At 36.5% G+C, this 288,358-nt stretch overlaps 1 protein-coding gene, 1 long non-coding RNA gene, 1 other non-coding gene and 1 pseudogene across 3 annotated transcripts; all 4 read left to right on the forward strand.

Moving 5' to 3' along the window:
* The first annotated feature begins 39,746 nt into the window (after positions 1 to 39,746).
* On the forward strand, positions 39,747 to 40,736 carry LOC116888097 (annotated as a pseudogene).
* Positions 40,737 to 73,183: 32,447 nt separating this feature from the next.
* Positions 73,184 to 179,096, forward strand: LOC116888855. The gene is made up of 4 exons (XR_004386346.1): positions 73,184 to 73,748; positions 92,287 to 92,344; positions 175,696 to 175,800; positions 178,790 to 179,096. It is a non-coding gene; the product is annotated as an uncharacterized LOC116888855 (long non-coding RNA).
* LOC116889534 lies at positions 104,758 to 104,885 on the forward strand. Its single transcript, XR_004386469.1, has one exon. It is a non-coding gene; the product is annotated as a small nucleolar RNA SNORA35 (small nucleolar RNA).
* A 99,127-nt stretch (positions 179,097 to 278,223) lies between the features above and the next one.
* Htr2c (5-hydroxytryptamine receptor 2C) lies at positions 278,224 to 279,409 on the forward strand. The gene is given in 2 exon segments (XM_032890123.1): positions 278,224 to 279,384; positions 279,386 to 279,409. Coding segments are annotated over 2 exon segments (897 nt in total). The 5' UTR covers positions 278,224 to 278,511.
* The last annotated feature ends 8,949 nt before the right edge of the window (positions 279,410 to 288,358 follow it).

Consider the following 288,358-nt stretch of genomic DNA (forward strand, 5'->3'; position numbering starts at 1 on the left):
ATCATTCTTTTTAATTTCCAGGTTAACTCACATTTCCTCTTTCTTTCATTAACTTCCTCCCTCCCTTCTGCTGGTGTTCTCCTCCCCTCTTCAACTGTTCAGTCACTGGGGGTCTGTCTACAGGATCAGGGCTTCCATGATGTCTATCCAGGTCTTCAGAAGAACTGAAATTGTTCTTTCTCTGATTCTTTCATTCAAGTCCCATTCGAGACGTTTGTCAGGCCCATCTGCCAGAGCCCTGGCCGTGTCCTTCCCTGCACCTCACCATCCCATCTGGGGCCTGACTGGCAACCTTCCCAGTCCTGCCCCTGCCAAGGGCATCCTTAGTCAAACACATACCTTCTGTGGCTTTTCCGCATCATCACTTGAATTGTACTGAAACATAAAATCAACAAATCACTCTTTGAAAGTTTATGCCATTAGTGTAAATAGTTGCAAGGTAAAATGCCTTCCAAGCCTGACTGACAGTTGATCTCTATAATTTATGTATTATATTTAAAAAATATGTATGAGGTGTCTATGTGTACATCGCTCACATATAGAGACAGAGGACAGCACACAGACATCAGTTCCTGTCTTCTACCATGTGGTGCCCGACAATAGATCTCCACTTGTCAGAGAGGCTTAGAAGCACGCAGCTTTTACCTTTACCTTCTGAGCTACCTCCCTAGTAGGCAGCCTTGTATCGCTACATGTGTGTGTGTGTGTGTGTGTGTGTGTGTGTGTGTGTGTGTGTGTGTGTGTGTGTGTGTAATATGAAGAAAATTGTAAACTACACTTTGGCTTTTCTTGTTGGTATTTTCCCCCTAACATCTTCAAATGAATAGCAAACTGGAATGATTGCCACTTTTCATTCATAAAGGAATTATTAAACTAGTTCTACTAAAAAGAAAGATTTAAAATAGCGCTTTGTGACAAAGATGAATTAAATTTGTACAGAAAACTTTAAAAATTAAAATAATAATAAATGCATTGCTCCCAACATCCTCAGATGAATATATATGCTCTGCCTCGGTGTTCAAGATATGGATTTTAGAGTCTGACAGAGCATGATTTGCCACAGAGGGATTTCGTTAAAATTTGCAGTGGTTTTGCTAAAAGTTTAACCTGGTTTATTCTTGGAGAAGATAAGGATGGGCATATGTTTACTAAATCCTGGGTTTGAGCCTTTGTGCTGCTGCTTTTGGTGTCACGACTCTCTCACTTCAGTTCCAGCACATTGATTTTTATGTTTTGAACTATCTAATCCTCACAGACAGAGTCGTGCAACAGAAATTCAATTACAGTTCAAATTGATGATGTACTTTGGAAGAAAGCCACAGAGACATGTCTTATTTGTCTCCAAAGCATCACATAACTGTGAACTGTGAATGTGGAGATGTTATAGAAGAGTCCTCCACATTAAAAGAATGTGCCCCACTTGTTTAGAAATAGGTTGACCTTGTTTAAGTTTGAGTTTGAACCAGACTGGTTCTGTTTGTTTGTTTTGTCCATGTAGAATAACTACTGTTATCCTTCCATGAAAATAAAATCTCATGTCTCTGCACTTATATACCGAGTTAATGCTAAAACTTAGGAATTAATAAAATAGAACTTCAGCTATTACTTTCAGCATTGTAAAATAACATTTCCCCAGGATGCTCTTGTTAATGTCATATTTACGTTTCCTGCTTCTATTGTCCTGACATCATGCTTCATATCCCAGGCTAGTTTACAATTTCTTATGTTGCCAAACATGATCTTGAACTTGTAATCTTCTAGACTGCATATCTTGTGTACTCAGATTACAAATATGTACCCCCATGCCCAGCATTGAACATAGAACTTCATGCATGGTAGGTAAAGCATCCTATCGAAAAGCTGTATCCCAGAAAATGTGGTACATCTACACAATGGAATATTACTCAGCTATCAAAAACAACAACTTTATGAAATTCGTAGGCAAATGGTTGGAACTGGAAAATATCATCCTGAGTGAGCTAACCCAATCACAGAAAGACATACATGGTATGCACTCATTGATAAGTGGCTATTAGCCCAAATGCTTGAATTACCCTAGATCCCTAGAACAAATGAAACTCAAGAAGGATGATCAAAATGTGAATGCTTCACTCCTTCTTTAAAAGGGGAACAAGAATACCCTTGGCAGGGAAGAGAGAGGCAAAGATTAAAACAGAGACTGAAGGGACACCCATTCAGAGCCTGCCCCACATGTGGCCCATATATATACAGCCACCCAATTAGACAAGATGGATGAAGCAAAGAAGTGCAGAAGTGTAGATAGCTCCTGAGAGACACAGCCAGAATACAGCAAATACAGAGGCGAATGCCAGCAGCAAACCACTGAACTGAGAATAGGACCCCCGTTGAAGGAATCAGAGAAAGAACTGGAAGAGCTTGAAGGAGCTCGAGACCCCATATGTACAACAATGCCAAGCAACCAGAGCTTCCAGCGACTAAGCCACTTCCTAAAGACTATACATGGACTGACCCTGGACTCTGACCTCATAGGTAGCAATGAATAGCCTAGTAAGAGCACCAGTGGAAGGGGAAGCCCTGGGTCCTGCTAAGACTGAACCCCAGTGAACTAGACTGTTGGGAGGAGGGCAGCAATGGGGGGAGGGTTGGGAGGGGAACACCCATAAGGAAGGGGAGGGGGGAGGAGGATGTTTGCCCGGAAACCTGGAAAGGGAATAACACTCGAAATGTATATAAGAAAAATTCAAGTTAATAAAAAAAAAAAAAGAAAAGAAAAGAAAAGCTGTATCCCTATCTCTTCTACTTAATGTTTGCTTCCTTTTACTCCTGAGGAGCAATAAGTAACCTACAAATACAATGAATACTTCTGTTTGCATATTAAAGCATGCTTCTATTATTTTTAATCGCATCTACACAAATGTGCCCATTTGTGAGTACTGAGGAGGCTGTGTCTGTGGAAGTTGGAAGCCTCTGATCCACCTGAACCTTAAATACAAAACACTAGGCAGTTTCTACAGCTTTTTAATAAATGTTCCATGCTTTTTCCTTAAAAGTAAGTGCGTAAGTTGTTATCCATTGATATAACATGCTCCTCAAGTTAAACATGCTATATAGATAGTGAAAAGATTGAGTTAACCTGGAAAGGGAATAACACTCGAAATGTATATAAGCAATACTCAAATTAATAAAAAAAATAAATAAAAAAAATCAACACTAAACATCTTTGCCTTTGCCTATTATCATCCTGGCAGCTAACCCATAATAATTCCTTTCTAATTGATGTAATAAAACATAAACTATTAGAGAATGTTAGAGTTTCGAGGTCTTGCTATTTAATATTTTACTTCAAAAGAGATCAAGTGATTGTTCCAATACTACAGAGAAACTCTAAGTCCTCTCACTCTGGAGTTCATTTAATTATATTGTTTCTTATTACAAAATATTTAGCTGTGAACCAATTTAGAATTCATGAGAATTTAAGGATAAGTATTATTCCATGAATAACTCTTGAGTCTGACTTCCCTGAGGCTACTTTGTAAATGAAAACTGTTTCCAGTTCTCTTTTATTCATATGTTTGTGCCACAATTATTTATTAAGCAACATCAATGAGATAGGCATCATACCCATGATGCAGGAGTAGGACATATTTTCCTGTCTTACATATATTTGATAGTTGTTTCACTCAATTTTCCCAAACAATATTTTTAACATAGATTAGGAAAAATAATTTTCTGAGAAATTCTAAATATTCTTTGCAGAGAGTTTCAGGTTCCCCATGTTCCTGTAGCTAATGCCAGATGAAACCATTATTTAAGAATCACCATGAGGATGGAATAAAAACATAAATGGACCCCCAGTGTAGGGGATTGTTGGGGGTGTGGTAATGGGGGGTGGATGGGGAGGGGAACACCCATATAGAAGGGGAGGGGGAGGGGTTAGGGGGCTGATGGACAGGAAACTGGGAAATGGAATAACATTTGAAATGTAAAATAAGAAATACCCAATTTAATAAAAATGGAAAAAAAGCATCAGAGAAAAATCAGAGTTAGTATATGTGATTTTAAAGTCTACAAAGTTGAAATTCCCATTAAGTTTATTCCTTTATTATTAATTTTCCTTATATTATTGTCTAATTAAATCTGAAGCAAACAAATGGTTTTAAATAAAAACATACATATAGGGTACTAATGTTGACTTGTAGGATCACATCAAAGATATTAGGTAATAAGATAATGTGGAGGTTTTTTAATATTAAGGAATTAAAAATTAGATCTTTTCTATCTTATACAAGTAAGCACATAAATTAATAAATAATTAATTAACCCTGCAGGTTCCAAGGCCTAACAGAACATGTCAAAAGAGAAACTTGGAATATTTTTAGCTAGTGATAGAGTACTTGTTTGACATGCACAAGGCTCTGGTTTTGACACTGTTGATATAAAAAATTAAAACTAAACTTCCAAATGGAATGAAAGAAAGAAGCACATAAATATCATAATCTGAAAATTAATTGCAAATTTGAAATATAAAAAAGATACATAAAAAACAAAACCATATTTAAGTAAATAAGTTGGAAAACTAAATTTTTCATGAAATGTACAGTTGTTAGGGGCTGATAACTACAAGATTATGACTATTAGGAAAGCATTGGTCTATGAATGCAGTAATCACTTAGATTAAGTAGGAAGAATCAGAGTGTATATACATAACTAATAACAGTGTATTGTGCCTTTGAAAGTTACCAAGAGTAGAATATTAGTGAAATCCATCACTAGAAACAGTGATGAGGACATTAATTTAACCATTCTACAAAATAAGCAATTTCTAAACATCATATTTCACATAAGGAATACATGTGATTATCATCAATTAAAATATAAATAGAAAAGGATACAATAATGAGGCTAATAGAGAAATAACACAACAGCAGCAGAATATCAAAATAAAAACACTGCCAACTCTGAGTCCCATAGCAAGTAAAATTATCTTTCACCTATGATGGAAAATCACAGTATCCATGGATGAATTAAGAACTACGAAATGTCAAACTATACCCAAGTTAAAGGATGGGTATAATTAAAAAATGGAAGAGAAAACTATATAACCTGAAATTTTGAAAAGAAGGAAAAAACAAATTAAGAAAATATAAGTTATATAATAAAAATTTAATTTAAAGGTGGAAGGGTAGATGAATATAAAGAGATTTTATTTCAAATCATTTACTGCTAAAGCTTGATTTTATGTATTGTGTATAAATTACATATTATACAGTGTATAAATGTATGAATAACTTACAGCATTAAGTAAAATATGCCATGGGAACACAGAAACTCAAAAAGAAAACATAAATAAAAATCTCTTTCCAACATTTGATCCAAAAATCAAAGAGAAAGACACGTGTAACAAAATAATATCACAACAATATAAGAAGTGGGCAAAATAAACAAAGTAAAAATGAAGTGAAAATTCAAACTTGGAAAAAGTCATTAAAATGAAAATCGTCACAACACGTCATTTAAAAACAGAAATGAAAGGAATATATGAAGAATGGACTATTTTCATGATACTTTAAATAGACGATACAGGCAGAATGAAAAAGAATAGAGAAAAAAAGAAAAGAATGTAAGAAAGCAGGAGGGGCTGAGAGATGATGAGGCAGTGCCGAGCACTTGTTCCTTTTTTCAATGGATTCTTGTTTTTCTCTACGCTTATGGCAGCTCACAAACAGTACCTGAAAAGACATACATGCAGGCAAAATATCCAGGCGGGTAAAATAAAACAAACGTACATCCTTAAAAAAAGAAAGTAGGCGATAACTTTGTAATCATTTGGACCATTTACCCAGAAATAGCCATCAACACAAACCTGGAATTTAGAAATTCTTTGCTCTAAATGGTCATGAGAAACCCTTCACCCATTCTGGCAAGTGAGGAAAGAATACATAACTAATAGTAAATTTTAGTTTAAAATCTCTTGGAAAATTAACTTAGAGACATAGAGTAAACAACAAAAAATGATTTTTAAGGAAATTTCAACAGCATTGTAGATAGCTGGTGCACATGTTTTATAAGTGGCTCCCTTTTATTCCATGTGATAGAAACATCATACTTGATAGTTATAGGTGGAAATACATGAAATATTTACCCAAAAGATTGTAAAACATCAGTATATATCATGAACCTAACTTCACTTTGTAGAATCCTTATTCCACTCACGTGGAGCATCTCAAAGCCCCATATACCCAGACCTCCCTGTTAACTGTTTCACAAAAGCACAATTCAGGAGCAGCATGTCAGAAATCCAAATGCTGATGTTATAGGTTGCTCGTTAGGCAAAGCCCCCATGCCAGGAATGAAGAGCTGACAAAAACCAATCTCTGGTCACCAAATGATTCCCTGCTAATAATTTTGGAACATCACTGAAAGAGATATGATCCACTTTCCAAGTACACATCTATTTTTTTTAATTAACTTGAGTATTTCTTATTTACATTTCGAATGTTATTCCCTTTCCCGGTTTACGGGCAAACATCCCCCTAACCACCCCCCTCCCTTCTTATGGGTGTTCCCTCCCCCATCCCCCCCCACACCGCCTCCCCCCAACAATTCAGTTCACTGGGGTTCAGTCTTAGCAGGACCCAGGGCTTCCCTTCCACTGGTGTGCTTTACTAGGCTATTCATTGCTACCTATGAGGTTGGAGCTCAGAGTCGTCCACATGATAGTCTTTGGTAGGGTTTAGTCCCCTGGAAGCTCTGGTTGTTTGGCATTGTTGTTCATAAGAGGTCTCAAGCCCCTTCAAGCTTTCCAGTCCTTTCTCTGATTCCTTCAACGGGGGTCCCGTTCTCAGTTCAGTGGTTTGCTGCTGGCATTCGCCTCTGTATTTGCTGAATTCTGGCTGTGTCTCTCAGGAGAGATCTACATCCGGTTCCTGTCTGCCTGCACTTCTTTGCTTCATCCATCTTGTCTAATTAGATGGCTGTATATGTATGGGCCACATGTGGGGCAGGCTCTGAATGGGTGTTCCTTCTGCCTCTGTTCTAAACTTTGCCTCTCTATTACACATCTAGAGAACAGGAGCAGAGGCATAGAGTACTCATTTAGTAAAGAGATAGAAATAAAAATGAAAAGTTTGAGTGCATTCCACAGAAGTTCAAAAGGTCAAACCTAGTGGTCCTTTTGTAGCAGTAAGTAACAATTAAAAAAAATCTCTTAAACAAAAAAACAAAACCCAAAACAGGTTTTTCTTTGATTGGCTGGTTGTTGTTGTTGTCGCTGTTGTTGTTGTTTAACTCCAGACCTGGCTTACCTGAACAGACTTGGTAGATCATGCTCACCTCTAACCATAGAGATCCACCTGTTCTGCCCATTAATCAAAAAAAAAAAAACTTGATCATTCAAAAAGGTTCCATGCAGAAAAGGAAAAACTGCAGATATCAACATAAGACTTCAATATCAACATTATCCTAAGACTTCAAAACAGTTGAGGTAAAAATACTCAGACAAGGGAAAAGATTCATATCTAAGAAGATAAGTATATCATAAACATGTTTCATATATATGTGATTAATGATTCTTGAAGAGAGATACATATACCCATCAAGTAAAAATTTAGGGTAAGATTGGATGAACATGTTTTTTAAGACTGGGAACAATTGGTGATCTGAGAGGCTCAGAGAAACTAAAGAGGCTCTTGACATACTTCTTAATTGCCCACTAGAACTACATGAAAAGATTCTGTTGCTAAAGACATCACATTCTATGATGGCAAAAAACAGAAAACTGGGACTGAGGCTACCTCCCCACAGGCAAGCTTTCAGAGTACTGGCAGGTGTTATGATGACTGCTGAGGGAGAACAGGCATCAAAGATCCTCACTAGCTAAAACCCTTACAGACTCTACTGACAATCTGCCAGATAAGTTGTGCATAGTTATTATGAAGGGGGCAAAACTCAATTTCAGATTTTAAAAATTATGTAGCTACAGTGGAAAACACTGAAGATTCTTCAAAAATGGTAACAGTTACCCACGTTGCATGGCTTCAATTCTGACCTGATAGTAATTTCAAGAGGGTACAGCTCTAAAGCGGTTGAAATGGAGATCTCAGTGAAATGGAATTCTCACATATGTTACAGCACTATTCACAGTAGCTATGTTGGGAATGCTGGCAAACTTCTGTAATAGGAGAATTCCGAAGGCTAAGCAGGAGGGTTGTGATTTCAAGGCTAGCATTAGATAAGTTGCCTCCCATGGAATACATAGGCTTAGCACACATACCACATGAACCAGCCTTTTTGATATAAATAACTTAGTAAAACTCACACTGGCTGAAAGGATATATGAAGAAACTAACTCAGAAAGTGAAATGGTTGTAGTCAGGGGCTGGAACAGGGGAAGTCAACTGCTGCTCTTTGCAGCATTCTAGTCATACAGGATGGAAATGTCCTAGAAATCTGCTGTATATTATTGTGCTGATACTTCCCCATTCTGCACTGTGACTTCAATGTTTGTCAAAGGGAGGTATGTCTCTTTGCTAAGGTATAAGCCTTTTTCATTACAAAAGAAAAACGGTGACATTAATTAGACTGTCCTATGATCTATGAAAGATTTCAAAAGTTTTGTGTTAAAGACTAATGGTGTATATATAAACAAATTAACAAAATTGATAAGTTTTAGATATGCAGATATAATGGGGTTTGGATATCTCTGCATTGGTTGAAAATTAGTTAACACTGAAAGGATAGTGTGACACCTATTTTGTGACCACATAAGTGATTTTGTTAAGCATAGCACATTTTAGAATCTAATTCACCCCTTCAAACTGAATTAATGCCTTCAAGATTTTAGCACATAATCCACAAAAACATCTAGTTATTACAGCATGTAAAAGAGGATTATCACTTCCCAAGAGATGCTTAAAATATTTTAGGCTCCACTAAGTACAATTTATACCGTTGGGATTGCCATTGCACTTAATTGAAAACTCTGGTTTATTAGAATGGTCTTATTCTAAACCCCAAACATGGTTACTACGGTTAAATGCATTTCCTGAGGATATGGTATTAAAGATTTTTCTCTCCCTTTTATATTTAAGTCTCCATTTATTTGCTGGTCTTGTAATACTTTGGGTAATGGGCACTTCATTGACACTGTTGTTTGTTGATTCCAATCTCTAAGTCCCATAACTTCGGGCTGACAGTTCTTCCCATTTTTCAACTCAGTGGGAAATAATCGTTTGAAAATGTTCTTTAAAAGATGAGCCTGTATCAAATTAGTGAAGTTGAGTTTTAATTAAAGTCATTTCTTCATATCCATTGAGAATAGTTTATTTTGTATTATTTTCAAACATTTGGGGTTTTATTACTTCCACTGCTCAATGAATTTCCAGGACCTAAATAAGTTGCAAGAGTAACAAATATATATTTTCAAAACTTGATTAAACAGGATGTGGACTCACATAGGTGATAAGCCTTCAGGCATTTAATGAGAGGTTATTCACAGTGGGAGAGTCTCTGGACATGATGTGAGACCATTATCTTGATAGGTTAATTGAGATGGAAAGCGCCATCAAAACTGAGAGCAATGATGCACCATCACCAACTGTCTGCCAAGTCCTGTCTGCCACAGGACTCCCCATCCATGATGGCTTGTATCCTTGAACTACAAGCCAAAATAAATTCTTTCTCTTTGAAGTTCCTACTTTCAGGGAAACTTCTCACAGCAAAAGGAAAACTAACTAACACATAAGCTGCAAAATCAACTTTTAACCTTCCAGTATTGCATTTTAAATATGTTAATGCACCCCTGAGTTAGGCAATTGATGAAAGCAAGGTCCACTACTGTTAATTAATGTACCAAAATCACGTAGGTGCTCAGTTTAGTTCAGCCTTTTATTACTGGCTTACTTCCTTTTTCTTCATGTCCTATTTAAAAATACTTTACACATCTTAGGTTGCTAAAAAGTTACTAATATAGTCCAGTTGACTTGAATAAACTCTTACTAATGAATATTAGTTGAATATTGCATAGCCATAAAAGAATGAAAAATTATTTTCTAGGTCCCTATACTTTCGAAAAGATGTTGATATTCACTACAAAAATGTAAGGCTTATTGACAGAAATTAATCAAGAAAGTATTAAAATTCATCTGTAGAAATGAGTAGGGGGTAGTTTATGAAAATAAATCAAACTCCATATTGTCTTTGCTTCAAGTGTTCTTCTTAAAGATCTGTGTGCTACCTAAGCTGAAGTTTGAAATGGTAACAATCCAGTCCTTCATTTTGAGGGATTAGAAAGCTAGGGGCGTCAATAACAACTTTCTCTTCATAGGGAATACAGTCAGTAATGTCAACTACTTGATAAAATAAAAATGATTGAAATTGAATGCATGTAACAGTGCTGCTGGCTAAGTGAAAAGCTAATTAAAAACCCAATGACAATAACCATATGAACAAAGAGTATCACCATGTATTTCTAGAATATTGAGCATTATTTTGGTAAAATTTATAATAATAGTTTATGACTGGCAGTTGTCATTGAAATAATTTTCTCACAGAACTCCTTACTGGAGGGATACATCTTAAAAATGAACACTTTCTTTAATGTTACATTTTTATTGTACAAGAAAATAAAACTGTTGCTTATGTAAGACTTATCTACAGACAAGCAGGTCTCAGATGAGTCTTACTAGAGATAATTGAAGACATGCAAACTTTCCATTAGAAACATCTGTTGAATAATGGGAAAATGTTCATTTATTCTGAGTAAACACACAAGTTAATATCAATTGAGTCCTCTTTTAAAAGGAGATTGCCATTATAGGAACTTATAAGAAATGCATTCTTCCAATTAATAAGTTAGATAAAATAGCATCAAAATATACCAGTTAACAAAACTTAGATTGCTTTGGCATAAATGAATCCAAAATTCAACGGTGATATATCTACTCATTACAAGTTTGGCATGCAAAATATAAGTGTATGTTGCAAGTAAAATTTATTTTAAAAATTCATTTGCTCATATATATATATATATATATATATAAACAATTCATTTTTTGGAAATATAAACTATAAAATAATCAACAAAAAATGCCAAAGTGAATATTCTTTATTTTTATTATTTCTATAAGTGCAATAAACTTGTTTTATTAGTTTGCAAATGTTTTGTTTTCCTAATGAGCTTGGTGTTTTAAAACTTAATTGAGAATTTTTTAAAGGAAAAGACATTTTTATTTACAATTTAATTACATTGAAACTAATCGCCACAGTAATAACCCAATGAATTAATATACAGCTTTAACAATCTACAACTTAGAGATATTCTTGTACTTATCAAATTTCTTTTTTCTTATCAAATTTCTCAAGTTACATTCACCACCACCCCCAAGTGTGGATGCTTTAGTCCTACTTAGAAGGGGACAACAAAATAATCACAGGAGGCAGAGGGAAGGAGGGACCAGGATGAGAGAAAGGAGGGGAAGGGAAAAAGGGGGGCAGGATCAGATATGGGAGGAGGCAGGAGAGATTCCCAGAAGGCATGGCTGCATAGAAATATGCAGCAGTGTAGGGCGGAGAACAGGGTGAACTTGTAGTAAATCCCAGACACTACAGTGATGAGAGATCCCCAGGACCCAATGGAGATGACATTAGCCAAAATGCCCAAGAGTGGGGAGATAGACACTCGTTGAGTGATGGGGACATCTATTCATTACAAAATTATTGATGCAGAATTATTTCTGTCTAAAGGAAATGCAGAGGCAAAAGAGGAGCAGAGACTGAAGTAAAGACCATCTGGAAATAGCCCCAACTTGTTTGAGAATTTTATATATGTACACATTCTACTTTGATCAAATCCACACCTACTACTTCTCTTCCAACTCCTTCCATGTACTCTACCACCATTTTCCCCTACAAACTTCAATTTTTAACCCACTAGAACCACTTAGAGGAATATATATATATATATATATATATATATATATATATATGTATATATATATATATATATATACACACACACACACACACACACACACACACACACACACACATATGAGGGTAGGAGCATCCAGTGGAAAAGAGCAGATTTCCAGGAATCACAGCTCTAACAAAAACTGATGCTTTCCCTCTTCCAGTAGCCATCTATTGCTAATAACTCCTAAAGTAGGGTCAAGAATTTGAACCAGCCTTTCATCCATGCTGAAGTTACTTTTATCTATGATGTACTAATTTTTATTTCAAGGAATTGCTTCTCATTTTTAATTTATAGATAATTATGAACAGAATGATTGCAGCATTTATCAAATGTCAGAAAAATAGTCAAACATCTAGAGAAAAATTAACTTAGGAAATGAACACATTTTCCATGTAAAATATTCAGTGTTCATGAAGGTCTGCTGTTAAAGAAAAAGAATACTTTTCTCACTTGTACCCTTTGCATTTATGTTTTCCTCTCTGTATTAATCTATCTTTCTCTTTCTTGTTCTCTTGCATCATCACAGATTCATCAAAACATATACATTCATCATTCTGGATCACACTCATGAACTAAAAACATAGAATAAATAATTTTGTAATTATATAGGTGCTAATATATCATGGTGCTATATCTCTTTAATAGTAAAAAACTGAGTTCCTACTTATTTACCATTTTACAAAATTAGTTCACACTTTAGTATACAATATATTGATATGTCAAATGAATGATAATGAATTTCAATTTACTTTTATTATCAAGATAATCAGATAGCTTAATAACCCAAAGACAGATAAATTTTGCCCCATCAGACTTTGGTATCTCACATGCTGTACTTTACAACAATATTGTCCAAATGACTTGTGCTTTATGTGTAATTGCTTATTTTTATAGTTCATATGAGTGAAATAATGAATAAATTAATGCTTATGGTAGATCAGTTTCACTTATAATGATCGAGAATAACTGTTCTTAAATTAGGAATACCATTCATATGCACCAATATGAATTTAATAATAAATTTCTTACTTTTAGCATTATCATATGTCATTGTTTTATATTACATCCTGTCTATAGTTTCAAAAGCCTCAAACATACATAATAGGAATTAGTTATCATGTGTTTATAATCTAAAACACATTTTGATCATCAAAATTCAAATGGGTATATTGTTTCCTAAAATGTCCAATACATTAAAAATAGATTTGGACTCAATGGGGACACGAAGGTAGAGGGTGTATGAAATAGATGAGTGGGTCTAGGAGGAGTTCAGAGAGGGATTAAAATGATCAAAATACAATGTACGGAATGCAAAAATCAATAAATAGGTAAATATATTTATAGGAGTCAGACCAATCAGTTTTAATTGATGTTATTTTTGATAGCTTAAATATTGTTCATATCTGGAAATATAGAGCCCCAAATGGTAATATGAAAAGTCAATTCATGGCACAAAGCAACTTTACAAAGAGATGCTAACTTTAAATGGAAAAAAATGAAATTATCCTGATCTTCAAACTGACTAGTTATGGATTTTACCAATAGAGGATCCAGACTGTATAAAATCATATTTGGATATTACTAAAGTAGGTGGTAGTGAGAAATCAGATTTGTGTGGAGGGGAAAATACTTTTGCATTTTTCTTTCTAAATTTTTCATTAATTTTCTAAAATGTATAGTTTTGTTCAGAAGGAGAACAATGAAGTGTCAAAACTGACCAGTAATTACGCAACTAAGTCATAGGTTTGAAGTTTTAGGGAAATGGTGAAACAAGATATAAAAATAGATTTTTCTGTTTATCTGTAACTATTTTATGAAAATTTAATGTAAACTATACAGTGCAGAACTCATGTAGACTCAGATTTCTGGTGGCTTTGCTGAATACTAATGAGTACAAATGCAATCTTTTGAAACCATTAGCAAAACTCTCTCCAATCTTAGTAGAGTTCATTCTTTTCCAAGCATGATTTACATTTGTTTGAAAGAGTAGCTGAAAGAGTTGATACTGTTAAGGTGTCTGTTTGTAGTGCATTTGTATGTATGTGTATCTGTGGTCTTTTGTCTTCAGAATCACACAGAACCAAATTATCATTCATTGAAATGCTGTTAAATAAATTACATTTTCAGTCTGACTTAATTTATATTCTAAGCTCACTAGGACTTTCAAATATCTTCACACTGTTTTCAAAATCATCAGTCTACAATTACTTCCTAAATATTACAGTTCATAAGAATTTCAATATTTTTAAACGTCAAAGATGCCGGAAACACTTTGTACATGATGAAATAGTAGGAGTAGTAGGCACCTGTGTTTCCAAGTGAGTACTTAAATGCTGACAACATGCTCTTGCGATTCTTACCAAGAAGTCAAATGAAGTGGGTAATGCGCTAAGTTATTAACATTGGAGGGATGAAGAAAACGGAGGAGGGAAAAGTTATGCTATTATATTTTAATTTTTAAAAAGAGGAGTTTCATTTTTAATTCACTGCTATGTGTGGTATATGAGAGAATTAAGCCTCCCCCAGTCTGTGTGTGTGTGTGTGTGTGTGTGTGTGAGAGAGAGAGAGAGAGAGACAGAGACAGAGACAGAGACAGAGACAGAGACAGAGACAGACAGACAGAGACAGAGAGACAGAGATAGAGAGACAGAGAGAGACAGAGAGAAGGGTGCAGAGGAAAGGAGGGAGAAGTTAGTTTATCATAAGTGCCACCACACTCTGCTATTAATTTATTTTGAGAAAGCCAGATATTCTGCTTTGTCTTATTGCTACTTTGAGCATTGGCATGAAATAGCCTCTTGTAATCCTTTGATCAAAAGCCATGCTTCTTAGTTAATTTGACATGACTGTAGAGTTGTTACAAAGAAGCACTTCAGTTTCCTCTCAAAGCATTTGAATGATGGATTTGCTTTATGTATTTGTCGTTGCAGCTGCTGTTGTTTTTGAAAAGGGTGTTTGAGGATATGTGTGCGTGTGCACCAGAGGGGAGGAGAAGGTCACTTTCTGCTGCTGGTCTTCCAGAACTGTCCATCTTATTTTTTGTGTCAGGCTTTCACAATGGAACTGAGGGCTTGCCAATTTGGCTAGGATGAGGATGTAGTGAGCCACAGAAGCCTCTAGTCTCCATCATTCCAACACTATAATATAATTGCATAACTTTGTCCTGGACATCCAACTCAGCTCCTCATGCTCATCATGCAAGTTCCCACATACGCCTAAGGACAATCAAGATGTGTCTAATGGCAAGGAATATTTTGAGATATTGTATACATAAAAATTTAAAATAGTACTCATTGATCAATTATATGTCACCTTTTCCTACAAGGTATTTACACAATGCATAACTTGGTTGAGAAGAATTACAGATTATTAATCAAGCTTTTTCATGACAAACGAGAGTCGGGGGTTTTGAAATTGATATTATAGTTTTACCGGTAATACTGAAACTACTTAGAGTGAGAATGTAGTGTTTGATCCAAGATTTTTCCCTTAGTTACCTAGGGCAGAGATAATTCCTTTATATATTATATTATATATTATTGTATTTTATCATATATTATATATTATGTATCACATATCATATCTTATATATTATGTATCACATATCATATATCATATATAGTATATCATATATCATATGCCATATGTTATGTGTCATATGTTATATGATATATTATCTTACATTACATATTATATATTATATGTTATATGTAATGAGCTATATGTCATATGTTATATGCTATATGTCATATGTTATGTGTTATAATTATGTCATATATTATAAATTGTGTTATATGTACATATTATATATTTATCATATATCCTATGTCATATAATATGTGTGCATGTATGTAAGAATAGTAAAATATGATGACCATAAACTTGGGAGAGAGTGGACAGGAGATGGGAGGAGTTGGAGGGGGAAGAAGATATGTAAACATAATATTAAAATATGAAAAAATATGAAATTCTCAGAAAATAAAAAATATTATATTAAAATTTTTCATTAGAAAATATAATTAGGGTATTATTTTTTGAGCTAAGGCATTACAATATTTCATATTTGAAATCCAAGAAAAAAGTTTACAACCACCAACAGTTGTTACTTAATTACATTACAAACTGTGTTTCTGCATGTATGTTCATGGATGTATGTGTCCTTGCTGAGGATGGAACTCAGGGATCTTCATATTAAGCACATTCTCTATTACTCAGCTGTATTTCTAACTGCTAAATACTAATGCTGATAGGTGGAACTAAACATACTTATCACACTTAATCTATTCAGTTCTTAGTACAAGTGCATAGAATGCTGTTGCTATTGTTGTTTCTCTCATTATTTGGATAAAAGAAAATAATGACTTTGTAACATCTGGACAGATGTTTTGAGTGTCATCATAGCTGTTAAATATACATGGCTATCTAATTTTGGTCAACTTTAAAGAAGATTCAACAGTACCAATATTACAGAGAAATTGGGAGGAGGGTGGAAATAAAGACATGTAGGGGTCATAGGATCTCTATGGCAATAAAGCATAGTTACAACAGCACTAGAACTTGCTTTTTCATCAACTCCCAAAAGCATTATCCATCATTGATTGAAATGTTCAGTTTCTAGTCCTTCAGTAAATTAGCAATTTAGTTATTAAGTAATTATGCTGTCAATGCCACTGAGGAACTTCAAGAATCTCCTTGAATTCACTTTTAATTGTAACAGGCGCATTTAGTTAGTGGCTATAAAATTGGACAGCACAGAACTTAAGGACAGAAGTTGTGCTATTTCAAGAATAACTTAATCAAGTAATGCTTCACTTTGTAATAAAATATTTGATAGAGCCTGTGAGTAGTACAATAATTTTATATTATACATGTTTTATTATATGCAGATAATAAAGCTACTGTCATAAACTTAAAAAGACAGAGGACCAGAGGGAAAGTATATAGGCCTTACTTTAAGATATTGCACAAAATATTTTCATAATCTTGAACAAGTGTTTAACCACTCCTATACTGATTTTCCTTCATTGTTCTAACTAAACAGACAAATTTCAAAAACCTAATTTTATATTTGTCTTGATGAATTGCATACAGATTGATAATTTTAACATATAACTAATATACATTTTCTTTTTACCAATCTGAAGAAAAAAATTTACTGTACATCTAAAACACAAATTTCTGGTTTGTGCCTCTTAACACGTAGAACAAAACTTTTATGAATCAATTCCAAGTCACTGTGCTATGTACAGACTTATTGTTCCTAGTCAGCATTAATTGTACTCATTCATTTATTAATTGCCCAAAACTTATTCTCTTTTATATCTTTAAATCATTTCTCTCTGAACCCCAGCACCCTGTATTAAGCAATTATCTGAACCCCAGCACCCTGTATTAAGCAATTAGTCTCTGTTACAAACTTTCTGGAAATCATTTACATTGTTACTTCAACGGATTAGTTAGACAAGATGGATGAAGAAAAGAAGTAGACCGACAGGAGCCGGATGTAGATCGCTCCTGAGAGACACAGCCAGAATACAGCAAATACAGAGGCGAATGCCAGCAGCAAACCACTGAACTGAGAGCGGGACCCCGTTGAAGGAATCGGAGAAAAAGAACTGGAAGAGCTTGAAGGGGCTCGAGACCCCATATGAACAACAATGCCAAGCAACCAGAGCTTCCAGGGACTAAGCCACTACCCTAAGACTATACATGGACTGACCCTGGACTCTGACCTCATGGTAGCAATGAATAGCCTAGTAAGAGCACCAGTGGAAGGGTAGCCCTGGGTCCTGCTAAGACTAACCCCCATGAACTAGATTGTTGGAGGGAGGGCGGCAATGGGGGGAGGGGTGGGAGGGGAACACCCATAAAGAAGGGGAGGGGGTGGGGGATGTTTGCCCGGAAACCGGTAAAGGGAATAACACTCGAAATGTAAATAAGAAATACTCAAGTTAATAAAAAAAATACTTTTTAAAAATATAGTCACTGCATAGAAGCAAATACTATGTTCCCTGAAAATAAATGAAACAAGAAAACACTACAACAACAAACCGAGGAAGTCAGGCTCAGAAAGACAAATAAGAAGTGTGTTTGTTATGTGCAAAACCTTGTATGAAGCTCATATTCCTTGAAGGAGCTGTGAGAGGAGTAGTTCCTAAACTTAGGTAGGGAACTATGAGAGGGAAGAGATCTTAGGTGGCGGAGGAGGGATTTGCAACATGAGGGCTAGAGAGGGAGGAAGAATGCCAACAAGCACTGGGAAGGATAAGAAGGTAGAGAACAAGGAGGGCAATAAGGGCAAAGAATGATGAAAATGCCACAATGAAACTCATTATTTTAGATGCTGAGTGAAAAGGAGAAATAAAAGCCTGCCTGGCACCCCTATCTCTTCTTAATAGATAACTTGTGTCTTATCACTGCATTACGTCAATTATGTTACTTTGTCTTCTTTTATAGAACATCTATTGTTCAAATTTGTAGTCTAACAGCAAGCCCAGAATAGACATTATTATCATAAGGACTTTAATATGTATTATCCTAGACTAAGTCACAAAATGTGACATAAATTATATTCTATCCACAGTTGAATAAAAATTACAGAAAATAACATTTGAATAGCAGCCTACAGTTTACAAAGTAATTGGATTATTTGATCATTTCACTGATTCCTTGCAACAGCCCTTGAAGTCAGTGTTATTTCAACTTTAAAGATAATGAAATTATATCACAGGGCAGTTAAATTTTCTTAGGAGAGTCAAAAAATTACAAGTAGTAATTTTGACAAATAAAAATTCAAGGTTGTTTCATTTGCTAAAATAGAAAAGCTCTAAAAATTAAATCACAAAACATCATGTATTATTTACCCTTAGGCTAAATGCAAGAACAAGCATCTCCATGATATTAAGCTGGCAGACTTAAGAGTTCAGTCCAGGATGTCTACTTGTTTCTTTTTCCTGTTGATGTGATAAAAAGCAACTTAATGGAGGAGGGGCTTATTTGGGCTTACAGTTCAAGATTCAGTCCACCATGGTAGAGAATGTGGCAACAGAAACTTGAAGAAGCTGGACACATTGCAAGAAGCAGAAGTGAATATTTGCATGTTGGTACTAAACTGAATATATCTATTTGATAGTCTAGAAGTTCAGCCATGGGAAATAATTTCATTACAGCACATGGGTCTTCCTCCTCAATTAACTTAATCAAGAGAAAATCCCACAGGCATTTCCAGAGATCTATCTCTCAGTGGCCTCTAGATTGTGTCAAGTTGGAAGTTGACAGTAACCAGCACCACAGTTTAACTATATAAAGCAGTTCTGCCTATTCTGTTAGCCTTTTATTTTCATCAAGTGAATACAGTACTTTTTTTGTTTTCCTTATTGAAAAGTTTGATTACATAACAGATTCCTACATTAAGAAAATCCATTAAGCATGTATGTAATGGACATATATGTTTGTAGTTACAGATATAATGAAAGAAATGATAATATGCTACTCACAAAGGAAGAAATAGAAGCCTAGGTGGAAGGGAGAATAGGATATGAAACATTATGACAGCAACAAGAACAATGAGAAATGTGTGTGTGTGTGTGTGTGTGTGTGTGCACATGTGTACATGCATGTGTGCACAGGCCTGTGTTTATATATTTGTGAGCACAGAGAAATAAATTATAATAAAGCATTAGACTCCAAATAAAAACCTGGGAAGGTTAAATTTCGTTTTCAAATGAAAATAATGAGGAGAAGTAGATGTGATACCATTAGTAATATCTGACTATTCAAGATAATACATTTCCCCTTTGCTTATAATATTATGTGTCGATGAATTCCTAAGAACACTGGTATTTCTTGAAATTAAATTGTATGACAATTTTATAAATTTGGGCTAGAGTAACGTTACTTTTACGTGACTACGGGTATGCTTAATCTGTATTTCTTGTATTATTAAAGTGCATCTTACAATATAGTAAATCTATGTGTTTTGTGACAAAAATTATCTCCTACGTGTCAAATGGTCCTAAATATACACCAACAGTCTTAAAGGCAAAAAATAAACATTTTCTTTCAAATTTAAAGGACAGCTGATATTTTCAAAAAAGCTCTTTACTTCCTTTATAATACTAATGCTAATATGAGTTATTTCTGTAAATTGTTAATATTTAATTAAATGTATATCATAAATCCATTATATTGTGTCCTTTGGCTAGTCAGAAAGCCAAGAAGCCCAAAATAAGAAATAGAAAAGGAAGATTGGGGAATTGGGAAAGGGAATACCATTTGAAATGTAAATATGTAAAATATCCAATAAAAAATTCAGACCTGGGGGGAATAAATATTTTTTCCTTAAAATGATTTATTTTGCTGAGGTCCTTGATCCACTTAGAATTGAGCTTTGTGCAAGGGTCTATTTTCATTTTCTACATACATACTGCCAGTTAGACCAGCACCATTTACTGAAGGTTCTTTTTTCCCCCGTTGTATATTTTTGGCTTTTTTTCCTCAAAGATCAAGTGTGGGTCTGTGGATTTATTTCAGGGACTTCAGTTCTATTACATTAATCAATGTGTCTGTCTCTGTACTAATAACATGCAGTTTTTATCACTATTGCTCTGTATTACAGCTTGAGGTCAGGGATGATGATTCCCCAGCAGTGTTTATTATGAATTGTTTTCCTCTTCTGGCATGTGAGTGTGTGTGTGTGTGTGTGTGTGTGTGTGTGTGTGTGTGTGTGTGTGTGTGTGTGTGTGTGTTTTAGATGAATTTGAGAATTATTCTTTCCATATATTTGAAAAATTGTGTTGGGATATTGATGGGGCTTGTGTTAAATCTGTAGATTGCCTTTGGTAGGATGGTCATTTTTACTATGTTAAACATACCAATCCACGAGCATGGGAGATCTATCCATTTTATGAAATCTACTTCAATTTCTTTCCTGAGGTACTTTTCTCTAAGTTCTTTCTTGGTCTGTTTATCATTTGTATAGAGGAAGGCTATTGATTTATTCGAGTTAATTTTATATCCAGCAGCAATTTTGCTGAGGTTGTTTATCAACTGGAATAGTTCTATGGTGGAATTATTGGGGTCGTTTATGTATACCATCACATCATGTACGAATAGTGGTATCTTTAATTCCTCATTGACAGTTTGAATCCTCTTGATTTGTTTTTGTTCTCTTATTGTTCTAGCTAGCACTTCGAGTACTATATTGATTAGTTATCGGGAGAGTGGGCATCCTTGTCTTGTCCTAGATTTTAGTGGAATTGCTTCAAGTATCTCTCCATTTAATTTAATATTGGCTGTTGGCTTGCAATAAATTGCTTTTATTATGTTTAGGTGTGGGCCTTGAATTCATGATCTCTCCAATACTTTTAACATGAAGGGGTGCTGTATTTTGTCAAATGCTTTTTAAGGGTCTAAGGAGATGATCATGTCTTTGGTTTTTTCTTTGAGTTATTTTGGCACAAGAGGAAATTTACTAAGAAGAACTCTAGTGTCTCACACTCTAAGATCAAGAATTGATAAATGGGACCTCAAGAAACTGCGTTTCTGTAAGGCAAAGGACAATGTCAATAGGACTAACAGGCAACCTACAGACTGGAGAAAAATCTTCTTTAACCCCACATCTGCTAGGAAGCTAATATCCAAAATATATTAAAAAAACACAAGCTAACCACCAAAAACACCCAAATAACCTAATCAAAAAATGTAGTGTAGAACTAAACCAATAATTCACAATAGAAAAGTCTCGAATGACTGTGAAGTACTTAAAAGAAAGGTTAAATTCTTAGTAATCAGGAAATGCAAATCAAAACAACCCGAAGATTCCACCTTATACCAATAACATGGCTAAGATCAAAAACTCAGGTGACAGCAAATGCTGTTGAGGATGCGGAGAAAGAGGAACACTCCTCCATGGTTGGTGGGATTGCAGACTGGTACAACCATTCTGGAAATCAGTCTGGAGGTTCCTCAGAAAATTGGACATTGAACTGCCTGAGGATCCAGCTATACCTCTCTTGGGCATAGACCCAAAAGATGCCCCACCATGCTGCAGGGGCATGTATTCCACTATGTTCATAGCTGCTTTATTTGTGATAACCAGAAGCTGGAAACAACCAAGATGTCCCAAAACAGAAGAATGGATACAAAAAATGAGGTTTATTTAAACAATGGAATACTATTGAGCTATTAAGAATGAGGACATCCTGAGATTTGCAGGCAAATAGTTAGAACTATAAAATATCATCCTGAGTGAGACATCTGACCAAAAGGACATGCATTGTATATACTTGCTAATAAGTGGATATTAGCAAAAAAAAAATAAAAAAGGTACAGAAATACACAGGACACAATCCACAGAACTCAGAAAGTTTAACAAGCTGAAGGGCCCAAGTGAGGATGCCTCAATCCCACTTGGGAGAGAGAAGAAAACAATCACAAAAGGGGTGAGGGAGGGACCTGCATGGGAATGGGGACAGGGAGAGGAACAGTGGAACATGATCAGTTATTGTGTGGGAGAATCAGGACTGAAGCCCTGAGCGCCAGCAGAAAGAATGGAAACAGGGAACCTCGGGAGGTAGGAGGAGGGGAGAACCCTATAGAATGTACCAGAGACCTGGGAGGTAGGAAACTCTCAGCACTCAAAGGGAGGGACCTTGGATGAAATGCCCTACAGTGGGGAGAGGTTATTTGTAGAGCCTACCTCCATTAGAAAGGGTATCAATGAGTGATGGGGTTGCCATCTCAAAGTAAAAAACTCTGACCCAGAATTGTTCCTGTCTGAAAGAACTGGGGACTGAAATGGAAAGAGCCTGAGGGAAAGAAGGTACAGTGACAGGCCCAAGTGGGATCCAACTCAAAGGGGGCTAAGATCTGGCCACCATTCTGCTGAAGGCTAGGGGTGCTCACAAAAGACCTATTATTCTCTCAAAACACCCAAAAAGCAGCTGAGTCAGATGCAGATATGTGCACCCAACAAACGAACAGAAGTTGCTGACCCATGTGGTTGAATTAGGGAAAAGCTGGAGGAAGCTGAGGAAGAGGGCAACCTTGTAGGAGGACCAGCAGTCTCAATTAACTTTGACCTCTGACATCTCTCAGACACTGGACCACCAACCAGGCAGCATACACCAGCTGAGATGAGGCCTCCAACACATATGCAGCAGAGGACTCCTGGTCTGGGCTCAGTTAGACAAGACCGTGCACCTAACCCTCAAGGTCTTGGGGCCCAGAATGGGAGATCTGGTGCTGTGGGGGTTTAGAAAGGTAGGGGACATCCTTGTGGAACCAGGGTCAGGAGATGGGATGTGGAACAATGTGATGAGTGGACCAGGCAGGGAATAAAATCTGGAATAAAAAAACAGATTAAATAAATTTTTTAGATTTAAAAAAGAAAAGTTTATTCTAAAAGATGCAAAAAAGATAAATATTTTCTATGATGTGCTACATGAAATAATATTCTCTCTAAAATTTTTTCTCTCTCTGTCTCTCTGTCTCTCTGTCTCTCTGTCTCTGCACCTCTCTCTCTCTCTCTCTCTCTCTCTCTCTTGCTCTCTCATAAGCTGTAACTAGTATTTCATATGATGAAAAAAATGTACCCTATATTTTGCCTTGTACCTAGTAACTTCTGGAACTTTCTGTATATTTTAAAGACAAAATTAAAAAGTTCTCCATAGAGAGAAGGATTATTAAACCATCAAAACAACATATTGGTCTGCTATAAAAGATTACACAATAAATTATTTTTATTAGGAACACATGCTAAATCACTGTGATGTTCTGGACATAGAAATATTACTGTGCTTCCAACTATTTGCATATCACTTTATAAGGGTTTTTATTTGCATTGCTTGGTCAATTCCCTATAGCAAACCATAAGGAATGTCTTACTATTCATCTTCATTATCAGCTGAGGAAAGCATAGCTCAGAGAATTATGAAACCCAGGAGTATTTGATAAATGAAAAATAGAACTTACTGTCTACTCTAGCAAGCTCAGTGTGAATCAGAAAACGTCCAGATTGTAGATTATGTAAAACATTTAATTATTAAATATCTGTGTACAAATTGTTATTATGCTCGTTTTATAAAATGCATGGAATTAGTGATTAATTTCGACTGTATCTATGTAAAATTTACCTGGGTTATTCCTTATAAAAATAAGGAATAACAATAATCTAAAAGGTAAAAATCAAAAGCATAATACTAAGATAACTAAAAATCAGTAAAAAATAAAATGATCCTTTAACAATGTGTGTAAAAAAGTAAAATGTTTAAGATATGACAACCAAAAAAAGCCTTTCTGTGTCAATACATCTCTTTCCACAATGATAAAAAGCATATAAGTATGCAGTTTAAAGTATATGGCAAACACTGATAAAAAATTTTGAGGTCGAGATAAAATTAAAGAATAAATCAGAATGCTACATATCTATTTTTTACTGAACATCTATAAGTTGTAATCTAGAAACTCACAAAAAAACATACAGACACACACACAGAGAGAGAGAGAGAGAGAGAGAGAGAGAGAGAGAGAGAGAGAGAGAGAGCGCATCTAAGGCATATGGAAATTGTTCTGTAACAAGTGAACAAGAATTTTTCAAGAAAATCTACTTTTCACTGAACAGCTAAAACAGTTAACAGTAAACACACACACACACACACACACACACACACACACACACACAAACACACACAAGCCTCCTAAGGTGGCAGTTCTCATGTTCCTGTTGCTGAGACCCTTTAATACAATTCCTCAGGTTGTGGTGATCCACAATTATAAAATTACTTTTGTTGCTACTTGATAATTGTAATTTTGTTACTGTTGAGAATCATACTGTTGTGAATATCTGATACACAGTATATCTGGTATGCAAGCCCCAAAGGCATCGTGACTCACAGGTTGAGAACATACAGACTTGCTAGAAATACTGAGAGTGCTTTTCTTTGATTTCACCTTATTTCCATCTTAAGGCAAGTTCGAATCTACACTTGTGTGTGATATAGTTGTTCCTGTGTGCCTTTATTAGCAAAACAGACTGTCCTTATTTGTTATCCTTTCAAATTTATATTCTACAGGTTTAATTCTTAGAAATTATCCTAATATATCAAAACCCTCCTTTATTCATTTATTTCTCAGAAACAAGTCAAAAAAAATTCTGGAACACAATTTCCTATCCACCCTGGTTTGTAGAGGAACAAACCTTCATAGTCAGTTGATTAAATCAAGAAAATCAGAGACTGTGATCTCTAGCCAGCAATTGACTAATGTACAAGCAATTTTTGAATAGAGCAGGACGATGCTAATAGAAAATGCTAAAGATCTCCATGATATGAACCACCTTTGAACAGAACATGGAAATCCTGAAATTACTCAATATTTGTATAGCAGTTTAGACATCGCTTTGCTCAGGGAAACAAATGAATGTATACATCAGCTACTTCAACAGATAGAGGTTATCATATCAAATGAAGTGCCAAAACTATTCTTGCTTAAATTTATTTGGACTCTAGTATAATATGATTTGTAATTGAGGACATTGTACAAAAGCAGCGAGAAATATTTTGGGAATTTATTGCAACTAACTCACAGTTTTGTTACTAAATGTACAAGGAAGATGCAATATCAGGTAAATAGAGTAATCTAAAACCACTGTCATCTCATGATGACTGGGCATATCCTACAAAAAGTTTACCCATTGAGGAGTGACAACCAAGATATCACATGAATAGAAAACAGGCTTCATTAAGATGACCTATCCAATTAATTAAAAATAAGAAGTAAGTAGTACAAAAAATGGAAAATACAATTAAGAAGTGAATAGAGCATAATAGGAATATGGGGGAAATTGTAGACAGAACAATACATATACAGGTGGTATATCAGATTGCTGTTGCCTGACATTTGTGGAAATTGTCACTATTGGTTATTTGAGTATTTCACAGAAGGAAGAAGCTAAAATAATCAATCAATAGCCATTTTCACACATTTTACAAAATCAATCTATTATTCATAAAGTTCCTCAAAGTTCAATAATCTAAAGAAAAAGAGATTAAATGGGGTGGGGGGTGGAGAAATTGATCAGAGACTAAGAACACCTGCTGTACTGGCAAAGGAATTAGGGTGGATTTCCACAACACTGACCTGGAAGCCCATATCTGTTCCTATAGTTCCAGGAGGCTGACACGTTCTTCTGTTCTCCACATTCTATGGGCATACATATAGTGCACATACATACAGATAGGCCAAAAAAAAAAACCCATATACCTAAACTAAAATAAACATTCTATAGAATGAAAATAAAAGAAACCTATACCAAGAAATATCATAATGAAGATATGAAAGATGGGAAACAAGTAGAAAGAATTCAATCAGTACAAGATATGTGGCTTAACCTGTAAAAAGACAATATACAACACAGCATCATTATCACATCAGAATCATTAAAGGACAAAGAAAGTAGGCTAACATATTTAAAGTGCCAAAACAACAAAAGTGCACCAGCTAACAAAGAATATTGTGTTCAATAGAAGAACTTTTCAAATGCAAAGAAATAAGGATAACCAAGAAAAATAAACTGACCTTGTTGCTGTTAGATCTCATATATAAGAAATACTAAAATCAAGTTGAAATCAAAGATCCAAGTTGAGATCTTAAACTAAATCCAATCCTGAGGTGGTTTGAGTGAGATGTTCCCCATCCATCTCAGGCTTTTGAATAAAAGATTCATAGTGTGCTGCTGTTTGATAAGAATTAGGAGGTGTGGCATTGGAAGAGATTTGTTACTGGAGGCAAGTTTAAGATTGAAAAAGCCTCCTGCCTTCCCCAGTGAACTCTCTGTTTCTTCTTTCTACAAAAAGGAAATGAGCTCAGGGTGCGAGTTCTTGATTGCTGCTCCAGTGACACGCCTGCTAGGCTGCTGGTATGCTCCCTGCAGTGATGCTGATGAACTCTTATCCCTCTGGAACTGTAAGTCCCAAATAAACCCTTCCTACTATAAATTGCCTTGGTCATCGCGTTTTGTCACACCAATGCATATAATTAAGGAAAATACATCCTCAAATCAAGAAATCGCTATTAAAGTTAATCAGATTTCGGCATGAACAATTGTAGATGATATTGTAGCTGAATATTTTTACCCTTTCTTAATTGGAAACAATGAGTAATTTGAGTATAAATATATATAAAGTATATTTATCCAAATGAAAATATAATGCATTCACAAATGTTGATACAACAAACCATAAATATGTATATTCTTCATTCTAATCACAGCTTCCTTAAGAACTGAAAAATAAAAGAAAGTATAATGATAGCAAGTATTTCCGATTGTAAAGTAAATAAACACAGTTACACTAAAAGAAAATAGAGCTACATAACACTAAGGCTTCTCTGTCACACTTAAATAAGTCAGTCCAAATCTGAATTGAATTATTTAATATTAACATGTATCTTATGAGCTCCAGAACAATCTCTAAGAAACTAACTTAAACTAGAGGTGGATTTAAAAACAAAAACATAAGAAAATACTAACTTGATGCAAATGAAACCTAAGACACCAAGCAAGATAAAAACTGAGCATAAAAAGTAAAAGGATTGGGGCTGGAGAGATGGCTCAACTGTTAAGAACACTGTCTGCTCTTCTAGAGGGCATGAGTTCAATTCCCAGTAAGCACATGGTGGCTCAAACCATCTGTAGGGAGATCCAATGCCCTCTTCTGGTGTGCCTGAAGACAGCTATACTACACACACACACACACACACACACACACACACACACACACACACACACATAATCTTAAAAAATTAAAACTAAAAAACAAAATGTTTGGCATTTATCCAGTCATATAAATGATATCAAATGTGAAGATATAAAGACTTCATTCACAAAGCAGAGATTGTCAGATTATGTTTTGGGGAGATGTAATTATCTGCTATCTACATGAAACACGATTTTCAAGAAACAAATTGAGAATAAGAATAGAAATAGCTCATTCAAATGCTAACCATAAGAAATCTATAGTTTACTTACATAAGTCAAAATAAATATAAAACATTCTATGTATGGTGGTTCACAGGTGAATGACCCCATATGCTCATTCATTTGAGGGTTTGTTTGACAGTGGTGGAACTGTTTGGAAAGGATACGTAGGTGTGTTCTTCTTAGAGAAGGTGTGTCACTGGGGGCAGCCTCTGAGGTTTCAGAAAGTTTATACCAATACTATTCCCCATCTCTGTACATCCAACTCGTGGATCAAGATATAAGCTCTCAGCTATTGCTCCATCACTATGTAGTTGCTCAGACATCATAGACCCTAACCCTCTGAAATTGTAGGCCCCAGATTATATTCTGTTTTACATGCTGCTTTGGCCATGGCGTTTCATCACAGGGATAGAAAATAATATGCTTAGACAAAACATTTTGTGAAAAATATATTAATCAGAGGAATATACAAACATGCATATATTCCTTATCAAACTCTTAAATTATATGAAGCAAAACCTAGCATTTATAAACTATGGATGAGGGGACGCAGCAGCAGTAGTTAAAAGCTTGAATATTTAAATCTTATAACACATACAAAAGATGCACAGAGAAATAGACAAATTATAGTCTAAGTGAACTAGACCCAAACATCACCTCAGGAATGGTTTCACCCAATACAGTGTGATACATAATTTTCTCAAGCACTCAAGCACACATGATGCATTCTCCAGAATAAATAAAAATAACCTGAAATAAGTGAAATGTTAATAAAAGAAGGGATGAATTCACACATGGCCACTAATTTCATGATAATGAGGAAAAACGTTCACAGAATATTATCTCCTATCAATAAAGATGTGAAAGTCCACACAAATGGAAAGATGCAACAATATTTAGGAAGCAATATTTAGGAAGAATCGCTAGCCATAGACTGGAATGAACGTAGAAACAATAAGAGAGGTAAAACTGGAAATTTAGTAGAACACTCAAACATCAATAAATAAATGAAAAAAATCATAAGAAGGATAAAAAACCACTACAGTATAAGTGAAAATAAAACCATGCATACTAAAATAAATGAGTATATAGAGGTCAAATTATTACAAGAAGAATACAAAGATAACAAATTACCAACAAATAAACCAAGAAAAGCAAAGCAAAATCTTAAATACATTTATGAAGCATTATTCAAGATGTTATATAAGAAAAAAACAAGGCTGGATAAACTTTTAAAAGATGGAATAACACTAAATATGCTTATAAATGATAATTAAATGAAAAGAAAATATGACATGAATACATTTTGGGATACTAGCAAGAATATATAGAAATTGAATAGTGCATCCAACCAATGAAAAGGGTCAAGAAAAATATTTCAAAATACATATAGCAGTGTATAAAGGAACTTATAAGTATTGATTCATATTAATAAAGATTAACATGATTTCTTTTTATTTGAGAGTCAGTACTATTAAGTTTCCACCTCAAGAAAATTGAATAACAATTATTTTTGTTTCTAAATTATGCAGAAATGGCTATATAACAAAATATATATGGAATACATAATATATATGGAATTCTATCATATTAATGGAATATGAAAGCAATACAAATTGCATTTAATCCATAGATAATTCTTTTAAAACTACACCACAAATTGCCAAACTTTTAGAAAAACTGACCCCTCAAATGAGAAAAAGACTAAATTACAAAAGATAAGATAAAACGACATGCACTCTTGACTCGAAAGAAATTAAATTTAAAAATGCAATGAACAATTTCATATAACAAATTAGGTAAGTTAGATTCAATGAACAAATTCTTAGCAAGACACAAATTATTGAAGCTAAGTTTAGAAAACTTAGCTTAGAATTTTGGCTATATCTATAACTAGCAAAAACTCTAAAACTAGCAAAGATATTTAGTAATACTTCTAATTTTAATAAAAATAATTTTATACTAATAAATTACACACGCTTTCAAAAATTAGATAGGTGAACACTTCTTAATTCCTTTAATAAATAATTCTCTGATATGAAATGAAATGACTAAGTGCAAAAAGTAACTCATAGACAGTATGTTCTTTCAATATAAATGTTAATGATCTATATTAACATCATTTCAATTATATTTTAAAGACTACTGAGAAGAATGGCTCAGCTTAAAGCTAGAGAACTTGAACATAAGCATGGGAACACAAATGGTCAAAGAAGAGAATGGATGCCACAAATGGTCCACTGACCTCCATTACTAATAGTATGGAAACACTAACATGTACACACACACACACTAAAACACACACGTGCACATACATACACAAATACAGAAATAAAAGAGAGAACAAAGTATTTAATCTACTACAAAGTAAGGTATATCCTAGAGATACAAAATCAGTTGAAAATACAAAAACTCTATTATAATTCAAAACCATCTCACAGCAAATAAATTTAAATTTATAAGAATAGTGAGATCTTTTTAAATCTGATAAAGTGTATCTATGCAAAACAAACATCTGACACCATAATGGGGAGATACTCAACATTCCCCCTGTGTGATCACAAAGAACCCAAGAACATCTGTTGTACTGTAGGTTCTAATCTGGCCAGTAAGGAAAGAAACAGAAAGTGTGAGGGACATGGAAATGGCAACCACATTAGAAAGGAAGAACACAAAATGGCACCCAACAGGTTGGGAAAAGATCTTTATCAATCCTGCATCTGATAGAGGGCTAATATCCAAAATATACAAAGAACTCAAGAAGTTTGACTCCAGAGAATCAAATATTTCTATTGAAGATGGGGTTCAGAGCTAAACAAAGAATTCACAGCTGAGTAAATCTTATGACTGAGAAGCACCTAAAGAAATGTTCAACATCCTTAGTAATTAGGGAAATACAAATCAAAACAACCCTGAGATTCCACCTTACACCAGTCAAATGGCTAAGATCAAAAACTCAGCTGATAACAGATGCTGGTCAGGATGTGGAGAAGAGAACACTCCTCCATTGTTGGTGGGATTGCAGACTGGTACAACACCTCTGGAAATCAGTCTGAAGGTTCCTCAGAAAATTGGACATTGAACTACCTGAGGGACCCAGCTATACCTCTCTTGGGCATATACCCAAAAGATGCCCCAACATATAACAAGACACGTGCTCCACTAGGTTCAGAAAATTGGACATTGAACTACCTGAGGACCCAGCTATACCTCTCTTGGGCATATACCCAAAAGATGCCCCAACATATAACAAAGACACGTGCTCCACTAGGTTCATAGCAGCCTTATTTACAATAGCCAGAAGCTGGAAAGAACCCAGATGCCCTTCAACAGAGGAATGGACACAGAAATGTGGTACATCTACACAATGGAATATTACTCAGCTATCAAAAACAATGCCTTTATGAAATTCATAGACAAATGGATGGAACTGGAAAATATCATCCTGAGTGAGATTACCCAATCACAGAAAAACACACACGGTATGCACTCATTGATAAGTGGATATTAGCCTAAATGCTCGAATTATCTAAGATACAATCCACAGACAACATGAAGCTCAAGAAGAAGGAAGAACAAATTGCAGATGTTTCAGTCCTTCTCAAAGGGGGAACACAAATATTCATAGGAGGGGATATGGACACTGTAAGACTGTAAGAAAAGAAGATCATAAATATGCTGTGAGATTGCTATTGTATCTCTTAGAATCAACAGGGAAGTTTCACCTCAAAATAGTGAGTGCCTAAATAAAACCTGAATGAGGACCACAACAATAGACATGCTAGCATGAAAAGGATGAGTCTTAGAAGGCCCCAGACCTAGACAAATAACTAAGGAATGCTAAGAGCCAGAACCTACCCAGGCATGAGCTCCTTCATTGGATATCCAATACCAAGCAGTTAGCCCTGAAATTATACCCATACTAGCAACACAACACTGATTTAAGAGATAACTCACATGCACCTATGTGTATGGGGACACATTGGATGTTAAATATATCAAAGAAAAGCAGGCCATCAATTTGAGAGGAACTGGGTAGAGTCAACCTCAGAAGGGTTGGAAAGGAGAAAGGGAAGAGAGAAACAGATGCAATTATATGCTAGTACCGGTAAAATACAAAAGGAAAAGAACTGATGAACATTAGCATGAGAAAATATCTAGGGATAAGCTTAAACATGAAACTAATATGTAGAACTAGTAAGGCTTATAAGTACTACTACTACTTATATTTATAAAATTTGATGTTTTTTTACATTATCAGTAATTGTTATAGTGGTATGTAAATATCTTAATTCTAACTATACTGCTAAAAGACAAAGGATGTGTTTTATTTAGCATCTTTGCAATATAGATGTAAGTCCTTAGTTGGTATTTAATTGGTTTAAGTTGAAAAACAAGAGACAGTGTGCAGAAATTGCAAACAGAATGAATAACTAGTTCTTTTGACAGAGTTAGTGAAATAAACATGAACAATCACAGAGGAACTTGAGTCTAGCAAACATACACGTTCAAGCTACAGTGTCAGGCAAATTTAGATTGTCTAGAGCAGTAATATGGGTGATAAATATCTGCACATCCTGTGTTCCCTTAAAGCATGTTTTATGGTACTGAATCATGCAAATAGTTGCTTTAATGTGTCATTCTATTTTTCATTGGACCATGTGTATGAGAAAATTTCACCCTAGGCATCAATTATAAAGATGAAGCGTTATGGGCAAAAACCTCCCAGCTCATAAAAAATGCTAAGTTTCCAGAAAAGTTTTACGGAACTGATTTGATTCTTACCTTGCCCACCATTCTCTGTGAGTATCTTATTCAGTTCTACTTTCTAACTTGACAGTTCAAAAGTAACAGTTTATCTTAACTAACAAATAATTGGTGATTGTTTTTCAGCTAATGGAATCAATTCTAATGAGTAATTCTAGCTAATTAATTAGATATTTGTATGATTCTGTGAATCATAGGAACTATGTACACCATTGACAAACCAATCTGTCTGAAAGGGCAACACTATTGACTCCCCGCCTTCAGATTCTTCTTCATCCTGCAACAGTGCTTCAAATTTATATTAATTACTAGCCTACCCTTTCCTGATTAATATTATTAAAAAGATGAATGAGGCAAACAACACTGTTCATATAGTAAAAGCACCTGCCATCCTACCATCAAGGTTGATTATGGGAGATTGATCCATACAATATACAGATTAGAGAGAATGTAGATTGATTCCCCCCTTTCTTACACACACATACCAAAAATATCAATGTCTTAACAATTCTTTAAAGATGAATCTTGGGACTGGATGTATAGCTTGATGGTGCTGCACTAACTTAATTCATAACCCATGAGTACAAATTCGAAAGTGGAAAAAAAAAACCAAAAGCACTTTAAACAGAAAAGAGAAAATAAAAACAAGAAAACAGAAACACATATGAATGTTCAATGGGAATGAGCACACTTTTATACTGTTTATGTTTTCTTATTTATATGTTGCTATTCCCTTTGTGGCTCATGTTGGCCTTAAATTCCTAATCTCCCTGCTTTAACCCCCAAAATCTTTAACCCCCAAAATTCAGGGATCAACAGGCATAAATTATCACAGTCACCTCATATTTGTTGCTTCTTTACATTTCTTATGCTAGCAGAGGGTGTCATTCAGCCAAATAAATATTTCATCAGCACCTTAAATGCCTTCAGTATATGCAACTTTTCCATAGGTCAGGTAATATACATCTATAATACAATTTAACATATTCATCTTGCCCCATTTATCAAGTAGTATCCAGTACACACACAGACACACAGACACACACACACACACACACACACACACACACACACACAATGATTACTTTTATTTTATGTACATTGATATTTTGTCTGCATGTATGTGTGTCTGTGTGGGGAAATCAGATCTTTTGAAACTGGAGCAACAGTCAGTTGGGAGCTTAATGTGTGTGCTGGGAACAGAACCCAGATCCACTGAAGAAAATCCAGTATTCTTAGACACTGAGCCATCTCTCTAACCCCACAGTACTTATATTTTAGAATCAATCCACCTTCTACTAAGCTGAAGCTATATTTCACTTGGGTGATGTTAACTGTCAGGGGATGAGTTTTCTTCCAGATACACTATCAAACAAAATATCACTGGTGGCTTTTCATATTTAAAGGAAGCTTTCGCTATGGTGCACATAAATTTAGTCTATTGGATATTGCATAGCTAACTTTAATTCAGTTGATTTTGAATAAGCAGGAACAGTCAGTGTTTTGAACTTTGTATTTGCATTCAAGTCAACAACAATGTATAAGTATATATATATATATCATATATGATATTTATTGTCACATAAACTCTGATGGGTTAAGAATATGATAGTAAAAACTCATTTATTCTATGTGACATTCTTAATATCTAACATTAGATAATGGAATAACAAACAAAAATCTTTTCTTACATTGAAAAATGAGGCTTACATATACTAAATATTCACGCATGCATATAATATGATTGTATCAAATCCAGCTCCTATTCCTTACTCTCCAATTCTTCCCATAGCTCCCACCACTTCTCTCACCTCCATGCCAAGGAATCTTTTTTTTGTTGTTGTTTTTTTTTGTTGTTGTTGTTGTTTTGTTGTTTTTTTGTTTAACACACTGAGTCTAGTTAGTACTGTCTATCTCTGGGAAAAACAAAACAAAACAAAACAAAACAAAACAGTTGACTCTTCCCTCCCTCAGCATCCATCAGTTGCCAATAGCTCCTCAACCAAAGGTGGAATTCATGAGCTCCTCTATGACCCATGCTGGAACTTTGGCTGGCTTGATCTTGTGTAAGTCTTGACTGTATGTTATTTTTCAACTATATATAGATGAAAAGAATATGAATAGGGTATCTGTATTTTTCATGGTAAGATTCATGTTTCAGTTCTATAGCACTTTTTCTACGCATTAGGACAGTTACTTGTTAGATTTACATGTCATTTATACTTCAACACTTCAGCCCAGATATTTTGACAGTCAAGCAAGAAATGACATTCCTTTTCTAATTATTCTACCCGTGTTCATAATAAACACTCATTATAAAGAAACATTACACTAGTCAATATTAATCAATTGTATTTATCTTCTTCCTCCTACTCATTACTACAAATATATCATTGAATATATTACAGTTTAATGAGTATTTATTAGAAACTGTATAAGAAAAAGTAAAAAACAGATGATTTGTAGTATACCTAAACTGGTTTGACAAGCAGCAAAACATTGATTAAAATAAATGTCAGTAGGGAGATGGCAGCAAAAATCCAAAGAGGCTTGAGTTTGGCAAAAAATTCACAGGAATCTGATAAATATACTGAATGTATATATTTATATGATCCAAAACACAAAAATAGGAAATTCAAAGCTGGGGCTGAAAAAGAAGTCCAGACTAAAGACAGCATTTGATGTGAGTGCACACTGAAGGAGTATCAGTTGACTGGTCACCTTTCATCTTGAAGTTCATTCCTCATTCACCAGCACTATTGAATTTCAACACGTGATAAAAAGTGAGTTCTTGTATGATGATTCTGGCAAAAGTATTTCAGGCCAGTAAGGGAAATTTCACATCTAAAATATGTTTCTACTGCACCGAAGACAATTCTCTGTAAGCCCTCCCCATCAAAAATTTCCCAAGTATTTTTCATTGGCCAGATAGGCAGCAGGGAATTTCATACTCATCTAAAACAAAGATCCCTCTTATGTTTTTAATAGTTCCTGAAGTTACTGTGTAAAGATGATGTACATCCACTAGATGAGTCACAATTCTCTGTTTGAAGGGGAATTCAGACAAAATTCAGAAACATTCATAAATTTGGCCATTCTAAGTGATTCATCTAAATCATGGCTTCTTATAATCAGTTTTGTAATCACATCCATGTCAGGTCTTGAGCATGAAGAATACCTACTGCTTATGAATTATTGTAGATTCATTCTTTAGGCTATTTTCTCTGCAAAACAAACAGGAACTTTTGAAACATGCCTGGAATTTGAGCAAATGGAGGATTGGTCTTTTCCGTGATGCTTTGGGGCACCGCTCAGAGAGTATGCAATGTGACAATAATCCACTCCTGCCTTTGATAGCAAATTATACAAGACTTTCTATACTTTGAAAGTAAGTTTTTGTCCTAATAATTATGGTATTATCCTTGTGAAGGCACAGGAACAGATTCAAGGAAAAATAGCTGACAAGAAGAGTATGTGCAAAGTGTTTTACAAATTATTTGTGACTTGGAGCTTATTAAAACCTAATCTAATTCACTCCATTTTCATTTAATAGAAGACTGAACTTCATTCTTAACTCAGGGAGCTCAACCATGCTTTAATGATGGAAGACTCTAAGTACCTCGTGATGGTGTTCTTTGTTACTTTTATATTGCAAAGACAATAATCAAGGCAACTTACCAAAGAAAGCATTTCACTGGGTGGATGTGGTTTCTGATGGTTAAATTACATGATATTAGAGCAAAGTCATGTTGCTAGAGGTGTAGCTGAGGTAACATCTCGGTTCATAAGTAGGAAACAAAGAAGGAAAGAGAGTGGGGAAAAAATGGCAGGAGCAGTTTAAAACCTCAAACTGTCCCACAGTTCCGCACTGCCTTCAATAAGGGCTACACATTCTTATCCTTACCAAAGAGTTTCATTAACAGGGAAGTAAATACACAGACATTTGTGCCTATGGAAGCCATTCTCATTAAATCACCACACACAGTATATATAATGGTGCTGTTATAACCAAACACTTCATCGTTAACAGGGCATGGGAGTCACAATGGAAGTTTTGAGAGCTTTAAAGTTCCTCTAAAATCATTTTAGCAAATGATAATCTATTATCAATCATTACTAGTAGCCTCCTATTATTTGTACAGCTATTTCTATGCAAGCTTTGTAGTTTAAGTTTCTAAACAGATTTTTTGGTCTGGGTCTTAGTAATTAAAATTACTGCCAAATGCTTATCCACAGGAATACATTTGATTTTGTTTTATGAACTAGCCTGAGTGACTGCTTTCAGAGATTAAGCATAGATTATGAAAAAAAGAAAGTGAATGGGAAGAACAGCTGTCTATGCCTTGCAGGGAGCATCTTATTTCACATAGCAGTCTGAGAATAAATTTAATTCACCACAATGACTGTCAGTAGTCATTACCCAGAGATTGGAAAGTAATATGTTTATTTTTTTCTTTTTCTACATGGATATGTAAATTTTCTATGACACTTTTGATTTGTTTTATTCATCATGAAAGGCTGTGAGGACTCCCTGATATAAGAGAATAAGATGTATATTGTCCAAAATGGTACATGAAAGCAGCTGAAGGCTTGAAAATTCTATAAGTCAAGACACACGGCTGGCGTCTGCTAATGATTTTTCAGTATTTTACATGAATACAATATTCAATTGTTTTAAAAAAGTATTATAGTTCTCAAAGTAAATTGTAAACAGTGATTACCCAATCTTATTGTAATGTGTAGAAGTAGGAGAGGAGAAAATAAAATTTTTGAGTTGTAACATCATGATGAAAAACCAATCTCAACGAAAGATTTTCAAAACGCTCTTCTGTGTACTTTTTGCTATTATGCATGAAATGCATATGCAGATGGATTGAAAATATTTTAGCAACAAGAATTCTGATCCAAATAATGTAAGACATTATTTTGGTAGTCTTTAATTTTTTTCTTAAGTTATCAACCACCTTAAAAACATGACACCATATAAATCTCAGTGGGCATGAATCTGTTTTAGGTTCGTAGAAAAACTCCCACTGGCTTGGTAGATATTTACTTGCATATAGAAAATTGAATGAGAAACAAAAATCTCCTTCACTGAGCAACTTTGCATCAAGGAGACTAGGTGAGACAAAACAAAAAGAAATGTATATTTATTGGCTGTGTGTGTACAAATGAAAGTGTCAAACTTATCTTTTAGTAATGTGAATTTACTCTACAGGCAGATAAACTGCAAGAACGTCAACAGACCTTACATAAACTGCAGAAAATTGCCTGCCTAGAGTCATATATTCCAAGCCTGATTCAGAACATGGAACGTGGCCTTGGACTTGTTTTTGTCCTTCCTCTGTGAAGGTTAGCTACAGGGACACAAACAGCTATCCCTCAACAGAATACATGGACACTGTAACATAAGGAGAGGCATGATTTATGAACCAAATAAAAAAACTTAATTGTTATGTTAAGAAAGTAGTGTACTATGAATTAATTTTTATTTAATTAGCAATTCAATAAAAATGCTTTGTGCACATCGGATAGCTATAACGCTTTCTGAACTATACTGGCTCATATTGCCCCCTAGCTGGTATATAGTTGAGGGTCAGGTGGCATTCTTTGATGTCTGTCAGTGTTTCAGTCATACCTTTTATACTGTGAGTCCCTTCTAGGATCATAATAAACTTTAATCCAATAAACCTACAGAAAATCTTGTTTCTTAATAATTTAAAATAATTCAGAAGCTTTTATTTCTTAATGCAAGTATTTTTTATTATTTTTATTGGATGGTTTATGTATTTACATTTCAAATCTTATTCCCTTTCCTGGTTTTCCCTCTCCCTAAGATAGGACATAGCATGAATCATGATTTACTATTAAGGATACCATAACATCAAGACATTGAACTTGTGCATATGTGTGTATAGATTCATGTGGTGGGATGTGTATGTGTATTTGCCTATGTTTTCAAGTGTTCATGTGGAAGCAAGTAAAGAACATCTAGCATATTCCTCTTTTGCTCTGTATGTTTTCTTTCTTTCTCTTTTCTTCCTTCCTTCCTTCCTTCCTTCCTTCCTTCCTTCCTTTTTTTTGGATCCACTGAAACTGAATCTCACCTAACAGCTAGACTGGCATGCCTGGAAGTTTCCAGAATCTACTTGTTGCTACCCACTCCTCACCCCCACATGCTAAACAGGCATGTACAGGATGCTAGGAATTTGAACTTGGAACTTCTTGCTTTCACTGCAAATTATTTCCTATTCACTGAGCCAACTCCTAAGTCCCAAACTCTAAGATTCTTTTTATACAGTGCTATTTAATGGCATGATACATAATAAATTCGATGTCAATAATTGTGAATTATTAGTTTTGCTCCTTTAGCTTCCCTGAATGAGTTTTCAAATCATTTATCCTATACAAATCTTTAAATTGTCATTGGTTCTTACCATCTTGGACACTGTCACATACTGTCATAACAAATATGAAATATTATAATTGGCTAGTACATCTGCTTGACTTTTCAAATCTACTCCATTCTATAGATTGCTGTGAGAGGAAATTTTCTGAGGGCACAACCTGATTTATGTTCTGTTCTTCATTCTAATATTTCAGGATTTTGGCTCCAGAAAAACATATGTTCTAATTATGTCCTTGAGGTTTGCTCAACCTGCCCCAGATTATACAATTCATACTTCGCTGATACACTATTACACATCCCTAGAATGCTTTCCCATTTCTTTTACTTACTAGAAACAAAGATTCACATTACAGTATGCTATGTAAGGTCCTCACTCTCATCTCTAGATGGTCTTTCACATTGCCTGTGCTGTACATTGCTGTACATCTGGCAAACTTTTCCATTAGAACTTATCTCTTGGCTTTAACTTACAGATAGGAATTAACTGGAAAATTGTTAGTAAGTCCTGTTAGTTATCTGTTTAGATGATGATTAACTGAATATTATGTGACCTAAACTTACTCAGCAAACCCTCAGTGGAAGAGGATACACCTAGTCCTGCAAAGACTTTATGTACCAGTGTGGGGAGATACTGGGGGATGGGGGGCACCACCCACTCAGAAGAGAAGGTCAGGGATGGGAAGAGGGACTGTGGGAGGTGGGGGTGGGGGAGAATGGGGCAGCAATCAGAATGTAAAATAAATAAATAAATAAATAAATAAATAAATAAATAAATAAATAATAAAACCTGTTACATAAATTTTTTTCTTTCAAAAAGAATAAAAGCAGCTGGGGAATTCATGTGAAGGTCATTGTGAAAGCAGGTAGAAATGAACGCAACAGAAGGAGTCATGGCTGCAGGACACTGGTAGGGGAAGGGATTCACTTTCTCATCCCTTGGGTACTGAAACCAGATATCTTTGATTGCTGCTTTTAATCATCACTGTACCAGTCATCACTGATAGCAAAGATTTGCAGAATGTCAACATCATACTGCGCATGATATTCTGGCCTATGGCCAGCCATCTTCCTCATAGTTACACCAGCTTCGGCGAGGGCAATGATGAGCAGGTGGTGATCCGATGCTGCCATCTATGCTCACAGAGATCCTCAAGTTGGTGGTTCATTTCGATGCTGGAGGGTTGATTAACCAGCGAGAACTGGTCTCCTGGCAACTGAGTGATGACCTCACAGAGTGAGAAGCAACGTTAGGGCTCATCCTGGATGACGTGTCCCTGACACATCAGACCTTCTGGAAAGAGTTCACAGAGACAGTAGAAGCCAATTAGGAAGGAGAGAGACACAGATTGCTGGTGGAAAAGACTGAGCAGCAGAAGGTGGCAGCCATTGTCACTGCTGAGGGTGACTCCAAGGCAACTGAGCAGATCGCCAACTTGCTGGCCACAGCAGATGATGGCCTGATTGAGCTGTGAGAGCTGGAACCTGCTAAGAACATTGCATACCAGCTCTCTACTGGCAGCGGGGGAGTCCCTGTTCCTCCAGCTTCCCTTCCTTCTAAGGTCAACCAGGCCAAGGGCTCATTCATTATGAATACCTTCCTCCTACTCCACCCCAGAAATCATTGTTGAAATTCAATGACTGGTTTAAAGTGAAGGAAATAAATGTAAAAACACTTGAACAATAAGGGGGAGGAGGAGGAGGAGGAGGAGGAAGAAGACAACGACGACTGCGACATCAACTGAATTTACAATGAATTTATTTTGAATATTGTTAAAAGGAAGTATTAGTAGTGTCTTCAGTAAGCAGTGACAAGTATTCTAAAATTATGAGATTACCAAATTAAAAAAATAATCACTACCCAGAAATATCTATGTCTAATTGTTTCATTTAAAACATTATCTGGACTATTCGATTTTTTAATTATTTTTAATAAATTCATTATGTATTATGAATAACATTAATTGTCTAGGGAGAGACACTATAAAAAGAAACACTTCCTTCTTTGAGAATGACCATTAGCATAAATTTCAACATGTGTTTGGTTGAAAAGTGGACAATTAAGAGAAGTGGTAAAGAGACCGAGGTGACTGAAAATAAAAATCCACATTTTTCAATATCTGAATCTAGAAATATGGGTTTTTTTGGCCTATATGTGGTCAGATAGCCTTCTGCTATCTACAAGGAAGATATTCACAAATTTATAGGACAGCATGGAAATCAAGATCACATTGACCCTCTCAAAGGTATGTACTAGAAAATATTTTGGCCTTGTAAATGTTAAGTAAAGCCTGTAAATTATTTAGGGGGAAGATTAACACAGTGAAAATCCAGTTTCAATGAAAAGCTGAAATGAATTGCCAAAACTGTCTTTTATGGTAAGCTGTAATTTATACTAAACATATTCAACTAATAAGGCTGATTTTTTGATAAAAAGAGATTATTATAGAAACGTTGACAGAAAGTTGAAATGTCACCAAAAAAGCACTACCATTGTTTAATGAGGTCTTCAAAGCCAGTGACACAGGGAGTAACAATTAAAATTACACATTCTTAAAATCATCTGTCACTCCCACAGGTTAACAATTTTCTGCATGTAGTAGAAAAGACCTGTGATAAATAGATTTGTCATATGCCAATTAAAGAAAAAGAAAAGGGCCTCCAATGATGTGCTGAAAGAAACTACCATGTTTTGATATTTCAGCATTACCAAAGTTCACATTTCACTTCAGAGCTGCCAGAAAAAAATAATGAAAAGTGCTATGTGAAAAAAACATGATCTTTAAATTCTGTTTCCCACTGATGTGTTAATGAAGTTTAAAAATTCATAGCATAATATAAAAGGCAAGAGGCAGCTTACAAATAGGGCAGGCCATTTTTTTTATAACATGCTTCAATGAAAAGTACACATTACTCTTGGAATATTTGCATTACAGATATTTCTAACAAGATATTTTCAATTCACAGAAAAGCTACCCCTTCTGCTATAGTCTTATAATTTAAAAAGCATAGCCGTTTAAATAAAGCTGAAAACAATCATTGTAAGCAGGCCTTTATTTACTGAGACGAATATGTTAAATATCCCCTTAGGTTGAGTGTTAGATGAGAAGCTAAAAGTGCAGAGCTTTACTTATTCTTTAAGAGGAATAGGGAAGATTGCCTCCCAGCAGGTACAGTCACCTGCCAGCCAACCTCTTGCGTTAAAACCCTGGGACCCACATTCTCCAAGGAGAGAACAGATTTCCAAAAGTTGTTCTCTGTCCTGAACACATGCAGGTGCTTATGTCCAATCATGCACACAGGTGCACACACACACACACACACACACACACACACACACACACACACACACACACACACACTAATATATTCATGAATGAATAAATGTACATATGTAATTTTTAAATGTAAGGGAAACCATATGGTGAGCTACTTGGTAAAGCCAAATAATCAAGTGTTAGGAGGTAATATGGTGCTCTAAATAGTTAAAAAGAGCATAAAAAGAAGTATGTTACAAAAAGCTTTATGGATCAGATTTTTCCAGAGAACTTTACATAGTATGGAGAGTATCGATATCCAAAATGTATTTCTTGTGATGGATGCAAACATGTTCATCACATTATTGAGACCTGATTATTCAATTAGAATCTTGTTTCTCCTGAAGAACTAAACTGCCTTCTGACATTTTCTTCAACCTAGGAGGCTGCTATTTTTCACTATACTCTTAATTAAGAAAGCAAAGCCCCCTTCTGGTAATGCTCCTTTATATGGCTGCTATTTGTGTGCTATTATTGGACATTTAAATTCCTCTTTACTTATCATAAGCTTCTTTCCTTATTTATTCCTTTACAGGTTGTTGTTGGGAAAGTTTTTACAAGGTGCTGACTCAGCAGGAAAACTTCAAAAACTACTTTAAAATAATGCCATGCACTAGTGAAGTGGGAGGGGAAATTCATCAAAAAGGAGTTTTAAAGTGAGCTTTGGAAGGAGATTAAAACAGTCAGAACTTGCAACAGTGGAAATTAATTAGTTTCAGATTTAAGGCAAACTTCTGTAGGAAAGTGTGAAAGAAATTTAAATAGAAACGGTGAAACTGACCTACATTTCCACATATAAACCAAGTTGTACTCAGCTATTCCTTCTGAAACATTCACATGGTCACCAAAAGTTGAGGCAGAATTTGGACTTGGTCACGTACATAAAATATGGTCATTTTTCCAACAGTGTCTCCCCAATAGAGACTGAAATTGCCATATGATATGTATTTTGAACCAAGTATTTCCAAAGTAGGACAGTCAATACTATGAAGTACACTGAAGCCACACAAACTATAGTTTAAAGAGAAGAAACCAAAGATAATTTATGTTCATTGTCAAGTAATGACTGTCCTATAGGACAAGGAATGTGCTTCCTAAGGTTCAAGGAGACAAATCTCGAAGAATTGTCACCTCAGAGTGAAGAAATATGAAAATCAAAAGTGTAAGCCCAAGAAAATGCTACTTTCTGGAGTAATTAGTATTACAACACTGACCACTGTGATCTAGGGGTAACTAAAAGATCGTCCATCAAAGATGTCATGATTTCATAGCGAAGAGACAAGATTACTGTTTTAAATAAGTAAAGCTCATAGAATTATGTACAGGACTGCTATATACAGTTCCAGTTTATATCATACAGAGTTTGTCTAGAATCACTTTTCATTGTCAATTTTAAAAAACGTATTCTTTCTTGAGAGATTTGAAGTTCTTTTCATACAGATCTTTCAAGTACAGAGGGTCACAAATTTGAATGCAGGTGTATAGCAGCAGGGGATGAGGAACTGGGGGCAGCCACTAAAAAGTCCCAGATGCCAAGGACCCAAGAAGTTCCCAGGACCCAACTAGGATGACACTAGCCGAAATACCCAACAAAGGGGAGAGAGAAATATAGTGACCATATCCAGTGGATAGGCGCTGCCCCTAGTTGAGGGATAGGGCCACCCACCCACCTCAAAAATTTTAATCCAGAATTCCTCCTGTCTAAAGGAAATGCAAGGACAAAGAGTAGAGCAGAGACTGTAGGAAAGGCCATCCAGAGACTGCCCCACCTAGGAATGCATCACATCTGCAAACACCAAACCCAGACAAAATTGCTGATGCTAAGAAGTGTTTGCTGACAGGAGCCTGGTAAAGCTGCCCCCCTGAGAGGCTTTGTCAGAGACTGAACAATACAGATGCAAATGCTTACAGCCAACCATTGAACTGAGCACTGGGACTCCAGTGGAGAAGTTAGAGAAAGGACAGAAGGAGCTGAAAGGGTTTGCAACCCATAGAAAGAACAACTATATCTACCAACCAGACCCCCCTAGAATTCCCAGGGCCTAAACCACCAACCAAAGCGTACTCAAGGAGTGACCCATGTCTCCAGCTGCATATGTAGCAGAGGTCTGCCTTATATGTCATCAATGCGAGGGAAGCCCCTTGGTACTGTGGAGGCTTGATACTCCATCATAGGGAAATGCTAAGGCTGTGAGGTGGAAGTGGGTGGGTGGGTGTAGGAGCACCCTCATAGAAGCTGGAGGGAGGGGAAGAGGATAGTGGTTGTGGATGGGAATATGGGAAGGAGGATAACTTTTGAAATATAAATAGATAAAATAACCAATAAAAAATTTAATATAAAAAATGTATTCTGTGACAAGAAAAATTCCAGAGAGATGCTGGAAAGTAGCACCAGAAATCCATTAATTTACTCAAGCTGGCAGAACCAGAGATAATTTTTTCAAAGTCTTAATGAGTGATATAAATGTGAATGTTCCAGAAGAGGGCAAATTGGATACTTTTCAGCCATTTCCTATTTTAGCACAGTATCAAATACCCAGCCCCAGGTTATGCACATGTTCTCAGACAGAGTGCACATATCAGGGCTGGCTGCTGCTTCTAATCATATAGATGCAAAGAAAGGCAGAATTTTGTCACTTGCCTCTTCCCAGTGTTGTACTCTGGTTGAAGTGACTTCCAGGGGGACTAAAAAGACTAGCATTTCCTTTCCTTCCCTTCTTTGCTCTTTACTCCTTTTGGGGGAACCAAATGATAAAGAACTGCTTACACTGCAAAAGATGAGTCACCAGAGAAAGAAGTAAACTCACAAGACACTTAGGAATGACCTGTGCTCATAGCACAGCATTGACCCAGAGATAGCCTATAATAACTTAAAAACAATTAAAAATAATTGCAAACCCGAAGAAAGAGGAGAATTTGACTTTTCTTAATTAGTTTATTATTCCATCCAGTGGCACACTTTCAAATGACAATAATCACAAGGCAAACAAGGAAATGTACAAGTGTGACAGATTCAGCTTCCTTATACAACCCAGGACAACCTGCTCAGGAGTGTCATCATCCACACTGGGCTAAGCCTTCCTCTATCCAATAGCAATCATGAAAATATCTCGAAGACCTTCCCACAGGCCATTCTGATAAGGTCAATTCTTCAACTAAAGTTACCACTTACCAGGTGTGTCACCTTAACTACCAAGAATTTTGATTATCTTTGAAGGAATGCTTACGGACCAGGGTTAATGACTGAAGGCATGTGACCATCAGAAAGTGATCTCCAAATTTTGGGTGAACCTTCCTACTTCAAAACAATCTAATTAAAACAAAATTGACTTACAGGAATACCCAGAGACTTCCATTTTAGTTGGTTGTAGATACAGCCATGCTGATGGCCAAGAATTCCTGTCACATCATAGAAAGGTTATTTCAAACTGAAGTAGTATGGCATTCCCATATAAACAGGGTGTGAACCAATTACTACTAGATTTGCCCTATAAATAATAGGAAATCAATAAATACTAGAAAGAGGCTTAAAGCTACAAAGAAGCGGGTTGGGGATTTAGCTCAGTGGTAGAGTGCTTGCATAGCAAGTGCAAGGCCCTGGGTTTGGTCCTCAGCTGGTGGGGGGGAGCTACAAAGAAGATCTCAATACAATTGGGACAGAATTACTTTAACAATGGTTTCCATCTTTACGTCCTACCTTTGAATTAAGCTGAGAAATTACATACTTTAAAAATTAAACTAAAGCCCCAAAATACTACCCTTTCATTGGTAATTGCATTTTTCACTATAATTTGAGACAAGAATGCACTTAAATCATAGGTTTATGGTTTGGTACACATAATGTATCAGTAATAATTTTTAGCATTACTATGTAGAACATAGTTTTGTGGTTTACTGAAATTAAATTGATGAATTAAAAAGCAGACTGCTATAAATTTAGAATGTTGAATAGAATCCCAATGATACAGGCAAAAATATCTACAAAATACATGTAAAGGAAAATGAAGATGAGTTTTAAGCACTTCTCTTAAAAAACAGCCAAGAGAAAAGAGGTCAGCAATCTGGGCACTTGGATACTAAATAGCTAATAGACGTATGAAAAACAAACATTACTGTAAGAATAGACTGACTTTATGACTGATTCTTTTCTGTTTGGTCCTCATGCCTGTTTTAGTAAAATCACATATTTTACAGATTACATTTTAGGCCATCTTTTATGAGTTTACAGGTAAATTACATAGTTTGTGCTTTGGTCTTTAAATTTGATTCTCTTTTGAGAAACATTCTCTAGACCATGCTGGCTTTAAACGTGCTGTGTAGACAATGATAACTTTGAACCTCCTACTTTCTTCTGTGGAGTGTTGGAATTATAAGCATGTGCCACCATAAGCAGTTTATTATATATTTCAGAGAGGGAGAGACTTTCTATGTGGCCAAGACAGACTGGTGTGATGGCTGTTTTTGGACGGCAGCTTTACTATATCTAGAGTGAACTTCAATACAGAAATGAAGGGCACACCTTTGATCCAGATCTTGAAGTGGAAACTCAGTTTAATCTGTATCATGCCTTCTTCAGAAAGCCTATATTTGGACATAGAAGAAGAAAGTTTTGTTCTTTGCCTGCTTGATCTTAATTTTGCTGGCAAGTTCATTCCTTCAATGGTATTTGAGACTTGACATCTTCTTCATTCCAGCATATACAGAAGATCCAGCCTTGTAAGACTGAGAAACTACTAGACTCTTGGTCTTTCTGTTCACAGCCAGCCACAGTTGATTAGATGGACTGTAGCCTGCAAGTCATTCCAATAAGTCCTCCAGAGAGAGAGAGAGAGAGAGATCATTCTATAAGTTCTGTTACTCTAGAAAACCATGACTAATACCCCTGGTATTCAGTATATATTCCAGCCTCAAACTCAAGGCAATCCTGTCTTAAGCACAAGAGTACTGGGATTGTAGGGACAATCCACCACACCTGGCTTTTAGAAATTTTAATTCTCATGGAACCTGGAGATGACGGCCTGTAATGCCAGCTACTCCTGAAGTTATAACAGGGAAATCAAAAGTTCAAGGCATGCATGAGCCCATAGGACGTTGGTTTGAAGCCAACTGGGCAACCTAGTGATACCCTGACTAAGAATAATAGTAAAAAAACAAAAAGGCTGTGGATGTAGGTCAATTCTGTCTATTGTGCATGAAGTCCTGGGATCTTCTCCTAATACCAAAAAAAATAAAATAAAATATAACAAATTGATTCTTTGTCTTCAAACATTGGAATATGTATTTAATTTATAATTTTAACAAAAGTGTCCAGAAATTCAATATTGGTTTATAGAAGATAAATTTAAGACGCTAAGGCTTGTCCAGAATCAAAACAAATTAATCTTGATTTCTAGGATTAATCTAGAAGTATTCCTATAGTTGGATTAACTTATTCTTTGAATAAATCTTGGAACAAACGTAAATAATAATATGAAATGGAAAAAGATGGATGATACAAATTCAAATTAAGTGAAGCTCAGTCCTGTGACTCGAATAAATTTTATTTGCAAAGTAATATTAGTAGTAATCATATCAAACCTTAACTACATGATAGATCTAAGTAAGCTTTGGATACAAAATGTCAATATTTTGACTGTCACTATGTCCCAATACCATTTACAATTAATTCAACCTGTTTTGAAAGTGGTAATCACCATGTGAAACAGTGTGTGGTACACATCAGAGATAGTGACTTCCTAAGGGGTCACAAGAGCATAGGAAATTGGAATGAAGAAAGATGTTAGAACTGTATTTACACTTCAAGATGTTCAGGTAGCAGGCAGAGACGGATGATTTGTAAGGAATAGGGTACAGACAAAACCCTTGAAAGAGCAAGAGATGTAATTACATATTGAGTAAAGCCAGAATATGAATAAGAGTGGCCGCTTCAGTATCCATATCCCCCAGTGTTAAGAGTGTCAGATAGAGTTGTCTCCACAGCATTATGCCCTCGCTCCTGTCCAGGTCTCTGACACTTCCTAAAGCTGCATCCACCCCTGCCCATAGCCTATTTTTATTCTCTCTCCCCTGCTCTCACTAAACCTGATCCCCCAGCCCTGCTTCCCTCACTCTCTCCTCTCCTATCCAATTTTCTCCTTCTGCACAACTTGATATTTATTTTATCCCCCCTTCTGAGCATTCAACCATCCTCTCTTGGACTCTCCTTATTATCTGGCTTCTATGGTTCTGTGGATTTTAGTATGGTTATCCTGTACTTTTGGCTAATATCCTCTTATCAGTGAGTACACACCATGCACATCATTTTGGGTCTGGGTTACCTCACTCAGGATAATATTTTCTAGTTCCACGCATTTGCCTGCAAAATTCACAACGTCCTTCTTTTTAATGTCTGAGTAGTATTCCATTGTGTAAATGTACAATATTTTCTTCATCTATTCTTTGGTTTCCAATTTCTGCTATTACAAATAAGGCTGCAATGAAAATAGTTAAGCAAGTGTCCTTGTGGGATGGTGGAGTAACTTTTGGGTATATGCCCAGAAAAAAACACCATTTTTCTGAGAATCAGCCAATTTGATTTCCAGAGTGACTTTACAGGTTTGCAATCCCACCAGCTATATAGAAGTGTTCCCCATGCTCCACATCATGGCCAGCATATGCGGTCCCTTAAGTTTTTGATCTTATCCATTCTGATTGGTGTAAGGTAGGATCTCAGGGTTGTTTTGCTTTTCATCTCCCTGATGACTATGTCTTCAAGTGCTTCTTTGCTATTAGACATTCTTCTGTGGAAAAATCCCTGTTTAGCTCTGTACCATATTCACTAATAGGGTTATTGGAGTTGTTAGTGTCTAACTTCTTGAGTTCTTTATGTATTTTAGGTATTAGACCTCAGCCGGATGTAGGGTTGATGAAGAAGAATTTTTCCCAATCTTTAGGCTTCCATTTTGTCCTATAGACAGTGTCATTTGCCTTACAGAAGATTTCAGTTTCATGGGGTCACATTTATCAATTTTTGATATTCAAGCCTGAGCCATTGTTGTTCTGTTCAGGAAAAAGTCTCCTGTCACAATGAGTTCAAGGTTATCCTCTACTTTCTGTTCTATTAAATTTAGTGTAACTGGTTATATGTTGAGGACTTTTAATCATTTGGACTTGAGTTTCTTACAGGATGATGAATGTGAATCTATTTGCTTTTTCTTCATGCAGATATCTAGTTAGACCAGCACCATTTGTTGATGGTGTTCTTGATTTGATTTTTTTATTCTATGGTTTGGATTTCTTTGTCAAAAAACACGGGTTCCTAGAGGTTTGGGATTATTTCTGCCTCTTTGAGACATAAAATTATAATTGACATTGTCAATCTGACTGCATTAATGCAAATGGTAATCTTGGCCTGGTTTTAATAACCATATATATGCATATATATGCACAAACACACCATATATTGCAAATATCGTTTTATAATAATTTGAAAAATAGCTTGAGGTGGTAAGACTAACACCTACGTGTTTAGATACTAATTGATATGATATTATAGATGAAATTGAACATGTATCTGATGTAGATCAGTAGCACTAGAGGTAAAGAGGAAAAGATTTATTACAGTGATTTCTCAGTACCAATTTGTACAAACAAATACAAGTGAAAAATTGTGATGAAGATACAGGAAAGGATGCTAGGATGCTGGAGTAGATGCTTTGCTGTTATTTCTTAAAATGGTGAGCTATGTGGAGGATAATTTGGGTGAATCAATTGGTTTGAGAGCTTTATAAATAATTTTGGTTTTGGAATACCTTTTGAGGTTTAGAGAATTCTGCCAGTCATTGATGTGTCTCAGAAGTCTCAGTAGGAAGGCAGTGTTGTAGATCTAGAGTTTTCACATGTCTCTCATTAAAAAGGCTTCTTAATTACCTGGTAGTGTTGGACGCAAATGGTGGTGAAAATTAATGCATTTTCTAACTTTGTCTATTTCCCATTTCTGGTGATTGCATACTGTAATCAAGTAGCATTTTTATTATAATAAAATGCACATCAAATTATATGGTTGAAACAACCTTTGAGAAATATCATCCTCTTTTTGTTTTGAATGAAAAGTGGACCTAATGCATTCCCGGAAACACCATTACATTCATTAAAATTTCTGGTGTCAATGATTGAGAACTCCCTTGATAATGTGTGCAAGCATCTCTAGGTAGTTCTATCTGGCCAGTGTATCATTCATACTCCAAAGGTAGCTTCTTCTTTCTGGTCTTACACTCATAAAAATAGAGAATGGCTGTTTAATAATAATGACAGCATCACCAAATGTAGTTTTGTTGAATACCTACTTCAGATTTAACTGTATCACAAACCTGGCAACATTTATATATATATATATATATATATATATATATATATATATATATAATATGCATCATAAGATTTTTCGAGCCTTAAGGAACTGTGTAAAACAGTGGTTGTGATTTGCAACATTAAAGGCTCAAAACTATCTCCTTAAATTGCATTCTATGTACCCTAACATGCATTAAACATTTGGAAAATATATCTTATAATATTTTCTATCCAACTAGATCTCATCAATCTGGTAATAGTAAAATATGGAAATTGATTATGTTAGCATTCCTAGCTTCAATATTGATCACCCATATTATTAAATACTTTATTTAAGTACAGGAAGTATTGAAAATTCAAGTGTATTTGATATTCAATAATAACATGTTGCAATCATTTTATATAGCTCCAAGGAGTAATTATCACAAATTTTCATAATCCTGAAAATCTACTAACACCCACTGATTTCTGCAATGGATAATTTAACATGATAGAAATGAAGGAGAATGATGATTAACTCTGATACAATTTGTCCTCTATTGCTAGCTTTGACTAATTCAATTCGAATTAAAATACTCCTTATTTTCAGAACCTCTTTCCTAAGGAAATTCAGATAATTGGTTATTGTTAACTTAAGTTGGGCACTTGCAATTTCTTGCCTACTTAAAATTCTAATGTTATCTAGAGCACATAAATCTTAGGGACGTTCCATTTGAAAGAAAATAATTTTGTTTATCTTTCGGTGATTTTTTTTCCACAATGTGATAATTACACCAAACTTTAATGCAGGCAGTAAACATGTTTCTCACAAAAGCGTCCTATAAACCAGAAGGCCACATACAAGACAAATGCATATATTCATACCAAGATGCATGTAAACTCTGTAAAAAATATTATATGAACATTTTATTTCTTTTTTTTTCTTTTTCTTTTTTTTGAGCTGGGGACCCGAACCCAGGGCCTTCACGCTTCCCTAGGCAAGCGCTCTACCACTGAGCCAAATCCCCAACCCCGAACATTTATTTCTTATGTGAGGAATAGAGAGGAGTTAAAGCCAAACCAACCAAGCAAATAAACAATGCCACCAAAGAAGTAAGCAAGCATTTCTATACCTCTGCATAAACCCATATTTCTAGGACTCCCTGAATAACCTCTAGTATGTAAATAGGTTTAAACATGTCTGTGGCTCCCAATCCTGAAGAAAGAGTTGTGCATATAAATGAGATTATATGATCTCTTTCATTGCAGGACCTAGTCAAGTTACAAAGCAGCTTCATTTTACCATTCATCATTTGTACAACAGGGGAGTGCAGAGACAGAGACAGTCAGAGACAGAGACAGAGACGGAGATGGAGACAGAGACAGAAAGAGAGGAAGCAGGAGAAATGGGAAGAAATGATGGATTCTGGTGAATCAACTTTTCTTACATAAGAGTGAATTAGCATATTATATTTAGGAACATATATGAACGCAATAAAAATAAGTAAAAAAAAAGAGTTCTTAAATTTGAAGGGGGACAGAGAGGAGAATATGGGAGAATTTCAAAGAAGGTAAGGAAAGGAAGAAATATTCCAATCAAATTACAATTTCAAAAATCAAATAAATAAATAAATGAACAAACAAATAAATAACAGTGAATTGACATTGCACTGTTTTCTAATGCTCCTCAAATTCATGTTCTTTTCCTAGTTTTAAATCTGAAACTGGAAAAATTCATAAATTGAATGAATCACCTTCAAAGAACAATGGAAAAGTAGACCCTGGAAAGTGTAAGGAAGCCAGGCAGACACAGAATGAAATCGTAAGTGGAAGTGAATCCATTTCAGATGCAAATCACCATTTCGAATGTTCAAACTCAGTCTCAAGTCTGATGAGTCTATGAACAGTCAGTCCCACACTATCTAACCTGAGAAGAAAGCAAAAGAGATGTAGGATCCTGCTCCTCCCCGGAAGCCTGTTCCATGTGCCTATGGAAATTTACGCACACACCCCTTCACCTGCTAAAACTTCTAAAACGATATATTTGAGGTTTCATAAGCGTAAAATTCCACTGGCTCACCATCAAATTTAGTTATATTTTGATTCGTGCCTCCATTATTAGAGAGTTTATCTTGGAGGACACTATCAGGAATACCACGTTTTAAATTCTTTGGTAGGAAAAACTGTCACAAATATGCTTAGGCTGTATGATTATTTTGTGACACATATTCCATAGCTGAGAAATTTCATTACATTTTAAAGCCTTTAAATATACCAAGGAAAACAAGAAATTTATAAGGGATTTCAAATGCATCAAAGAATGAAAATTAGTTAATGCCGTCATCTCTGTCTTACTTGGCCTCTCTGAAAATAAATTGCCAAAAGGTTAAGTTGGCATACAAGTTGATTTCATGGTTCCCAAGATGCTTTCTTCCCCAAATACCGTCTCTGATATTAAATTTCAGAAAGTTAATTGTGTTTTATGTCTCAATCAACAGAACACAAATAAGGCATTGCTCATTGCTATTTGTCTAGTGCTTTATTGTGTAGTATTTTAGGGACAGAGTAACCTATAAGTCTATAGCTGCCTTAGTCCATGGGGTTCAACTCAAAATAAACATGCAAAGTCTAACAGCTCAAACTTGAAAGTTAAATAATTCTTTAAAAAGACAACGGCTGGTCATTGTGCATGACATTAGTGCTAGTGCTTGTGAGTTCAGGCTATATAGGGAGGTCCTGTTGCAAGCAGGCAAGCAAACAAACATGACGAGAGAGAGAGAGAGAGAGAGAGAGAGAGAGAGAAGAAGAAGAGAGGAAAAAAGAAAAGAAAACAGTAGCAAACAGTAGAAATTATATATATATACATTTCTAGGAAGTAATTACTACATGTTAGGCAAGCACTGTACCAATTAGCCCCCCAGATATTCTTAAACAACCAGTGTGTCAAAGTTTTCTGGTCCAAAAAAAAAGTATAAAACCTGGCAAAGCCTAGGAAAAGCTATACTAAAAACAAATTCATATCATCAACAAATGCCATGTATTAAATTGATGATGCTGTATACATTAATCTGTCAGTGTGGGATACTAGATTAAAATAATGAAGGACAAAATTCACACCTTCTAGAAAAAAAATCTCTTTATCAATTAGGTATAAGAAGGATATAACTTAGTAAATGAATCTATAAGAAACACACATCTAGCATCTTATTTGGTAAAAAAAAATCTGCAATTCTATTTTTGAGCTATTTCAAATTTTACTTCCAAATTTAGCAAGAAACATCATGAAATCAAGAAAGCTGGAGTCCACACTTACAATTACTACCAACTATCAACTCTCAGGAAGGAAAATGAATGACTAAGTAATGATAATTAAAGAATTACTCCTATCAAAAAAAATGAGACAAAGAGTGGAGCAGAGAGTGAAAGAAAGGTCATCCAGAGATTGCCCCAGCTGGGGATCCATCCCATATACAGTCACCAAACCCAGTCACTACTGTTGATGCCAAGAAGTGCTTGCTGACAGGAGCCTGGTATAGCTGTCTCCTGAGAGGCTCTGCCAGAGCCTTGCTGATACTGATGAGGATGCTCACAGCCAACCATTGGACTGACCATGGGAACCCCAATGGAGAAATTAGGGAAGGACTGTGGGAGGTGAAGTAGTTTGCAACTCCATAAGAACAACAATATTGACCATCAGACCTCCCTCCCAAAGCTCCCAGAGACTAAACCACCAACCAAGGAGTATACAGGGCAGGGGACCCATGGATCCAGCTGGATATGTAGCAGAGGATGGCCTTACTGGGCATCACTGGGAGGGGCCTCTTGGTCATGTGGAGGCTTGATGACCCAGGGTAGAAGAATTCTAGGGCACTGAGGCAGGAGTGGGTGGGTGGGTGGGGAAGCACCCATATAGAGGCAGGTGAGCGGGGAATAGGAGGCTTGTGGAAGGGAAACTGGGAAGGGGTATAACATTTGAAATGAAATTAAAATAAACTATAAAAATGAAAAGAAAAAAATAACAAGATCATGGAAGTTAAGAACATGGGGAGACTAAGGGGGAAGATTCATAAGGGGGAGAGTATGAGGTAGAAGTGACATAAATAAAATACTTACATACCAAATTCTAAAATAATAATAATAGTAATACTATTACTATTGCTATTACTATTACTATTGTTTTGTTAAAGAAAAAACAATGTGGTGCCAGCAAGATGGCCTCGCATGCAAGGTGCTTCCTACCTAGCCTGGAAACTTGAGTTCAGTACCAGGACCTACATAGTAGAAGGAGAAACTTGATTCCTGAAAGCTGTCCTCTGACTTCCAGATACATGCTGTGGCGTGCAACTCCCAAATAAATAAATAAATAAATAAATGTAAAAAAAAAACGAATACACATGTCAACAATTTTCAGTGTAGAGATCACTGAATCATGGTCTGAAAAAAAACAGAAATGACATTTCCAGAGAAAATGCCTTTCTAATTAATATAGTACTTTACTTTCACAATTAGTCTCTTTTCCATTCTAAATTCAATCAACTGACCAACATTTCCAAATCAAAATTGTTGGTCAGTTTTTGTATTCATTTAGGATTTATTCACTAAATCACTTACCATGATTTTGTTCCTACTGTAAATGCACATTAATTCCATTGTGTGTAAATTATTTTACATCCTCCAAATCATATATATCAACGTAATTTTGAAGCTCTCAGATTCAAAAATAATGGAGCTTCAGAAAAGTCTTTTACAAAAGTCAGCTTTTCTTTAATAGTTAACAAAAAAGCCATGAAGAAACTAGAAACAGAAGACTAATACAACAACCAACACAATACTACCTTCATACTAAATGGGGGTAACCTAAAGCATTTCTCCTAAAATCTATAAAATCTGCTACTATCCAGTTTATCTAAGATCGTTTGGTGAGGAAGCCGTATTTTTCCCAGTATAGGTTTTTGACATCTCTGTCAAAGTTTAAGTGCACTAAACCTTGTCAGTAATATTCTGTCCTCCATTCTGTTTCATTTGTGCAAAAGTATTCACACTGGTATGATGCAGCTTTTAGCACTTAGCCTTCTTAGTATAATTTGAGATACGGTATTATGATGTGGCAGTGGCCCTGCAGCATCTGCAGGAAATAGCATGTGAGTGCTTCATTGATGGGACTCTACTGTGGCAAGGTCCATGGAAACCCCTACCCACTTTGCAAAGACCTGTGGGGAAATCGGTTGCCTCTATGCTAATTACCTAGATCACCTATGTTACAACTGCTCCTTCCTTTTGCTGTGCTGTTTATACTTAGAGCAATATTTAGTTTCACTTTCTCAGTCACGGGCAAGCCTGGGATCACACACACTGAAAGCCCTGTGGATGATTCTGTTTTTCTCAATACTCTTTCGAGGAGTAAAAGCCCCTATATCCTTTTTACCTCTATCAGTCCTCCAAATGTGCCCACTAATCTTGGGTATTTGGGTACCTGTAATCATGTCCCCTAGAGGAGGAGCTGCAGTCACACTGGAGTAAGTCTATAGCAGTTGTATGGTGGCAGGTCTTGCCTTACAAGTGTTGTGAGAAGCTATGTCTGATCAACAGAGAATTAAAATGGGGAAGCTACATGTGATCGACAGAGAATTAAAATGGGGGAGCTATGTCTAATCAATAGAGAGTTAGAACTGGATTTTGGACACATAGTATCAGGTGCATATGAACAAAGATTGCTTGGTACAATGAACATGTCTCCGTAATTTTAAAAACTATTATGATGATTGGACTTACACTCACAAATGTTTGACTCTGTCTCTTACCTTGCATAACTATGTAACCACATTTTGGTATGTGCTCATGTCTACAGGACATGCCTGGCTAGAAATTTATTTTTGGATTGCAGAAATTGTGCTTCATATTGCAAAGTGGGTAGGGGTTTCCATGGGCCTTGCCACAGTGGGAAGAGGGAAAGGAGGAAAGGAAAATATTGGGGTCTTCATTTAATTATGGAGCTTTTAAAAATTCTGGTGCTATGATTTCTTTTAACCATTTGGGAGCGTGGGAGCTGATGTTACAGCTTGGTACTCGGAATATGGAGGCAATAAAGTTCCTATTACTGCTTTTGCATTATGGGGCCTGGTTCTCACCTCTATGACTCCTGCTAAAGAGAAAGCATCTTTGGTTCCTGAATTTTACAGTTGCAAAAAAAAGGCCTTAACCCCCTTTTAAGTGGTCAGTTCCTCCATTCCCCCTTCTCCTTCTCTCCCTTAACTATACCTTCTTAAATAAGAAGCTGAGGATGAGGGAAAAAAGGATAAACCTCTGGATTCTGGAGATGCCTTTGATTTAAAGAGGCAGCTTGATATCATAATCCAGATTGGCCTCCTCTGGTGAGAGCTGACAGGAGGACAGGGAGACCAATGGTAAAATTTAAGCTTCTCCTGAAAGCAGCAGGATTTTGGGAGACCTTTACAACAGGATACTATTGATTATGGCCTCTTACAGGAAAAATTACAGGCAACCTCTCAATTGGTAGAGGAACAACTTAAGGTAGGCCATATTGAGCCTTCAAGTAGTCAGTCCTTGAAACACTCTTATTTTAGTACAAAAAAATCTGGAAATGGAATTTGTTCCAGGACTGAATAAAAATTAATGATACGATGCAGGACATGGGGGCACTACAACCTGTCCTTTATCCTGTTGCAATTCCCAAAGATAATATTATTGTTATTATCTTCAAGATTGCTTTTTTACTATTCCTCTGTCACCTCAAGATGAATAGATATTTGTCTTTAGCCTAATTTAACTTAATTGTTCTAGACCCACATCGGATATCAGTGGAAAGTTCTCCCTCAGGAACGAAAAATAGTTCTATTTTATGTCAAAAAAATTGTGGACATGGCCCTGCTTTAAATTAGAATATATTTCAACAATATATATTTGTTACATTATATGGATGATATTTTAGTCTCTCACCCTGACCATTGTGTTTTACAAGAGGTGCTCTAATATCTCATAGTGGCACTTGATAAATTAGGATTTAAAGTGGCTCCAGAAAAATTACAGATTCAACCCCCACATTCTCATTCAGGATGAAGGACAAATAGTGTCTCTGTCACCTCTCAGTCTTTGCAGATCAGAACAAACAAGCTAAAGACCTAAAAAGATTTTCAAAAGGTATTGGGAGATATTTAATTGGCTCAGACCCTATTTAAAAATTATCTGCTTCCCGTCTTAAGGCTCTGTTTGATTCATTTAGGGGTGATTCTGAGCCTAGGCCACAAAGACATTTAGCTCTGAAACTCAAGTGACACTAAAGATAGTAGAATAGGCTATTGACTCTCATAAAGTGACAAGACTTGCTCATACTCAGTTCTGGCTCTTGGTCTTTATTTCAACAGACCTATGCCTACTGGATAGTAATGGCAGGAAGGTCATTTAGAATGGCTTCATCTACCCATATCGTCCAAGAAGGTTAGAGTTCCATATGTTGATTTGGTGGCCACAATAATATTAAAAAGCTGCCAAAGAAGTGAGGACTTTTTTTGGTCAAGTTGTTTCAGGAAGTAGTATGCCTTATACTTCTCAACAAGTAACCATATTGCTTTCTGAATCTGACAACTGGCAGATTGCTACTTTGGATTTCATAGGTGTTTATAAACATCATTTGACTCCATCCCCAACCTTGTAGTTTGTCAGTAGACACTCTTTGGTTTTCCCCTCAATTTGCTGTGCCTCTCCTTCACCTCCACCTACAGCCTTGGTATTTAAAGATGGTCCCTCTAATGGCAGAGCAGCACTTTACCATTAATGGTAATCCATGTCCTTCTTCCACAAAGGAGGCTTCAGCTCAAAGGGTGTGGCTTAGAGTAGTTCTTGCAGTCTATGATTGCCTCTCAGACCAGACTTTTAACCTATATACAGATTCCTGTTACATTGCACTATTGTTTCCTCATATTGAAACTCTTTCACTTCCTGCTACATAGACTTCTGTATTCTTACTCTTACTACAGCTTCAAGTTGCAGTTTATTCATGGCTGTGCTCGTTTTTCAATGGAATATATATATATATATTCTCATTCTCAGCTCCCTGGTCCTTGGTGTGAGGGAAATGCCCTGGCAGATTTATTTACTTGGCCCCTTGTTTTCTCAGTGCAAAGAGGCTCATAAGGATCATGTTCTGCACCATCAAAATACTTCTGCTCTTCCCCTGCATGAAGTTTCATACTTCCTGAGAAGCAGTATGCACTATAATTAGAGACTGTGCTTCTTGACCTAAATTTCTTTACACCCTCTAACTATGGGGTAAACCCCCTGATCCTTGATCCAAATGTCCTTTCACAAACGGACATGACTCACTGACTCACTTCATTTAAAAGGATCTGGATATTACTTTAACATCCCAGCAAAGGGAATCCATGTTTTCCCCCAGGACACTGACACATGTTTGGATTCGTGATGGCCTTAGTGAGACATCATGGCTAGCTATCTTGTGACCCAAACAACTCTTGAGACACAAAGTTTGCACCACTGGGGTCCAGTCATGCCTACCAAAACCTCGCCCCCCAGCTCTAGAGGTGATGATGATGGAAAAGCCTGAAACATTTGATTGCTCTGATCCACTTTCCTCTCTCATTTTGCCTCCAGACAGCTAGTCATGCACACAACACTCAGAACTAAGCTCTACCTACTTGGGGGTCAGACCAAAGCCTCTTACCTCAAGAGTAGAGAGTTGGCTACTTGAACAGAGATCTCCCGTGACCCCAAATTCCTTCTTTATGACTATGATTACTTTGCTCGCCATTCAGGTATTGCTTTCAATTTTGCCTTTCTGTACTGCTCAAGGTAAATTCTGGACTTACTTTCCTGAACCATCTTTGTTTCATTCTGCCACTTGGGATTATGATAAAGTTCAAGTTGTGGGAAATGAATCTAAAATGATCGGAAGAGACCATAAGTCATTCGTTACTCATAAAAGGTCTGATCCTCTAATTACATGGGACATGCTAATGGCTTATCCATCTATGATCCTACTGTTGGTCCTATCCTCAACATGGTTGTCTTTCTTTTAGTTATAGAACCTTATTGACTGACTGTCCTAAGTGGAGACAGGATAGTAACAGATATCTATTGACTTTGAGTTTTGTTTCTCCTAATGGTGAGATTTATCCTGGGGCCCTTACAACCACTAAGGATTCATCTCCCATTTCTTTGCCCAGCTGTTTGATAACTGGACAATTTTATCACACTTGGGATGAGTTTGATCCCATAAGAGGCTATCTACAATGGTTAGGCATGTTCCTCACTAATTGAATAACTTATTAAACTTAATTAAGAAGCCTCAGACAACATATATGATTGGTCTATTTCTAGTCCTGTTAATGATTATAGAAATTATTTAAATGTCATAGGGTCCACTTTTCCTGGAATGATGATATAGTTAAAAAGCCATCACCAATTAGTTATTGGTTTTCTGCTGGTTGGGTGACTTCTATTTTTCTAGCTGAATCATTGGACCATCCTGTCCACCAGAAACATTTATTATAAACTCTTTGCTATAAGCAACTATAGTGTCATTAAAAGCCCCTCACAAAGTTCTTCTTTTTACTTTGGACTTTAGCTCTGTGTTACTTCTCCTTTTGCTATTCTGACTAAAGGTTTGCTTGATAGCCTTACTATTAGAAAAAACCCTTTATAATATTTCTTGTATTAATTGCATTATAAGAAATTGTATTAAGTATACTTTCAGACTTTTGATTTTGGCAATTTATTTTTTGATTGTAAGAGATTGTTGGTTACTGGTTCTGTTACCTGTAAACTTATCTGGTCATCCTCGAATTTATGTAATGAAAAGTGTTCTCTCTCCAAGCACTTTATTGCTGCCCTCACATTGGGAATCCAAGCTTTATCTCTATGATAGCCTCTGTTGTGGCTTCCACCACAGCCTTGATACAGCAGGTCAATACTGCAGAACATGTTACCACACTTTGTAAAAAATGTTTCCATTGCTCTTGTTACACAGTAAAGGATCAATAAACCTATATCAGATAGAATTGATGATTTAGAGGAAGCTATATTGTATATGAGAACTCAAATTCAAAATATTAAGATTAGGCTTATGAGTGCTTGTCACACAAATCATAAATAGATTTGTGTGACTCCCTGAACCTATAATGGTTCAGATTATGATTGGGACCAGGTTTTGGCTCATATTAAGGGCATATGGAATAATTCTCAGATTGATTTAAATATTCATACTTTTTATGAGCCGATTGCAGCTGTCTCCCGTGCTCATTTACAGGTGTCCTCAGCTAGCAAGGTGGCTTCCTCTTTTTCAATTCTACCTAATCTAGGTTTCCTGATGAGGATTTTGGTCTTTGCTGATTAGGCGAGAAATTACTGTTGGTTTACTTCTTATTTTTGTTATTCTTTTTCCAGTCATCCTCCTGCAAGTAAGTTCAGAAATCCATGTTGTAGCTTATGATGTCTAACGCCTTCAATTTAAAAAGGAAAAGAAGGGGAGATGGCAATAGCCCTGCAGCATCTGTAGGTAACAGCATTTGAGAGCTTTGCTGATGGAATTCTATTGTGGCAATGCCCATGGAAACCCGTTCCCACTTGGCAAGAGCCTGTGGTAAATTTGCTGTCATCTATGTCTATTACCTAGTTTGCCTGTCTACTACAGGCTCTCCTTGCTTTTGCTCTACTGTTTATACTCATAGCAATATTTAGTTTCACTTTTTTGGTCATGGGTAAGACTGGGATCACACAGACTGAAAACCCTATAGATGATTCTGTTTTTCTCATACAGCTACAGTCACACCGAATAAACCTACAGGAGTTGTACAGAATGGTGGATCCTGCTTGCGTAACTGCTCTGAGGACGCTATGTCTGATCAACAGAGACTTAAATTGAGGAAGCCTTGTCAAATCAACAGCGACTTAAAATGAGGAAGATATGTCTGATCAACGGAGACTTAGAAAACAGGGAAGCTATATCTAATCAATAGAGATTTAAAAATGGTTCTTCAAAACACGGTAATATGTACATATCAAGGAAGGTTGCTTGGTACAGTGAACATGTCTCTGTAATTTTAAAAAAGTATTATGATGGGGAAATGCTATATGATGATTGAACTTATACTCACAAATATTTAACTCTGTCTCTCACCTTGCATAAACACACACACACACACACACACACACATATATATATATATATATATATATATATATATATATATATATATTTGCTATCAGCTGGGTATATGCTCATGTCTACAGGACATGCCTGGCTGGACACTTATTTGTGGCTACCTAAATTATGCTTTGTAGTGCAAAATAAGGTAGGAGTTGATTGATCCATCAGGAGGGGGTAAGAAGGAAGGGAAACTATTGGGGATGTTATGTAGTGATGGAGCTTTTTAATGATTTCTTTTAATAAAACACCCAATGATATCACTGCTCAGGTGAGCAGGATTGTGATTGTATAAAGATGGTTTGATCTAATCAGGGGCCACTTGCTTGAACGTCAGCAGGGATCAGTGTCTTCACTTTCACAGACACTCCTTCCCTGACTCTGGACCTGAACCTTGCGGCTGGAGCTGGTCTCCGGTAGAGATACTTTCAGCATTACTTCTGCGTTGGCTATTTAGGGTTGTTTGTATTTTCATATGGGCTTTGGGATTGTTTTACTTTTTCTTTCTACTTCTATTATGAAGTTTATTGGAATTCCTGAACCCAAAAATACCATTTCACATTAACTTCAAAAATAAAATAAAGTAGATGAGAATAAAGATAATCAATGGCCTGAAAACATCTTAACATTGAAATTTTTCAATGCTGAATAAAGAAACAAAAGAAGGCTGTATGGACTAGAAAGTGAAGGCTTGAAAGCATTGATATTGTGAAAATGTCTCTATTACTGAAAACAATCTTGTAGTAACAATTTTGGAATTCTGTTTTCTTTTAAAAAAAATAGAGATATTACAATAATAGGTTTTGGTTTAAATCCCAGGTGTTGGACACAGGGCTGCTTCAGATTGTCATAGCAGGTGACTATGATTTGCCTCCTGCTCTGCAGGGATGGTGATTTTGCCAGTTATAGGTAGTTTCTGCGATTGTGTGACTTTTGAAATTCTTGAGCCTTTTCAGAGGGTCTACAAATGCTAGTTCCCCAAGTGGTGATGATGTGGATTGATTTTTTTGTTTGTTTGTTTTCTTTTTTTTGGGGTTTTTTTTTTTCTTGCTGCTGGTTGCTGTTGGTTGCTATTGGTTTCTGTTGGTTACTGTTGGTCACAGTTTGTTAAGTAACAGTACACAAAGTAAAAACCAAAAGAAAAAATTAGATATCCTAATGCTGAAGATTAAATTTGCCCAAGGGAGCTCAGTGCTCTTAATGAGCAAGTAGGAAGTAGTCTAATGATAATGTGGCCCCCTTTCTGACTTATGACTTTATTCAGGGATCTTTTGCCTCTTCTGTCTATCCATTTTTCTCTCTTATCTAGGGTTAGGGGTTGGAAAAGTGGGAGAAATATGGTGGAGAAGAGTGGAAGAAAGAAGAACCAACAAGGAAGCAAAATAGGTAGACAATCTACAGATTTGTTGCTATATACTGGTCATATATTTCACATCATGAACTGAATTAAATAAAAATAGAAAGACTTTAATGCAAGATCTGAAATTGATAAAGAAAACAATAGGTAAAACATTTTACAATTTGTGCATAGACCAGGAATTTCTGAAAATGGCTTCAACTGCATAGGAAATAATCCAAAAGAATCTGGAAATCGGATTACATATATATAAATATATATCCTCTAAAGAAATACAACTATTAAATACAAAAGAACAAAATCATCCAATCAATAAAGTGTAAAGAAATTAATGAACTAAATAGGATACAAATGACTAATGAATACTTTAAAATTTTTTCAACTTCTTTAGTGACCAGAAAAGTCCTAATTAAAACTGATTTATCATTGAGAAAACAAACAGGGGCAAATGAGAGAACTCTCCAGTTCAGAACACCATCTGTTCCTTTCAGAGTTTGGTTCCCATCATCCGTACTGGGTACACTATAACTAACTGTAGCTTGAGCTGCAGGAGATTTGATATAGCCATGAAGGAATTCTCTCTCTCTCTCTCTCTCTCTCTCTCTCTCTCTCTCTCTCTCTCTCTCTCTCTCTCTCACACACACACACACACACACACACAGAGAAATCTTATAAAGAAAGGAAACAACAAATGTCAGGCATGTGAGGAGGGGGGAACCTTTAAACACTGCTGATGAATGTAAATTGGTCCAGCCATATGGAGTTCCTTAAAAAATAAAAAGGCAGCTATATTTTTGAAAAGTCCAAGTCTTCATCAGTAAGACTATTGATTATTTGTGTACTCTTCACAATAGCTAAAATATGGATACAGTCAAGATGCCCATCACCAGATAGATGGATACTGAAAATGTGCTACATATGCACAATGGAACTTTATTTAGCCATAAATAATGAAATTATGATTTTCACAGGAAAATGGATAAAACAAGAACTTATTATGTCAATCAAATAAACTAGACAACTAAAGACAAATTACCTATCTACTTATCTATCATCTATCTATCTATCTATCTATCTATCTATCTATCTATCTACCTATCTATCTATCTGTCTGTCTCCCATAATGTTGAAATATTGTTACAAAAAAAATTCAGTCTAAAGGAGTGGGAAGAAGGAACTAGATAACCTGTATGCATGTCATGAAAGCAGAAGCAGGTACTGGGGAGAAATTAGGGAGAAGATTGGCAAGAGGAAGAGGAAGGGCAGGAGAGAAGAGAAAATATAAGAAAGAAAATAGGAAGTTTGAATAAATTGTGGACTGCAGAAACTACAAATAAAATAAAAATACTGATTAGGGATAGTCTAAAAAAAGTAAAGGGCAAAGAAAATAAAGTTTGAGTTGGGCCATTTGAGTTCAAGATTGGAGTGTTACTAGACAGTAAAAGGCCAATAGTCTTGTTTTTGCTTTTAGTTAAGCTTTACTCGTAGAGATGAAGGACTTCTATGTGTGTTGGTCTATGTGTATTCGTGTGTTTTTATAGTAAAAATGCTAAGAGAGTATACTTTTCTATAATTTGCTTTCAGAGCATCACAATTTGGGAACTTACTTTGGTCTTTAAATACTGAGGAGATGAATGGAGCACTTCACATTTATTCATGTGGAAAAAATCAGCTTAATATAATGTTAAATCTGTTTGGTATAGCATCCTCATTAAAATATCTGCAACCTGAACACAGTTAATAGGATATTAGGGTACATGGAAAAATATCCCTTAGGTTATTCTATTTCCAGTATCTTGCAGAAGCCAGTAAGCTAATAGTTTTTGCTGAATTGTAATGCAGGTCTAAATTCTATAAAAATATATTATGATGAGAAGAAACAGGAATAAACCTTATAAAAAATTAAAATGTATGTTAATAGAGCAAGTGATTGATGCTTGGAAATCAGCTAAGTAATTCCTCATATCGGTTAGAATTCTGCAAGTGAGAGACCAAATGATGAGGTTGTTTCGGTGTGTAAGGTAGTGGTCATAGCATGGTTTTAATAGCTGTTTCATTGGTTTGCAATATCTAGAATCTTCCATTACACTGATTTTTTAAGAGATGAGAGAAGTGAAGAGCTTTTTAAACCTCCTCACTTCTGTAAAGATATTCTGACATAAGATTTGAATTAGCTCAACTCAGTTACTTATTTATCAGAGAAAGTTTAGATATCAACAAATAAAGAACAAATGATGTGAGTCTGATAGTGACATTGATTGCTGCTGCAAATCGTGTACTCCATATTTCTATTCGATAACATTTTACGATGAAATGTAGGTTTCCTTATTTATATTCTAATCTAATGATTGCATAAAGACAGAAGGAACCTTTTCCTGAAGTACTAACATTATCAACAGAGGATATTTTAGGAGGAAAACTCCCATGTACAAAGCATATAGTGATAAGCTCAATCCACTTTCATCTTTTGTTACATATCTGTAAGGCAACTAGTGTTAATATTCACAGGTGATTTAAATATTCCAGCTGCCTTTTTTCTCTTTAAATTACAAATTCTCATTTAGAGAGCTCTTTAACACCTTTGATGTTTTAGTTTCCCATGTGCATTGGAGGTACAAAATGTGTCTAGTTAATGTGCACTGTATTCATTGCAGCCTCTGGGAAATCTAGAAGCAACAGCTCTCTAAACTAAGCTTAACTTTACATCATTCTGAACTAGTGGCTTGGATTTACTGTAGTTCAGCTTGAAGTGATACATAAAATTATATACTGACTTGTGGAGGTTAGTTTTGAATCTAAATTAAAATCTACCTTGTAAAAATCTTGTAACACTAAATGAATAAAGAATAGTAAGTTCTCGGGGCTGGGGATTTAGCTCAGTGGTAGAGCGCTTACCTAGGAAGCGCAAGGCCCTGGGTTCGGTCCCCAGCTCCGGAAAAAAAGAACCAAAAAAAAAAAAAAAGAATAGTAAGTTCTCTATTAATTTTATTTTTAGTGTAGTATGGTGCATTTGGATATGGTTTTTGCACACTTGCATGAAAGTACTTTTTTTAGAGGCCAAAGAAAGATATCATGTTGTCTTACTCTTCCACTCTCCTCCATATCGTTTTGAGACAGGATTATTCATTAAATCTGGACTTAGAATGATGGCCAAAGTTCCTTCTCTCCCAAGCCAGTCGAGCTGAGTTACAAACATACATGCAATTATCCACCTTTTATATAGTTAATATTCAAAATAGAATCCCATACCTGTGGAGTAATATTCTTCCCTACTGAGTCATCTTCCCAGCCCCAAAGAACAATAACTACTGAGATTTTTTTTTCCAAAGAGAATAGAGTCAAGTAAACAAAGACAGCATGGTGACTTACATATTTTAGAAAGCCAACCCTACTTTTAAAACTTGACCGCAACATATTCTGCAACTTATTCTTCATGCCAATTTACCACATTTTGGTGGATTGTAGCACTTCTGACAGAAAACAATGGTATAATTAGAATTGGTTCAAATGCTTCTTTGTAGTTAGCTTAAAACCCCTGGCAGTTTATAAAGTCACACAAAATGATTAGCTGGGAATCAAAATCTGCCCAACACATTTCTAGTTGTGCTTCAGTTTATTCTCTATGTCAATTCATACGATTGGAACACAACTTTGTGCAAATTTCAAGAGTCTTAGACAAAGATACTGAAATAATATTAAACTCATTGACAAACATTACAGTATTACCAAAAAGGAACTTGGTTTTGGCTTTTGAAGTTTCTTAACCTTCCTAATGCTTTAATGTTTTAATACACTTCTTCATGTTGTAGTGACCCCAAAACATAAAATTCTCTTTATTGTGACTTCATAGCTTTATTTTGCTATGATCATAACATAAATATTTGTATTTCTGATGGTCTTAGGTGACTCCTTGAAAGAGTCATTTATATAGTTGTTAATATTCAAAGTAGATAACAAACCACAGGTTGAGAAGCACTGGTTTAAAGTATCAAATTTTCCATAGTTATGTTCCATTTATGTCTTTTAATAATAAGCTATACTTTGGATTTGATTATCTTATAGGGCATTCTAGACTTGTAAAAACAATGTTGGTATCTCAAGGTAGTACTCTTTTTTTCCATGATAGCAAACTTCCAAGAACTCCTTTTGCATTGAAGTCAGTATCTCGTGAGTGTGTCAAGCGCAATAACAATATTCCAGAACTAGATAGAAGAGGCTTTTCCTTTCTCTTTACAAACACCAACGCACAATCTATGACCAGGATACAGTGCATAATTTTATCTTTATTTTACAGAAAATCTTTTATTTGTAATCATTTAAAACTAGACTGATATATATATATATATATATATATTCATTCTAAAATTTGGGATCCAAAGCAGCATAAAATTTTACTCATTGGCCCTGTATTTTATCCCCGCATATGACTCTCCATTTTAACACATTCCCTAAGAGATTAGCCATGTTAGGGTGGAACATGTTGATATTCAACAAAGCACTACATACTGAAAGAGTTCATGCAACATCCAGTCAATTCTGATGGGGAAAAACACTCCAATTGAGCCAGAATGCAGACATTTCCAGTTTGATGCTCTTAAATGCTAGTTAAGGGGTACACTATAAATAAAATGAATAGTGAACTTGCAAAACAAATTAGTTCCTGGATGGTAAGAAAATCTTTCAAATATCTGGTCAACTGGCCATAGAGAATCATGATACCCAGAAGATATAAGATTCTACCTACTCTTCATATAACTTATCTCAGGACTTCACTGGCTTTAACCTTCTACTGGATGAACTATTATATTCTGTTGTCCTTCATAATGTCCCTGGAAACATCACACAAAACTCAGTTGTACACTGTTTTATAAAATTGCAAGAGTAAGGATTAAATTAAGCTTCTGAGCACTCATATCACACCAACAGACTGATCTTCATGCCAATCCCTATTTTTAAAAACATGTTTCCAGATGCTGGAACCTACATTGTACCTACAGTGGTACAGGGAAGCTCAGGACTGTGTACCATTTCCCATTTATCCCTAACTTTCATTCTGGTCAATTCAAACTGACATATCCTTCTGGTGTCATGAGGCAATTGTAAAAGCACTTTCAGTTTTGTTTTTGTTTTTCTATTAAGGTTATATGAAGTTCAAGTTTGAGCATAACCTTTCAATACTAACTTGGATGTGACAGGAATTAGTAAAGTTATTATTGTTTGTATCCTTTAAACCAAGTGCTAGGATATATTTGGGGAAAAGAAGAAGAATAAAAGTATGTGGTTACATGCCAGTTTTTAACATTGGGAGAGGAAAGGGCAGGAGAGAGAGGAGGAGAAAAGTAAAAGCAGGAGTGAAAAAGGGAAGTAGGGAAAGTAGGAGGGAGGGGGAGAGAAAGAAACAAGGAAGGGCTACTTTATTGGAAATAATGCGATGATATTAGTGATAGATCAAAAAACTGAAGTTCATTACACTAAATAACTCTCCAACCTTTGGTTTCATGATCAAATACCCAATTAATGTAGGACCGGAAATTAGATATCATGCTATTCTGAAAGAGTTAAAATAAAATGTTCAGCTAGCACAACTGCTTGTCAACAGGAAAGCCTGAGAGAGAAATCACGAACACCTTGAGTTTTTAATCTTAGATTAATTTAAATAAAAGATGCCAATTGCTATCTTTCTCATTTAAGGGATTATGATAAAATTCATACTCATAACATAAAATACATATGTCATAGCATAGATGTACTCTAAGACAATGCATACTTCTCTCGATAATCACATCAAAGTTGTTTCTAGCTTTGTGTCCTTTCTAGATTTTAACCTTCAAATTTGCATGCATAGTTTGTTGTTTTAAAACATACATATTGAGGCAGGGGGATCAAAAGTCCAAGATCATCCCTTGTAAAACAATACGGAAGCCCACTCTCTAAGATGAAATAAAATAAAATAAATACAGTACTACTGGAAGCCCCACTAGGTATTTCATTACTAGAAGAATATTAGAAAATGTTAAATTCACTCAATACGATTCCCCCACGAACACGCAATAAAAAGGACCTCCGAGTTTTAATCAGAAAACCTGATTTTGTATGAGAAATGGGGAAAATACATAATTGGGACTTTATTACTTCCACTCAAAAAAAAAAAAAAAAAAGGCTTTTAGATTTTTAGATTTTGATCTCCATTTTCGTGAGTGTGTCCTATAGCTCATTGTTGCTTTTCTTTTTAAACTGTGAATCCGTCCAAATGGTATGAGCAGAGACTGCCCCCTGCCTTCCTACATAGCAATAGAATTCTGCCTTTTTCATTGAAAAAAAGAAACTTAACCAAATTTTTAAAGACTTTATGTATAATAAGCTGTCTGTATATGCTATATCTAAGTTTTAATCACTCGGTGACTATTAATGAGGAAACCAAAGAGCCATAATAATACTATAAAAGATTATCTTTAGACATTCTGTATATTCAATAAAGGATACTATGGATCTGACTTCTTTTTAGCTTACGTAAAAAAATATACGCAATACCAAAAAATACTATTTGATACAATTACATAATTGTTTAAATTTCTAGCTCTTAAAATTTGCTTCAAAGCACAACATACCTGTAGGTAGAAGGGTTATCAGAACACCTTGCATCTCTAATCCTCTGGTAAACAAGTGGGGGGGGGTGCGGGTTGTTCCGGTAAATTTGGTTTGAAATCTTTGGATCTGTGTAACTATCTTCCTTAAGTAGTTTTCTAGAATTAGGGGTACTCATTTTTTACATTTGTCTGAGAAATTTTTGGGATGTGTTTGCAGATAGGCTCTCTGGTCAGGGAAGTTATATAATGACTAGTAATTTGTCAATGGCTGGGATTTGTAAGAAAGTTCTCAAAGTCTCATGTGATGAAGGACTTTTTCCTACTTAAGAACATATTTATTAACATTCTTCCTGAATTTCTAAATCAATAGTTTTGGAAAGATATGCGTAGCAGAGGGGAGAAATGCCCCTGGGAAGAAACCCAGCGGTGAGACTATTGGAGACTCTTCCTGTTCCCGGGATCAGAAGGCATTTGCATCATGCTGAAAGAACTGATCCAAATGTTTTTTTCCCCAAACACAACTTCGCCAGACTTGAAAAACTGTTGGGACTACAAAGAAAACCCAGGCTAATCCCTCTGCATACCTTAGGTGCTAGAAAAACCTCTACAACTGAGCACACCTGAAAAGACTTATAAGAATTTACTTCTCCAAATTTAACGTGTGTCCTACCTGTCGCCCCGTGGTGTATTTATTCTCTCTCCCTGGCCAGTGTTACCCAAATCCCCAAGCTCTTCAGATCACCAACTCTCAGCTAAGCGTCTGCCTACCTAGAGAACACAGACTGGCTGGGGATATGCCACAGACACCAAGAGAGTGGAACTACTGTTCCTGGCTGAAACCAGCTCTCTAAACCCGGCTGCATGCTGATCCAGCTCAGCATCACCGGCTCCCGGCCTAGGCGAGAGCGCCGCTCAAAGGCAAGCTTGCCTGCGGCTCGGCTCTCAGGCAACGCAAAATGCTAAACCTTGGAGCTCTTCAACTCACTGCCCTTATTGCGAACTTTCTGCCCCACCAAACACAGGGTGGGCTTCACTTATCTCTTGTCAAAACATTTGTTTTTTCTCCAGGATGGAAAGAGTAGTCTAAAGAGCGACATAAGGAATAAAAAAGTATAACTATCGCTCTCGTTACCCCCCTCCTCTAACCTGTCTGTCATTTGCCACGGTCAATTTCTCCAAGCCGGTTTCCTCTGGAACTAGCAAAAGAGACCAGGTTTTGGGTGACGGTATCTTTCTTCCAAACCTCAGTGAGATATTGCATAGCGAATGGCATAGGGATTTACATTGACAATGTTGAAGTAATACAAACGCCTCAGCCTCCGACATAGTCAAGAGAAGTCGCGATAGAAAAGAAAGTATGAAAAGTATTCCGTATTCGCAAGCCTAAAAAAATGTAGGGGGTTTTAAAAGATGAGCGCTTAATTCTTTAAAGAGAAAACATATGTTTTCGCTTTGGTATTTATAAAATACTTTTCGCTAACAAAGCGATCCCACAGATGCAAGTGTGGTGCAGTCTGCGGACTTGGCAGCGCTGTCGCCACCACCTGTGTAGCAAGCATCATACAGGAGCATTCAACAGATGCTTCGAGCAAACTGCGATAGGGTCTTTCCTTGCGCGGGGGAGGGTGGTGGTCGTGGTGGTGGACAGTATGTTTGTTGCCGAATTAAATTTCAAAGCCTTGCAAAGTATTTGAATTCATTAAAGATAGAGCGACTCCCGATCCTCGGGTGGCCTTCTTACAATAATACAGTTAGTGCCCTATTGCAAACCCTAAAGAAAAAAAAAAGATTTGGCTCCCAGGGGCACCCAGAACAAAGAAGAGACCCAAGTCTCTATGTTCCAACCCACCTCCACCCACCTTCTACTACCTTCTGGGTCAACAGTCCCAGAGTTGCAGGAAGAATTGCCTTCCTTTCTCTGCGTTTTCGATTTGCACCTTCAAGCCCTCTACATCGACCTTTGCAGTCTCTTTCTATGTAATTAATCACTGTCCTGTCCTAAGGTCCCAACTAGCTGTACTAGTTAGTCTCTTACTCTGGTCCAGCTACCTCGCAGCGGTGGGGAAACACTCTTTACCTCTCCAAGCAGCTGTCCCTGTTGCGGAGACACACACACACACACCTCTAGTCACCCCCGTCTACATAGAAATCTGGTCTATCTCTGTGGGGGTATTTCATGCTTGTTTTTCATGTTACTCGGGTGTCTTGACCAGGTGGCCTGGTTCAGCCTCTGCACTGCCGCCTCGACACAGCAGGCACCTGTCCAGTGGTACCTGAGAGTTAATGGTGAAGGGTTCTGCTTGCCGGCTTGCAGCTGAGTGGTACGGGCAGTTGTCGAAAGAGAGCTTTCATTTCTCCCTAACTTGACTATTGTGTCTATGCCTTGATAGCCCTTGAAGTGGCTGGGCAGCTAACTGTGCCTCCTAATTTCTGTTGGAGATCTTTTCAGCTCCCAGAGAAAACCGAATGAACTACCTTCAAGGTTTATTTCTAAGCTCTTATCAGAGTATGCGGGGAGACATCAAGAATGAATTAAAAATTGTTTTCCAAGGTCTTGAAAGTCAAGGGGCTCCCTTTCTCTCTTTGAATTTAAGAGTAGGGGCTGGGGTGAAATATCCGGCCATCAAGCCGAGTTGTGGCCTTTAATGGTTGATCCTGTCAGAGTCAGTTGTTCCTGATGGAGAGAAGAATGACAGTCGGACTGAGAGGAGTTTTATGAATCAGTGAAATTTATAAGACTTTGAAAGTCTCTTCCTGGAACTAAAGCTCCTCCTCCCCATCTCTGTCTCTATTTCTATCTGAAATGTGTATGTGTCTACGTGTCTTTCTCTCCTCTCTGTCTCTTTTCTTCTTCCATGTCCATCATTCTCTGTGCCTCTTTCTCTGTCTTGTGTGTCTTGTTCTCTCTCTGTCTTTCTGTCTCTGTCTCTGTCTCTCTCTGTCTCTCTCTGTCTCTCTCTTTGTCTCTCTCTCTCTCTCTCTCTCTCTCTCTCTCTCTCTCTCTCTCTTTCTCTTTCTCTCTCTCTGCAGTATGTGTTTAAAGTTTAAATTTTGAGGGTCGATCTTGAGAATTTTCCCATCCCCTCTCTGTTGCCATGAATGACCTCAGTTTCCCCGAGTCCCTATACCTTATGAATCAAATTAATCACTTCTCCACCTACGCCACAGGGTCTCAGGCTCCCCTGCCAGCAGATTCCAGAATCGCAAAGATTCTGGTCCAAACAGGCCCGGAGCAGTGTAACCCTGAGCACTGATTGGCTCTTCTTGGCTCCTCGTGACTCCTCCCCTCATCCCTGGTTTTGCCTAAGAGCCCGGTGCAGCCTCACCAGCTCTGGGTAGGCGCTCTGGTGCTCACTGAGAAAGCTTCCTTAGGTGTACCGATCTTAATGATTGAGCCCTTGGAGCAGCAAGATTGTTGATCTTGGTTGCTCCTTTGGCCTGTCTATCCCTTACCTTCCTATTACATATGAACTTTTCTTCGTTCTGCACATCGATTGTCGTCGGCGTCGTGGAGATCGTCGTGGTGCTCCGGTGGTGGTCTTCGTCCGCTTAGAATAGTGTAGTTAGTTAGGGGCCTTCAAAGAAGAAAGAAGAAGCGATTGGCGCGGAGATGCTGGAGGTGTCAGTTACTATGCTAGAGTAGGGTAGTGAAACAATCCCCAGCCAAACCTTTCCGGGGGGCGCAGGTTGCCCACAGGAGGTCGACTTGCCGGCGCTGTCCTTCGCGCCGAGCTCCCTCCATCCTTCGTTCCGTCTGCTGAGACGCAAGGTTGCGGCGCGCAGCGCTGAGCAGCGCACTGACTGCCGCGGGCTCCGCTGGGCGATTGCAGCCGAGTCCGTTTCTCGTCTAGCTGCCGCCGCGGCGACCTGCCTGGTCTTCCTCCCGGACGCTAGCGGTAAGTTGGAGCCCCCGGGCGGCATTGCTAGCGCAGACCTTAAAGATTTGGGCGGAGGATGGGGTCGGGGAGCATGGACAGGTCCCGGATGGTTGCAGCCTGGAGGACCGCACTGGTTCGGGAAGGGTGGTGAGAAGCGACTCAGAGCGCTCAAATCGCGGGGTGGTGGGGGTCTCTGAAAGGAGACAAGAACGCAGGCTTCTGTAATGCAACCCCAGAGTCTGGAGGAGGTTGGAGGACAGCACTCGAGATGTAGGCGCTAGAGGGAGGCAAGGATCTAGAGACCCTCGCGTTCGGGAAAGCTGTGAGGAGTAAGACTGTTGGGGTTCTGAAGTAAGGGAGGGGAGGAGATCAGGAAGGGTGGGAAGGAGGAGGTAAACTGAACGCAGGGTCTCTGGTCGAGGGGTTGGACCGAGGAGGGTGCAATCCAGTAGGGGGATGCTAACTGCTCACCTTATTAAGAAATCGGACTCGGACTAAGTGGGAGGGGGCTCAGGGCTCGAAGTAATGGGAGCGGGGCTGGGGGGATTGCAAATGATCTCTATTATGTTCTCATTGAAACCGACCCTCATTTTCGGCGGGTCTAAGGGAACACTCGTAACTCTGGGAGATAACACACTGCGGATCTATGTCTTGGTCTAACAGCTGCTGGCTGAATTTGAACAGCGTTGCTGATGGTCACGTAAGTTTAAGAGGATAGTCTAAGGGTATCCGGCGAGCCTTTTTATTAGCTTACCGAAATCATTTTGGTGACAGTTTTATATTTTAAAAAGGACTATGGAAAAGTCTCCAAGGCTGCCTCTTATCCCGTCTCTTTGCTCAGCTTAACCTGACAAGCAGTGTTAACAGCATACCACGGAATTGCTAAACATGAACAGGTTGCTGGTTCCTGGTGCGACATAAAGTTCGTCATTGCAAAACACGTCTCTGTGTCTGTTTCTTTTCTGCGCCGAGCCCGTTGCGTCTTGCTTCCTGTTAGATGGTCCTAGGTGACTAAGACACTTCACACTGTGATGGAGACAGACCCCTTATTTTAATTGACAGGCACCCCCTCCAACAAACACAGCAGGAGACATTCTGCAGTTGAAGGATATTTGATTTAGTTCAGAATCACTGCCAGTGCTTGGCAGGATCTTCACTAATATCTACCTGTGTAAATCCCATCCAAGGAAGTCTTAGCTGATTCCCTTAATGCTTATGCCCCTCACCATATACCTTGTACCATATACATTACCTTGTTCCTTGCTAAGCAAGGAAAATGTCCATTGGGGAAAATGGGATTGAACTACGATGTTGCAGGGAGGTGGGGGGGGGGAGAAAATGTTGCGCAGTGAGTAATCTCTGCACTCCCAGTCTGTTGCAGATGATCATGACCTCACATAAAAGAGTGGTGAAAAAAAACAGACTTTAAATGTTTGCATTAAGAAATTTGTATTTATAATATGCATTCATAGATACACATAAATACATATATGCATATATGTATATATAAAAATCATATACTCTGACAAACAAAACGTTAATTCATTATACACAAACTGTTACCTGGAGTCTTTACACCTGTAAGGATAATGAGAAATAGCAATTAACTTGCCCCACAGAAAATTATTTCTTCACTTCTTTTTCAGCATCTCTTTCTGTCACACACACACACACACACACACACACACTCACACACACACACACACACAGGCACGCAGTGCCATACCCACACACACACAGGCACACACATACACACACACACACAAACACGCACACGCAAGAACTCCACCCACAAGACTAGAACACAAACACCAACCCACACCACCACACAGTACATCCACCCACACACGCATACACTACACACACACACGGACATACCCAACACACACACACACACACACACACACACACACACACACAACCACACACACACACAACACAAACACACCACACACACACACACAGGCACGCAGTGCACATACCCACACACACACAGGCACACACACACACTCACACACACACACACTGGCCTTTAAGAGGAATATAATTTTTGGCACCTTTCTTTTGGGAAATCAACTATAGCTCTCAACCCCACCCTATAGCAAGTAGATCATAGGATTTTCATTCGGTAAACTTGTTTTTCTGGTCCTTTGGGAATGTGAAAAAAAATATTTGCAATGTGCACATAATTTCTCTCCCAATAGCACCTATCATCTACAGAAGTAAGCCCAACTCAAGTAAGTCCTGAAAGTCAGAAGGTGAATAAAGCTTGTGGTTTCAATGTCAAGGTAGGAATTGGGGTATTTAGACTTTTTCTATCTGCAAAATAGAGACAGACCTGTTAACCCTTTCTCTGTTGTCATTTGGGTTTTTTCCTGCCGTGTAGACTCGTAATGGATAACAATGATGACTTTTTCAGGTAATATCACGACAGGCTTTGGTGCAGTATGAATTCACAGGAAAAAGAAGAGTGATAACTGATATTTTTAAGATCCTCCTGGATGCCAGCTAGGGTTCAAAAGTATTTCATATATACATAATGGCATAATATCTTCGTAACATCATTATGAATAGAATAGTTTGTCAAATGTTATTGGCACCAACCAATTTCCCCCTCCCTTTCCAAAGAAGCTCTCATAGAGTAAGGCAAGGAAACAAAAAGCATTTCTTTGTACTTACAAGGCTACTTGAGAAGAACATAGCTATTTCTCCAGCTATTTCTCCAAAATAAAAACGGAAAGTCCTCGGCTGCAATAGAGCACTTGCCTAGCATGTACAAAGCATTAGGACCAATCTCCAGCAGTGCAAAAAAAAAATTCCCCTAATTTTAAGCTGGATACCTGTGACAGTGTGCCAGGAATCCACTAAGGATTTAAGAAATATTAGCGCCGACACCCACTGCTGTGGCTCACAGAGGACAATAGAATTTCTCTCTAAAAAAAAAAAAAAAGCCTTGAAATTCTGGTTTTTGCAGTGTTCTCAATATTGCTTGGAATTAACGATTTAGAAATATTAAGATCTAATTTTCTTAATTTGGCCAATAAATACCCAAACTTCAATAATAGTCTGAAACCAGAAAGAATGCTCGGCATCTTGCTGCTTCCTTTTATTTTCTCCAGATAAGAGCCACGTATGTTTCCAAATGAAGGAAGCATAAAACCAGGCAGAATTTAGGGTGGAGATGGTCAGCAACCAATATCAAGTATCTTCATCTGCTCTGAAATTTGTCCAAAGCTTGAGACTAAAAGTTGTGGATTGCTGAGCCCTGCTGCAAAACAATAATTAAGTTCCCGGAGCTAATGACTCCTTAGTCTGCAGACTATTTGGTTGGTATCATTAACCTGTGCCTTGCCACTTCACTTATATAACAGTGAAATCCTTCAAGAAACAAGGATACACAATACTTGTGTTGAGATTATTTTAGCAGAGCATCCTTGACAGCTTACTGTTTAATGAAATAAATGCTTAATTAGCTCATTAATTAGGTAACTATGAGCTAACTATGAATATTTTACATATTTGGGTTAATAAGATATTATCATAACAAACAATGTAATAATATAATAGTTATATAATCAATTGCCTTTACTTGAGCATTTTGAAACATTATAATGTACTTTGACTTTTTAATGATTTTAAAAAGATTATCATTTGTCATGATTATAGAACACCTATACTATTTTTCAATGTGTTGTAACTGCTGAATTTTAGAAGAAAATTACCAACCATCAGCCTAATGAATGTTGCACAATTCAATCTGTCATTGTCTTTGATCAAACATTTAAGATTTCTTATGATACGGAGAACGTAGCTGCAGAGCATCCTACATTGCAACCAACAACAAATTTAAGGTGTTCCATTATTTAACTAGCAACTAGCAGATATTTTAATTCACAATTGGAATAGTATAAACAGGATTTCAAATAAGATGTAGAAGAGCTGGAATGTCCAGTTTGTGTCCTGCTACTCAGCACCTATCTCTATTTTTCTGCTGAGTCCCCCTCCCAGCTATGGTTAAGACTGTGCCATCTGCACCTTCCTAAAGACGCTTGCAAGCTGCATTTCATGTATACATCTAGCTGTTGTTTAGTATCATTCTTAAGGTTACTCTGCTGCATACATTGTCAGTTGCATGGTCTAAGTTTGAGAAGAACTAGAAAAATCTGTTGACTCCAAACTGTCTTCATGGCCCTTTGTATCATTTGAAATCCTACTTCCAGGAACATTCTTCTGTATTTTTATTTTAACCACAGATATCTTCTTCAGGGGGTCAATAATGCCCTTGCCTATGTAATGTAGGATAACTATCTATAGAAATCAGAAAGCTTTGAGAACTGCATTGCCTCACACAGCAATTCCATGTTGGTATTTTAAATTTCATACAAAAGTGTATCCTTATGAGTTCATAAATATACATCTCCTAACATCAAATTCTTTTGGAACATGTTGGATATTTTCTGGGGAATGAGAAAGGGAGTACAGTTCTGATCCAAATAGCAAAAAAATAAATAAATAAAAATAAAAATAAAAATAAAAAAGTGAGTGAAGGAAAATGGATTGCAGTGTCTTAGGAGGCAACCTAAATAATTGTGGTAGGTTGATAGACAAGCCTTAGAGGAAAGAATGTCAGTAATGCTTTTTACAAAAGATGGGTAGGGCAACAGGGTGGGTGGGTGTTACAAGGTGAATTATTCAGTAATGACAGGCTGCAGAGTGCATGTAGTGTAAAAGCTGAAACAACTTCATACTATAAAGTCATGTAAACAAATGTCTAGACAAACTATTATCAGACTAAATGGCTATGGTTGCCATGTCATTTTACTTTCATGAAAACAGATTTCTTCTTTAATGACATTAGTAACGTGCCTTTGACAAAATGGCTTGTGTCCACATCTTTTTAAACTAGCGCAGAAATCCAGACTCATTTAATGTTTTTCACATATAGCTTCCTACAATCAAAACACGAAGATCCAGTTATCAAGTAGCTATTCCTCTTAAGAAAATAATAAAAGATGGTAATAGTAGCTGTTATTCATTGGCAATTGCTGCATAATATGTAATAAAATCTGTAATAAATTAGCAAATTTTGATTGATTAGATTGGCAGTCACAGGCACTTAATGTTTTACCTTTAAGAAGAGAATCATCTAACCCAAATACCTCCCTGAAGACAGGTTAGGACAATTAAAGATTTATAAATCTTAAATTAGGGTAGGTAAAGTTTAGTACTAAAACACACAGTATTATATTCCATTTCATAGTCAGATATGCACATTGTGTGTGTGTGTGTGTGTGTGTGTGTGTGTGTGTGTGTGCATTTTTTTTTTTTTTTTGTTTTTGTTTTTCGGATGGGGACCGAACTCAGGACTCTTTGCGTTTGCTGACAGCGCTCTACCACTGAGCTAAATCCCCAACCCCCGTGTGTGTGCATTTGAAAAGGGAAAGAGTTTGATCATTTAGCTGACTACTTACTAGATGGTAAACATGTGCTTAAGGGTTAGGACCAGTTCCACATTCTAGCTCTATCCCATAACTTTTATACTAGTTAAAATTTAAACATATAAATCAATGATCCACACTCTTTTTGTGATGTGGGTTGATGGGTGAATCTAATTGTTTTTCTTATCTAATTATGGTCTATCAAAGGATCCTATTCTTAAATTGCTTATAATGTTACAATTATGAATGTGTTAGGTTTTGTAATTTTGCATACTTAAAGTTAACTTTATGATTTATAACCATCTGGGACATACCTCAATTGTGTTTGGATTAGTCATTGACTCCTGGAAGTTGAGTAGGGCCATACATTCCCATATGATCTAAAAGAGCTTCAAGAAATTGGGATGCTTTCATGCTTGTAGGAAGTAAATAGGAAAAATCTGTATAACTTCAATTTTCTAGCAATACCATGCACCTACAATTTAAGGGAGCAAAAATGAATAGTTTTATTGATAGACTTGTTTCTTTATCCTTTCCTCACATATCTACTTTAAAATGATCACAAATGGCAAAGAAATGGTAATATATACTATATTTGTGCAGCAAAATTATTAATCATTGATACCATGAATCTTACTCTTCCAAATATTATTTTAAGTCAATATAGTAGGTTTGTTAGATGGGGAGATTCTTTTCCTCTTTTTACTGGGCAACAGTATATCTCAATTTTAAAATACATCTATTCCCAAACCTCAGCCACTTTTCTAAAATGTACTTAATTAAATTAAATCTATAAACTGTATTGTTCATATATAATCACATATATAATCCAAATCAGTCAACTATAAGATGACATGAGAAATCAGTTAGGAGTATGGAATTTTACTAGTATTATTTTAAGGGCTTAGTATATTTTCAATGCTGTATATAGATGATTGATAAAATCTAATGTGCATTTTGTATTAAATTTCTCAAAAGAAACTAGTATTCTGAAAAGACTAGTCCATGAAATAGCACAGCATAGTTTTTCAAGCTATGCAATGGGTAACATTTATTTCTCTTTCTTTCGTTTCCCCCCCAGAACAAATGAGAGGAAAATGAGACTGACATTTTTCCCTCAAATGTACTACTTATATTTTTCATTTCCATAGTGATTATTGGTAGTTCTTTAACTATCACTGAAGAAAAATATCTCCATTCTCTACTTGAGCTCAACATATACATACTCCACTTTAGTCACAATACATAAAAAATGCAGAATATTTACTGGGTTAACAGCAATACAATGACAAAGGACTTGTGACATGCCAAGAACAAATAGAGTCTCAGGTAAATTATAAAAGTAATGAGCTTCTGGTAAAGGTAGGACTTCGAGAAATGGCAGCAGACTAATTCTCAGTCTTAGTTCAGGCAGAAATGTAAAGTTTTGCCACAAAGAGTGAAGAATAAGGGCATTTTGCTGACTGTAAAGCAAAGAAGCAAAAGCCAGGCATGGCTTTCGTATGCCTGAAATCTGAGTACTCTCAGGTAGGAAGAGCAGTGAGGTAAAGGCTAGCCTGTGGTACAAGTCAAGGTGTTATGAAGGACATAGAATGATCTTATCCTGTAACGGATAAACACAGATAAAATAAATAATGCTTACAATGCAAATGCTTTAAATATATATAATGCAAATTATATATATAACGCAAATGCTTTAAATTATATATATATATATAGTAACTGATCACATAAAAAGCATCAAATTTTCCATTTTAATTTTAGTGAAAATAGACATTAAACACATTATTTGACACTTAGAATATTGTGGTTTAGTTTATTTGCTTGTTGCTTTTAATTTAATACTTTAATTTTCAATGATTCCTATCTACCAGGCATGACATTAGAGATCTTATAAACATTGTCTTGGATATTACAGTGAGTATAACCTAATTTATCAATTTATATAGTGACAGATAAGGATTATACTTTATTCATGTTTATGTGGATAGACCAATATGTCATTGTTTACTTCAATATATATTTGCTGAATAATTAATATGAAAAATAAAGGCACTATGGGAAAGTTTTAACCTTTTCAGTTCAAGTTAAGTGACATGAAGTTTAGTCCTTTATTAGCCTCTGTATCTTCTGCTGTTCACACAGTAAATTCTAGGCAACTTGGTGGTAGAGCATTTACCTAGCATGCGTGACAGTCTTTGTTTCAGTCCTCAGCAGTGGAAGTAAAAAAAAAAAAGTTGAACTAGGTGGTTATTAACATCCCTTCAAATACTACAAACTAAGAAAAACTTAAAAATTATCTAGTTCTGAAAACTGAATTCAAATAATTACACAGAGATAGGAGATTTTTCTGTCTCAGAAAATAATAGCTACAGTTCTTCAACCACAAAAGAAAGTTTTACAGAAGCAAAAGCCAGTATTCATTTCTGTCATTTTCCCATTCAGTGAACTATATTTGAAATAATTCATCTTTTAATGACAAGTGGAAACAAGTCTTGGTTTTCTTTTATTTCTCGAGGTGAACTTAAGACATTCTTACTAAATGGAACAAAACTAACATAATAACAGCTAGTGATCTAACCTCAATGGTAGTACAGTTCCAAACCTTACGAAACAGAGTTATTTAATGATGTCAATACCCACAAACTTATACTTCACTGTTAACCTAGGTTATCATTTATCAGCTTCCTTAAGCTATATAAATGTTACTCTAAGAAGAATTATTTTTGATTACTTTTCTTTAATTGATTTGGTAACCAAATACCCATGGCTGGGTGTGATGACATCTGTCTGTAGTCCAAAACTTGAGAGGAGAGGCAAGACATCAGAAGTTCAGGGTCATCTTTGACCACATAAGATGTTCAATAGCCTATGCTTCTTGAAACACTGCCTTAACACACACACACACACACACACACACACACACACACACACACACACACGCACACAAACACACACACATATTCTAGCCATGGTTTTTTTATATAGCATATATCATATATAGGAAAGAGAAAAGTGTAGATTTTTAACTTTTTTATAAATTTTTGCACCTGTCTTATAAACACACAGAAGTCAAAAAGGTGAAACTTAAATGTACTACAATCTTCACACAAAATTATTTCTACAACTGATTGTAGAACAATTCAGGGATTCATGCTGCCAGTCTGTGAACACACAGGCAATTCATTGCGATGCATAGAAAAAAAGAAATTTAGAGATATTTTCCATTTCTCCATTTTGCTAATATTACCTAACAGGTACATTTATGATATTCTTCCTAATGTCTATTATATATTAAATTTATGTTATCACGTACATAAGCACACACACACAATTTTGTATTTTGTGTCAAGGTTTCATTTTGCAGGACTACCTATCATAATGTAGATAAAACTGACTTTGATTTGTGTCTTCCTCTCATTGATTACATAACTAGCCTATTTTTAAAATATTTTCTATTTAATGTAGTTTTAAAATTCTACTAAGGGGTTATATGTAAGTTCAAAATCTATACTTACATTCTAGACTACACTTTCCCTATCCTTTATCTAAATTATTTTCTTAATGAATGCAGCATAAAGGTGAAAGTGTTTAAAAATAATCAAAGAAATAATTTTAAAGGTAGATCTAATCTTTACATAATTATGACATTTATATCTGGTTATAGCATACCTAAAATATTCTCTTATTTATTTTTCAATGTAACTACAAAATAATTAGAAGCCATATTGTAGCATCAATTATGCAAATGAGAACTTAAAAGTAAATAAGTTTAAATAATTGTGTTCATGATCACACACTTAATTGTGCCAACAAATTGAAACAATACAATGCTATCTCCATATTAATTCCAGTAAACTCCCTCCCTTCTATGTTATACTTACACAGAAATTTTGGTGCTGATAAGTGAATGACACAGTTAAGAAACTGAAAGAGTTGATGTGTTCTTGTTAACACAGTGTTTGCTTATTTTAACATGTGGGAGGCTCTGAGTTTCATCTCCTGAATCATTAAAACAAAAGTTACATAGATGTGTGTGTGTGTGTGTGTGTGTGTGTGTGTGTGAGAGAGAGAGAGAGAGAGAGAGAGAGAGAGAGAGAGAGAGAGAGAGAGGACGGAAAGTTTAGAACTTACTCTAAAATGATTAAAATAAATAATAAACCTTTGTGTTTCTGCAAAAGAATAGGCACTCATTTAAATATGGTCAAAGGTTATATAAATACAATAGACGATGAGCAATATGTCTTTGATGAAAAACTTAATAGATTCCAAATAACTTTCTGTAGGACGTCAGCCATTCCATTGTAGATTAGCCAAGCAAGGTTTCTTGAAAGTCAATCAAGCTTGGTTTGACTTCCTCCTCTAATTTCCCCCTAAAACGCTTCAATTTATTATATTTTTTCTAACTATTAGTTCTACGTTGTTCATTTTTACTGTGATGTTCAGAGGCCATGTAACAGAAGGTGCTTTCATTATTTTATAATGTAAGTTTTGAGACTATTATAGAATAAGGATATAACAATATACATAATGTTACCCCCTAGAAATAAACCTATATTTCTTTCTAGAGAAAACTATTAAAAATATATCATTAGATAATTTTATTCCCAAATCACTTTTCAGTGTAGAATTCAGAATGGGAATTCATTAACATCAGTGCTGCCAACTTTCAGGCTAAGATTAAATTTCATGACTAGAAATTGTCTGGTTCATTAAATATATTCTTAGATTTAATGGAACACATGGGTGGTTAGTATATAAAGGCTTCAAATGACAAAGATGACAGTGGGCACTTGTTCAACTAGAGGCCATTATTCCATCCTGTGTGAACTTTCCTGACCCCTACATTGGAAGTCTTTACTGGGGAATGTTCATTTTCTGTAATCAGAGTGCCTTTGAATATTTGGGTGACTTTAGTCACTGGGAAGAAGAGAAGGAAAGGTCATTTGTAGTTTGTCCATCACTCCTATCAAGCCTCCCTTTGGATTCCTAATTGTTTACCAATGAAAACAGTATCCAAATAACGTTCACCATTTTTTAGTGAATGTGAAGTTGCACTATTTGTGATTGTGTCCAATAATTTCAAAGTAATTATTTAGTTTTCTGTACTCTGGTAGATCTTAAATTTTGGTGCTTCGATTTCTTCTTGATATGTTTTAGGAAACAAGCAGATTTCTATCATCATCAGTGGAGACATATCTTTTGAAGCCTGATTGTACCTCAGGCCATAAGGAATTAACAGAATATACCACCTGTTCTTAGAGTCATCGAACTGTCAGACCAGGGTTTGATGTCCATGTGATGTCCTCCATGCTAAAATCCCTACGATAAATTATATTGGTATGCAACTAAAAGTTAAGATAATATATAAGGAAGTCCTAAATAGATGCCATGCATACAATTAGAAAAGAGTACCAAGTGTGGCAATTTTATTAGACAAAATGGGAGCTGACTTGGTGTCTGAGTTACTAGGACTTGGATTGGCACAGAGAACAGAAGAACATTTTGAAAATCTACAGATATTCATGTTGTACAACTTTAAAAAAGGGGCAGTATGGGCCAGCTAATAGCTGCAGCAGTGGCGTTCCCTCAAACATATTTAAAACAATGGTCCACATGTGCCATTAGGTGTTCCTTGGATAAATGAAAATCAGATCTTAGGTTTCTGGAGACAGATTTTCCCTGCATTCCAAAGAGTGATTCATGACATGTTCATTTCATTGAATTTCAAGACTTTGCAACCTTCTGGTTGTCAACAGAAAGGAACTGAAGTCCAGTGTTCAAAGCTTTGGGGGAATGTTCAACAATCATATTAATCCTGATATTCAAAATAATTTCTAAATCAACTCCCAGCTTTCTGCTTTACTATAACTCAGTGGTTATTAAGGTTCTAGTATCTGCAAGACACTTACGTATTTCCAGAAACAGAAATAATACACAGTTCTAATATTAAGGAGTTAGAATTCAGTTCTTAACTGGAAGTCCAATATGTAAACATTATAGGAAGATATGGCAAGAAAGGATCACCATGCTATTTAGAGAAAGTTCACAGAGTAGATTTTTTTAAAAGGATACTGTCTATGCTGAAAATAGTGATATCGCTCCAAAGTGCAAAGAAGGAATACAAGTTTGAATCATTTCTCAGGTGCTATTTTTACTACCACATATGAAGATGTATTGATTAGTCTATTCTGTGATAACTCACAGAGACACCCAGGTAGAGAAGACATTTGTAGAAATTAAGAATTCAAAGGAGCATTGCTCCTTGAACATGCTCAATATTTTCATATGGTCAAACAGGAATTGAGAACAGTCTAGGCTACTTAAGTGCTTCAAGTGAAATGATTCAGCTTTTAATATGTAGAAATTATGAAACTTATTTTTTAGCAAATTGTAAATATTTGAATTATTTGACTTCTATAAAATGTAAGTAAATAATGAGCTGTGCATTTCACTTGAATATAATCAGTTGTTTGGTTATAATATAACTGCTAGTCCCTAATGCCAATAAAACTATTTTTATTAGTCTATTTTTAGTAATGCTAACATAGCATTTCATATTTTTCAAGGTATAGATGATGCTCTGAAAGTAACAATTCATTAAGTACTAATCGTTTTAGTAAAACAATAGAATTAAAATATTTTCATATTTCTGAGTGATCTCATGTTGCATATGGATTTTCAAAAATTAAACATTAAATGTAATCTTGTGTGTGTGTGTGTGTGTGTGTGTGTGTGTGTGTGTGTGTGTGTCTGTTCACAAGAGAGGGAAGAGATGGGGCAGTCTAAGCAATCAAGGAGGTCAGAGGACATTCTGCAATCAATTTTTCCAGTTCTATGTGGGCTTCAGGGGTTGAACTCAGGCTTCCTGCCCTGCACTGCAAGCATGTTCCCCACTAAGACGTCTTTGTGTCCTGTTATTTGTAATGTCTGAAAGATGCCTAACAAGGTTAAAAGATGGCTCTTCATTAATTTTTAGAAACACAAGTAGTTGGTATTTATTAGTGATGAAGCCATAGAGAGAATTTTAGGCTCTTAATTCTGAATGCAGGCTCTTTTCCCCTTTGGTCCTCTGCCTCTTGAAGGCCATGTGGCATAATAAATGAAAGCTTTTAAAACTGTGACTGCATCACACTGTCCTTGAGAATCTTATCATGCTTAATAAATTCAGAATGAACAGAAAATACATTTGCATTCTTGGCTTTGAAAATTAGAAACAGTACAAATATGTGAATAACTTGCAAGCTATGGCTTTTATTATTGCTGCCATAAACATAGAATATACACTTCTGTTTGTGTAATATATAAACACACACACACATATATATGCACATTCACAACAGGGCGAAAAGTAGAATAAATTTTGAGGTTTATATTAGGTGACTGACCACCCGATTGGCCACATACACTTACTTATGTTAGTTTTGATGTCTTAATTTGAACAACTGAGGTTTGAATTAGCTCAAGGCTGAATGCTTACTTTATAAATCACAGCCCTTTAAAATGTGCAGATGCAGGCATGAGTCACTAGCTACCGGAGTCCATCTTTAATCTATTATGTCATTCTCATAAGAAAACAAACCAGTGACCTTCATGTCCTTTTAAAGGCAATGACTGAGCTCCAGTAAAGAGATAATTATATACAATGAAATCAGTTTCCTTCTATGTTTTTTTTCCTTTTATTTGCATGTGTATCTTTTATCTATGGATGAGTTTGAAACTATTTTGAAATAGTCATTCATGTGTTTTCATATTCATGCAGGGGAAATCCAGTCTCCTTTGGGGGTTCTTAGTCCCATTAATAAAACAATTCAAGAATGGACTCAGACGGAAGCACTAAGGAAAAGGCTATTAGAGTTTAAAAGAAAAAACGTCAAGCTGTAAAACCACAGCAGTTGCCAAGTAATGAAGGAGCAAAGGGGAGAACAGACCCTGCTCTTAGGCTGACATGCACATCAGATACATGGCAAAAAAACAGCCACATGATAGGAATGCAGGTTTAGAGAAAATGCAAGGAAATCAAAATGTTTAGGGAAAGGCCCAAAAAGAGATGGAAAAACAAGGAAATAGGAATAGAGAGAGGCTAATAAGTAACCAAGTCACGATTCAAACTCAGCTTTGTTCATCTACAAAGGCTGGGCACACATTTTTCATTGTGACTTGAGTAAAAAAAAAACAGCTTACTGTAGTGGTAGGAATACTCTTCACCCCGGAGTGCACTCTCGGGTGGGGAAACCTCTTCCACCCTCATGCACTCTCAACCTGAGTGCACTCTCGGGTGGGGAAACCTCTTCCACCCTCATGCACTCTCAAGCTAGCCTTTACACTGGGTGGGGATACTCATCCACTCTCCTAGCACAGGGCAGGAATACACATCTACCCTCTTAGCACAAGGCAGGAATACACATCTGCCCTCTTAGCACAGGGCAGGAATACACATCTACCCTCTTAGCACAAGGCAGGAATACACATCTGCCCTCTTAGCACAGGGCAGGAATACACATCTGCCCTCTTAGCACAAGGCAGGAATACACATCTGCCCTCTTAGCACAGGGCAGGAATACACATCTGCCCTATAAGCACAAGGCAGGAATACACATCTGCCCTCTTAACACTGACCAGTACTAAGACACACATATATACACACGGCGGAACCAAAACAGAGACAGACACAGACTGACAATTCGGTGCACGTCACACAGAAACACTCAGACAAATATCAACTCACCTCAAGGGTCTTGGTCTAGGGTTGGTGGCGAAGATCCCGAGACGAGCCCCCATAATGAAAAGATCCCACATGAGAGACCTTACTCAAGTCATGAAATCGGGACCCCCAGACTTACAGAGACCATTTTGGATGTAATAAGCAAAAGCGGGGTTTATTACAGAGACCTATTAGAGATCTCGGGACCCTTACATATCCACGCAGGAGACAGAGGTGTGGACATGAAGCTCAAAGTCAGGGGTTTATAGGGGGAGGTTAGGGGTTTGGCACCAGTTACACCAATTGGTTAATTTCTAGGCGACTATAAGTGATTGGCTCATTTAAACATGGCAGTGAGGATTACAGCACAGCAGGAAGTACGTATTGACTAGAGCGTGCAAGTTTTGGGAGCCAGGGCGTATCAGGGTTTGAGGGACATCTGGATTAAGGTGTGACTCTGTGAGTAAGCTGGGGGAGGTGCCCTTCTGCCAGATGGTTTTGGGTCAGTCCTGATAACTCAGGCTGGTTCACTGCATTCCTTTTCTTTATCTTTATGGTCTGTTAGTCCTAAGCAGCAGGGCAGGGCTGCCTGGACTTGCTTTTCACAGTGTTTAGTCCTGAGTCTAATTTTGGAAACTTATTCTTTTAACTTCATATTTTAAACCTTAAATCTGTATAATTTTCCTTTCCTTACCAGTTCAAAAAATATGCCCAATACTCATGCATGAAGGTCCACTAGGACTACATCTACTCAGACCTAACACTGTTCTCCAGGACTGAGTTGGCACATAGACATCATATGACAGCTTCTCCAAATGAGGAGTGTGTGGGTCGTTAAAGATCTCAGTTCACTTTTCAAAGTGGAGGAAGGGCCATTTACTAAGATCATAAGGATAAAAATGCTGTGGAAGATGTTATATTTGGGCAGAGGTCTGTCACCTAAGGTTTTATTCTTGGGATCTAATGTGGCAACAGTGTTAGGACAATATCTTTGTGACTTCTGCCAAACTAAAGGACACACACACAAAGTGACAAGAGAAATAGCAGTTTTATTGCCCTTCTTATCTTGTGAGCCCAAGGGAGGAGTCAAAGTTTTTGTTTGTTGATTTGTTTTGTTTTAAACAAAAGTGGCTTTATGTAAAAGGACCTGTTTTGTGCACAGCTGACATTGGCTCAGAGGGTAAAGCACTTGCTGTTACAAGGGTGACAGAAGTTCAAAACCCAGCACATATTTAAAATTTTAAGTTTGATGGACTGAGTTCAATCCCAGATTTTATGGCGAAGGAGAGAACCAACTCTAAAATTGTCTGGACTTCCAAGCCTGCCCAACACACATATCACACACACACATATCTTTACACACACACACACACACTGAATGATAAAGTTTAAAAGGTAATAGCTGATCAAGATAGCAAAGACTGAGATTTTTTAAGACTACATGAAAACTTGAAGTGAAAGTTAAGACAATAAAACAGAGGGCTGTAAGTACCCATGGTTTAAGTAACACTCAGTGAAAGGAGAACAAAATTGTTTTGATAACTGTAGAAGAAACAGAGAAAGTCAGAACCTCTTTGCGCTAGAATTTATAACAATTATACGACCGAAATAAACCACAGTGCTAAAGTTTGCAATATGTTTGTGAGGATAATAAAAGGTTGGAGATGTTTTGTACCTACCTGAAAGTGCCTGCCTCACTAAACTTTCTTTAAAATGATCACATTTTGATCACATATTTACCATACTTCTTTAAAGATTCCTTGAAAACTCAAATAAGCAGGGAAAGGAACCCTGCAGACCACCTGTGGTGTTGCTTTAATCCTGAATCAGATGACATCCCTTTCTTTTTAAATGAATATGATAATCTGGGAATAGGTAGAGAAGTACTTTCGGTTCTTTCGCGATGCTAGTATCCACTGGCTCGGGTGATTAAGCCTAAACTAGGCATGTTGGTAGGTACTGTACTTGGAAAACCTGTCTCAAGTTTTGAAAAACTATTATTTCAACTAGAACTTTTATTTAGTCCTCACTGTCTTCTTAAGAGTTTTAAAAGGCAATTTTGAATTGAAACTATGCTTTCATAATGGCTTTATTAGTGTAGGCTAGGAACAAAAGAGCTTTTGCATGTACTTAATGTGGTATAAAAGCAGACTGGAAAATAATAAACCCGCTTCAGCCTCAGAACTGGCTGGAGTCATGGTATAAAAATAAATAAATAAAATAAAATGTCTTGAATAGCCACAGAATTGTCCTTCATGTCACTTTATAAATTAATTATAGGTCATGTCAAATACAATAACATCATACTTGGAAAACTTTAAAAATGATTGCTTTAAGACGTGCATTTATATTAATATGTAGAACACAGCTGTGCTCAAGGCCATCTTGATATCTTGAATCACTGCCCCACAAAAAGAGAGAATCAAATTTATTGTGGGAATTTAAAATTGTAATAGTTCAATAAGGTATGGAAAGATCAAATACTTGAACTGCTAATAGATGTATCATAAAACGTATCTAAAATTCACAACTAGCTGATGGGTAAAAGATGTCTTCATAGATGATAATATTGCCATAAAGAAGGCTCTGAGCCATGAGCTAGAGAGCAGTGGAGTGTCCCTGTAATGGGAGACAGATACAGGAAAATTGCCATAAATTTGAGGCCAGCCTGGGCTACATGATTCTATTCAAACAACAATAACAACGGAAAGTGGAAAAAAGCATAATGAGGCTGGAAGGACAAACTTAGAAAAGAGTTAATTTTATAGTGAAGGAGGTCTCTTTTTTTAAAATCAGAATTAACATTTTAAAAATCTACTCGAAAACAGAAGACCCATCAGAAAAATAGTTTTACTTGTCAAGTTTCAGAGAAATATGTCCTAAGAAATTCCAGGTTCAATGCTTTTTTTTTTTTTACCATGAAGGAACAGAAATGCTTTATTGTAAGATCATCTAAATCTCCTCATGTGAGGGAAAACCTGACTGAAATAAATCCTGACTTCAGACCACACATTGTTCTGACTGCAGTAGTTATGAATGACCACTAGGGGGCAGCAATCTTATTTGCCGCACTTCTGTGGTCACGAAACATGAAATTCCCTTTTAGGGTACTGTATAATTAGGTAAAATTAATTTAACCTGGAGCTGCGACGGGTAAGAGTAGATTACTTCAGTGTAGTGAGATGATGTGCTTTGTTGCAATGCAATCTACAATTTGCGGCCTGTAAATTGATAACAGCATTGCCAAGGCCTTCTTCACTCAGCATAGACTCTTAGCAGAAGTTGAAAATGGCTAGTGATTTTGGATCTGTGCCTCCTGAAATGTCTTAAAGAGAGCAAGCTTTATACATCTTTCCAATAAGGAAACTGATTTGTTTATTATATGCACTTTAACGTTTCCATACAACAAAATCACAATGTTAAACATTCATTCTTCACGGTCATTGCAATGAGTCTCTGCGCTAACTATTCAAAGTGGCAAAAAGGTGCTCGGGCAGATTTATGAATAGTAAACGTACTTTTTTAAAAATTAATTTAGGTAATAGAGGAAAAATTTAACCCAAGTTGTTTCTCACTTATTTGAATTCACAACTACCTTAATTTACTGTCTTACTATGAAATAAAATCATCAAATTATTGAAATTGCGACTTTAAAATTCAATATATACATATTTTATATTATGTTATTCATGTAAACTTATGTTGATAGGTATATGAGTAAATTAAATTATTTTATTAATCTAAATTACAGAATAATGTTTTCTATATATTTTCCACCATGCTAATGGTGTTTACTTCAGTCCATTTTACTTAGCTCAGCAGAAATATTAACTTTCTATTTTAAGAAGATACCTGTATTTGAAACATATTGGACATGTTTGTATTGGTTTAGGAATACATTTTTTTGTTTAAAGTAAGTAAAGTAACATTATTGAAAGTTTGTTTTGTCCTACTAAAACATTACCTAATGTTTTTATTTTTTAACTTGTTTTGTTGAAAAATAAATAAATTTGCAGAAATGATACTGTATGACTGCCATTAAAATGTTAATTTCAGGTGTTATTTTCCTTCCCAAAGGCTAAGGATCTATAGATTGAATGCCCTCTGATTAGAGCTCGGAAAATTGTCTTACTTAAAATGATTCAACTTAACATTGGGTATAGAATTTTGCTGATTCACTTAGAACGCAGAATTGACATGTGATTCTTCTTTAGCAGAAGGACAAAGGTGGTGGACAGGCTGAACCGATACTTTAACTTTTAATACTTATGGAGTTGAGATTTCCATGCGGAGTTTGGGGATAGCATTCCTGTTACTACTCAGCCAGGCTTTATCCAAGAAAATAGGATAGGCACCTTAACTAAAGTCTTTCTTACATAATTCTCATCCTATTTTTTTTCATGTTTATTTTTAGGGTTGTCAACTATTACCTGCAAGCATAGGCCAACGAACACCTTCTTTCCAAATTAATTGTAAGTATACACATAAGCATGCCCTGGAATCATTTTGGATCAATGTTTAACTATTGTATATAGATGATTACAACTAGTTTGACAACTTAGGGCTGTACACAATCTACTAAATATATACCATTGAGGGCTTACCACATCTGAAAAATGTTGTTGAAAAATATTTTAATGCAACCTAAAACATTAGAATTATGTTTTATCGAATTATGGGTGACGCAGATACCCTCACCAAGTTTCAAAACACTATCTCAACTTTGTGGTAAATAAATATAAGATTATATACTGAGAATTTTCAGTCAATGAAGAAAATCCATGATCGCTTGATTGCCCCTTATAATGACAAACTCATAGCTGTGCTTTGAAATTAGTAAATCCAGCTATCATTTGCTGATAGGAATTTTAGAAAGCAAAACTCATTAAATGTTCTTCCTAGCTGAGGCTGGGGTGTATCTCAGTGGTAGAATAATTGACTGGCAAGGGGACGAATCTATACTCCATTCCCAGTACCAAAATAAAGCAATGATTATTATTGTTATTATTATTAATTATCATCAACTTCTCAGAACAGGTATAAGAAAAGGCGAGAATCTTTGTTATCACTCAAAAATTCTGAAAACCAGTAAAGACAAACTTGCAGAAGAGAGGAAAAGGAGAGAGTGGTAGCTGGCTGAGGTGGTATGTGTGCTTAATCGCAGCACTCAGGACGCAGCAGCCAGTGAATTTCTGAGGTCCAGGCCAATCTGGTCTACAGTTCCAGTTCCAGGATAGCCAAGGATACACGGAGAAACCTTGTGTTGGAAAAAAGTAAGGAGAAAAGGAGAGAGAAAGAGAGGAGGGGAGAGGAATGGTTAGTTAAATATTTGAGCCTTCTCACAGTTATTGACATAGTTAATATCACAAAATGAGCTTACAATAGTAGTTTCAGAGGAAGAATTGATGATTGTGGGATGTAAGCCATCACTATAGGGGCATTTGATAGGAGTATTTTAATATGGTGCTAATATATAACTATGTAAAATATAAGGGTACAAAAATAAAATGAAAAATGAATGCCATCCAAATTTAAAAGATTTTAATAAGGAAATAGACTTGGAAATGGGAATGTCTGCTACACACATAACTAAAGATAAAATATAATTGAAAGAAAGAAGAAATCAGTGACATTTTTTCCTAACAAAACAGGTATATAAAACATGGCTACATCAAAATGTACCCAGTAGTCAAAAAACCAACATCAAACCATTGTGCCAGATTACTAAACTTATTTTCATTTAATGCGATGACAAACATAACATTTCCTATTAATATATATTAAAAAGTTTCTATTACTCTCCCACTAGTTTTCCATACAGTGCGAAAATAAATGTTTAGGGAAATTTAAGAGCATAGAGTAAAAAATTTTGAAGTGCTCCAATAGGAGGAATCTCACTGTAAGTTTATGAACATTGAAATGTACTGCAAATGTTTTCATTGTGTTGGTGAAATAGGTTAACATGGATGTCCAGGTAAGTTTATACGGTATTCACACCAGGTCTTCTCATACTGATCACCAGCATGTCGAATGATAAAGACCAAGGTCAGTCTTACCAAAATGTGAAGTCAGCCAATTCTACCTTTGCTCTCACCTTTTACTCGTACTCTTCTGACTGTGGCAAAGTATCTTCTCTCTACCTCTTTATGCTAAGCATCTAATACCCACACAGCAAGTGTTGTCTCTTTCTCTCCCTGGCCTTGTGCTGACCATTGGTTTTTAATCAGCAGTTAAAGATTTTTTTGATAAGTAAATTCATCTTAAAGTAGTATTAACTGGTAAGTTCTATCTCATCTCTTCAAAACTTGAATCCTCCAAAGAGCTCAAAGGCAAAATTTAGCTTAAATTCACTTTATTATATAAAGTTTTTGGCTTACTTCACTTACCCAAGCAGCTCTCCTTGCTAGAGCACATCAGGGACCTGAAAACTGCATTCCCACCCAGCTAAAAAAATGGTTGAAGATTAGTTGTTTGTTGCAATGATGTAGCAAACATGTTTAATATATTAATATTGATTGTATGTTGAATAGTATCAAAAGTGCTATTGTAATACCTATATACCAATATACCTATTTTTTTTGGGAGAATTAACATGACCCACACATACTGGACAAGCACACTAATAACAGGAATTTTGAGTTTCTGAAACTATTTTAATAAGAGCGAATAATTTTTACAAACTAAATGCAGGTTCATGTGACTTGTTTCAACTATCCTACAAAGTTAGTAATAACTTCTCTAAAGCTCTACAGAATCAGACACAAAGATATTATATATATATATATATATATATATGGAGAGAGAGAGAGAGAGGGGGGGGGGGAGGGAGAATGTGTTACTGGTTTGGTTAATGGTATCAACATCTCTTTTGAAAAATGGGCAATTTTCAATTGGACAGGTGTGTTCCTTTTGAACAGAATAAAGTTTGCAATACCAGTAAGTATTTAAAGTATATACTGTTTAGTTTGTTTTCTGTAACATGGTGACAGCACTGAAAGTTGTCTACCTGAATAGTTCATGTAGTGAAGATCACCAATATATTTATACTTATTACTCTCTTGACACTTGTATTAAAAATGGAAGAACATTCATTTTTAACTATGTGCCCTTGTGTTGTTACAAATATAACACATTCAATATTTTTTATTGCAGAATTCCATTATTTTACGATGCACTATGTTGTAATTTCTTTTTCACAAATATTTAAATATTTAAATTTCTTGTATTTTATCATATTTATATATTATATTTTATATATTTATATTATTTTTTTACTCCTCAACTCTTCACTTGGATAAATTTAAAAATATATAAGCAGAAGAGTGAGAAGGAATCAAAGGATTCAACGCTAATCAGTGAAGTATCATTATGTTCTATGTCGGTTACACAGTTGTATCACACACAATAAGAACATAGTGTACTACATGTAATACATACTCAATAATCAGTATCACAATAGTTATGAAAGTTATATGAAAAAATGACAATGATAAAATAGTACTTTTAGAAGAGAAATAGCCAAGTATAGTTGTTAAAAATTCCCATCCATAGTATATTTTAAACATGGGTAAGTTTTGAAGCTTTCTATTCTGGCATTGTATACAATATTTACTTTTGTTGATAATCTAAATTGTAAGCCATCCTTCTTCACATTAAGTTGAATGCAAAAGATTGTCTACATACTTAAAATCTTCTTGTCGTCCTATAAATATGTAGAAATGTAAATATATGTATATATACATATATATGTAAATGCATGTAATCTAATTTCGCTAACTAGAAATGTAAAACCTGTGAACAGTATGGATGCATTTTTATTTGAAGTAGCCCGTGGCAAAAGCTGGCAAGACATGACAGTTTAAAATGTATATATTCTTTTACAAAAAGCTTCAACATCTATAAAATAAGTGAAAGTTACACGATTTTGAAAGGTGAGTAGCCAAAGAGTTTGTAGTAACTTTAATGACTGCAAGAAAGTTAGCAAACACATGCATATTAGTAAATATCTTAAACAAAGATTTCATCACACAAACATATCAATACCAAATTTTATTATTTTAAAATATTAATCTTAAAGGCATATGCAGTGCAATTTGTAAAGCACCAAGATTTCATTTTGTTTTGTTTCCAGAAATACATACTAGACACCACACAAATGAGGCAAGTGTGTCAAGGGTTCACGGCCAAGTCTTGCTACATAAACTGTTTGAAAGCAAACAGAAAACAGAACGGAACAAAAGCATCAGAGACAACTATAGTCAGAGCTATTTCATTTTACATCATTTCATTATTTTATCTCTGTCCAACCGAATTGACTATTTTGCAATAGCCCAAATTTGTCTTAAATTTAGTGTATCTGTCCTGATTCATACATTTTATGATCCTACTCACGTTTCCTCTTTATTTTACAAGCCAGCAGGATGAATTATATCATTGTTCCTGGCACTACACTGTGACTACAATCACCTGTGGGATACTGACTCAATAGGTTTGGCGAAGAGGTTAAGAGTTTGTGCTTTTAACAATCTCCCAAGTTTCCATAAACTAAATTTGAACTAAGGTCAGAGATTAAGTGTCAATAATTTTTCATAATCCATAGTTTGGATGGTGGGAACCATGTGGACTCTCACAGATATTTAGCTTTGCCTTCGAAGCTCAGAGGCAGCCACAGACAGCAGAGTTAGAGCCAGGCCCAAACAACAGGCTCATGAACACGACACTGAAATCTGAAGCCTTATAAACTTTCCACTTCACTCCATATTATTGACATTTTGATTTTTCAACTGAGTAAAAATTGAACCCTATCGTTGACTTCTGCATCAAAGCAGTCTATGGTTAATTTGCAGTCCACCTTCCTGGAGCAAAAAATAATACTAAAAAATAGTGTCACCACAATTTAGTGGGTAGTAGGAGAAAGATGAGCTCTGCAGAAATATGACAGTCAAGTTAGTAATTGAAGGTATAAGGCTTTTCTAGCAAGTAACAAGGCATGAACAGAGAGAAAAGGAGGAAAAGAAGAACATCGGTACGTTTAGAAAAATTAAAGCATCAACTGTATGTGAAAAAAAATAAGCTCTTCTTGGCCAAGAAGGCTCAATGTAGGAATTTCTCTATATGAACATTGAAATAACCCAAAACTTGAATGAGTAGTATCGGGTAAGCATGCTGAGTAAACAGTGGGGAATGCTATTAAATTCCACATTTTGAATTTCAGCAAAGGACTGGTCTGTCGTGAGAGAGAAAGGGGACAGAAGTGTTTGAAACACTTTAATAGAAAGGTCAGGCTTTAGAAGTAGCTGGAAACTATTCAGAACTAAAAGCTTTGTGGAAGCATTTGTAGAAATCATCTGAGTTGGAAACTTTATTGTTGATGTGTGAAAGGAACATTGACTTCAGAAGCAGAGCAAGCCTTTAAAGTCAATTTTCCCATTGTTAGGAAGCACACAGCAGATTGAAAGAGGGGTCTCTAAGAACAAAGAAGTGAAGACTTTAGAAGGTGATCTCGACAAATGTTCAAGGGGCTGCCAGATATTGCTGATGAGCTAAGTGTAAGAGAAGCATGTGGGCTTGGTAGGTTTTTCTGCTGGTTCCTTGATGATAGTAGTGGGCTAAGATGATGTGACGTATTCATGCAAAAATACATTGCCCTTATCTCAAAGAGAAGAAGAGATAGTTTATTCTGAAGCCATGTATCTGTTACTATGACCTGGGGACAAAGATTCAGATCCTGTATTCCAGTAGCTTACCAACTTGGAAAAGTTCAAAACAAAGTCGTTAATCAAACTTTTTTCAAATACCCCAGATAGTTGGGCTGCAGCCAAGTGAAGCATTCTTTCTCCAGTCCTTGGATGTTATGTGAGGACATTTGTCACTTTTGGATGAGTAGAAGTTAGATTTCTTTTCATACATTCTACAAGGTTTGCCCAACAGTTACAACATGTTAATGATCACACAGAGGTGGGGAATAAAAAATGCTATTCACAGGAACAAGAGAGCTCAAGATAACTTCCTTCTGGAAATGCAACATTCTAACACCTACAAAGCATCAAAGTTCACCATCCAATATACCCCTGTGTAATGTTAGAAATAGGAATAGCTCCATTTGGGGAAATTTAGCTCATAGATACTTCATAAGAGCCCCAGAGTTAGAAATATGAAAAACAGAATATCAAATAGTAAATGAACATATTTCATAATTCTTTCTGGACCTCTTTCTGAATCTCTCCCCATTTCCTATCTCCTGCAACTTTCTCCACTTCCAGTCTTTTTAACCAACTGATTCCAAGGTGTGTCTTACACGAATTGTTAAAGAGAATTTAGAACTTACAGAGTACCAACTGGACACACTTTTAAAGTCTCATTTCAATGCTATAACAAATGGCAAGTTTTTTCTTGCTGTTTAGCATACAAAATAGGAAAACCTGACCTATGCAACAATTCTTGCCAGCTGTAGGTTCTAAATAAAATGTGAAGAATCTCTACTCTTCCTCATTGGAGAAATTCTAGCTTTTCTGCTAGCTTAATATAAGAAATACTTTTCTCAATTTTTGTTCATCAAGTTGAAAAAAATTGCCTAAAAACTTAGGTAAAACATTTGAGACTGTTTGCTTGTTCTCTTCTAATTTTGTTTTGAAATAGGGACTTGCTCTAAAGTACTCACCTCACCATGTAATCCAGGGCAGCCTTGAACATGGGGTAATTCTCAAACTTCAGCCTCCTTAATGCTTAGGATTACAAGCATGAGCCGCCATGCCCACTTTAATTGATTTTAATGATGAAAGTTAAGGTGTCACGGTTGTTATATAAAATAAGTTATCAAGAGTAGCAAATATAGGCGTAGGAAATAACAGAGTTGCTTTTTTGGTGTGTTTTTCTGTGTTTGTTAAGTGTTCACTTAAAGGACAGATGACACAGTTTCTCATCAAATGAACTATGAAGCTATGTAGAGATATAATATAAACTATGCCAATGTCAGGTATAATCCTGGATGTGATAAATGCTATTTCCTCCAAATTTCACAACATTGTAATAAATTATTACCCATGATTAATACTCTACTCCACTAGACTTGCCTACTGAAATCTGTTCATGTAAACTCGGTAGCATTAACTATCAAGTGCATCCTGGTTACAAACAGATAATGAACATTATTTCCTTTCTATTATGACTATTATAATTAGCTCCATCCAAACTTCTAATCCTGTACTGCAAGATGACAGAGTATGTAAAAATGCTTACTGTGGACACTGATGACCTGATGCCATCCACAAGGTGTCCCCCAACTCCACACACATATTGTGGTATACACATACACATGTTTTTAAAAGGATTCAAAGTTTGTCAAGCCCAATTACCTTAACCCTCATGTGGAAGTCAGTATAACATAAGATTGCCAGAAAAAGTCCCTAAATTGAACTTCTTGAAGCTTTTAACAAATACAAACCATTTAGTAATTATTAAAACCCCTATGTGTTCTCTTGAAATATACCTTTTACTTATAAATAAAGTCAAGTCAGATGATTGATGCTTCTGGCTACTCAGTGGGAAAGGATCTTGGTGTTTACAGCCAGAAAACAGTGCTTCTCCACAAAGTGGCATTGTTTAAATGCATGCAAAATGCAATACTTGTCTAAAACTCTGAGTTTTTGGTTTTGGTTTTTTTTTTTAATACCACCACTTCTTTCTTTTATCATGTTCCTGTATCTTGCCCCTCTAAGATTTCAGCAGACATTTCTTAATATTTTGGACTTAACAAAATAATACTGCTCAATACTATTGAGTCTGCAAATTTAGTGGGATCCCAGCTGAAAAGTTGTCTTTTAATAATTTAAGCAACTTTACCCACAGTAAGAAAGTGTTCACTAAATGTTTTTAATAAACGTTAGATGCAGATGAATGAATTACTTATTTCCATTCTTTGGTATTTTTAAATCTTTATATTTCTGCAGATCTTTGCTTCCCTTAAATTGAACATACATTTATCTGCTAATTGATTTTAAAGAAACACGTCATGTTCCCCTGGATAAAAAAAGCTCAAATGATTGTCTTTATTCTACTATTTTTTTACAATTATATTAAAGTCTTACTTTGGTACTTGAATGCAGCATTACTTTCTCATATTGTTTGCCCCTTGTTACTTCTCTTTAATTTATATTCACTTTGATGAGTTTGGCACTCCTCCTGCCTTTAAGGGAAAGGCCACATTTTTGGGGTTATGAAAATACGTTTCTTATTGTATAACCATAATCACTGATTCTAGAAGTAAAAGTAATGATGCATTTCTCATATGGAACCCTAATATTTCAGAGACACCTTCAAATTCATTAAGCAAATAAAGAACTAAATCTATATTTTAATTTTTTTTTATTAACTTGAATATTTCTTATATACATTTCGAGTGTTATTCCCTTTCGGTTTCGGGCAAACATCCCTCCCCCTCCCTTCCTTATGGGTGTTCCCTCCCCACCCTCCCCCATTGCCCCCTCCCCAACAGTCTAGTTCACTGCGGGTTCAGTCTTAGCAGGACCCGGGGCTTCCCCTTCCACTGGTGCTCTTACTAGGCTATTCATTGCTACCTATGAGGTCAGAGTCCAGGGTCAGTCCATGTATAGTCTTTAGGTAGTAGCTTAGTCCCTGGAAGCTCTGGTTGCTTGGCATTGTTGTACATGTGGGGTCTCGAGCCCCTTCAAGCTCTTCCAGTTCTTTCTCTGATTCCTTCAACGGGGGTCCTATTCTCAGTTCAGTGGTTTGCTGCTGGCATTCGCCTCTGTATTTGCTGTATTCTGGCTGTGTCTCTTATTTTAATTTTTTAATTAAAATGTAATTACATAATTGCCCCCTTCCTTCAAGCACCCCTACCCAGTCCTGTTAAACTCATGACCTCTTTCCAATTGTTACTGTTATTTCTTTCTTGTTTTCTCTCTCACCTTATATATTCATATATATTCATACAAATATATAGAGATATACAAATAGACATGTGTTGTATAATATGTGAATCATCATGCTTACCTCCTCATGTGATATATATATATATATATATATATATATATATATGTAACACCAATTGGTATTGTATAAACAATCAGGCAATCAGGCAACCAGTCCCTAGGGAAGACTTATTCTTCTTTCCTTAGCATTGTTGCCTATAGGGATAGGGCCTTGTTAGATTTGTTTGAGTGTAGGGTCCTATGAGATTTTCCTCTTCTCTGTTCACATGACTATTGCTATAGTATTTCTTTGGGTCTTGTTTTGGCAGCTATATTGTTCAGGCATCAGGGTTGCAACAGAATACATTTTAAAGTGATTAAGCCTCTTGGAAAATGTCTAGTTAAAAACTTAGTACTGGAAAGAAAGATCAAGGAAGGCACTGTTAGATCAACAAGAGATCAACAAATAGAGCATAGCTTGTATGGTGCCAGTGTGTAAGAAGTTCTGAGCTTAAAATTGAAGACAGAATTGGTCTGGGAGGGTGGAGAGGCCAGAAGGAAGTGTATTTCAAAGCGTATGATTCGACACGTGTATCTGTGGGGGCTCATGGAAGCCAATGAGCGTTGAGAACAGAACTGATGTGACCTGTGAACTTGTATTAAAACAAGAGGAATAAAGGAAAGATAGGTAAAGGGAGAGATTTCAAGAAGAAGATGTTGATTAGGGGATGTTGACCGTATGAATAGCTACATCCACCAATAGAAACTCCTACAAGTACATAGAAACACAGCCCTAGATTTCTCATTTGTATGTCATAGTTTTGGCACGGTTTCTAGGTACAGGGCTCTGTAACGTTTAAACCTGTAACAGCCTAGCCTGGCCACCAGGTGGCTGCGGTCCTAGGATTATTTTCAGGTAGTTCAGATTAGTGTGGCCAAAGTTTTCTCTCCACCCACGACATGATTTTTAGAAACTTATAGTCTACCTACAGTCTTATTTTACTATCTAGAGCAAACTTTTTCCTTTTGTGTATATGTGGTTTGAATCCAAGGCCCATTACTGAGCTGTATCTCTGGCTGACTACATTGGACTCTTCCTTTCTTACTATCTACCAATTCAGGGAATTAACTTATATATTAGGTTTCCCAACTGAGCAAATGAAAGTGAAGTAATTAATCAGATTTGTATGTAATTTCCATATACCCTACATTATAATTGATGGCCTATTCTCAGACAAATGTCTTTAATGGTATTGCTATCATCTAATATTGAACTGTGGTGTTTAAAACTATTTAATTTCTTTTCCACACTGTCCTGATTTTGAGTCCCTATGGCAGAGTTATAGCTGTGAGACAAGATATTCACTAAATTACAGGACAAGAAAAGAATAGCCAGGCACTCTAAAGCCTTCAGTGGTAGATTAGCAACCATTTGAATAGTAATCATTAGCTAATACAAATCCAGAAGGGCTGTCTTCATTACACTTCATGATATCCATACCATAGAGAACATAAAGTTCTCAGGGTATGGTTTTTCAAAAAATATAAAAATCCAAGATTGTCACTTTGACTTTACGTATTTATAGATAATGCATTAAGTTTGCATTAGAACTAAAAATGGTGCAACCTACTTTTGAAAAAAGCAAAACACTCCAATTAACATATCAAAACACCCCTGCCAGAGAGAAAATGTGCTGTTTATTGCTCTAAATTAGTCATAAGTTTTCACACAATTTGTTGTAAACATCTGATTGAAAGGAGATCCCAGAACTATTACTTAGTCCTTTTTTTAAAAAATCAAATTGTGCATTTTATTTTTCCTTCCCTTTCTCTCTATAAAGGTTATAATAAAGAATGAGTAGCACAAAGTGTTGGGGTGATAGTTGGAAATCATACGAATATATCCTTGAATAATGCTGAAACAGTTACTCTTACACTGTCCACGGTATCGGGAATTAATGGGATTGATATGAAATGTTCACCAAGATCAATGGCCTCTCAAGGTTTTTGTGATGTTATTGGCGAGGTAAGATCAGTTAATAAGAAATAAACAATGGAATAGTGTGGTCCTAAGTATTAAGATCATGTGTGTACAAAGAGGTAGAGAGCCACTGATGTCTGCATCCAGCTAAGGCTCCTTTAGAAACTGACCTTATCAATTAGCAGGTAGCATATCCCTATTTTGCAGTTACCTTGTTTATCTCATTAGGCATCTATTTTTTATGTGCCATTCAAGCCCTGTGCATAGGTACCTTATAGGGTACAAGCTATGTCAATATCCTACTTGATCAAAGGGTTTTTGGCTGTTTTGTCTTTTCTTGGTTTTTGTTTTGTTTTTCTAGAGTCTCACTGTGTGGACCAGGCTGCCCTAGAACTCATAAATAGCTGTCTACTTTGCTGGGACTAAAGACTATGTCATCACAATAATTTCTATTTTTCCTCTAATTTGCCACTGTTCTATCATTTCGGACTGGATACTACCCTTTTATGAGTCACATATTAACTTGTGTGCTTTCATTCCTGAAGAATAGTTGCTACCATACTCTTAGATTATGTTAATACTTATTTTTAATTGTTTTTATTATTCTTAAATCTTTAGTGTCTTAGAAGAAAGAAAATAATGCAATCCTCAGTTTGGTGTTAGAAAACAGCCTCATAGAATAGATAATGTAAAGCAAAAAGGGGAATGTTTTTTATTGATTACACTGATAAAACTATAAATGTTTAAAAGAATCAAGCATTTATAGGAATAGGAACCAAGTGGATCTTTTATAGATTGCTGGCAGAAATACAAATCTGTACAAATACTTGGGAAAATGTTGGCATTATCTCCTAAAATTGGATATTCACAGTGCATAATTTTAAATAACAAATTAATTATAGCAAGAGAGCCATGGGTGGTGCGATGGTAATAGTGATTCCCACACCAAGCGTTATAATTAATCCCATTCTGTACACTGAGGCCAGACTCTCAGATTTCAGGGGGCTGAGTATCCAAGTGGGGAGCATTTAGTATGACAGAGGTACAAGGGATATTGGAAGGTGCATTTTGCTTGGTATAATATTGTTTTACTCTTGTAATTGCTTCATATAATTTACTAGTGAATAGTTTCTGATTTAGTACAGCAAGACATGTGGGGAGAAATAATGATTATTTGCTCTAGGCAGCTCCACGTGACAGGTTTTCATTTATAACCAAGAGGGGAGAAATGGAAGATGCACTGAATGGATTGTGTTCTGTTTTTGTACCTAAGGAAGAACATGAGATCCATCCAGGTGCAAGGAAAGATATATCATTGTTATTAGTACAACTCAAGTATAGTGATCCATGGATTTTTATAGGAAATATTGCACAGTTTTAAGTAGTCACCCCATCTTTCGGTCAACATCAGCAGTTCAGTACAAAGAAGCTTTGTTTTATAACAGTGAAATTATAAGAGGAGTGGAAACATGTAGAATTAGTAATAAAAAATAACTCCCTGGTGCTGAAGAGGGCACAGCAGTTAAGAGTCCCTGCTGCTCTTCCAAGGGACCCAAGTCAGGTAGCTCATAAACTCCTGTAACTTCAGCTCCAGAGGACATCAGCCTTCTTTTAGCCTAGAACTTGCACACATGTGCAGAGATAAAAATGTTAGGTACAGCACTGGATGCCAAATACTTTCCCTAATATTCTTATAACAATCAAGTCTTATTAAACATATGAAGAAACAGAGGCCAGGAGACCTTGAGTATGTTTTCTAAGGTCTTACAGCCGTACAGGGACTGCTGCCACTCTGGACTCAAACTCACCTATCAACTCACATTTCTATCTCCTGAAGTAGAACCTGATTCATAGGACACCCTGCCAAGTGAAAACAGCATCTATTTCTAAGATGATTCCGGTTTCTATTCACCACCTACTACTAGCTGCTTCCTCTGCACAGAGCATGTAGCTGTGCCAATAGCTTTGCTGTCTGTAGCACTGGCAAGTGACCTGTTGGACTTTCTCTTGACCAACCGGGCATCGAGCAGTGCGAAAACAAAACCCTCCGAAAGCTGGGAGAGTCACACTGTGGGCTACTCCCGCATGCAGGTGGGTACATAAATAATGGGTCCTGAGACCTTTCCTGAAAATTGTGAGCAAGTGAAAAGACCTCGACTTCAGTGAAAAGATAGCTATTCCCATATCAGGTTTACAGCTAGTGTTCAGTACTATCCTTGCTAGGGGGCCATTTTAATCCTTTCTAGCTATGCAACTTTTAGCAATATACATCAACCCTTTTAATTTTTAGAGTTGGCGTCTATAAAATATGTTTGATCTTATTGGAATGAACAAAGGTTCTCATAGAGATTTCAAGAAAGCAACACTCATTTAAATATCTTGACAAAATGCCCGTTAAGTGTTGCTTAGAAAGGACAACACAAGATTATCTTCAACTGCCATGATGAAAAAGAGACTATTATCCTTACGGATGATGGCTCCCTTGTGTTCTGTTTGTTCTATGTTCTTACAAGATTCCTGAAAAACACTTTCCCCAGTTTCTTCATCCCCTGGATACTAACAGTAGGCTCAGATGTGGGATTTCACTTCATGATCCATTGCTGGCCTCTTTATACTTTGAAGGTATATTTAAATACCCAAATCTCCAGTAATCCTTCCCTCTACCACATAGTGAGTAATGGCCGACTCTCTGAGAGCAACAGGTTAAACTTCACATACAGGTTAGAACTTACTGTCACATCTAGGGCCTCTTTCCGAAAATAAAAACTCAGTGAATCATTATTTAGCTGGATGCTAATGAAATATCTTTGCAAAGTCAAACATTGATTACTGTCATCAGAACAGGATGAAGACAAACACTAGAACCTTGAATGTCATAGTTTTGGTATCATATAAAAACAAAGTGATTTCGAATCTAATAAAGTTGACTCAGTGAAATATGAATCCATGATAAGTTCTGTAAGTAAAATAAGAACATGAAGGGAGACCTCACATTTTTCTTTTAGGGACATAGACAGTGATCATGCCTTTCAAGAAAGTTGTTTTAAAACATGGTCTTCTGTTATAAAAGACAGGGACCATAGGCCTATCTTTGAAGCATGTCTATTTTCTAACAATTACGTCATCATTGTTAAAGGATGCACACAACTTGAAGCTCTTATAATCTTACCTTTCTGGAACAATGAAGGTAACATACATCAGTGGAAAAATACATACTTTTGATAAAATTTATAATTTTTAGCAATAGCTATACATGTTTAATTAAAATAACGATACAATTTCCAGATAAACGACAATTATACCCTAGGATTGCTGCTTGTTTCAGTACTTGAGAGTAGATTCTCGAAATGCATTATTCTTTAGACTATCATCTTTATTAGCATTTGAGAACCATGGGATTTTTATCTTTAATTTTAATGTTTGTGGGGGATATGAAATAAGAGAGCACATCCTTCTATGAATGTCCTTCTTCAGTTTTCAGACTTAGTCCCTTAGGAGGTAAACCTGAGTGACTTCTGCCTTATGAGGATAAGAAGATAGAATGCTCACCTACCTGATCTACCTACCTACCATATTCGTAAAGGAATATGTGCAAATACAGTTTTATTGTTTGCACTTTCCTAATTTAACTCTGGAATAAGTGTTATTTGAATGCCCGCCCCCCAACACACATATATCCCGTTCATAACAAGATGTGAGAAGCCAGCTTCTTAAATAGATTTAAAAATCTTTAATTTCTTAATATAAAATTGTCTTGAGACGTCTCAGTGGCCCTTGTTGTGAAGCTCTGTCAAATAAATGTCTTTTTCTCAACAAATTTCCTAAGGGCAACATGTGTTTTTTTGTAACTATTTTTTGAATCTTTTTCTTTCTTGATGGACTTTAGAATCATTTGGAAAGTTATGCAAAAGAGTGCTAATTTAGATAATACTCTAATGTGAAAACATTTTATAACAAAGACTAGGAACTTCATTGCTGTGAGTATCTGCTTATATTTGAATGAAGTATATTTATAACAGAATATGATATTCAAAAGGAAGCACAATTATTGATCTTTGTACTGCTTCCTTTGCTACACTTATCCTCTTGGGATCTTGCTGTAAGTGTATTTTCTATTCATATTTTATTGTTGTCAAGATGGCAAATTATGATCCAGAACAGATGAAAAACTACCATGGTTCAAGTACTTAAAATTCATTTTGGTGTATGGTAATAATCAAATAATAATAATAATAATAATAATAATAATAATCAATAATAATCAAACCTCTCGTAACATATCAACAAATTGAATCATGGCTGATCCATCAGAGATATTTGAATTCTTCTTATACATTGAACAAGAACATTGAAGCATTGTTCTTATTATATTGTGATAGTATATGAATGCTGTCAAAGGGAAAATGATCATTTCTTATTGTTCTTTTATATGATGATACCGGATTAACAAAGCTGGCCTCGAGTGTCAGTATTTAAGCCATCTTTCTGCCTCAGTCACACCAGAAGTGCAGGCACATGCAACTGAACCTAAACGTTAATTTATTTTTAAAATAAATTAATTCACAGATTTTCTTCATTAAGTTAAGAGGGCCAAAATTATTCTGTCTAGGTAGATGGACCAGATGGTGGAGAGATAAAAGATATGAGGTGGCTAGATGTAGATGAGAAGATGGTAGATACGCAGTTAGATAGATAATAGATAGAAACAAGATAGACTTTAACAGTAGACAATATTTTACTCATTACTTGTATTTGACTTTATCATAGGCTTATTTTTTCCCTTACTTATTCTTTCACAAATTTTTCATAAGAAATGAAAAATCATAAAACAAACCTTCATATTTCTTGAGAAGATTTAAATATGAATATAGAAAGACACTGAACTGTATATTTTCTGCTGAGAAGAAATTGTAACCAATGATATTTTTATCTCTCTTGACATGTCCTTTCCACACTACCAACTCTGGTCTGCTTTTTTTCTATCCAAGGTTAACAGGCTCTCCAGCCTCTAGTTCCTGGCCCTCCAGGCAGTGTCAGACATGGGCTCCCTCTAGTGGCATGAGTCTCAAGTTGGACCAGTAATTGGTTGGCCACTCCCACAAATTCTGTGCCACCAGTACTCTAGTACATCTTGTAGGCAGAACAAATTATCAGTCTAAGGTTTTGTGACTGTGTTGATGTCCCTGTCCCTCCACGGGAAGCCTTGGCTGGTTGCAGGAGAAGACTGGTTCAGGCTCCTTATCCACCATTCCTAGGAGTTCTAGTTGGGTCACCCTCGTAGATTCCTGGAAGTTTCAAGTGACTTTGCTTCCTATAGTAGATATCTTAAAATGTTGGACATGGTTTGAATTTCAAAATAATATATTTATATTATATCTCAAGAAATAATTTTAAAGACAACAAATAACTATTTTGTTGAAGTATTCATGACTCCTAGGCAAATTATACCCACATAAAAATATTCAATCAAATTCTATAATGTGTTAAGGGATTTCTGGGCTCAGTACTGTATATTAACTCACCTTAATATAATGAGTACATTGTAAACAAAATCCAATAGCTGGAAGATCAAATGGAATGATTAAGAAAATTCATTATTATTAGGTGACTATATATCGTAGTTGTCTAAGATAGTGTTTATACTACTTATTCTCTTTAATAATTTCTTTGACTCTCAAAAATATTCTTATTTTGATGCAAACACACATGGTTAGTTCTACTCACCACTACAAGCCTAAACATTATATAATTATACATAAAGAATTGTAAGAAAATATCCCTGGGGGAGCAGGAGAAATGCCTTAAAGGTATAAGACCTATTTGTGCTATCACTACCAAGTAGTCTCTGTGTGTTTAAACTGAAAGCTTGCATTTGTAGTTAGGTCAGTAAGCAGAGAGTAATGAAGGGGCACCACTTCTTGGGCTAGCCCAGATTTTTCGAATACTTCTCCTAAAAGTTATTGTATGCATGAAGTCTCATAAATAAATTTATAGTGATTAAGGTGACTATGGTTCACATCTAAACACCTCATGAGGGAAAAGTGAGTACAAAGAAAGACATGTTAGAAACAGAACACAAAGACTTAGAAACTGTGGTGGTCTCTAGGCCTATGTCTTCTACTGCCTAAGTTTAAGACAGTGAAGCAACCATGATCTTCACCTTTACTTTGTTTATTTGTGTAAGAGAGTGAAGTAGATTCATTCATGTATATAGCATCATTAATAAGGGCTATGTAAATGACCTTTCAAGTTTTTATCAAGTTTTCTTCATCTGATTTTCATAACAATCACCAATGTCATGTATGTTTTCAGTGATGTAGTATCCAATTGGAATTCTCTGTTTCACTAATAGAGAGAAAGGAAATGAGGGAGGAGAGAGAGAGAGAATGATACAGGTAATTGCCCCGAAAACAACAGACATCTGCTGTGTTAATTTCATTTTTATTTTTTAAAATAACTATTTTGTAATAGGGATGTGATCATATTCCATTCCTTGTGATAGTGACAGTATACTAGGAAACTCCACTAGGAGAAGCGGGCCTTGGATATTTTCACAGTGAAAACTTCAATTATGCTACAAGTAGTAATTGTGGCTCCTGCCTGCTCAGGGGGGTGCATAACTATGGTATATAGGTCTTCTTTGTCATTTCTCACAAGGAAAGGCAGTTCCACATTTCCAGTACCACTTTGGTTTCAGGAAAGATGCTCTTGTTCCCAGTGTTCATCAACAAACAGGAGACACCACGCCCCCTGGAATACAGGTAGAGCAACTGAAGAGCAAGAAACTCTTGTCAACTCAATGAGGCTCAGATGTCTTCTGTGAATCCAGCTGGTTCAAGGCTGCAGGCCCACTTCCCTTGGCAGATTTTTCCATTTCAGGGAGTGGGGAAAGTGGCCCTAAACCATCAAAATGGATTATACATCACTCTTGACATACGTGGATACTCCTCTCCATTAACTGGAGAAATTAGAAATAGATTTAGCTGAAAAGCAGTCTAAGGATGAGGTCACAGTGTCCAATACTTAACACATACTTTTAAAATGCGGTGGGATAAAAGGAATTATATATCTATCTGTGAATCAACTTTGAACTTTCTCAATATAGTGAATACAAAGCCAAGACCAAACTCAAGCAATGTTTAAAAGGATTCTTAATCTCTCTCTCTCTCTCTCTCACACACACACACACACACACACACACACACACACACACACACACACACACAAAACACACCACATCTTGGTTTCTTGTAGGCTAGAAGTGCCACCATGTATTTAAATCTAGCTGTAAATCACATCTGACTCCCAAGATCTAACTCAAGCAATGTTTAAAAGGATTCTTCATTATTTTCTTTGTCTCTCTCACACATGCATCTGTGTGCAATAATTGTGTTAGAAAAATTAGAGTATAATTTAAATTCTGTGCCTCATTCCATAATTTCTACAGATTTGTGGTACTTTGTCCAGCCCTTGCAAGTATTAAGCATATGGAGGAAAATTAAGATGTTGACTCATATTGATATGTGATGTATGGTACCAACCTCAGAAAATCTACAACATTGAGCAAGAAGGTGGTGGTGGCTGCTGTCATTTATTCTATTCTTCCTCATCCTCCTTCTCCTACTTCTTTTCTTCCTTCTTTCCCTCCTCTTTTTTTCCAACTGAATAAAGTTGATATTATATAAGAAGAGTGAGTACGATTTTTTAAATGAGTGTAGCCTAATGATTCTAATGGTGAGTAGGTCCTCTTTCCTAATAAAATCTAAACATTTTCTGAACTAGGAAAAAGTTGAATCTGTATCTAATGAGCTTCTGGGCTACTGACTCAGTTATGTTTCAGTTACAGATGAGGTTTATTTATTTTTCTCTTTTTGATACAAGGTCTTTCAATAGAGCTCATAATTGCCTTGTATTTGCTCCTTTTCTGCTTTAGCCTCCCCAATCCTAAAATTACAGTGTGTGCCGCCATGCCAAGTATTTTTTTATATTTACTTAGAAATAAGTGACTCATTAAATGACATCATCACTGATTTTTCTGAATAAACTTATTCATAATTTAGACACAGCTACTGTGAACCTATTCAGGTCCAAATAACTTAAATATAATAGAAAAATATTCTGTAGAACACAAAGTTGCTTAATAATATTTGACTGCCAAGAAGTTTAGTTTAACAAATATAGGTCAGATCTGTGGTAAATGGAATCCTTGTATGTTATAATTATAAGGTTATAATTCATGTTTTTGAGCATGATTTTGATGGTTTTATCAACATTTTTATTAATGTTCTGCAGAAATAGTGAATATTCATAATGATTTTTAGTATTTTTTATTTTGCATTTGCTTTCATAGCTCCATAATTGAACATCTTTTGTAACCTGATTTTATCATATAAAGAAAAACAAATAGTTCCTCTTGTTACAAAAAATGTGTAAATATTTTGATCAAATCTTTGACTTCTATTTATATTATAAAAGAATGTGGAAGAAACGTTTCAAATGCCATTAATTGCTTACACTGTAAATATTGTTAAAGTCTAATTTAAATTCTAAACATTCACGTGGATTTAGATTTGTGAGGGAAAACATGATAATGCAAGAAGGAACTCATTTGCTAGGTACCTCTTGTCATTTTTAGAAGGATATAGAGTCATAGCATCATCACAATCAAAATCTCGGAGGCAGGTGCTCACATGTCCTCCTCCATGCTTACAAATACATGGAGGAGGCCATAGTGGCAACTGTCACCATGATTGATTTCGTTGGGATAGAAGATTCACCAACTGGTTGTAATCCTTCTTACAACAGGAAGACCATTACACTTAAAGTCCTCAAGGTAGAGCAAAGGAAAAAGGTTTTGAAATGTAAAGGTTCGGAATCCAGGATACTTTTCTCATGTCATTTCTACTAAACAAACAAAATGTTATGTTTAAGCCATCTATTGTCCTTACACCATAATGTCAAAATGATAACTTTTATGTTCCAAAGACAAGAAAATATAGTGATAAAGGAATTGATTCATTGCTTTGTGTATATTTCCTCCTAATCTTAAATGAATAATGTATTAAGTTCAATCTAAGGAATAAGATTATTTTAGAAAACTATGATTCTGAAGATTGATATTTAAGAAATTGTTAATTGTATGGTGGCATGCTATAATATTGGAATAATTTCTTGACAAACATATCATAGTTAACATATAAACTTACTATTCCTTTATTCAACAAATATTTTATGACTGTAAATATATGCAGGGATTTTTTAATTTGTATTCTATTCTTAATAGTAGCAAGATAGTATTACCTGAATCATGAATATTAAAATTGGGTTTTATCACTCTTAACATCTACAATTCTATATATTTCACTTTCACTTTGAATGAATATACATATATATATATATATGTATATGTATATATGCCAGTGGCTACACATGACTATCGAGTAGGAATCACAGGTGGCTTTTTGAATGACACAAAGTTCTTGAGAATGGACTACATTGATGGGCCACTAAAAAAAGAAGCATGAAAACAGCCAGTTACACTGTCATTTGGAACATCACAGGAAAAAGCGCAGTCATGTTTTGGTCTTACGAGATTGACATTACACACATTACATAGAAATATGGCAAAAAATGTTTTCATCTTTTCTATGTGAAAATTTACCTGGGTAGTATGCTTATGAGTGGCACTTTTGATAACAAATCATCTGTATTTTTTAAATTATATTGAATTTTTATATATTTTGAATTTGATAAACTATATAAATAGATAGGAATTTCTGGAAGACTTAATAAAGGATCTATGCTTTTACTGAAGACAAAAGCATATTCTTCATATTCAAGCTGCTTGCAACTGGCAGGCAGGATGTTGTGACCATGCTCTCAGGAGCAAGGCCTTTCTACTTTACACAATTGAATTATAGCACCTTTTATTGTAGTGTGCTTTCTATTTCTCCTTTAGAGTTTCTATTGTTTTAGCAATATTGATAATGAGATCAAATTCAGGTCATCATTTGAATACTCATTACCCACTGATTCAACTTGCCAGGGCCAAACTTGAGTTTTTAATATTTTCATGATCTCATTTTGAAATTATGGCATGTAGTGGTGGTGCATGTCTTTAAGCCCAGCACTCAAGAGGCAGAGGCACACAGAACTCTGTGAGTTGGAGGCCAGCCTGGTCCATCTACAGAGTGAATTCGAGGATAGCCATGGCCATACAGTGAAAATCTGCCTCAAACCAAGAGATAGAGAGAGAAATAGAAAGAGATGAGAGGGAGAGGGAGAGGGAGAGGGAGCGGGACAGGGACAGGGACAGGGACAGGGACAGGGACAGGGACAGGGAGAGATTATGAAATTACGGTATGAGCATATGATGATATAAAAATTTGGGTCACACTATATTTCCAATGCTAGGTATGGACTCCTCCACAAACTCACAAACTAATATCTGATTGATAAAGTGTATAAACCACATTCACATTGATAAAATATGCAAACAAGACCATTTGTGTTTTTATTTGCTTTTTGTGTGTTTTCTCCTGTTACTTAGCTTTTGTTTTATGTATGGGCCTACTATAAGTAAACATGACCACCCAACCATTGAACTGAGAATGGGATCCCCAATGGAGGAGTTAGAGAAAGGATTGAAGGAGCTGAAGAGGTTTGCAACCCCATAAAAACAACAATATCAACCAACCACAGCTCCCAGGGACTAAACCACTACCCAAAGAGTACACATGGCAGACTCATGGATCCAACTGCATATGTAGCAGAGGATGGCCTTGTTGGACATCAATGGGAGAGGGAGCCCTGGTCCTGCCAATGCTCGATGCCCCAGTGTAGGGAATGTCAGGATGGGGAGGAGGGAAAGGGTGGGTGGGTGGGAGGGGGGACACCATCATAGAAGCAGGGGAGGGGAAGGGGATAGGAGGTTTATAGATATGAAACTGGAAAAGGGAATAACATTTGAAATGTAAATTTAAAAAATCCAATTTAAAAAAAAGAAAGCTGTGTGCTATACTATAGTACTTTGGGATATATTAGGCTTTTTAGAAACTAGCTGTTAACAAACACACCAGCATTTGAAGAAAAGATTTCTTTTCATGACTCAATTGGTCATGAATTTAGGTTAATGACTTACAGATACAAGCTAACAGCAAATTTAGCCATTAATCATGACTTAAGAGTTAAACTCCAAACTTGTCAGAGTTGTAGCATAATTAAATATATTATGGAGTGAACTTTTTAAATTAAAGTTTGTAAAACAATTTGTTTTCAAAAAATAATTTTAAACTAGGGCATGCATTTTTTCTTCAATGTGGGAAAGAATCAGTTATTTTTCTCCTCAAATATGAGTTTGTGATTACATGAGATTACTATTGCTCTCTTTGTGTCCATCTGAGAAAGGTGAATAAAGATTTTTTCATAGCTTACAGAGCACATAAGTCGCCGCACTCCTTTTATTCTTGACAAGAGCTCCAGAAACTACCTTGCTAAATACTGTCTTAGGGAAATGCGGGCAGCCATATTGATTGCTTTGCAGTCTTTCCTTTGGACATGTGTTGGGTGAGTTAGTGATGTTATCCCAATTGGTTGCCATACTGATTTGGCAGCCTTCACATTTAATTCCTGAATGTCTCGGTTTGATATATAAGCCTAAGATAAATTGTTAAGACTTAACTTGGACAGTAAGGGGGCAGCACCTTACTGAAGGAGGGCTTTCAGCTCTCATTTTCTGTCTCTACAACCCAAAATAAAAATTCCTTACAGAATAAGACTTTCCATGCGACAATATTTTGCTAGGAAGCTATCAAAGTGGAAGTTAATTATAACACTGACCACGGCATGGGCTTAAAGTATTCATTACAATTTCTGTGCTGGCTCCATTTCCGCCATTTCCTGTTAAAGAAAGCAAGTTGTTTGTAGTTTTGCAGAGAAGAAGAGCAAGTGAGTGAGCAAGCTAGACAGACCGACACACAGGCTGAGACAGAGACAGACAGACAGACAAACAGATGAACAGAGACAGACTGACAGAAAGAAAGAGAGACAGAGAAATAAATACAAATGGGAAGATAGAGACACAGAGACACACAGAGGGAAGCAAAAAGGAAGAGAGAGCCATTTTTGGCCCAGGTTGCTTTTGAACTAAAGTTCAGACATGTGTGTCTTGAGTCTCCAAGTGCTGAGATTACAGATTTACACCACCCCATGCAGCTATAAGGAAACTATATTTTTGTCTGAAATTCATAGGCTAGCATTTTTAGAAGTTTAGTGTCTCCATGATATATATATATACCCACTCCACTATAGTTAGAATGATATAAGTGTTTATATGCTTATCTAAGTATATAGATTTAAAAATGATGTAACTAATTGGAATTCAATGAGTTTACGTTTATTTAAGCAAGAGAGGTTTTTCTGAGAAGTTCAATGTAACCGAATTTATTCACATATTAAAAATACAGAAGCTTCATGAGCCTATTAATTTATGCTGACTGGTCAGTGTAAATATAGCATTCTTCATTTTTTCTTTGTCCCTCATGCTTGAATCAACTTTTGACAATTCGAAGTTATTACTCTTCTGTAATGGTTATTAAGATAGTATATTATGTGCTTGAAGTCTCTGAAGGCTTTAGTTCTTCGTGTCTGACAATAATTAACCTACAAACAGAACAAGTAGAGGGTTGGAAATAGATAATCACTTTCTCAGACTTGGGCAGCAGCACATTAAGGAGAAGAAATAAAACCCTAAACATGCTAATTGAGTCTAAGTTCTTAATGCTTTGGTCCTGAATTGTGCCTGCTCTGTAGACATAGGCTGTGTCTGAAGGCCTGAACATGGGCTAGCTCTATAGAGAGGAAGATGAAGGATCTCAATAAGGACAGAACACACTATGAAAATCATTTAAGTTGCAGTGGTAGCAATACTGTATTTTCCCTGCAGCTACCTTAGAAAGAATAAAACATGACAGCAATCTAAAGCATCTACAAGCAGTATCTAACCATTTTGTGTATTGATTTTTTTGGGGGGGGGTGCAAGTGGAATTCTGTAGCAAGCCAATAGCAAGAATCTCTGTACTATTGAACTGAGAAAGGCACAAGTAAAAAGAGAGAAAACAATGAATTGTTAGATTAATAATAACAGTAATAATAATAATGTGACAGCACCAGCTTGTAACAGGAACAAAAAAATAGAAGGAATAAATGCCTCGTGAAAAATGATGATGGGAATCAGGAAGCTGCAGAAATTAATAAATGTGCAAATACACAATAGAAAGGCTTGAAACATACACAACAGTTTCTTTAGGATGGGCAAGCATAAGAAAGATGAGGAACAAAAATGACCATAATCAAAAAAAGAATGAGTGACAAATATATGGGTGGAAAATTTGTCTTCATTAGGAGCTGCTATCTAAAAGCACAAAGGGAATTGTGTGTGGTATCACATTCCTGTAATCCTAGTACTTGAGAGAAAAAGTGAGGGTAGACAGTGAAACCCTGTCTATCTGTCTGTCTGTCTATAAACCCACCCCCACACACACACATAAGGAAGACAAAACCAAAGATGACAACTATAGAAAAGAAATTAATGTAGAGAGTTTGAGGACAATTGAGCTAGCTGAAATAAGACAAATGTGAGCAACACAGCTAATCATAAGTACACCTGGTATAGGATCCAGAGGGATCAAGGACATCACATGAAAACCCACACAATCACCAAACCTGGACTCACAGGGGCTCACAGAAACTGAACCAACAATCAGGGAGCCTTCAAGGGACTGACCTAGGTCCTCTGTTGCATTACACATTATGGTTGGCATTATCGTGGGACTCCTAACGGGGGAAGAAGGGCTGTCTCTGACTCTTTTGTCTGCACTTAAAAGCATTTTCTCCCACTGGGTTGCCTCATTCAACCTTAATGTGAGGTGAAGTGCCTAGTCTTCCTGCAATTTGATATACAGAGAGGCCTTCCCTTTTCTGAAAGGAAAAGAAGGAGAAGATTCATGAGAGGGATGGTGGGGAGAGGGACTGGGAATAGAGGAGGGAAGACAAACTGCAGTTTGGAAGTAATATATGAAAGAATTAATTAATTAATTAATTAATTAATTTAAAAAACAAGTTTGCAAAATGTCAATAGATTTCAAGCTAAATCAGGGCAAGGATCAGAATGATTTTGAAAATAACACTTTATTAAAAATGTGTATGTATGGTCTCTAAAAGTTGTTTTGGAATCAATAGATAGAATCACTCAAAACAAATTGATAGTCTTACCAAAAAGTGTATCTAAATGAAGTGATGTGTGTTTTGATCATAACAAATGAGAAAAGGAAAAAAATTACATTTTGTATATTATGCATCCCATATATGATTATTTCTTTTATATACACAATCTAAGATTTTTTATACTAATAAATCAAAGAGCCATCCGTGGTGGCACATGCCAATCTGCAACTTCTCAAAGAGGCAGAAGGGCTGTAGGTTTAAGGCTAGCCTATGCTATACATTTTAGACATGGGGCTGTAGCTCAGTCCCAGATATTTGCCTAGCTTATGTGAAGTACTGAATCCAGTATCCAGTACTGAAAAAGAAAAACAAAATGAAAATCCAAAATCAAGCAAAAGAACAAACAATCTAATCACAAAAACTAGAAATCCATAGAGTTTACATACATATTTACATTTTCAGATTAGTTATAATCTAACTTCAGATCATAATAAATGGACCCTTAAGCTCTAATTGATAGATAATGTATGTACTTGTTAAGTAAAGTTCACTACACTTTTTAAATTATTTAAAAAGCATATTTAGATTTTTGACATTCATTAAGATGTGTTGGATTTAACCATATGCCTAAACATTTTATTTTTAGTGCACACTGGAGATATGTTAATGAGGCACAGATTATCATTGAAATTAGACTGAAACTTCTATCTCCTAGATGTATAATGAATTAAATTGAGTGCACATTTTTCTTTTATTCATATATTCATTTCTTTTTGATGTTTTGTTCGTTTGATTTGGGCTTTCGCTCTGATGCTTCAATCTTTCTGCTTTTTGTTTGTTTGTTTTTTGGTTTTTGGTTTTTTTTTGTCAACCGCAAGTATCTGTGGACAGTTTAATTATTACTGGGTAATTCACTCAGAGTTTGATAAGTTTGATAAGTTGCACTGTGTCAAGAGCTGGGTAACCAACACTGAGTAAGTTATGGTTCCTGGGATTCAATTCCCCAAGTCTTGCAGAGGCATACGAATAAGCAATGTAAAAGCTGTCTGAAATTATGAAGTTTACAAGTAACCAAAATCAGAAAATGTTTAGTTAGTCTGAGCAAGCCCGGTAAGACTAGGAGTGTGTTTAATGACTCTTAGCATGGAAAAGAGGTCATTGTCATTCTACACAGAAGAAATGTATGTGCTGAGGCAGAGAGGTACAGCAGCAGTGTGGTCTGGTGTTTGGTATTACTACTGTAGGAGAGAGGAAATGTCATGTTCATCCTCCCTTTGTTTAGGGCAGAGACCCCTATTGCAGGAAACATTACTAAGAGAAAGGGGTCATTATACCATTCAATAGTAGAAGGTTTGCAAGATACTTTCATTTCCGACTTTAGTATTATAGGTGAAGGGGGGAGGGGTCAGAAAAGTGACCATTCTTCTTCTGCCATGTATTTCAATGCCAAGGCACCACATATTTGGAGTAGTTTGTCTTAAAAGTGGCACTGTATGGAAATGCTTCATTTTCCATTACAAAACGTGCAAGCTATATTATTACTATTTTTACTACGATTAAGCTGTGCTAATTTTCAGAGATATGAATGGCATATCCATTAAATCATGAAAGTTTTGCAAAAATACTTCACAATTCTCCCTTTTCTGATATGAAAATGGAAACTATCACATATCAAGGGAGTTTAGTAAAGTGATAATTTATTGCTTAAGCTCTGTCAATTTCAACTCTGTCAGTGTTAACAAACCTAGGCTCTAAAAGAGTACTAATACTTCAACTTAGAAGTAAAGCATTGTAATCTTCTATTTTCCCATAATGCTTTCATTTAAATATTACCCACAGTTGATCTTGACAATGATAGAGCTAAAACCACAATAGTTTTCAAAACCAAGATCATTTTGTAGACCTTTTAGCAGGTAAATATTAAGGCTCCTGGAGATGCTATGTTGAACATGTTTATAGAATTCAAAAACAATTCTACCAAACTAAGAGTGACGATTTGTTTCCTTGTCTTAGCACACCACTCCATACTTAAATCTGTCCAGTATTTAGAGATCAATGATATGACCTCATGTATTTTCTTCTCCCCAGCCATAGTAGTTCACACCCACTTTGAAGTCTACTGTTCACGATGGTCTCTATGTAACAATATCTTTTTCAGATCTTCAGATGGCTAGATGCTCCTCCTTCTTCAAGTCCCAGGTTATATATGACTACCTCATCAATTTACCCTGATACACCCGCAATCCACACGATTCAAACTCTGTTATTTTAGTTTGTTTTTTTTACAGCATTATTATTCTGCAATTATCTTGTGCATTTGTTCACTTCCTTATTAAATCTCTCCGTGCCCTGCCCATTCATCCTAAATTTGAATGTAGCCAGAACTTCAGTTGTTTCCTGAGAAGTACATCCCAAGCAACTTATTCATTAAACAATAATAGGTAATCAAAATAGCCCTCAAATAGCTACTCCATAAAATCTAACGTTTAATTTAGGGTCATGGAACTGAGAAATAACATAAAAGTTGTTGGAAACATTTCAGGGAAAAAAGAAGCAAACAGTACAAAAACTATTTAAAAAAAAAACATAACAATTCAGGTAAGACCAAGAACCAATTCTATTTGCTGCCTTTTTATAATTGATCTTTGACCTAATAAACTCTTTTATCTTTTACAAAATAAATACACTAATTTAGTTACTATTGTCCCTGTTTTATAGGTATAAACTGAGGCCCAGAGAATGGACAATTTGTACAAATTCACAAAAATATTAAGTGTAGTCCAGGTTTTCCTTCTTCCTATGTCCAATATTTTTCCCATGAAACCATCTAGCTGCAAGTTCACTAAGAGCTCAGAATTTAGTTTGGATGTAGTGAACAATGACCGCTCCTATTTGAGTTTATGAATTATTTATTATGTTATCCCAGGAGGTTTTCAAATATCATGGTCATTATTCAGAGTAGCAATTTATTCTTTGTAGGGTTTAGAAGAGTGTGCAGCATAATGGTAGAGGGTGACAGATTGCTAATCTATTGGTTCTTCAATTTCTACCATTCCATAATTCTGTGGTTAAGCTTTCCACTTTGCCCACTAATATTTCTAATATACTTAATTTTGTATAACTTAACAAGTTGGTGACGTGGTAACAGCTATTGAACCACACATATCACAAGCATACTAGTCTCTAGGATGTGCTCATTGCATGAGCTGTGTAGATTTCTATTTAATACACAGAACATGCAGTGAGAACTTGATAGAGATTGGAAGACATCCAGAAGAATAAACCATGAATTCTGCAAGGATAATTTTGTACTTGGTACAGATTAATTAACTCTCCAATTTAAGCTTTTTACTAACCCTGTGTCCAAACCCCACAACCTAGATTCGAAACCCGCCACTTGAATTTGCATATTGATTCTATTTTCATTTGTTATTCTTCTTTTAGATAGGATTGTTAAAATTGCACACAAAGAGTCAAAGTTAGTTTTTTTGGAGAATTTAAAACAATTATTTAGGTGATGGAGAGATTTCTCAGTAATTAGGAGCACTTGTATCTTTGACACAGGACCAGGATTCAATTTCCTGTACCCAAACTTTGCCTTACAATTGTTTTTAGCTCCACCTTCCATGAATCTGACGCTCTCTGATGGCCACTTAGGCATTGTATGCATGTGGTGCACTTATATTTACAGACTAAGCATTCACACACATCCAACTAAAAATAAAGTCAATTTCTCAAACATCCCATTGATGAAAGAACATAAAACAAGTGTTTCAAATATATTATGATCATGTGTTACTTTTGATGACACATTAGATGAAAATTTTTACAGTATATTGGATATTGGTGACGGTCATCTAATGCTCACCTCATTCTTACAGTTAGAACTAATTACTGAAAATATTCTGAATAGATATATGTCATTCATTTCAAATAGGAGATTTTGTAGAGTAGTAGAATGATTTAGTTTGATTTGAAAGTATGGTAATCCTTGCACATATATTTCTTATAATTAAAAATACTCATTCGTGTTTTGGCACCTCCTTGTTTATACAAGGAAGCAAAGCCAAACTAAATATGTATTAAAAAATCAAATTCAGGAGCTAGCCAGAATAAAGCACATTATAGGTCAGAGAAACACAACAGCTCTATATTTGGATGCAGCGATGAACAAAATAGAGATAAAAAGGAAGTTTATAAAGAAAATGATTTATTAAGTACTTATTAGAAATATTGGAGCATCTTCTATAATGTCATATTGAAAATTATGGTCGAACTTTTTAAAGACAATGTTAGAACATATACAACACATTGTGTTTCTTCATACCTGGCATATAGCAGGTCCTCAGTAAGTATTTGCTGAAAAAATAAATGAACCAACAAATCTTATTTGAGCACCTGTTATGTGGAGGATAAAAAACTACAAACCAGACAGAGTTTATTATATTATATGGGAGAGAATGAGTATAAGGTAAATGTGCAAATGACTATCATTTTTGAAACTGTGTAATAACACCAACTGTGTCTTTTAAAAAGATCACAGATGGGCAGTTCATTTCCAATCCTCAAAGAATTTAAGGACTTGAACCTGGGACTTATAAGAAGTATGGGAGCAAATATCTATATTTCTTTTAGAAATTTAAGTGACTTTAACAAGTATTTCTAAATCTATAATCTTATGAGAGTCAATAAATTAAAAATAGAACTTCCTGGATCACCATAAAAAACTTGTTCATAATCATTTTCTTAATTTCTTCTGCATTTTCCATTTCCATAGTATGAAAGAGTGTGAGTTCTGGAAACACTTTGTGCCCCTTAGTTCTTTTTATTTATATGTATTTACCATCATTTATAATAAAACTTATCCAAAAGGTTTTTATCCATTTTTTATAGTAAAACTTATACCAAATGTTTTTGTTAAATGCCCTGTACAATATTTTATTACCCTTCAGGTTCAACTTCTAGCCTGAAAGTAATTTGAATATGGAAATAGCATTAGTTATTTCTAATTTAAACTTTTCCACTAAAGATGTAGAACAATGTTTATGCGTTTTAATAGGTCCCCTTTCCTAAGAATATTAAGGAATAAAATGTCTTCAGTTTGAGTTGCTCCTATGCCATCTTTTTGAAGAATAGCTATTACTAGAAAATATTAATTTTATCGGACTACAGGTATATATTAGAAAGACAAACAGGTTATTCTATTTTATGAATGATATATAGATAACTTTGAATATAAGTCAGTATTGCCACCACTTTTTTCGAAGGTTGCCCTCAATCCATTTTTCCACTTATTTATTGATTTATCTGTTGAGAGTTTTATTGATTGATTGATTGGGATTTTTTGAAGCAAGATATCAAATAGCCTAGTCTGGCCTAGAACTGATTATGTGGCAGAAGACGATCCAAAACTTCTGGTTCTCCTGCTTAAAGGTATGAACCACTACATCTGGCTCCAACAGTCTCATTTATGAGACACAGGCTAATTTCTCCTTCATTTCGTTTCTTTTTTATTCTATATACAAAATTTATGCAGATGTTATTCACTGTTTTATAGTCAATTACTTATATATACATGGGCTTGAGCAGGAATCCATATAGATGTTTGATGAATGAATTAGGAATCATCTGTTGTAGAAATATGAGCATAAATAAGAGTATGACTGTAAAAATGAACTAGGTACATTTATTGGGACTGGAATTAAGAACACTGCATTTTGATTGGCTGTGGTTTTTTTGTTTTGTTTTTGTAATGATTTTCATATGTTGTAAGAAGTTTAGTTGATGAAGAGTGAGGACTACATTTATCTGTGCACATAAGGACTAATGTTTCGAAATTAATGACTTACCAAATTGATTGCTATACGTTATCCTTCACTGAAGATCCATAACTTCACTGGCCTTAATGAGTTGGCTAGGTCTCCTGTACTATGCATGGTTTATCAGTAACATTATATTATGGAGCAGTATATATATATATATATATATATATATATATATATATATATATATATACACACACACACACACACACACACACACACACACACACACATAAGCATACATATGGATTTGAAGAAACAAAAGGATATACAGGAGGGTATGGGAGGAGAAAATCTAAAGGAGAAATGATGTGACTTATTACAATTTCAAAAAAAAACATAAGAAGGAAAACACTAGAAGAAGATGAATATGAGTTCTGAGTATCATATACTAAAAAAATTCAAATTGCTTTTATGTCATTCAATTTTGAAATATTCATATTACTACTCTACCCTATCTTCATAAGGGTATTAATGTGACTTTTACTAGGTCCTTACTGGTTGCTTCCATAAACTAATAGGTAATTAGTAGCTGAGACTATAATAAATGTTACAGGTATATCAAAGATGGAGAAACTATGGCTTCACTCAGAGATTAAAAAAAAAAGTTTAGGGAAAATCTGGCAAGTGATCAGGCAAAGAAAATAATTTGAATGCTATGGCAGGGGTAATCTTAATATACTTTAAGAACACAAGAAAAGTCTAGGAAACCAGCCGAAGGTTAGAGAAGGTAGCACAGGAAAGATTTCTGCAGAAGGTAGTATGAGGACTATCCTTCTGACTGTCTATGTCATTCTCGGAGAGAATGGAATGCAATTTATTGATCTCTCTGGTTATCTGCCTGTTTTTGAGAGCTGTTTTGAGGGTCTCACATAAACTAAGCAGGCTTTGGATTATTTATATAGGCAAGATGACCTTGAACTCCTGATCTTTCTGCTCCCACTTTCCAAGAGTTCAAACTAAAGGTGCACACAATCATCCTAGGTAATATGCAAATTGTGTAAGTATTTAATATATGAGATAAGTTGTGAAATTTGCTTCTAATTTAAAGAATGTACTTGGTATTAATGGGAGCCACAAAATCTTTTACTGGGAAGCAGGAGATGTAAAGAGAATGAGGAAAGGAGACTAAGTGATAGCTTCCCAAATGTGCCAAGTAAGAAATGAGTAAAAAGTACAAAGGGACTGCTTACTAGAAAAATTCCAGGGAGTTAGGAAATTAAACTTTAAATGCAATCAGGTAGGTGACAGTAGAAAGGACTTGTTGAGACAGTGATGTATTTAGCTTAAGTGCAAAGAAGAGCGACAACGAGTTGTGTGTATCCAGTTGCTTGCAGTATTGAACACCAGGACCAGGGCAAGTAGTTGTTGTACTGGTTCTTTAGCTTTATTTTTTTTTCTTCACTTATAAAAGGAAGAGTTTGGTTTTTAAGTTCCAGAGAGAATACATAATGACCAGGGAGACATGGCAGCCAGCAGTTACATAAGGAATCTGAGAGATCACATCTTCATCCACAAACCAGGAAGCAGAGAATGAACTGAAAGGTGGGCAAGCCTATAAACTCACACAGCCTAACCCCAGTGACATACTTCCTCTCGGGAGCTGTCCATCTTGGCTAACCTTAACAGCACAATGAACTAGCAAGCTGAGATCAAGTGCCTATTACATTCTAGGCTCTTTTTTGAGATATGTCTGGAAAAGTTCAGGTTGTCCAAAGACTTTGATGATTTTTTTTGGTAGTAAAAAACAAAGAAGACAGTTCAGAACTTCCTTTCTTGAAGCATTTACCTGAGAGACTCAGATTGCTCTGTACTTTGTCTGTTCCTTTGGAATTTACCCATACCTTCTAAACCCTAGGAATATCTTATTTGATTGACTGAAAGTAATTACTTTGAATCTCAGAGCCTGCCCTTTGTTTAGTTTCAAACCTGGGACAAATGACTGAGATGCACAGTTAATCTGTCAAAGCAGAACTGGCCTCCAGATCCTCTCAGCATCCCTCTGTCCCTGCTGGGTATAGGCTATGGCTCACATATCCCACCCTCTCCCTTCCACTTTTCAGCCCAGGGGCTGGGCTGCCCTATCCCCAGAGGCTCTTCCCTATATAATACTGATATTTTGCTGGATGACCCTTTTTGTACCCTTGGCCTCTTGACTGCTGGACCTGGCTATCCTCTTTCTCCTCTTCTTTCCCCTCTTTTCCTCACTTCCTTCTCCTCCCCGTCTCCACACATTAGTCAGGGACATGAACATTCTGAATTCTCCCAGCTGTCCTTGCCTCTACATGCCTTACCCCTTTATGTATAATAAATTTTCTCCTTCACCATACCTAGAAGCAGTTGTGTCCCGTCCTTTCCTAATTCAAGTCCTCATTAAGTACTTCTTCCAGCAAGGCCATACCTCTCACACCTCCTCAAATAGCACCAGTTCTGGAGAATGATATTCTAATGCCTGAGTCTATGAGTGTCACGTAAGAGAAATTTCTTTAGATTTTGCAAGATGGGCAGTTGTAAATGTTATTAGACTTAAACTGTACTAAAAACTAAAAATTAGACTTAAATGTCCAAATTTAAAGATGATTTGATTTTTGATATCCACCCTTATAAAGCTAGGTACCCGTGATATGTATAGAATATTTAGGATATTTTTTCATATCACTATAGTCTTAAAATGTACACAATTTTTAAAATGACTTCATATGATGCGCTTCAAAAATCTGAATGCTAAATATATACTGTGACAAACAGACAAAAATAAGTAATTGTTTATACAGGATGTTTTCTTACAATTTTCTTCTGACGGCACATTCATATTTTTCTAGGAACCTATATAAAGTGAGATTTTTTTCTTCAGTACCAGAATATTTTTCCAGTATTCCTGATGCCTTTGGTTCAGTCTCCAACATCAGTATGGCTCAGTGGTAGAGTGCTTAATTAGTATATTCAAGGTCATATGTATAATCTCTAGCACTCCGGAAAGAAATAAATTATAGGTTACTCTTTGCTCCTTTGACAATATTTATAGTCCCAGGCTTTTTGTACTTGATAGTGGACTTGTGACTTGCCTCTTGCCAATAGTGTAAAATCAAAATCTATTAGGTAGAATACAAGAAAATTACTTTCATCATAAATAAGACGCAGTTGATATTTATAGTTATTGAATGATTCTTTAGCTTTCAAGTAAGCTTTAGATCCACTAACTAGCTACTGTTAGGCATAGTAAGAACTGTTACACTGTACCAATGACTTTCCTACTCAGACTTAACTACATTGCTATAATCTTTTCACTTAATATAGCTATATTAAGTTTTTCCTCCTAGACACACTCATTTTATGCTTGTCAGCTATTTTTCTTCCTTCTCAAGTGTTCCTTTATAAAAATAATTTTACAACTGGCTCATTTACCATCACAAGCAACCTTGAAGGGTATAGATTGGCATCATGTTTCATGGGCTGATGAAGCTACAGGGTGTAGAATTCCTTTCTACATCCTAAATTCCATTAGATCATTTGACAGGATTCTTTTTTGAAGATTCTGTACTTTCTCCAGTTTAATAGCATAAAAATGCTCTACTCATTTTTTCATTGACCTGCTAATTAAAGTTGCAAAAATAACTTGCTGAATCAGAGAACAATTATTTTGATTATTTCCATCCTGGCTTTCTTCATATTTTCATTATCATTTAAAATATGCATTAAGTTTTGTTTGTGTGGTAATTTCAGCCAACTTATCTTCATTTAGGTCACCCTGTGCAAGAAAATAAATTATCTCACTGTTCCATTCATTTGCTTGGCTTCTCCTACTGTACATAACTGTGACATTCCACAGAATGATTTCCTGAGAGGTTCTATTTTCTTTTCTCAGTTTCTTTTATCGCACAACCATCTATCACCCTTTAGAATTCATTTTATTGGTTTAAATGATTTCTTAATCTCAGTGCTTATCATCTAAGCAGGTTACATAAAGGTGAAGGGAAGAATCCTGAAAGATTAGGGCAACTGTTAATAACCCAAGTCTCTGTGTCTCTGACTACACACAGCAGTCTTTCCCCGGGATTATTGCTTCAGCAGGAAGGAAAAGAATGTTTATGATTCAGCCATCCACACACTGTTTCAATTCGATTTTTAGAACTATGCTCTTACAATACTTCCATGGAGTTTGCCAAAATGAATTAACATGTCCATTAGTTTTCATTTTGTCACCTCACTGCTAAGGCTGAAATGGGGTCTTTAATTTGCCAGGTGAGTGGCATCACAAGCCACAGCCTTTGCCTCCTGTTAGATGGTTCTTTCCGCATTAGAGTCAGGATGATGTCTTTTTTACTCTTTAACCATAAACTTTCTGCAGTGAAATAAGGGTGATATACCCTCATGCATGCATGCACACACACACACACACACACACACACACACACACACACGGTTGGGGAGGAGGAGGAGGAGTAAAGGAGACAGGACGGTGCTTTTTAACCTAATGTTTCATGTCAATCTCTTGCCTATCATTTTGTACCTCAAATTTTGCATAATTAGTTTTCTCCACCTGCATCTTTTCCTATTGTTTAAAGATATTAAAATTAGTAGGAACTTACAAACACATTTAGTGTGCAGCACAGAAAGATTCTCTCTTACCATTGTCAGAAGAAGTCAGTAAATATATATTCACTTCACCCAGCAGCAGCAACAATAACAGAAATTCTTTTCCTATTCAATACATTTCCAGAAATGAAATATAAATGTGTAATACTAGCCCTTGTCTATCTGTGTCTGTTTTTTTTGTTTGTTTGTTTTTGCTTTTTTTTTTTTTTTTTTTTTGGCAGTTCGAAAGCCTGTCAGCAACTCTGTAATACTGAACTTTGTAGCTAAATTGATAATCCATATGGATGCCTGATCTGTGCTTCTGTTGATTTAAATGAAATTCTTTCCATAAGAGTTATCCATAATAAATTTAAAGGTACTGTGGGAGCAAGTCTTATGAATACCTGAGTTTAATGACTAATATGACAAATGTTGAGATGTGCAATTACACTTCGCCCACACATTTGTGCTTTATTTTTTTTAACGTAGCTTTCTGAGATGCTGTGAGGAAACCCATCCTTTGAAGAACCAAAGTACTATAATTATCTTCAAAAGCGTGTTTAGGGCTAGATTTAAATTAAAGGTAGAAGGGTAGAGAACCTGGAAAAGGCCTACACAATGAGAATAAAACAAAGGTTTACAATGTGTGCCCCATAAGTAAATTCTATTCTGCACTTTTTCCTGGTTGTGCAGACTCAATCCAATATTATTTCACTGTGTATTTGTAATATACACATATAAAATCATCAAATAACAATATATAAGCAAAGACATTATAATCAGGAAATATTTTCTTTGCCTACCTTTTTTTTTCCTTTTTTTCTTTATTAACTTGAGTATTTCTTATTTACATTTCAAATGTTATTCCCTTTCCCGGTTTCTGGGCCAACATCCCCCTAACCCCTTCCCTTCCCCTTCTATAGGGGCTTCCCCTCCCCATCCTCCCCCCATTACCACCCTCCCCCCAACAATCACATTCACTGGGGGTTCAGTCTTGGCAGGACCCAGGGCTTCCCCTTCCCCTGGTGCTCTTACTAGGATATTCATTGCTACCTATGAGGTTGGGAGTCCAGGGTCAGTCCATGTATAGTCTTTGGGTAGTGGCTTTGTCCCTGGGAGCTCTGGTTGGTTGGCATTGTCAGTTTCATATGTCACCAAGCCTTCAAAGCTCTTCCAGTTCTCTCTGATTCACTTCAACGGTCCTGTTCTCAGTTCAGTGGTTTGCTGCTGGCATTCGCCTATGTATTTACTGTATTCTGGCTGTGTCTCTCAGGAGAGAATTACATCCGGTTCTTGTCGGCCTGCATTTCTTTGCTTCATTCATCTTGTCTAATTGGGTGCTTTACCTACATTTTAAAAAATAAATTTGTGCTTGGATAATTCTAAAACAAAATACAAGAGAAAGTGAATACCTGTTCATAGTTTCTTATCAAATTATTTAGATATTTCAAATAATGTTGCATATTTTAGATAAAAATCTAACTTCTGTTTCAATTAATATATTATATTCTGATTTTATTTTAAAATTATTATTTTTCAAGATGAGGTGTCACTCTACAGCACATGTATGTTTCCAGCCAGAGCCTAAGACTAGAAGCAGGAATCATATATGGCTTAATCCAGATTGTTTTTTAAATAAGTGACTTTTGAAGAACAATGGCCATGTCAGTGAGTGTGTACAGATAATTTTCTTTCAAATGAAATACAGAAGTAAAATTACAGAGTCTGTGATTTGGCAACAAAGCCCTTGCCATCAGTCAACCTCAGTTGATACACCATGCACCAAACCTGTAGTCACTGACAATGATTTGGCCATTTGTTTGTATTTTGGTAATTTATAAGAATAAAATAATATTCAGCAGGCAAATATTATTTCTAAAAATGTAGTGTGTATAATTAATTCATGACTTTACTGAAGAATAGAACTGAATAAAGAATGGGTTTACTTAAAGTTACTGGTATATTCTTAGTTTGATAAATATGAAGAGTAAAATGCCATGCAAATGTCAGACTGCCCTTGTCATCGCACTTATATCCTTTATTTGGTTTGTGAAAGAGTTCCAATCGACAACTTTAATGTCATTTATTCTACTATACAAGAATAGGTGTGGGCAAATCCACAGTATTGATCCTTTCATTTTCATATTGGTATTCCCATTGGTATAAAGAGAAGGCAGAAATACACAGCAATGTCTTTTTACCCAAACCACAGATGATTCTTTACAAATGAATCTCATCAATTTCAGGTCAGTTTAAATGAACAACTAATAAAAATGGCAAAAGAGAATACATATATTTATACTTATATGCCTTGTTTTAAGATCACAAATGCTTGATTCCAAGTAAAATTAGATTTAATGTTAATCTTAAATATTAAAGAAGCATTTTTCCATGTGAAGGGTGAGTGATAGTTTTAAATTAAGAGACCTTCTATTTATAGTGTTTCTCCACACATTTGTCTTTGACAAACTTTGTTTGTCTTCTTTTTGCTACTCAATTCTGACTGACATTGCACCATGATAAAGTATTTATTGTCAATCATCAATTTGATCTGTGATGACTTTTAAAATAGGGAACATACCTTAATGTATAAATAACTTAAAATAACATAAAACTTTCAGAATATTTCTTTCATCATCACAATTTTACACCATCATTGACATAATTGACATAAATCATAATTTGAAGAAATTGGAGGGTACAACAATGGGTGTAAACATTGTTATTATTCCCAGTTAACAGTTTGTTGGAAAGTAAAAATAAAATATTGCAGTAGCATTGTGATCTTGACTTTAAAAATAAAGGTGGTTGTGTTCACTTTCACTTGAGGAAGTAACTAATATGAACTTGTTGTCATAGACCCTGCTCACAAGAAATAATGACAGCTCTAAAATATTTATTTTCTCCTTTTTTCAATGACAGTAATGAAAAGGACCACTACCATTTATATAAAGGTGCATCAAAATTTCTTCGGATTTTATTAGAAATAAAACACACTCAGTATAAGATATCTATAAGAGAAAATCTTAAATCTGTAAGTAAGGTAACTTCAAATGCAATGTATATTTGAAATACATGAAATGCTTTGATTCATAGTTGGATGAATCCAAATGAATATTCATAATCCTGACATAAATAAATTCATATGTGAATGGTAGAGCAATGCCTAGCACATGAAAGGTTACATGTGTTCACCTTTTTTTTTTTTTTTTTTTTTTTTTTTTTTTTTTGGTTCTCTTTTTGGATCTCAGATCAACTCCAGGCCTCATGCCTCCTAGGCAAGCGCTCTACCACTGAGCTAAATCCCCAACCTCACGGTTCAATTTACTACACAAAATGCTAACCAAACTTATATATATGCACCAATCTTATGCTAATCATCAGTATTTTCAAGATCTTTTCAGTATTTTCAAGATCATGGTTGCTGTATATCTTGAAAAATGATTTAGTTTCTATAAAAACCAATTGAGGAGTTAGAGAAAGGATTGAAGAGCTTGAAGGAGCTTTTTGTATAAGAACCAATACACTAACCAACCTCAGCTCCCAGGGACTAAAACCACCATCCAAAGAGTACACATGGACAGACCCATGGCTCCCCAGCTGCATTTGTAGTAGAGGAAGGGCTAAGGGCTTGTTCAGTACCAATGGGAGGAGAAGCCCTTGATCCTGCCAAGGATGGACCCCCCAGTGTGGGGGAATAGCAGGGCAGGGAGACAGGAAGGGGTGGGTGGATGAGTGAGAGAAAACCCACTTAGAAGCAGGTGAGGGGTGGGAGAGAGGGTTTAATGGACAGGAAACATGGAAAAGGGATAACATTTGAAATGTAAATAAAAAATCCTATAAAAATTAAAATAAAATAAACTTACAGAAAGAAGAAAAAACAATTATGTCTTATATGTAGGTTAGCTGATAAATTGTAATTGTAATTATAAAATTTATACCTTCCTCTAAAATAACTACTGTTCATCCTCCATTAGGGATATTTTGTACATTGCAATGTACAGTTCTGGAAAATATACCAGCCATATACACATATATGTTGAAGAAGAAATAGAAATTATGTGGTGATGTCACAGCTTGCTGTACTTACATGGAATATTTGACTCATGGATTTTACTTAACTTTATAAGAACTTCATCATTAAAAGCAGTACAATTGCTGTTAGGAAAGTTATATTAACAAAATTGATATCAATATGGAAAATTAAGTTGAATGCATCCCTAAGATTAGTAGGATAGAAGTCACTACTTCCCTTGGAATAGAGAGATAGACATTAAGTTTTATAATTCTTCACTAGCCAACTAGACCTTTTTTTCAGGACAAAATCTGTTCTCTGTCCTCAAACAGATATACTTCAAATAAATGTAGCTTTTTACAAACATTGAAGAATAATACCTAGTACAATTGATATTATTATTTTATTAGTAGTAGTAGTGGTCATGTGGGCTGGATAAATGCAGCATATGTCATGGGAAATGTGTAACGTCCAAGAAACAGCTCTTCTTCTACTGTGGTTTCTTGAGATTGAACTCAGAACGATTGGCTTGCCCAGCAAGTGCCAATATCATCTTAGACATGTACATCCCTAAATATATGTAGCCTTCAACTTGCCAATGGCAGTAGTGCATACCTGTCTTTACTTTAATTTATCTTTACTTTTTGTGTGAAATTTTACACTGAATAATGAATTATTAAAACATGTGAAGTAAATTATTTATTCAAAATTTTTTTTGGATTTATGTCCCATTTACATCTTTCCTTTCTTAAGATTGTTCTTAATGAACTTGATGAGGAAGTGAATTAATTAATTTTATTTTTATATATGACATAATATAATATTAACCTGAATCAACAGGTTAGAAAAATAAGATTAAGAAACATAAAATCGTAACCTTGTAAATGTAGCCATGTTCAACACTATGCTACCCTCAGTTCATTATATGTGGACTCTGTATTCCACAAACTGTTAGATGCACCTGGACTCCATTTCTGTCTCAGGATCACTATTCAGAATGAGGGTGCAGGTAAAATCATAGCAAGCAGCCATAGACAGTTTGCATTTAACATTACTCCCATTTTAAAGTACTTTTCTTGGTTGTAGGATTGGAAATCCTGCTTCTGTATATGGTAGACAGCTATCAGCATTTAGTGTTTCACGTGTGTGTGTGTATGTGTGTGTGTGTGTGTGTGTGTATGTGTGTGTGTGTGTGTATGTGTGTGTGTGCGTATGTGTGTGTGTGCACGCATGTGTGTGTTGCTAGAGAGATTATATTAAGTGGTATGCATATGAGTGATAACTGATCAAACACTGAGCTGTACCTGGAAGCTGCATTTTACTTTTTCAAGTCCTACTAGGTTTATTACAGTATATATAATATAATTTGATGGTGTGAAGTTTTAACTGAAATGCTACATTAAGAGATTTGGAGGGGTTGGGGATTTAGCTCAGTGGTAGAGCGCTTGCCTAGGAAGCGCAAGGCCCTGGGTTCGGTCCCCAGCTCCGAAAAAAAGAACCAAAAAAAAAAAAAAAGAGAGAGAGATTTGGAATATATGGATATGAAACTACTTAATTTGACCTAGGCAGAAATGCATGTACAATTAATAGCTGTCATAAGTGGGTGTTTAGATGATGGGATTCTTGTGGCAGTAACCACATACATTATATGCAGTGGGCACACAGATATTTGAAACCCTCCTTACTGGGGAGTTGTTGGTGGAGCATACTAACTGAAGGAGAGGGGAAAAAATCATTCTTGTGTAAGGATGTGGTCATTTGTAGAATTTAAGTGCTGCAGTGGACTTGCCAACAACTATGTGTATATAGAAAACACTAACTTGACATTTTAGGTTATCAACAAAAAAAGAAGAGAGACTATGCTCCACAAGAAATATGTGAGGGGGTATGGAAGGAAGGAAATAGAAAGGAAAAAGTGGAGTATGAATGCTAATATTTCATTACTATGAAATAAATTTCTCAGGAATAAAGAAAGAATTTTTAAATACCAAATTGTTCTAGAACTCACATTTTCCATGGCATAGATAATAACACTGACATGGTGGAATAATGGTAAGAAAGCTTATATATTCTCAGCACCAACTATTCTATAATATGGAATAGAACAAGATATATAAGTGTTTAAATGCATAAGTACGAATACATTCCTAGTCATTAATAAAAAATCAAAAACTCCATACAATCTCACTTTGTTTCTTGGAGCCATCTGACCACAGATGCTTTGATTAAATCCTTTCTGTCCTTTATGAATTTCAGTACTCATGAGTTTGAAGCCCCTTAAAATAAGATGAATTTTCTATTCTGATTTTTACTTGAAGATATAATACTTTATTTATAGGCTAAAAGATACCAAAAAAGGTTAGAAACCAATATCTCTAGGCTTATGAGAGTAAGAAGCCACATGAAAAAGTGTCAACCTGTAACTCCCAGCTACTAAAAATCCTTCAATATGAGGAGCACCTCAGCCACAGATCAAAGATGTGTTTCCAAAAGATGTAAGGAAAGAGGTGTGGGAGAGAGGAAGGCTAGTAAACTTTTAGAAGGGCACAGTCTAATTTTCTCTGAATATGTTGGACTTAACCTGGCATGTGCTTGTTGAAAGGTTATTTTATATTCTTTGCTTCCAAATTTGGTATCTTTAACATTTATATTCTGCCTTTCATTGTCCTGGCATTTGTTATAATATCACGAAATGATTCATCCTCTAATAATATGATGGTCTGAAATAGTTGCCATAGCTTCCCAATATGCCACACATAAAAATGACTTAGGCTCCAACATTGCGACCATTGCATTAAACAAACGTTCCAAATTGTGTCATTGATGAAAACACATGAAAATTTGCTTCAATAATTGAGAGGTACTTTTATGTATTCATTAAAAATGAATACCCTTGACAACCATAGCTATTATTAAATAGGTAAATGTCAATCATGACAAATTTCTTCTTCATAATCATAAGCCTTGTCTATGGATCACTAATACATAGAAATAAAGTCATATAAGTGAAGGTGATTAACCTATCAAAATATCTACCATACATATAGTCACCCTCTGCAACACACAGTATTCCCCTTAATCTTATGATACAATTACCATTGATTATCTTCTACTATTATTCCAACCTAAAAAAGGAAATGTATTTCATTTCATGTTTCCGAGGTTAAAAAAAGCACTTTCAAAGGTAAAAATAAAAGATAATTTGAGTTGCAAGATCGTTCCAGTTTTATACATGCTAAAAATTTTATTATAAGGAAAGGAAGAATTCCTTATGATCTGTAGAAGTACAGCTTAAACTTTTGGTCTCATTAGATTTATTATTCATTTGAATTAATTAAGTATTGGGGTGCAGGAAATCATGTACCAAGTAAAGGTCTCAAATAACTTGTTATGTCCCTATGATACTTTATTTTTGCACCATTATTTTGGATCTAATAAATATACTATCTAAAATATTTTTAAAATATTTATAAAAAGCAACACATAATACACCAGAATTGTTTGCTTGTGAGCTAACAACTATTGAGATAACAGGAGGCCTGAGGGCCTGACTTGAAATTCAAAGGACAGTAAGAAAGGGAGATTTGGCTCTTTCAACTCTTCCTCCAGTTCAGTGATTGAATTCCTTAATTGAATCCAATTCAAACCATCTGCACTTTCCTTCTTCTCCACACAAATAAATACAAAGAAGCTGCCTGCTGCATTGTGGGAACTCAGTGCCCTGACCTGGAGACCTGGAAGTGTGTTGTGCATATGGTTGTATTATGTGTTTATTGGGCCAGTGTTTGTTGACAGGGAAATAAGATGGATTTTCTCTATTGTCACTGTCAATAATGGTTTTTTGAGCTGAAGGAGGACATGGCTTTACATCACATATAGAAATAAAATTATAGAGTCATATTAAATAACTTTTCAGCTTCAGTGATAATATAAGACATGAGAAATATGTGGAGAATCTATAACATTTTGTGGTGATTAGCAGTTTCAACCTGTGGGTGGTGACCCTTTAGATATTTAGTAACCTTTCATTGGAGGTCACCTAGCCATCAAAAACAATTAATAAGTTACATTACAATTCATAAGAATAGCAAAATTACAGTTCTGAAGTAGCAATGAAATCATTTTATGGTCAGGGGTCACCAAAACATGAGGAATTTCATTAAAGTTTGCAACATTAAGAAGTTTGAGGACCACTGCTCTAGATGGAAAAGAAGCATCTAATCTGGAATAGTGTCATAATCTCACCCTTAAGTTTAAATTAGTTTAGAAAACTGACATAACAGTATAACAAATAACCACTTTTGTCTTCTTAGAAGTCAGGCATCAGTTAGCAATGGAAAGCAGTCAGCTCTAGAAATATAATGAAATACTGGCTAGTATTTTTAGCCACAGTACAATGAATACTGGACAGAATTAAAGTGATATTCCTATCACCATCTTCTTAATGGCAAAGCCTCATATTTTTAAATTTAAAATGACAAGACTTGGAAAATTTCAAAACCAAAGAGCTTAGGAAATAATCTCTCCTTGATAATGTCATATTGGCTTTTATGATGACTAAGTAATCTTAACTGGCTACCAATGAAGGAGAGAAGAATAGTTTCAAGCAGGCTAAAGGTTTTGCAATTATTTTCTGCCTTTTTTAAAAATATATATACAAGGATAAGAAAAATGAATGCATTGTTGGAGCCATTTCTAATGATACCTTCTATGGCTTTCCAGATCACCAAAATGATCTTCTAATGCTATGGCTGAAAGAATAGCTATTCTAAAGCAATCTTTGTTTCAATTTTTCTGTAGACTGAAAATGAGGTCATTCAGTACATTTATGCAACAATGTCATCTTACAATATAAAATTGCTTTCTATTTGTAAGACTGGCCAGTCTCTTTTTCTTATGCATTAAATTATTTTTGAACACCAGCATAAATTAAGGAATTTAGTTGCTGTGAATAGTCATTGAACAGGAGGGTCCACCCTTAAGTATAGTTGATGCCAAATGATAATCAGACAAAATGTGCCTGAAATGAGATGTAGAGCATGCATATTTAGTCACATACATACACATATGCACTCAGGCATACATTCACATTTATAAAAGTCGATGTAGAATCAACATAAAAGAATAAGATTCAAATGAATTCTTGAGTCCCATTTACAATGCCAACATGTTCTCTTAGCCCAAACAAGAAAATAAAATAGCCAAGAATTCACAGTGCTGGTATTGATTTTTTAGTGACAATGGTAATAAAAAAGAAAAACTCAATCTCTTCTCCCATATCAATATTGGGCATTAGCAGCCAGACAATTCAAGGGAAAGAACAGAATATCAGCCTTATTGATGAATAAGAAGGATGATTACATTTTTCTTTTATAAATTTTTATTAGATATATTTTCTTTGCTTACATTTCAAATGTTATTCCTTTCCAGGTGCCTGTCCAAAGCCTCTATCCCCTCCCCTCCCCATAATGGTCCCCCCCATCCACTTGCATTGCCCCCCATTTCAAAATTCCCTGCATGGGGTTCCAACCTTGGGACCATGGGATTCCTCTTCCACTGGTGCCACAACAAGTCTATTCTCTAACACATATGCAGTTTGGACCCCTGGATCAGTCCATGTATATATAGTCTTTGTGTAGTGGTTTAGTATCTGGAAACTCTGGTTGTTTGGTATTGTTGTTCTTATGGGGTTGCAAGGTCCTTCAGCTCTTTCAATCCTTCCTCTAATTCCCCCAAAGTGGGTCCTGTTCTCAGTTCAGTGATTTGCTGCTAGCATTGACCTCTGTATTGGACATGCTCTGGATATGTCTCTAAGGAGAGATCTATATCCGATCCCTTTCAGCATGCACTTTTTAGCTTCATCAATCTTATCTAGTTTTAGTGGCAGTGTATGTATGGGCCACATGTGGGGCAGGCTCTGAATGGCCATTCCTTGAGTCACTGCTTTAAACTTTGCCACCATTATCCCCTCCTTTGGATATTTTTTTCCCTTTTAAGAAGGGAGGAGCATCTGTTTAGGTCATCCTTCTTCTTGACTTTCTGTGGTCTGTGGATTGAATCTTGGGGACCTTACATTTTTTTCATATGCAGTGGATCATGGTCTCAGAAGTCTTGATGTAGACAACAATGTGGATGCCTTAGGAAAACTTTAAAGTAGCATAAATTCTAGAAACCTTACACTTTTTGGTCTACTTAACAATACATTAGACTTTTTGGCTAAAGGAGCAATATTTTCTAACAACAAAAACTATTTTAGTTAGTCAACTATTAATATATAACTTAGAAAATGTTACCCTTAAGATAATTCATTTTCTTTAGGTAGCTATATAGAAAAACATAACGTTACCATGAAGAGAATTACTTTATGTAGATAATTGATTTATCCATGAAATAATTGTTGAGTACTTATATTAAGGCATTGAAACATTTATTTAATCGATGACATTTTTAAGTGTAGATAGACTTTTAAATGATGTTTAATATGCTGCTCTTTTAAAGTATATTTTTAATTGAAATAGAATTATATCAGTCTCACTTTCCCTTTAGGCACTGGCAACTATCCTGCTTTCACCTTTCCTCGTGTTTCCCCACTATCATGTTGATAGGTTCTTTTCCTTTGGCTATTATGTATGTTTGTTATATATAAATTTCAATTTAAAATAAAAAGATGCTATCTGGCCTAGAAATTAGATTGAACTTCTTTCTATTCTAAAAGGAATGTTTTGTCCTTTAGTATGTCCAAGACCCTGAGTTCAACCTTCGACATAACCAAAAACAGGAGAGAGGAAAGAAAAAAAAGGAAGCATACTTCATGAGCTTTCTGCTGCTTAAGTTTCATTCCAATTACTCCCATTTTCCCTCATAACAGTAAATATTTGATTTTTATTTAACTAGAAGAAAGGAAAATGAATCTACAAGTCAATTAGAGATGAGACACGTTTCTACTTTATCGTTCCCCCTTCGTGAACATCTTCCTAACAACTAGAATCTTCTGTAAACTGCAAAACAGCTATGACTACTTTCTAAGTTTACTCCTTAACATTTTTTGTTTGTTTGTTTTGTTTTCTTATAAGAAATGGAATAGGTTAGTGCTTGGGAAAATTTTGGAAAATGTACTGGAAAAAATAAATAATTTTCCTGAAAACTCCTCTTTGGCCAAATTGGAAAAATTTATAAACCAATTAGCCCTGGCAGTGACATCACTTATTCCATGTCTTTTGATGAATTTTATAATGGAGACATAGTTAGATTTGATTTTCTCAGCCCAAGCATGATGGAGGTGTCACAACTCTGTATTACTCTTGGAAATCTCATAAAATATTTCAGCTTGGGAAAGCCCACTGTGTTTTAAAATAGTTTTATTCCAGGAGTGGTTATCACACCTGAAAAAGATAAAGATTCCATCTGTGACATTCCTTATAACATATGCTGCAGCCAAAGAGAACATGATAGGCGGAAAATAAGAATGAGTTATATTTATATTATTATTCAAATTTGCTAGCATATCATTTCTCTGCATACAGTATTCTCACATACAAATGAGTAAGAATGCCACAAGCAGGTTTCTAAGTAATCTTTTCTGCATTGAAAAAAAAAACCCTATAAGATGTAAGTCAAAGTCTCACCCTAGAGAAACAGAAAGGGACAAATGGGGACTCAACATCTATCCAACTTATGTTTTGAAGAAGATTAAGTTTTTAAGACTCACAGGCAATGGGAACCCACTAAAATAATTTGCGGTATGTTCAAAATGTTTGACTTCTGAGAATTATACATTTTTTTATATTTAAAAGTTAGTTGTGAAATTATCTTTTAAAATAACCACAGTCTATCTAAAACTTCTCCTAATTGATACGTCTCATTTCTTTTCCTGAAAAAATTGAAATATATTTATAGGTATGAACCATATATCTTTTGATAAGTGGATCAAGAATTCTTTTTTTTACATTTTTAGCTATAATAAATATTTACTAATTTAGTGGTTTTGTGTTGTGATTCCTTCTCACACTTTACTAAATTAGATCCTACCCCAAATTGGAGATTTCAACAATACCACAGTATTCACTATCTGAGAAAAAAGTTAGAGTTGAGTGGGGAATAAGAGTCCAAAGACAATATTATTTATAAAGTTTTATTTACTGTCCTGAAATTACATTTTTTGTTTTTACAAAGGGTAAGAATACTTAGCAGGGTGGAAGTTTTGCTTACTTCTGGGGAGAGTATTGAGGTGAGGATGTACAGTGTAATAGACATTTTTCTTCTTATAAGTTAGAATGTAGTAAATAACCCTTATTTTACAGTATTGTAATCTAAAAACATAACTTTTACTTCAGTTACCTTGATAGTCTTGGTTATTTTTTGGAAGGGAAAAATATTTTTATAATGGAGAGCAGAAAATAATTCTCATTTTGTGGGGTTATTTAAAAACACTCTAAGAATATGCGTAAGTGTTTTTGGCATATGAAATATCACAGCATTTTCAACAAAATACCAAATTACGAAAACAGAAATGGTGGTAGGAGGATTGTATTTCTCACTATAGTATTTCAAAAATATGCATTTATAGAAGGACTAAAACAAGAAACTATTAAAAATAAACTGCTATAAATGAATTTGCAGCTTTAAAAGTTTGAAATTGATAGCTCTTTTAATAAAAATCACCAGCAATGCATTTGTTTCTTCAAGGTTAGACAAATAGACTTTATATAAGTCCATACATACACAAATGTCAAATATTAAAAGAACAAAACATCAATAACAAGATGAATTTTAATGTAATAGAAAGAATACTATATGAAAAATAATACAACTTGAATATTATAATCATATTTCACTAACCTTTGAATTTGATTTTTTCTGAAAGTATAATCATGTTCTTAAAAAGCAATTGGATGCAACATTGATTTATATTATAAATACCATTCTCTTTATCATTAATAAATGGGCATGGTAACAAGAAATTGATGAAAAGTTAAATTCTTATGAAGTTTCTAAATGCTATGGAATAATTAAATCTTCTCATTACATAAGAGGAAACTTAATTATTTGTAATGCATAGTATGTAAGGAAGATGTGAATATATTATTCAGGTCTCACGACATCACTTTTAAGGGATTCTGACAATGAACCAGTCTTTCTGCATATATGACATCTTATAAGACTGACTATATGAATCATAAATTTTTCAGTGAAATCCTAACTTACTATTATTATGCTGACACAACACTAAGGAGTTACATTGTTTTGCCTAACATAAACAAGCTTGTAATTAACATAAACAGCTTTCAGGGAGATTGTTAATCCCTAGATTATTTAAATGTCAAATTTTTAATACCCTGCATTTGTTTTTAACACTTGTTAAAAAATGTTCTAATGGATTCAGAGTACTTTAGAATTTGAAAGAATCTAGTCTACCTGTTTAATTTCATACATATGAAACTGATGATCAGATGAAAGAGTTTTTCCTAATCATTGTTTTTCCTTAAAAATGTACTAGTCAAATCAGGGAAATTTCATGAGTCCCCCAATAAAAGGCTCTAAAAAGTAAGTTTTATTTCCTGAATAAGCTCACCCTTTATTAAAGGAACAAAACATATCTGAACTCTGGCTGGCTGGTTCAACTCAGCTGTTCTGGTTCAAACTCATTTTCAAGCTGATTGATTCAATCTGGATTCTTTTAGTGTCTCACTGAATTGGTCTGCTTAGCCTCAAAACAATTCCTACAAGCTATTCTGGTTCCTTCTTATCCTTTGACTTCAACTACCTCTGCTGACATGCACTGAACTGCATGAACTCAACTCCACTACACTGCACTCACTGCACTCACTACACTGACTCCTAACTCACTGTACTCATTGTACTCACTGCACTCACTGAGCTCACTGCACTAACTGCACTCACTGCACTGACTTCTAACTCACTGCACTCACTGCTCTGACTTCTAACTCACTGCACTCACTGCTCTCACTCCTAACTCACTGTACTCACTGTGCTCACTGCACTCACTGCACTGACTTACTACTGCACTGTACTACACTCACTGCATTGACTCCCAACTCACTGCACTGAACTCACTGCACTCACTACACTAAACTTCACTGCACTTCACTGCACTCACTACACTGCACTACACTCACTGCATTGACTCCCTAACTCACTGTACTCACTGCACTCACTGTACTCACTACACTAAACTTCACTGCACTTCACTGCACTCACTACACTGTACTACACTCACTGCATTGACTCCCAACTCACTGCCTGACTCACTGCACTCACTGCACTGCACTACACTCACTGCACTGACTCCCAACTCACTGCACGCTCACTGCACTGACTCCCCTAAACTTCACTGCACTTCACTGCACTCACTACACTGCACTACACTCACTGCACAGACTCCCAACTCACTGCACAGACTCCTAACTCACTGCACTCACTGCACTGACTCCTAACTCACTGCACTCACTGCACTGACTTTTAACTCACTGCACTGACTCCTAACTTACTGACTGAATGGACTCACAGTTGACTCCTTTGCACTGCTCTCAAATAGTTTTTTTCTCCTGAGAGTTGGGCAAATACTATCTCTGACTCATTCTGTTCATCTTTCTTTGATTCATCACTTTGTCTACCCCTTAGCTTGATGTCTCTGTTTTGAATTAAAAGTGTTTACTAAGGGCAGGTCTGTATTCAATCCAGAGGGATTAAAGGGGAGTTATTCGAACTAGATCATAGGAACCTGGAAGTTCTTTGTATATAATCCCTTACCAGAACAGTCATGTTGCTGGATTAAAATTCCTCTGCAAAAAGAGTTGTGATTGGGGCAAATTCCTGCTAAAACAACAGTGTAAATAATGGTCATTGTCTTAAGTCAATTCCTGCCCAAAACATCATGACCAAGAAGAAAGTTAGCAAGGAAAGGGTTTATTCAGCTTACATTTCCACATTGTTGTTCATCACCTAAGGAAGCCAGGACTGAACCTGCTAGTCAGAAGCAGGGGAGTTTAGCTTGGAGGAGCAGTGGAGGAATGTTACTGGCTTGTTTCCTGGCTTGCTCAGCTTGCTTACAGAAACCATTGATCACTCAACTCAGGACTAGGCTAGGTTCTCGCCTGATTACTAATTGAGAAAAATACCTACAGTTAGTCTCATGAGGCATTTCCACAAGGAGGCTCCTTTAGTCATAACTCCAGCGTGTGTAAAGTTGACAAACAAAACCAGGAAGTAGTGATTTGGGTAATTTTTTGACAAAATTTTCCTTTTGGTGCTCAATGCTTAACTCAATATCTCGATGTCCTTAGACATGATGAATAAAGAATTATTATTTATTAAAAACACCAACTACAATACTTAAACTAATGACTAGATTGGGCTATTTGAAACCTCGAGCTGAATAATTTTATCTCCTTTACTTTATAGCATATTCCAGAAATAATTCTCCTATAGGCTATCCATTCCTAGACCATATTATTTTTTCAAGTAAATAGAAAAAGAGAAAAAAGAGGTACTGTTTGCCACTAATGAGCCTCTGTACATAATTTGGGAAATATTTTCTTCAATCAGGAAACACATTCTACCTTTTGCTTTCAATGTGGGTTGGCACCAGTAACTTTGGAATGGTGCCTTTATTACACTGTTCTGCAGTTGGAGACCAGTTCCAGGTTGAGAATCTTCTGCAAATGTTCCTGCAAGCCAATTGAGTGGGGAAGGTTATTGTTTTGATGAAAAGAATGACTTGTGAGGTTGTTCTTTTTTTTTACAAGATCTTTAAAATATTTACAGTTTAAAATAATTTAAGTACCTTGGCAAGTAGGCAAAGATAGGAATGAAGGAAAATTTGACCCATTTTACTTCTTGCCAGAATAATTATAGACTTCATTAAATCAAATTTTATCATACCACTTAATGATGACAACAAAGCAGACTTTTGTCACCATGGAATACAACAAAATAAATAAATTATATAGCGGTTGTGTTTTTATAATAAAGTGTTTCAGTACCAACCAACTGTACTAATAATACCATGTTAGTTACACATTGCTTCAATTTTGAAAGAATAAGGACATTCTGCATTATTTTAGTACTTAATGTAATTTCTTTAGCTTAAGATTTTCTTAAGGAAAATATTTATGTAAAATATTGTATTGAAATCAGTGGCTGAAGCTGTTATCATTTTGAAAATTGTAGTCTTTCTGCAGTTGATATCATTGATTTTATTAGATTCAAGTTTAAAAGAAACTATGAAAATTTAAGAGATTATTCCTGTGTTTTATCAGAGCTGTCTTTTCTTCCAATTAGTGTTTAAAACTCACTTTGGAAAATGCTGTAGAAAGCAGTTACTTAGCATATGTCATAAGATATAAAATAGAAAATATATATGAAAATCAAATTTTAAGAATCGTATTTAGAAAACAATTTCTTCTAGTGCTGGTTCATAGACTCAATGATATTTGTACTTTCACAATTAATTGTGGGCACCATTCATTGTTTAGTAATTTATCCACATATCCTATGCACTTTTGTGCATTTGAGACTTTTTCCTTTTTTTCTTTTATATTTTTATTTATTTATTTATTTACTTTTACACTCCAAATTTTATTCCCCTCCCATTCCAACCCCCGAGGACTCCACATCCCATACATCCTCCCCAGCAACCACTCATTCCCCCCAACTCCCGTCTCCACAAGGATGTTCCCACCCCACCCACCCCACTGAACTTCCTGGAGCCTCCAGTCTCTTGAGGGTTACGTGCATCTTCTTTGACTGAACAAAGACCCAAGAGTCCTCTGCTGTATATGTGTTGGAGGCCTCATCTCAGCTGGTGTATACTGCCTGGTTGATTCAGTGTCTAAGTGTTTTCAGAGGTCCAGGTTAATTGACATTGCTGGTCCTCCTACAGGATTGCTCTCCTCCTTAGACCCTTTTTTTGTCTTTTGAGACGGGGTTCCACTATGTAGCCCAGTCTATCTTTGAACTCAAGATTCACCTGCATCAGCCTCCAAAGTGCAGGGATTACAAATGTATATCAACATACCTAATTTGAATGTCTTATGGTGTCTTTTCAAAAGACCTATACCTTTGCAATTTTTTTTGTTTCCTCTGTAATTCATTAACTGAAATGGATTGCTCCTTAACATATTTTCATATTTTAGAGCAAAGAATTAAGACTAGGTTTGTCTTACCTATAACAAATTTTGTAGTATAATTTCTATGTCATTTTTAAATCCTGGAACTGAGACTAGAATTCAGCACAGAAGGCCTGCTGAGTAAGTTCTCAGTCTTTAAAGTATACCCTCAGCTTCCCAGAGTAATTTAGGTTTGGGAAACTACAATACTTTTAGTCAACAAAATAATATTAAAAGTTCATATATGAATACAAATTGCATTGAAAATTTTTCAACCTTATGGTTTCCTTTTTGTTTAGTTTTATTTTATTTTATTTTATTTTGAGACAGGATCTCATACATTTTGTTGCAAAAGGTGATTCTAAACTCTTTTTGTTTTAGTGTGAAAGTAGGTCTTTATTGTCCACTGGCCTTTGAATAACATCTTCATTTCATTAATAATCAAAAGTTTCTGTGAACTATTCTGAAGTCTTTTTAAATTGTTTTCTTTTATTAATTTTTTTAAAATTTACATTTCAAATGTTATCCCCTTTCTAGGTTTCCCTTCCAGAAACCCGCTATCCCATCCCCCCTCGCACTGCTTCTATGAGGGTGTTCCCCCATCTGCCACCCTACACTGGGGCATCGAGCCTTCACAGGACCAAGGTGGCTCACCTTCTTGATGTCAGATAAGGCAGTAGTCCTCTGGTACATATGGGACCCTCCATGTGTACTCCGATTGGTGGTTTAGTCCCTGGGAGCCCTGGGGGGGGGTTGTTGGTTGATATTGTTGTTCTTATAGGTTTGCAAGCCCCTTCAGCTCCTTCAGTCCTTTCTCTAACTCATCCATTGGGGTACCCTACTCAGTTCAGTGGTTTGCTTCTAGCATTTGCCTCCGTATTTGTCGTGCTCTGGCAGAGCCTCTCAGGAGACAACTATGTCAGGCTCCTGTCAGCATTCACTTCTTGTCATCGGCAATATCGTCCGGGTTTGGTGGCTGTATATGGAATGGATCTGTGGTTTCTTAATGTACAAATAAGCTATTATGTTTAAAAATATTTTATAACTTGTTAGTTTCGTATTTCAAGCTTTTTCTATTTTGTAATATGTCCCTAAAGTTTACTAACATTCTCTGTAGGATGATTATAAATGTTAAGCCAGCCATATATGTGAAGTACAGCCCTCTAAAAGACTGCTGACCTGAACGAAAGTCATGAAGCTTTTGAGAAAAATGCTATATCCACACTGTGGTCATTGGTTTATGATTTACTTCTCATGAATTTGATAGAGGACAGGGAGGTTTTTGAAGGGAGGAAAGAAAATGAGAAATTGATATTATTTTAGTCAAAGAAATAAGAAATTAAAATAGGACTTTATAAGTAATCTTACACATATATAAGTAACCACACATGTTGAAACATCATTTTATAATTTAACCATCAGCTCTAATAATTAGAAGAGTTGTTTTAGTTCATGAATACATAATCATAATTTCGTAATATAGAAACAGATGTTACTATTTCTTGAAATGATGAAAGTCATTAAAATTATGAAATTGATAAATAAACTGAAGAAGGAAATTAAATTTTTAGTAATTTTTTCTTATTTATAGTCATGGAAACAGAATTTTCATCCTCAAGTAAGTTTATTAAGTATATAATAAAGACACAATGTAAGTGTGAGAAAAATGGCAAGACTGATATTTTATGTATTAGTTTCATACTCATTTTGAGTTCCCTTTTCTAACCAATTTTTGATCATCCTACAAAACTGACATATTATTAGGAAGCCTTAAAATATTTATCGAATCTCGGTGAGCTGTTTCTTCTCAGGTCTCATTAACACTTGAGGGATATCTCCATTATACTATGTGTGCACTTGGCTGCCAACTTCCTTGTTTTATCCTTTAGAAATTTCACTGAAACATGATTACTTGGTCTCACCTCTCTATGTTAAACCTTTACTACACAGCAAACATTCATTTAAAATGGCACCTAGTGTCAGATGTTTTAGCACATTCCTGTATTTCCAATACTCGAAAAGAGGGAGACAGGAGGAATTTGAGTCAGATACCACTCTCAGGTAAATAGCACGCTATCCTGGACTACTTGGTGACTTACCACCTCTAAAAAATAAAGGAAAATGTTGATAATTAAACAAATATTATTTTCCATAACATAACTTACTTTACAGGGCTATAAAGGACAAAGAGTGCTGATCTTAAAACGATCTTATTAGTGTGTCGAGAGACAAAAGGCAATTTCATTACCATTATTAAAGGAGGATGTCAGAAAGTTGATTAAGTATTTCTAGAAACACTGATTCTGAAATACAAGAATGCTTGATCTTTCTACCAGCCTGAAGCCATGGATCTTCCATTAAGAAACTGAAACCAAAATACTTTTGTTTTTGATCACGCTTATTCGCCAAAAGAAGAAAGCAGAATACTAAAGAGAAGGTTAATTATGCACAGCCTTTGAGAACTGGGCAAAGGGAATTTTGAAGAGGTGTTGGCGTTACACTGACTAGTTGGATTCATCTCCAAAATCAGAGACAAATGGAGGTTAGAAACTGTTTTGGCAATATGAATTGAAAATGGAAAGATCTGTACAATTTCTTATTTTACAAATAGCATTGATAATTTAGACTAGTGAACTTAAAAAAACAAAGCCATACAACTGGCCTATGTCTTGTTTTATTACCTCTAAGTATTCCTATGTAGATTTATCTTCTAGCATAGATTCAAAAGGTTGTATTTAAGTTGAATAGTAAATGTAATTTCACTCTAACCCAAAGCATTCTGGCATTCCATTTACCTGGTTTCTAGAATAACATGAACTGAGTCCATAGCACTATAGTAGTATTTAGCAAGTGTTTATACTCTGAACTAGTACGTAAATAGGATTGTTTTGCTTTACTTTGTTAAAATGGGTTTTGATCTCTCCAGACTTTAACAGGGTCTCACATTGTAGTCCTGGCTGGGGAGATACTCTATGCAATCCCCAACTATCCTTGCACTCAAGGCAATCCTGCTTCAAAATTCCTGAGTGCTAAAATTGCGTCCATACTCTGGTAGAGACAATGCCTTGTTATGTTCAGCTTGTCCTCTAACGCCTAAGCTAAACTAGTCAGTACTGAAGGAATGAATCAGAAATTTCAACTTAAATGAACCCTTAAAATCATTTATTCAATGTATTTATTTATGCGGGTATTAGTGTGTGCATGTGTACCATGTTGCACACATGGACGTCAGAGGACAACTAGCTGGCATCATTTCTTTTTTTCTACCATGTGGGTCCCAAGGGTCAACTCAGGTCATCAATCTTGATAGCAGTGGGATTACTCAGTGAGACATCTAGCCAGCCTTGATAAGATTTTGATTAGCAAATCAAAATCTGTTGTATTTACTACTACAATTTGGCCAGCTAGAAAATTTGATTGAAGAAAAAATTGGCCAGCTTTGCCTTCGAGAGTTGGCCAAATGCAAAGACAGAACAATGTCCTGTAAACGAAAAAGGACATGGGATTTATAACACAAACTGACTCATTAGAGCCACGAGAGTACAAATTCAGGTCACAAATGAAGATTTGCTGTAATTTTAATAATCTGATATTAGGAAGAATCATTACACTAGATGACAATTATGGGTGTCATTTTTAAAGTGAAGTTGTGGTTTCAAGAGAACATTGCTTGTCATTTTTGAGACAACTCATTTAAAAATTCAATATTTATAAAAGGTATCAATTTGACAACTCTGTAGACGTGCTTAATTTAAAAATATATTCAAATAATAGAACAGCAGTGATGAGATTTTCCGCGCAATCCCCTCCTAGGCATCTGTTGTGTCTATCACTATTTTGGAAAATCTGTTTCCTGGGTGAAGAATTATTTTGGTCAACATCTGAGCAGCATCTCCAGGAAGACTGTCTTTTTCCTCATGGCTCTAAAGAGGATCATGACAGTTTTTGAATGTTTGGAGATGTGGATGTGAACAGTTGGTAGTGCTTTCAATTTCCTACATCTAGGGCAAGAATTAAGTAGTCAACCCAGGGAAGTTGCAAACTCTGTGCTAGGTTGATTAGTTTGACTTTCACTGCTTCTCTTCCTCTCTGAAATATAGCAAACAAAAAGTCAAACTACAACAATATGATTTTGATGGTCTTCCATCTGTTTGATTCAAAATTTCTCTATATATTTATTTCTTCAGCATTACTTCTTTTATTTCGCATTTACATCTAACAAGGATTTTTATATACACATGCAATACAATGTAAAAAATTGAATTTAAAACATCATAGGAAATAGGGATTCCTGTATGTTTTACTGATAAAATTAAAAACAAAATTGTAAGCCCTTTGGGGGTCAATATAATTTTCAGCCTTATTATTTAATATTTAGTAGTAAATTGTCATTAGAAATTTAGTATTCAGTTAATACAGGTTAAAGCTTACAATGCTTGCTTCACTCATCCTCTAACAAAACATTCATAGTTTTATGCAGCACTAATGAATAAATTGAGGATCATATAATAAGTTTGATATGTTAAGAAAACTACACATCTAGCCACCTAAGCTAATATCAGTTGTGACACAATACACTTCATGCTATTATAAGGAAGTTAACTCTTTAGACTAGTAGCTTTTGGATAACTATTATAGAATTCCTAACAAAGTCTCTTCATTGAGCAAATTTAGTTTTGGTCCATGGTTTCAGAGATATTTCAGTCAGTCTTGGCAGTAAGGCATGATGGTGCACATGGTAGCAAGAATGGGATGTTATAGATTAAATACCCATAGAGTTAGGGTTAGGATTAAGGTTAGGGAACAGACAAAGATGCACAGAAATTGAGCCATCATGAAAACTGAGTATAGCCTTCAAAGGCTGTCTCAGGTGGCCTACATTCATCAGCAAGCCTCTCAAAGTTCTACAGACTTCTAAAATAACAATATAAATTGGAAGCAAGCATTCAAATACAAGCCTATGGGAGACAATTTATATTCAAATTGTAAAGTCCTTTGATGCATAACAAGATTTTTATTTGTCATCACAATTTCACTGATTGCAATACTTATTTTATTATGTATCATCATCATCATTCATAACCATATGTCACTGACATTAATACTAAATTCATTCTAAACCAGAAGAAATTGAGGCTAGAAGTGGTTAAACACCTCCAAGAAATAAGTCATATCAGCATAATGATAGCCATATCCATTCATAAAAATATTTCAGCACTACTTTCTGTTTGACTCAGAAAAGTTTTGGTAGTCACACAATACTAATCATATAAAAATCAATGGTAAAAAAAACATTTTTGAGTGAGAAATGAGTGTGTGGTCATCAGCTTTATGTGCATGGCTGAGGCAAAAGGAACATCACACTCACTAATTCCATTAATCAGTTCAGTGTCTGATTTAATTCTTTGAAAATGATTTTCTATTTTCTTTATCTTAGTCCTGTCTATAATCTTAACATATTCTCGGTTGTTCAATATTTCCTTCATTCAACAGATATTTACCAAGCACCAACAGTTTGCCTGGCTTTGGTAAGAATATAGTGTTAAGTATCTAAATCTATAAATTGAGACATAGTTTGGAGTCTCCTGATCATTTTTTCACATTTAAAACAAATTACTTATAAATGTGTTGGAACAAAAGGTAAGATTATTTAATAGAATTTGTTTTGACTGAAAGCTATCACTTGTTGGAAAAAATAAAATCTATATATCTCATTGATAGAATTGCTCCTAGCTTAAAATTATTGATACATTAGGAGAAAAGGTGATATGATAAAACAATATCAATGGTTTAATTTCCTGCCTTAATAGAGAAGTTTCTAGATCTGAAAGAGAACTATTACATTTTCTATGTTATTATATTCATTTTCATAAAGAAAGTCCTACTCTCTGGAGAACTATCAATTCTAACTTTAGATGTGTATTTTTCTTTACACATATTTAACTTGACTCTTGAAACAAAGCAATCCACTCATCTCCAAAGTAAGGTAAATTATAAGTTATGTATTTTATCATTATCAAATTATTAAATTTAATTGATTAATTATCAAAAGAAAGATAATGTCAATAGTTATCATATATCTTAACTTTAAAAGAACATATTAGAAATTTCTATTTCTACCTATTGACTTTAATCTAATGATTGATATAAAGTAATTAATTATCTATTCAGCAGCAAAGAAAATTCTCCTACTTATTATTTAAAAGGGGTAATCATACTCAATATTTTTAATTAAGTACGTTTACCCTATCACATATTAATGAAAGTATTTAAGAATCCAATGTGATGCATTACATATGCCTCACAGAGCAAACATGTCTACTCCACACTATGTTGAATGTTTCCTGATGGGCAAAATCATCCTCAGTTGAGATCCACTGATCTAGAAGATAAATATCTCTGCTAAAGTGAAGTGATAATGGAGAATATAAAGGATATTCACTGGATCCAGAGATATGGCCATGAGTGCCAAAGAGAGGGCAGAAATTCTTATTTAATATATGGACAATGAAATTTGCTATCCCCGAGATGATGTTCATGGGTTGTTTAAATATGTCTATCCTGTGCTCATCTGGACCTTCGTTATTTGTCTCTGAGTAAAGAAAGGGAATCTGGTAAGGTTAGCAACTTTCCATTTATTCTATTCCCAAGATACATTCTGCTGCCAGTCTGACATTGATCAAGGTGAAACTTCTGGAGGGAATCAGGCTTCCAGAGGGAATCAGGATGAGCTGATCAAGAGTTTACTTCCAATTGCATTAACTAAATAGATGTTTTAGTTATTCACTGAGGTCCATCAGCCATTCTCCTAAGCATAAGATACTGAAATTCATGTGCAAAGTTGGCAGGAAGAGGGAAAAGTGTTCTAATTGAAAACAAAGTGAAAAGGAGCCATAATGAAAACATATTGTTCTTTTGTACAATGACTAATGACTGGAATGGGCACAGTTTTCTACCTATGAAAAACTGTAAAGAGTGATTTCAACACTTTCATCAAGATGTGATGATAACCATGTCGAATTTTCCTTTATTTTCTTTCTGAAAATTTTAACAATGGATTTGTGTTTGTTTCTAGCTTAGATTTCTGAGTTCCTACCTCATTTTTCCATGGCAATATGATGTTGCTTACACATGAACAAATAAAATCATTAATAAAATTGCTTAATTTCCTCCACTGGGGAAAGCTTGAGAAGAGGATACGTGCTCTTCTATGATTTTCCTTCGCTTCTATTTATTAGTGGTTTACATGTGCTTAAATCTAGGGTTTTATCCCACGGAATTTCTTTATTTTCTTCACATTTGTGAACACTCAAAATAAATCCCATCTGCTTGTACTTTATAAAAACCTAGGTTATATATACTCTAAGCCCTGTTCATTTTATTCCACTGCTAAATATTTATAGGACTGCTTTAGTACTGAAGTGCCTAACAGACAGTATACAGACACATCATAGGGGGCCACCATTTTGCTTAAGTGCATCATCCATTTTACTGTCTTATAAACCTAGTCTAACCCAATTATTTGAAATCGATGTTCATTTTCTTTTATACTTCTTTTAAGATATTGTCCCAAACAAATCACTCTAGAAATGACAACCAACTCAAGGTGATTTATATGAAATATACAGCTTGAGAGTAATACAGCCCACACGGTGATTAATTTTAGATGTAGCACTTTGTGAACTTCTGGAAGAATTCAAGGATGTTGTTCTTCCTCTGTCAGTTTTGATCAACTTCAAAATATATAGTATTTATCAATGGCTTACAGATTTCAACCATAAACACAAATCAGCTTTTTGGATAGTGCCTTCCACTGTGTAAACGTCTCCTTTCATTATGTGCATTAGGTTTTGTGTAACTGGGGTATTTTGCACACTGAGAACAAGAAGAAAATCTTTCAGTCATTCAAGTAGATAATTAATATGTATATATAGTTTCAGATTTTTGCCCTTTTCTCAATAGCAATTTACAAAAATATCCTTAGCTTAAGACATAATGCCTTTCCGATAATCTGATTGCTACTATGATGAGATCAGGAGCATATGTACTGATAGGGGGTTCAATTTTCATCTCAGAGTCTAATTTACATCTAAGATTTACACAAAGAATGCTCAACTTAGTAATACAGTGTTGACTCCCAACTCATTTAGCAAAGGAGTGTAAGAAAATCTGAGATGAGCTAGAACACTATATTAGCTTTGCTGTAAAATTTAATTACATGCACCGTACTTTCTCCAACATCAGCATTAACTACTGGGAGTTTTTTCCCCCTATGTCAGCATACATATGTGTGAATGAAATATTTTATCAAGTTTCTTTTAATTTTGTGGGCTTTCATGAATTTAATAAACTCACTACTTTCTTTTGACACTTGAAGCTTCCCAGAAAGTCATCCACATACATTCTGATATCCTGGGGTATTCTGATAACTACAGATTTAATATCATTCTGTTAACAAAATTTTCTGTGTTGAAAGCTATAGTATTATAGAAAAAAATGGAAAGGATAAAGCATTTAATAATGTTTCCCTGTACAGGTTAAGAAATAATTCTGCCTTTTTAAATATTGAACCTTTAGACTATTTGCAGTCATAGTGATTGACAGTTTTCGAATTGAGAATACTTTGCTCTTGACATTATGCTTTTGTATTTGTCTTTTTAACAAAAAGTCCACACAGTTATCTATTTGCAATTGCGTTAAGTACATTGAAATCAATCCTCTATAGTTGAGACTTGGCCAGCTGCTGTTTTTACTTGTTCCCTTCATTACTTTCTTCTCCAGCTCTACTTTGCTCTCCCGTGATGGAAACTGTATGTTGAACCAAGTAACTATTCTTTTTTTTTTTTTTAACTTGAGTATTTCTTATATACATTTCGAGTGTTATTCCCTTGCCCGGTTTCCGGGCAAACATCCCCCTCCCCCCTCCCCTTCCTTATGGGTGTTCCCCTCCCCACCCTCCCCCCATTGCCGCCCTCCCCCCAACAGTCTAGTTCACTGGGGGTTCAGTCTGAGCAGGACCCAGGGCTTCCCCTTCCACTGGTGCTCTTACTAGGATATTCATTGCTACCTATGAGGTCAGAGTCCAGGGTCAGTCCATGCATAGTCTTTAGGTAGTGGCTTAGTCCCTGGAAGCTCTGGTTGCTTGGCATTGTTGTACATATGGGGTCTCGAGCCCCTTCAAGTAACTATTCTTATAGGATGACTATTGTCTTAGCCCTAAAACTATTTGCCCTCAATATATTCACCATCGTCTCTTCCGAGCTTAATTTGTAGAGCAAACACTTCATGTCACAACATGAATATTGATCTCTGCTAATAAGATTTCATGCTCTATTTTACCCTCCTTAACAAAGAATGTGCTGTGCTTAGGTAACAGTCTCCAGAAGACTGCAAACGTGTATATATGTATGCCTGACGCTGACATCCAGTGAGCAATGATTGGGCTACATTGTTTATATGAGCATTTCTGTCAATATGTTGTCTACAAAATTATATGAAATCTTTGCTTTGGTGTAAAGGACTTTGTCATGTTTAAAGGGTTACACGAGCTTATGTTCTATCTTTTTAGGGAAGAGACGTCCACATTTGTTACACTTAAAAAAAATCAAAGCACTTGCTAGAAGGCACAAAGTTTGCAGTTAAGATTGTCTTGGGAGTTTGAGTAAAAATAAAATGACAACTTTTAATCAATGCTTTAGCATCTTGAATGCTAATAGCATACTGTCCTCTAATCACCCTTATAGGTTGAAGACAGGCCTTTGAAAGGTTTTCATGGAACAAATAAACAGAAACATTTGTCCATATGTTTGAATACTATTTTATATTTCTAGTAGACTAATGTTAGAACAATTTTAAATGATATATTTAATCCATCTAAATTTGTCTTTTTGACACAGTGTCATTATTCTTTATATAATTATATTATTTATATCTATGTTAAATTATATGAGTGTGAATGCAGCTGAGCTGCTTTCCCACGTGCTTCAAACTATTTGAGATAAGAGTAGAACATCTAATCTTATCGGGCTTATGCATATTAATAAAAGCATCTGCAATTTAAGATAACTCCACAGCTCCTCAAGTTCTTTCAATATTCATATTTGGACACTGGCTTTTTTCGATTGGTATAAAAGATTAAATTAAATAGTAAACAGCCTCTTCACAAAAGGCTATTCAGGAAAAAAATGGGAATTTTAAATACTTTCTCAAATAATATGTAAGTATTTTAGTTTAAAAATAAAATAAAACTAAAATTTGCCTCTCTCTTTTCCATTATTTTTTATTTATTCACTTTACATCCCAATGTCAGAGCTATCTCTCTACCCAGTCCCTGCCTTACACAGATGCTCCCTCCCCCACCCCTCCCTTCTCTTAGCTAATATTTCCCTATTGTCATATCACTTCGAACCCTTCAGCCTACGTAACCACCATTCCGTTCTCTGTTTTCATGAGTGACATTTTTCAGATTCAACATATAAATAAGGTAATGTGGCTTTTGTCTTTATGTACTAATTATTTTAATTTTGGGCTTTTGTTTCATTTATGATACCTTGATTGAAATTTTTTAGGTGATATCAGGATAGGGCCATGTTGGAGATTTAAATGTATATGTGTAAAAGGCAAGACGCTGGTGTGTGTGTGTGTGTGTGTGTGTGTGTGTGTGTGTGTGTGTGTGTTTTAAGGATACAAAAATATGCACAACAACAGCAAGCAATCGTTCTCTAATGCTGAGAATCTGCTTCTCCTAAATCATCAGCTCTGTCTTACATTCTTCAAGTTCACCGTGTTCGCTTTCTTCTGCCTTTGCAACTTGTAATAAATAGGACAAAATCCCTTTAAAATAGTTTCCATCTACCCTCACAGATCAGTGCAAAGCTTTCTCTTCCAATAGAGAGCACAAAGACCCACAAGCAGACGTTAACCAGTGAGAGGGAGAGACCTCTTAACACTCAGCCCTAAATGGGATTTCTACATCAAATCCCTACCCTCAGAATTCAGGGAACCCTGTGGAAGAGAAGGTGGAAACAGTGTAAGAGCCAGAGAGAAGGGAGAACACCTAGAAAACCAGACCCTCCAAATCAACATGAATAAAGCTCACAGGAACTCACAGAGACGAAAGCACCATGCACAAGGCCTGCACGGGTCAGCACCAGGTCCTTGTGTATAAAGGAGTTTGTCTCTGATTCCTCCGCCTTCTCTTAGGATCTTTTCCTTCTGTTGGTTTGCATTGCCCTATTTCGATATGATTATTTTGTCTTATCTCATATTTTATTTTGTTATGTTTTCTTATCATCTCTTAGATGCCTGTTCTTTTCTAAAGAAAGTGGATTTGGATTGGATTTGAGGGAAAGTCGGGAGAAACAGAGAGGGAAAACCATAATCAAGATTTAATGTGTAAGAACTGTGGTCTTGCCACACCTTAAACTCACTAGGGAAACAAAGAAAATGTAGCCATTTATTTACGGATCCTAGTGCAGCAATTCAATTTACTGATCAGTCGTTTGAACATAATGAATTAAGATTACTTGTACATCTTTTTTGGTTTTATATTCCATTCATGTGTTGAAAAAAAAACCCTGTATTTGTGTAATAGTACTTACTAAGAGGATGTTGTAAGCTTCGTGAAAAAAAAATTGTAGGAAGTTAAGTCTTAGGTCTGTTTCTTAAAATAATAAAAATCTGATGCCCCAGGGAAAGAGGATGCTGGGAGTAGGTAGGGTTAGGGTGGGTGGGTGAGTAGGGGTGTACCCTCTCAAAAGCAAAGGGGAAGAACTATCGGAGGGTGGACTGGGAAGAAGGATAACATTTGGAATGTAAATAAATAATATAATTTAATAAATAAAAATAAAATAATATTTTTCCTTTTCTATTATTACATTACAAATGTTCCCCTTTTCTGGTTTCCCCTCTGGAAACCCCCCATTCCAGCCCCCCATCCCCTGCCTCCATGAGGGTGCTTCCCCATTCATCCACCCACTCCCTCCTGCCTCCCTGCCCTGGCATTACCCTACACTGGGGTATCAAGCCTTCACAGGACCAAGGGCCTCTCTTCCCACTGATGCCCAACAAGGCCATCCTCTGCTACATGTGCAGCTGAAGCCATGGGTTGCTCCATATGTACTCATTGGTTGGTGGTTTAATCCCTGGGAGCTCTGGGGTTTCTGATTGGTTGATATTGCTGTTCTTCCTATTGGGTTGCAAACCCTCTCAGTTACCTCAGTCTGTTCTCTAACTCCTCCACTGGGGACCCTGTTCTCAGTCCAGTGGTTGGCTGTGAGCATCCACCTCTGTATTAGTCAACCTCTGGCAGAGCCTCTCAGGAGACAGCTATATCAAGCTCCTGTCAGATGCACCTCCTAGCATCCCCAATAATGACTGGATTTGGTGGAACTGCATGTGGGATGGATCCCCATGTGTGGCAGTCTCTGGATGGTCTTTCCTTCAATCTCTGCTCCACAATTTTTCTTCGTATTTCCTCCTGTTAGTATTTTTGTTCCCCCTTCTAAGAAGGACTGAAGCATCCACATTTTTGTTTTCCTTCTTGAGCTTCATGGGGTTGGTGAGTTGTTTCTTGGGTGTACCGAGGTTTTGGGCTAATATCCACTTATCTGTGAGTGCATACCATGTGTGTCCTTTTGTGATTCAGTTACCTCACTCAGGACGTCATTTTCTAGTTCCATCCATTTGCCTAAGAATTTCATGAAGTCATTGTTTTCAATAGTTGTGTAGTACTCCATTGTGTAGATGTACATTTTCTGTATCCATTCCTCTGTTGAAGGGCATGTGGGTTCTTTCCAGCTTCTGCCTATTATAAATAAGGCTGCTATGAACATAGTGGGGCAATGTCCTTGTTATATGTTGAAGCATTTTTTGGGTATATGCCCAGGGGTGGTATAGCTGGGTACTCAGGTACCATGTCCAATTTTCTGAGGAACCTCCAGACTGATTTCCAGAGTGGTTGTACCAGCTTGCAATCCCACCAACAATGAAGGAGTGTTCCTCTTTCCCCACATCCTGGTCAGCATCTGTTGCCACCTGAGTTTTTTATCTTAGCCATTGTGACTGGTGTGAGGTGAAATCTCAGAGTTGTTTTGATTTGCCATTTCCCTGATGACTATGGATTTGAACGTTTGTGCTCTTTGTATAGAAAATATTGCTTTTCCTCAGCCAAGAAAACTGAGCAGAAAGCAAAGAGTTGTTAAATTGCACTCCATTCATCAAGTTCAAAGTCGTTTCACTTGCATTGTTTTGGACTCTACCAAACACAACCAATGATAAGGGACTGCAACTTGGTGTGGTTCATGGTCTTTACAAGGAGAAATTGGTTTTACCTATCCAAAAGTACAGGCCTCCATGTGCTCTGGCTTTCAGGTTTTCTTTACCTTCTCTGTCTATGTGGATCAGGATGGATGTGCTACAGTGCATATGTGGAGGTCAAAGGAAGACTTGTAGAACCTGACTCCACTTTTTACCATGTATATTCCTGGGTTGGACCTCAGGTCCTCAGGCTTGTGAACAAGTACCTAGACTGTTTGCCACCATGCCAACTGTATTAATGAATAAATTCTGAAAGGTTCTATACAACTTTGTATTATAGTAGATGAGTGTAGTAGACAAAACTTTAAGAATGCCCTCCAATGATTTTGTCACTCTCTCTCAGCCCAAATCCTGCTCTTATCCATCTCTGTTCTTTCCTAGTCATTGTGTCAAGGCTCTACTTTGATAAACAATAGGTGTTTTCCATTGCCGTGTAACAAATGACCAAAAGCCTGCTTGTCACAACACTACCTCATTGTTTTCTACATCAGAGGCTCTAAAACAACTTCTCCTGAGCTCCTTGCTCAAGATCTCATAGGGCTTAAGTAAAGTTGGCAGACTGGCTAAGCTCTAACCTGGCTCTGGAGAAATATCTGCTTCCATGTTAATTCAAATGTCAGCAGAATCAATTCCTTAGGATTATGGGGTTGTGGTTGCTGTTTATTACAGCCTATTACTCATGGACTACCATTCTGAATGACTGTCCATTTATCGGGTTTGCTACAGGGGTATGGGTGAGGAATTTTTAACAGACGCATGAGTGACTCAAGGGCAGTTGCATCAGCAAAGCCTCCCCGTCTCCGGCCCCCAGCAAGGATTTTTTTTAATGCTTCATTTCTCTGTGACATGCCCTTTGCCTACAGGACAGAAGATGGCCTGTGTTTAAAGGACTAAGAGATTAGTATCAACTAAATGGGTTCTTTTGCTGCAGAGGGGAGCATACAAGGGGCAGAGCTCACTGGAGGTCATTCTTAACGTTGGCTACCACACTAATCTACTGTAATACCAAAATCTTACAGCAGCTTTCAAAATTTATTCATTGATACTGGTGGCAATGCGATATATTACACCTCAGAAAACATATTCGCACATACACACAGTAAGGGGGGGTTGAAAAGTACATTCATTCTTTTTACAATAAATGACACTAGTTAGAATTGTATCTTATTTCATTAGAGTAAAAGATTAATTAAAGCTATATAATTTATGGAAAACAGTAATTTAAAAAAAAGTCGGGAAACAATTACTTCATGCTTCCCTTTTTGGAAACTCATGTAATTTTTCATTTCCTAACACCCTTTTCTATCGAAGATAGGACAATACACATATAAATTATGTTTTTTTTTATCAAAACAGTATGTCTAGGCTTTTTTCCTCACTGTTGTCTTTATTATGTGTATGTCTGTGCTCTGAACCAGCATGGTCATGCTCTTGCTGATGCTGCAAAGTTTTGAGACAGCTTTTCACTACGTAATCTACACAGACTCTCAATCTGTAATTCAATTTTGATCTACAAAGCTCTGGCATTCCAAGTGTAGCACTACACCTGTATACCATAATTAAAACAGGCTTGGGAAATCAATTTGAAATCACTAAAAGGAGCACCTTGCATTTGATCCCGTGTCATCACAGAGCCCACATATACACATGACTATTTATAGTAGTTATCATAGTAGCCACGAGATGGCAGTACGAACGTGAGTTTTGCCTGAAATGAAAGGCAGCCACAGGATTGGAGTGTGGAGTGTATTAAGTGCCAACATTTTATATCAGATATTTTATACTTTCTTATGACTTCTCATAAATGAAACAAATATTGATATGGTATTATTTAAAATGTTGACAGTTCGCATTATTAGAAATAAATATTCAGTGTGATTTTTTAATTCTTTTTTTATTTTCCACATATTTATTTATTATTTATCCACTTTATATCCTGATTGCTGCCTTCGTCCCAGTCCCCCCTCACATAACATAATCCCTCCATCCTCCTCCCTCCCCTTCTCTTCTGTGAGGGTGGAGGCCCCAACCCTAGCACTGCGGGGCTAGGAACATCTTCTCCCACTGGGTCCAGACAAGATAGTCCAATGAGCATATCCCACAGACAGGCAACCACTTTAGGGATAGATCATACTCCAGTTTTGGGGGGGATACCATATGAAAACCAAGGTGCACATCTGCTACATATGTGTAGGAGACCTAGGTCCAGCTCCTGTGTATGCTCTTTGGTTGGTGGTTCAGACTCGGACAGGCCTAAGGGTCCAAGTTAGTTAACTATGTTGATCTTCCTGTGGAATTCATATCCCTTTCAGGGACAGCAATCCTTCTTCCTATTCTTTCATAAAAGTCCCCAAGCTCCATCCACTGTTTGGTTGTGGGTGTCTGCATCTGTCTGAGTCAGCTACTGGGTGGAGCCTCTCAGAGGACAGTTGTGCAAGCATGAGAGAGTATCATTAATAGTGTCAGGGATTGGTTCTTACCCATAGGATGAGTCTCAAGTTGGGCCAGTCATTGGGTGTCCATTCCCTCAGTCTCTGCTCCATCCCCCTATGCCTGCATTTCTTGTAGACCTAAGGATAAAATTTGGGTTGAGTGTTTTATGAATAGGTTGGTGTCCCTATCGTGCCAATGGGGTTCCTGCCTTGCCACAGAAGATGGACTGACTTCAGGTTCCATATCCCCACTGCTATGAATTTCAGCTAAGGTCTCTCCCACTGCTTCTTGGGTAACTCACTCTCCCAAGTTTCTAGTATGTCCTCCAGATGCCCCCACTTCAACCATTAGCTGCAGATATTTGTTTATTCTCCTGGTCTTCTGGACCTCTCTCTTGTCTTTCCCCACACCTCATCCCAAACCTTCCCATTCATATTCCCTGTCCCTTCTCCCACACAGTTTCCTCTCTCAATCTGCCTCTTATAACTATTTCATTCCCCCTTCTAATTGAGATTCAAGCATCCTTGCTTGGGCCTTCGTTTGAGGTTAACTTCTTTACATTTGCAAAGTATAGGGTGGGTATCTTGTATTTTATGGCTAATATCTACTTATAAGTAAGTACACACCATGCATGTCCTTTTGGGTCTGGGTTACCTTAATCAGAATGATAGGTAACACAGAATTCTTACTTTTTTAAACTATGACATTTTACTATCTTCATCACTGAAATGCAACACTTTTGTTTGGGGCTGCTAGAAATGGGTTTAAAACTGAATTTTCCCCTGAACAACCTTGAACCTGATGAAAAGTTTTCAAGAGTGATTTCTTCAGGTCAGTTAACTTCTTACAGAAACCATAACTGAACTTAGGCATGTCTGGAAGCCCAGACATTCAAGATCTCAAAGCTGTCCCCCACTGGTGAAGGTCTTTCAAGGCCAGCCTGGACTACATGAGAACTTGTTTCTGAAACCAACCAACCAAATAAACAAACAAACTTGTAAATGAATAATCAACGAAAAACAAACCCTCTAATTGGATCCAGCCTGCCCTTTGCCCTTTTTATACTGACTATAATCTGACAACGTAGACCTGATGCGATTACTTACTAGCACTAGGCTTCGTTTTTATGCTAAAATGAAGAATATCAATTTTGCCTATCATCATGGCTCTAGTACTCAGCACAATGCTTGACATATACAAAATGTCCTCAGTTCAAACTTATCCACTAATAGGGAAAGCGAATAAAGCTTTATGCTTGCTTGTTTGTTTTTTAGTATCACCATCAAGGATGTTGCTGCTGTTGTTATTGTTGTTGTTGTTGTTGTTGTTGTTGTTGTTGTTGTTAAAGATCTCACTATTATTTAGGGACATGTGGGCTTAATGTTCTGCAGTACCAAGACAAAAATCCATCACCTTTATAATTCTGGTTACAGAAAATGAAAATGACCCAGCTGATACACAATATGTTCTTTTTTGCAACTGTATTGTCTATGATCTATCCGAATTTATATGGCTGCCAGTTCTCTCATTAAAATCTATGGTTGCTGGCACAGATTTAGAATGTTGACTCTCCTATGATTCAGTTATCAAATGCTTGCCACAACAGGTGACTTTCTTCAGATTTGAAAAACTACTTGATGCAAGCATGACAGTTTATACGAGCAAGTGATTTTGTATTCCTTCATATCCTTCTCTATATAATGACATGTAACCACGGTGTAGGTTACTCAATGACTATGAATTTTGCCTAAGTATAATTTGGGCTAACTTGATGCTTAAAATCACTTTGAATAGATGCAGAGACAGTTAATACTATCTGCTTTTGTCAGCAAGGAAACCATTTCATCATATTGAAAAGTTTGATGGGCATAATGCAGCTTCCTTAGTTCACAGTTTTCTTCTTCTATCCTGTGAGTAATAAGAAGTTTACTGAAGTGGAAGCCTCAAGGCTATCTTGTTGATAGGTTCTGAATCAACATAAGGATTTCAAATAGACTGGACATGCTTTTCCTGATTTATGAACTTAAAGATCAAAGTGGCACATGTGTATGACTCTTTTATGCTCATTTCAAGGTTTAAGTGCCCTACTCCAAAAGGATAAAACTCGACTTTGCCTGAATACACCTTGGGTTTTCTCATCTTGATGATCAACTGGCTTAAAATACCATTCAATTTAAATCCATGATTTTTTTTTGAAAATTAGTAAAGAGAAAGGCAGTTGTTAAACAATCATAATTGTCATATAGTTTTAGAAAATAATGTATTTTGGTATGATAATTTTTTATCTATTATCTTTAAAAATGTTTACGCTTGTAAGATTTGTTTCTTCCAGTGTTTTTTATTCTATTAAAAATTGCCAAATGAAAGAGTTCTTGTTACTATTTAATAGAGAGAGCAAACTTAGACTGGCAGTGACTATAAGCCAGCCATCTGGACTTCAACTCAGTAAGAAACCTCCAAGAACTACATATCCACATAAATTTAACTCAAGACCTATTTTCAAGTATCTATTATTATCACTGAGGGACATAGAGTCCCTTTGTTAGTTTTTGGTCTTCATGATAAAATAATTTTTAAACGGGATTAAAAGGAAGGTCAAACACTATTAAATAGTGTAACAGAAAAAAGGGAACAGGGAGGCAAACAGGAGATCTTGGTAAAAAGAAAAGAAATGATAAGGATGGCCAAGCCTTTGGCGCTTGTTTTTACATTTAATTGAAGAGGCACTGTATTGCCTCCCTCAAAGGGTGATGTGTCCCTTTGCTGTACAAAAGGCTCTTCATCCTTTTTGGCTAAATCAAGGAAGTACGTCACTGTAATATTACCTGGTTTAGCTGCATCATCAGCTAGGATTTGCTCTAGTGGCTTAGAATTCAGGGCATCTATCAAGTAGAAAGGAATAACTAACTATATCTGTAGCTGAGAGTTTGCCTTCCATTTTGTTAATTTTGGATGAGGAAGGAATAATTCACAACATATTTGGCAGTCATTGTATCTTTGGTCTTATAATTTTGGGGCCAGTTTAAAGTCCGTGTATTTGGCTCTTTTTTAACCTTCAATTAGTTTCAAGGAGCCTGTGGGTCTTTATCAATTACTGTAAGGCCAGCACTTAACAATGTGTCATTAGCAGATGATGGGATATTTTTCCATTATCTTGTTTAAAGTCTGTCTCTTTTAATTACTCCTAAATTCTTTGTATAACAAGACGTGACTTGCCACTGATTATGCCTTTTGTCTCTAAGGAAAAATTGTATGTCTAAAATGAGGCTAGACAAATAGATACAGAGGGCATTTTCATTCCCTTTCTCCCTACCTCGCACTGTCTTCTTGAAAACATTAACAAGAGATAGAATTCTTACTGGAATTTGTACTTAAAGGATAATGGCAGACATTTAGATCAGAAACATGTGTTAACTGCATTGTTTTTAGGAGACAATAAGATCAAAATACCCAAACAACACCAAAGGCCATCATCAGGTGGAAGTATGTGTTTGTCTAACAAGTCACTGCTTACTTGCTGACTGTTATCCTGACTGGATGGCTAAAAGTTGTGGATTTCAGCTCAGAGTGGTTATGAGCTAGTTCGATAAGCATATATAAGTGACCAGAGTGTATATCAGTGCTGGTCAAGCTATGGAAAAACTAGGGGTTTGCTCTTTTGTTATTTATCTTTTTTTGGAGTTTTTTTATTTACATTTCAAATGTTATCTCCTTTCCCGGTTTCCCGTCCATAAACCCTTATCCCATCTTCCTCCCCCTTATTCTATGAGGGTGTCCCCCACCCATCCGCCCAGCCCCTTCCTGCCTCCCCAATGTTTTCTTAAGGTTGAAGAGCTGGCTGAGTTCAGATGCCAGCACCCAGATCAAAAACCAAATAGATTCTCACGGCTACAGCTCCACCATTTGTGCACAAACACACAAACGTGTACACGTAACACACATGCTACATAGACACACCACATCACACATACACATACCACAGTACACACCACACAAATAAAAGGAATCCTTTCTTCTTGTATGAGCCACTGGTTTTCATGATGCAATTAATTCCTGACTTAAAAAAATCTCTTGCACATGTTAGCGTGCATAGGAATTCGTCTCACTTAAACAGTAAGGAGACACTAATTTCAAATGCAGTTCAGTACAAATGTAAGCAACTCAGACTTAATGATGTTAAATTTTCTTTTGTTTTATGATAATACTATTTTTCCTTTGAAAATTTAAAACTAAGTTTTTTGTTCTCCAGATTTTGAAAATTGTGTTTACTTTATTTTAATGAAATAAAAGCCAAATCATTTACAAGGGTGTAGCAGCAAAACAGTGCATGTGTTTATTGCAATTGTTTAAAACCTAGCAAATGTGTGGTGGTGGTGTAGATTTAGGGATGCACAGCTAAATGAAGGAAATGTCTTTCCTTTTGGAGGAGGAAGTAGAGAGAGGGTAAGAGGTGAGAGGTGGTGGAGGACACCAAGAAAGCCAAGTTCCTCTAAATCAACTGAGCAAGGCTCTCATGAACTCACATAGACCGAAGCAGCAAGCACAGGGCCTGCCTGAGTCTGCATCCGGTCCTCTGCACATATGTTATAGCTGTTAGCTGGGTGGTTTTATGGAATTCCTGAGTGAGTTAATAAGTTGCTCTCTGATTCTTGTGACTTCTACTGGGCTACCAATATGATAAATTTTTTTTATCTTGTTACACTTTATTTTGTTATAGCCAGAATTAAAGAAAGAAAGAAAGAAAGAAAGAAAGAAAGAAAGAAAGAAAGAAAGGAAGGAAGGAAGGAAGGAAGAAAGAAAGGAAGAAAGAAAGGAAGAAAGAAAGGAAGAAAGAAAGGAAAGAAAGAGTGAATGAATGAATCAATGAATGAATGAATGTAAATCTACCTAGTAGGATAAAGGTTGCCAACCAAACTGTCAGTTATACCTCCCTGGAGAGGGAAAATCCATTTTCTTCAATAGAGTGACACTGAGAACACCAACTACTTCAGGACAGGCCCCGTGTTCAGGAGTATGTTGGGACAACACATAATGGACTTCATGGTTGAGTGTGTATTTTTATTTGGTTACAGTTGGTTTGGTTACCTTCCGTTTGGATGTTAACTTTATTGTTGGTTAGGTTTTTGTTCAGTTCAGTTTTCTTTAGTGAACATGTATTTTGAGAACATTTTAAATGGTCTCAATCATTCTATCATGTCTTCCCAAGATGGTAATGTATCCTCAGCAATAATAGCGATTGAGTTTTGCTTATGAATATAGTATTTGCATTTACAGAAAGGATCCTCTAGCTTAAACATAAATGGTTATTTGTACTATCAGAAAATATGGCCTGTTATAATTTTTAAATGTAGTAGTAGGAATAGCAATGCTGACTATAATTTGCTACATATAAAAGAAAATGTGGGCTGGAGAGATGGCTCAACGGTTAAGAGCACTGACTGCTCTTCCAGAGGTCCTGAGTTCAATTCCCAGCAACCACATGGTGGCTCGCAACCATCTGTAATGGGATGCTCTCTTCTGAAGTATCTGAAGAGAACTACAGTGTACTAATATATAAATAAAAATAAATGAAAAAGAAGAAAATGTACATGTTGATGTGTATATTTAATAGGTTTATTTTAATTCTTTAATTTTTAAAGTTAGAATAAAAAATTACATCATTTCCTCTTCACGCTTTCCCACAACCTTCCCATATATACCTTCTTCTTCTTCTCTTTTACATCCATAGACTTCTCTCATTAATCATTGCAACATGCATGTATGAATGGAGGTACAAACATGCAACCTACTGATATAACCTACCCAGTATGTATATCATTACTTGTATGTAGGTGTATGTATTTTGTTAAACACATGCACACATTACTTAGCATTTTATTCAATTTAAAATATAAAGTAATCCCATCCCTCACTTGATGCCCTGTCTTTCTGCTAGAGGTGGGCTCTATAAGTTCCCTCTTCCCACTGTAGGGCATTTCATCTAGGGTTCCCAGCTTTGACTCCTGAGGGTCTCTCACTTCCCAGATCTCTAGTACATTCTAGAGGGTCCTCCTAACCTCCTTCCTCCCAATGTTGCCTCTTTCCATTCTTTCTGCTGCCCCTCAGGGTTTCAGTCCTTTCCCCCACCCAATACCAGATCATGTTCCCCTCTTCCCCCATCCCCTTTCCCTTTCCGTTCCCTCTCCCTTCCTCCCTCCCCTCTTGTGGTTGCATTCTTCTCCCTCCCAAGTGGGACTGAGGCATCCTCAGTTTGTTGGCTTTATGAGTTCTGTGGACTGTATCTTGGGTATTCTGTACTTTTTGTTAATATCCAATTATTAGTAAGAATATACCATGTATGTCTTTTCGGATCTGAGTTACCTCACTCAGGATGATATTTTCTAGTTCCATACATTTGCCTATGAATTTCATGACATCATTGTTTTTGATAGCTGAGTAGTGCTCCATTGTGTAGATGTACCATATTTTCTATAGCCATTCCTCTATTGAAGGGCACCTGGATTCTTTCCAGCTTCTGGCTATTATAAATAAGGCTGCTATGAACATAGTGGAGCATGTGTCTTTGTTGTATGTTGGAGCATCTTTTGGGTATATGTCCAGGAGAAGTATAGCTGGGTCCTCAAATTATACAATGTCCAATTTTCTGAGGAACCTCCAGACTGATTTCCAGAGAGGTTGTACCAGTTTGTAATCCCACCAACAATTAAAGAGTGTTCCTCTTTGTCCACATCCTTGTCAGCATCTGTTGTTACCTGAGTTTTTGATCTTAGCCATTTTGACTGGTGTGAGGTGGAATCTCAGGGTTGCTTTAATTTGCATTTCCCTGATGACTAAGAATATTGAATATTTCTTTAGGTGCTTCTCAGTTATTTGGTATTCCTCAGTTGACAATTCTTTGTTAAGCTCTGTATCCCAATTTTTAATAGGATTATTTGATTCTCTGGAGTCTAACTTTTTGAGCTTCTTTGTATATATTAGATATTAGCCCTCTATCAAATGTAGGATTGTTAAAGACCTTTTTCCAATATGTTGGTTGCCATTTTGTCCTATTGACAGTGTCCTTTGCTGTACAGGAGATTTGCAATTTTATGAGGTTCCACTTGTTGATTCTTGTCTTAGAGCATAAACCATTGGTGTTCTGTTCAGGAAATTTTCCTCTGTGCCTATGTGTTTGAGGCTCTTCCCCACTTTCTCTTCTATTAGTTTCAGTGTATCTGGTTTTATGTGAAAGTCTTTGATCCACTTGGACGTGAGCTTTGCACAAGAAGATAAGAATGGGTCAATTTGCATTTTTAAAAACACATAGTATGCACTCACTGATAAATGGATATTAGTCCCAAAACTTGAAGTACCTAAGGAAAAATTCACAATTCATATGAAGTACAAGAAGAAGGAAGACTAAAATGTGGATGCTTCATTTCTTCTTAGAAGAAAGAACAAAATACTCATGAGAGGAAATACATGGACAAAGAGTGGAGCAGAGACTGAAGAAAAGATCATTCAGAGACTTCCCTGCCTAGGGATCCATTCCATGTGCAGTCACTAAACCCAGTCACTATTGCTGATGCCAAGAAATGCTTGCTGGCAGAAGCCAAATATGGGTGTCTCCTGAGGCTCTGCTAGACCCCTACAGATAAAGATGATGATGCTTGCAGCTATCCATGGGACTGAAGAAGGGGATCATAATGGAGGAGTTAGAGAAAAGACTGAAGGAGGTGAGGGGAATTGCAGCACCATAAGAAGAATAACAATATCAACCAACCAGAACCCATCAGAGCTCCCAGGAACTAAACCACAAACCAATGAGTATAGATGGAAGAACCCATGACACCAGCCACATATGTAGCAGAGGACGGCCTTGTCTGGCATCAATAGGAGGAAAAGCCCTTGGTCCTGTGAAGGCTCATTTCCCCAGGGTAGGGCATTGATGTTGGAGTAGGTGGGTGGGAGTTGGAGCATCCTCATAGAAGCAGGGGGAGTGCTAAGGGGGGATGGGAGAGGGGGAAAATATAGGATAACTTTTGAAATGTAAATACATAAAATATTCAAAAAATAAAACTAAAAAAAATCCTCCCAAATTACTCTCACATTCCTTTTAAATCAATAGGCAGGTTTAGGTGTATGTCATGTTTTACATTCAATTGGCAATGGCAAGAAGAATCTACCTGTAATTTTGCATTTTAACTTCATAATAAGATGGGGGAAACACTGAGTCCCAAATAAATTTGATTATTTATTCTAAGCTACACTTCAACTAAGTACGCATCAAGTCTGAAATCATGCTCTCTAGTACCCAGTCTACTGATCCATGTTACAAAACATGACGTTTTTAATGTGATATATTTAAAATGTAAATTATGCAAATTCAATTGAGTTTTCTGTATTTGTCATACATTGTTAATGTTCATGATGAGCCTGTTTGTTGTAGATATGTTTGCTTTGCTGGTGGTTTGAATACATTTTGTAGTAATGTGTTATACATAGAGATTGCTTTTTCTTGATGTAAAATGGTGAAACTTGAAAGACTAATCAATCTTTCAACTCCAAAGTAGTGGTTTTGTTCATTTCTTTCCTTCCTTATCCAGGAGTATCTAAAACTGGCAAACTGAAGAAGTGTTGGAGAGATGAGGGGTTAAGAGTTCATTCGGCTGTCCAGATGTATCCAAGTACCCCGTTATTTGGCAATAAATGCATCTGGGCAACTGATTGAACTTTTCGCTTCTCTTGACTCAACTGGAGCACCTACAACATTCAAGGCCTGCTTGACAGCGCAGACTGTAAAATGTCTTAGTCTAATGAGGCTCAGTGAGAGAGCGAGCTGCTTGTCAGTGGGTGGACTTCATTGCAAACCTAAGGGGGAAATGCATTTTTGTATATACTTATGTATGGACTATATGTAGTTTGACAGAAGGGAATGAATTTTGCTTCAAGTTTGTAAAATAAACAGAGTATTTTCCTCAGTGATACTTGTCAAGTGCCTATATTGCCAGTGTAAAATAACTGTATTTGTGATAAATAATAGCTAGGATGGCCTCAATCTATGAATACACAAATCTGTCTGATTTATTTCCTCCAGTTACTCCTTATCCTATTATGGGATTCCATTTCATTCATGGCAATGGTACACTCCTGACATGTTTATCACTTGTTGTGCTGCAATGTAAGCTCTGTGAGAGCAGGGCCTTTTTCCACCTTGTTTTCCACCCTGTGTACAGCATCTGGCAGAGAGCCTAGCACATAAGAGGGAAGCAATAAATGTTTGAACACACAGAAATTTGCTTGTACAGTTTTCAGTCTTGCAAGTCAGTTGGAATTGTTCTCCAACACATACATCACCATATGTTTTCCCCCTTAGCACTGCTCTTTACGAGACTTTGTTTATTTTGCTATAACTATACTTAGGCTGAGATAATTGAGGCAGAATTCTGCAACCACCTATAGAGAAACAGCTTCAAGTTGCTGGGCAGTGTTGCTCACTAAGACAGATTCGCTCAATGTTTGCTATCACAACTGTGAAAGGATTTGCATCAGCAACTTTAGTTCCATTAATTTAGGCACTATTTTTGGAGTATTATTTATGCCAGCAGAATAAGTCTTGCTGTGGAAAACTAACTACCTTAAATTCTATTGATTTGAGGAGTTCACTGGTGTTTTTGTTTGTTTGTTTGGTTGGTTGGTTGGTAACCAAACAAATAACTGTTTTCATGTGGTCCTGAGGCTGTAGCTCCCACATGAGGAGAATGCCATCCTAGCACCACAAAACAAAAGAGAAACCTCCCATAACTTATATCAAACAGAAGAATCTAGAAAACATAAATAAAGAGAAACTATCTTATTTGTAGTCCAAGGACAGAAGGAAAAGTTATATTCATTTTAATACTCCTTACTATTTTCTGAACAGAAGAGTGGGGATGTTGAAATATTGGTAACAACTGTTTTCAAATTAAATAATCATGTTGGTGTTATAAGATATAATGAATTATCCAGCAAAAGCCCATCCTCCAAATGTTGGCAGCTGTTTTAAAAGAGAAACTATAAATAAATCTTCCAGCATCTATGATGACATTGTCAGAAGTGTCCTCTCTCCCTCTTGCCACAGTCTAGGGAGTGTCTAGTTTTAGGTTTGAGGCGCTGTATTCCAGGGCAAGACTAATAAAAATGTAATAACTGTCTTAGGCCTAAGGAGTAGATTCCTTTCCTGATGTATTGAGGGACTTTTCATTTCCAGTGACGTCTATTACCCTGGGGTGCTTTTGCCTAGTGCAAAATAACATTTCCTGAAAGAGCAGATTGCTGTACAGGAAAGAGTTTTGAAATTACATGTGATGAAAGTTGTTCTAAAGAACATCAACTGTCAAACTTGTCAAAGTGACTTAAATATAGACCTGCCTGAAGACAAGGAACTACATTATTTGATCCCTTATAATATTTTCGTCTCAGAAGTTCTGTGAATTCAAGCTTGTAGAATAAGTTAAGACCTTAAAATTCAAAATGGCGTGTTTGGTTTCATTTAAATTCACAGAATGTATTTCTAAATGAACTCACTATGTTTGAAGCTCTTATGTTTATAGGTAGGAAAGGATTTCAGTTGATTGTGGTCTCTGAAAATTTTTAAAGGAAGTCATAAAAAATTCACACCATGTGACAACTATTCATAGCAAACATGAATTTTTTGAATGGAAAGAGTTTGCTTTGTTACAATATTGCTACAGAACCTTTTAATTTGAAAGGAACATTCACGTAATATGCCTTTGTCCTAAAAACATTTTTTGGATTACTTGAGTATTCCCTGACTTGTTACAACCATGCATACTATTATTTTCCTCACAGGAGCTATCTGAATATTTGTACTAATTCATTTTTGATCTAGCCATCTGCTGAAAGTTGAGTGTATATAATAACCAGAGAGAAGAGTTCATTGAGCTCTTATTCAGGTTTTGTCAGTTTAATATATGTATATATTATATTGTGATAATCTTCATACTCATTACCTCCTTCTATCCCCTCCTACTCCTGCAGTTCATCTTCTTTCCAGCTAGTCTTTCCCCTAACGTTGGTGTCTTATTTTGGGGACAGGTCCTAGACAGGTAGCTACAACCTCTCTGTCTCCCTGATTCCATATGCTTTTGGGCCCCAGTGGCCTCATGGATAAGGTCTAATTCTCCTGATTACACTGGCCATGTCATATGAGAAGAACATTTCACAGCATTCACACCTGTCTTCTAGTTTCTCTGATCATTATACCCCCTTTCTATGATGTTCCAGAAAGAAAACTTTTTAAACTCTGGGCCTTTAGTTCTGAGTATTGAAAAATGATAAAATCAAACTTTGCATGCGCAGTTACACATTGGTTCTTAAATGATTTCTCATACATACTCAGACAAGGCATGGGCAAAATGGCTCAGTCAATAAAGGTGGCTATAACCAAGTTGGATGACCTGAATTCAATCCTTTAGCCTCACATGGTGGAAGGAAAGGAGTAACTTCTGCTAATTTTCCCCTGAACTCAACACCTCTTACATGGCATGCATGTGTGTGTGTACAAACTCACACACACACACACACACACACACACACACACACACACACACACACACACACACACACACACACACACCTCCCACAGAAATAAAATAAAAGTCACACAGGAATCATATGTTTACTGTGTATTCTACGGTCTAATAAGAATTCTATATCAGATGTACTTTCCTCAATCTGAGTAAAAATAGTATGCTCTATCACCATGGTTACCTGACAATTTTTTTTCAAGAAATCTGAAGGTAAAAACCAATCTGAAAGGATTAGTTCAAGAGGATAAAGGACCAAAGGACAACCAAGTTTTTCAATGAAGTTCTAAAGTTCTTTCTTCTTCAAACATAATTTATATATAACCACAAGTCCATCCTCTTCCATTAAGTAAGATTTTATTCTTTTCCAAGTCACCCTCAACCCTCCCCTAAATCAACTACTTTATACACTGGACTTGACAATTTAACTGAAATGAAAAAAGGATACACATACACACATGCACACACACTTGCACACACACACACACACACTCCTGCTCACACGCAAAATGTTTTAACTTTCTGTTTCATTATATTTCAAGATAATTATTTATAATTGTTTTACTTATTTTGGCGAATGACATGGACTTTTAACAGTTTGAATTTTACTTCTGAATACTTAATAGTCATAAGATTTTGCTTCAAGTATTTCCAAGTGTTTGCATGGGTTTTATGAACTAGGCTAATGACAGATGTAACCTATTATCAAGCGTAGTTTTAATGAGCAACATTTAAATATAACGTTCACTGTCTCAGTGTTCAGAAGCCTGTTAATTAATATCTGCTATAAAATTGTGCTGCTAAAAACCACATGGAGATAAATATTTGTCCCCACTTTTGCCTGAGCAAAATTGATACTTAAAGAACTTACAATGCTTTAGAGACAGCATCAAAATGTCTGTGATAAATGCTACAGGGAGAAAAAATAAATTGATCGGAGTAGTTACTGATAGTGAATTCAATTTTGCGACTTAATCTCCTATTATTATTTTATACTTGAGAAAAATAATTACATTCAGGTTTTCCATGTCCTCACTCACTTGTGCATAAGTGCCCATGGATTCTATGGGAATGCAATAGATTCTGTTTAAAGGGTAGCCAATTGACTCATCATCTAAAAATGGACTTTATAAAAATTCACAAAACGCAAACCTTCCCAAGTTTAAATGTTTGACTCACATGCAGAGTATGAGAGGTGTAAATCAGAAAATATTTTATTTGTTCCCCTTGTTAGTTATTTGAGGCTTGAGGAATTTTTCATTCTCTCTCTTTTGTAATTTCACACTTATTATTTCAAATATACATGGCACTTATTATTATTTATGTCACATAATTCACATAACTTATTCCTCCTATTTGTGTTCCTAAACCTCTGCAAACACTTCAAGACAATTTACCATTTGGTTTAGTCAATGTTAAAACGTAAATTTTTAATGATGGCTTTAGTTCTGTGATAGAGGAAGTATATTTGCTCCTTGGTTTTGGAGAAAAATAAGACAGAACTTAAACAAATTAAAGGGAACAAGGTTTAGCTACATAAGAAGTCATGACGTTGATTGAAAGTAGTTTTAGTTAATAAATTAGGAATCTATGTGTATAACACTTTGTATTTCTGTTTTCTTAGCGAAACTGGAACCTAAGAAATGAATTGCTATTCAATGTTTTTATCTGTAATTCTAAGGGAAATAATATATAATTGGCTAATTTCTAAGAATTACACCAGGGCTGAGAATATGGATATAGTGTTTTATGAGATCAGGACCATATGTAGCTATTGCAAGTCCACCGATATTGTTCAAGTATAATCCTATTGGAACATACTACACTTTACACCACCATTGACTCTTGGTTATTCCAATTTGTAGATACAAGAAAAAATAAATAGTAAAAACCATTTTCAAACTTTGAGCAGTACTAAAACAGGACTTTTGATATTTTAGAGAGATAAAAAAGGGAAAAGCTAAAGGACACTGATACTTATTTAGACATTTTTCATCACCTATTTCTATACCTCAAAAAGGAGGAGTTGTGTGTTGTCTGGTGGCTGATAAAAGGGCCTAACAGGCTGTGGAGATCACTCTCTCACAATATATTTTGTGTCTCTGGTCACTAGGAAGTCAGATTGCATATGTTCACAAGAGTAAGGAAATGTTTCTGATAGAATTGAAAGGTAGATGTTGAATAATAACGGCAGCCCATATTAATTAATGCTTGCTTTTGGTGTGTGAGAGAGGAAATGTATTTGCTCTTCTACTTGCTATTAATTAATTAATAATTTGAATGACTAGGAAAAGAGAGTTCTGTTAAATGATATGAGAAATGAGGAATTACATTTTGCTCTAGTGAAATTATGATTTCAAGTTTTTGAAAGAAACTAAGACCACTAAAGAAAGACAGATTTTTATTTTTTATTTTTATATTCCTTGAAAATACATATAGACTACATAAAATGGACCTTAAAATATTTTGTTGTGTTCTCAAGCATTTACTGCCCCCTCTCTTATACACATTTCAACTTACACACATGCACATATGCACACAGGCACACATACATGTTCACTCGCACACACACACATGCACACACACACACACACACACACACTTTTTCTGATTGCGAAATTGGTACTTACAACCTCAAAAATGTAACAGACATGAACCTTGAAATCGTTTTATAAGCCTAAAAAAAAATAGACTTATTAGCTACGTCTTTGGCATGGGAAAAATTTAGTCAAACCAAACTCAAAAACACAGAAGACCCAAATAGAGAACATAGGGTTTTGACTCTCTGCTTAGTTACACACCCCTAGGAAGAAAACCTAAAAGAGCAATTTGTTCATTACTGGGACTCAGTGTTGGTATAAAGATTGATAGTTGAAGGCTCTGCTCAGCAAAGATGCATTCATTTTTTTCTGGACCAGCATAATTCTCAACCGGCATTTAAAAATATGGAATGTAATAATAATTGATTAGTAACCTGATAGATTATTTGTAATATATCAATCATTTCAAAGATAACTTATAGAAACAAAAGTCGTCCAACGTGAATTTTTTTATAAGCTGCTGGACGATGTAGTACCATCTCTCAATCTACAAAAGAAGCTAAGAGTGTTCTTTCAATCATCTGATACACCCAACCTTTTATTTTTAAGTTTCAGTACTACATTATCTGCTTGGTCTGTAATATTTCATCAATTACTACTAACTAGTTATTAAATAGAGGAGCTGCTCTACACAGAATAGATGATAAACTTGCTTAGTGTATTTATTTTGTTACAAACCATTTATTGCTGCCCTCTGGTGGATAGTGTTGGTTAATGCAAAGGTAGAAATAGAGGTGGATTGTTTCATTTTGAAGAGAAATAAAACTTAGAAATTTATAAAATATGTTTGTGTTACACAAATTCTTGAAATCTGTTGTAGATTTTTATTTTCCTATAAGATGCAACCTTTTAATTTTAGACATGTAAATTAATGTAAAATTTTATGTTTCCTCAATGACTTGCAAATCTCAAGGACCTATTCATAACTCCCTTCGCAAAACATTGATTTGAAGCTCTATTTACCCAAAGAGAATATGCAGTAAAAGCATACAGCACTAGATCCTGAACAAGAAGTCTTACAAAAATTAATAGTTTTGTGCCTATAAGTAGGTGAAAAGAAATATTCTTAGACATTCTTCATTACTTCCATATGTTTCCCTGTTCTTGAAATGAAGTATTGACTATTGTAACACTAAAGATGTTCAATTGAGTTAATTTAATTTAATTGTTTGATATGCAAGTTATTTCGTATTTTAACTAATACTCTTTTTCTTTTTTTCTTTTCTCTCCTCAGGGAATGAAACAATTCTTTTAACTTCCTAATTCTCAGTTTGAAACTCTGGTTGCTTAAGCCTGAAGCAATCATGGTGAACCTTGGCAACGCGGTGCGCTCGCTCCTGTAAGAATTCTATTACTTTAATTAAAGCAATAGTTACTTTTATGGTTGCCTACTCAATGATATGAAAAGGCTTGCATAAGACCAGGCTACTCTATGACCTGTATCAAAAATATGAATATTTTGCATTTAAAGAAAATAAATGGGGAATAAGAATAATCTGTCATCTAATTAAATTTTAAGACTCATCTACTCAAATGATATAGAGATAATAGCCTCAATTCCACTTATTCTAGTTTTTATGGTTGCTTCTTCCCCTTTCGTTCTTGTATGAACTGAACAATTACAAAAATCAAATGGCTGCTTATTGTGGTACTGACACCAAGGTGTGAGGTCAACTTAGGAAAGACACATGCTGAACTGAAGAACATTGTGAGAAAGGGAAGAGAGGATGTCTGTCTAAGCAACTGATTTTGTAAGGAATAGTAGAGGATGCTAGAGATCTGAAGGCAGGGATTGAGGATGTAGCTGATAGGGCAGCACACTGTGGTCCTGGAATGAATAAAAAGTTGAATTCAGTAGAATGCGATGTAAAGACTAGGTAAAGAATCATATACAAGAATAAAGCCACTGTAAATCTCACCCAACCCAAACTTACTGTTTGAGAAGTGGATAAAGCCTGAGCACTTTCACCAAGAAGTCTTGAATCCTTTTGCTCCTATGTAATAGGTGAAAGTGATAAACAGGAAAATAGATAAAAGTAAAACTAAAAATGAGATAGATAGATAGATAGATAGATAGATAGATAGATAGACATAAGTAGATAAATAAATCTCATTCAGAATAGCCAGTCACAAATGATGTTTCCAAACATGAAATTTTTTAAATTATTTTATTTATTTGCATTTCGGGCATGACCTCCTCCCGGTTCCCCCTCTCACATTCCTCTTCCCCCTTGCCTCCAAGAGTGCTTCCTCTACCAGACTTTCCCCTTCCCTGGGGCTGCAAGTTTCTCAAGGTCTAACTGCATAATCTCCCACTAGGGCCAAACCAGTCAGACCTCTGTTCTATATGTGCCAGGAGCCTTGGACTGGCCTGTGTCTGCTCCTGGCTGGGGTTCCGTCTCTGGGAGCTCCGTGGGGTTTGGGTTACTGGAGACTGCTGATCTTCCTATGGGGTAGCTCTCCCCTTCAGCTTCTTAAATCCTTCCCCTAATTCAACCATAGGGGTCCCGAATTCAGTCCAGTATACATATCTGCTTCTGTCTCTCTGCTGTCAGCTGCTGGTAGGGGCTCTCCACGCTAAGCTCCTGTCTGTAAGCATAGCAGAGTAGTGTTAGGCCTTGGTGCCCCCTCCTCAACCCCATGAAATGGATCCCAATTTGGGCCAGTCACTTGACCTACTTTCCCTCAGTCTCTTCTCCATTTTTGTCCATACAGTTCTTTTAAACAGGAACAATTCTGGGTCAGAAATTTTGATTGTGGATTAGCAACACTGTCCCTCCACCTGGGGCCTTGTCTATTTCCTGGAGGTGGACTCTTCGACTTCCCACTTCTCAATGTTGGGCATTTTGGCTAAGGCCACTCCCCTTGAGAGTCTCTCACATCCTGGTTTCTGGTACATCCTAAAGAGCCCCCCACCCCTCCTGAGGCTGCATTTCCATTTTTCTGTTGGCCCTTTGGGCTTCTCTCCTGCCCCCCATGCCTCATCCTGTCTCCCTTTTCCCCTTCCCTTCCCCTCTCCCACCCGTTCCCTCCCTCCTGCTGCCCCCTATATTATTTTCTTCCCCCCTTCTAAGTGGGAGAAAATTTTGAACGTAATTGTATTTTTAAAATCAGGGAAGATACATGTGTTGGTTTTGTAGGACACACCTTAGGAGCTCACATCTTGAGCAAATATTTGTCTTTGAAATGTAAATAAATCTCATCACTATGAGGGAAATTAATTTGAATTAACAAAAGTGAAATAGAAACATCTCCCTTGTCTTAGATTGCCACCCAACCTGAAATTCTTACGGGTAGAATCTAAGGACCAATGTAAAAATATGTATTTTAAATGACTTAAGAGATTGAATTCCTACCTCTGTCCATGGGAATCAATCATATACAGACATTACTCTAAAGCCTAGAGTTAAGTCCTAGAAAACCAAGGGCACAAATGAAGTAGACAGTAGGGAGCATTAATGTTTAAGACACAAGGCAAGAAGTGGACAACCATCAGAAACTCACTTTGCAAACATAAGAATTTGGAAATACTTCTAAAAAGAAACGAGTATGTATTGTGTCACAGCACCTTTCAAAACACATTCATAAAATAGTTCTGATAAAGTCTTATACTTTCTTTTAAATTTAGGACAACAAAATTCAACTTCAAAGTATCTTGTCTGGCCACTGGATGCTTTAAAGAACTTTACCATTATTTCTGTCACAGCTGTCTTAAAGAAGAGGTCAAAGAAATTAATATTTTAAAAATATAAAGAATAAAACATTAAGTCAGTCTCTGAAAGAAAAATACCACGTATTTTCTCTCATCGTAAAGCCTTAACTTCATAGATACACTTAATCATGCATGAACAGATGACATGAAAATTAAAGTAAAACTCTCAGGAATAAAGAGGTCTAAGGAGAGTGAGGGAGTCTATTGTGGTGTGGGAGGAAGAAATACTCAGAATACTTTCTATGTTTATATGAAAATGGTCTTCCATAATCAAACATTATAAAAATATAGATCAAAAAGAAAATAATAAACTATCACACCAAGTCAAACAAGACTGTGTTTTGGGACAACAGTAATATTTTAATACAGTCTGAAACTAGACCTTATGATGGGCCCTGGTCCTGTCATTTACTTCGCTACATTGGCTTGAGAAAATGTCAGAACCCTTATAGCAGTCACTCAGTAAAAAAGAGTGATTAAAAACAGGAAATGAAGAAGATGGAGGAGTCATGGTCATAGTAATGGAGAGGTGGCTACACGCTATTGTATAGTAGAAGCGAAATATTGTGTGTAAACAGAGCCTGAATTTCCTTTCTCTTTTCTTTTTAATTTTCAGGATGCACCTAATCGGCCTATTGGTTTGGCAATTCGATATTTCCATAAGTCCAGTAGCAGCTATAGTAACTGACACTTTTAATTCCTCCGATGGTGGACGCTTGTTTCAATTCCCGGACGGGGTACAAAACTGGCCAGCACTTTCAATCGTCGTGATTATAATCATGACAATAGGGGGCAACATTCTTGTTATCATGGCAGTAAGCATGGAGAAGAAACTGCACAATGCAACCAATTACTTCTTAATGTCCCTAGCCATTGCTGATATGCTGGTGGGACTACTTGTCATGCCCCTGTCCCTGCTTGCTATTCTTTATGGTGAGTACAATTTTATTCCTTTCTCAATCTCAGATTTTTCCACAGGTTTGAAATAGTCCTTGGGATGTTATTCACACAGTTAATAATTTACCTATAGAATCTGAAAAACAAAAACAATAAAAACAAAAAGTAAGTAAGACATATTGATTGGATATGTTAAAATATGTGAAATAAAACTTGAGGTGACTTTTCAAAAGTTAAAACACCTATTTTGTAATATATTGAAATTATGCATGAACGTTTTCTTTGCAAGTGTCAGTTATAAACAATAAATAACCATAAAAATGAGAGTGGCACCCTGCCCTGTATTTGGGCTAGCACATTTACTGTCAATGCCACATATAATACAAAAAAAGAAAGCAAAACTTGTCTTTTTAACATAATTTTATTTTAAGAAATGTTTCTGGGTGAGAGATATTAAACCCAGGGCCTCATCCACTCTAGGCAAGTGCTCAGTTACTGCTCTACCCCCGGCACATGCAATCTTTTATGTTGACAAACTACTTGGTACAAATTATGCACTCAATGGGATTTGCTCCTCTTTTTCATGCAGTCTATAAGTCATGGTTTTATAAGGTATAACAATTAATATCTTAGCACATAAATGCAAGTTCATACCACAACCATAAAACTCAGCTTCAGTGATTTTCAAGAGGCTTGATTTTTTTTTCCTTTGATTTTCTGCCATGTCTTTGCTTGTTCATTTTAATCTACATTTTGGCTAATATTTCAAAAAAAATCAGTCCTGGTCATGAATCCTCAATTGTCTTCCAGAGGACCTAGTTTGATGCACAACATCTACATGGCAGTTCACCAGTATTTCTAACTGTAGTTTTAGGAGATTTGATGCTCTCTTTTGACCTCTGCAGGCCATAGGGCATGCATGTGGTACAGACATACATATAAGGAACACAGCCATACACACAAAATTAAAAGGGAAACATCCAACATTTAAAAATATTGATAGGAAATATAAATGAATGAATCAAAGCTCATATGTACTTCCTGCATCAGGCTCCCACGGGTGTGTACCACTCTATTTTTCAATAAGTACCATAACTACAAAATTTGAAAATCAAGCTCAAATTTAGTTATTAATATCTGGAAGTCCCAGCTAACTTTAATTATCCCACATATTCATCATCCTGTAGAGTAAAAGAGAGATGTCCAACAAGTTCCCCAAATGCATAAGGGAATTAGACAATAAAAATATTACTAAAATAGTATCTAGCCTAAAAATCTTAAAAAGAAGAAAGATTTAAAAAATCTTAAAAAATCTTAAAAAGCGATGTGTCTCAAACATCATCTCTCATGATATATAAAACTTACCCATTCCCAAATCGACAGTGGCAGTCCCTAATTTAGCAACTCTAAATGCCTTTAGATAGGCACTCTTAGGAAGTGGAGTTTTCTACCTCCACGAGTTTCAGAGACACATTTACCTCAAAGCACCTATATCACACTGGTTATCTGGCCTTTTACTTCTCCAGGATTAGTGAAACATGGTCCCATAAGTGAGGTGAAACAGCAAATTCAAAGGTACAGTTAAGACTGTGAGCTCCTCACTGTCTGCCTTTTTTGGGTAGATCAAGGACAGGCTATGAAAAAGGTTATAAAAAATGTAACAAAAATAAAAAAGAACATTATTGGGAAGGCTGAGATTGATCTAAAAACACCACTGCAAAGCAAACTCTGAAAAGTTACCAAGATAAGCTTCAGGTCACAGAGGGAAAAGTCTGCACAAATCTCAAGAAAAAGTCATTTCCTGGAGGCAGAATGGAGTGAAAAGGAAAAATAAACATGAGAGGCAGAATTGACATTTGAAGAAAATGGGTCAGTGCAATGGTGAAGAGAATAAAACATATTTTACAGGACAGGAATGTCACAGATAAGTGCCATCAACTCTTCCCATACTGCCCTTCACTCTTCACTTAAATTCCTTGAAATAAACCACACTGCTACACCTGGGAAGATGTTCTTGGGCTTAAAACCTTAGAAATAAGCAACAAAGATGCAAATTCCCTTCATCTGAATCATTACTATAGAATAGATCACAATTGAAGACATATGCTGCAAACTTCATCAAGATATGTCAGACCCAGGAAAACAAATAACACTTCTCATCACGTGAAGAATCTAGAGTTATTAACACAACAAACAAATAATAATATGAAAACATAATGTCTATTTGGGAAGAGGATGGCATTCAATGTGGAGAATTAGAGGGAAATACTATCAAAGCAATATATGTATTTCATGGTTTAGTCTACTATTTTTTGTATAATAAATATAAACTAATAAAAATAAAACAGAAGAAAACAAAAACAAAATACTTCAGGTGAAATTAAATATTTTAAGTAAACACATTAATATGTCAAAATGCTTTCATAAAGCTACCTGACAACTGTGAATATAAATACTTTTTCTCCCTTAAAATACTTGGTCTTAAATAGTCCCGTGAGAAGTAGTGGTTATTAATGTCTACAATAAAAGAATGTAAGGAAGAGTACAAACAAAACAGTGATGAAAGTAGACATTGTGATCTTGATGTCTGACAGTCAGTTTCAAATGAAAACAGAGGGGAAAGGATGTTCAATGATAAAAGACAAAGTTAACAGCAAATAGGTAGCAGGCACAAAAGTCTGTATATTCTATAATAATCATGAACACTAAAAATAAAATATTCAAAAGAGGGAAACTATTTTAAGATCTACTCAAGACAAGGGAGACTGGAGAATGTGAGAAGGTATGCATGATGTTATGTACCTTAAACCCATCATTCAGAATCCCCATCAATTCAAGAGCATGTTGGTCTACATAGTGAGTTCAAAGCCAGCCTGGACAATTTAATGCGACTATCAGAAGACTGTGTAGAGGCAGGACAAAATAATTATGAGTAAAGACATTATGTTATGATATATATTAAGTATTTCACATTTATAAAGAATGTATCTTCTTACAGATTGCAGATTAAGCTGACAAAAGGTCACTAGAAAGTGGAAATTTCATAAAAGTACTTTCTAATAACAAGATTCTAGAAATCATTAAAAACAAAATATTAAGAACATTTTAACTAGTTTAGACATTTTAAAAAATTCTTTTGTGTTTTGATTGGCTTTTGTTTTTGTTTTTACATAGGATTTCTCCATGTAGCCTTGACTCCCAGAAATGAAAATTTGCTAAAAAGAAGCATTTCATTTAACTATACTTAGAATAATAATCAGAGAAAGATTTATATACTTATATTTATATTCATATCTATTTTGAAAAATTAAAGTACACAAATAAAATTTTCTTGAAGCAGTGATGGAAACCCACAAAGAAAGCCCAAAAAATAAAACAAAAAAAGGTAAAGAAAAATTCAAAGAGAGATAATAGAAATAATTGATTGGGTAAAGAATAGAAAGAAATATATTCAATTCTGAAATAAAAACCTGTTTTAAAATAGAAAACTTTAGCCAATTTAAAACAGGGAAAAAAGATATATAGAGAAAAACAGTATAGTAATTGAGAAATAACCAAAAATAATAACTTTTAGGATCTTGAGCTTCTTTGTAGCATCACATGCACAGCAATTAAAACGAAAATTAATTGGATGTGGTTTAGTGATAGAAAGTTTGCCTTACCTTTGCAAGGCACTGAATTCTATCCCAGCCCTCCAAAAAAAATCTAGGGCAGAAAAATGTATGTTCACTAATAACTAGATAATTAGAATCATTGAGAAGAGAATTTTGCAAGCTATGTTTTACAAGTACATATTCAAAAATAATTTGTGTTTTTATACACTAGCAAGAGAAATTGGAAAACATATTCAAGGTTACTGTTTTTAATATAATTAAAACAAATAAGAAGTATAAATCTACTAAAATATGTAATGGAGGTACATGAAGAAAATTTAAAACACCAGAAAAATTATTATAAATAGACTCAAGAAATTAAGATACATACCTTATTTATAATTGGACAAGTCAGCCTTCTAAGGATATTAATACTTCCTCAAATGATCTGTAGATTCAGTTCAAAAAATATCTGCATGTTTGAGGGGCATACATATAAAAAGTGCTTTAAACTTTATGATTACATGTAAATGAACTAGAGTAGCTGAAACAATTTTTAAAATAAACTGATTTCAGACAGGAGAGATGGTTTGGTGACTAAAATGTTTGCTACACGAACATGGGGGCCTGAGTACAGAGCCATAGAACCCATGGAAAGGTGCATGATATAATCTTAGTACTCGTGTGCCACTGTGAGAGAGAGAGAGACAGATTTCCTGTAAACTCACAGGGCAGCTAACCCGGTGTATATGAAGAACCTGTCCCAAACAAGGTTCAAGAGCAAGGAAGGACCTCCATACTTTGTCTGAGGCATAAATGTTCCTGTACTCACACAGGGATGGTTGGACAGACACAAACACACACACACACACAAAGAGACAAAGAGAGAGAAAAAGAGAGAAAGAAAGAAAGAGAAAGAGAGAGAGAGAGAAAGAGAGAGAAAAGGGACACATAAGACAGAGAGACAGAGATGAGCAAGAGTTTATTTTAATGTCAAAGACATAGAATTTGATTTAATATTAGGTTTCAGTCTCAAACAACAATATTCAAGAATGCTATGTTGAATAGATTACAGTCAAATACTGAAAAATCAGCAAATACAACAAAGGCTCAAACTCATTTCAATGGAGAAAAAAATCTTTCTAACCGATATTACTGGAGTTATTATTTATCATATGTAAAAAACAAATTTCCATCTTCATAAAAATTACACAACTAAGAAAAACTAACTCAAATGGAATTCCAATCTAAATTCAAAACTACAAATTTTCTGTAAGAAAGGAAAAACCTTTACAACACTGGGTTAGGCCAAGGGTTCTTAGAATTGTTATTGAAATCTAAGGTTCATGTTGCCAAGAGACAGAAAGAAACTGGTGGAAAAAACTGTCTGGGCTTAGATGGCCAACGTCCTAAATACCTCAAAACAAAAGAATGAAGGACAAAAAGGAAATAAGGAAAGGCCACCTAGAGGAGCAACAGGACACACAAGGGGGACTGGCCTTACAGGAAAAGAACAACCCACTATCTGAATCTGCTTGGTTCCTGGGTTTTATCTCATCCTTTTAATCAGTTGTGATAACTGTGAGAGTCAGATAAAGGATTTCAGCTATTCACTTCTGGACAAAACTCAAAATAAAATTATTGTTCCATATCTTCCATGTTATTCAATCCTTTGTTAATGTAACTAAACATCTGAACCCAGAGGTAGGCCTTATTGTCCAGTCACACAATGATAGAAAATTGAGCCATAAAAAGAATAGATAAATTATGCTTAATAAGCATGAAACAATGACATTTAACTGGTTGAAAAGGAAGATGTAGTAGACAATTTTCAGTAGTAATAAATCTAATAGAGGGTAAATAAGAAAACCAAGAGCTAATTTTAAAAGAAAAAAATGAGGAAGAGAAATGGATAGATGAGTCACCAAGGAGGACATACAAATATTAAAAATAATGAATAAATAGATAAATAAGTAAATTTGGAAAGACATTTATTAACAACATTTTCAAAATAAACTGGATTTCACTTCAAATTATCTTTTGCCATTATACTATAATTCATCATGTATGTTTTCATTCACACAAACTGTTTAGAGTTAAAATAATATTAAAGCTCACTCTGTCTCTACATGCTAACAGAAGCTAGGCTCAAAATTAATTAATTCACTGGGCAGACTAAAAATTACTTATTGATTGATTTACATCCCAAATGCTGCTCCCTCCTACCCACCCTGTCGGTGTTCACCTCCAGATTCCCCCTTTCACCTGGAAGAGGACAGCTCCCCCATATTCCTCCACCCTGGAGTATCAAGTTTCTGTAGGATTGGGCTCATCCTTTTCCCACTGAGGCCAGATGTTTTCGTTAGGGTTTTACTGCTGTAAAACACCATGACCAAGGCAACTCTTATAAGGACAACATTTAATTGGGGCTGGCTTACAGGTTCAGAGGTTCAGTCAATTATCATCAAGGCAGGAACATAGCAGCATCCTAGTAGGCATGGTGCGGGAGGAGCTGAGTTCTACATCTTCATTTTCAGGCTGCTATGAGGAGACTGACTAACTTCCAGGCAGCTAAGATGAGGGTCTTATAGCCCACACCCACAGTGACACACCTACTCCAAGAAGGCCACACCTTCTAATAGTGCCACTCTCTGGATGGAGCATATATACAAACCATCACACCCAGACAAGGCAGCCCTCTACTATATATATATATATATATATATGTTCCTGGGTCCTCAGACCAACCTATGTATGTATGCCCTTTGGTTGGTGGTTCAATGTCTCAGAGCTCCCAGGGGTCCAGGGTAGTTGACACTGTTGGTCTTCCTGTGATGTTGACATCTCTTTGTCCGCTTTCAGCCCTTCACCTAACTCTTCCGTAGGGGTCCCTGACCTCTGTCCAATGTCATCTTGGTCAGCTGCGGAGTAGAGACTCTCACAGGACTGCTTTGCCAGGCTTCTGTCTGGAAACACAACACAGCATCGGTAATAATGTGAGGGACTGATGCCTGCCCATGGTCTCAAAAATGGACTGACCTTTGGTCGGCCATTCCTTCAGTCTCTGCTCCATCTCATCTTTGTCCTTACATTTCTTTTGGACAGGACCAGTTTTTGGGTCAACGTTTTGTAGGAGGGTTGGTGTCCCCATCCCTCCACTATGGGGTCTTGTCTGACTATTGGTGGTGGTCTTTTCAGGTTTCATATCCCACCGTCGGGCATTTCAGATAAGATCACCTTGATCGACTCCTTAAAACTTCCCTCGTCCTGGGTCTCTGGAACTTCCTATTTCTGGGTCTTCAGTTTGATTCCATTGATCAACCTTTTTGTTTCTATACATATGCCATGCAGTTTTATCACTATTGCTCTGTAGTACTGCTTTGAGATCAGGGATGGTGATTCCTCAGAAGTTGTTTTACTGTTGAGTTATCATTTTGGCTATACTGTTTTTTTATTTTTGTTTTTTTTTTTCCATATAAAGGTGAGAATTGTTTTTTCGAGATCTTTGAAGAATTGTGTTAGAATTTTGCTGGGTATTGTAGATTGTAGATTTCTTTTGGTAAGATGGCCATTTTCACTATGTCAATCATACTGATCCATGAGAAGGGAGAGATTTTGTTCCATTTTCTAATTTCTTCCTCAATTCCTTTCTTTACGGACTTGAAGTTCTTGTCATTCAGAGCTTGATTGGGTAGAGTCACACCAAAGTATTTGTGGCTATTGTGAAAGTTATCATTTCCCTAACTTCTTTCTCAACCAGTTCATCACGTGTGTAGAGGCGGGCTTCTGATTTGTTTGAGTTAATTTGTTTCCAGCCACTTGGCTGGAGGCATTTATCAACTGGAGGAGTTTTCTGGTTGAATTTTTGGGATCGTTTATTAGATTATCTGTGAACAGTGATACTTTGACTTCTTTCCTATTTGTATTCACTTAATCTCCTTTAGTTGTCTTATTGCTCAGGCTAGAACTTCAAGTACTATATTGAAGAGATAGGAGGAGGGTGAACAGCTTTGTCTTGTCCCTGAGTTTAATGGAAATGATTTAAGCTACTCTCCATTTAATTTGGTTTTGTCTATTGTCTTGTGGTATATTGCCTTTGTTGTGTTTAGATATGCACCTTGTATCCCTGCTTTCTCCAAGACTTTTAATAAGAAGTGGGTTAGATTTTCACAAATGCTTTTTTGTATATAGTGAGATCATTATGTGGGTTTTGTTTTCTTTCAGTTTGTTTATATGGTGGATTATGTTGATGGATTTCTGTATATTGAACCACCCCTGCATTCCTGGGATGAGCTTGCTTGATCTTGATGCATGATGTCTTTGATGTATTCTTGGGTTGAGTTTCTGAGTACTTTATTGAGTATTTATTTTACATCAATGTTCATACGGGAAACTGTTCTGAAATACTTTCTTTGTTGAGTCTTTGTGTGGTTTAGGTATCAGGGTGACTGTGGCCTCATAGAATGAGTTTAGCAGAGTTGCTTCTGTTTCTAATTTGTGGAATAGTTTGAGGAGTATTGGCATTAGTGTATTAGTAGTTCTTTGAAAATCCCGTATAATTCTGCCCTAAAACCTTCTGTCCCAGGGCTTCTTTTTTTTTTTTTTTTTTTTTTTTGCAGGTGGGGTCTGTTGCTGAGAGATCTGTAAGTGACTATGTCTATTTCTTTAGGGGTCATGGGACTATTCAGATGTTTTACCTGATCTTGATTTAGTGTTGGTAATTTGTCCATATCTAGAAAATCGTCCACTTCTTTTAAATTTTCCAATTTTGTAGGAGTATAGGCTTAAAAACCAACTACTACTACTTTTAACAGTTCTGTTGTTGCCCTTCAGTAAAACCTAATGGGTCTTTGAATTTCCTCAGTGTCCATTGTTGTCTCCCCTTTCATTTCGAACTTTGTTAATTTGGGTACTGTCTTCCTTTAAGTTAGTTTGGCTGATGGTTTTTTGTCTTGTTGATTTTCTCAAAGAACCAGTTCTTGCTTTCTTTGATTCTTTGTATTGTTCTCTTTGTTTCTAATCCTAATTGATTGATTTCAGCCCTGAGTTTGATTATTTCCTGCCTTCTAATCTTCCTGGGTCTGATTTCTCTCTTTTTTTTATTGTTTTTTTATCATTTACATTTCTACTGTTATCTCTTTCCCCAAAACCCCCCATCAGACCCCTCCCTCCTGCTTCTGTGAGAGTGCTTCCCCACCCTCACCTACTCCCTGCCTCCCTGCCCTGGTCCTGAGCCTTCACAGGACTAAGGGCCTCTCCTCCCATTGGTGCCCAACAAGGCCATCCTCTGCTACATATGCAGCTGGAACAAAGGGTCACTCCATGTGTACTCTTTGGTTGGCGATTTAGTCCTAGGGAGCTCTGGGGGTTCTGGTTGGTTGATATTGTTGTTCTTCCTATGAAGCTGCAAATCTCTTCAGCTACTTAGTGCTATGAACTTTCCTTTTAGCATTGTTTCCATAGTGTCTCATAAGTTTGGGTATGTAGTGCCCTCGTTTTCATTAAACTTTAAATAGTAATTAATTTCTTTCACTATTTCTTCCTAACCCAGTGATCATTATTTAAAGAGTTGTTCAGTTTCCGTGAATATGTAGGCTTTTTGTTGTTTCTGTTTTTATTGAAGTTCAGCTTTAATCTACGGTAATCTAATAAAATGCATGGGGTTATTTCAATCTTCTTGTATCTGTTAAGATTTTCTTAGTGGCTGATTATATGGTCAATTTTGGAGAAGTTTCCATGTGGTGCTGAAAAGACAATATATTCTTTCATGGTTGGGTGAAATGTTCTATAGAAACCTCTTAAGTCCATTTGAATCATAACTTCTGCTAGATTCATTCTCTGTTTAGTTACTGACTTGGAGATTATTCCATTGGGGAGAGTGGAGTGTTGAAGTCTCCCATTATCTATTTAGGGTCTGTAAGACCTCTCCCAACCTTTCTATCAGAGTCTCAAATGAAATTGGGTGTAGTTCTGATAATTCTGCCTGTATATGTTACTTAGCCTTTTCCCTTTTGCTGCTTTTAAAATTCTTTTCGTTTTGTATATTTTAATTATTATGTGATGGGAGGATTTTAATTTCTTGTCCAATTTGGTGTTCTGTACCTTCTTGTAACTTTATAAACATCTCTTTATTTTGATTAGCATATTTTCTCTTATGATATTGTTGAAGATATTTTCTCAGTCTTTAATCTGGAAATCTTCTTTTATTACTATTATTACTAGATTTGGTCTTTTCAAAGTGTCCCAAATTTCTTGGATGTTTTGTATCATGGACTAATTAGATTGCATTTTCTTTGACTTATATGTGGATTTCTTGTATAGTATCTTCTACACCTGAGATTCTCTTTCATCGCCTGCATTCTCTTGGTGATGCTTATATCTGTACTTCCTGTTCTCTTTCCTAGGTTGTTTATCCCCATGATTGCCTCAGTTTGTGTTTTCTTTATTGCTTTTATTCCCTTCCCAGGTCTTGGACAGTTTTATTCTCATCATTGACCTGTTTGAATGTTTATTCCTGTATTTCCTTAAGGGATTTCTGCATGTCCTCTTTAAAGGCTGCTCACATCTTTATAAGATTGCATTTAAGATACTCTTTTTGTGCTTCAGTTTTATCAATAAATCCAGGGCTTGCTGTAGCAGTATAGTTGGGCTCTGTTGGCACCAAATTGCCTTTGGTTCTTGTTGATTGTGTTCTTGTGTTGTTCTTTGGGCATCTGGGTTTCTCTGTTGTTGGGTGGATAATCTTGATAGAGGCAGGACTTCTTGGGAACATAGCGTGAGCTGTGAGCCAGAGGATGGAGATCAGGGTACCCTTCTCTGTTGGCTGTGACTCAGTCAGACCCCACCCTGTGAGTTGTTGTGCCCTGGGGCAGACCCTACTCTGCAGGTTGGGTTCCAGCCAGATAGAACTGGCGTGACAGACAGATCCAACAAGTATGTATAGTCAGGCAGGGTTGCAAGCTGGTTAGTTTCAGGGCCACTGACAGCTTTCATGGAGAGGCAGGGTGCTCTTGGTGTCCCACAAGTCTCCTCCAGACTGGAGAGTAAGGCCAGACCTACACAATGGGGGTCCAGTCATAGTGTATGCTCCTCTAACCAGGGATTTTAAAGATCATTTTTTATTAGTTTAATAGGGCAGATCATAATCATTCTTATGGTAGCATAATACCTCCATTAATTTTTCTGATTTTACATAGTTTCACTTCAAGTACAATTATTTCAAATGTGACAAGTTCAATGCCATCTTCAATAGCAAGAAAACGAACAAATATTATAGGGCAGCAATGTGTTCTAATTCATGATGAGCTTGAAAAAACAGGTACACAGCAGTATGTCTGCTAAATCTACTTGGAAATACTGAATTTCTATTATTTACCTTGTCACTATTGAAATAATTCTTTTTCCCAGTTTTTATTTTCCATCCACTTATTCTGTCACTGAGTATGTCCTTAAAGTGTTATGTTTAATCAATTTAAATTACCATTATTTTAAATAAAACAGAAAACATCTTTTGGTTACTTAGGTTGCTAGCTCAATATTGCAGCATCTCTTAATGAAAGTTCTTGAACACATGCTTAATTTTATGTAGCTTTGCTGGATAAAATAAACACACTTGAGCCTTCTCATGTATTTCTTATGTGAGAAAGATACAAACCCAGCTTGATATCTACAAAGGAGTGTGGCAGCCACAGAATCTAAGTGTCAGCATGTTCAGTGTTAGCCACACAGAAAAACATATACACATCTTATTGGAGAGTAATAACATTGAATGTCTTTCAGATACAATTACACCACAATGGAGAAAATACATCTCAATAGGACTTTGTGAAGACGAACAAAGTTTGGAAAGACAATGTTTCATTGGACTTTGGCTATAGTAATATGTCAAGACCTGAACAGCTGTTACCTTATCACTTAAAATTTCACAAAAACTTTGTAGGCATGAAAATTAATGGTTACCTTTGCCATACTCAATTTTGAGTACATAGCTTAAAGCAAATACCCTTTTCAGTAATGAGGCTACTGTGGAAATTAATAACAACACATTTCTGCCCACACATGGCTTATTCATTTTTCATTTGAGTAATAGTTTGCTCAAGGTCACATTATTGGGCTAATAAAATATCAGAGTCAAGTTTTGGATTATATTAAGTCTATTCTACCACCTATTTGTATTGTCAATCGTACTATTTTGGTACTCATTATTTCCTCTTGAAAAGTCAAGAGGACTGCTGAGGGCATAGTAGCTCAGTCATACAGCACTTACCTTATGGTGCACAAGGCCCTGGGTTTAATTGCAAGTACCATAAAAAAAATCAGGAGAATTTTGAGAGGAGAAAAGATCATGGCAGCTAATCTAGAGAAAAATTAGAAGTTAAGCTGATCTGTAGACTGTAAAGAAGGTAAGTATGCTAGTTTAAAAACTATTTCGGGGTATAGGCAAAAATGAAAAGCATCACTCAAACATTATTCTGAAGCCTGTGGGATGTATTACTAGGGTATATAGATCACAGTATACTTCGAAATTGCTGTACTTTTATTTTGTTCTGCTTTGTTTTCTTTAATAATTTCCTCAGATACCTAGTAAAACATTGTTATTGTTATAATTGTTACATATGCTATATTTCTGCCACCCTCCTTTGGAACTTCAACCTTTTCAAAGGTCTACTGGTTAATGGCAATGGCAATGGTAATGGGTAGGATTCTTATTTAGGCACTATCTTAATTTTTTTTTAAATCTTTCAAATAGACAACACCAAGAAATGTCATACTGCATCTTCAAAATGACTATATAATAATGTTATCAATTTCCCAATTCAAATGAATACACACCTTAGGTGTGGTAAAGCTCATTCTCTTTTTAGTATACTGAAATGGAAACTCTAGAACTTTGCATATTTAGACAAGGAACATGAGAATGAAATAGAGATTTGCATTTGGTGTTTTGTCTTAGCATGTTGGATATGGTACATCAGAAATAAGCATGAGTGACAAGAATATTCAAATGTATTTAAAAGTTTGTAATTTAAATTGTGAAATAATTTTTATTTAAATTTTTAATTTTCAAATTTTTAAACATAAATAGACTATGTTGTAAGTTCTCCACCCATATCGCTCCCTTCTTCAATCCCTTCCTAGTTTCTTCCCCTGATTCCTTCTCATATTCATAACCTATAAAACCTAGTGATTCCATTTTATATTATTCATATGTACATGTGTTCAGGACTGATTATGTGGGACTGGATCACATATTAGAGTCCTTGTTCATGGGGAAAACTGATTCTGTCAGTAACCATTGACTACCAGCATTTTTTCAATTAAGGGTGAGGTCTTTTGGACTTTTCTCTGTCTATATTGAGAGTATCTCTTACTTACAGCATTACTAAACTTTTATAAATATTTAGAGATTATACTAGAATTATATCATTTCCTTCTTCCTTTCCCTTGCTTCCAAATCTTTCATGTTAACACATACCTTTTACAATTTCAAATTTGTGACCCTCTTTTTCTTTTTAACTACTATTTTTTCTTTCTGTTCTGTAGCCCTTTTTGATAAATCTCTGTATCACTGATGTTACCTTTAACTCTCCAAAAAGACAGAAGTATGCCTCAGAATTCTGAGATTCACAACCCACAATTGATTGAATGATGGACTATGCCAAAGGCTACCATGAACAGATATACTGCAAATGAGTTAAGTCTCTTTCTGCATACAGATTGGCAAATAGCCAAGAGACATAAGTTTCATATAAATAGCTAGCACTTAGATCACTATGGCACCCAATTCCTCAGCCAACAGGATGTAACCACAGCTGTTTGCATTCTCATTTTCCAGCCCTACACCCATCTTCTTCACATTCTGCACAATTACTAGTTTTCTATCCATAGTCATCTCTAAGAAATTACTTCAAAAGCCATATATTCCATGGTAACAACTATGTTTTCTAAGATCTTCCTCGTTTTTTTTTTTTATTTTTACACTCCAGATTTTATTCCCCTCCCAGTCCACCCTCTGACTGTTCCACATCCCATACCAGCTCCTTACCCCTCTCCCATCTCCACTACCACCATATCTTGAAACTTCCTGGGGCATCCAGTCTCTTGAGGGTTAGGTGCATCTTCTCTAACTGAACCCAGACCCAGGAGTCCTCTGCTGTATATATGTTGGAGGCCTCATCTCAGCTGTAGTATACTGCCTGGTTGGTGATCCAGTGTCTGACAGATCTCAGGGGCCAGGTTAATTGAGACTGCTGATCCTCCTACAGGGTTGACCTCCTCCTCAGCTTCCTCCAGTTTTTCCCACATTCAACCAGAGGGGTCAACAGCTTCTGTTCACTGGTTGTATGCACATATCTGTATCTGACTCTTTCAACTGCTTCTTGGGTCTTTTGGAGGGCAATCATGGTAAGTCCCTTTTGGTGAGCACTCCATAGCCTCAGTAATGGTGTTAGACCTTGGAACCTCCCCTTGAGCTGGATGCCACTTTAGGCCTGTCTCTGGACCTTCTTTTCCTCAGGATCTTCTCCATTTCCATCCCTGGATTACTTTCAAACATGAAGAATTATGGGTCAGAGCTTTGACAAACCTATAACAAACCTATCCCTCACTTGATGCCCTGTCTTTCTGCTGGAGGTGGGTTCAACAACTTCCCTCTTCCCACTGTAGGACATTTCATCTAAGGTCCTCCCTTTAAGTCCTGAGAGTCTCTCACTTCCTAGGTCTCTAAGCATCTCTTTTAAGAAAAAACAAAAACATTGTTCTACAATATTTCAAATGCTTGGTTCAAGGTCAAGTAGGATTCACTTTTGTCTGCTATACACCCCAAAATACTCTCAAATACTTTAAAGAATTTGACTGTGTAAAGAAGTTATTAAAGTGACAAGAGCATTCAGTATATTACGAAATGATACAACAGTGACTCTCCCATTGGTTCATATAGTCTTCGCTCATTCCTCAAGAAAACTGTAATTCAAATCACCAATTAACATAGGTGAAAATCAAGCAAATTAAAGCATGGATTTAGCAAGAAATCCCATATCCAGTAATGAGGTGTGCTTCTCTGTATATAGCAATAGTAACTAAAAGCAATTCTCAATTCTTTCTCCCTGAGAACAAAGATAATAAGGTAAGGTAGCAGTAGGAAGGTCTAAGCCACAATTACATGGTCTGGCGGTTATAGACAATAATGTGATGCCAGTTTCAGTAAACTAGAAGAAATGGTTTTTCATATTTTTCATAAAAAGTGTAGTGGCTTCAAGGAGATACATATAGTATATCTGATTTAAATTTGCACAATGTATAAATGTATTGAAGCATCACAAGGTTCCCAATCAATGTGCACACTTTTTCTGTTTATGTTTCATATGTCGGTTAAAAGACATACCATTTGCCTCTTTACAATGGTTGGCAATTTCTGTAAGATGCATAGCACTGGTAAGAGCAGACGTACTTTATATAATGTAATTGCTCAATTTCTCATTTTCATTGTACTTCCCCACCACTCCATGAGGGAACTTAAACAGCAAACACAGCTGAGATAATTCTTTTGCAAGTGAGCACAGCTAAACTTCCAAGATGGTTGTTATTTGGCTTTGAGGACATTTACTCATAAGACCTGTTCAGAAAAGTCACCACAACTAAGAACCACTGATTCAATTGGTAGATTGAATAGCAAATTTGTTTGCTCACAGTTCTGGCATAAGGGGAATAATAATCGAAATGTAAATAAGAAATACTCAAGTTAATAAAGAAAAAATAAAAACCAAAAAAACAATAAACGAAAAAATGATAATAAAATAGAGTGTAGCAGTTTCCAATAACTATAAAAACTTGCCACAAACTTGACTTAAAAGTGCATTCTTGGGGGCTGGAGAGATGGTCCAACAGTTAATAAGACTTGCTGCTTTTTGCAGAGGACCATAGCACTCCAGTTCCATTTGATCTGTCATCCTCTTGAGTATCTGCATACATACCATGCACATATGAAGACACATATACATACATATAAACTTAAAAGTAAATAAAATTTTAAAATAATGTATTCTTGAGGTTGGAGTTGGCTGGGTCAGTAAAGAATTTGCTTTGCAAATATGAAGGCCTAAATATGATGTATAGCACCCCCTTAAACAGCCAGGCCTGTGATGCATGCCTGTAATCCCAGCATTGGGGATACTGAGGCAGGACATTTCTTAGGCCTTGCTGGCTACCCAGTCTAGCCAGAAATATGGCTAGAAATATGGCCACTGAGAAACCAAAAGTACATTGGAGGTGTTGGAGAACTCATTTTTATTAAGCTGGCCAGCAGCAGTGAGCCGTTGGCCAGCAAGAGAGAGATTGAACTCTCAACTACAGTTACTGGCTGGACAGTATTATTTTGGGTCTCTTTTGTTACTAATGGATTCGAAGTTTGAAGTTCAGTCTATGTGACTAAGGCCAATAAGCAGCACTTTTCCAGAAGCAGAAATCACAGCTAAAGACAGTTACTCTATAACTGTCTCTCAACGTTAAGGGGAGAGGAAGGGGCTAGTTGAGGCAGGAAGTAAGGTATATTACAGAAGCAAGACACACTACATTTTATTTGTAGATACAAGTACAGCATGGCTAGAAACTTATTTTAATCCCTCTTATTAAAATCAGTGAGTGAACTCAATTTTAATGAGACCTTGTCGCAAAACATGTGCTATTACTGCTGATGAGTTGTTCAGTATTTAGGAGCACTGCCAGCACTGCCAGCAGGAACCAAATGGTAGTTCACAACGACCAGTAATTCCTGTCCTGGGGGATCCACCACCTTTTTCTGACCTCCACAAGCAACAGGCACATATGTCATGGACAGACACACATGCAAACAGAACACTCATGAAATAAATATTTTTTCCATGTGGAGAGGTTTAATGAGAGAAGAAGAGTAGAAGAAGAGAGGAAAGGAGGCCAGCCATGGGCATGTGGGGAGAAGTGGGGATGAGGAGAGAAGGGGCAGGGATAGAGAGGAAGAGGACAGAGAAGAGAAGAACAAAGAGCTGAAATAAATATTTTAAAAATTAAAAAAAATTAGATGAAGAGAAATTCAGGAAAGCACCCGACTTTTAGCTCCTTCCCTCCACATACACATGTGTACACACACCAGACACATGCAAATGCATTTTTCATAGCTCTGACACCAGATAGCCAAAATCAGCATAACTAGGCTATACACTGTCTATGAGACCATACTCTATCAAGAGACTCTACAAGACTCTGCTTTCTTTTTTACCTATGTATTTTTGGTAGCTTCCAGCATTTCTTGGATTGTGAACACAATCTCTGTGTGATTGATTGGCATGGCAAAGTTTTTATACAGCTGTGAGTGGAATGCAGGGTTTTATGTGCCCCAACACACACACACACACACACACACACACACACACACACACACACACTACTTGACAATTTTGTTCATGTATATAATGAATTTGGATCGTTTTCATCCTCAGTTACCCTTTTTCATTCCCTTCCCTCTCTGCTCATTCCTCATTCTTAAATTCTTTACTTCCTCTAATGTCTTTTCATTGTGCACATGACATATGGACTTTAATTATGTTTGGTTGTATGAGTAGGGTTATGTTTTTTCACAGCCTGATTGCACCCCTCTCCCTCCTCTCCTCCCAGTCCCACTTTCCCACCCCATTCCAGTATCACCTTCTCCCCAGAGAAGGGGAGACCCCCATGTATTCCAACATACCCTGATACATCATGACAAACCAGGACTAAGTGTATCTTCTCCCACTGAGGGCAGACAAGTCAGCCAGGCTATGTGAAAGGGACCCAAAAGCATGTAACAGTCAGACCCTGCCCCAGATGTTAGGGGACCCATATCAAGTCCAAGCTGCACATATGCTACAAATCTGTGGGGCAGGACTCGGTCTACCCCTGCATGCTCTTTGGTTGGTAGTTCTGTCTCTGTGACCCCACATGGGCTCAAGTTAGTTGATTCTGTAGGACTTCTTGTGGTGTCCTTGACCCCTCCAGGTTCCTCAGTCCTTCCCCCAACTCTTCTATAAGACTATCCAACCTCTCACTACTTTATAGTTGTGGATCTCACCATGTGTTTCCATCAGATGCTAGATGAAGACTCTCAGGAATCATTTATGTAAAGCTTCATCTGCAAGTATAGCAGAGTATCATAAATAGTGGTGGGTTGGCGATCTCCAATAGAGGAGGTCTCAATTTGGGTCAGTCATTGATTGGCCATTCCCTTAATGTGTGCTCCATCTTTATCCCTGCACATCTTGTTTCTCTTGTTACTATAGTCCAGTTTTATTCAATGGCTGTCTGGTAAGATACAAGGAATTATTTCAATATTCTTTTATGTGTCGAAGGTTGCTTTGTGACCAACTGTGTGGTCAATTTTGGAGAAGGTTGCTTGAGGTACTGGGAAGAAACATTATTTTGTGATTGAATGAAATGTTCTATAGATACGGTCAGGTCCCATCTGATACCTGTGTTACTTTCATTATTTCCCTGTTTAGTTTCTACCTTGATGACCTGTCTATCAGTGAGAGTTGGGTGTTGAAGTCTCTCCCTATCAATGAGTGGGGATCAATGTATGGTTGAAGCTTTATTAGTGTTTCTTTTTACAAATGTGGGTACCTTTGCATTCAGGGCATAGATTTTCAGAATTTAGACTTCATCTTTGGGAATTTTTCCTTTAATGAATATCTTTTCCACATTAATTTCATTAATATTAGTTAAAAGTCTTTTAATAGCTATTAGAATGGCTATTTTAGCTTGCTTGTTGGGTCAATTAGCTTGGGAAATATTTTTCCATCCTTTTACATTAAAGTAATGTCTATCTTTGTTGCTAAGGTATGTTTCTTATATGCATCAGAATGATGGATGGTGCTTTTGCTTCCATTTTGTTAACCTATGTCTTTTTATTGGGGAGTTGATTCCATTGATTTTGAGAGATATTAATGAACCAATGATTGCTAATTCCTTTTATTTTGGTGGTGGTGGTGTGTGTGTTTCTCTCTCTCTCTCTCTCTCTCTCTCTCTGTGTGTGTGTGTGTGTGTGTGTGTGTGTGTGTGTGTGTTACTCTCTCTCTCTCTCTCTCTCTCTGTGTCTGTGTGTGTGTGTGTATGTGTGTGTGTGTGTATGTGTTTATGTGTGCTTCCCTTGTTTTGCTTTTGATGGTATGGGATTATTTGTTCCCTATGTTTTCTTGGGTGTAGTTAACCTCCTTGGGTTGGAGTTTTCTTCCTAGAATTTTTTATATTACTGCATTTTTTGGATAGATATTGTTTAATTTTTTTCTTGGAATATCTTGTTTCTTAAATCTATGGTGATTGAGAGTTTTCCTGGATATAGTAGTCTAGGATGGGATCCGTGGTTTCTTAGAAGCTGTACGACATCTGTCCAGGAATTTCTACTATTTAGAGTCTCTGTGGAGAAATTGTATATAATTCTGACATGTTTGCATTTATATGATACCTAACCATTTTCACTTGCAGCTTTTAATATATTCTTTCTTTTTTCTGTAGATTTAGTCTTTTGATTATTACTATGTAGTGAGAGAATTTTCTTTTCTTTTGGTGTTTGTAATCTTTTTATATATCTATAGGTCTCTTTCTTTAGGTTGGAAAATTTTTCTTTTATGATTTCTTTTTTTTTTTTTTTTCGAGCTGAGGACTGAACCCAGGGCCTTGAGCTTGCTAGGCAAGCGCTCTACCACTGATCTAAATCCCCAACCCCTTCTTTTATGATTTCGTTGAAAATATTTTCTGGTCCTTGGGGCTGGGACTCTTCACTTTATTCTATTTCTATTTTTCTGAGAGTAGGCCTTTTCATAGTATCCAATATTTCCTGGATGTTTTATATCAGAAAAGTTTATACTTGAATGATGTATCAATTTCTTCCACTGTATCTTCTACACATGAGATTCTTTCTTCCATATTTTGTATTCTGTTAATGATGCTTACATCTGTTCCTGTTCTCTTCTCTGGGTTTTCTACCTCCAACATTTCCTTAGAGTGGGTTTTCATTACTGCTCCTATTTTCATTTTCAGGTCTTGAAAGCTCCTTTATTTCTTTCACTCATTTAACTGTAATTTTCTTTTATTCTTTAAGGTATTTATTAAATTCCTCTTTAAGGACCTCCATTATCTTTATGATATTTAAGATTTAAGGACATTTTCTTATGCTTCGGTTGTGTTAAGATAACCGGGGCTTGCCATCTTAGGACAGCTGTGCTCCGGAGGTGCCATATTGTCCTGGCTCTTGTTGCCTGTGTTATTATGGTGGCATTAAGCCAGCCAGATGTCCCTGCTGTAGCAGGTCTTGGAAAGGTATACTCAACCTGGATGTTTCTGGTGCAGCAGAATTTGAGTGGGCAGCCTTGGTCTAGAGAGTAGTACTCAAGGCTTAGTAAACATCTCAGGGCAGGTAGGCATGCCAGAAGAGAATCACCCTGCAAGGGATTTGGAGCAAGAAAGAATTTAATCTGGATGTTCCTGGTGCAGCAGACCTGGGGAAGGTGTACAGAACAGTGGGCATACAATGGAGTTCAAAGGATGGCATGCAGCTCAGGGAATGTTGAGGTAAGTGTTTTTGAGGGATGTTCCTGGTGCAGCAGGCCTGGTAAAAGCAGGAGGAGCAGTAGCTGAACCACCATACAGTGTTATTAACTAGAAGATCGGTGACTTGTCAGTGTTTGTAGCACTGAATAGAATAAACATTTCCTTCCCAGCAACTAATAGCTCCAATGGGGCTTCTTGATAATGGAATAGGGCCTATACATGATGGAATGTTGACTACACCAATCTTGGCAAGCTCTGTGCAAAGAACCATAACCTCTGTGCATTCATAAGTGCAGCAGTCATATGATGTGCAGAAAACAATGTTGCAGCATGACTTGCCAGTAGACAGTTCTTACATCCTTTATGCCCCAAATTCTGCTATTCTACATTCTTTACTAGTCCTTAGAGTGCATGATGTAGGACTGAGAACTCAGTAGTCAGCATTTGAGTAGCTGTGAGTTTCTGCATTAACTGTCACCCACTGGAAGCAAAACTGCCACTGAAGTAGGCCGAGATTAAGCATGAGTCTATAATTATAAACATCGATGTTTAGTTAGTAGCTTGACAGCACATGCATTTAGTAAGTAAATTTTGGCCTATAATTATAAACATCGATGTTTAGTTGGTAGGTTGACACCACATCCATTTATTAAGTAAATTTCAGCCAAGTTTATATTATCAGGCATGAACTCCTTCCTGTGGATAAGTCGCCAAATTCAATCATAAAGTTGTCAGGGCCAGAATTGCTGGCATACACCTATAGTCCCAGTATTCAGGAGGTAGAGGCTGTTGGATCTCTATGAGTTTGAGGTCAGTCTGACCTAAATATTAAGTTCCATGGCAGCCAAGGAGACCCTGTGTTAAAAATAAAAAAAGAAACTCATGGTACTGTTGTATCAGTGGGCACATCTTACGTAAAAACTCTTGACATTGAACCAAATCTGCAGTACCCATTTATTTTTATTTTCTGTCACCTTATTCTTGCTCCTTTTATAAACAGCTCATGTATTTCTTATTTAGAGTTCACTTACCTAGTCTAAAATGATCACTGTATCATTAGAGCAGCAAAATGTCCCTTTTTGTTGCCATACATGAGTATGTGGCACAGTTCTCTGATGTGTGTGCTCTTTCCAAGATCATTCCTCATATGCCTTTTTTCCAATATAAGGGGAACTGGGTGCTTTTTGCAAGAAAATGTTCTTTTGCTAATCACAGCTAGTTTATTCTGAAACATATTAAGGACTGTGGAATATGAACAGGAAAACACAATATAGCTTGATATTGGGAAAATGCATGAAGCCACATTTCACTATAAATAATACACAGATGGTCATGCAGATAGGTATATAATAAGATGTTTGGCACCAAACACTGAACATTAGAAACATCCAAATTAAATATATGTAGATACATTAAATCAAAATAGACATGTGTCAGAATAACAAATTTTTAAAAATTGAAATTAAAAGCACTGCCCTTACTTTTTGGAGCTTGTCAGACCCTTGTCAGATCATCTGCACTACAAATTATCTGTATATAAGTATAGGAATGTGTGTTTATAAAAGAATATTCCCATATACCTGTCACCGTTCTCCACCATGACTCAATCAATTTCAATAGCTTGGTTCCACACATTTACTATAGTTTTAGGGATGTTACTGCTGCAGAATTCTTTTCTTCTTATGTTTTCTTCTTCCTTCCATTCCATCCTGACCACAGTCTCCCCTCCTTCCACTCCCTCCAGTGCCGCCTCTTTCTTCTCCCCCAGATCCTTCATTTCCCTTCAGAATATAGCAGGCCTAATGAGGATATTGACTGAACACAGGGTAACAAGCTGCAGTAAGACTAGGCACATACTCTCATAGCAAGGCCGGAAGAAGCAAACCAGGGGGAGGAAAAAAGTCCTAAGAGCAGGCTGTGGTTGTTTAGCTTGGAGTTTTTGTGAGATGTCTAACTACAGAGTGTTTTTGTTTTGTTTTGTTTTGTTTGGGTTTGTTGTTCTTGTTGTTGTTGCTGCTGTTGTTGTTGTTTATTGTCTTAGTGTACCTTTCTAGGCACATCTGCGCTTAGCCTAGGGACCTAGGGTACTGTACACAGAGTCACCCAATATCAGCCTAGGAGAATAACTTCTGAGTCTCATGGCAATGAAGGTTAAAAATCTGATAGGAGTGTAAAAAAGCTATATTAGGAGAATTACAGAAAGATAAGAAATTGAGGAAATGTAAAAAATAATGAAAAGTGAGAGAACTCTCAAGATTAGGAGGGGTTCCTAAGAAAGGAAAAAGTCTTTGAGCTTAACTTTGTTGGGATTATATAGAACCATGGTAGAAATTGGGCACAGGTCATTTTAGTTGTTATGAGTCTGATTTTTTTTTCTAGACTGTCCTGTTCTGAGTCAATAGAGAGACGAACTATGCATGTTCCTCTAGCCCAAACAGGGATATGATCATATACTACACACTTAGGGATAGTTGAAGCTTGCCTCTGTCCATTTCTGACTCCTTCTTGCTTCATTATCCATGACTGCCAGCTGTCCATTGACTGTACAAGTAACTCAAGCACTGCTACATGTACAATGCTCTCTTTACACGATCATTTTACTATAGCTTTATTGTGGCAGAGAATTAACTTCAGCATGGCCACCAAGATGTATCTGCAGTCTGTGTTGTTAACCTCATACTTAGTACCTTGTCTGTAGGTCTGGGGTGTCTCAAAGCTTTCTGTTAGCTTAATAAACTACCGTATTTACAAGCGAGTCTGTTCCAGTGATCTGCATTAGAAGTGAGGATCTATGAAAAGAAAATAGTATCTTACATCTGCCTCCTCAAGGGATCAAGGCAAACTTATGGAGGCTAACCAGTGAGCCTGCCAGCCTCTCTGACTCTTATCAAATCATCTGGGCTATAACATGCCCAACTGCAAGCTCTTTGTTTCTTATCTCTGTGGTTCTTGGTATTACCACTTTAAGCCTAACATTCTTTATTTTTCTGTTTTATTCTTGTATTAATCATTTTATTTATTTTCATTTCAAATTTCCCCCTTCCCAGTATCCCTTCCACAATCCCCTGAATCCCATCACCCACTCCCTGTTTGCCTCTATGAGGGTGCTTCTCCACCCACTCACCTTCTTCCACCTCACCACTCTAGCATCCCCCTACACTGGTGCATCAAGCCTCCATAGGACCAAGGGCCTCCCCTCCCACTGATGCCAGATAAGGCTGTCCTTTGCTACATATGTAGCCGGAGCCATAGATCCCTCCATGTATACATTTTGGTGGGTGGTTTAGTCCATGGAAGCTCTGGGTGCTCTGTTTAATTGCTGTTCCTCCTAAGGGGTTGCAGATCCCTCTAGTCCTTCCCACAGCTCTTTCATTGTGGAAAGAGCTCTTCCATCCCAGGCTGTGTCCGATGGTTGGCTGTGAGCATCACTGCATCTCTCTGTATTGGTCAAGTACTCACAGAACTTCTCAGGGGACATTGATACCAGGCACCTGCCAAAAGTGCTTCTTGGCATCAGCAAAAGTGCCTGAATTTGGTGTCTGTGGATGGGATGGATCCTTAGGTGGGGCGGTCTCTGGATGGCCTTTCCTTCAATCTCTGCTCCATTGTTTGTTCTTTCCTTTTTTTTAGACACGAACAATTCTGGGTTAAAATTTATGAGATGAGTAGGTGGCCCCAGTGTACTCACTGATAAGTGGATATAAGACCAAAAGGTCAGACTACCCAATATAACCCACAAATCATATGAAGCTTAAGAAGAAGGAAGGCCAAATGTAAATGTTTCAATCCTACATAGTAGAGGGAACAAAATAATCACAAGAAGTAGAGGGAAGGAGGGACCAAATATGGAGAGAGGAAGGGGAGAGCAATAAAGGGGGAGGATCAGGTAGGAGAATGGACAGGAAAGAAGTACAGATTGTCAGGAAATTGAACAGAAATATGTAGCAGTATGGAATGGGGAACTGGTGGTAGCCACTAGAAAGTCCCAAATGCCAGGAAAATGAGAAACTCTCAGGACCCAACGGGAGTGACATCAGCTGAAATACCCAACAAAGGGGAGAGAGAACCTGTAGAGACTGCCTCCAATAGATAGGCATGACCCCTAACATTCCTTTTTAACTCCTCTAACATCCTTTCCTACAACCATATATGTAAGAAACTTGTAGATTTCATCAAAGGCCTTTCCCCCTTACTACCTATAGTGAGCTATTTCTTGCCTCATTAAAACCAAATGATGTGTGTAGCTATCTATACAGATAATTGCTACCATTTTTAGCAATTGCACGTGTCAGCGAGGCATCATTATATCATTGTCGTCATAAAAATTAAAAAATAAAACTGGAAATAAATTATCCTTGGCAACATTCTATTACAGGCCAACTTACATTTCAATAAATCACATGATAAGAGCTTCACTTTCACTGAATTATATTCCATAGGCTTTTGAGTGCAATTAGTCCTATATTTATTTTTGAATCGTATCTCAGATATTTTCAGAACAGTTTTATTTTTTTTCTAGCAATCATTTTAGCCACAACTGCAAAATCTTCAAAGGCACAATGAAATAAAATAAAAAGGAAATCCCTAAATATGTAACATTTCAAATCCTTGCCTTTACCTGCGTATTTATTTATCCTTTGTAACAATCTATTATTTAATCTGTTTGCTTAATATTAGACACAGTTTACATGATGGACTGCACAAAGGAGAGAATGCCTTATCGTGTGCTACAGTTCCTTAATTACTTCTAATATTTACCTTCTTCCCAGTAAGGCATTTTAATGTTTGTGCTCAGTCTATATGTATAATTATTACATATGTGTATTTATATGTATTTAGATTCTAAACATATACAATTCAACAGGTATGAAATGGCACTTTAAAATATTTAAAGATTGATATTGGGGAGAAGTCTCAGTGGGCTGTGTGCAAACATGAAGACCTGAGTTTGGATCAACAACATGCACAAAAAAGTAAGATAGTGAGGAGGACCTATACTCCCAGTACTGGAGAGGAGAGAAGATATAGGTGGCTGTCTGGAGCTTGTTAGTCAGCCAGCACCTAAACATACACAGACATATACACACACATGCACGCACACACACACACACAACACATACACACATACACACACAGAGAGAGAGAGAGAGAGAGAGAGAGAGAGAGAGAGAGACCACATCATTAAGGGAAGAATATTTACTTAACCTGCCCTAGACCTTGCATGCCTAAAAATCTTATTTCTGACTTTATTTTCAAACTATCAATATATCCAAGGCATACTGACATTTATACAGAACCATAATTTATCAATCTGAAGTCATTGAATTAATTGCATGTTTGTTGTGTTCTGCACAAACTCATTGATGAATGATATGAAACCATGCCCCCTGACACCTTGAGTTTTAAAATATCTGACTTTATCTCTTACAAAATCATGGAATAACAATTTTCCAGTGTGCTTGCATAGCATAGGAAATCCCTACCTTCTTTAGTACTCATGGCTCTACTTAAAACACTACATTGTCATTTACTCAAATGTAGGAATCTATTCAGTGCTGCTCATTCATTTATTCGTTAGTTTTGGTTACTCACTGTGCTTTTAAAGGAAGAGAAAAGTTATAAAATTGCCATTCTTGGGGAACATCCGTAGAGAAGGGGAAGGGGAGGGGTTGAGGGATGTTGGCCCGGAAACTGGGAAAGGGAATAACAATCGAAATGTAAATAAAAAATACCCAAGTTAATAAAGATGAAAAAATCTTAAAAAACCCTAAAATAAAAGGGGAAGGGTGGTGGAATAGGGGTTATGGGATGGGAAATTAGGAAAGGGATAACATGAAATGTAAATTTAAAACTCCAATAACGAAATGAAATCTTGTTTTAAAAAAAATTGCCATTCTCAAAAGTTATCCAAATAAACAATAGGAAAAATTAAACTATATTGTTTTGTTCTTCTATCAGTGTGTATACAGTTTTTGTTAAATTGATCATTAATAGTCCTTGAGTATTTATAAATTACCCATTGGCTTACTATCATGTGAATATATCATTCCAAGTTCTTTTTCTGATTGTCCTGATTTTCTTTGTTATAACATCATTTTTATAATTAATTATGATACCTTAACCAAACAAGCCATGGAAGAGATTTGAGAGAAATGGGCTTATTTCACTAATAGGAGATAACTGATACAACCAAACTTCTGTGTATGAAAATAGATTTCACATAAATTAATGTCTCAGGGTTTCTATTGCTGTGAAGAGACACCATGACCACAGCAACTCTCATAAATGATAATGTCTAGCTGGGGCTGGATTACAGTAAAGAAGTTTAGTCCATAACTCTCATGACAACAAACATGGCATTGCACAGGCAGATAGGGTGTTGAGAAGGAGCCGGAGATCTATATTCAGATCCTCAAGCTGCAGGAAGAGAAAATTACACTGGGCCTGGCTTGAGAATTGGCCCCCTGAATTCCCACCCCTGGTGACTAACTTCCTCAGCAAGGCCACACATCTGAATTTTCCCACTCCCTATATGTCTATATGGGCCATTTTTATTTATTCAAACCACCATATCCACTTCTTGGCCCTCATAGGCTTGTACCGTATCATAATGCAAAAGTGCATTCAGTCCAACTTCAAAAGTCCCCGTCCATAGTCTTTCACAGTTTTCATACAGTTGAAAAGTACAAAGTTCAAAATCTCTTCTGAGACTCATGCTTATTTCTTAACTGTAACCCCTGTAAAATCAAAATGAAAAGCAGATTGCATACTTCCAAGGGACAATGGCAAAGGATATATATTATCATTCCAAGAGGGAGGAGAGGGAGCGTAGTAAGGAAATACTGGACCAAACCAAGACCAAGAATTCTGCAAGGCAAACTACAAAATCTTCCATGTCTGATGACAAAGGGCTCTTCAGATCTCTACTTCCTTTAACTTTGTTGACTGCAACACATTTCTTCCTCTTGGACTGATTCTCCTGTTAGCAGTTCTCCTTAGCATGTATCCCACAGCTCTGGCATTGCCAACATTTTGAGATCTCAAAAACAATCCAGGTATCACCTTCACAGCTTCATGCAATGGCCTTTCTATGCCTCCATGTAGGGAGATCCCTAAGACATGTCTGGCTTCAGTGGCTTTCCTTAGTCTTGGAGGGGGATTCCACAACCACTTCCTTGTATCCTTGACTCTAAAGTCAGAACCCCATGGCTGAAGTTGCCAAGTTCTGCTGCCTGCTGAAACTTGAACATGGCCACCTAGTTCAATTACATCTTTACCAGCTTCCTGTTTTCAGTGGTTTTCTTCACTGCCTAAGCTTAGCTGTCCTAAAACTTTCTCTGTAGATCCAGCTGATCTAAAACTCAGAGATTCACCAGCCTCTGATCTCTGAGTGCTGGGATTAAAGGTGTGTACCACCACACCCATCTTTAAGCTTCTCTTTAATTCCTTTTCACATGTTGGAACTTAGCACGTTGAGGGCTTGCTCTGAGGTCACCACTCCCTTGGTTCCACTAAGCATCAAGCATTACTTTAACTTCTTATGCTTCCTGGTATAAACTTCCAACTGTACATCTTGTATTTTTCCTTGCTCCATTTGCTCCTTTTGTTTATAGATCTGAATGAGACTGGTGACTAATTGGAATACAACACAGTTACTGCTACATTGTTTGGAAATATATGCCAAATCTATTAATACAAAACCGTTCATTTTTGATTCAGGCAGATTGTTTGTATAAGGACCAAAAGAAGCCACATTCCTCAACAAAATATAAAAAGGACTATATCTAGGCCACATATTAACATTTGTCATTGAATCCTCTTGAGCATTACGCACACAAGTCATATCACACTCAGAACCACTTTTTCCCATGCTCCTAGTGATGTGGTCCATTAAGCCCCACTTAACAATGTCCAATTGCTTTTCTAGTCCAAATTCCTAAAGTTTCCATATCTCTCCAGGAAAAAAATTATGCTCAGGTCTATCACAGTGATATCTCAGACCCTAGAACCAAATTCTGTTTTAGTTATGGTTTCTATTTCTGTGAAGAGATGTTATGACTATAGCCACTCTTATAAAGGAAACTATTTAATTAAGGCTGGATTACAGGTCAAAATTTTTGGCCATTATCTTCATGACTAGACACATGGCAGCATGTAGGTAGACATGGTGCTACAGATATATCTGAGAGTTCTACAACCAGATCCTCAGACAGAAGGAAGAGAGAGTGACACTGAGCCTGGCTTGAGCATTTGAAATCTCAAAGCCAATCTTCAGTAACTCAAGTGCTTCAAGAAGGTCACACCTACTTCAAGGTCACATCTCATTCTCTGTGATCCTATCGGGGCCATTTTGATTCAACCTACTAAACTTAATGAGAAAATACTCATTCTATTAACTTTTTGTCTATTTCAATGTAATACCTATATAAGTTGAAATTTTTAATGAAGTAAATTGAGTAAACACCAGTACCATTCTTTCCAGTACGTTAAACTAATCTTGCTTTTTTCTGTATTAAACTTAGTAGTGATAATCATCTGACATCATAATTCAAATCATTTGACAGTGACTGTTACAGATATTTGATTACAGACCCACTAGAAGTCAAACCATGTTCTGTGAATCTCTCTCTTAGAATTTTATAAATGGCACATGTTGTGCCTTCAAAGCTCCTCCTCTATGTTCCTCCTTGCAGCTGCAGGTCATGCCCCTTCCTCTAGTTCTCAGATCCTGACTTCTAGCACTTATACCACATCACATGTTATGGATTCTCCTGATTTCTCAACTTCTTTTCAAAAGAAAAAGCAACCCATCAGTTCTTTGGAACTGAAGGGAATTGAATTATCTTTCCCTTTGTGAGCCCCATCATGCTATCAATGATGAATGTCTCTGCTAATGAAACAGTTGGCCTACATCTTCTAATAAAGGTCATCTGAAGGACAAGTCATCCCAGTTCAATATCTATAAAACCCACATCTTCTCATTTATTTATACTAGTTAGTTTTAATATTCTTTATTTATTGGAGTGCTGAACTGTGCTGATCAGAAAATGTTTGGTAGCTATAATTCCTCTGAGATTCTTTTTAAGAGTGGGAAGTGAGCAAAAGTTGGATTGCCTATATTTAAAAAGAATTAAGCAGCAGTTTCTGTTAATGGAAACTTGGAAGGACATAAAAATTAAAGTAGACGCACAGAGCTGTGGCTGTTCTACAGTCCTAGGAAACAAATTCTGCCCACAGAGAGGTGGTCTGCAAGAAGCAATCTCATTCCTAAGCCCACAGGTGAGACCCCACTTTCTCTCCAGTGTCTGTCCAAAGTGAGACCTTTTCCCACACAGGGAAAAGGAGCTTCAGGGCTGCCTAAAAGAGGATGCTTCCAGTCTCCATCTGTGCCCACAGCACTCCAGATCCAAAACATGCTCTCACTCCTAAGATCACAAGCATACAGGCTCACTGGCTCACAGCCCCATAGGAGGGCAATCTCCAGTCAGAGACAGCAAGATCAACTAACATCAGAGATAACCAGATGGTGAAAGGCAAGTGCAACAACCTAAGCATCTGAACCAAGACTACTTGGTATCATCAGAACCCAGTTCTGTCACCACAGCAAATACTAGATATCTGAACACACTGGAAAAGCAAGATTTGCAATTAAAATCACAACTCATGATGATGATAGAGGACTTTAAGGAGGACATAAATAACTCCCTTAAAGAAATACAGTTTATACAGGTAAACAAGGAGAAGCTCCTAAAGAGGAAACACAAAAATGCCTTAAATATTTACAGGAAAACAAAACCAAATAGGTGAAGGAATTGAACATAAACATCAAGGTTCTAAAAATGGAAAGAGAAACAATAAAGAAAGCACAAAGGGAGAAAACTCTGGAGATAGGGAAGAGATTGGGAGTCATAGATGCAAGCATCACCAACAGAATACAAGAGATAGAAGAGAGACTATCAGGGCTTCTATCGACACAACCATCAAAGATAATGTAAAACACAAAAAGCTCCTAGCCCAAAACATCCAGGAAATCCAGGACACAATAAGAAGATCAAACCTAAGGATAATAGGTATAGAAGAGAGTGAAGACTCCCAACTTAGAGGGCCAGTAAATATCTTCAACAAAAATCACAGAAGAAAACTTCCCTCACCTAAAGAAAGAGATGCCCATGAACATATGAACATACAAGAAGCCTATAGAACTCCAAATAAATTGGACCAGAAAAGAAATTCCTCCCATCACATAATAGTCAAAATACCAAATGCACAAAACAGAGAAAGAATATTAAAAGCACTGAGGAAAAAAGATCAAGTAACATAAAGACAGACCTATCACAATTACCAGACTTCACACCAGAGACTATGAAAGCCTGTGATCCTTGGCAGATGTCATGACGCTAAGAGAACACAAAGGTCAGACCAGGCTACTGTATCCAGCAAAACCCTCAATTAATGTGGATGAAAAAACTAGGATATTTTATGACAAAACCAAATTTCCACAATATCTTTCCACAAATCCATCCCTACAAAGGATAATAGATGGAAAACTCCAACACAAGGAGGGAAACTATACCCTAGAAAAGCAAGAAATTGATTTTCTTGCAACAAATCTAAAAGAAGATAGACAAACATAATTTCACCTCTAACAAAAAATAACAGGAAACAATCACTATTCGTTAATATCACTTAGCATCAATGGACTCAATTACTCAATAAACACATAGACTAACAGATTGGACACATAAACAGGACCAAACATTTTGCTGCATCCAGGAAACACACCTCAGTGACAAAGACAGACACTACCTAAGAGTAAAATGCTGGGGAAAAATTTCCAAGATAATGATCCCAAGAAACAAGCTGCAGTAGCCATGCAAATATACAATAAAATTGAATTTCAACTACAAGTTATCAAAAAAGATAAGGAAGACACTTCATGTACATCAAAGGAAATATCCACCAAGATAGACTCAATTCTGAATACCAATGCCCCAAATGCAAGGGTACCGACATTCTTAAAAGAAAATTTGTTGAAGCTCAAAGCATATTGATTACACCACACACCATAATAGTAGTAGATGTCAACACACTACTCTCATCAATGGACAGATCATGGGAGCAGAAACTAAACAGAGACACAGTGAAACTAAAAGAAGTTATTAAACAAATGGATTTAACAGATATCTATAGAACATTTCTTCCTAAAACAACAAAATTTTACCTTCTTCTCAGCACCTCATTGTGCCTTTTCCAAAATTGACCATATTATTGGACACAAAACATGCCTCAATAGATACAAGGAGATTGAAATAATAACTTGCATCCTATCAGATCACCGTGGACTAAGGCTGGTCTTCAATAACAATAGAAAGCAACAGAAAGTCCACATATATACATGGAAGCTGAACAATGTTCTACTCAATGACAACTTGGTCAAAGAAGAAATAAATAAATTAGTGACTGTTTAGAATTTAATGAAATTCAAGACATGGCATACTCAAACTTATGGCATACAGTGAAAGCAGTGCTAAGAGGAAAGCTCATAGCTCTGAGTGCCTCCAAGAAAAATTGGAGAAAGCCTACACTAACTGCATGACAGCATACATGCAAGCTCTAGAACAAAAAGAAGCAAGGTCACCCAAGAGGAGTAGACAGTAGGAAATAATCAAACTCAGAGATGAAATCAACCAAGTAACACCAAAAAGAACTATACAAAGAATCAACAAAACCAGGAGCTGATTCTTTTAGAAAATCAGCAAGACAGATAAACCCATATCCAGACTAACCAGCAGGCACAGAGACAGTATCCAAATTACCAAAATCAGAAATGAAAAGAGAGAGATAACAACAGAAACTGAGGAAATGCAAAAAAAAATCCTATTACAAAACCTTCTACTCAATAGAACTGGAAAATCTGGAGGAAATGAACAGTTTTCTAGACAGATACCAGTTCCCAAAGTTAAATCAGTATCAGATAAACCATCTAAATAGTCCTGCAACCCCTAAAGAAATAGAAGTGTTCATTAAAAGTCTCCCAAATTTAAAAAAAAACAGTTCAGGAATAGATGGGTTTAGTGCAGAATTATTTCAGACATTCATAGAAGACCTAATACCAATAAACATCAACCTATTCCACAAAGTAGAAATGGAAGGAATGCTACCCAATTCATTCTTTGAAGCCATAATTAAATTTACACCTAAACAACAACAAAAAATCCTACAAAGGATGAGAAGTTCAGACCAATTTTGCTCATGAATATTGATGTAAAACTACTCAATAAATTTCTGACAACCTGAATCCAAGAACACATCAAAACTATCATTCACTATTGTCAAGTAGGCTTCATCCCAGGGATGCAGGGATGGTTCAATATGTGGAAATCCATCGATGTAATCCACCATATAAACACACTCAAAGAAAAAAAAACACATGATCATCTAATTAGATGCTGAGAAAGCATTTGACAAAATTCAACACCCCTTCATAATAAAAGTTATGGAAAGATCAGGAATTCAAGGCCCAAACCAAGGCATAGTAAAAGCAAGATACAGCAAACCAGTAGTCAGCATCAACCTAAATGGAGAGAAACTTCAACAACCCCACTAAAATCAGAGACTAGACAAGGAAGCTCATTCTCTTCCTACCTATTCAATGTAATACTTGCAGTCCTAGCCAGGGCAATTAGACAACAGAAGAGGTCAAAGGGTTACAGATTGGAAAGGAAGAAGTCAAAATATCACTATTTGCTGATGATATGATACTATACTTAAGTGACCCAAAAGCTCCACCAGAGAACTACTAAACCTGATAAACACCTTCAGTAAAGTGGCTGGATATAAAATTAACTCAAACAAATGAGTAGCCTTCCTCTACTTAAAGGATAAAAAGGCAAGAAAGAAATTAGGGAAACGACAGCCTTCACAATAACCACAAATTATATAAAATACCTTGGTGTGACTTTAACCTATATAAAATACCTTGGTGTGACTTTAACCACGCAAGTGAAAGATCTGTATGACAAGAACTTCAAGTCTGAAGTAAGAAATCAAAGAAGGTCTCAGAATATGGAAAGATCTCCTATGCTCATGGATTGGGAGGATAAATATAGTAAAAATGGTCATCTTGCTGAAAACAATCTATAGATTCAATGTAAACCCCCTCAAAATTCCAACTCAATTATTCGTAGAGTTAGAAACAGCAATTTGCAGATTCATTTAGAATAACAAAAAATCCAGGATATCGAAAACTATTCTCAATAATAAAACCTTCTGGGGGAATCACTATCCCTGACCTCAAGCAGTATTACAGAGCAATAGTGATAAAAACTGTATGGCATTGGTAGGGAGACAGAAAGAGTGTTCAGAGGAAGTGAACTGAAGACCCAGATATGAATCCACACACCTGTGGTCACTTGAGTTTTGACAAAGGAGCTAAAACAGATCAGCCCATCTACTAATTTCAAACCTTTCCGTGCTTTAATTATAGTAGTTATTATTTTTTTCCATCTTTATTAACTTGAGTATTTATTTACATTTCGATTGTTATTCCCCTTACCGGTTTCCAGGCAAACATCCCCCTAACCCCTCCACCTCCCCTTCTATATGGGTGTTCTCCTCCCCACCCTCCCCCCATTACCACCCTCCCTCCAACAATCCACTCCAGATTTTATTCCCCTCCTGGTCCACCATCCGACTGTCCCACATCCCATATCTTCTCCCCACCCCAACCCCCCTTTCTCCAAGAGGATGTCCCCACCGCACCTACCACACCAGATCTCTAAACTTCCCGGGGCCTCCAGTCTCTTGAGGGTTAGGTACATCTTCTCTGACTGAACCCAGACCTGAGAGTCCTGTGCTGTACATGTGTTGGGAGCCTCATCTCAGCTGGTGTATGCTGCCTGGTTGGTGAGTCAGTGTCTTGAGAGATCACGGGGGTCCAGGTTAATTGAGACTGCTGGTCCTCCTACAGGGTCACCCTACTCCTTAGCTTCCTTCAGCTTTTCCCAAATTCAACAGCAGCTTCTGTTCATTGGTAGGGTGCACATATCTGCATCTGACTCTTTGGGCTGCTTGTTGGGTCTCTTGGAGGGCAGTTATGATAGGCCCCTTTTTGTGAGTGCCCCATAGCCTCAGTAATGGTTTCAGGTCTTGGGGCACCCCCCGAGCTGGATCCCATTTTGGGCCTGTTGCTGGACCTTCTTTTCCTTGGGATTTTCTCTATTTCCATCCCTGCATTTCTTTCAGACAAGAAGAATTATGGTTTGGACTTTGGAATAGCAACCCCATCTCTCACTGGATGCCTTTCTGCTGGAGGTGGGCTTAGCAAGCTCCCTCTCCACACCGTAGGACATTTCATCTAGGCCTCCCTCCCTTTGAGTCCTGAGAGTCTCTCACTCCCAGATCTACTGGTTCCTCCCAACCTCCTTCCTTCTGAGGTTGCCTATTTCCATTCTTTCTGCTGGCCCTCAGTCCGTTTCCCTCACCCAATACCAGATAATGTTCCCCTCTCTCCCCACCCCATCCCTTTTCCCTCCCCTGTCTATCCCTTCCTCCCCACATGTGGTTGCTTTCTTCTCTCTCTCAAGTGGAACTGTGGAGTCCTCACTTGGGCCCTTCAGGTTGTTGATCTTTTTGAGTTCTGTGGACTGTATCTTGGGTGTTCTGTAATTTTTTGACTAATATCTACTTATTAATGAGAACATATCATGCATGTCCTTTTGGTTCTGAGTTACCTCACTCAGGATATTTTCTAGTTCCATCCACTTGCCTGAAAAACTCAGGAGGTCCACATTCTTAATAGCTGAGTAGTATTCTATTGTGTAAATGAATATTTTCTTTATTCATTTTACTGTTGTGGGACATCTGGGTTGTTTCCAGCTTCTGGCTATCACAAATAAGGCCGCTATGAACATAGTGGAACACGTTCCCCTGTGGCATGGTGGGACATCTTTTGGGTTTATTTGCAAAAGTGGTATTTCTGGGTCATTAGGTAAGTCCATTTCCAATTTTCTGAGGAACCTCCAAATGGATTTCTAGGGTGCTTGTACCAGTTTGCAATCCCACCAGCAATGGAGGAGTGTTCCTCCTTCTCCATTTCAAATTTTATCCCCCTTCCAAGTTTCCCCTCCACAAACCCCCATCCCCTCTCCCTCCCTCTGCCTCTATGAGGGTGCTCCACCACCAACCTATCAACTCCTACCTCAGTGCCCTAGCATTCCCTACCCTAGATCATCCAGCTTCTAAAGGATTTAGGGCCTCCTGGCCCAGTGATACCCAAGAAGCCAATCCTTGGCTACATATCCAGCTGGAGCCAGGTGTCCCTCCATGTATACACTTTGTTTGGTGCTTTACTCCCTGAGAACTTTGGGGGGGTCTTGTTGGTTGATATTGTTGTTATTCCTTTGGGGTTGCCAACCCCTTCAGCTTTTACAGTCCTTCCCCAACTCCTCCATAGAAGTCTCAGTGCTTAGTCCAGTGGTTGGCTATAAGCATCCTCATATGTATTGGTCAGGCTCTGGAAGAGCTTCTCAGAGTACAGCTAGAACAGGCTCCTGACAGCAAGTGCTTCTTAGCATCAGCAATATTGTCTGGGTTTGGTGTCTGCAGATGGGATGGATTGGTGACTATCACTAGGTTGGTCATTATTGTAGCTTTTAGAGTTTACATGTGGATAATATTGTTGCTGACTATTTCTCCCATCTTCCATTGCAGCCCCTGGCACTCTAGTAGCTAATACGGTGTAAGGAAGCTTCCAGATAAAGTCTAGTTTGATTACTCCATTTTCTATGATCCATGTGTGGTGTATTAAACACTATGATCTTATTACCTAAGTTAAACAAGTCTGTACTGTTCATGTTGCTTCTCTGATCTCTCTGTACCAACATATTGAAGGGAGGTATCAGTATAAGATTCCTGACAGCGGGCATTTTGTTAGATAACTATAGTTTATTAGAGAGGACATGATCCACAATTACAGTAGTGTGACTTTGATGAAATTTTTTCCAAAATTATTCTAGAAATCTTGGAAAATAATAGGTAGCTCATGAATTTTCAAAATCCTTATTGTCAGCTCACCTTTTATCCATCTCTGCCCTTAGACTTCTCCCCAATATTCTCTATTTTTCTTTCATGCTACAGATTTCCAGCCCTTCAGATTTCCTATCTTCAAAGTCCCCTTTTGGGTTCCTGACATGAACAGATATTGAAAATTAATAAAGAATTCTAAACATTTGAAGCTAGGATCCACATATGAGGGAGGAAATAAAGAATTTATATTTCTAGGTCTGTGTAACCCACTTAACTGAAACTTTCATTTTTATAGGTGAACAAAATTCCACTGTGCATGTTTATTTTTCATTATCCACTCTTCAGTTGATGAAAATCTAGGCTGCTTCCATTTCCTGGCTATTGTAAGTAGAGAAGCAGCGAACATTGAGGTGAACAGTAGGATACAAGGTCACCTAGACATATGTCCAGGACTGGTAGAACTGAATCATAGAAGATCTATTTCCAGATTTCTGATGAACATCCATGCTAAAAAATAGTTTCTACCAGTTTTCAGTCTCAGCAGAAAGGAATAAATATTCTACTTTCTCCACATCCAGGCCAGAAGTTCTCATCATTTTTCTTTTTTAAAAAAATATTAACCATTCTCACTGGAGTAATATCAAATCTCTAAATGCTTTTAATTTTTCTAATGACTAAGGATGTTCAATACTTTCAAAAATATTTCTTAGCTATTTTTATTTCTTCTTTTGAAAACATTCTCTTCAGGACCATGCTGTTTTAATTATTATTACTCTGTATTGTTACTTGAGATCAGATATGGTCATCCATCCAGTGTTGTTTATTTTTTCTCAGGACTGTTTAACTATTTATGATCTCTTGTACTTCCATATGAATTTAAGTTCATTTTTCCCTGTTTCTGTGAAGAATGTCCTTGGTGTTTTCATTGGGATTGAGTGGGAGTAGGTTCTACAAATATCTTTGGGTAAGGTACTTGTTTTTACAATACTGATTTTACCTTTCCATGAACACAGAAAGTTCTTCCCTCTTCTAGTATTATCCCTGGTCATTGAATCAGTTTATTTTCTGTTGCAATGATAAATCATCATGATTGAAGGACTTAAAGAAAAGAGAATGTATTTATATATTGAAGACATTTAACAATATTAAGCATTTATTCATTTTTCTATGTTGTTTATATCCATCTCATATACTCTAAATATAATACCCCCTTCAGAAAGCAATGGTATGCCCTCCATAAAGCACGTATGGATTTCGTTTTAGTAAGGAGTACATAATAATTTGAATATGCACTATTTACACGATATAAATATCAAGTACTTGAATTCCAACATATATATAAATATAAGTAGATATGTAATATGAAAATAAATTGTCTACACTATTCCCTTCCTCCTAATGGAAGTCCCAAATTTTCAGTTTCTCATAATCCTGTAATCTGTGACTACATGACTTCCACCAGTGGGTGGCACATATCAACCACAATAAGCAATTTGTTTTCTGTGCAATTACAATAAGATCTGAACGATAAGGAAATATTTTTACTGAAATCTGTAGTACAGTAATTCTGTTATGAATGGAAAGGAACTTGATCAATAAGAATTATGCACGACACAAATGTGAACGTGTGATTGTGCACCTCTTTGAGTTCTTATTGCTTCCTAGTCTTTGTCATTCTAGCTGTGTTAGGCTCTGTTACTTCAGCATGGAAGAATCCCCAGGACTTCGAATACTAAAGAATGAAAATAAAAATAGCTAACAACCTTTAGATCGCTATATAATTTTGATATTTTTAATGTTACAGCTATACAAGATTCTATCTAGAATCAAAAACAACTGTGAAATGAAAATATAGGGCTGCTTTACCAAGATATACCAACATCAATTCCTGAAAACACTTTACCTCTTAAATATGCTGTCACATGGTCTGTTCGTATAGAATAAGTTAAGAATACCAAAATTCCAGTAGAGTAGGAGAATTAAGTGGCAACATTGCCAAACTTACATAATTTTAAAGTAGTAAGCATGCAGTGCTATGGCAAAGTACTTAAGTGTACTTTCAATGTGTATTAGTCTTCTGGGAGTATCTGTTTAAGTCATTTTTTAATCAGAGTTTGGAGGCAAAATCTCTTTTCAGAAGCTCCAGCAATCTAGGCTTGGTCATCTATTTCAGTATGTCAATTAAACCAGAGGAGTGTTGGTGAAAAGCTGAAAATGAAAACTTAATTACTGTGTGGGGAAAATAAAGAATTACAATCCAGTGAACTCAAATTCACCATGGATTACTGGTGTGAGATTGTAGGGTGAAGAGGAGAAAGAAACATGCAATGAGGGGGAAAAAAGCTGTCCTGGTCAAGATGTGTTCATTTTCATCATCACTTCAGCTCTGCTTCTACCAACTTGCAAAAGAAATCTTTAGAAGACTTTTATGTGGAACAAAGAACTTGATGTTATCATCATTTGAGGGATTCAATATGGATGCTTTAAGATGGTAGATTTAGCCTCATGATGTAGTCTTGCCTCACAGCTAATTGCATTCTTCTGGATGGACTCTCCTTGGAAACTTTGCTGTTCCTGGAATCTAAGATGGCTGCTGGTTTCCTACATCCCTCTTACTTCACCTTGAAGTTCTTCCCCTAATCACACATTCTACTGTGGTTTCTTTCTGGAGACCACAGTTTTCATTTACTTTCCATATCTTACAACTTACTCTATTGAAGTTAATGGAAACTTTTTATTCTAAATGTTGTGAAATGAGTTCTAAGCAATTATCCTGGCAGAGTGGGAGAGGAAGTTAATGGGTACAGATTTGCTTGCACACAGAAGTTCTGTTTGGTTGTTGTGTGCTCCTATGGCCTCCCAGAGTTTGTCTGCTTCTGTATTATTTGTTGTGGCTGAGTCAATTTTCTTTCTTTCTGTTGGATACAATTTGCAGCCACACTATCCACTCTAATTGCTTCTTACTGAAAGCTAGACATTTAAAGCAATATATTCTATTCCTTGTGTGATCAAATCACCTCCTCCTCCTCTTCCTCCTCCTCCTTCTCTTCCTCTTCCTCCTCCTCTTCCTCCTCCTTCTCTTCCTCCTCCTCTCCCCTTCCTGCTCCTCTTCCTCCTTCAGGTTTTTTGTTGTTTCACAGGGTTGGATCATCATTGTTGCTTATTTTAGGGTCCTTCCTAGGTTAATTCTACATGTTCTAAATTTCCTGAAATGTTTGACTGTTGCTTTCTTCTCTGTCTCTTTGCTTGACTTCTAGTTTATATTCTGGCCTGATTTCTTATGAGCTGCTCTTTACGCGGGAAAGAAAGAATATACCTTTAATCCAAGCACCTAGGGGAGAGATGAGGAAGATTTCTGTGAGTTTGAGGCCAGTTTGATCAATTCAAAGAGTTCCTGGATAACCAGGTTACATAGAGAGGCCTTGTCTCAAAGAAGAGAGTTCTTATTGAAAGATGATAGTTTAGAATTAAATAATAACTGTGAAACAATGCAACTCATTTATCTTCCACTCTGTCTTGGCACAGTTTCTTTCAGTCTTAGCTTTTACCTACCATTTGAGTAGAAGATCAAGGGTGGGGAAAAATTTGTCCGTATTGTTATATTATTATTACTATTATCTCCTCTTCCTCCTTCTCTGGTTTTGTAGTAATGTGCTCCTATTGGATATCCTGTAATATATTGGAGCATTGTATAATCCCCTTAGTTGTTTTATTCTCTTTAGCAACCCTTAAGATTTCTTTAGCCAGACTCTTCTTTGTTCTAAATAAATTCATAGACTTAGCCAAACGTTGTTACTAAATTCAGATTATTGCTACTGTTCTCAATAATACCCTAGGGATGGGGTTTTTCCAAGGAACTGAACTCAGAGTCAGGTCAAATAGCGTAGGCCCTGGGAATAAAATGCTCAAAAAGAAACTGTAAATAGTTAATGAAAATATTGAATATGTTCAAGGAATGGGATTTCACATGAAACTCAAAAATAGGTCATCTCCCAGGTAACCAGCTGACGGTTTTTCATGGCTTTTGTGCTGTATCGCTAGGGTAAGAGAGGAACAGGATTAGACTCAAGTTTAAACAGTGTAATTCCATTATTTACACCAATGTTCAGTAGGTTGTTTTAGAATGGATATCTTTTAAGTTAGTTTTATGTCTGGTTATTTTCTAAGACTCAAGATTCTGTGAACGAATTCACCTAGGTTCTAAATCTGCTTTGTAGATCTACTTCTTGTAAATACTTCTTTACCCAAAATCCATTTTCATGACACTTTCAACAAAAAACCCCAAAATTATCTAATTAAAGCAAAATGGTTATTTCATGACTTCCACTACCTAATCTGCAGGCCCGTTCATGACTGATGGAAAAGATATGAACAAGTTACTTCTTTTAAAGGAGAATTCAAACAAGGCTCATGAATTTAGTTTACTTGCTATTAGTTACATTTCTCGTTGATTGACCAAATCCCTGACAGGAAGCAATTGGAGGAAGGGAGTTAACAGATTGAGGGACCATGGTGGGGAAAGTATGGAAGCATGAGTGCGAGGCAATCACGTGACATCTGCAGTCAAGAGTGATGGATTCTTGTGTTCAGCCCAATTTCTTCTTCCAATGTAGTCTGAGATCATAACCAAGTATGGTGCAATGCACACTCAGGATGGTTGTTCATTTTCAGACAATTTTTTCTAAACATGCCCTCAAAGCCATACCCTGAGAACAAATTTCCCTGTTATTCTAAATCCAATCGAGTAAACTGTGAAGATTAACCATCTTACTAAGAAAAGTACTGACGGGAGCAGACGCAGACACCTAAAGCCAAATGCTAGGCAGAGCCAGGGGAACCCCGCAGAACAGAGGGAGGGTGGAGGGGACCAAGGACACCAAAAGAACATGGCCCAGAATCAACTGACCAGTACTCAAGTGGGCTCACAGAGATCAGGGAGACTGTATGGATCTGAGCTAACGTCTGCATATAATACATCGCTGTAGAGCTTGGTGTTCTTGTGAACTCCAACTAGGGGAGTAGGGGTAGGTATCTCTGACTCTTCTGCCTGTGCTTGTGTCCCTTTTTTTCCTACTGGGTTGCGTCATCCAGACTTGATGTGAGGGTGTATGCCTACTCTTATTGGTTATTGAATATCCCTGGGTGGTCTGTTCTTTCTTTTAAAGGGAAACCAAACAATAGTGGATCTGGGGGAAAGGGAAGGTAGGAGGAATGACTCGGAGGAGTCGAGAAAGGGGAAACTGAGGTAGGATATAATGTATGAATGAAGAATTAAATAAAAATAATGTTTTATTAATGTATATAAAATATATCCTATAATGTTTTCATACATGTGCATTATAAAGTTCGACTATATACACCACTCTATAGCTATTACCCTCTTTTGTTATCTTTCCACTCTTGTGAAGCCTTTCTACACAACTAGCCTTATGTCTTCATTAGTGTGTTTATCCCTGTGATAAAACACCATGACCTAAGAAACATGAGAAGAAAAGGGATTATGATTATTTTGCTTACTCTTCCTGGGAACATTCCATCAGTGAGGAGGGTCTGGGTAGAAACTCAAGCAGGGCAGCAACATGGAGAAAGGAACTGAAATATAGGCCATGAAGAAATGCTATGTTTTCACTTGCCTCTTGTTGCTTGCTCAGACTGCCTAGTTACAACACATAGGACTACCAGTCCAGGAGTGATACATCAAATGTCAATAGAAAGATGCACCACAAGCTCACCCGCAGACAATCTGGAGACGTCCTTTTCTCAATTGAGATTCATTCATATTCTCTCTCTCTCTCTCTCTCTCTCTCTCTCTGCAGTATTTGATTGATAGATTTTTTTGTTTTAACTCTTTAATATTTTTTTACAGTCCAGTCTTTATTCCTCCTCCCGTTCTACCCTCTGACAGTTCAACATCTCATACCTCCACCCCCTGTCTCCAAGAAGATGTCCCCACCTCACCCTCACCCCACGAGACCTCCCTACTCCCTAGTCTCAAGTCTCTTGAGGGTTAGGTGCATCTTCTCTCACTGAAGCCAGACCAGGCCGTCCTCTGCTGTATATGTTGGGAGCTTCATCTTAGCTGGTGTATCTGTGTCAATTTGACATAAAGAATCCAGAATAGCTGACCCTTTGTGAGCCAGACATACAAATACATCAGTGTAAAACCTTACCTTTTTCTTTATTGTCCATCCCTAAGATCTTGTATTAATATTAAATTCACAATATAAAATAAACATTTTATTTTAAATTGTATTCATATGGTATATTTTCATCACATTCTCTCCCTTCTCTCAAATGCTCCCAGATCCTTCCCACCCTCCCTCCTCACTCAACTCCATGCTCTTTCTTTCTCTCAAAATGGTGAAAAGCTAAAAATAAGAAAAAGCAAATATTCCAACTTTTAAAAGTCCCACTGTCTGTAAAAATTCAAATACTTCAATTCAAAGTTCAATATTTTTAAAACATCAAAAGACACTGAATTAAAGTTTCTTAACTGGGGGCACCTATTTAAAAAAAAAGACAATAGGCTAAATACTTTCCAATTAAAACAAGGAAGACCCAGGTCATAATCTCTATCTGATCAGAGCAGTCATCCTATAGTACTGGCATCTCCAAATTTTTCTGCTCTCCACTGTAGCTTGGATACGCAGCCACCAATCGCCTCTTCTGACTACTCTTCAGGGACTCCAGCCCTGACATACTATGCCAAGCCTCAGATGCTCCCTAGAAATCTTTAAAACCTTCAAAACACCCCCACATTACCATGTTTGGTTGCTAGAATGAGATATAACTTTAACCTCCTTCAAACCAGAGCTTCAGTGTGCTAACTCTGAGGAAACGTCCTCAAAAGATTTTTACCTCAACTATGCTAGTCCCTTTTAAGTTACAACTAATCCATCAGCTTCTGATAACCAATATTATTTGTCTTAGAAAACCAACTCCAACTGCCTTTCTCTTCTGAATCACAACTGATTCTTCAGCACTATCTGACTAGACACCATAGATTAACACAAAATATCACACAAAAATTCAGACCTCCACCTCATGACCTACTCTTGTCTTATCATCTTCTAAGTTTCTGTACAATGACCCACTGAATTCTGAGCACTCAACATCTTCCGAGCCCAAAGTTCAAATGGTGCACAACCCTCCAAAAACAACATGCCCAGGTCTGTCAGAGAAATACCCCACCCAACTTAGCAATTTCTCTTTTAATTGGGGTTTCTTTTGCTGTGACCAAATATTATGATCAAAATTATTAAATTTTATTAAAAAAATTTGTTTAACTTTTACTTCTTTATCATAGTCCATCATCGAAGGACAGAGTCGAAATCTGGAGCCAAAAAGTGACACAGAGGCCATGGAATAGTGCTGTTCACTGTCTTAATCACCATGGTTTGTTCGTTCTTCCTTCTAATAGCACCCAGGACCACCATCATAGGAATAGAACTGCCCACAGTGAGCTCAGCCTTCTCACATCATTATTGATCAAGAAAATGCACCACTGACTTGCCCATAGGCAAATCTGGTGGTGGTATTTTATCAATTAGGGTTACTTGCAACTCCAAATGACTCTGCATTGTATAAAGTTGAAATAAAATCTACCCAGCATACCCCTTTGTATTAAAAGCATTTCTAAAGGAGTTAATTCTGAGATTTAGGAGAGAGAATGTTTATGAGTGGGGGATACATGAATAAAGAAGTACTTTAGACCAGGAAGATTTGAGTAGGTCCAAGGGAACTCATTGTAGTTTCTGGCTTAAAAGACTTTATTCATCTCTTGACCAACAATAACTATTAATTCTAGTTTATGCTAACATACAAGACAAAAAAGCAAAAATTGAGATCTAAGAAATTATAAAGAGACCATAGGTTATGAATGAGAGAGAAAAAAGTATAAGGCTTTGTAAACATTATCAACATATTTGAGTTTACTTTAAAAAATTATTGCTTATTTTATTTACATTTCAAATGTTATCTCCTTTCCCAGTTTTCCCTCCAAAAAACCCCCAATTTCACCCCTTCCCTGCCTCCATGAGGGTGCTCCCCCGCCCACCCACCTACTTACCTACTACTTCCTCACAATGCTAACATTCTCCTACACTGGGGCAACAAGCCTTCACAGGACCAAGGACTTCCACTCTCATTGACGCCAGACAAGGCCATCCTCTGCTACATATGCAGCTGGAGCCATGGGTCCCTCCGTGTGTACTCTTTGGTTGCTGGTTTAGTCCCTGAGATCTCTAAGGGATCTGGTTGTTTGATATTGTTGTTCTTCCTATGGGTTTGCAAATCCCTCCAGCTCCTTCAGTCCTTCCCCTAACTCCTCCATTGGGGTCCCATGCTCAGACCGATGATTGGCTGCAAGCATCCTCATCTGTATCAGTAAAACTCTGATAGAGCCTCTCAGGAGGCATCCCTATCAGGCTCCTGTCAGCAAGCAATTCTTGGCATCATCAGCAGGTATCTGGGTTTGGTGGCTGCATATGGGATATATCCCCAGGTAGGGCAGTCTCTGGATGGCCTTTCCTTCAGTCTCTGCTCCACTCTTTGTCCCTGTATTTCCTTTAGACAGGAGCAATTCTGTGTTAAAATTTTGTGAAGGGTAGGTGGCCACATCCCTCAAACAGAGGCTGTGCCTAACCTCTGGATATCCGGATATCTACAGGTTGTTTCTCCCCTTTGTTGGGCATTTCAGCTAATCTCATCCCTGTTGGGTCCTGGAGCCTCTTCCTTTTCTGGTATCTTGGACTTGCTGGTGGCTACCTCCAGTTCCCCATCCCCCCCATTGCTACATACCTCTGTTCAATTTCTTTTTTTTTTTTTTTTTTTTTTTTTTTTTTTTTTTTGGAGCTGGGGACCAAACCTTGGGCCTTGCGCTTCCCCAGGCAAGCGCTCTACCACTGAGCTAAATCCCAACCCCTCTGTTCAATTTCTTGACCCTCTACATATCTTGCCCATCTCTTCCCACATCTAATCCTGCCCCCCTGCTTTTCCTCTCTCCCACCTCGATTTCTCCCAAGTCACTCTTACTCTCAACCTCCCATGATTATTTTGTTCCCCTTCTAAGTAGTACTGAGGCACCCACACTTTGTTCTTCCTTTTTCTTTACCTTCATATGGTCTATAAGTTCCATCATGTGTACTCTGAGCTTTTGAGCTAATATCCACTTATCAGTGAGTGCATACCATATGTGTTCTTTTATGACTAAGTTACCTCACTCAGGATGATATTTTCTAGTTTCATCCATTTGCCTAAGAATTTCATGTGATCATTGTTTTTAATAGCTGAGTAGTACTCCATTGTGTAGATGTACCACATTTTCTGTATCCATTCCTCTGTAGAAGGACATCTGTGTTTTCTCCAGCTTCTGGCTATTATAAATAAGGCTGCTATAGTGGACATGTATCCTTGTTATATATTGGAGTATCCTTGGAGTATATGCCCAGGAGTGGAATCTTAGGAGTTTACATTCTATTAAATGATTTCTCTTTTATGAGTTTCTACACATTTTTCCATTGGTAAACACGAAAAGGTAGTAGAAAATATTGTGGCTGCAGCATTACCAGCAACTTTATGTGGAAGTTAAAATGATGTGGCTTCTTTGAGCTTTTTATTTACAACTGGAAAGATTGAGTATCTTTATAGTTGCCTTTATAAATATGATTGATTTTTTTTAAATCTCTCTCTCTCTCTCTCTCTCTCTCTCTCTGTGTGTGTGTGTGTGTGTGTGTGTGTGTGTGTGTCCTTTCCCTCTTTCCTATCACAACCTTGTTTATAGAAGAAGTTTAAATTTGCTGTACACTGTATAGTATGATAGAAATCTTCCTTTTTCTTCTTGTATTTCTTTTGTATTGTGTCCTTCTATTTCACTTTGGCTTTATAGTTTAGATCAAGGATATGTCTAATTCCAAAGAACTAAGAGGGCCAAAGGGAAAAACAACTGTAGAAGAAACCTTCCTAGATCATTTAGTAAGGATATTAGGTATATAACCAAACTCCAATGTATTGGACACTAGGCTTGTTGGCATGAATGCAGACATGGATTCCATGGCCCTAACCCCCAAGAAATTTATTTTAATTTTAGAAAATCATAAACATAATTTAAATTGGTTGTACCTCTATTTCCTTAACTTAGGTTTAAAAAAATCTGGTTTTCACCATTACCTTTAACAACTTCTGAAGAAATTACACAATCAGCCATGACAAAAAAAATTCAGTGACTAATACCAGCTAATGGAAAGATATAATGGCCAATTCTAGCAAAAATCATTAAGGCAAAGACTTTTGTTACATTCTTTATGTAACAAGATGAATTTCTGTACAAATGCATAATAAGTGTTTAAGCAACACAAGATATTTGGCAGGAAATAAAAAGTGCTATGCCATTTATACAGAATACTGTGAATCTTCTCTTTTCAAATAGATTTTTAATTGATTAAAAAGTAGAATGTGTTTAGAATGTTTTGAAGGAGCCATGTGATCTTTCAGTAATCATGAAATACCACTGAAGCTAAGTGGTATTTTTTGAGATACCGCAATACAATGGAACATAGAACTTGGTATTAAACGGATAGTGGTTCATACTCCACACTGCTTTAATCACATTGGACAAAGTATCCCTTGCTTATTTTGTTAATGTTTTTTATTAGTTATTTCATTTATTTACACATTTAAAATGTTGTCCCTCTTCCAGGTTTCCCCTCCGCAAACCACCTGTCCAATCCCCCCTGCTCCTGCATTTATGATGATGCTTACCCACCCACCTACCTACTCACACCTCACTGGCCTAGCATTCCCCTTTGCTGGGTCATCAAGCCCCCACAAGACCAAAGGCCTCCCCTCCCACTGATGCCAGATAAGGCCATCCTCTGCTACATATGCAGCTGGAGCCATGGATCCCTCCATGTGGACTCTTTAGTTGGTGGTTTAGTCCTTGGGAGCTCTGGGGGGGGGTTAAATGAAAAAAAGTCTATCACCTAAAGACCACAAAAATATTATCTCTTTGGCATGGTACTGAAGCTTAGAAAAAGTGTGTGTGTGTGTGTGTGTGTGTGTGTGTGTGTGTGTGTGTGTGTGTATAAGCACTTACTATATATTTTGTGTTTTAAATATTATGATATAATAATTCAGAGTTGTTTTTTTGAAATGTCACTTAATAAGTCCTAAATAAAAGAATTTAGGCACAGTACACTTAAGTTTACATGTCACCAAGGTCTGCTAATCTATCCTAGATGATTGATAGAAGATGATGATTATGTTTAACAAGAAAAAAGGTGTCTTTTATAAGTGGATATTAGCCAAAAATCTCGAATTACCCTAGATGCAATCCACAGACCAAAGGAAGCTCAAGAAGAAGGGTGACCAAAATGCCGATGCTCCCACTCCTTCTTAAAAGGGGGAAAAATATCCATAGGAGGCGATATGGAAGAAAAGATTAGAGGAGCGACTCAAGTAACAGCCATTCAGAACCTGCCCCACATGTGGCCCATATATATACAGCCACCAAAACTAGATAAGATGGATGAAGCTAAAAAATGCATGCTGAAATGGACCGGATATAGATCTTTCCTGAGAGACACATTCAGAGCATGTCCAATACAAAGGTCAATGCTAGCAGCAAACCACTGAACTGAGAACAGGACCCTCGTGGAGAGAATTAGAGGAAAGATTGAAAGAGTTGAAGGAGCTTGCAATCCCATAAAAACATCAATGCCAACCAAGCAGAGCTTCCAGGGACTAAACCACTATCAAAAGACTATACATGGACTGACCTAGGGCTCCAACTGCATATGTAGCAGAGAATAGCCTTGTTGGGGCACCACTGGAAGGTTGGACCCCCAGTGCAGGAGAATATGGGGGGACAGTAAGGGGGATGTATGAGGGTAATAACCGTATGGGGGAGGGGGAGGGGTGGAGATGGGGGGTTATGGACAGGAAACCAGGAAAGGGAATAACATTTGAAATGAACATAAAGAAATATATCTAATAAAAAATGAAAAAAAATAGTTGTCCTTTAAAAAAAAAACAAAACATCCCCAAGCATATATTTTAGAAATCAGTTTAAAAGTGAAAGTAGTCTACTGAGCACAACCTTTTTCTTTCTATGGAAACCAGAAAAAGCTTAAACTAATATTCCTCCTACTAAACCCTGTATCACTATGTCGAGCCTGAATCCTCTGTTAGTTTTTTTTCTATACCTCATATATCTTGGCATGAAAGAAAATAATCATGCATTTCCCCATTTATACATATCTTTGATGTCATCTCCATATTTTATAAGAGTTTATCACTGCCATTTTGAAATCAGAGCTATCTAGATTAAGCATTCTATATATATGGGAGCAAAGATTATGCCTTTAGGTACAGAAATTTGCCATTCCAGATCAGCAATAGGATGATGCTTCAAGCTCCAGATTTTGTTCATTTCCCATATTGATATGCTTTACTATTTCTGAGGAGAGTTTCATAAACCAAAGACAGGGAAAAGATGTGTTTTTCCAAATAATGATACAAAATATTAAATTCCTGTGTGTAAATGATTGCCCTAAGTGACAGACTGAACAGCATCTCAATGTTTCCACTGTAGAAGTCATCTGGTAAAAGATCAAATATTTCCTGGGTGCAACATTAATTCTTCCTTGTGTGTTTTTTAACTTTTAAGGTTAAAAAAAAGTGAATGCCTAAACGTGCATCTCATTCAGTATACTAAAAAATGTGTAAAGAAACTGGAAACACAGAGAAGTTTGTTACCTTGTAAGACTAGCTCATATCTTAAGTATTTAACTTACTCATATATATTGTTTCCACATGTCCTCAAACATCTCCATATTTAGTTAAAAAAATACTAATTCTTGAGATTTCAATAATTGATATATATATATATAGTCTTTCACTAAATATAATCGTTTTCCTTCAGATGTCATGACTTCATTTTTCTTTATAGCATTATGTATGTACCTCATCTTTATCCACTCACCTACTTTCTACTTTATCCTGTTGCTAATAGAGCAGCAATAAACAAATATGTGCAAGTATCTCTTTGGGTGGACAGAGAGTTCTTTGGGTCTATGTAGTGAAACAATTGGAGGAAAACATACTTCAACTTTTCCCTTTTTGAGAAATGTTCATACTGACTTTTTAATAGTGGGGACAGGTTATAATCCCACCAGAAATGTATGTGTTCCTTTCCCTTAGATTCTTACCTACATTTTCTGTTATTTTTCTTGATGAGAGCTAACTAATGTGACTGGAGTAAGGTGGAATCTCAAAGTTGTTTGGTTTTCATTCTCTTGATAGCTAAGGATATTGACCACTTAAAAACATATTGTCAATGTATGTTTCTTTTAGAAATACTTATTTATATTTTACTTATTCACTTTACATCTTACTTGCTGTCCCCATCCTGGTCACCACCTCCCACAATCCTTCTCCCATCACCACTTCCCTTCTACTCTGAGCAGGTGGGGGGCCCTGGGTATCCCACCTTCCTGGCACTTCAAGTCTCTGCAAGGCTAGGTGTTTCCTCTCCAATGAGGCCAGATAGGGAGTCCAGCTAGAAGAACATGTCTTACAGACAGGCAACAGCTTTTGGGACAGCCCTACTCCAGTTGTTCAGGACCTACATGAAGACCAAGCTGCACATCTGCTACATATGTACAGGGAGGTCTAGGTCCAGCCCATGTATGTTCTTTGGCTGGTGGCGCAGTCTCTGAGAGCCCCAAGGGTCCAGGTTAGTCGACTCTGTTGTTCTTCCTGTGGAGTTCCTATCCCCTTTGAGGCCTGTAATTCTTTTCTTCCATAAGAGTTCCCAAGCTCTATCCATTGTGCATGTATGCCTGTCTGAGTCAGTTGGTGGATGAGGTCTCTCAGAGGACAGCCATGCTTGATTCCTCTCTGCAAGCACAACAGAGTGTCATTAATAGTGACAGTGATTGGTGCTTGCCCATGGGATTTTATCAAGTAAGGTCAGTTATTAGTTGGCCATTCCCTCAGTCTCTGCTCCACCCCCATCCCTGCATTCCTTGCAGAAAAGATAAAGTTTGGGTTGAAAGATTTGTGCGTAGATGGTGTCTCTATCCCTCCATTGGCATTCCTGTCTGGCTACGGGAGGTGCCCCCTTCAGGTTCCATATCCCCAATGTAATGAGTCATGACTAGTCACCCCCATTCACATTCTTGGGCACCTCCCTTATTTTAGGTCTCTGTGATGTACTTGAGACGTCCCACCTCCCCACCTGTCAGTTGCAGATTTTCATTCATTTTCATGGCCATCTGGCCATCCCCATGCCCTCCCTACACCCTGACCCCAATCCTCCTCACTCCCCCTTTATCCCCTCTCCTGTCCAGTTAGGTCACTCACTCCATCTGCCTTCCACAACCATTCCATTCCCCCCTCCATTTTGAGGCTTCAGCATCTTTGCTTGTGCCCTCTTTCCTGTCCAGCTTCCTTGGGTCTGTGGAGTGTAGTATGGTCATCCTGTATCTTATGGATAATATCAACTTATAAGTAAATACATATGGTGCCTGTCCTTTTGAGTCTGGGCTACCATCCTAAGGATAATATTGTCAAGATCCATCCAATTGCCTGAAAAATTCATGATGACTTTGTTTTCATTACTGAATAGCATTCTATTGTGGAAGTGTACTACATTTTCTGTATCCATTTTCAGTTGAGGGACATCTAGGTTGTTTCGAGTTTCTGAATATTATGAATAGAGTGTGTGTGAGAGTGGGGAGAGATATAAAGAGAGACAGAGAACTAAAGAGAAAATGAACTTGATTAGAGTCTGAACTTCATTCTAGTCCCTTTTCAACTCTAATCTTGTCAGTTTCAGTCTACTGTCTTTCTTTTGGTAAGTTTGTAAATATTTTTTTCAAAGATTCAGCATTTTTAATGATTAGAAAGTATTTCTGTATGTTGATTTAAAAAGTTCTTGCAGCTAACCACTACAAAGGTTTCCTATGTGCCTTATCAAAAATGTTTTAGACAAATTGGAAACAGTGCTAATAGGAAGATACTTTATAAGATGAAGTAGGATTGATTTTAGTTTTCTCAAATGTAGTATGCTAGATTATGGGCTAACACTACCAATCAAGTATATTGGACACATGGACATGTTTATTTGTTTATACAAGTATATTAGACACATGGACATGCTTATTTGTTTATACATGTATGTGTGTATGTGTGTGTTATGTGTAGAGATGTGAACAAAGGTACTAAAAGATAGTAATGAACTACCAGGACAAAATTTAATTCAAAATTACAGTTTAGATGGCTTAAAACTTAATTTAAGCTTAATTAGTTTAAGATTCAAACAGCTACTATATTGAAGAACTTTGCTAAGCAAAGTTGAAAGCTTGAAGAGAACAAGTCCCAGAGGAGCATGACTCTTTCAGCTAGTACCATAAGGAACTGTGCCATAACCACAAGCATGAACCGGAAATGAACGTGAACCACAATCCTATGCTTAGGTCCTGATAGGAAAGGCTTTATAACAGTGAAGGATTCAGTAGGCATTAAGTCACATCAACTGGGGTATTGAAAATATTCAAGAATAAAAATGAAATGTTTTTCCCAAATCGTAGTTTTTTTTGTTTGTTTTGTTTTGTTTTTAACTATAAGAGGTGGAAACTGTAGCCAATCGATCTAATAGCAAAGGCTTTAGCTATTACATTCTACCAGAAGTATTAAATTTGCTCTGGAGAAAGAGAGTAAAATTAGATTGAACTATTTTAAGCTATTTTGTGTAATTTTTATATATTTTAATCATATGCTTTCATTTCCCCCAAATCCTTTCAGATCCTACCCATCTCCCTACCTACTGAATTTCGTGTTTCTCCCTCTCTCTATCAAATAAAACATGAAATAATATTTTTAGGGCACTGAAGTTGAGTTTTAACAATTTCAGATGATTTACCACAATAACACTAACAGTTTTGAGCCCAGTTGGCCTGATATACCTTAAGGTGGTAGTTACAGTTCCTATTGCTGTCATAAACCACCATAATCAAAAGCAACTTGGGTATAAAAAAAAAGCTTATTTCAGCTTACATATCTCTGTTGCTGTCTATCACTGAGGGAAGTAAAGTCAGAAACCTGGAGGCAGAAAGTGAACCAGTGCTCATGGAGGAGTGCTGCTTAATGGCCTGCCCTCATGGCTTACTATGTTTGTTTCCTTTTAGCATCTGGGACCACCAGTCCAGGGATACTATTGCCTACAGTGAAGTGCCCCTCCCATGCCAATCACCATCAACCAAGAAAATGTACCATGGTCTTTCCCAGGAGAAAATCTGGCAGGTGCCTTTTCTCAGTTGAAGTTCCCTTCTACCAAATGATCCTGGGTTGTGTCAAGTTGACAAAACTACCCAGCACAATATGCCTTTTGTCAACTTGGTACACAAACAGATAACACAATTAAACCATGATCTTTGTTGTTATTCTCCAAGGTTTCATGTTAATATCAAAATAAAACATTTCAATGGTTAAAAGTACCAGAATTTTAAATTTAAACACTTTAAAATTTTAGCCTCTTTTTAAAATTCAAAGTTCAGTCTCTCTAAGTTTCCAAAACCTCTTAATTCCTGGATCCTGTAAAAATCAAAATTATATTCTTTCTCTCTTTTAGAATATTTTTATTATTATTTTAAATTGGATATTTTATTTATTTACATTTCAAATGTTATTCCTCTTTCTCTTTCCCCTCTGCAAACCCCCATCCCATCTTCCCTTACCCTGCTTCTATGAGGGTGCTGCCCCACCCACCCACTCCTGCCTCACTGCCCTAGCATTCTGCTACACTGGGGCATCGAGCCTTCACAGGACCAAGCGCCTCCCCTCCCATTGATGCCAGATAAGGCTCTTTCAGCTCCCCTGTGATCAGTCTGATGGTTGGCTTCCACCACTTGAGTCTGTATCAGTAGGGCTCTGGCAGAGCCTCTCAGGAAACAGCTGTATCAGGCTCCTGTCAGCAGGCACTTCTCAGGATCAGCAATAGCGACTGGTTTTGGTGTCTACATGTAAGATGGATCCCCAGGTGGGGCAGTCTCTGGATGGCCTTTCCTTTAGTCTTTGCTCAACTCTTAGTCCCTGAATTTCCTTTAGACAGGAGCAATTCTGGGTTAAGATTTTGGAGATTGGTGGGTGGCCCCATCCTTCAACCAGGGGGCCATGCCTAACCTCTGGATATGGTTTCTACAAGTTCTCCCTCCCCTTTGTGGGATATTTCAGTTAATGTCCTCCCCGTGGGGTCCTAGGAGGCTCTTGCTTTCCTGGCATCTGGGACTGTCTAGTGGCTACTTCAGTTCCCCATGCCCCATTGCTTCATGCCTCTGCTCAATTTTCTCACCTCTGTACATCTCCCCATCTCAGAGAGAAAAATCAGGCTACAGTCAAATCAAATCAAAGTGAAATTAAAGTCCACTGTCAAACATCAGGGACTCCTCTAGGCTCAAAAGAGTCTTGGGTTCACTGCATTTCTTTGGCTCAGACATTCATAGCAAACAACTTTTCTCCTAAGCTCAGATAGGTTTACCCCACAGATACTGAGGTCTTTGGTGTTCATCATGTGGTATTGGTATTTAAAACATGCTGGGGTATCTATCCTCCTGCAATTGATAGTACGCCTTGACAACTTTTTCTGGCCTTACTTCAAGTCCTTGATACACAGTGCAAAACCTTAGCTATTCTCCATTACCCCTTTAAACCTTCAAAATCAGTACTACCTGTGTGACTCTTACACAACCAAGTTTGGCTTCCAGCGTGAATGTCTTAGATTTTCTTTTGCTGTGAACAGGCTTCACAGCCACAAAAACTATTAACAAGAAAGCATTTAATTGGGGGCTGACTTACAGTTCACAGGCATAGTCCATTATCATCATGACAGGAAGTATATATATCATTATACAGGCTACATGTTGCTAGAGATTAACTGAGAGTTCTCCATCCATATAAACAGGAAACAGAAAGAGAATGACACTGGGTGTGGCTGGAGCATCCTAGACCTCAAACCCTGCCTCCAGTGATACTCTACCCCCAACAAGGCTAGTCTTACTCCAATAAGTTTACACCTTTTAATAGCCCTACTCCCTGTTAACCAATGGGGTCCATTTTCATTCAAACTACCACAAAGAGACTACATGTTCTGTTGCTGATCTGGAAAAAACATTTCAAAGACAACTTGACCTTAAAGATCCTGGTTTCATCTTAATCTCTGATGTTATTTCATTCCCATCTGTCAAGTATCGATTGTCCCAGCAAAGCAAAATTTCGCTTTATGGGTTCTTAATTCAAAATGTTAAATCATACAAAGAGAAAACTTAAGGGACTATGAAACTTCACAAGCAAGGCTCACTACTCCATACTGATTTAAGCAATATAATATAAGTCCACAATTTAGCCCCATATGTGAGCACTCAATGACTTTTCTAAGCCATTTGAGTTCGAAAGTCTTTTTCCTCAATCCTCCACAAAACATGGGTCAGGAATGTCACTAAAACAGCTCTTTGGCCTTGACCAATGTCTCTCTTACTGGGGGTTTCCATTTTGTATTTAAAAACATGACCATAATCTAAGTACAAAGCAAATGTTTTCTTACATGCTTTAGTGTGTCCCATCATTCAGGGAAGTTAATATAGGAGCCTGGTGATATGAAAAGGAAATGGAAGAATACTGCAAATAGGAAGTGGCTTGTTCCCCATTTTTTGTTCAGCCTGATTTCTTATAGCACCCACAACTTCCGGCCTGGATGATTTAGATAAGCAGTACCACCAACAGTGACGTGGGCCCTACTACATCAAACATCAATCACGGAAGAAGTATATCATGGCTTTTCTACAGGCTGTTCATTTGGAAGCATTTTCTCAATTGTACTAACCAATACACAGATGATTCTACCTTGTATTAAGTTAACTTAAAACTAACCAACAGAGTAAAAGCCTACTTCTAACTCTGGCTTATTCATTCACCTTAGCTTTCATAACTACCAGACAAAATTATTTTCTTTCTTTTTTGTTTATAAGTCATTGTTGTTAAAAGTCTGGTTACTTTTTCATCTAATTTTTCATTTTCAAAGTGAAACAAAAATCATTAAGCACAAGGAACATAAATGATCTTAACAATTATAATTTTGTAAATCTAAAAATATATTTATCTGTTGGGAATGAACATTAACATTTTTAATTACTTGTGGTAATTAGACTCCATCTTTGATATAATCAAATTAATCTTCCAACTAATAGTGGCCATTCTAATAGTGATATGAATGGTATATAACACTCTCTAATGTTTCATATGTAGAATGTAATGAGATAAAAATTCCAACATAAATTTGAAATCCCAATATAATTCCACAGAATTTCCACTAATATTTTTTTACAAGTAAAAATATAGAAACATTTTATTATCATACTTTTTTCCTTCTTTATTAAATTGGGTATTTCTTATTTACATTTCAAATGTTATTCCCTTTCCCAGTTTCCAGGCCAACATTCCCCTAACCCCTCCCCCTCCTCTTCTATATGGGTGTTCACTTCCCAATCCTCCCCCCATTATCACCCTCCCCTCAACAATCACATTCACTGGGGGTTCAGTCTTGGTAGGACCAAGGACTTCCCCTTCCACTGGTGACCTTACTAGGCTATTCATTGTTACCTATGCGGTTGGAGCTCAGGGTCAGTCCATGTATAGTCTTTGGGTAGTGGCTTAGTCCACTAATATTTTTATATAGTTGCCGATCTGTTATCACATGAGGTTCATGATTCATGCTGTCCTGGTCACTGTTCTACTGCTGTGAAGGTGCACCATGGCCATGGACACACTTATAAAAAGGTATTTGATTGGGAGTCTGGTCACAGTTTCAGATATTTGGTCCATTCTCATCATGTCAGGGAAGGAGCATGGCACAGAGCTTAGGGGCACATAAGCAGTCATGTTGCTAAAAAAAAATTAGCTGAGAGGTCTATATCTGGATCCACAGGCACATGCAAGAGAGCAACACTAAGCCTGCCTTGGAATTTTGAAAGCACAAAGCCCACCCCCAGTGACATACTTCTTCCAACCAGGCCATACCTATTCCCATAAGATCATACCTCCTAATATTTCTCAAGTATTGCTACTTCCTGATAACTACACATTTAAATAATTAGGCTATGTGAACTACTCTTATTCAAGCCACCACATTCTACTTCCTGGCCCCATAAGTTATTAGCTATATCATAATGCAAAAAGTCATTCAGTCCAAATTCAGAAGTCCCTAAATCTATCAGCTTCTCAAAATTGTTTAAAAGTCCACCTTCAAAGTATCTTCTGAGATTCAAGGCAATATTCTTACTGTAACCATCTGCAAAATAAAAATAAAAAAGCAGACCACGTACTTCCAACATTCATTACTCTCCCTTGTGAGGTCCTCAGTTCTAGTTACAGTTAATTCCTAATAAAAATGTAGATAGGGCTGGTGATGTCATGAGCCCGTCTTCTCTGAGGGAATAATAGTTTGTTTTGAGTCTCCCAACTACAATTAATTTCCAATAAAAAAACCAAGGATGATGAGGCCTCAAGAATCCTGCTCCCTAGCCCCATTTAACTGCCTCTAAAAACCTGTGATAGGAGTGGTGGTAGGTGTGGCTCTTGAACCACCCTTTTTTCTTTTTTTTTTTAATTATATTTTCTTTGTTTACATTTCAATTGTTATTCTCTTTTCTGGTTTTCTGTCCATAAGTCCCCTATCCTCTCCCCCTTCCCTGCATCTATAAGGGTGTTCCTTTCTCCATTCACCCTCCCTGACTCCCCCAACCTGCCTCCAACATTTCTTTGCACTGGGGGTCCAACCTTGGCAGGACCAAGGGCTTCTTCTTCCATTGGTGCCCAACAAGGCCATCCTCTGCTACATATGCAGCTGGAGCCATGGGTCTGTCCATGTATCGTCTTTGGGCACCCTTTTTTAACTACAGTTAACTGTCTGTAAACACTGAGGGAGAGGTAGGCCCTCTTAAGCCACACTCTTCAGTAATTGTTAACTGCCAATTAAAACTCAAGGAGGTACAGGGCCTAATGTGCCCATCCCATCTAGCTACACTAAACTGGTCAAAAATACAGAGAGGGTGAAGCTCTTAAAATCCCTTCTCTTTTGGTGCAGTTAATTGTCTGTAAAACCTGAGGTAAGAATGGGCCCTTATGAGCTCACCACCAGACCTACAGTTAACTGACTAAAATTTCAGGGAGCTATGAGGATTCATGGTCCCCTCCTTCCTCTATGATATGGTGATGGGCTGAATCTTGTACAGATTATAGGAGTTGTGAGTTTGGGTGCAGTATCTTAGTCATGTCCAGAAGAAAGCATCCTACAATATTGTCTATACTCTGGCTCTTATATTCTTTCTAGCCTCTTTTCCACAAGATTCCTGAGTCTTGAAGGGAATGATACAGTAGTAGAAATGACCAATCAATAGTCACTTATTTTCAGCACTGTGATCAATTATAAGTTATTGCAGTTCCTGCTGCCATTGTAAAAAGAAGCTTCTTTGACAGCAGCACTAATTCAAAAACATAAATATTAAAAGATCATCTGAAGGGCATGTCATCTCCATTTAGTCAAACAATAGCAGTGGCTTCCTCTCTAGAGCCTATTGCTAACACAGCCATGGCCTTAGACTGGATTTACAGTAACAAACATGAATTGTCTCTTGTGAAGTGGGCCACCAATTCAATCAGAAAGCAATTGGTTATCAACATAACTATCATGGCCACTATTGTATTGATAGTCACAACCTGGTACTTACTAATATCAAGCACTACATGATCATAATATACTATTACGAATTCCACATCTTCTTTCTTTGGCTCCTTATAATGCCAACATTTTCATCCAGTCAATTGTTTTACATTCTTTTCAGGATGCTGCTAAGAACTATATTCTTGACTTATTAACTTGTATACCTTACCTTCCACTGGCCAGTGGTCCCAAATGAAGAAAAATCTACCTAATCATGAGGATGAGCCTCCATCTTTAGATCACCAAGTATGTCTTCTTTGAGATATATCTGGTCACCTTCAGGAATATTCAGGGGGAAATGTGACTTTCATCTGGTTAGTGCACATATTAAATTGATCAAGGGATATCCATTGAAGTGCAGAATGTTCCTCAGATATGGGGAAAATGTTCTTACAATAATCCAAGCTCTTTTAAATTGTATGCCAAGGGATTCATCTAAGTAATTTTCATGGGAAAACATTTCTACAGGACTGATAGGTTTTTATATTTGTCATCATTTCTATTCTTTTTGAAATTAGATGTGGACAGGTAGACTTCTTTTGTTAGTTCTAAGTGTGATGTGGACAGAGAAGGTTGTGAAAAAGAGAGGGTATACAGGAGGTTTGGGCTGAGAGGTTAGAAATGACTCACGAGGAATGAAGTTGGGTGGACAGAGCAGATTTGGCTGGATGGAAAGGTTAGATGCAGCACGTTTCCCACGTTTTCCTGAAGCCTAGATGTTAGGCAAGATGGGTCCTGGCAGACACCCAGAAATTAGTTGTAGGACAGGCAGTGTTGGCTAGATTGGGACTTGGCTCTGATGTGGAGTCAGCCTATATCTGTCTTGTTGGGGAAGGTATATAGAGGAAGAATGGGGAATACTCACTCGGCTAGGCCCTGAAGAATGGTGTAGGAAATAGGATTGGGTGGATATATAATTATTAATAGGGTAAATAAAAATAATTCAATTTTTCAAACCATTCTGTCAATCTTTTTTTAATTTTTATTGGATATTTTATGTATTTACCTTTCAAATGTTATCCCATTCCCCCCCTCTCCCACCCCTCCTCCCTCCCCCTGCTTCTATGAAAACATGGCAAGTAATATTATAGTGTTCTTTTAGTTTCTTTGGTTGGGACTTCCTAGGACTTGTTGCAATGACATAAATTTTAGGCCAAGATCCTTTAAAAGCCTATAAAGAGCACCTTCCTGGGAAACAGGCAGGATAAAAATTAGGAGTCACAATGAGTACAAACTGATCAAATGAGTCTTCTCTGTATTAGCTAATGGTAAGTGTGTTCTGGAGAGCATGGCAATTGCTATATTTTACTCCTTGCAATTTTCTCTTACTCTTTTCCTTTTGCTTCCTGATTCCTGATTCTGAACCTTTGGTATTATCTCAGATATAGCAGTACGGGTTCATTCTAGAGGGGACTTCTTTGAATATCTGGCCCTTTGCTTGTGGCACAGCTCTAGAGTGGGTCCATTATTACAACTTTGTACCTGCCTCCACCACCAACTTTTATTCTTTTTACCATTTTCCATCTTTGATTTCAATCCTGAATCAAATCTTTTATCACAACAAAAAAACTAGAAAAATTCACAAGATTCACTAAACGTGGTCAAATGGTGATTAGATTAAAAAATAGACACTTTCTGAATTTTAAGAAATTTTAAATTAGTAGACATAAACTTCAAGTCAAAATAGTGGACAAAATATAACGAAGTAAAACCCTTAGCTTTTTATTTTATAATAAAAGTATACCTTTCTCTACCAGCCAAGATCTGTCTCCCTATGATCTATAGTTCTCTATAATTCCAATTGTGGAAATTTTAGATTAATACAAAAATCTCAAATTAAAATAAAATATTAGTGAATGAGATGAATTTAAAGGTTAAGAAACAGCATAAGATTGTGAAGTATGCTTTTAATCCCAGCAGACAGAGAAAGAGTGTCAGGGGACTACCTCTGAGTAGTTTGAAGGCAATCAGGTAGCTGCACATAGAAAGTTCCAGGATAACCAAAGCTGAGTAATGAGACTCAGTCTAAACAAAATTTAACAGAAGATCCTTAAACCAAATTCTATCTTTTCTTAATTTCCTTAGACTCTATTTCATATGGTTTTTAGATTAATATGTTAATATGTAGAGAGCACTATAAAAGCTAGGAAAAATATCTAAGTAGTATAGTTAGAATAGTAATAGTATAATTTTCAAAGTGTATATATGTATATGTATATATATATTCATGCACATGTGTGCACTTGTATGTGTGTTTGTGTGTGTATAACACTTACCTCAGTGAACTATTGCATATTCTTATTATCTTTAGATATAATTTTTCTTTTTCTTATTCCTGGTTAATATTTGTCATGTGGAAGAAGCAAGATTACTGAAAAACGTTAAGACAAGCCCTTATTACAAAATCTTGATTCACTGTGAAATACATTAGCATATTGAACCTGGTTGGGCTAACTGTTGTTATAAATGCTTCTCTAAGTCCCTGATATTAATAAAAGATTGAGGGGTTGGGGATTTGGCTCAGTGGTAGAGCGCTTGCCTAGGAAGCACAAGGTCCTGGGTTTGGTCCCCAGCCCCGAAAAAAAGAAAAAAGAAAAAAAAAAAAGATTGAGGAGCACTTATGGCTGGAAGCTTCCCCCTGGGAAGCTTTGTTGCTTCCTAGTGAGTTGCTACCAGTGCCCTGAATGTTTCTTTTTTCAATTGGATATTTTCTTTATTTACATTTCAAATGTTATCCCCTTTCCTGGTTTCCCCTCTAGAAATCCTTCATCCCACCCCCCATCCCACCCCACCCCCATCCATGAGGCTGCTTCTCACCCACCCACTCCCCTCCACCTCCCTGCCCTAGCATTCCCCTGTCCTGGGGCATTGAGCCTTCATAGGACCAAGGGCTTCTCCTCCGGCTGATGCCTGACAAGGCCATCCTCTGCTACATATGCAGCTGGAGCCATGGGTCAGTCCATGTGTACTCTTTGGTTGGTGGTTTAGTCCCTGGGAGCTCTGGGGGTGTTTGGTTGGTTGATGTCGTTGTTGTTCTTATGGGGTTGCAAACCCTTCAGCTCCTTCAGTCCATTCTCTATCTCCGCCACTGGGGACCCCGTTCTCAGTCCAATCTTTATCAGCCATTCATGAACAAACACCAGTTCATTCTCACAACACTCACCACTTAGAGTAAGGCAACCATTTCTTCATAGTGACACCTTTCCTACTGCAGAGAAAATTTTTGAGATTTCTTTTTTTGGACACATCTGCTGATTTATTTCTTTCTAGTTTGCCAATAGTTATTTATGCACATAGTGTGTTTCTAGTGGAAAGAAAATATTATTTAGACTGGAGATTAGCCAAAAAGCTGTGGTTCACCCTTTGGTTACCCCATTTTTTGTGTCCTATAGGTAAAAGAGCTATAGAAGGCATGAAGTATTCTATGAAGGGACTCTTCAGTAGATCCAACAGGATATGCTTAAATAGAATGATATATAAACAGTTTATACCTTGTTAAATAAAAAACAAAAATTTTATACTTTAACAGACAAGAGATGTTTCCAAATTTAAGTTTACTACTAGTTACACTTACAAAGATTAAAGGGCTACTACTATTTCACATAGTTAAACTATTTGAACTCATAAATGTTATGCCACTTCCCAATGTTATGGAACTTCACAAATAAAAATCATAAAAGAGCCTTATGATATCAAGATGATATTTCACAATTTCTTTTATTACATGGAAATACTTAAATCCACCCCATTGATGATTAACTATTTCTTGAATCACGTTGGAGAAATATGTACTCAGAACTTTTTGATGATGAATGATGGGTGGAGGTAGCCCATTAATACCTGCATAGATGTCTTCCAGATCAGGATAGTATAATCGGGCAAAGAATCCTACTCCCATTGTGGAGTCTGGCTCAACAGAGAAAGATCACATTCACATGCCCATGATGAAAACAAGAGATCCAAACCAAGGTACTTTGACAGTCCAAAGGAACTTATTGTGGTGTTATATCAAGAGTTTTCCAATATTGTCCATATTCAGTCTTAAGAGTAATCTGAAGAGAGGTGAAGATTTCAATATGGAGGCATCCAAGACAGAAACAATATTCAAGACCCAAAGTCTATAAGTTGCTTGGAGATAAAAATAGCAGGTTATGCCTTTGTTCTTCCCGGGATCTCATTTCAAAGCATGGAGGCTAGAATGACTGGCAAATAGGAGCTCATTTGGTTCAGCCAGCTGCTACTTGGCCTGACCAGAGGGAGACTAAGAAAGCAGGTTGAGAGGAGGTCATTGTATACTACTGGGTCTATCCTGATTGGTTGAAAGTCTGAACAAAGATGATGTCGATAATGAGATGAATTGTGACATCATGAGGCATAAGAATACTAGTACCTGGGCTGTTCACTATAGCACAGGACACATTGCAGAGCGCCCAGGCAGAATGTAGTTACCAAAACTTTCCAGTATGTCAGGGAACTTAAGGAGAAGATTGTGGTACAATACATGGGTTAGGATACAGAATACAGTTTGAAGACACATCAAGGGGAAATTAACTATTGACTAAAACATCCTATAGTAACTTATCAAGTTTAATAGGGTATGTGTTATCATACATATTACATCTAGCATGTAATTATCATATATAAACTATCACTTATAAATTATGCATGTAATACATATCATGTGATAAATAACACCATAGAAGTATAGGTACTTCTTTCTGCCACTAAAATAAATGTTCATCTAACAGAAAAATTCTTCCTACTTTGGTTTCTTCTGTTTGTTTCAGATATAGACATGCTCTGCCTTAAGGTGGAGGTGCCAAAACAGAAAGTGGAAAATTGTTTAAGGTCTGGCAAAAGTAAAGATACACTTAAGAAACACTTGTATCTCTCAGTCTATCGGTCTGTTGGAACAATGGACCTAAATCAAATGAGAAAGTCCTCAGGGATCTCATGCTAGAGGGAGAAAAGGGCTGAGTCAGAGGGGATAGTAGTCTGGTGGAGAAATTTCAACCAGTCCTCACAACTTCTCAGACTGCTTTGGAGGATGAGACTGAAACAAATCTTCACAGGGGCTGCTTACATGTACATATCTTTCACCTTCTATTTAATTTTTGTTCTCACTTCAGAACTTTCACTTCAAGATGGACTTGAAGGGTTTACTGGGTCTTGTTCGTCTTCTCAATATGGTCACATCGATTACATTTTCTTGTTCTCCTTTCCCTTTTAATTTGGAACTCTTAACTGGCTTATTGGTGGTGGATAGCTGGACTTGATTGGAGACTCAGCTTGTGACTTCTCCTTCCAAGTTCCCTAACAATGCTGGGGACTGGACTACTTAAAGTCCAGCTGTTGTCTTACTGTTGGTCTGTCCATAGTATTGGTAACTCTTGAAATGAACGTCTTATACCCTAGTTAAATAATGTTCTTGCTATTGCTACCAGACTTATTCAGACAATTTGTTTAGGAAAAGCACTAGAACCTGAGTATAAAGTCATCTCCTTGATCATTGAACTGCACATGTTCCCATTCCTCCACTCGTACAGATTTAGCAATCACCTTGCATCAACAACATGATTGAGTATTTTCTTTTCAGAAACATAATTATCAAGACAATTAGTGTAATAAGCTGCAACTAAAACCCCAAACAATAAAGTATAGAAACAAAATTAATGTCGCGATCTTTATTCCCGTTCCTGCACAATTTAATCTTTCCTACTGCTGAGAGAGTATGCCTATATGGGACAAATCTAGTTAAAATCGTCCTTTTCCTATGCTTGGAAAGGCAGAAAGTACAGAATTTTTTATTTGTCCTTATACATATCAAACAACTCTAAAAATAATATATGAATAGAAAATAAAAATGTTTATCATAAGTCCATAGGGAAAGGCTTACAGTCTAAATGGAAGTACCATAAATCAAAAGTCATGCGTTTCAGGAGAAGTAAAATTACTTTTGCTTATGTGTGTGGCCCTGATAGGTTTATCGCACTTCAGGAAATAGCCTCGTACCTATGAATATAAAAGAAGGACTAATGGGGCTTGGAGTTTTAAAAATAAGGGCACAAAGTTGGGTGAGTGTGGAATGAGAGTTGTACACAGGAAGAGATAAGAGAAGGAACTGAACATGATAAAAGGAAGCAATGTATATAATTCACAAAATAAAAAAAAACAAACCTCAAAGTCATATGGAAAGCCTTAGAGTTTTGGAACTCTCTTGATTGAACAATTACAGAATGCTTTGAAAAATTATTTGTACCTCATAATGAACAATCCAGGTGTGAGTTCTTAGTGGAATTGTAGGGTCACAACTTACAAATATCACAAAGTTCTCAGGCCTGACACTTGGGTGAGCACAGCAGGCAGCATTTTTTCAGCTGAAAGACAGCTAGTAGACTATGTCCCTACATAATTAATTCATTCAGAATTTTCTCATCCTATTACAGAACCCCATTCTCTGATCTCAGGATGACGCTTAGGACTACGCTTTTGATAATTAACAAGTGGTTAACTTAGTCTGTGCTAGCACTATTCAAAAATGATATGCAGTATACTCCTTCCAGCAATAGAAATTGACTTTACTATAGTCCAAGAATACTTTGGGCATATTATTTACAGAAACAAGCAGATGGGGTTGCCTAAACTTGGAGTATTTCTGGAGTGGGTAACTCATAAAGTGTTGTGAAACCTGTAATATGGGTAGAAATTATTTTCAAAGTCTATAAGAGTTGATAGTTCTGAGATTTGGAGAATAATTGGAGAAAAGGCTAGGTCATTGATTATCAGTTTTCTAGGCAATTCTGGTTCTCCATAACCATTTTCTCCAGAACAGAAGACAAAGTGACAAGAAGCCTTCCTGTCATCATTTAAGCATCAACCAATGGCAAGTCCTCCAACAGAGAACAGAAGTTCCAGGTGCAGCAGTTGACCTTCACATGGACGGGGAGGTTGAACATCCTGCATAGTGCTGCCAGGAAATCCCTACTTCATACTAAGAGGGGGCTGGCTGGTTGCATATGTAGGATGTCCCATCTCCCGGCCCACTTCATCATGACAGAGCCTGGAAACACCGTTCTGCTTGATTGAAGAGCCGTTAAATGTATTCATTAAAGAAGCAAAGATGTTTAGCTATATCGTTAGGAAGACATTTTGATGGACATATTCATTAGAGGATGGAGACTAACTGCTATAGCTTTAGTTTACAAGAGGAAGGGGACATGTGAGTCGATTTATAAATGAGGGCCAGCAAAAGTGGAGAGCAGTCTGCAGAAATTCCTACAGACACACAGGCAGAGCTGAAAAAATTGTGTCACCTTCTCTTAACATTATGCCAGTATAAGGAGATCTGGTACCTGTACATTTTTATTTAGGCTATTCAGAGGCAGAGTACCTAGAGAAAGAGATAATCTAATTCCTACTTAGAGAAAGAATGTCATTTATATTGTGAACATTAGAAAAAGTAAAAATGGATCACTAAGTCAGAAGTCTTGGACCTCACATCAGGTGTCCAGAGAGGACTCAATAATTGTAAATAAGATACAAACAGTCTAATAGGCAAGGATCCCAGGATATGGGGGAGATAGGGATGATTTCAAGAGAGAAAGTGATATGTCTCCCAATATTTTGAAAACATAATGTTTAGATATAACACCCAGTCAAATCCAAGGGACATATTGTATGTAATGATATATATTTGCAATTTGTTTTCAAGTGTAGGCTTACCTCATGAAGAACCTTGTGAAATAAGCATTTATTTACTGAGATTTTGAATATTATAGATGTGTAGTTTTTCATATGTATTTGCAGTTACAAGTAAATATGTTTGATATTTCTGTTTTCACATAAAAAAAGTAACAGTGTGACTTCTTATATGGTTAGATATAGATTTTTCCAGAAGATTGATGACTAATTAAAAAGTAAAGGTAAAAAATCAAACTTGTATTTATCTTGCAAATATTTGAGTAAGAATTTTTTATTAAATGAGTCACTATAATGAATTGTTTTCCTAGTTTTCTGTATCTAGTACTTGTTCTTACACAATTAAGACCTCTAGATTATTTTACCTTATATCCAGACAAACTGTAATTAATTCTTTCTGAACCTATCGTTGTTTCTAGATCTTTCAGACTTATTAGGCCAATGTCACATAAATACAAAGATAATTTTGTCTTTTTCTTATTTTCAAACACCAAACAAGTTGCTTAGATACTCATGTCAGTAAAAATTAACAAAATACCAACAGGGACTTGCTTGTATGACTCAGCATTCAAGGACAACTATTATTAAGATTGACCAACCGAGATTGATCTCTGAGACCCACCAATTACAAGGAGAAAACACATCATGAGAATTGTCCTCTAGCCTCCACATGTTGCCATGTCAAATGTCTGACCCACAAATACACATAATAGCTAACTAGCTAACTAACCAAATAAATAAAGCAATGAGTAAGACATGCACGGCCATGAAACTCAGTGTTATTCCCCTAGCATTCACGGGCACGTAGGTTTAAGCCTTAAAACTACAAAAAGAAAATGAAGCAAAATAATGAGTAATAAGAAAGTTAGTGTTCATTCTAATTCTTGAGTTGGATAAAGTTAAATTGCACTACCTAAATTATTGAATTAGTTATACTTGTTATTTAGGAATAAATTCTCAAATTTAAGGGAGTTCTTAGGGTCTATATTATATCTGGATATAGATAGAGATAGAGATAGAGAAAGATGTATATAGATAGATAGATAGATAGATAGATAGATAGATAGATAGATAGAGATAGAAATATAGAGATAGATATAAACAAAATCAAGATATAAATATATAGATATAAAAATGGCTTTTATATTTATTTAAATGATTTTTCAGTACCTATTCAAATAGTATAAATCTTTTCACAATATCAACATAATAGACCATCTCAGTATATTTTAGTGTTGAATTACCATTTCATTACTACAATTACTGTTGTTTTGCCATGATGTATTAGTTGGGTACTTTTTGAACCCTGTTTTAATACTGTAATTGAAATTTTGTATATATTAATGAATGTCATTTTTCTCTCACATATTTAAAGAATTTTAAAGTTTTGACGTTTCTATTTATTGGCTTATGAATTTTAAAATGTCCTTGTTTTCTTCAGTGACCTGTTCAATATTTACCTATGTGCTGTTAAATCTCTATTTGTCTGTGAAAATTTCTGTAGTTCTATTTGATGAATGTTTCTAGCTTATTCCATTACAATAAGATGTAATACAGTAAGTTATTTCACTTTTGCTTATTTAAGTAATTTTCTGTGTACTAATATTCTTTTCTGGGGGATATTCTATTCTAGAGGAACCTCCAAGTGTTACTGAGATTATTTTTAGCATAACTTACATGAAATTCTCTGTATATGACTTCTAAGTCCATTTGATATACCACATAACATTTATCTCCTTTTATTCTTATTGCAATAGTCTGCATTTTGGAGGAAGTAGAGGTTTTAATCTACTAGCATTGCTTTGAAGTTAATCAATAACTTTATCTAGTATTGTTTCCTCAGCAAAGTTGGGTATACCTGTTTTCAGTGAATATATGTTAAGAATCATGATATCTTGATATATTCTGTCTTTCTCATGATTTATTTCATTAGTCTGACTTTCCAGTGCATTTTTATTTACTATTTTATTTCCAGTAGTTTGGTTTGACTTTCTCCTTGATGATTCTCTTTATTTAGTTTCATTTTCAAAGCCCCTACTGACCCTCTCATTTTATTCAACGATTTATTTCTATCCTCTTAGAATTCATTCTAAAGTTTATTCATCCCATTTTGATTTATTTTAACACATTTACATTAACTCTTTTTTACTTTTTTGTCTTGGACTTAGTCTAATACAGTCATATTAGTGGTAACTACTGTGGGATTAACAATTTTGTAGATGGCATACCTTGAGGACTTTAAATCAACAATTTTTGTGGAGATTTTGTAACTTTCAAGAGGGTCCAGATTATAGTAAAGAGGACATTTTTTTGTTTGTTTTGTTTTTAATTTATTTTGGTATATTTTTTTTCTTTACATTTCAAATGTTATTCCCTTTCCCAGTTTCCCAACCATAAGCACCCATCCCATCATCCCCTTTCCCCCTTCTTGTCTAAGGATGTTCCCCTTCACCAACCACTCCCCTTCCTGCCTCTGCGAGCTGATATTCTGTTACACTGGTGAGGGGGTGTCTAGTCTTGGCAGGACCAAGGACTTTTCCTCCCACTGGTGCCCAACAAGGCCACCCTCTGCTACATAAGCAGCTGGAGCCATGGATCTGTTCATGTGTAGTCTTTGGGTAGTGGTTTATTCCCTGGGAGCTCTGGTTTTTCAACATTGTGGTTCTTATGGGGTTGCAAGCCCCTTCTTTCATTCCTTACTATAACTCCTCCAACAGTGGTCCCGTTCTCAGTTCAATGGTTTAGTGTTAGCTTTCCCCTCTGTTTTGTCAGGCTCTGGCTGAGCCTCTCAGGCTACAGCTATATCCAGCTCCTGTCAGCATGCACTTTCTTAGCTTCATCAATCTTATCTAGTTTTTGTGGTTGTATATATATATGGACCACATGTGTGGCAGGCTCTGAATGGCTGTTCCTTCCTGAGTTTCCTGTAGTCTGTGGATTGTATCTTGGGTAATTCAAGCTTTTGGGCTAATATCCACTTATCAGTGAGTGCGTACCATGTGTGGTTTTTCTGTGATTGGGTTACCTCACTCAGGATGATATTTTCCAGTTCCATCCATTTGCCTATGAATTTCATAAAGTCATTGTTTTTGATAGCTGAGTAGTATTCCATTGTGTAAATGTCCCACATTTTCTGTATCCATTCCTCTCTTCAGGAACATCTGGGTTCTTTCCAGCTTCTGGCTATTATAAATAATATTATGAACATAGTGGAGCATGTGTCTTTGTTATATGTTGGAGCATCTTTAGGGTATATGCCCAAGAGAGGTATAGCTGGGTCCTCAAGTAGTGCAATGTCCAATTTTCTGAGGAACCTCCAGACTGATTTCCAGAGTGGTTGTACCAGTTTGTAATACCACCAACAATGGAGGAGTGTTCCTTCCTCTTTCTCCACATCCTTGCCAGCATCTGTTGTCACTGGAGTTTTGAATCTTAGCCATTCTGACTGGTGTGAGGTGGAATCTCAGGGTAGTTTTGATTTGCAGTTCCCTCATGACTAAGGATGTTGAACATTTCTTTAGGTACTTCTCAGCCATTTGATATTCCTCTGGTGGAATTCTTTGTTTAGCTCTATCCCCATTTTTAATAGGGTTATTTAATTCTGTGGAGGCTAACTTCTTGAGTACTTTGTATATTGTGAATATTAGCCCTCTACCAGATGTAGGATTGGTAAAGATATTTTCCCAATCTTTTGGTTGCAGTTTTGTCCTAATGATAGTGTTCCTTGCCTTACAGAAGCTTTGCAGTTTTATGAGGTTCCATTTGTCTATTCTTGATCTTAGAGGATAAGCCATTGGTGTTTTGTTCAGGAAATTTTCCCAGTACCCATGTGTTCGAGGCTCTTCCCCACTTTTTCTTCTATTAGTTTGAGTGTATCTGGTTTGATGTGGAGGTCCATGATCTACTTGGACTTAAGCTTTGTACAGGGTGATAAGAATGGATCAATTTGCATTCTTCTACCTGCTGACTTCCCATTGAACCAGCACCATTTGTTGAAAATGCTATCTTTTTTCCACTGGATTGTTTTAGCTCCTTTATCAAAGATCAAGTTACCATAGGTTTGTGGGCTCATTTCTGGGTCTTCAATTGTATTTCACTGAACTACCTGCCTGTATTTGTATCAATACCATATAGTTTTTTTAATCATTATTGCTGTGTAATACTGCTTGAGGTCAGGGGTGGTCATTCCCCCAGAAGTCCTTTTATTGTTGAGGATAGTTTTAGCTATCCTGTTTTTTTTTTATTATTACAAATGTATTGCAAATTGTTCTTTGGTATCCTGGGACCAAATTCTATCCCGAGATTCCCTTGCAAATAGAGCACCAATTGGAAAAAAGTTACTCCCTAGAAATGAACCCACTTTGAAACTGGAGGAACAGACAACAAAAGACATCTGTTAAACAACCATCATTTTATAGAGAGAAGAAATCTTAGTAGTAGTGTGTAAAGTAACATGTGACTATGGTTATGAGCTGAAATGGTGTGTTAGTTACTTGTCTCATTTCTGTGACAAAATACATGATCAAGCCTATTAAAAGGAGTGTTAATTTTGATTAACATTGCAGAATATATAGTCCATCATGAAAAGAAAGGTATGGTGACAGGAACCATATATGTGCATAATAAGTAAGCAGAGAGCAATGAATGTCATAAAATGAAGTGAATAAATGAATGTCATCCACCTACAAGATAGGCCTTCCCATCTCAATTAACCTAATATCAATAATCCCTCATAGACATGTATAGAAATCTGTTGTTACGGTGATTCTAAATCTCATTAGGTGGACAATATGAACCGTCAACAATGGTAAATTATAAATAAAAAAGGGGGGAGCAAAGTAACAAGCAATTGTTAGTATTAGGTTAATTAAAAATAGAAAAGGTAATATAAATAATGTGGAGTACTGCAGGGACTGCAAGTTTAGGTGAACATAGGCTAAAGGTAGACTGAGAGGTAACTGGTAAAGATATGTTATCAAATAATACAGAAAGTCTCATTTCTCAGAATGTCAAACCACAAGAGACCTTGTGAATTCTGCCAATCTATGTTCTTCAGGAGAAGAAAATGAGCAAACAAACAAAAGTACAACCAAAAGTAAAACAGCTGAAATAGGAAAGAGTAAGAAGGAGGAAAAAATAGATGGCAAGATCAGTAGAACCAGTTAGGCTTGTTAACCTGACAAAGGGTATTAAATATAAAAAGAACCCATACATAATGGAGAGGAAACCAGATGGTAATATAGGATGGACAAAACTACTAGGCCTAGTTGCTGCATTATGTGTCAAATCTCTTGAGTTTCTTTCCCAACTTTTATAAGTCTGTCTCACACGCAGGGGTGCTTTTGCAATATGTGGTCCAGTTTTTCCCTGTGGCTCTCCCTTTGGTTGGTCAGATTATAGATTATGTATGGTTATTAATTTTTGGGTAGGTGGAGTCATGTTTTCTTGATTCCCCATGTGTCTTCCTTAGAACTAGCACATCTGGGATTCAGTCAATAGTTGGGCTATTTTGATTATCCTTATTTTGTCAGTTGAAGTTTTTATGATGTTCAACCAGAAGTAGATTATAGTAGGGTTAGAATATTACTCCTACCTACTGGACTGCTATGCCCTCAGCCCACATACTCAGAGTACTGGACTCAAACTTCAGCATGACCGCAAGAATAGAAAGATACCTATAAACACAACCACAACTAATGGATAGACCCTCTATAAAAATAAAATAATAGCTAATTAAAAACAAGCATCTGATCCTGGAGTGATGGCTCAGTGGTTATGAGCACTGGCTCTTCTCCTGGTATAGGGGCTCAAAGTTCAGTTCCCAGCAGCCACAATGGTATTTTACAATCATTTATACTAGGATGTGATGCCCTCTTCTGATGGGCAGATATACAAGCAGACAAAGTACTCGTGCAAAACATACACAAACAGAAACATTTGATAAAAACCAAAAATAAAAGTACATAAAGAAAATATAAAAAAAAAACACATTTCGTTGCCTATCATGTTGGGGGAATTAACAAGTATAGAATGGTATACACTAAAACATTACTAAGGGTAGAATGGAAAGAAAATAGACATATAAGTAATTATGTAATTGATATGAGAGCAACATAGATACAAGAGAGAAAAGGAAGTAGAAATCTGGAACAGTGAAGATGAAGGGAAGACGTGAGACAGATAAAGGCAGAATTAAAACACAGAGAGATAAAGAAATGCAATCATACCTAAAACAATATTAGTACTAGGAAGCATGACACAGGAGCCTCCACACATCCATGTATACCCCAGGCCAACCAATTTTCTTTAGGAAAACCTACTTCAAATTAAAGCAAATTATACAAGTGAAGGAAAGAAAATTCAGCAAGGCCTTGCAGTCTGTTTTAGAAGGTCCTTTCCGTGAGCACAGATGCAGAGTCTGTGTCATAACCCTCACTTTTTCTTCTCCATTTGAGTAGGTGTACTTTAATGAAATCAAAACCTTTGTGGGATTTTGCTTCTTCTGCTGTTTACCCTACCACCAGAGGGTGTGGTATACTTGGCTCCATTTCTCTAGGTCTGTAAGTAAATTTCCCACTGGTTGACCAAGCCAGCTTAGTCAACAGGTTCTCCAGGGCAGGAGTAAGGATTGAAAAGAAAAAGGACAATTAGACAACATTTAACATGACTCCAGTCAGTTCTGAGGCTGAAGCAGATGTTTCCTTTTCCAATCTGCTTTTATACCACTTTAATTACATACAGAATGATAAGATAAGTTCTGAGGAGCAAACAAGATGATAATCAAAATCTTGTAAATACCTTTCTAAGGGCTAGTCGGGATGACCACGACAAAAGCACTGCCACACTTGCTTCTGCTGAGCCTGCTCTGAGCTTTGCATTAACTCAAATGTAAATGTTCTTAATCAGGGCCCATTTTCTGAGCACAAGCCCCAAGCCAGATTCCCTGCCCTGGGCTTATATCTTTTGTCCTGGTAATGTCAAATTCCCTTCACCAAGTATCTAGAAACAAATAGCCTTAAAAGGCTCTCTACACATTAGCATGCCTCACACATTTTTGAAACCATTTTAAAGTACTTGCCATAGTTTGTTCCTCTTCAGATGTGTTAGTGAGTATCATTGTAATCTTTTGATCAGATGATGTATCCAGAACATGGGATTCTGCAGAGTTAGGACTCAACTGATTCCCCATACAGTTTAAAGTATTAAGCAAGCCTAATCTTGGAGTCTAGGCTTCTGATACTTGCTCTGCGTTCCAAGAGTGGGTCTTGCATAAAAGTATCTTGTATCTAGAACTACCTAAGTAAAAATATCAGCCAGGATCTTTTAAACATGGCTTCTCTGCCACTTGCCTTGTCATGTGGCATGAGAAAACTTTGCCATCTTTGGCATATGGATCCCAAGATTCCATTGATGACAAATCTGGTCGGTGGTATATCCAGTATTAATTATGGTTTTGGCTCTTCTTCTCTTTCCTGTTTAAATTATCACATATCTTAAAATGCAGTGAGAATATTGCAAGGTTCTCTCTTTGTCTTAGGATATGATTCCAACTCTCTGCATATGCACCTATTCAACCCTGGAAACAAAGTTCTCTGAGGGCTGAGTTGTTTCATTTTCTAGAGTTCTTTCTTTGTAATGAAATTAGTATTTATCTACCACCATCTCCAATCTATCCCTGTTTGTTTCTACCAGTAGGTATATGGCCATAATCTCTCATCTTCTAAACCCTAAGCAAGTCATCCTGTAAAACATTACACATAACTTTGCTTCTGAAAATGAGGTCTCATCTTATCCAGCTATGACATTTTACTATGTAAATCTCTAAATTTTCCACCTATTCACTATATGGTGAATAGGTGTGGATTGTGTAAATTCACTTATTTCTCTGAGAAATTGCATTTATATATAACAATGTAATAGCTCATCCAGTGAAACATCTATTTGTCTGAACATCTACACTGTAACTGGGAGTGCAATTCTACAAGCAAAATATGTCAAACTAAATATTATAATCACCAATAAAATCAACTTCCATAACAGGTATAGCTTGAGAAACCGAGCCATGATAACAGACTAAGGTTTTAGCTCAGTAGTAGAGCACATACTTAGCATGTACAAAGACATATATAGGTTCAACCTCAAGCTTTGAAATATAAAAGGCAATGTTAATAGTCAAATTAGTAAACATCTGTGTTTAGAGGACTTTCTAATAATGAACACTTGAATGGAAGTTACATTGGTTGAGTTTTCATCATTAATTACTTTCATACAAATGAAGAGGAAACAGTTGCTATCATATGACTTTGCTAAGTCCTGAAGAAACCGGGCATATTGATTCATATTAGTTCTTAGCCTTCTGAAGGCTGAGACAGAAATAAAATGGTTATGAATATTTTGGATAGACTTAGCAGCAAATGGTATATGACAGGAAAAAAATACCTTGGTGCATTTGAAGAGAGGTGCATTAAAGGTATCACCAGATAGAAAAATGTGCTCAAAAAAGAAATAATGCATCCTAATGAATATATGAGAAAGCATCTAAAATTCTCTCACAGATAAATGACTGGAGACTTAATGGGTAAATGCAGAAAAATTCTATTTGAAAAATAATGACTAAAAAGTTCTTATATTTAATGAAAGTCATAAAGTTGTAAGCACGTTAAGGTCCATGAATAACAAGCATAAATATGAAATCCAGGGTTAACAAGGCTGCTAAGAAGATATTTTCCATAGGCCTGAACCCCAGAGGCTAAAGAACTGTTTTATAAACTTCACCATGCACTGAGAAGTTTAAAGTGAAGTTTAAATCACTGAGGGAATATTTTATTTCCTTGCATATATTAGGAATAATATATTCCTAGAATATATTAGTGAAGAACTAGGTGAGATCCAGGTTGACTGGTGAGCATCTAGAACTCCTAGAACTGTGGGCATTGAGACAGGAGAATCATGAGTTTAAGACTAGTGTTGGCTGTACACCTGAAACAAATTATTTCCAATCCCTAAGCTATACTATAGTATAAACTCGATTTGAGTATAGTATGTAAAAATGACAATGAAAACAGGCTTTGAAAAATAGTAATATTTTCTAAATAGGCAAAACTCAGTGAAACACCAACAAAGTCCACCATTGTAAGTAGTATCAATCTACAGGAATATAGGGAAATCTGACTTAAAGAGATTCTTTATCATCAAACTAAAAATCTTCTCATATATACAAGATACATTAAAATAATTATAAGGCAGAAGGTATGACTCGGCAGTTAAGAGTACTGTCTGCTTTTATGAAAGTCCTGAATTCAATTCCCAGCAACCACATGGAGGTTCACAACCATCTGTAAAGGGATCTGATGCCCTCCTCTGGCATGTAAGTGTACATGCAGACAGAGCCCACCTATATTTTTGGTGGGTGGGAAATTTTATTTTATTTTAAAAATTTATTTACTTTTTTGGTCCAGAAATTGGCACACCTTCATCAAAAAATACATAAATAAATTAGTTAATATAATTAAAAATCAGAAAAAGTAATTAGAAAATGTGGCCAAATTAAGGGAAAAGAAAAACAAACAAAGCAAAACAAAACAAAACAAAACAAAACAAAACAAAACAACAACAAAAAAGTTGACCACAACAGGAAGCCTAAGATTGGAATTACCAAAGATTTAAATCACCTACTTAAGTTATTCCAAGTGCTAATGAAATTGTGAACAAAGAACTAAAGGAGACAAGTGTCAGCAGACAACAGTGTTGTAACAGAGCATTTGGGAGTTAGAAAGTACAGTAAGTGAAATAAGAAAAACTCCCTAGAGTGATTCAACAGCAAAGATACTGAATTTAAACCTAACATTATGCCTCAAGGAACCAGAGAAAAAGAGCAAAATTACACCAAGTAGCAAAATGATAAACATAGAATAATAAAATATCCATTTATGAAATCCAAAATTTCTTTGAAATTCTGAGTTTTAGTGAGAAGAGCTAAGGAAAGAAGAAAAATAAGTGGATATGTTTCTATGGAATTGAGGGATTAACGTGTAGGGGTAAAGAAATGGCTCAGGGGTTAAGAGTACTTGACACTTTCTCAGAGGATGTCATTGTAGTTTTTTTACACTCAACAATAAATAGCATCTCAACAAATATCTGTAACTCACAGTCCCAATGACCTAATAGTTTTCTTTGGTCTTTGGCAGGACACATGTGCACTCGAGCATTAATGAAAATAAATCATTTAAAAGTTTGGGAAATGATACCGTGAATAATCAACCTATGACATGCTAATCAATTGAGATGAGGAGTGAATATGAAACATGGAGGGAACACTGGAAAAGAAGAGACAAAAATATTGGTGATCATATGTATGGAAAATCACTAGGACTATATACACAAAAATTAGACATGATAAATGAACTTGGTTAAGTTACAGAACACAAGGTCAATAAACTAATATTACCTTCACTGCTACACAGAACAATGAACAATCTATAAAGGAGATTAAAAAATCTCTTGAGACAACCTTATTGGCTACTAAAAGGAGCAGGGTAATAATAAGTAGATGAACACAATGAGTCTCCAAACATACTTATCAACAGCCACACTATGGAAAATAACTCCAGTTATAGGAAATGTCCAAAGTATATCAATCCCTAATGACAATGAACAGGCTAGAGATTGCCAGGAGGATTGGGGAGTAAAGAACGGGTTGCTGACTGCTTAGTGGATAGTGTTTTTCTTCTGGGATGATGAAATGTTCCAAACCTAGAAGCAAGTCATGTTTATATAATACTGTGAATCTACTACATGCCTTAGAATTGTACTCATTAAACTGGTTACTTTTATATTATGCAACATACCGTAATAAAAAGTTATAGCACCAATGCTATCATCACTGGGAAAAATTCTGAAACTTTGTTGCCTTTAAAATATTGTGGAGAGGAAATAATAAGTAGACTAAAGTGGAAAAGTATGGACTATTTTGTACACTAACATGTTCTTGTCTCTTCTTTTTGTTCTTTTACAGATTATGTCTGGCCTTTACCTAGATATTTGTGCCCGTCCTGTTTCACTAGATGTGCTATTTTCAACTCGTCCATCATGCACCTCTAGCCATATCGCTGGACCTTTGGTGTAGTAATACGAATCCTATTGAGCATAGCCGTTCAATTACATGGACTCAAAGGCCATCATGAAGATTGCCATCGTTTGAGCAATATCAATAGGTAAATATACCTGGCCATAGAATTGCAGCGGCTATGCTCAATACCTTCGGATTATGTACTGTGAACAACCTACAGACATCGACTGGTAACATTGCGTTTGATCGGTTGTCGAGTAATTATTCTTAACCTACATATCTGATATTTAGGTTAAAAATAATGAAAGTAGTATAATGCATATGGATATAGTCGTATAGCTAAATTATTTTTTAATTAATAGACCAGTGGATTTGGCAACACAGATACAAAATGCTATGCTAATTACAAAGCTATAAGAAAAAAGTCTAAATTTTTAAAATATAACATTGAAATCTCTGAAAAGAAAGTTCTTTCCAGAATATTTGCCCTACTAATTTTTACTTTTTTCATACTTTTCAATGGAAAATTACTAATGCAGTTTCAATTGGCATGAACTAAACATTCAAATTTGTGCTGTCATTAAACAAAATTTACGATTTCTCACAAATTTTAATTACTTTGAGTTCCTAAACAAAAAGAAAAAGACGGCTGTTGCACTGCTAAAGATTCAGAATATTTAAAGACAGAAAAACAATCATATTATTTTACATGCTTGAGATCTTCGTAAGGATTTGACTGATATTAAAGACAAGGACTTTAACTAGATGAAAGTTAGAGTATTTCTGATTCTACCTCACACCCACTTCAACTTATATTATATCTCATGAAATTATTTCTTTTCAAACTTATGTTTCTTTAAAACATCCAAATGGAGAAAATAAGATCTAGACATTTCTTGGCTCTTCATTAATCTTCTAACATTTCATCTCTGGACTAGTCAAGCAAATAAATTTATATGAGTATTAAGATTGTTTTGTTGTGGCTATGGTAGATCATTCTGTGATCTACAATACACCATTACATAACAAGCCTTAAAGCTTCTCACAGAATTCCATGAATCTATATATGCAAAACTGCACTTATAAAATTCAGTTCACATTCTCTGCATTTATAAATCAGCATATAAGGTGTTAGATACCAGTATCATTTTTAAGATAAAATATTTCACATCAAGAGTAAATGGAAAAAGTATAACTTGTACATTCAAAAGAATGGAAGAGAAATTCCTAATTTCCAAATTTAATAAAGAATATTATAGATTAATAAAAAATTGAAATGGATATATTAAAGATGAAAATAAAAAATAGATTAAGAATATAAAATCAGATAGTAAATGGTAGAATTAAAACCAATTATTTCTAAAACTATATTACTATAAATAATCTAAATAGTCTAAGAATGCCAGAATTAGAAAAATAGCTATTTAGTGGAGTATCAGTTAGCTGTGGTCTTCCAAATTACCAATACTGTTCTAAAGTGTTTTCATTTTTCATAAAGATTTAAATTAGCTTATCAATCTCCAAAGCAAAACGTCTTGTTTTTTAAAAAGCATAATTGATTTGAATTTATAAATCAATTATATAGATACTAAAGTCTTAAAAATATGACTTAAAATTCATATGCATATCCATATGCACACACAAATATTTAATATTTACTTAAGTTTAAATTCTACTATACTGTTATATCTTATAGGTCTTATATCTATCTTTCATAGACACATTGCTGGACATTTAATCATTTGGCTGCTATTGCAAATAGCATTGCTTTAAAAATGTTTATTGCCAGTAACTTGTTGGTGGTATATAGAAATAAATACACATAACATATTATATATTTATCCTTCACCCAGAAATCTGGCTAAATTCACTTAGACTTTCTAATAGTTTGTTAACAGACTTACTGCAACTTCCTGTATATGCTCCATGATGTCACTTATAAATGATGACAGGTTCATTTGACCATTCCTTGTCTTAAATCTTTATTAGTCTTGCTGTATTGTCCTGGCAGGGCAGTGAAAGAGCAAGTAGAAGACATTTTCCTTTCTTTTATGATTAGTATTTTAATACTGAGTGATGTTCATGGGTAGGGGTGTGGCTTCAATGGTAAAAAGCTTGTCAGGTGTTTATAAGGCTATAGCATAGGAAGCAATATGGTGCTGTGTGGTGGTTTAGTCCTTTTGATATCTTTCATCAGATTCAGACAGTTCCCTTTTCTTCTATATTTATTGTGACATTTCCTAACTAGTGGGAATTTCCTCAAATCTATTTTTTTTCCGTCTAGTGTGATGGTTATTGGATATATTTTCTCCTTTATTCTCCTAGTATACCTGATCATGTATATTTTTGAATTGTGATTTACCTTTCTCAAGTAAATCATATTTGGTAATGGATTTTTAATTTCTACATCATTTGATTCTTTTAAGATTTAATTAATCTTTTTTAGCTAAATTGTCCAGAGAGATGTGCTTTATCATTTTCCCCCTTTGGTAGTAGTTTTGGTGTGATTATATATATATATATATATATATATATATATATATATAAAACTTAAAGTGAATCTGAAATGATCTTCATATCTTTTTTTTTAGTTTTTGGAAGAGTTTTAGCATATCACCTTTGTTTAGAGCAATAATATAGTCATATAGCCTTTCATACCTGCAGGGTTCATTTGCATGTGTGTTGTCTTCATTATTGGTTTAATCACTTCAAAATGAATAGAAATATTTGTTTTGGCAAATATTTACTTTCAAAGAAAGTACTTTGTATTTTATCTACTATTTATATTTTTTGGCCACAAAGCAACATGCAAAAATCTTAATCATCCTTTACTAAAACTGGCTAGCTCTCTTTTTTTCTGAGTAAGCCTATACTCTATGTTTTATTGAATTTCTACAAGAAGCAATTTTAATCATGAATTTTCTCCTTTGCTTCCCATGTCCAATCTAATTTGCTCTTTCTCTATTTCCTATGGGTTTATTTCACCTTTTTGACATTAATTTTATTCAGGGAATCTTCTTTGGGTTTTGCATACTTTCTAGTCACTACTTTTAAGTAAAATCAGTTTACTCATTTGAGGATTTTAAAAATATAAACACTACAGCTACCTTTTTTTCTGAAACACTGCTTTTGTTGTGTCTCATAGTTTATTATAGGATTTTCTCATTTTCTTTTCTCAGCATAGTTTACTATCTTCTGATTTCTACTTTGACTCAGTATTCTTATAGAGTTACCTAATTTCTAATTAATTCCATGTTTTGCAAATTTCCCATTACTTTTCCATTACTGAATCCTACTCTTATTTCATCTTCATTGGAAAGTATACTTTGCCTACGCTCAATCCTTTTAAGCTAATTGAGAATTGTTTCTTGCTTTAACTTATAGTCTACTTGGAAACTCTTGTGGTGTATTAAAAAAGAATACATAGTTTATTATTGTGTAGAAATTTTGTAGATATCTGTTAGATCTATCTATATTATAGCATAGATTAAGACATGTAGTTCCTCACTAATTTATTTTTTATTCAACTTGGCAGTGAAAGCTATGTAGTGGAATTTCAGTATTGTTTTTGGAATTATCTACTTCTCCTTATGTTAATTATTCTGTGTGAATTTTGTAGTTTTTATTTGGTGAATATGTCTCCACCATCAGTATGTGATGTAGACTGTCAGTTTTATTACTTTAGCTACTGTATAACTAAGACTATGACATTTTGAAGGCTACTGCACTTTTATTTCAGTGTCAGTTGGGGGATTACTAAATCTTCTTGAGATTTCTGTTTATGTGATGAACTGCTTCTACTTTTGAGATTTTTGCATGGCGCTAGTAATTTGACATTTTATTATGCTGTCTCTAAACATGTTCCCCTTTTAACTTTATTCTACTTGTAGTTTATGGTGCCTTTTTGGATGTTTAGAAAAATTACTTGTGTTCAAATTAGTTATAAAAATATTTTTTACATCCTTCTTTATGGAATACCAATTGTGCATGCATTGGTAGACTTGATAGTATATCACACATATTTGAGCATTTCTTGATTTTTCTTCATTACTTATCCCTTTGTTCTTTAGAATGCAGTATCTCAGTTGATATTTCTACCTGTCTCTGTCTCTTCCTCTGTCTCTGTCTCTCTGTCTCTCTCCTCTCTCTGTCTCTCTCCTCTCTCTGTCTCTTTCCTCTCTTGCTCGCTCTGCATTTTCTAATTCTGTCTTTTTGAAATAACAACTCTTCTATTGAGCCACTAATTAATTTTTCATTTCAATGACTCTGCCAACATTTTCTCATAATTTGCTCCTATTCCCTCCATTTTTTAAGTTCAGCATATGAACGATATTATGTGTTGTTTGACTTCCCATGCTTGACTTATTTCATTGAGCACAATAATCTCCAGTTCCATCTATTTTGTTGCAAATGACAAGACTGTATCCTGTCATATGGCTTGATATTGTACCATCAGATACATGCATTAAATTCCCTTTATTTATTCATTAATTCATGTACATGTGTTGTTCTCACTTCTTGGCTATTACAAGCAGTGTTGCAAAGAATATGGAAATGCAAATGCTTCTTTGATATACTCATTTAGTCTTGTTCAGACACATAGCCAGCAATGGAATTACTACATCATATCTTTAATTTTTAGGGGAAACTCAATACTGTTCTTCATAATGACTACACTAACTTGCATTCTCAACAACTGTGTGAAAGGGTTCGCCCCCTCTACCCGTTCATCACCTCTTGCTAGTGTTTTTTTTTTCTTTTTTCCTAGAATCCTCCTAATTTTATCTCATTATAGCTTTTAATTGTATTTTCCTTGATAAAGAATTGGTTGTGAAAAATCTGATTGGCATTTTGTAAGACTTCCTTTCAGACACGTTTAAATTGGGCCATTGGGGGTTTACTGGTTTCTAATGTTGCTATTGAGGTGTTTGAGTTCCTTGTACATTCTAGTTAATAATCTCTTATCAGACAGTTTTAAAATATTTTATTGAATTCTCTAAATTTTCTCTTAATCTGTTGACTCTTTCCCATACTGTGAAATTTTTTAAAATATAATTTGGCACAGACCCATTTGAATATTTCCACTTTAACATCTTATCTAAAAGTTTCCTTCAATTTAATACCCTAAAATATTCTCTTGCAGTTTTTTTTATGTAGTTCCATGTATAGTATTTAATTTGTTAGTCCATTAGTTGATTTTTATACAAGGAAGTAGAGGGCTAACTTCATTCTTCTATAAGTGGATCTCCAATTTTCCCAGAACAACCTATTCTTTGACTAAAAGATATATTTTTTGCCTTTACTGAAAGTACACTGAATGGAGATACGTATTTACTTTCAGAATTTCTATTGTTCCACTAATATATATGACTATTTTATCCCATTATAAAGCAATTTTGATTGGTATGATATCTATGAAATTATTCTGGTTTATGTGTACATACCAAAAGTTATATACTTCCTTCTTCCACTATATTTGTTGTATGCTATATATTTTAGTATGTGTAGTATTCGTTGTATTTTAAATTTTATTTTTGATGTATTACTTCAAGAATAAATTGCTGGAAGTGGAGAGATTGCTTGCTCAGTGGTTAAGCAAGTTGATTCTCTTACAGAGGACCTGGATTTGATTCCTGGTACTCACGTAACAGCTCAAAACTGCCTGTAATTCCAGTTCTAGGGGATCTGATGACATGTGACATAAGCTCTTTATCTCTTTCTAATAATATCAAAGTCTTCTACTTGTCTTATGTGTTCTCCATTTTAATTTTGATGTCTGTCTATGGTTCTCTGAATTTATATGACTTGGGTTGATTTCCTATACTTTTTATTATTTTATGTATTTACTTTATATCCCAATCACAACTTCCCCATCCCCTCCCAGTTCCCCATCTCATCTTTTCTCCCCCTATGGCTCCCTTCCCTTTTTCCTCAGAGAAAGGGAGACCTCCCATGGATATCAACTTTTCTTAGCATGTCATCTTTTTTTAAATTTTTTTTTAAATTTTTACATTTCAAATGTTATCCCTTTTCCTTGTTTTCCTTCCACAAACCCCCTATCCCATCCCCCTCCCCATGCTTCTATGAGGGTGCTCCTGCACCCACCCATGAACCTCCCTGCCCTGACATTACCCTACTCTGGGGCATCGGGCCTTCACAGGACTAAGGGCCTCTCCTTCCACTAATATCCGACAAGGCCATCCTCTGCTACGCATGTGGCTGGAGCCATCGGTCCCTCTATGTGTACTCTTTGGTTGATGATTTAGTTCCTGGGAGCTCTGGGGTTCTGGTTAGTTGATATTGTTGTTCTTCCTATAGGGTTGAAACCTCTTCAATTTCTCATGCCTTGCTCTCACCCCTCCAGTGGGATCTCTGTGCTCAGTCTGATGGTTAGTATCTGATGCTGCAGGTATCCTCATCTGTATCAGTAACGCTCTGGCAGAGCATCTCAGGAGACATCCATATCAGGTTCCTGTCAACAAGCACTTCTTATCATCCTCAATAGTGACTAGGTTTGGTGTCTATAGATAGGATGGATCCCCAGGTGGGTCAGTCTCTGGATGACCTTTCCTTGACCTCTTTTCCACTCATTGCTCCTGAGGTATTTTCTCCCTTGAGTATTTTGTTCCACCTTCTAAGAAGGACTGAAACATCCATACTTTGATCTTCCTTCTTCTTGAGTTTCATGCTCTTCCTTAATTGTATCTTGGGCACTCAGAGGTTTTGACTTCTATTGAGGCTAAACAAGGCAGCTTGGGAGAACGGGAGCTAAAGACAGGCAAGAGAGTCAAAGACAACCACTGCTACAATTGTTAGTGGACCCACAGGACGACCAAGCTGCATGTCTGTTAGATATATTTATGGGGCCTAGCTCTGTCCCACGAATGCTCTCTGGTTGGCAATTCAGTCTCTGAGAGGCCCTATGCACCCAGATGAGTTGAGTCTGTGGGTTTTCTTGTTGTATCCTTGACCTATTTGGTCCCTTCAATCCTCCCCCTGCCCTTCCACAAGATTCCCCGTGCTCTATCTGATTTTTGCCCGTGAGTGTCTGCATCTGTTTCCATCAGCTGATGGATGAAGCCTTTCAGATGACAGTTATGCTAGGCTCCTATCTGCAATCATAGCATAATATCATTATAGTGTCAGGAGTAGGCTCCCTCTCAAGGCATGGGTCTCAAGTTGGGATAATCATTGCCTGGCCATTTCCTCAATTTCCTTTCCCTCTTTATTCCTGCACATCTTGTAGGCAGGAAATATTGTGGGTCGAAAGTTTCATCCCCTGTCCCACCTTCCCCCCACACACAGTGTATAGGGCTAGCATCCCATCCCTCCATTGGAAGTGTAACCTGATTACAGGAGGTGGCCATTTCAGGATCCATATCCCCTGTTGCTAGGGATCTTAGCTAGGATCACCCTCATAGGTTCCTGGGAGTTTCCATTGTCCTAGTATATCTTGTTCCAGAGATACCCCCCACTATTTCAGTTCTCCCTGCTTCCATCACACTTGATCCCTCCTGTTTCCCTCATCATCATCTCTCCCACTTAGTTCCCTCTATCCATCCATCCCCAATGTTTTGTTTAATTTTATTACGATTTTATTTCTCCTTCTCAGTGAGATTCAAGCATGCTCCCTTGGGCCTTCCTTGTTAGTTCACTTCTTTGGATCTGTGGTTAATTTGTTCTTTATAGCTAGTTGGATTTTAATAAATTTGAGAAAATTTCAGCCATTATTTCAAAAAATACTTGTACTGGGCCCTTCTTTCCTTCCTCACCTCTTTGTATTTCATGAGTGATCTTGTGTGTACCCACGCATGTGCCTGCATGCTAATTTTCTTGATGATGACTAAGTTGGTCTATTGTAGAGTTTTTCACTACTGGTTTGGAATCTCTATTGTTTTTTATTGTCCTCAAGGTTGAACTTTTCCATACTATACTGCAGTAAGTCACTTTCTCTGAGAAGAGATTAAGAATTACTTGCTTTATTATCAAATTTCTCTGAAGATAAAAGTTCCAGATCACAATCTCTGATCTAGAGTTGGAAAGGATGGGGAGGTGAACAGGGTTTTCTTAATGATAATTGCACGGTAGTCTCTGAATGCTTGGTGGGACAGTTAGTGTTTTGGCTTGCTTCTCCATTCATGGAACCACTGCTTTACAATATGTAAAAATAGCAATTTAGGATGCTGCGTTGTCAACATCAACATACAGAAAATAGAACTTCCATTGTATGAGTGGAGCCTGAAAAGAAAAGAGAAGTCCCTGCCTATCAACTGCATTCACCAGATAATAGTTTCATTGGCAGGATGAAAGAAAATGCCAGTGTCCTGCCATTCCTTGAAACATATACAACAGGCTCAAAACTAGAATTATGGGAAAGCCTTCTGTACTGGCTTTATCTTGTTAAAGAGAGACTGCCTGTCTCATTGACCCAAGAGTTAAGAAGAATAAGATACATGTTATTCAGACACAACAGAATCTCAGAATTCATATTAAGCACTATTAGCTTTTTTGATTAAATGTTCCTTTGTGTGCTTCATGCCCCCATGACTATTTCTAGAAACATTTTCCTCAGTGATTAGGATGGACTCCAAGACATCTGGGTGTGCTTAGGCAAGAGCTAACCTTCATTGTTTGTCATAGTTTCGGTAATATTTCTGAGAAGTAAGTTGGCCATGCATTACTTTATTAGTAGTTATATGAATAATATTCCACTCTATGAACATACTTAATTCTTGCATTGAGTTAGCTGAATATTTTTAAAATAGCTTAGTCTTTATCTGATAGGTTTAATATATAGTCTCCCTGGGAAAGATTTTACTGGCTGCTTTATTTATTAAGCATTGGCCACTTGTTTGTTTCTTTGGATTAGTGTTTTTTTTTCCATCTTTATTAACTTGAGTATTTCTTATTTACATTTTGATTGTTATTCCTCTTCCTGGTTTCCGGGCCAACATCCCCCTAACCTTTCCCCTTCCCCTTCTATATGGGCTTCCCCTCCCCATCCTTCCCCATTACCGCCCTCCCCCCAACAATCACGGTCACTGGGGGTTCAGTCTTGTTAGGACCAAGGGCTTCCCCTTCCACTGATGCTCTTACTAGGATATTCATTGCTACCTATGAGGTCAAAGCCCAGGGTCAGTCCATGTATAGTCTTTGGGTAGTGGCTTAGTCCCTGGAAGCTCTGGTTGGTTGGCATTGTTGTACATATGGGGTCTCCAGCCCCTTCAAGCTCTTCCAGTCCTTTCTAAGATCCCTTCAACGGGGGTCCCGTTCTCAGTTCAGTGGTTTGCTGCTGGCATTCGCCTCTGTATTTGCTGTATTCTGGCTGTGTCTCTCAGGAGAGAATTACATCTGTTCCTGTCGGCCTGCACTTTTTGCTTCATCCATCTTATCTAATTGGGTGGCTGTATATGTATGGGCCACATGTGGGCAGGCTCTGAATGGGTGTTCTTCTGCCTCTGTTCTAAACTTTGCCTCTTATTCCTCCCAAGGATTCTTGTTCCCCTTTTTAAAAAAGGAGTGAAGCATTTACATTTTTGGTCATTCTTCTTGAGTTTCATGTTCTGTGCATCTAGGGTAATTCAAGCATTTGGGCTATTAGCCACTTATCAATGAGTGCATATTGAGTGTTTTCCGTGATTGGTTATCTCACTAGGATGATGATTTTTCCAGTTCCCACCATTTGCTCACGGAATTTCATAAAGTCGTTGTTTTTGATAGCTGAGTAATATTCCATTGTGTAGATGTACCACATTTTCTGTATCCATTCCTCTGTTGAAGGGCATCTGGTTCTTTCTTCTGTTGGCTATTATAATAAGGGCCATATGAAATATAGTGGAGCACGGTTTTGTTGGTATATGTTGGGGTATCTTTTGGGTATATGCTCAAGAGAGGTATAGCTGGGTCCTCAGGTAGTTCAATGTCTAATTTTCTGAGGAACCTCCAGACTGATTTCCAGAATGGTTGTACCAGTATGCATGGATTAGCGTTTTTGATTGGTACCTGTGGCTTGTTGGAATTTAGATTCTCCCTGTTCCCTAGGATTTGTTGTTTCCATGTTTTATTGTAACTTTTGTGACATTTCTTAAGTAATTGCACAAAGCATATATTCTTTGTTAATGAAGTCTGCGCCTCATTAGTTTAGTGACTAGCTGGTAATTAGGTAGAAATTCCTTTCCTGCCTGGAAACAATAAATCTCCTCCTCGTCAGAATCTTTGTTATCGCTGGGACACTTGGTCAGCATTTAACTAGAGTTTATAAATCTCCTGTGTACTTCACATTTGACTTGCACAGAGTTTCTGGGTCAGCCAGAACTGAGAGCCTAGGGCCACCTGGAACCTTTACAAAGCACAGTCTTATGAATGCATACTTAGTGATATCTAAAGTATGAGAACTATATTGGAACTTTGGAAATATTTATGTATATAACTCTTTTTCAGCTTCTCCCCCCATCTCTTTTGCTTATTCCATCCACATACAAGTGTCACTTGTCTCAAGCAATTACAATGTTGGAACAATTACCAGAAATGTCCCTTGGAGAGAGCCTTTTAGAACTGGTTAAACTCCTAAGCAAATTCAACAGCAGCGAATCGGCAATTTCAGTTGGTCTTCCAGGACAACACCAGGCATGACAAATAATTATATCCGAATTCCGGGATTTGACTAATCTCTTCCATTTTTCTATCATTGTATCAGAACTATCAGTTGTTATTATTCGTTGCTGGGCGGATCTGGGTAGCAGATGATGGCAAAAGTTTTGATGCTTGCCAATAGTAAGACATTTTTCTTGAATCAATATTTCCTCTGCTGTTATTACTCTTTGCATATTTTGTACAACCCTAGAGTGATAATTCTAGTTTTTCCAGATTTTCTGTTGTTTTTACTAAGATGAAAAAAATTTTGGAAGTCGTAGCTCTTCCATTTTCTTAGAAGTCACTCCAAAACTGTTTCTTTTTTCAGTAAACACATTATCATTATCATCATCATCATCATCACTATCATCATCATCATCATCATCATCATCATCAGTAAAACATTATCATCATCAATACTAATCTTCCTCTCCCTCCTCCTTCTCTTCCATCTCCTCCCCTCCTCTTCCTCTCCCTTCTCCCCTTTTCTGTGTTAGTAACAATGATATTTCATCATTCTGACTGGAAGAAACTCCAACTAGAACTATACTACCTCTAGCAATTTCTGTTATTGTTGTTGTTGTTCTTGTTCTTGTTTTGATAGCTGCCATAAGGAGTATTACATGTTTATGAGCAACCTTGTCCTCAGGCAGGTCATGTACTAGTTCTTGCTTCTCTCTGACTCTGCTTGTCTTTTTCTTCTGCTGTTTGTCTAGAAAGTTGAACAGTCTAAAACCACTACCTCTGACCCCTTCGGGCTTCCTTTTCATCCAGGGAAAAGAAGCCAGTCTTCAGCCAGGCACTGGCTCTCTGTTCCATATTCAGCATGTTTTATCGAAAAACGAACCATGACTATAGTAAAATTCTCTGTAAAGCTAAGGTTTCTACTCAAGAAGAGTGGATGCTCATCCTTACTTTGAGATGTTTGATCATTGCTTTTTGATGGGATGGCAAGTTGAGTTCTAGAAACTGACAAGGCTACAAATATGGATCAAATTTCTGCAATGACATTTTTCATTGTGTTTAAGTATACATGATTTAGAATTGCAAATTCACCATTTACTGCATTTATTGAAAATCCTATTCAGTTTTTCAAAAAGTTTATTTTGCAGCTGAAATATTTTCTTTAATTTTTTACACCCATCCTGAAATTTCCATCTCTACAACTACTACAGTTATCTTTTCTGAGTAATTATTTAGCATGTTTATGATCAAGTTCTTCTCTGTTGATTGGAGCACTCATGGTTATGTGTTGATCTGTTTCTGTTGACCTAACCTCTCCTTTAGTAGATTCCTCCATCTCTTTATATCTCTACTAACCTTATAAAAATGCTCATGGAAAGGCTTTGCGTGGTCTGTTTTATTTTATTAATACTGAGTGGCAGGTTTGCTTTCAGTTCTAGGCTACATCTTTCAGCATTAAGAAAGGGGGCAAGCCAGGTGTGCTGTTCCATATAAGTGAACCCAGTGCAGGGCATACTAAAGCAAGAAGATTGTGAGTTCAATTCCACACTGTGCTACAGAGTGAGTTCCAGTCCAGGATGGACTGAGCTACATAGAAAGATATTATGTCAGAAGAGAAAAGGAAAAGAAAATCTATAGTATGGATTTATAATCCTAATAAGCCCATATAAATGATGCACAATCCAGGTATTTTTTTTACAAGCCACATGCCTAGATTGGGCAGAACCAGGACTATACTAACTTATTACCCAGCTTTATGGTCCCCTTGTTACTTGCTGCTTCTCCTAGCCCATGGCAGCTTGTCCCCCTTCCTTTTCCATCTCTTTCTTTACCAGCAATATCCTCTCATAAAATTCCAGTCCCACCTTTCCACTTCCACTGCCCAATCACAAACTCTAGCCTTTCATTGACTAGTTAAATTTGGGAGAAGCTTCATGTGGCATCACTTGGGTAAGCAACCACATCTTGAGAAACCAGTATTAAGCATTAGAATACAAGCAGCATCAGAACAACCCACTACAGAAATCAAAAAGAAAAGAGCTTTTCCCCCTTAAAGTTTTTTTTTCCTACAATTAGTGAATAGCCTGTTTTGTGAGAGGCCCCTTTAACTTTTTATAATTCCAAATTCTTTCTTCTTTGTAACAGATGATATGTCACTCTAAGTATACTAAACCTCTTAAATGTTGCTGTCTTCACGTTTTCCTTAGTTCTGCTCATAGGACATTCAGGTGCCAAGCAAGAATTCAAATAGCTTTGTAAATTCAGGCTGCCTCTACAATATTGTCATTCCTTCCTTCTCTAAGTTCTGCCCCAGTCAGCTCTTTTGCCGGTTCTAAATTCTTCATCCCACTCCTCGGTTTAATTAGAAATCAACTTTCTAGTTCTAACATGCAGGCTAGAGAAGGCCCTCAGGGAAAGGACACAGGAATGTGAGATTCAACACCCAAGATTCCTAACTTTGAATGGAATGACTTCTTATAGCTTCTTTTGACTTCTTGCTCAGTTTCAAATACCTTCAAATAGTTTTTATTATTGTTGCTCAAAAATGTGTTCTCAGTTTCAAATGCTGTTAGTTGAGGGTGTATTTTCTATAAGTTTCAACCAGTAATACAAAATGCATGAGGTTTTTCTTTTATTTTTTAATTGAAAATTAAATTAATTTTCCACACAACACAGTGAATATGATTTCTTCTGTGGGTCCTCGATCTCTCCATTCCTCAAATCCACACAACATAACAACTTTGTCCATAATAGAAAAAGCACAAAACAATGAGACAAAGAAATAGAGACCAAGTAACACTAGGACAAAACAAACTGGGAAATAAAAGCCGAAAAGCACAAAGAAAACACATGCAATTACTGAGACACATTTATAGAAACCTTGAAATATAAATAAAAGATATGAGAGTAAAAAAAAAAACTTTAAAAATACCACTGAGGTTCACTTGGATATTTGGGTTATATCACAGAATAAGCTGCCAGATATATATATATTTACTCGTCTCTTGTTTAGATTTCCTTTTGCCCTCATATAATCAGTTCTCTTCTGTGTATTTATTAGAGAACTGAGGATTTAATTTTTTCCTGCCACCTAAGTTTCCATCTTTTCTCAGGTTCTCTTGCCTTTTTCTCCAGTCTCTTCATATTTATGCTACTGGATATTTTCTTTGTAACATATGCATGTTCCGCTATCGCAATTTCTCAGAAAAGCTCATTTAGTTTCTGGCTGCTATGTGGAATCGAGAGACATCTATATGAACCACTTTGCAGATCCAGTTAAGAATTCAGATAATTGGGGTTGTTGCCTAGCAAGCGCAAGGCCCTGGGTTCGGTCCCCAGCTCTGAAAAATAGAAAAGAAAAGAAAAAGAATTCAGATAATTTTGCCATTTGTTTTTTATTTCAGTCACTTTCTAACTTTCTTTATACTCCTCGATAATTACTGTCACCTAATTATGCTTCCAACACTTCCAGTAGATAAAAATAATTCCGCTCTCGTATCATGTTTTTCTTATTCTATCTCACTTTATCTCTGTAGGGACCTTTAACCTATCATTTGTAATCTTCTTTTTCTGTTTTTAAAGTATCTTACTCTACTATTTACTTTCCATGTCTAAGCTCCTTGTCCATTTCCTCAAGCTACAGTAGTTTGTAGTAACAATGTGACCATCTATGAGTGCTCCTGCACATTGCTTCTTCCCATAGCAGAACGTCCCTGTCTTAGTTAGGGTTTCATTGCTCTGAAGAGACACCATGACCACAGCAACCCTGATAATATAAAATATTTCACTGGTGCTGGCTCACAGTTTCAGAGGTTTAGTTCATTGTCATCACAGCAGGACGAATGGCAGCTTGCAGGCAGACGTGTTGCAGGGGATGAGAGTATATATGTTGATCCATCTTGATCCATAGACAGAAGAAGGAGGCTGTGTGTCCCAATGGACATAGCTTAAGCCTAGGAGACCTCAAAGCCCAGCCCCACAATAACACACTTACTCCAACAAGACTACACCTACTTCAACAGCACCACATCTCCTAATATTGCAACCCCCTATGGACAAGCACTCAAAACCATAAGCCTTTGAGGACCATACCTTTTCAAAATACCACACTTCTTCATCTACTTCCCCATAAATTGCTGTCCAAGAGTACTTTCTATTCCCCAGACATTACTCTTACAAGCTCAGCCAGTCTCCTCTTTCTTTTTCCTTGCTGTCTGATTTTCAATCACAATTCTTCAGTTCTATATAGAAGTTCTTATCACCATGATAACAATAACTGCCCTATAAACACAAATAAATATATGCCTGTATTCTTTTGGCTCAAATCTAAAATCCACAGAGTTCAAACTTGAGTGAATTTGGTATTCTCCTGCTACAAACACATAACTGAATTGAATCCATAAATACATAAAAACACCCCACTTTCCAAATATTGGCAACACTTTGCCATCTACAAAATGAAGCTGCCCTGGTTTCTGTGTTCTTCTTTAATTGGATTCTGTTAACTATGGTGTTCAAGGGACTCACAGCAGGCGGCAAGAGATTAGTCATGTAGGCTTGGTCCTCCTAGATGTCCGTGAAAAAAAAAACTTCCCAAATTACACAACGATTGAAAATAGATACATTGGAGGCATCTCCGAACATCAACGTTGCTAATTTATAGTTTCTTTTTGTTGGTAAGGCTGTCCTATGAAATTTATTCATTTCTCTGCTTTATGTAGGCCTTTACCAGTCATTTATTACCCATGCTGTGACAATTTGTTTATTATTCTTTTGTGACTGTTTTCTCTCTATACAATGACCTTAGTTTGAAAGGCAAGGAAAATGTTTCCACTCTAGAACTAGCTATGACTTTTGTGACATACATTTTTTTCTTTCCCATAGTATTTCAGGACTTCTGTACTATACTCATTTTGCAAATACTGCCTATCAGTTTTTCAGACTAAGTTTACTAAGTGTGAGGACCATTTGGCAGCTACTGTCTAGTCAACAATGATTATAACACACTGTCATTCACAAGAAAAATCATAAATTCAAAAATCTTTGAAAAATCTACTTTAGAGTCATTAGCAAATGATATTATCAAATGAATTAAAAAGAATTGATCTGTGTTGCTTGAATTCAAGGTTTTAGGAACTAATATTTATATTATATTTAATATTTATTATATTAATATTCATATTTGTACTTAAACCAGTCTAGATTTCCTTTTCTTTGCGATACATTAATTTAACTAAATGAGTTTTTTATTCACTAGAATAAGGTAATTTGTAATGTGAAGTAATTGTAAGAGTCAGTAATGTTCATGCTTACATGTTGCAGTTAAATAATCTTGATAAGTGAGCTTTTATGAAATAAGAATGATGTAATGCATGCAAATATAGTATGAGAGTAGATAAACACACAATTAACAATTTATTGGTATAGGTCTTTAATGATTGAGTGTAGAAGTAGGAGTAGTAGTAGCTAAGGTACTTCTTGTCATTGTAGTAATATATAATATTTCCAATAAAATACAAATAGCAATTCGTAATATTTTTAAAAATTTGCAATATCTATTGTTGAATCAATGTTTCTATAATGTTAAGTTAGATTTTACAGGCTTATTGAAGGTTCATTTTTTCTTTAAGTAAAATTAGTAATTATTATTTAAACTATTTTTCAAAGTTTAAGAAAATTGATTAGATAATGCATGCACAATATTTGACAGTTCATTAATTAAAATAATGCCTACGATTTATAGCATTATTAAACTACTACTTGTTTTCATTGTTTCTTATATTTTCTGCACTGATTTATCACTTTGGTTTTTTTTTTTTCTTTTTTTCGGAGCTGGGGACCGAACCCAGGGCCTTGCGCTTGCTAGGCAAACGCTCTACCACTGAGCTAAATCCCCAATCCCTGTTTCTTATATTTTAAGATGTCATAAACTTACCAAAGTTAACTTCAGAAGTATTAAATTAGTTCTTTAATAATTATTTTTGTGTTTATTATCAATAATGAATTAAGTAATCTATGAACTATATAAAATTTACAAATAATTTGAGCATAGAAGATATACGAAATACTGAGAAAAATCTGCTATTTACCATAATTGTTACTGGTATACAGTATCAAAAGTAATTCATATCTACTTATTTGATTAAATCAAGGATAAAAAAATCAGACTATATATTCACTACATTTACATTTTCTGAAGTTAGCTTGGTAAAATAAAAGGCATCTTTCTGGATTCTTATAAAAATAATGGATTTAATGAGTGTTACTGGAAATAGTACTGTTATTAATGCTTGATGGTGTAATTACACATTAATTACTATTGCTTGAACTGAAAGTGATAAAGAAGGCATTACGTATATATTATCAACTCTCCAGATCCTACATAACTTATCTAATAACACAAAACAGGCATTCTCAAACTCTGGTTTAAGGAACCTTCATACTTTTAAAACACTAAAGGTCTACTGAGATCTTTTCTTTATGCAGAGTACATATTGTATCAATAGTATAAATATTAATGTTTATGATATTAGAAATTAAAAGTTTAAGAAAATTTACTGGATCATTGTCCTCTTAATAATGACAATAATTTAAGTCTTTTAATATTACCACGTTATAAACTCTTATGACACTTCCTACAACTTAAAATTTTTTAGGAATACAAACATTACTTTAAATGTTTGAATATTTAAATGTCTATTGATACAATGAGAGCTAAATTTCTAAATGTGTACATACCTTAAATTTAATGTGATGTTGCAAAGGAAAAGAAAGAAAGAAAAAAGAAAGACAGACACAGAAAGAAAGAGAAAAAGGAGAGAAAGTAAAAGGAAGCAAGTAATTTGAAAACTCTGGAGGTAGAGATAGGAAAATAAGTTCAAGGTCAGGTCAAGTTACAGGAGTTCATGAAGATAAAATCCTCAAAATATAGTAAAAGTTAGAAAATGCAAACTACCCCTCACAGGAAAATTATAAATCTCAGAGACTCCCAGGGTCCTTGAAGCACAGTTTGAGAACTCCTGACACTACTTTTTTTTTTATTAAAGTATCAATTAAAATAGTGTGTGCATGATATATTGTTATTAATGTTGTTTCTAGGATTGTTATTATTGTTATTGATAATGTAGTCTTAAAAGTTAATTTCTTTTGGTTTGTTGATTGCATTCATGGCTTCCAGAACCCAAATTTGTAATGATACAGCTTTAGTAAATCCATCAGCGTAATCCACTATATAAACAATATCAAAGATTAAAAACACTTCATCATTTCATTAGATGCTGAGAAAGCATTTGACAAAATTCAACACACCTTCAGGATAAAAGTCCTGGAAAGAACAGGAATTCAAGGCCCAAACCTAAACATAGTAAAAGCCATATACAGCAAACCAGTAGCCAACATTAGACTAACTGAGAGAAACTCAAACCCAAAAAATCAGGGATAGCCTGCTCACCTTATTCAAACAGTCAAGTCCTAGAGAGCAATCAAACAACAAAAGTTGGAGAGGGGTACAGATTTGAGCAAGTGTACCCTTATTTGTATGAGAGGTTACTTGTCCAAAGTTCCAAATAATGATAAAATTCAGCCTCTAAGTACAAATATTAACTCAAACAAATCAGTAGCCTACCTATACTCAAAGAATAAACAGGGAGAAAAGAATCTCTAGGGAAATGTCACTCTTTACCTAATATAAAATACTGAAACCAAGAAGGGAGGATAAGAACTTGAAGAAGGAAATCTCAGAAGATGGAAAGAATTCCATGTTCAGGGATTAGGAGGATTAATATAGTAGAAAATGGTCATTTACCAAAAGCAATCTACAGATTCAATCAATCCCCATCAATTCTAATTCAATTCTTCATAGATTTAGAAAGAACAATTTGCAAATTCATTTGGAATAACAACAACAACAACAACAACAGCAAAACAGGATAGCTAAAACTATTCTCAACAATAAAATAACTTCTGGGAGAATCACCATCCCAGACTTCAAGCAGTATTACAGAGCAATAGTGATAAAAACTGTATGGTATTGGTACAGAAACAGGCAGATAGATCAGTGGAATAGAATTGAAGAACCAGAAATGAACCCACACACCTATGGTCACTTGATCTTTGACAAAGGAACCAAAACCATCCAGTGGAAAAAAGATAGCATTTTCAACAAATGGTGCTGGTTCAACTGGAGGTCAGCATGTAGAAGAATGAAGATCTATCCATTCTTCTCGCTCTCTACAAAGCTTAAGTCCAAGTGGATCAAGGACCTCCACATCAAACCAGATACACTCAAACTAATAGAAGAAAAACTGGGGAAGATTCTCAAACACATGGTCAATGGGGAAAATTTGCTGAACTTGAAACACCAATAGCTTATACTCTAAGATCAAGAATTGACAAACAGGACCTCAAAAGTTTAAAAAGCTTTTGTAAGGCAAAGGATACTGTCATTAGGACAAAACAGCAACCTATAGATTAGAATAAGATCTTTACCAATCCTACAACTGATAGAGGGCTAAAATCCAAAATATACAAAGAACTCAAGAAGTTAGACTCCAGAGAGCCAAATATCCCTATTAAAAATGGGTTTCAGAGCTAAACGAATAACTCACAGCTGAGGAATATCAAATGACTGAGAAGCACCAAAAGAAATGTTCAACATCCTAGGTTATCAGGGAAATGCAAATCAAAACAACCCTGAGATTCCACCTCACACCAGTCAGAATAAGATCAAAAACTCAAGTAAAAACAGGTGCTGTAGAGGATGTGGAGAAAGATGAGCTCTCCTCCATTGTTTGTGGGATTGCAAACTGGTACAACTTCTCTGGAAATCAGTCTGGAGGTTCCTCAGAAAATTGGACAATGCAGTATCTGAGGACCCAGCTATGCCTCTCCTGGGCTTATACCCAAAAGATGCTCTAATATACAACAAAGACACATGTTCCCCTATATTCATAGCAGCCTTATTAATAATAGCCAGAAGCTGGAAAGAACCTAGATGCCCTTCAACAGAGGAATGGATACAGAAAATGTGGTACATCTACACAATGGAATACTACTCAGCTATCAAAAACAATGACTTCATGAAATTCATAGGCAAATGGATGGAATTAGAAAATATCATCACAAGTGAGGTAACCCGATCACAGAAAAACACACATGGTATGCACTCACTGATAAGTGGATTTTAGCCCAAAAGCTTGAATTACCCAAGATGCAATGCATGGACCACATGAAACTCAAGAAAGATGAAGAAAATGTGGATGTTTCACGCCTTCTTAAAAGCGGAACAAAAATATCCATAGGAAGGCATAGGGAAGCAAAGTTTAGAGCAGAGACTGAAGGAATAGCCATTCAGAGCCTGTCCCACATATGATTATATATATATATATGTATATATATATATATATATATATATATATATATATATATATATATCTCCACCAAAACCAGATAAGATGGATGAAGCTAAGAAGTGCATGCTGACAGTAACCGGATATAGATGTCTCCTGAGAGACACATCCAGAACATGTCAAATACAGAGGCGAATGCCAGCAGCAAACCACTGAACTGAGAATGGAACCCCTGTTTGAGGAATTAGAGAAAGGACTGAAATAGCTCAAGGGGTTTGCAACCCCATAAGAACAACAATGCCAACCAACCATAACTCCCAGGGACTAAACCACTACCAAAAGACTATACATGGACTGACCCAGGGCTCCAACTGCATATGTAGCAGAGAATAGCCTTGTTGGGGCACCAGTGGAAGGGGAAGCCCTTGGTCCTGCCAAGGTTGTTGAATCCCCAGTGTAGGAGATTGTTGGGGGGCAGTAAATTGGGGTGGATGGGCAGGAGAACACCCTTATAGAATGGGAGGGGTAGGGATTAGGGGGCTGATGGACAGGAAACCGGGAATCAGAGTAAATGCAAATAAGAAATTCCCGATTTTAAAAATGGAAAAACTAAATATGTAAAAGGTGGGGATCTAAACTGCTTGACAAAATTATAGCTATAGAAGGGAGTGTTAGGCAAATTAAAAACTTTCATGTCTCTTATCCGTAATATACATGGCTCAGTATCTGAGACAGTGAATGGTTAAATTAACAGGCAGCTATCAGAGTTTCCATTTCCTCAATGCACATAAAACTACAGAGAAGAATGCTGAGTTATAAAATAGGCCTCACAGGGGCTGGTGAGATGGTTTAGTAGGTAGAGGCTCCTTTCTCTAAGTCTAATTTCCCAAGTTCAGTTCCAGGAGTGGAAAACCAACTCTTGAGAATTGCACTCTTAAGTCTGTAGGCATACTTTATTAACAGAAATAAGCTCATAGTAGCACAGGGCTGGGCTCTGAGGGGTGTTGGTGTACACACTGATCTTACAGCTAACATAAGATACCTTCCTTAGGGAGCACTTTCTGTGGAAAGTTGAACCTTTGTGTCTATGTACATCTACCTCTGTTAAAATGCTTATAGAGGGAGGTACAACTATCTCTATAGTGATGCCTCTAGAGGGATGACAGACTTCTCAGTCACTAGCCTTAGGATTTGTTCTTGCAGTTCTGGGACTAGAGGGGGACTACTTTAATTGAATGTTCTGTTCCTATTTCTTTTTAATAAAAGGATCCTGGGAAGGTACAGCAGTGTTCCTCCAGAATTTTCTCATGAAATGGCCACCTTCCCTGGAACCATTGACTTCCCTCAGTGCCCATCCTTGGGACCATAGGAAGATCTGAGAATTTCTACTCCAGTCAACATTTTTCCTTTAAAAACCATAGTTTGAAATGTGTCTCCAAGTTTCTACACCTTTCCCTACTTCCCTACTTGCATGGCTAGCTCTCGAGCTGTAGATGGCTCCATTGGTTGCTTTTCTTACATTGTCACTTACTTTCTCTGGAGACTCATCACACACACCAGAAATTTAATGCCTGAGAAAAATGCTTAATAATTCTTTTCCACACTCTCCCTTTCTGATCTTCCCAGAGATTAAATAACAATCAGTATTATCTATGTTTTACTCTTAGGTCATTCAGTCTAATATATTGAAGCTGACAAAGAACACTTAAGTCAACTAGCATGGCCTTGAACTAAGTTCTCTATAGCTCCTCAGTGCTCTTGGAGTTAGCAACCCTGTTTAGAGCGAAGATCTACCTCCTCTTGCATTTGGCAGTGTGGATATCCAGCAGTTTGGTGTTCCAATTGCCTAGGACAGATTCTCCCAGGCACAATCTGAGTTTGGCAAGGTCTTAACTTCTTGAGGATACAGAGAGGATAGATTAGTATGAAAATTCCCTTGGCAAGTTGTCCCTGTTTGTCAAGGGGAGAGTGGTCCACCATAGTGCTTCTGATGTTTCCAGAAGGTTTGAGTATAAGATCACGGTCTGCCCCCATCCTTTATGCTGATATTTCTTGTCAGGAATCCAATTGATTTTACTGGATGATTACTTGTCCATACCCTTATGATTAAAAATTATGTCTATCTGTCTGTCTGTCGCTGTCTCTCCCTCCTTTTCTCCCTCCCTCCTACCCTCCTCCTTTCTGTTTCTTCTCCCGTCCCTAGCCCAGTGTCATACCCTGAAGATCCATCCTCATCCCTTTCTGTTTACTAACCTTGAAACCCCATTACTGATAGACACACACACACACACACACACACACACACACACACACACACACAAGGCCTTGTGGAAAAAAAGAGAAAAAAAATCAGTTGCTTCTGCTCTTAGATTAGTAGTTGCGTAAAAAGAGAAATTATCCAATCAATCCTCCCAGACTACTGTAGATGTAGTGTATATCATTGTTATTGTAATTGAAATAACAGCATACTAAAAAAAAAAAGAATGACTGATCTTAATGATATTACTAAAGACAAATGCAAAGTTATTCCCTGGCTTAACAAATATTGAGCACCTTTGAGGAGCAAAGACAGTAATAGGGACTACAAATAGAACAAAATGGATTCAGTCCACTCCGGGACATAATCATATCTCTGAAATTTTGTCTCAAAAAATGAAGATTCTCTACTGTTACAGCAATCTGCAGAATGCCATCATTATGTATTGCCCCCAAGACTTTCAGGAGCTTCCTGGGTTTGCCATGAATAGCTTTCAACAAACATCAAGTTTTTTGGTAAAATGACAATGAATGACTGTGCGCTTTTATACAAATCGATGCATGTGCTGTAACGACTCCCACCTTTTTGTTCCCGTAGGAGTTTCAGTTCCTATCCCTGTGATTGGACTGAGGGACGAAAGCAAAGTGTTCGTGAATAACACCACGTGCGTGCTCAATGACCCCAACTTCGTTCTCATCGGGTCCTTCGTGGCATTCTTCATCCCGTTGACGATTATGGTGATCACCTACTTCTTAACGATCTACGTCCTGCGCCGTCAAACTCTGATGTTACTTCGAGGTCACACCGAGGAGGAACTGGCTAATATGAGCCTGAACATTCTGAACTGCTGCTGTAAGAAGAATGGTGGTGAGGAAGAGAATGCTCCGAACCCTAATCCAGATCAGAAACCACGTCGAAAGAAGAAAGAAAAGCGTCCCAGAGGCACCATGCAAGCTATCAACAACGAAAAGAAAGCTTCCAAAGTCCTTGGCATTGTATTCTTTGTGTTTCTGATCATGTGGTGCCCGTTTTTCATCACCAATATCCTGTCGGTTCTTTGTGGGAAGGCCTGTAACCAAAAGCTAATGGAGAAGCTTCTCAATGTGTTTGTGTGGATTGGCTATGTGTGTTCAGGCATCAATCCTCTGGTGTACACTCTCTTTAATAAAATTTACCGAAGGGCTTTCTCTAAATATTTGCGCTGCGATTATAAGCCAGACAAAAAGCCTCCTGTTCGACAGATTCCTAGGGTTGCTGCCACTGCTTTGTCTGGGAGGGAGCTCAATGTTAACATTTATCGGCATACCAATGAACGTGTGGCTAGGAAAGCTAATGACCCTGAGCCTGGCATAGAGATGCAGGTGGAGAACTTAGAGCTGCCAGTCAACCCCTCTAATGTGGTCAAAGGAGAGGATTAGTAGTGTGTAATCAAAGCGAGAGCAGCGCAGACTTCCTACAGGAAAGTTCCTGTAGGAAAGTCACCCCCACCCCCCGTGATTTTCCTGTGGATCATAACTAATGTAAATATTGCTGTGTGACAAAACAGTGTTTTTATAAATAGCTTTGCAACCCTGCACTTTACAATCATGCATTAATAGTGAGATTCGGGGTTCTATATTTACTGTTTATGATAGACGGGGACTAATTTATTTTGATTCCTTGATGCATAATAGTGTTTGTGGTTTTCTCTCCCTCCCTCCCCTATTCCCTCCCTCCCTTGCCCCTTCTTTGCTTTCTTCCTTCCTATCTCGATTCTTTTTGTGAATGAGGAAATGTTGATGTTCATCTCAGGTGGCATTTGCAAGAGACCAGAATGATGCACGGGACAGTGGTGTTATTTCAAACCACACCTAAATGGACAGATTCAATGGCATCTTTTCCGGGTTAACAGTAAATATGTACTTTAGATTCTCGCTCTGCTCATCTACACGCATAAACACAGTAAGATAGGTTCTGCCCATTGTGAAAAATATTCATCAGTGAGTCAGAGTCAGACTTCAACTTTGTTGTTATACATCGGGGTGCAATTGGACATTGTCAGAACGTCGTGTCAGATTTTTGCTGCAATGTCTATCCCCAATCATAGTGGTCTTTTAACATAGCAGCTGGTTAACCAGGACTACAGAAGTGGAAGGATGCGAAAGAGATATACACACCAAACAGCTTTTCACTTCTTAAGGACAATGTTCAAATTCTGATTATTACGACAAACAAACTAAAATTAGTGTCGTCATTCTGGTCCTTAGTAAATACCTAATTCCAAGAGTAAACTGGGAAAGCAAATCCCAGAGTTATTTCCCAATCCAGGATTCAACATCAATTGGATTTTGATCTCAGAATTCTGGAAATTTGTGTGCTACACACAAAGTGAAATTTGCATTTCGAGCCTTATTAAAATATCTTCTTAATTATGGTACCTCTATCTATAGGACCCAATTTGGCAGTCCATTTTTAAGTAAAACTAGTCTGAGAAGGGTAGAGAACCATGACCTTGAAAGTTTTGCTTGATTAAGGACTACTGAATTAGGTCCTTAGAATGTGAAAAAAGTAATTTAAAAAGACGCTTTTATTGAACTCTGGGAAGAATAGAAATACAGAGTTTCCATTTGAATTTTAAACAAAATTTATCTCACTGTCAGATCCTTCCAAGCTCTCTAGTGCAGGAAAAGGCTGCAGCTAAATTGTGACCGTGGAAGCTCCCCATTGTGCTGCAATTATGTACCTGAACTTTAAATCTTTGTTCAAATATAGTGCTGTGTTCCAATTAATGTCAGCCATTGTTTCATTCGTGGGCCTGCTGCTCCCTAAGAATTAAGTACCATTTTAGTGAAATTGAAAACTACGAAAAGTTTTCAAACATTGCTCAAGTCAGATTATTAAGTCTATGCTGTGTACAGAGTATACACCCGTTCCCAGTAACTGTGTTTCCATGTGTGGACATTTGTACACAACTGTGAATAAATTTCTGAAGAATTCATGACACTGTTTCTTATGCCCAAGAGCTGCTTGCACACCTTGGAATGGGACTCTTAGGCTCTTGAAGTCAGCAAGGGAAGGATTTGAATTTCAAAAACTCCTGGAGTGTGTTCTTAACACACAGCATAGATAAATTGAACAGTCTGCCACGGGGGCAGTGGGAGAGCAGCTGTATTTGAGGAAACTCAAGCAGTCTCTATTTGATTTCCAACACTGCCAAATGTCACTCAATTGCTTGAGCATGCCCAAACATGACAGGAAAGTAAAGTCTACCTGCCTTTTAGGTCAGTTGAACTGCATGTTAAAACAATTACCTGAAATTGAATGAGATGACCTACTTTTTAATGAAATGAAAATGACTGAAGAAACACAGCATGCATTGAGCATGAGTTCTGCACATACAGATGGTGATGTGCATGTACGCCATGTATGTTGCATCAATCCACTGATCCGTATCAACGTAAGGCAGAGGAGCTGATATAGAAAGCGCTGGAGAAAACTTCTTCGGCAGTCCCTAAGAGACATTCAGATCTGAAGTATTGTATTAGAGAAAATTGGAAACATCTGATTTCTTTCTTAAGTATCAGGGCAAGCTCATAGCATATGTTTTACAGAGACATAGACTATAAACCATGGAGTTCCAAAAGCACTAGCAATAAGTTGAATGATAATCGCTTATAGCACATTTGTTAATAATTCTTATGTCATCAAGTAGTAGTACGTAATAGTACCCAACACAGCAATTATTCTCAACTTGTGTGCTATTCGTAAGTTCCGTGCAGTTTGGTATGAAATATATCTATATATAAATAACCATTTGGAAATAAATCTTACAGTTCAGTGTTAAATCTACAAACTTTTATAAATGTTTTAAAACAGTCCATGTGACAAATGTAAACGTGGTGAATTTACTGTCAAATCATTTTGATGTGCTATTATATATGTATACTCTTTAAGACATGTGCAACAGACTGCCTTATATTATTATTTCCTGTAATTTTTCTCCTTTGTCAAATGGTACTTTTTGTGAATGGTTGCAAAGTGGTGTCGTATTCCTTATTCCTGTGTGTTACATTCTTCTGAGTTTTGTGAGACTTCCTCTTAATTTATTAAATCTATTAAGTGATGACCTAGTTTGTCATGTGTCTCTTTTTCACCCGTGCACCGTTTCTGGATAAAAATCTACCCCATCAATTGAAAATGCTAGAGGGATTCCCCTTTGTAAGTGAGGCTGAAGCACCCTCATTTGGGTCTTATTTTTTAACTTCTTATGGTCTGTGTGGTGTATCTTGGGTATTCTGGACTTTATGGTTAATATGTACTTATCAATGAGTACACACCATGCATGTCCTTTTGGATCTGGGTTACCTCACTAAGGATGATATTTTCTAGTTCCATTCCTTTGCCTTCAAAATTCATGACGTCCTCATTTTTAATAGCTGAATACTATTACATTGTATAAATGAACCACATTTTCTGTATCTACTCTTTGATTGAGGAACATCTGGTTTGTTTCCAGTTTCTGGGTATTATGACTAAGGCTGCTATAAACAGAGTGGAGCACGTGTCCATGTGGTACGGTTAGGCATCTTTTGGGTATGTGCCCAGGAGCAATATAGCTGTGTCTTCAGGTGGAACTATTTCCATTTTCGCAGTAACCGCCAGATTGATGCTGACCACTACTGGCCCATCCAATGGATGGGTACCAAATCCTGATGCTATTACAGATGCTATGTTGTGCTCGCAGGAACAAGCACATGTGCCTAGCATAGCTGTCCTGTGAGAGGCTCTATCAGCAGCTGACTGACACATGCAGACACTTACAACCAACCATTAGGCTGAGGTCAGGGGACCCCTACGAAAGAGTTAAGGGAAGGACTGAAGGAACTGAAGGGAATGGCAACCCCATAAGAAGACCAACAGTGTCAACTAACCTGGACCCTGAGGAGCTCCCAGAGACTAAGCCACCAACAACAGAGCATACTTAAACTGGTCCAAAGCCCCCAGCATACCTGTAGCAGAGGTCTGACTGCTTTGTCTGGGCCCAGCAGGGTGCACCTAACCCTGTAGAGACTTGATGCCTCAGAAAAGCAGGATGCTGGGGAAAGTCACCCTCTCCAAGGCAAAGGGGAGGTGTGAAGAACTCTGGGAGGGGATTGGGGGCAACATTTGGGATATAAATAGATAAAATAAGAAAAGAAAACATGCTAGTGGGTAGGGAAGGGAGAAGGATCTAGAAGGAATTGGGGGAGGGAAAGAACACAATCAAAATATCTTTAAATTTTTAAAAATTATATAATTAAAAAGTAAATCATCACCATCATTTTTTCACCAGACTCAATACTCCCCAAGGACAGACAGGACCATCTACTTTTTTTTTATTTTGAGACAGAGTTTCTGGCTATCCTGAAACTTACTCTGTAGATGTTGTCCTCTAACTCGGAGATATTCCCAGCATGGACCATCTATCTTATTGATAGTTTTGTCTTCAGAATGTCGAGGCTAATGTACTTTCAACAGATACACACAGACACTCAGAAATCAGTTGCTAGGTTGTCTTTCACCATGGCTAAATGAGTTGTAAGAACTCCCCATTCTTTAGTTACGTCATCTTGACGTATGGCACCTTTACCTTCGCTTTGCTTCTCAACTCAGATGACTTAGGCAGACACCTTTGAAATTATCAGAGGCAGCATACAGTCCAACTCTATTTCTTATACCTGAAGCCAAGGCTGACGAAATGCATTGTCCTTTTCTTTCAACATACATAATTTACAGGTGATGGGAAACCCAAAAGGATGCCGGTCTGCTTCATTTCTTTTTCAAGATGAATAGGTTGGTTCACAAAATGGGACAGCCATCAGAATCAGCAGAGATACTGCTATGCATAGACAGAATAATTAATTTATTTATTCAAGTCTTCCTAAGATGACTAGGTTGGTAGAGAACATGCTATCTAGCACAAGCTGGCCCTATGCTCATAATCTTTTTCTTCTTCTTTTTTTTTTCTTTTTTTGGAGCTGGGGACCGAACCCAGGGCCTTGCGTTTGCTAGGCAAGCGCTCCACCACTGAGCTAAATCCCCAACCCCAATCTTTTTCTTTATCACCTGAGTTATGTTTATAGGAATTCACCACCATGCCAGGCATCAGACTTGCTTTGCACTGCTAAATCTAGAAGCTGTGTGTGCCTAATACAAAAAAATAGAGAAAAGCTATATTTATTTGTATGGTGTGTGTATCAGTGTATACGGCAGGCATGTGAAGGTGAGAGAACACATTTTGGGATTTGGCTCTCTCCCTCTACCTTCTTTGGAGACAGAATATCTCTTGTTTCTGTCTCTGCACTGCCTACTTCATGACAGTTGTTTGGCTGACTTTCCTACCCTAACTTTCTATCTGTCGTTAAGATTACATATCTGTGCCAGAACTTCTGGCTTTTTATAGCGATTGCAGAGATAAGTCACATCATCAAGCTTGTTCACCCAATGCTTTTACCCACTGAGCCATCATCTACCTAGTCCAAGGTTTCATCTTTTTCTTATCCCAATAATGGAGCTACTACTACTACTAGTAGTAGTAGTAGTAGAATGAAAGATAGGCCTAATACTGAAGTAACTCAGTCCACAGCCCTGAACTACTCACCTAGGCAGACAGAGAAGGATGTCAGTTATCGTCGAAATAGCGGTTGATTTCTTATACCCAAAGTTTCTGGGCTCCCACTTACCCTAAAAAGACTTCTACAGCCAAGACCGTTTCTTCTTGAATATTTTCTTGCACTGATGTTAAAACATTACCTGAAAACTGAACACGCTGGAAAAGAGATATTCATCCAAACCTACAAAAGTAGAATGTATCAAAGCAATCTCAAATATTTTGTGAACTGGGGCCCACTTAGAACAACAATAACAATAAAATAAAACATTGGTTTTTATCTTGGGATTTATATGCCTAGGAGAAAGGAAGAAAATATGACAAACCACCATAGTTACAAGAAGGATTTCTTCCCCCTGGTATCTTTAAAAGAGGAGGTACAAGAAATCATCCAACGATCAGGACCTGGGAGACATGGTAAAGGCCAACCTGAGGTGCATAACAGATTTCAGATCATACTGGGCAACTCTTTTTTTGTATCCAAAAATAAAATTGGGAAAATGAGTAATAGAATGCTTGCCAAGCATTCAGAGAGCCCTAACTCGATCCCCCCTTCCCAGACCTTCCAAAATCACCGCTCTGAAGATGTGCTTTTATAACATACAACTCTGACAACAAATGTTTGGAGTTTCCACAGCAAGCAAATCTCAACCTTCAAAGACACCAAAAGGGATGTCCTACAATTTAGTTCAGTTCTGTGGACCAAGAATAAAATCATCTTTTGGGGAACAAAGAAACTAATGTTAATGTGGGGTTACTTCGAATGGATAAAGAATCAGTTTTAAAAATGTGCCCTCAGTTTTATAAAAAGGTACCTATATTTATGATTATGAGGCCCAATTGGGCCTGGAAATTCTACTTGTTCCAAATTGATTAGTGCTAGAAAAAGTTTAGTGTGGGGCCAGGAAGCCATGGAACCTTGGAGCAGGCCTGGAACAAGAGTGGAGTTGAGGTGTACGCAAAGCCCAGAAATTTCATCCTGAGTAGGACCATTCTCCACCTGAATGGGGCTTGCATGTCCTGACCAGAGAAGGACACTTATCCAGTAGCCAGGTTGAACGTCCTTTTCCTTATTAGATCGTGTCAAGAAGCACCTGGAATCTTCCTTGTGCAAATGAGGCATCTTCAGCATCCTGGCCTTCTGTCAGTGATTTATATTCACTCCAATAGCCCCTGCTCACCCAACAAAGGTTTAAATTACCTTTTTCTCTTCCCTGTCACAAACACACGCACAAAAACTCAACTAGTTCTCCGAAGCTGTTCCTGGGGGTGGGTGTTCTTGCCCAAGCACTCACTGCCCACAACGCTACTACCTACACGGACCCATCCCCACAAAGCTTCCCTCTCTCTAGCCCACCCTGGTGCACAACAGGCCTGCCTACCCCAAGGGAGAAGCACACATGGAATGGCAGTTAAGCTGTTGTGTAGGAAAAGAATTCAAGTGCTAATTCAATCACTGGCTAGTTTAGAGAAAAGGAAGGCCAGAAGGGGTTAATTATCTTTCAAAAGTTAACTCTCATGTGGGAAGGAGGAAAGCAGAATGAAATATATCATAATTGGTTTAGAATATGTAGTGGTGAGGCTAGGAACCTGTCCAATCATTATAATAGAGCTTGAACAATTTCCTGGTTTGAGGATGCAGTCCAAATTTTCCCCTCCTCAATTCAAATACGACTTAAAATATTGAGTATCAAACATATCCATCTTTTCGTCAGAATTGATTATAAGTAGAGGATTCTCACAGTCTCCTTCTCCTGCTTAACAAAAGTCTATGATGGCTTACAAAAACTCAGTGAAAGAAATCACTCCTGTTTACTGGTTTATTATAAAGGAAACAAACAAAAATATTTAAAGAGATGACTTAGAGGATGAAGTACACCTAATAAGCATGAAGCTATTAGTTGAATCCCCCAGAGCCCACTTAAAGGATAAAGCATGCGTCTGTTAATTCCAAGGCTCCTAGGGGGGAATGGAAGAAATTCTTGGGCCAGCTTACCTGGCACAAGCAACAGAAAACATCAGAAACAGAGACTCCCATCTCAAACAAGATGGGAGATGAGGACCAACCCCTAAGACAGTCCCCCACACACCCTGAGGCACACATTCACACACACACACACACACACACACACACAAAAAAACACACACACACACAAACACACACACACGAGAGAGAGAGGGGGGGTGGAATGCATGTACACACCAAAAAGGGAAATAGATGAAACACATGAATTGCTGGTGAAGGATGAGATGCATACACATTTATGTAGAGGAGGGAAGGGCATTTGTGAACCTGATTTCACCACTAAGCCTAATCTTCCACTTCATTTTTCAGCTCAATCTTAGTTCGGATCATATCTGCATATGTATTCATTATCTTCAACTATGTCTTTAAATCCACAAGTTTATATAATCGTATCTTTGTTCTTAGCTTTAAAACAAATTGCAAATCAATTTCCCCTACATTCTAGCATTATCTCCCTAATCTTACCTTTCTGCAAACTCAAACATTACTGCAATCCCTACGGATAATCCATATGGTCGGCATCATATCTCCTGTTTTTAGGACTTGGTCAAGGTTAAATGTGTTTCCACTTCTAACATGCTGAAGACAAGCACTGGCACTAATTATTTCAGAACATGTTCACTTTGTGGCGATCCTCTCTGGGCTGGACTGAAAAAATATGGAAATAGTTTAAGATGGTTTTATTCTTTATCTTTAAACCTTGCACAAAAAACACCTTCACCTTGCCTTTGAAATTTTTCTTCCTTGTTCTGGGGTAGAAGAAATTCGCTTATTAATAAATCATGATAATTTTCATCTACAAAAGTACTTTGTGATACTTCCAAACACAAATATGTTTTCCAGTAGATAGTTCGATACATTAGAAATACCCATTTTTTGCCAACCAACCAGAGCTTCCAGGGACTAAGCCACTACCCAAAGACTATACATGGACTGACCCTGGACTCTGACCTCATAGGTAGCAATGAATATCCTAGTAAGACCACCAGTGGAAGGGGAAGCCCTTGGTCCTGCTAAGACTGAACCCCCAGTGAACCAGTGATTGTTGGGGGGAGGGCGGTAATGGGGGGAGGATGGGGAGGGGAACACCCATAGAGAAGGGGAGGGGGAGAGGTTAGGGTGATGTTGGACCAGAAACCGGGGAAAGGGAATAACAATTGAAATGTAAATAAGAAATACCCAAGTTAATAAAGATGAAAAAAATACCCATTTTTATCATTGACAAAGAGACTGGACCAGGTGATTGACATGCCCAATTACATTAACTCTAAGATGTATATATATATATATATATATATATATATATATATATATATATATATATAATGTGAACACCTTAGAGTGTTCATGAAGTAAAAGACTGCACTCTCTTGAGTAGGAGGGATCTCTTAGTGAGCCTCAACATAGCTCTGATAAATTTTCATTAACCTTAAAGTGGAGCAATTATGATTCTTCCCTTTCTTGTGTTCTGAAATAGACTATGATGGAGTGAGGACCTCCATCATCAATGGCCTCCAAGCCTGTTGATGACTATCCATCTACTTTCACAAACCTACCTAACAATCTAACTAAGGCTAAGACCTTTTGTTAACATATTTAACTAGTAAATTACCATGTTTCTTATGGAAAAAGACAAAATGAATCTCTCTCAACCAGAGTTCAATTTCTTTTGTAAGTCGGAATGACATGGCCTTCTAAAAAAGGATCCAAAGATAAAAGGAGA

Source organism: Rattus rattus, chromosome X (assembly GCF_011064425.1).
Source record: "Rattus rattus isolate New Zealand chromosome X, Rrattus_CSIRO_v1, whole genome shotgun sequence".
Classification (NCBI taxonomy): Eukaryota; Metazoa; Chordata; class Mammalia; order Rodentia; family Muridae; genus Rattus; species Rattus rattus.